The 255,189-nt window shown below is 35.8% G+C and overlaps 1 protein-coding gene across 6 annotated transcripts; it reads left to right on the top strand.

Annotated features, from left to right (window-relative positions):
* Positions 1 to 110,235: 110,235 nt before the first annotated feature.
* On the top strand, positions 110,236 to 253,687 carry SESTD1 (SEC14 and spectrin domain containing 1). Of its 6 annotated transcripts, none has more exons than XM_056794083.1 (20): positions 110,326 to 110,599; positions 131,577 to 131,654; positions 148,123 to 148,277; positions 162,339 to 162,418; positions 175,838 to 175,946; positions 179,450 to 179,540; positions 184,287 to 184,400; positions 200,392 to 200,505; positions 205,099 to 205,196; positions 206,555 to 206,610; positions 215,702 to 215,904; positions 223,428 to 223,550; positions 232,558 to 232,752; positions 233,294 to 233,408; positions 237,097 to 237,256; positions 238,376 to 238,457; positions 240,097 to 240,219; positions 241,758 to 241,949; positions 244,902 to 245,023; positions 252,414 to 253,687. In XM_056794083.1, exons 4-20 carry the CDS (start codon positions 162,364 to 162,366, stop codon positions 252,541 to 252,543), a joined length of 2,082 nt encoding a protein of 693 aa, XP_056650061.1. In that variant the 5' UTR covers positions 110,326 to 110,599; positions 131,577 to 131,654; positions 148,123 to 148,277; positions 162,339 to 162,363; the 3' UTR covers positions 252,544 to 253,687. The 6 variants fall into 6 exon arrangements, with proteins under 6 accessions (XP_007494513.2, XP_001377498.3, XP_007494514.2 ...); XM_056794082.1 differs by having other exon boundaries at positions 110,329 to 110,599; positions 215,702 to 215,913; XM_007494451.3 differs by lacking the exon at positions 131,577 to 131,654 and having other exon boundaries at positions 110,236 to 110,599; positions 215,702 to 215,913.
* The last annotated feature ends 1,502 nt before the right edge of the window (positions 253,688 to 255,189 follow it).

The following is a 255,189-nucleotide window of genomic DNA, read 5'->3' as shown; positions in this document are numbered from 1 at the left end:
TCTAATTTCGTTCAAATTATAAGGAAATCAGTAAAAGTGAAAAAAATCTTTGCAACAAGTTTATCTCATATTCAAGACGTAATCAGTCAGCCAATAAACATTTATTAAGCACCTATTATATGCCAGGCACATACTAAATGCTAGTAGAATGAACAAAGCTAAAAGATAGTTCCTGCTCTTAAAGAGGAATTAATTCAAATTTATTAGACTAACCTATTGTCTAAGTGGTCAAGATAAATGATCAATGGATAAGAACAGACAGTTTTAAAAGAAGGAAATTCAGGCTATCAAAAAGAATATGAAAAATTATTCAAAATCACTAAAAATTAGAAAAAATTAGATAAGCTAACATAATAAAAATGATAATCCTATCCAAATTGATCTACTTATTCAGTGCCATACCTATCAAACCACCAAAACACTTTGTTTTATAGAAGAGAAAAAATTATAACAAAGTTCATCTGGAAGAACAAGAGATCAAGAATATCAAGGGAAATAATGGGGAAAAAATGTGAAGGATGGGAAAATTAGAGAAAAGAACTTTAGGTTCCACTTCACACTCTTCAGACTGACAAAAATAACAAAAGAGACAATTTTCAAAGAAAGGAATCCAAACTATGAACAAGTACATAAAAAAATGTTCTAAATCACTAAAAATTATAAAGAAGCAAATTAAGACAACTTTAAATTTCCTCTCATGCCCATTAGACTAACAAAAATGACAAAAGAGGAAAATGAGAAATGTTTGAGGGATTATATGAAAGCAGGTACATTTATGCTTTTGGTGGAGTTCTGAACAGGTTTGGCCATTCTATGAAGACATTTAAGACTATGCCCTATAACTCAATGAAAAATGAATGCCCTTTGACCCAGCCAAAGATAAATACCCCAAAAAGATGAAAGACAGAGTAAAAGAATTCATGTATACACAAATATTTATAGCAGTTCTTTTCATGATATCTAAAAACTGATCACCACGAGTATGTCCTCCTATTGGAGAATGGCTAAGTAAATTTCAGTAAAGGAATAATGAAATATTATTGCAACAAAAGAGATAACAGAATGGACATTTTTAGAGAAAAATGGATAACCCTCTATAAAATGATATAGATTAAAGTGAGCAGAACTGAGAGAATCAACTCTACAGTGATAACATGACAGAGGAAAACAACTTTGAAATGCTTTAAAATTCTGATCAAATATTTCCAACACAGCTCAGCAGCAAGAATTAGAAAGAGAAATCCCATTCAAAATCACCTTAGACAAAATAAAATACTTAGGAATCTATCTCCTGAAACAAACACAAGAACTATATGAACACAACTACAAAACACTCTCCACACAACTAAAACAAGACTTGAGCAATTGGAAAAACATTAACTGCTCATGGGTAGGATAAGACAATATAATAAAAATGACCATCCTACCCAAACTTATCTATCTACTTAGTGCCATACCCGTTGAACTTCCAAAAAATTTTTTTACTGAATTAGAAAAAACCATAATGAAGTTCATTTGGAAGAATAAAGGATCAAGGATATCCAGGGAAATAATGAAAAAAAAATACAAAGGAAGATGGTCTTGCAGTCCCAGATCTCAAACTATATTATAAAGTAGTGGTCATCAAAAAAATCTGGTATTGACTAAGAGACAGAAAGGAGGATCAGTGGAATAGACTTGGGGTAAGTGACCTCAGCAAGACAGTCTATGACAAACCCCAAAAGCACAGCTTCTGGGACAAAAACCCACTATTTAATAAAAACTGCTGGGAAAACTGGAAGCCAGTATGGGAGAGATTAGGTTTGGATCAATACCTCACACCCTACACCAAGATAAACTCAGAATGGGTGAATGACTTGAACATAAAGAAGGAAAGTATAAGTAAATTAGGTGAACACAGAATAGTATACATGTCAGACCTTTGGGAAGGGAAAGACTTTAAAACCAAGCAAGACATAGAAAGAGTCACAAAATGTAAAATAAACAATTTTGGTTACATCAAATTAAAAAGGTTTTGTACAAACAAAACCAATGTAACCAAAATTAGAAGGGAAGCAACAAATTGGGAAACAATCTTCATAACAAAAACCTCTGACAAAGGTCTAATTACTCAAATTTATAAAGAGCTAAATCAATTGTACAAAAAATCAAGCCATTCTCCAATTGATAAATGGGCAAGGGACATGAATAGGAAGTTTTCAGCCAAAGAAATCAAAACTATTAATAAGACATGAAAAAGTGTTCTAAATCTCTTATAATCAGAGAAATGCAAATCAAAACAACTCTGAGGTACCACCTCATACCTAGCAGATTGGCTAACATGACAGCAAAGGAAAGTAATGAATGTTGGAGGGGATGTGGCAAAGTTGGGACATTAATTCATTGCTGGTGGAGTTGTGAATTGATCCAACCATTCTGGAGGGCAATTTGGAAATATGCCCAAAGGGCGATAAAAGACTGTGTGCCCTTTGATCCAGCCATAGCACTGCTGGATTTGTACCCCAAAGAGACAATAAGGAAAAAGACATGTACAAGAATATTCATAGCTGCGCTCTTTGTGGTGGCAAAAAGTTGGAAAATGAGGGGATGTCCTTCAATTGGGGAATGGCTGAACAAATTATGGTATATGTTGGTGATGGAGTATTATTGTGCTAAAAGGAATAATAAAGTGGAGGAATTACATGGGGACTGAAACAACCTTCAGGAATTGATACAGAGTGAGAGGAGCAGAACCAGGAAAACATTGTACACAGAGACTGATACACTGTGGTACAATCAAATGTAATGGACTTCTCCATTAGTGTCAATACAATGTCCCTGAACAATCTGCAGGGATCAAGGAGAAAAAAACATTACCCTCAAGCAGAGGACAAACTGTGGGAGTAAAAACACTGAAGAAAGGCAACACAGCTTGACTACAGGGGTGGAGGGGATATGATTGAGGAGAGACTCTAAATGAATACCTTAATGCAAATAGTAACAACATGTCAAAAGAGTTCAGACCAAGGACACATGTGATATCTAGAGGAATCACAAATCGCCATTGGGAGGGGTGGGGGAAGGAAAAGAAAATGACCTTTGTTTCTAATGAATAATGTTTGAAAATGAACAAATAAAATAATGTTTAAAAGGAAAAAATAAACTCTGATCAATTCAATGATAAACTAAAAGCCTATTGACATGCCACTCACCTTCTTCCAGAGAGATGATGAATTTAAAATGCCAAAAGGACCATATATTTTTTTATATGACTAAAGCGAGAATTTGTTTTGGGTGAAAGGAGAAATAGAATATAAATTTTTTAAAAAGATAATTAATGTTGTCATCAAATATATTTTGAGACACTTTGGATACCAAAACAAAAAGAAAAACAACCAAGCCTATGCAATGTTGTTGGTTGTCTCTCGAACCGAGGATGACGATTGTCTTTGTGCGTTTTTGTGCACAAAGACACCTGTGCATGAAGATTTAAGTGGAAAAGTCGATGCACAGAGACAGTCCTACTCTCTCGGCGTTGGAAGCCTGGGTCCAGTGGCACGAAAAGTCATTACATCTGGAGACTTCCTCAGCTGCATTGGATGGCCATGTTGTCCTTTGTGCTCCAACACACCCTAAGCACTCCACAGTGCCTTGCTGTGTCGCCATCTCAGCTGTTGAACCTTCTTGTTGGTTTCTTCCGCCTGTTCTGCCGAAAACAGTCTTCACATGCTGGGTGAGCAAAGCCCTGGTTCACCAGGGGTCGACGTCCACCCGATGGCTACCCTCACAAGGTTTAGCCGGCTTGTCAAAGCCGTTGCCCGGGGTGTGGCCACTGCCGCATGCTAGCAGCTACTAGGAGCCACAAGTGAGAGCTGAGTGTCAGGTGACAGTCAATGGCTGGAGAGCTGCCCTAAAAATGCACGACAAGTCTTCCATACCAGAGATATTACCCCTCCCTGAGCACCCCATACACCCATAATGTATATGCAATACATTAATAATATGAACATAGTTATTTTATGTCATAAATCTGTTGCTTTATTTTGTGTTAAATATTGGTTTGTGTTTTAATAAAGCATTCTTTGTTATTAAAAAAGAAAACAATTGAACCCTAAAAAAGGATAAGTATGAAGAATTCAGTTAAATTTGGGAAGATATGAATGATGTGAATCAAAATGAAGTTAATAGAGCAGAACAAGTTCCACAATGGCCATGATAATTAACATCAAACAACAACAAAAACTTTAGAAATCTGAACTGCTGATCAGAATTAAATATTCGGCATTTTGAAGGTCCTCAAACATTTTACCCCTTCCCACTTTGAGAATTATTTGAATTATCAGTAAATTACTCTTCTTATCTCAGCAGAGAGATAGTAGACCACAGGTACAAAATGAGGAATACATTTTCTAACTGGATCAATGTGTTTTTTGAGAGGTAGGAGATTCCTGAAAGTGGCACTGTTGTTAAAAAGTTTTTATAAACACTTTTTAGAAAATAAGACAAGCTGAAGTGATAATTATGATATTGCAATAAACTCAGTGCCATTTTTCTTGAGGATAAAAAGTGAAAAAATTTAAATTCTTAAAATTTGGTTCCCTAATTTGAGAAAGAAACCAAAGTTATGATTATCAATTAGTTGGCAAATAACTTTCTCAATGACTTCCACCAAAATATTGCTCTATTATCTCAGGAAACCAGGGAGGTAAGCCTGACTTCAGAAGGACTATGCCAATGATGACAACCTAACCAAGCTAGAAAGAGTTTATATATTAGCACAGTAATGGACCATCTGTCTAACATCTCAGGACTTAGCTAGCAAGGATGGAAAATATCATTACTAGAAGATTGGTCATCAGATATTTTGACCAACAAAACTCTAGGAAATTAGGACATTTACAACATGGTTAATCAGTACTGTATTATTCAATATCCTTTCACTTCTGTAGTGATTGGAGGAATGGAAGAAAAAAAGAAAAATGGTGCCAAGAATCATTTAATTATTAGTACCTCCAACAAACAACCAACACTGCCAGAAGACCTGAACTTATATTGATATTCTTTCCATAGAAGAAACCAGAAGATGATGTGCAGGTGAAAAATTTTCTGATTCCAAGGCCAACTCTCTATTCACTATGCCATGCTGCTTCTTAGAGTAAACAAAAAAATGGAAATTTTGTTTGGGATTAAGGAAAGTTCCTGATGGTATACTATGAATACATTCTTCAGGAAAATTAGATATTGTACATAAAATGCTGTGCAAACTTTGTAGGACTTCATAAATGTCAATTATTGCTACTGTTATTACCCAAGAAAAATGTTAAAGGTGCTAGATGTGGGAAGCATGATATAGCATAAAAAACAAAACAAAACTGACTAAACTTTAAGAAAACAGAAGTGACTAATTACCAAGGTAATACTCATTTCAGAATCTGTTGTCTCTGTACTTTAAAACCATTAATTAACTGGTTAGAGAAAAATTGAAAGTCAACACAAAATAAGAAGAAATGATGACTATGAGAAAGAGATGCGCCATTCAAATCCAACCCATTTAAGTTTTAAATACTAAAAACGAGAAATGCAAAAACCTAGACTTTGATTAACAATAATTACTTAAGAAATTACTTCAACGAACCTAAGACCACATCAGTGTGCACACTCTCTCTAAGGCTACACATGGTCACTCATAAATACCTTGTTGTCCTTTACAATTCCTTTCTGTGTCCTCTCACAATACTTCTGTTGAGGCTCAGTCCAATGCACTGAGTCCTTCTTTTAACAATCTGTAAGTACCAGGGCAGTATACAGTGAAGGCTGTCCATTTGGTAGCCTTCATTATCCTTAGATGGGACCCACTGTCTTTCCCTAGAATTAATTTCCTAAACCCAAATATTTCTAATGAAAGTAAATGCCTAATATTCAAGCTATATAGAAATTGGGATAGATACATAAGATTAAGAGTCAGTCTCCACTAGATAAGTAATCAAAGGATATAAGTGAGTAGTTTTAAAAGGAGAAATGCAAACTATAAAAACTATATGGAAAAAATGTTGCAAATCACAAAAAATAAGAGAACTAAAGATTAAAAACAACTATAAAAGACAAATTAAAGTGTTAAAGAAGTCATGGAGGCAAAAGCTAGGTGACTCAATGGATTGAGAGCCAGACTTAGAGACAGGAAGTCCAGGGTTCAAATCTTACCTCAGATACTTCCTGCTTATGGGACCCTAGGTAAGTCACTTAGCCCCCATTGCCTAGCACTTACCACTCTTATGCCTTGGAACCAATACTCAGTATTGATTCTAAGACAGAAGGTAAGAATTATTTATTTTTAAAAATAAAAATTTAAAAATAGAGATAACAGAAAGACAGCTACACTAATGTTCTACTTTGTTTTAAAAAAAAAAAACACCTCTTTGGAATTGCATGAATCATTATATTGTTGATGTATTGATTGCATGACTGGACATATAGACCAAAAAAAGTCATGGACAAAAATACTAATGTGATATGTGCAAAAACATTGGTAAGAGCACTTTTATAAATAGAAAAAAAAATGAAAATACAGTGGGGGTGCCTTTTTGATGCAGAATCAGGAATACATTATATACAATATCTACCACTATATAAATTAAAACAGTACTATGAATTTAACATTTATTGTAATGTTTCATCTTAGTCAAGGAGAATAAATGATAAAATATGTTTCTCTCCTCTTGGTAGAAAGGAACACATTTTTGGATGCACAATGCTGCATATGCTGTCAGTTATACCTGTTTTAGTTGGTTGGTTTTGATGAACTGCATTATAGATGATTCAAATATTGGGGATATAGATCAAGAAATAAATGTTGTGCCTGAAAAGGAATCATTAACACTTTTAAAAAATTAATATGAATAAAAAATATTTTCCAGCCTGTTATTATAAGTAATATGTTAAAGCTTACTGCTGTTTGCCATGCACACAATGCCCAAAGTCTCTCTGACACAAAACTATATATTTTTAGAATCAAAATTCTCATAATGACGCTATGTGGCTGCAAATCATGAATCATGAAATTGTCTTTCACTCCTCATTTCTTTGGTAAGCTTTTAAGATTTCATGTTCAGATAAGAGTAGGATTGGATGACTTTAAAGGTCCTCATCCACTTAAGAGTCAACGATTCTGTAATCAATGGACATGCCCTTTCTTTAGTATGCTATAGTGCTTGCTATGATTTTAGACTGAATTTATGGTTTGATTTTATAATTTACAATTATAAAATTATAATTATAATTTATAGTTTGATTTTGATTGCATCACCATAATGCAACATAATTGACCAAATAACTCTATAGAACTCCCACTGCACAACATAAGGAAATGCTTCCTTCTTGAATAGTATTATGAAAAACTAGCAGAGTTAACAGGAAAGAGAGAGGGGTAGGGAAACGATCATCTGAAGAATCCAAGAGATAACCCAGACCCCTGAAATGGTTGCTCCTATTCTGGGTTTGAAATATTTCTTACTCAACAGTATTCAGTTGCCTGGCTCCCCTTAGAGTCTTGAAAAAAGATCAGTAACAATTTTCTATCAACATCATTCTGTGGATATAGTTTGGAGCTAAGGATCCATGTAGAAATATAAATAGCTTAAAACCCTGACCATGTTCTTCCCTTACCCTTGGACACATTTACATCAATCATAGTCTTCCATGAATTTTCTAGAATTCATTCTCTTTTGTAAATGAAGCCTATTGGCCTCTTCTATCAAAGGTTAAAGTAAAAAAGAATTTTTTGACAGGGTTTGAATCTGGAATAGACTCAGGGTTTCACTCTTGCATGCATGTCTGGCAATTTATTTCTTATGAATATGACAAAGAATATTCGTGTTTCAAGTCAAGTCAGACCAAATAAACTGGGAAGTCCCTTCATGCTGAGATTTGTGATTCTAAAATTCTGTGAGGCTGAAAATATCAGTACCATTGTCAAGGGTAGAAGTAGAGCAAGTAGCAGATAACTCAATCAGTACCAGGGCTTATCTATGGATATATATGGATATATCTATATATTATCTGTATACTTAAAGCCATTAAGAACATAGAGGAGTAACACAAATTAAATCAATTTAGGGAAGTATGATGCTTGTTGATAAGTTATTAGGCTCTTTTTTAAAATTTTATTTGGGTTCATGGAATGAGAACTCAGGAACCTGAGAAAATTATTTTGAAAAATTCAGAACCAATTAAGTTTTACAGCAGGGGGAAGTCTAGTTTGGAAAAACATAAAAACTTGAGGGAATAATTCGGGGACTGGAGATAGACAAAGGTAAACCATCAAAAGAGACTAAAAAAAGGTGTTGTGGGAAAAAGTGAGTCAAGAAAAAGAAATGTTATGGAAAGCAAAGGAGGAGACAGTAGTTGAGGGAATAACCAAAAGTTTCAAAATTTAGACAGAGGCCAAACAAGATGCAAACTGAGAAGACAATGGATTTTGCAATTGAATGGTCTCTTAAGTAATTATGTAATAGATGAACCCTTGGATGGAAAATAAAAGGGAACAACATGTATATTAATGATATATGTGTATGTGTGGGCTATATATAGATATATAGTATTGGTATATACATGTACATTTTCATGTATTGTATACATTCATATGGGACATTTATATATAAAATATGCATATGTAATACACAATAGATTGTATATGTATGTAGTATAAAATAGTATATGTGGAGAATATTATAAAGATTAAAATTGATATCTAATACTCCAAGTATTATATTTAATAATACTTATTAAATATTTATCTTGAAGTATAAGGAAGTAAAGCTAGCAAAAAAACAAGAACGGCTCCTCCCTCCTACACATGGATCCAACCAGACTGAGAGAGAGCATGGCCAAAACCAAAACTAAAACTTCAATCAACACAATGACACATATACACAAAAGTGAAAAGGGGGTTGTGGGAAATGTAGTCAGTAGGATTCAAGATTGCAATAAATTAAAATCTCTCCTGTGATCCTTTGAGATACCTCCTGTGATCCTTTGGGAGACCAGTCTCCTCAATGGATCATGAAAATATAGCTAACTTATAACTTGAACTAGAGGTATATATAAATATTACAATTTTTAAAGAGAAATTATAATAATTTAGGGGTAAGAGGAAAATAAAAAAGAAAAGGAACAAAACCAATAATAGGTGTATTGACAAAACCCAATTAAGGGGTAAAGCAGGGAAGGGGCTAGGAGATAGGCTGGGGTGGGTGAAAGAGGGCCAGAACCTCCCCCCCTGCCAAGGCAAAGAGACTGGCAGAGGTTAAGAGGCAACCAGCTATGCTGCAGGGAAAGGGACTCCCTTTCGGTGTTGGGCTAAGGCTGAAGGAGGGAGTCTTTCACTCACCAGTAAACAAGGCAGTACAGCAGGCAGGGTCTGTAGAAAAGGCAGAAGCATGGGGTGTGCCCCCTATAGCAGAAGCCAAGCCAGGAGTAATTAGGCTGTGCAAAGTGCTGGAAACAGTGGGGGAGGAGTAAGCCTGCAGCCTGGCCGCTTAGCCAGGGTTGGGCCTCCAGCAGGAGCAGCTTTGGCTGCAAACCAGTAGCAGTTTTAAACAGTGGGGTTTGGGCAAGCAGTGGGGCTATTTAAGCCAATCGCTAACAACAGCTGAAAAGAACAGCTGAGGTAGTGGGGAAGGAATGAGCTTGGCTGCTGCCAGGGCAGAAATCCACCAGCTTTAAATAAAAAGCTCTGAGTTCTAGTCCCTTCTTAGAGTCGCCATTTTATATCTTTGGACTTCATCTCTAGTATTTCCCCAAATTCCCTTTGCCTGCGTACTCGTGTTTTGTGTGATTGTACTTAAGGGGCTGTAACTCCTCCCTCTTCTTCTCTCTCTTTGACCTGTGACCAGGCTGAGTTCAGGCAGTTCTTTTGTTTTAGTTATTATTAATAAAATGTTTAAAATATAATACTTAGTTATTGATTATTGATTTTTAAAACATACATTTTGGCTGATCACAATTTCTCAAATATTTTAAAGATAGAATAGATATATTTTTTCAAACCTGTGCTCCTGCTGGCCCACCTGCTTTTGAGCCATCATGGCCACTGTGCTCTGTCTGCTGCCACTGCTTTTGCTCCTGATTCAGCCTGAGCCACTCTCCACCCAGTCTCCAGCCCTCCTAAAGTCCATGACCAGACCTGCCTGTCATTCCAAGACACATGCTTTTTTTTTTTTCCACAGAGGGTGATATATAAAAATCTTTCTGCCCCAATCCCTTTCCACACTATGGGTGGGTTTTTCTAGTCTGCCATAGCCACTTTTCAGTGTGGAGAATAGAAAGCAGATTTTTTTAAAGCTGACCCTGGATTCCTAGTTTAGAAGGGTGTTACTAAAGGTTTTTCACTGGGAGTCCAAATCAGGGGATTTAAAGTCAGTTTTGAGAAATAAGCCTGTTTTTTCCTTCTCTCTCTTGACTCAAAACACCAAACCAAAATGCCATTCCTTCATATGCAAATACTCTATTGTTGTCCCTTAAAGTTTTACCCTTAGGAAAGAGAACATAGAATAATAGCTCTTAAAAACCCTTTAGTAAAAATCTCTAAAAAAAAAATCTCTTTATCTTCAGTCAGGGTCTCCTTTTGTTTAACTTTTATTTAAGGAGTAAACTTGTTACAAAGCATGGCTCACTCTATGAGTATTACCTATCTCAAGCAGCTCAAAGTTTTGGGTTGTCTTTTCTTACTACTGTTCCTAGGTAAAATGGCCTTTGCACTTAGCTTGAATAATCCTGAGTTTTAGAGGGGAGAGTCATCTTCCTACACATCTTTGGAATTTGGGCCTGCCCAACCTCAATTTGAGATCCCTCCATACGATGTTCAGTCCAGAATTCTCCCTCACTATGATGAACTTTAGAGTCTGACAAAGGAATTGCAAATGGATGATAAATACTGGGTGAGGGGAAGAAAACTTTAAAAGAGAACTGGAAGTTTATTGCTAACTATTTTAAGTTTATTCTCCTCCTATAATATAGAACAAGTCTATTGGATTGATGAAAAGGATTTTGACTGCACTTCCTGCCTGTACCTTGTCTTTTCCTTATATAATTGTATTTACTGATTGCTTAAAGGTTTAAAATTTTTACGTTTATCTGTATTAATCTAATCAATATCTTTCTGTTATACTGAATCATTTTTAGCTACAATGTTTTGCCTTTCTTGATCTTTAATGTGTACCTTTAATTTTGCTGAAGAATAAAATATCATCATATCAGCCAATGAACATCTTGACCAAACCCTTGTCACATAGATGATAATGAATGGGTTTCAACAAAACTGGTTAAATTGTATGCAACCTTTGGAGAATTTAATGAGTTAAGAATTTAAATGGTAATTAATTTCTTTTTGAACCCTTACCTTCTGTCTTGGAATCAATACTGTGTATTGATTCCAAGACAGAAGAGTGGTAAGGACTAGGCAATTGGGATTAAGTGACTTGTCCAGGGTCTTAAATGGTAATTCTAATGGGTCTTCAGAAATAATTTTAGTAACTAGTGGTTTCTGAATTTATATTATATATACATATATATGCATATATATACATAATAAAAATGTTTATATAAAGCAGGAAGTCAAAAAGAGTTTCTGTGCATGCATTCAACTCTTCAGTTTAATTTACTTCCACCAGAACAATCTAGATTTCTTGGTGATGCTCTAGACCCAAATACATTTTACTTTGTTTAAAAATATATTCGCCATGGTTGAAAGATTTGCTACATCTATAAAAATTGTGACAAATATCTATCAGTTCACAGGTTTTTAGAAATGTCACACAGCAACTCATATGAAATATGATAGTGGGTTTGTTTGCTATTATCATTAACTGGGCTATTGTGAATTTGGGGGACTTTGGTACTTTCTTTGAATGTGCATTGTCTACTGTATTACTGTTTTATCATTTGCTTTCACACAGTGGTTCATGGCCAAGTTAAAAAGGAAATGAATCTCTTTTTTGGAGGGGGTTGAGAAACCTTTGTATTCTACCTCTTCTTGCCTGACTCAGTGTGTCACTGATTGTAAGCTATGTATTTTTTCTTTTTAAAACTTTTTTATTATTGTTTTTCTTTACATGTGCAATATAGTATCTGTTTTTTCTCTCCTTTTTGTATTTGAAGCACATGTCAACAGTATTGAGAAGATTTTTCTTTAACTTTTTTTGATTTTACAGTAATATAAGTTTAAAACACATTTTTCTAATATTAATGCACATCCCAAAAGCTTTAGACTATAAAAATGATGCCATTGATTGTTTAAAAAAATATGGGACTTTGCTTAATGATTCTGTCTGATTCCAGAAGAAAGGAATATACAAAAAGAGCCACTGTACAGTGCTAAAGAAGCACAGAGCACCTGCATAGTGCCTATAGAGTACAAGATCAAAGAGACCAGATCCCAATAGTAGTGATATAATTTTGAGCCAAGACAAGAGGACTTGAACATGTTTGGGGTTCAAGGTTGCAGCTGTTTTGACATATATCAGAGATTGGACTTTCTCTGAGCCACATTCTATCAAGCACCTCCTTTTTGCTGCCATCCTGGCTCCCATTTGCTGCTGAAATCTAGTCCCTTTTTTGTTTTTCATAGTGTGGCAAACTTTCTGTAGTCCTGGCTACTGACTGGATAATTGCGTAAATGCTTAAATCATTTGAATTGGGCTCTGAGTCAAGGACGTGTTATAGATTTATTTTTCCTTTACTTAGATTTTCTAGACATAAGACTTTTACATTTTGTATTTCATCCCCAAGTTATTTTTCTCTTTTATTTGGATTTTTTTTTTATGTTTTTGGTTTTCTTTTGCAAATTGATTCATATACTTCATAACTCAGCCATGCATACCTGAGTGATCCCTGTGTTGGTTATAATTCACCTCATGGGGGCCAAAATATTGTTGTGAACTTTGATTTGAATTTGAGCAATTTTAGGATAAGAAACTTGCTACCTCCTGGAATCCAGAAGGTGCCATGAAGATGCCTACAGAAATCACATGCTGCTCCAGAAGATCCAGAGTGAACTTTGAGATATGAATTGAACTATGGGGGGTTGAAATATATTTATTTTGAGTGTATACTCTTATGCCAAAGGGGACTACCCCCAAATTGGCTTCTTGTCAACCTAGTCATCATTGGTTTTGTTCTCTTTTCCTTTTATGCACAAATTATTGAAATTTATAAGTTATTTATGTTTCCATGATCCTTTTGGGGAGACTGGTCTCCCATCCCCAGAAGTCCCTAGTATTTCCCAAAATTCCCTTTTCCTGCATTCTTGCATTTTGCATGATTGTATTTAAGTGGCTGTAACTCTTCCCCTCTTCCTCTCTCTCTTTGACCTGTGACTGGGCTGAGTTCAAGCAGTTCTTTTGCTTTAGTTATTATTAACAAAACTTTTATAATATAAAAGTTATTGATTATTAATTTTTAAAACCCACAGTATGTATTACATATACATTTGTTAAACTAAGTACTGTTAAATTAAACAAAGCCAAAAAAGAAGAAAAAAGAGAAAAAGAAAAACAGAACCTGCACTCAAGGTATACATTCTATTAGGAGATGTAATATGTAAACATGTGAATAACAAATAATTTAAGGAGGGAGAAAACATTAGTAACAAAGTATTTCCCCTTAAATGTCTGACTCCCTCTTTAATGAGGTGGCTAATATCTGTTCTACAGTTCTGAATGTGATTTATTGCCTCCTACTTTAAATAGTATCCTGATTCTGGAAGTTTTGCTAGGCTAGAGTCTTCCATACCCATACCAAAGCTTCCTTTTAGTCCAAAAGTAGTAGTACCAGGGCAGCTAGGTGGCTCAGTGGACAGAGAGCCAGGTCTGGAGAAAGGAGGACCTGGGTTCAAATGTGACCTCAGACACTTCCTAGTTCACTTAACCCTAATTGCATAGCCCTTACCCTTCTTCTGCCTTGAAACTCACACATAGTATTGATTCTAATACAGGAGGCAAAATGTTTTTCTTTAATTATGATCATTCCCAAGTAATCTTGACAATATTGTACAAAACAATTTTTGTGGCTCTCTTTCTCAGTTCATCTTCATTTTATGGTAATGTAAAGTTGTGGAATTTTAGAACTGAGTATCTGAGAAATGATTACCTTCAAACTCATCCTTATGATCTTCAGAATGCTTCTAACCATCCATAACCACCACAGTTTGTCATGACTGTCAGAATTGTTATCTTCGCTGTTGAATTATGTGCTGAGAAACTGTAATTACTCATCTTTGGACTAAATAGAAATTTTAAATGTTCTTTTATTACAGTTTTGTGCTTCCAAAAGAATCTTCTTTCTCTCTATGTCCAGAGAAACTTTTCTTTATTTCTTTTTAAAAAATTCTTAAATTAGACAGCAAATAAAATGAATATGTATCTATGTTTATATATGTATACACATATGTATACACATATATATAATAAGACAAGGGGACTGTTTCTGAAACTGCAAATCTCTATTGTATAGTTTGTTTTCTTTAGCTTTCAAAGCTATCCTTCTACTTGAGGATTCCTTCTAGCTGTTGTGTTCTCTTCTTCCTCCCCATCTTTATTTTGTTTTATTTTGAGAAATCTTTCCTTCACACTCCATTCCTTCCTATCCACTTTTCAACTTGAGAAAAAAGGAAAGAAAAAGGAAAAGGTCTCATAACAAATATGCATATTTAAGCAAAACAAATCTCATATTAGCAATGTCTAAAAATAAATGTCTCATTCTGAACCTTATATCTATCACTTTTTTCAGGATGTGATTTTTATGCTTCATCATAAGTGCTCTGGAATTAGTGTTATTTATTACATTGATTTGAGTTCTTAAGGCTTTAAATTTGTTTTTCTTTACATTGTTATTCCTACATAAATTGTTCTCTTGGTTCTGCTCACTTCATCCTGCTCATGTTTCTCTGTAATCATTCTTTTCATTCTTTCTTTTCAGCACAATAATATTCCAATACATTCAAACACCATAACTTGCCCAGCCATTACCCAATAGACATGCACCCTTGGTTTCCAATTATGTGCTATAACAAAAAAGGGCTGCTATTTCTATTTTTGTATATGAAATTCTTTATCCTTTGTTGAAGTACTTGTGCCATTATCATTGAATCAAAAGCTATGCACTATTCAGTAATTTTTTGGCAATAGTTGAAAATTGCTTTCCAAAATGGCTACCCAAGTCTACCAAAATTCGTTACTGTATCTCTTTCCTAAAGTCTCTCTCCAGTATTTATCATTTTCCTTTTTTGAAATGTCTGCGAATATGTTGAGGAGGTAGTAAAACCTCAAAGGTGCCATAGTTAACATTTCTCTTCTTATTAGTGATTGGACCATTTTTGCTAACATCATAGTTTTCTTCTTTTGAAAGATATATTTTCATATATTTTAGCCATTTATTAATTGATAAATGGCTTTTACTTTTATGAATTTGAATCAATACCTCATATACATATAGAAAATGAACTTTCTATAATCAAAATTATTCATTTTACATCTTATAATGTCCTCTATCTGAAAACGAACTCTTTATAGAGAAGCATTCTACAAGTATTTTCCCCCAGTTTATTTCTCTTCTAATTTTAGCTCCATTGATTTTGTTTGTGTAAAAACTTCTAAATTTTATGTAATCAAACCTTTCCATTTTTTTTGCTCCCCTTGATCTCTGATTCGCTTATGATTTATTCCTCTCGCTATAGATCCAAAAAATAATTTCTTCCTTGCTCTTTTAATTTGTGTATTATGTCACCTTTTATTTCTGAATCACATATTTATTTGGTGTTCATCTTTAGGTATATCATGTGAGGTGTTGGTCTAAACCTAATTCCTTTCAGATTACTTTCCAGTGTTCCTGAACTTTTGTCAAACACTGATTTCTTGCCCCACTAACTAGGATCTTTCATTTTACCAAACCTAAAATAGATTACTAAGTGCTTTTGCTTTTGTAAGTCATATACCTAAATTCTTCCACAGATCTACTTCTATGTTTTTTTTTTATCCAGTACCAAAGTTTAGATAAATACTGCTTTATAGTATGACCTGAGGTCGCATCCTACTAGTTCTTCTTTCCTACCATTCCCTGAGTCCTATTATTTCCCTTGGGATTTTTTGAAATTTCATTCCTACAGATGAATTTCATTATTACTTTTCTAGCTTCATAAAGCTCTTTAATCCCTGTTCAATCCTTTGGCAACTTGACAAATAAATTATCTAAATAAGTAAATTAATTTAAATTACATTGATATATTTATTATAATAGCTTTACCTAACAATGAACAATGAATATTTCTCCATTTCTCTGTCTTTACTTCTGTAAAGAATGTTTTATAGATGTATTCTTATATACTTTTTCTGTGTGTCTTGATAAACTCCTAAATATTTTCTACATTCTATAGTTATTTTTAATTGAATTTCTCTATCTATTCCTAATAGATATTCCTGCTATTAACAGAGATGCTAATGGTATATGCAGATTTATTTTAAATTCTATAACTTTGTTGAAGATATTAATTATCTCAATTATTTTAGTAAAGCTTTTAAGAGTTCTTCAAGTAAACAATTATATCACCTCCAAAAAAAAACCTAATCTTTGTTCTTTGTTTCTGCTTAATCTATTAATTTCTTTTTCTTGTTTTATTGCTCTTAGTAGCATTTCTCAAATATCAGAGATGATAAATGATTTCCTTGCTTAACTCCTGTCCTTAATGGACAGTGTCTAGTGTATTCCCATTATATGTTAATTGTAACTCTTGGTTTTATATAGGTACTATTTTATGACTATTTATTCCTATCTGTTCTGAAACTAGTTCTGAAATAAATATCAAATTTCACTTAAAAAACTATTTCAGTATCTATTTCTATAAGTGTATAATTATATTGTTCTAATTACTAATACATTTCATTATGTTTATATTTTCCTAATGTTAAGCAAGTTCTACATTCCTGGTATAAATCGCATCTGATTGAGGTATATATATATATTTTTGGATATATTGCAATAGCCTAATAGCCAATGTTTTATACAAAATATTGTCAATTTTCATTCTCCATAGTTTTTTTGTTTGTGTTTTGACTCCCTGACTTAAAATATTAATTTCATATTGTATAATAGAAATTATTTGGTAGAATCTCTTCTATACTATTTCTGCAAACAATTAATGTAATATTGAAGTCAATTGTTCTTTATTGTTTCTCCTTTTCCAAAACTCCCATTATTCCTATATCTCTTGAGAGAATGAGTTGAAGTTAAGGTGAACTTATATTTTCTTATGACTACAGATGTTTGAGAGAGAGGAAAGAAAGTATAATCATAGAATTGAAAGGGATATGTTAACTAAAGGATGAATCCCCTTTGAAGTGTGTCAAAGCCTTTATCAACCTTCTTGACATTTTTTATATTTGAAATTTCCCTCAGCATTTTCGCCAGTGACTAAAATATAAGAAACAAGTCCTCTGAGAGCAGGAACCAGATTTTCAAAGTTTCTATCACTGAACGTGTGCATGCCAAAGGTATCCAACAATACAGAAGTGAGGATGCTGGACCTAGATTTTTTTGTGATGGTAAATGTATTCTTTGTAATAAGAAAAGCAGGATTTTTCCTTTTTTCTCCACATGGAATTAAATTATATTAATGAATGCCAAACTAAGCATGGCATTTGTTTTCCTACTTCTGACTCTACACAAGTTGTCCCATATGCTTGGAAATTACTTCTTCCTCAACTTTGCCAATTAAACTCCTTACAAAGCTTAATTCAGGTTCTAATTCTTATACCAAAGATTCTTCTTTTTGTGTGTATGTCAAGAACTGCTTCAGTAGTCTGGTGAAACATAAACTCCTCAGGATAATGTTTTTAAATGCATTAAAAAAGATATGTAAAGTTATAAATGAAACCAATTTTATTAAAGTACAGTTGTCAAAATATTTTAATAACAAATTCATCTGACAGAGAGGCTAAGAATCTTTCCCCGACTCCCACCAAATAATCTTCTAAGGTCTCAACTATGAAAATAATTATGTTCCAGTGGAAAGTTTAATTAATGGTTTGTGGTTCCTGGATGAAACATAATTTTGACCACAAGCGTCTTAACTCATGCCTCTCAAGTAGATAACTACATTCTCTAGATGTTCATAAGGCCCTGAGATATATAAAATTCTCAGATGTGCTAAAGAGTATGCAGCTGGCTTGGACAAGATCAGGAATCCTGTCTGGTTATTTGATCAGTGTGGAGAGCTCATTCTATCAGTTTAGATGGAACAACTCATCTGTGCTTGAGAAGTTTGATAACTTGCACATGGTCATAAAGCTAGTGCATGTTAGAAACAAGATTGGAACTCTTTGTAACTCTGTGTCTCTAAAAATTTTTCTTAGGCTAGTTTATTAAAGTCAAACTTTTCAAGATTTCTTTTTTTCCCCTCCACTCTGCAGGATTCTTTCTCACTTAATCTATTTTCCTTGTGTTAATGAGTAAAATTAATTTAATTTGACTAGAAAATTTCCTTTTTAGGAAAAATTAAATCACCCTAACAGAAATTCCATTTGCCTATCCATTTGTCCCTTGTAATAAAGGTCTTTTCAGAAAGGCTTTATCACAAAATAGCCTCAAAAGACCTTTCCCTGAATCAGGGAAAGCTTAACATGGAGATTGTTATTGTTAAGTCATTTCAGTTGTATCCACCTCTTTGTGACACCATATGGGATTTTCTTAGAAAAGATACTAGAGTGGGCAGCTGGGTGACTCAGTGGATTGAGAGTCAGGCCCAGAGATTGGAGATCCTGGGTTCAAATCTGACCTCAGACACTTCTTAGCTGTGTGACCCTGGTCAAGTCACTTAACCCCCATTGCCTAGCCCTTACCACTCTTCTGCCTTAGAACCAATACACAGTATTGACTCCAAGACAGAAGGTATGGGTTTAAAAAAAAATACTAGAGTGGTTCACCATTTCCTTCTCCAGCTTTTTTGTAACTGAAGAAGAAAAAAAGATAAAATAGGCATTAGCAACAGGTGGAAAGAACACTTCAGTCAGCTTCTCAACCGACCCTCTTCAGTCGACCAAAGCGCCCTTGACCAGATCCCCCAAAACCGCACCATTGAACAACTTGACGTCCCTCCTTCAATAGAGGAAGTCCAAAAAGCCATTAAACAAATGAGTGCAGGCAAGGCACCTGGTAAAGACGGGATCCCAACTGAGGTGTACAAGGCCTTAAATGGAAAGGCGCTCCAGGCATTCCACATAGTGCTGACCAGCATATGGGAAGAGGAAGACATGCCCCCAGAACTCAGAGATGCCTCCATCGTAGCCCTATACAAGAACAAAGGCTCACGAGCAGCCTGTGACAACTACAGAGGCATCTCACTACTCTCCACTGCCGGAAAGATCCTCGTCCATGTAATACTCAACAGACTCCTGTCATCTGTTTCAGAGCAGAACCTGCCTGAATCACAATGTGGCTTCCGACCAGATCGCAGCACCATCGACATGGTCTTCACGGTGAGGCAAATGCAGGAAAAATGCCTTGAGCAGAACCTGAGTCTCTACATTGTCTTCATAGACCTGATGAAGGTGTTCGACACAGTGAACAGGGACGCATTGTGGGTGATCCTCAGCAAGCTCGATTGCCCAGCAAAATTCGTCAAACTGATCCAGCTCTTTCATGTCGACATGACAGGGGAAGTCCTATCTGGTGGAAAGACTTCTGATCGCTTCAACATCTCCAATGGCGTGAAACAAGACTGTGTCCTCGCTCTGGTACTATTCAACCTATTTTTCACCCAAGTATTATGACATGCTGTGATGGATCTAGACCTGGGTGTCTACATCAAATACCAACTGGATGGCTCACTATTCGACCTTCGCCACCTGAATGCAAAAACAAAAACAACAGAGAGACTCATCCTGGAAGCTCTCTTTGCAGATGAATGTGCTCTCATGGCCCACCAAGAAAATCATCTCCAAACCATTGTGGACAGGTTCTCCACCGCAACAAAACTGTTTGGCCTGACTATCAGCCTCAGCAAAACAGAGGTGCTGTTCCAACCTCCACCAGGGAGGCCAACGAACCAGCCGTGCATTACAATCGAGGGCACACAGCTTTCTAACGTCAACACTTTCAAGTACCTGGGCAGCACCATCGCCAACGATGGGTCCCTAGACCACGAGATCAATGCCAGGATCCAAAAGGCCAGCCAGGCACTCGGGCGGCTGCGCTGCAAAGTCCTCCAACACAGAGGTGTAAGCACTGCGACGAAGCTCAAAGTGTACAACGAAGTGGTCCTCAGCTCGCTCCTGTACGGCTGTGAGACATGGACACTGTACCGGAAGCACATGAAACAGCTGGAGCAATTCCACCAACGCTCCCTCCGGTCAATCATGAGGATCCGATGGCAGGACCGAATCACCAATCAGGAACTCCTCGACAGAGCCAACTCCACCAGCATCGAAGTCATGGTCCTCCAAACCCAGCGACGATGGTCTGGACACGTCATCCGCATGGACCCACTGCGAGTACGAAGACAGGTATTCTATGGTGAACTGTCAGCTGGACTCAGGAAACAAGGCCGGCCAAAGAAAAGATTCAAGGATCAGCTAAAGTCCAACTTGAAGTGGGCTGGCATTACACCAAAGCAACTAGAACTCGCTACCTCTGTCAGAAGCAGCTGGCAAACCCACATTCACCATGCTGCCACCACCTTTGAAGATGAGCGACATCAACGTCTTGCCGCTGCGCGTGAACGCCGACACCAGGCCACAACCGCACTTCCCATAACAACTGGAGTCCCATGCCCCATGTGCCACAAACTCTGCGCCTCAGCCTTTGGACTCCAAAGCCACATGAGGGTACACCGTAGATGAAACTGCACAAAGACAATAGTCATTCTCGGTCACCAAGAGACTACCACTACTCTCCAGTTTTTTTGTAGATGAAGAAAGTGAGACAAAAAGGATTAAATGACTTGCCCAGGGTCATACAGCCAGTAAGTGTCTGAGGACAAATTTGAACTCAGGTCTTTCTGACTTCAGGCCTGACTCTCTATCTTCTATGCCACCTATCTGCCCAATATGGAAATTGTAAGCATGTAAATTAATTGCTGAGATATTAATTAATTACCTCAAGAAACCAGCAATACAGTTTAGACTATGTGATTCTTGTAAATAGTGATTACTTCATTCATTGTATTTGTGTCTTCAGCCCCTAGAGACATAGTAGGCACTTAATAAATACTTGCTGATTGCTTTTATTTTGTTTTGGTAGGAATGAGTCTAAAGAACCCAGAAACAGATGTTTACATTCATCTTACTGTGTAGGGAATGCTTCAGGTGAGAGAAATGGAGGTTTAGAGATAGAGTAAGCCAGCATACAAGATTTTAAAATACCAGAGTTAAAAAAGAATGATAGAGGATCAATAAAGAATAAGGTCTCGTTCCTAGTATATTTGCATGTAGGATTAGAAAAAATTCATAAAAGCTCTGCAAATCTTTATATTTTGCTTTTGTCTATTATTCTGGTTGCTCCTTTATATTTCCAAACTTCAGCCTTTTTGTGCTGTGATTTTTTATAGTTGGTTCTGCAGGTCTGCAAATTTTGGATGTTTCTAAGGTGGCATTTTCCTGGAAGAGGTGTGGTCACTTCCCCTGGTCTGCCTTTTCATCTTTGCCAGAGAAGGGCCCCTGGCCCCTGTGGCCACAAGTGCTAGCACTTTCTTTGCCTTGGAACTTTGACCATGATCCCTCCCTTAGAATCAATCATAAACACTTCTCCCTTCCTAGGAACTCTGACCCCAAACTGGATATAGCCAATAGAGTTGACAATCAGAGCCAGCTGTACCAAGTGCCAGGAAAGGGTCACCCTATTATCTCTTTCTGACCAGTGGACCCACTCCTTTACAATCTCTGTGGGGGAGGGGGAGAGTGAGGAGTGGGAGAGGAGAGTCCACTCAGGCTTCCAAGTGGTGTCAGAAGCTTCTGTCAACCACCTCAGTTTTCTTAGGCAAGAAAAATGTCTCACTATCACCTTTTTGTTGACTCTGCCACTCCAAAATTTGATTTGAGGCACTATTTTAAAGTTGTTTGGTGAGAAATAGTGAGAGTTCAGTTGGGTTTCCTTTAATTCACCACCTTGGTTTCTTCCAGGGCCTATCTTGAAAGTGACTTTACTTCAATACTTCTGTTGAACTATGATTTCATCAGTGTGAGTAGTCCTCCCATAGATGCTCTCTTGACCCATTCATGCTTTCTTATCTCTATGGTTCTTGTCTGTGTCTTTCCGTAATCCTCAAAAGAGGAGCTACCCAAGGTGCTGGAGGCCTTCCTCTGATCTTTTCAGTACTTACAGCATCTAGTGCAACACTTGAGTGGTCTCTTGGACCCTTACTCTTGCTACATGGCTGATCCACCTCCTTTTCCAGATGCATATCCTTAATGATGTCTTTGACATCACCTCCCAAGAGAGTCATGTTTTCAACTTCTAACATTTGAGAACCTCATAGCAAAAAGTGAAGTTGTTCTAGAGGGGACTAACTTAGAAGAACATGGCTTCTGATTCTGAGATAGAATTATTTGTCACCCTTCCTCCAGCATTTATGAGGTGTGAAAATTTATATGCTCTACACTGTTGCTAAAGAGGCTCTAGAGAGAAGCAAATGAATACAGAAGAAATATATATATATATATATATATATATATATGAACTGGGAGGTATCCTACTGTTGCAAGATACTAAAATTCATGTCTTGCATCTGGAAACTAATTGCTTCCGACTGCCTAAGTCTATTTTAGGCAGGATGGGAGAGAAAGTTTATATCATGGATACTGAATCTGGCATTGGAGATGACAGATATGCAAAATGCTGTAAGGATGCTGATTGCAAATGCAGAGAAAAGATATGAAGAAGCATGAAAGCTTGCTCAACATGTGACATTTTTAAAATGATTTTTAGTTAACTTTTGGTACTGCACCCCAGAGCCTAAATATTTCCCCCCTAACAAGGCTCCATCAGGCAGTAAACATATTTATTACATGCCTACTATGTGGCAAGCACAAGTGCTAAGCTCAGGAGACCTAGAAAGGCAAGGCATTTCCTATTTTCAAGGAGCTCATAGTTTAATGGGGGAGACAATATGCAAACATCTATGTACATTACAAACAAGCTATTTATAGGATAATTTGGAGATAATCAATAGAGTGAAAGGGCTAGAATTAATGGGCATCAGGAGTGACTCCCAATAGAAAGTGGGATTTTAGCTGGGATTTAAAGAAATTTAGGGAAGAAAGGAGGCAGAGATGAAGAGGGGAAGCATGCCAAACAGGAAGATAGCCAGTAAAATGCACCTAGTCAGGTAATGGACTGACTTAGTTGAGAAATATCCAGGAAGCCAGGGTCTCTGGATCACCAAATATGGGGGGGAGCTGTGTAAGGTATAAGGAGTTTGAAAGAGTGGGTAGAGCAGGTTATGAAGGGCTTTGAATTCTCATCTGGGAGGGGACAGGAAGCCACTGGAATTTATTGCGTAGGGAGTGACATGATCAGACCTAAGCTTAAGGAAGATCACTTCCACAGCTGAGTGGTTCAATCCTTGGTTCATTGATATCCCTTTCTGTTTCTCATTATCAATACCTGATCCCTCTTGACCAGACTCCTGCAGTCCAGTTTAGCCTACAGGAGGGGTACTCTAATCCTTGTTCTTCCTCTGTTGTTTTTCTCCCTGAAAACGAGGCAGGGTTCTTCAGAGTCAAAGAGTCAGAAGGGCTGTCAGGGACATTGTAGTCCTATTGGCATCTAAACAAGAAGTTTTTCTGCAATATCTTGGGCCAGTGGATAGCTCAAGATGTACTCCAGAGACAGGAGTTGATTATCAGAGGCAAGGTAGAAAACAAACATGGACAGGCGGCTAAGTGTTACAGTGGATAGAATGCCTAGCCAGGAGTCAGGAGGAATCATCATTCTGAGTTCAAATTTGGCCTCAGACATGTACTAGCTATGTGACCCTGGGCAAATTACTTAACCCCATTTGCCTCAATTTCCTCAATGTAAAATGAGCAGAAGGAAATGGTAAACTACTCCATCGTCTTTGAAAACAAACAAACAAAAAACACCCAAATTGGGTCATGAAGAATCAGACATTACTGAAATAACAACAAAATTAGATAAAAGGTGAAAAGTTTGTTATTCATCCAGAAGTTTGAGCTATATGATGTTAAGTATTTACATATTTGGAAATTTCTGGAAGATTGATTAAGGGATTTTTTTAAAACTTTCATTTTTTAGGTTTTTTTTCAGATGACTTAAGATTGACATATGTTGACTAGTGTGATTCTCAAAACAATCCAATAAAGTAGATGCTTTCTGAGGGAAACTGAGGCTGGAGATTGATGTACACAAGTTCACACATCGAAGTAACTGTCTGTGGTAGGGTTTGAACATAGGTCTTCCTAACTCCAACTCCAGCACTGTCTATTGTACTATCTAGTGATGAATTGTCTGCGATCACACAGCCAGAATATGCCACACGTGGTACTTAAACTCAAATGTTCCTGAGTCCTGTCTGGCTCTCTGTCCTCAGTGCCCTGCTACTTCTCATTTTCTAGATATATAAGAAAGTAGCATAAATATAGAAGGCCAAGAGTTATTCCTTAGAAGATTACCCAATAAGTTAAAAGACATAAACAAAGAATTATCAAAAGTACAGACTTCTAACAACCGTCTGACAAATTGCTCCAAGTCACTAATAATAAGAGAATTGAACATGTAAAACCCAGTGGAATTGCTTGTCAACTACAGGGGAGGAGAGGGCGGAGGGGAGGGAGACAACATGAATCATATAACCTTGGAAAACTTATGTGTAGATTTATTACTGGAATAAAATAAAGAAAATAAGTGCTTCCAAAAATAATAAATAAATAAATTATAGGAAAGGAATAAGAAAATGGAATAAGAGAAATGACTAAGATTTTACTTCACACCTAGCAATACTGGCAAATAACAAACTTCTATGGGAAGTCAAGCAATCCAATACACCATAGGCAAAGTTTTGAATTGGTCCAATCATTCTGAAGAATAGTTTGTAATTATGCAAAAAAAGTGAAAAAATGTTAATTCCCTTTCAGAGATCACATAATTTAGCAAATATCAAGATCAGTGACAAAAGAAAGATTCCAAATAAGCAAAAAAAAATGTTTTTAGTAGCACTTTTTTGTGGTAGCAATAAGTTGGGAAAAAGTAGGTGCCTGTTGATTAGCAAGTGGCTAAACAATTTGAGTATGTGAATGTAATAGAATATTATCAGCTTTCAAGAAATAGCAAATATGAAGAATTCAGAGAAACATAAGGTTTGTACAAACTAATATATGGTGAATTAAGCAGAATGGTAAAAGTGATGTGCATAGTGACTACAACCATGTAAATTAAAAGAACATTATAATGAATGGAAAGTTTTGTAATTAAAATAACTAAACAGCCTTTGAGAGGAGAGAAAATATAGCTCTACCTTTCACAGGAGCAGTTATGGAGCTTTGATGTAGAAAAAAATTTTTCTATCAGACAAATTTGATATCTTAGCTGGTCTTGCTTAAGTGCTTTTTTTCTCTCCTTGGCTACATGGAAAAGTTCACTGGGAAGGAAGGAGTGGATTAAAAAATGGGTATTGGGGCAGCGAGGTGGCTCAGTGGATTGAGAGTCAGGCCCAGAGATGGAAGTTCCTAGATTCAAATCTGGCCTCAGATACTTCCTAGCTGTGTGACCCTGGTCAAGTCACTTAACCCCTATTGCCTAGCCCTTACCACTCTTCTGCCTTGGAGCCAATATACAGTATTGATTCCAAAATGGAAGGTAGGGATCTAAAAAAAATGAGTATGATACAAAACAATAGATATCAATAAACTTTATTTGAAAAATGAAATGTACTATGACAACACCCTGCTTAAAAGAATCCACTAATGAATTCTTTTGTTAAGCAAATAATTATTCCTTTATATTTTGTGTAATTCTAGACTTTTATATGTCAGATTTGATTAAAGCTAGGTCTGTGTGTATTATTAAATTCCATATTTATATAGCAATTTATACTTTTTACATGGCATATAATCATTTACTAATTATGTTTTCCATCTTTCCTTTGAGGATGATGAGAGAAAAGTATTATTAATCCAATTTTATGTCTCTGTATGATTAACAGTAAACTACATGAGCTCAATGAAAGCCAGTTATTATCTTCCAATCATAGTCAAATGAATGATATAATTTTAGGCTATATAATGGGTGAACTCAGAAAATGACTGAGGTTTGCCTATGAAATCAGGTTTCTGAGTTGTAATACTTTCAACAGAAATTTTTTTTCTTGGATAAACTTGATAATAGTTAAAGAAAATGACCAAAAAATAGTCATTCAACCAGATAAAGTTAAAAATTAGTCAAGAGGTATATAGATAATGTGTATATGCTTATACATGTATGTGTGTATACACCAATTTTGTGCATGTCCCATGTCATCAATACAATACCTGTATGATATACAATAAGAGGAAATATAGAAAATATTTATAATAATCTTATGAAAAATGAGTTTCCTTCTGGACTGTGGTGGTACACCAAATCAAAAGCAAGACTTCCAACTGATTGAAAGGAGCTAGATGAAAATGAATCTAATCATCATTATTATTTCTAATACTTTGATCTATTAGATGAAATTTCTTAGGTCCTCTACCTATCTATCCTTTGCTAAAATGTAAGAGTCAACAAAATGGAACAAGAATTATTTCTGCTACAATTTCATATTCTAGGGCTAGAGGTCATATATTGTAGTTAAACAGGAGCTCCCTCATTAGAAGTCAGAAGAGAAGAAAAACAACATTTTCCTACCTGATGTTATAGCCAAAACTCCCAATATTTATACAGCCATCTAATGTTTATTTCTTCATTGATCAGACCTGAAAACTTAAAATATCATTTTGCAAGCCTGTCTGAGTCAGACCTTCCCAGGAAGAAATCATTTTTGTATGATGATAGGTTATATAACAAAAACAATCATTCTGAGGTATTGTCCTAATTAGCCATTTCTTCTATTAGTCCATTGGGTAAGGTTTGCCCCATTGTAATGATGACATGGACCATGGATTTTTATACCTATTAAATCAAATATTTATCTATGTGCAAGTTTCATCTTTGAACACTTTGGGGAAATCAAGATTGTGCTGTCATTTAAACAAAACTATTCATTCAAGTGGGAGTATACAATTATATCTCCTCTTTGAATGTCACCACTTGAATGAATTAGTGGTAAAAAATAAGAACTGCTCCTTTTGTTCTAAATCTCTATCTCTAAGTCCAAGTTTGAAAAAATAATTTAGAACAATTCTCTTTGAGAAGATGTGAATATGAGTTTGTATTTTTAAAGTATTTTAGAAGATCATAAATTTTTTTTTCCATTTCCCCATTCTCTTTTTAAAAAATAAGGTAAAATGAAGCCAAAACAATGCATCAATTAATTGAATTCCTTTAAATAATTTAAATAAGTAGGGGAAAGGTTGAGCAGGGATAAACCCAAGTTGCTGAATTGACCATTTGACTATTTTAAACAATCAACTAGTGAAAATAAAGTTAAAAGTTTATGAGATGCAGGAATTAACATCACTCTACGGTAATTATGAAATTTTCAGAGCTGTTTTTTCTCTTACCTAAGAACTAGACCTACTAATTAAAGACTTCTTAATTTCCTATTAAGGATTGGAGAAGAGAGACTAAATCTTTGGTTTCATTGATTAATGAACAAAATAGGATGCTAAACTTCCTCTACCAATTCAATTACTTTTTCTATACCTTAAGTCTCAGAAAGTTACCAAGAACCCTAAGAAGGATAAGTGACTTGAACCAGGTCACACAACTAATCTGTGTCAGGGGTGATATTTGGACCTTGATCTTTCTAACTAGAAGGCAAGCTCTCTGTACTGTCTCCATTTTCCTATCAATATTTTATTTAAACTCCTTTGCTAATATCACTCTTATTTCTCCCTGATTTTCCTTCACTCCATAGAACCCTATGTTGTAATAAACAAATTTCATGAGGCAAAAATACAAATGAAAACAAAAAGTACTTTCCAATAATCCAAGAGTCAGAGAACGGGGTCCTGAAGTAATGATTGTTAGAACAGAGAAAAGAAGATGGAAAGGACCAGATCTGGAAACTCCTTGGATATGTGGGATGAGTATAGCACCAACATTTTGAACCTGGGTGATTTTAAGGATGTGACAGTCATAAGGAAGGACTGACAGAAACAAGGAAGTTTAGGAGAGAGGTGACTTTGAGGGGAAAGCTAACATAATTAAGATCTGGAATCAGTTATAAAACAATCATGCCAGCTCATTTGGTGTTGTTGTGACTCATTCTGTCCTTCCCAAGATGAAAGCAAGAAGCATCGCTCTTACAGCCCTGGAGTGTAGAGCCTATCTTTAGACAACTCAAGATGTGATCTAAAGACAGAAAATCAGCACTAGAGGCAAGGAGAAAATTTTACCCATAGTAGAAAAGAAACAAGGGCAGCTAGGTGGCACAGTGGATTGAGTACAGGGTCTGGAGTTAGGAAGACTCATCTTCCTGAGTTCAAATTTGTCCTCAGACATGTCCTAGCTGTGTGATTCTGGGCAAGTCACTTAACCCTGTTTGCCTCAGTTTCCTTATCTGTAAAATGAGCTAGAGGAAAAAAATAGGAAACTACTTTAGCATCTTTGTCAATAAAACCCCATAAAGGGTCACAAAAAGTCTGAAATGACTAACCAACAGGAAGGAAACAAGCATTTATTTACTATAAATATAAGAAACTATGCTAAACATTTTACACATATTATATTATTTGTCCTTTACAACAATCTTGAGATGTAGGTACTATTATTATCTTCATTTTAGAGTTGGGAAAGCTGAGGCAGACAGAGGTTAAGTGACTTGCCCAGGATCATAAAGCTAGGAAGTATCTGATACAAGATTTGAACTCAGGTCTTCCTAACTCCAGATCCATTCGTAATCCTTGCAACCACCTAATTGCCTCTAAGTATTTTCTTTTCAATTTTGAAAATATTTTACAGAAGCTCCTTTACTAATATTACTATTTCTTTTCCCTGACATTCCTTCACCCTATGACAGCCTCCCTTGTAACAAACAAATATTGTGAGGCAAAAATACAAATAAAAACCAAAAGCTATGTCCAGTTCCTGCTATGGATTCCCAGGTTGGGGTTGAGTTATGACATCCTTAAGAAGCTGATACATAGTGTGGAAATTGACAGTAGTTAGTGTGAGGGAGAAGGATAAGGGTATGACTGTAGGGGGTAAATCCTCAGGTTGGCTACCATATGGAGGATGGATAATGATCCATCTTTCTACCTTCAGTTGATTGAGCTTACAGCCCATGCCCAGGTGACTGGAGAACATCAGGATGCCTGTTTTGGTCAGTTGTATTCACACGCCTGCTTCCTAAATACCTAACATGGGCTCTCTGTCCAGGAGGGTTATACTCAGCCTCACTGTGATTGCTCTGAAATTCTTATAAGCTGGCAGCTGTCAAATGCCTCTAAATGCAGCCTGAACTGTTTCTGCTGCAGATTATTGATTGTACTTGAGTCAGGGCCTTTCAGTTATCATCTCAATGACTTTGGTTGTGGCCGTCTGGTGGTGACTTGAACATAGGAGGTCAAGCAACCAGGAACATCAACACACTGCTTTGTGTTTAGGAGTATGTATGTGTAGTTTCTGTCTGTTGGTAAAAGAAATCTCTATAAAGCTCTCAGAAAAATGGAAGCTTTGTCATTTTTCCAGCTACTGTACATCCAGTCTATAAGATTTTTACATAAAAACAAAAGTAAAAAACTGCTTTTTTAATAATAAAACATGAGAGAAATATTAGAGATGAACAATTTGTTATATTGATAATAGGATAGACGAGTGTTTTCAGAGTTGCAGATCTTATCTACAAAGAGACAAGTACGAGTGACTTGGTTCTAAGATTTATCCATAAATCTAGTAGCATTTCTTGTTCTTTATGTGTTATAGCAGCCCCCAATGAAATTTGGTTCAAATGTACTTAGGGAACTACATGCTTTAAGTAGTTACTTAAGCGATGGGTTATTTCACTATATCAGAGAATTTGTTGTATGTATATTCTTTCTGTTGTTGATTATAACCTGTCCACCCTTTTTCAGGTTGTAGAATTCTTGCCAATGTCTTTTCATAACTTTCCTACAGATGATCTATTCAAAATGCTGGAGGTATTCTCTGTTTCTTTTAATATCATGTGATTATTAGCAAAATAACTCATGTTATCTCTTATTCCATAATCATCATCATCATCAACACCCTCACCATCATAATAATTATGACAACAATAATAATAAAGCTCTCATTAATATAATATCTAAGGTTTATAAAACATTTTATAAACATTATCCCTTTAATACTTATAGCAACTATGTAAGGAAAATGCTATTATTATCCTCATTTTACAGATGAAAAAATTGAGACTAAGAGGCTAAGCTACTTACCCAAGGCCACACAATTATTAACTGAGGCAGGATTGGATGTAGGTATTCCTGAGTCCAGGCTCAGCACTCTGTCAATTGTGCCACCTACTGGACCATCTTTGTTTATAGCCACAAATATCTTCATTGATATCCTTTGTGCTATTTCTAATGCATACATTATGACTGGTAATATGCCACAATCTTCTTAAATTCAGCATCTGTCTTTCCATTGTATACTAAATCACCTATATTTTGATTTCTTCTTAAATGATGATGTTCCATAATTTGCAGCCCTATAGCATCATTAGGAGAATATGGATGTTTTCAAAAATAGCATGTTCTGACATAGAACTATTTAAGATCATCAAAAATGCCGCATAATTTCCCAAATGTAAGCCACTGGTTTTTCTCCTCCTGCTCATTTCTGAAACCAGCTACATTGCCATCTGTAGCACATGAAATAAATTAATGAAAAAATTTTTAAACATCTAACTACAATCCAAGCACTGGGGTAAATCCTAAGGATAAAACTAGAAAAGATAAAGCAGTCTCTTTTTTAAAATTGTATTGACATGTTTAAACAAAAAAAGAAAAGAAAAGAAATAAATCGGAAAAAGAAGGCAGTCCCTGTCCTCAAGGAGCATATATTCAAATGAGGGAAGATAACATATAGAAAGTTTTGGTGGGGGAACTATTTCTGTTAAACAATTAATTGGCATAACTTTGTAGTAATTGATATTAATAATATTATTATTACTATCATCATCATAATCATCAGAGATAGAAACAAAATTATGAGGATGGGAGTGTGAAAATGCCTGGGGAATACCAAGATGAATTTGAGTCAAGTTTAAAATGGAGAAGACCCATCAAGGAGAAGTCAAGGACTCAGAGTCACAGATGGAGATTGGATTGGAGGTAAAGACTGAAGCACAGAATCATAACATAAAGATTGTGCCTGGACTTCCAGGTAAGCATAGCAGCAGTCTAGACTCAGGACTCTTCCTCTCCTCAGCACCCACTGATATAGATTACCTCAAAAGTAAAAAAAAAAATCATAAGAACGAAGGGACTCTACAGTAGGGCGCAGCATTGAAGGTACTTGGGATTTGGCCATCTCCACACTATAAGGGGTTGAAAAAGCTCCTTCCCAAATGTGAGCTGATCTACCCTCCCCCACCCTACCTATGGAGCCAGAGTCAGAGCCAGCACATGCCAGAATCAGCGAGTGAACAAGGGGCACCTCTAGAGTGAGCAAGGGGCACCTCTAGGTCCTTAGGAGCTGACTAAGACCACCAAAGTCTTACCCCTGAGAACAGCTACACCTGAACCCTGGCTGGCTGGGGAGCACAGACTGTGAGTTCTCTCAGGAAGGTGGCACAGAGAAAGGCAGCAAACAGCAGAAGCTGCGGAGATTCAAGAGCTTGCCTCAGGCAAAATCCTCTCTCCTTAACTCCATATACAGAGAGCCTGTCCATCCCACTCAGATTTCTGACTAAAAAGGGAAGGAAAAACCTCCACAGGTTGATGGCAAATTGTGCCCAGGAGCTACAAAAACTCTCCAAGAAAAACAAAAAGAAGGCATTGACCCTGGAAAATTTCTACAGAGGAAAATACCAGGCTATAGAGGAAATAGAGGAGGAAATTCAAACAAAGCCAAAACCTTCTAAAAATATGGAAATTGTCCATAAGCTCTTGAAGAATTTAAATTGGAGCTTATCAAAAAGATAGAAGCCTTCTGGCAAGAAAAGTGGGAAATAGTTCAAAGAGAAAATAAAAGTTTAAAGGACAAGAACTCCCAATTAGAGAAACAGCTGGAGCCACATAAAAAGCAGGATAGATCAAACAGAAAAGGAAATTCAAAAGATTATAGCAGAAAATCAAAAGATTAAAGCAGAAAACCAAATGATTATAAAAGAAAACCATGCCTTAAGAACCAGAATTGGGCAATTGGAAACCAATGATCTTGCAAAACAGCAAGAATTAATAAAGCAAAGTCAAAAGACTGACAAAATATAAGAAAACATAAAATATCTCACAGAGAAGATGACAGATTGCGAAAACAGAGGAAGGAGAAACAATTTGAGAATCTTTGGTCTACCTGAAAAGCAAGAAATAAACAGAAATCTTGATGTCATACTACAAGAAATCATCCAAGAAAACTTCCCTGATGTTCTTGAACAAGGGAGAAAAATCAACTTTGAAAGGGTTCCTAGAACACCCTCTACACTAAATCCTCAAAAGACAACGCCCAGGAATGTAATTGCCAAATTCCAGAGCTTTCAAGCTAAGGAGAAAATTCTACAAGAAGCCAAAAAGAGACAATTCAGATACCAAGGAGCACCAATCAGGATCACACAAGACCTGGCAACTTCTACACTAAAGGACCACAAGGTCTGGAACATGATATTCAGAAAGGCAAGCAAAGTGGGTCTTCAACCAAGAATCACCTATCCATCAAAACGGACTATATACTTCCAGGGGAAAGTATGGGCATTCAACAAAATAGAAGATTTCCAAGTATTTTTAAAGAAAAAACCAGGACTCATTGGAAAGTTTGATATCCAAACACAAAGATCAAGATAAACATGAAAAGGTAAATAAGAAAGAGAGGGAAAGGGGGAAAATGTTTTCTTTTATAAAACTCTCTTCTTTAAGGACTACAATTAGATCAAATTACATATATTAATATATGGGTAAATATTATTTGTAACTCAAAAATTGTATTCATTATTATAGTAATTAGAAGAATCATTCACAGGAAGAGATTGGGACATTAAGGGCTGTAAGACGATATGCAAAAAGAAAAAGAAAAATGGAGGGGGGAATTGAAGATTACACCAAGAGATAAAATAAATAGGATAATCTTTATCACACAAAGATACACATGGGAAGGGGAGGGGAATAATACTCTTATAAGAAGGAGAGGAAGAGAGTGTTAATAGGTAATACTTAAACCTTACTCTCAGTGAAATCAGTTCTGAGAGGGAAGAGCATCTAGATACATTGGAGAATCGAATTCTATCTTACCCTACAGGAAAAGTGAGAAGGGAAAACTAAGGGGGGGGTGTAGGGGGAGTATAAAAAGGGAGGGAAAGAGAGGGAGGAGGGAACTTAACAGACCCTAAAAAATAAGAAGGGAACAAAAATGGAGGGGGCAGAAAGGGAAGCATATTAAGGGTAGTGATTAGGGGGACGGATTAAGAAGAAACCACTGGTTTAAAAGGATATAGCAAAAGAAGAACTGGACAATAGGATGCAAGGTCTTATATGTTTATTTAGAAGGAAATAAATAGTCCCTCTTGAACTAGCCTTACAAATCCCAGTCTAAATATGGATGGGACACATGTCACAATCTTCAACATGATATTTCTATATAATTTGATTGACTACTAAAAAGTTAGGGCTCAAATTCAGAGGGACTTATGAGAAAGAATGCTATCCACATTCAGAGGAAGAAGAAGAAAAACAACTGCTTGATCACATGGGTCAATGGGGATATGACTGGGGATACAAATGATCACCCTAATGCAAATATTAATAATATGAAAATAGGTCTTGATCAATGACACATGTAAAACCCAATGGATTTGCACATCAGCTATGGGAGTGGGTGGGGGGAAGGGAGGGAAAGAAAATGACTCTTGTAACCATGGAAAAATATTCTAAATTAACTAACTAAATAAAAATTTCCAAAAGTAAAAAAAATAATAATAAAATAAATAAATAAAAAGTTAGGTTTCAGTTAGAGTGTGAGTTTTCCCCTTGGACTTTAACTCATTCTTATTAGATTCTGGAAAGACAGTGAAGTTTTCTTCTGGCTTAAAAATTGCACTAAAGCTACTGAGTTCTTTTCTTCTGACAATTAAGGCAGGAATCCCATGCTAGGTAGGTGGGGAGAACAATTACCTTGACTTCTTCCCTTATTTTTTGTTCCTGCTCAAATTCATCTTTTAAAAAAAAATACTTACCTTCCATCTTAGAATCAACACTGTGTATTGGTTACAAGGCAGAAGAGCAATAAGGACTAGGCAATGGGGCTTAAGTGACTTGCCCAAGGCCATACAACTAGGAAATATCTGAAGCTTGATTTGAACCTCCCATCTGAATACCTGGCTCTCAATCCACTCATCCACCTCAATGCCCCCCTCAATTTCATTTTATGCCAAGTAGAAAAGGAACTTGGACATTTCTAACCCCAGATTAGATTGTCTTGGACAAAGAACTGAGATCTCTGTTGCAGCAGTCCACAGCTGTGTTTACTCAAGACAGATAATTAAGTCATAAAGTTAGGCCTGAGAAGAGCGCATTCTCTGCCCTGCGCATGGCCAGTAAGGCATGGCCAGTAAGGCAAAGTAGGTTTCTTTGTTCTCCCCAGGCTGAAGAAGGATCCGCCCTTATCTTATGACAACTTACCTTTCTACCAATGATAATCCCCTATGTCATTAATTACTATGCATTATGTATCTTTGCATATGATAATAAGTAAATACAGGAGCCCACAGGCCCAGCCCAGCTTTACCCACTCATCTCTCTTCCTTACTACTATCTCTCTCTCTCTCTCATGGAGCAGGCCTCTGGCCATGCTCCGTCTTTCTCCTCTACTGCTCTTATCCCTATCATTAAGCCGCAACAGTCCGTGCTAATAGCATGGGTTTAAGGACTGTGGCTTGTTTCTCCTGATCTCTAAGCTCATTTCTGATGCCCATGATGTTGTGTTGTGGTCTTCTCACTGTCTCATGTATCTATGAAGTGGAAGGCGGAGCTTAAGTCTATGGAGCTCGATTTATATATGATTCGATGTCTAGTTCTCTCTCTTGCCATTCCTCCCAGCTTTAAATCCTGGTTCCCCCAGAGATAAACCTCGATCTATCTTTCCTCTTGTGTGCGAGGGCTGCTGGCCAATCTCTTGCCTCATCTGTCCCCAGATATTGTCACTAGCTTTCTTAGTGTGGTAGCTTGTATCTTCTGGCTATGAAGTAAAAAATATTAACCTGTCTTAATCAAGGAAAGACATTATAGTCATGATTTCCTACCATACTAAGATAGCCAATGGGTGAGCCTGAAAATATGAAGCCCAAAAGTTGGTGACAGGAATCAATGCCTCACAGTGACCACAAAGATAGTACAATTATGAGCCCAGAGGTAGGCAAAGCAATCCAGAAGGGGGAGAAAGGAGAGCAACAGAGATACCACATCCAGAGGGATATAACATGTACACAAGTATTGAGCTATTCAAGTACAAGCCTAACACACAGCAATACCCAGCAGTATACAAATCAAGAAATTTTATTCAATTCAACAAACGTTTTTAAGTGTCCATTATATGCTAGATACTGTGATAGAAATACAAATAAGAGAAAGAAAGATTATCCCTGCCTTCAAGGAGCTGATAATCCATTGGGGGAAGAAAACACACAAAAGGAAATGGGAAAGGGCTGAAGTAGACACCAGAAGGTACCAAGCATGGTTCTGTGGAGTTCAAGCCAAGCAGAGAGGTAGATGAAAAGTAGAAAGTGAGATGGACAGTTCAAAAACTGCCCTTTATAAAGCAAAGCTTTGAAAGGAACTCTCCAGTCCTCTCCAATAAGAGAGGAGAGGAGGCTGAGGGAGTTGGGAAGGTAGTGAGTATCCAAGGCTTAGTGATGACATCACCAAAAGATATCAGTGACCTTTTGGTGTCAGATGCATCATAAGCCTCTCCATGCTTGTGCCCTTGCCTTACATATATGCCTACATGTGTTTCCTCTATGTATGTATTGTAAATTTCAAAACTATTCCACCCTATTTAGAACATTCTTTAGAAGATGGGATTTAGCTATTTCCTGATCAATAACAATAGGGATACTTGGAATAACAGAATCAGGTCTTGGAAACAACAATCTCCATCCTACTCAGGGTAACAAGATTAGGAAGGGCTGCAGCAAAACTCAAGATTTAATTATTTGAGAATATGACCTTCAAGAGACATATGCAAAAAGACCTCTGGGAGGTCCTAGGTCAAGCTAGAGCCACCATTGGCACATGTGAGATGCAGGAAGTGAGGTAGAGAACAGCCTCTGGAGTTCTCTGGACTTCCTGTGAGGAGGGCTAGAGGGAGTTGGAGGCTGGGTGGAACCCGCCGACTGTTTTTCTCCAGATTGGTCACGTGAGTGATAGGGATTGATCTCTTTCCCTGCCTTGGCTATCCAGGGCCTTTGGCTCAGCCTGAGCAGAGTGGGTATTTAAAACCTCTTTCCTTCTCTCCCTTTTCCTTCTCTCTCCCTTTTCCTTCTCTCTCTCTCTCTCTCTCTCTCTCTCTCTCTCTCTCTCTCTCTCTCTCTCTCTCTCTCTCTCTCTCTCTCTCTCTCTTTCTCCCTCCCTCCCTCCCTCTAATACTTTCTTCCTCCTGTTTGTAATTAAACACCATAAAAAAAGTTGGCAGCTGACTTGAGTGTTTCATTTAGGAATTACATAAGTGAATTCCTTGGCAACCTTAAATTAATGTGTATATGTATCTATCTATATCTATATCTATATCTATATATCTATATCTATATATATCTATATATATCAGTCCTTTAAAGTGATTTCAATATCACAGTATCATAGTCAAATGAATTTTTTATATTTGTTTCCATTCATGATCTTTTTGTGTCCCTTCTTCCATTTAGTGGCATGTGTGTTTGTGGGAAAGTGTATCCCCAAGGTTAATGGTTTGAGTTAATAGAGGAAAGGATATTTTTCATTACATTTATTATTATGCTATTTCTTTAAGTCTCTTTGAACTAACTGTGCCCTTTGACTGATTGTTAAAAAAGTAAATACATTGATGGGAGCTTAGGAGGTAGAGTTTTGAGGGAATGTAAGCTGTTCATCACAAAAACAAATCCCAAACTCTAAAATAGTTTTAGAAAGAAATATCTTGGACTAGTTGTAGGGAGAGAATCAGAAAGTATGACTCTCTTCTTCAGTCTTTGTAAGATTACATTATAAAGAATTCAGATAGGGACATAAGGACATTGACTGGATTGCCCTTATGTTGGTAGCAGGTAGTTTCCAAGAGAAGGATGGCTGAGATCAGCAAAACACAAACTTTGGATAGAACTCAAAACACAAGCTTTGGGTAGACCCAAAACAAGACCTGAGCAGACTCAAAAGCACTAGGCAGGATCTTAGCATTCCTTACAACCATCTGGCTTCCCTGGAGCATCTCTGAAGGCAGCCTGACCTCTAGAGTAAACTTTTGGGTTAAACAATTTCATAGCCACATAAAGCTAAGTTCAACAATATTAATGAATAAAGTTTTATGAACAATATAACAAAATATTTCCTTATAATACTTTTGTAGTACTTGAACTTGGAGTAGTTTTCCAGAATCCCCATATGTAGAAAAATATGAATTTAAGATATAGAAGCATGCAATAAGGCTATAGGATGCGATCTTTGTTCTGCAAAATGATGGTTAAATATAATTATCTGAAAGAGGAAGTCCTAGGTGAAAAGGATTTTTCAAATAACAAGTTAGCCTACATTCCCATGAGAATTGGCTTCTTCGTTTAATTATACATTTGTACAATACTTATTAATGCTATCCTATAATTTCCTATTGAGATCAATGAAACCTTCAGAATCTAAAAAATGTTTAGGAGTGGCAAAGGGGTGGTTAGATAGCATGTAGAAAAGTCTTTATTTCTTCTTGAATCTTGACTATGGCAGCCCATGTTTTTATATTTGTATTTTTTTATAGAATTCTAGCTTCTATATAATACCTCAATACAGAAATAAATAAAACTGTTTCAAAGAAAGTTGTTAAAAACTATGTATAAATGGACAAGTATCTGGTTTACTCATTCCTAATGGTAAAACACTAAAACATAAACACAATTTCCCAAACATGCAAAAATAAAGTTATTTAATTGAACTGAAGGAAAAGTTTATGCTGAGAAAGGTTTATGGGCACAAATGGGGAGCCATAATAAAATAGTGGAGATTTTGAGAAAATATAGGAGGATGGAAAAGAAAGGACTAGAAAAGAACATGAAAATTTATAGGAGAACTAACTGGAGTGGAAAAGTATAGGAGCTGCTCTAGTGAGAAATTATTAAAAATAAACAGGATAAAGAAACATGTCATACAATAGGAATTACCTTGTGATGGCAGTGCTTAGAGTGGAATGGAATGAACTCAGATGTCATACTAATTTTTTCCAGGACACCTGAAAACAAACCATGCTTCTTCTCTCTTTGTATGTCTTCTTCATTGTCTTATGTCTCTAACTAAAACAACACACAATCTGACTGTTTCCTTTGTGTGCTCTCAGTTTTTGCACTTTATTCATAAAGCCAAACCCCTGGAAAAAAATCTGGTTACCATATGTGTGCCCTTTTAAAAGGAGAAGGGAAAGGACTGGAGTATTAAAAGAGTCTCTATCAGAAGAATGAATGAGGAAGAGAGAGGAAATAGAAAGCTTAAAAAAGGTAATGGATAGTCAAATTTTATGGAGCCCTGTTTCAGACTAAAGGAACTAACGGCTTATTTCCCTTCTCCAAAAAAATAACCAAAAGATACATAAATTGTTAATATGCTAAACTCATCTTTTAATTTGTATTTTTACATATATATGACTTTACTACTTTTTAAATTTTCTAAATCATAAATAATAAGCGCCAATTAATGGCTAATAAGGGAAAATGACAAATGAATTGCAATAAAAGATACAAACATTATTTCAACTCACTACATTAGGAAGAAAAGGCTTATTATCTCAGTCTTGGGATCATAAATTATAGCCATAGGAATTCTCAGGTAGAGGACTTCAGTTAATGAGCTACAGGGCTGCTCCCCCTATTGTTGTGCAAAAAGAGTGGAGACATACAGGATGAATTACAAGGACACAGTAAATGCCTCCAAACCTTGGTCTGGATAGGAGAGTCCATTTTGAAGCATGCAGTTAGGATTAAGCTATTATAAGTCAAAAGGTATTATAGTTGATGAACATATTAAGTAGGACTATATGATAATTTTCCTTCTCTCCAATAATCTTTTTACTATACTCTAATATTTCATCCTTTAGAGAAATCTGTTTCTATTCCTGTACCTTTTCTACTTAGCAAAATAGGGATTATTATAGACTAAGCAAATAAAAAAAGCATAGGTTTTATAACAATTGAATCTTCAGCCTCCTAGTTGTACTGTGTTCTTGTCGAAACATTTGCTTGTAAAGATGTATCTCTGAAATGTCTGCTACATATGAACATTAATTTCACAGTAGGCAATGCTGTCAGTCAACTAGATTGTCCCATTTTTCTAGCCTGTTTTCTGATGTAGCAAATTCTAAATAAGTAGTCTCTTAAATTATTTCACATAATTTAAAAATAGCATGTCATTACCATCAAGCTCCAAGGAGAATGATTTAATTTCAAATCGTTTCCCCATACACTGACTGAAGAAATGACTCTGTGATCATTTTTGACCTTTCGTCAACATAATTGCCAAATAATTAACAATTGTAAAATGATTACCACCTGAAAGAGTTGAAAATGATTATTAAAGGACATCATCCATTTGATTGGAGCCATGACCTATATATTTTCTACTTATGACTGTCTATTAAAAACAACAACAACAGCATTCAGGGTGTTTTTCTGAAAGCCAACAAACACACTGGCAGCATTTCTTGTTTTTTCCCCCTCCTACAGAGGTCAAGGAAAATTCTTAATTGCCCTTTTCAGATGATATTCTTCTGCAGTGGGGGCTATAAATAATAGTTTAAAATGTGAGCCCTGGGCCATGGTCCAGGTAGAAGTTTGAGGTCTGTTTCATTCGAAATGAGAGATACGTGTGAACTAACCTTTTCACTGATGTGGAGGATTTAATATGTATCTGCACAGCGCACATCATCAATATATTGATTTGTTTTGTGTCCTTAGGATTGTCCTAGTTGGTTTAAAAAAATGACATAGAGAAAAGACAGAACTTACCCTCAAGGACTTTATAACCTTCTCTTAGCTGCAATCTGTTCCACTGAAAAAATTCAGTGGCCAACGGCATGCCTAGCCTTCTAATGTCCTATGGAACTGAGGGTTTATAGGCAGCCAGAAATGCCGTTAGGAGCTGGTGGTAAAAGGCACTGTGGAAGCTTACTTTTTCAATGACAGTGCCTTGAACATAATAGGCTTTTAATAAATGATTGCTGAATTGAATTGACTGCTATAGCCAAGGCCATCGTCCAAACTGCCTGGATGGCCAGGAAATGCAGGAGGAGTAGGAAGCCTGTCGTCCATTGCCAAATTTCAAACTCCATGAGGTCTCTCTGGCTGCCACACAGACCACTCCAGTTCTAGATTGCTTAGGAAAGTACTAAGTGTGTGTCAGCCCCATTCATTACAGATCTGAGGAGAGCCTGTACAACTGTGTTCAGTGAACCATTAGGGATAATCTAAAGGTTTTCTCAAAGGTCTGATTTTCAGATTCTTGAGTGTGTGTGTGTGTGTGTGTGTGTGTGTGTGTGTGTGTGTGTGTGTGTGTGTAACTGACTAGATGACAATTAGGTTAATTGTTCCTGTGCATGTTTTACATGATTGCTTACTGTCTCATTGAGGAGGGAAGGGAGAAAGGGAGAGAAAGAATTGGGGACTCAAAAATGTTTTAATTTTATTTTAATGCCTAATCACTTCTCTCTTTGTTGCCATGGCCTCATATTTGATCAACTTGCATCCAGGATCTCATCCTTTCAATTTATCCTCCACAGAGTTAATTAAGATTCCAAAAAGATTCTGATCTAGTTACTACCCTACTCAGAATACTTCAGGGGCTCCCTATTGCTTCTGGGAAAAAATATTTCCTCAGTAAATTAAAAATTGAAAGATCTGGGGTAGCTAGATGGTACAATTGATAAAGCATTGGGTCTGGAGTCAGAAAGACCTGAGTTTAGATCTGGCCTCAGATACTTAGTTATGTGACCCTGGACAAGCATATAACCTTTTTTGCCTCAGTTTCCTCATCTATAAAATGAGCTGGTAAAGGAAATGACAGACACTACAAATGTCTTTGCCAAGAAAATCCCAAATGGGGCACAAAGAGTCAGCTATAACTGAAATGACTGAACAAAACAATCACAACATGATCTGATTCCCACCAATTTTCCAGATTTAAATTACTATTCTACTGAGTTCCAAGGAAACTGGTCTACAAGCTGTTCCCTGAACTTGACATTCCATCTGTGACTCCTTGCATGCTATTAATCTGCATACTTGGCACTCAACATTTTAATTTTATTCAATTTAACAAGAAATTATTAAGTATTTACTAGGTATAAGGCAATCCATTATCACCTTCACTTCTTAGAATTGCCATCTTCAAGGCATTGGATATATTACATGGCCTGGAGTCCAGAGGTTCTGGGTTCAAATATGGCCTCAGATATTTCCTCACTGTATGACTCTGGACGAGTCACCTAACCCTCATTGCCTAGCCCTTGCTGATCTTCTGCCTTGGAACCAATAAACAATATTGATTCTGACAGAAAGCAAGGATTTAAAAAAACTCTCCAGCTACTATGCCCAAAGGCTTTAAAAGACTGTCTGCCCTTTGATCCAGCCATACCACTGCTGGGTTTATAATCCCAAAGAGATCATAAGGAAAAAGACTTGTACAAAAATATTTATAGCCATGCTCTTTGTGGTGGCAAAAAATTGGAAAATGAGGGGATATCCTTCGATTGGGGAATGATTGAACAAATTGTGGTATCTGTTGGTTATGGAATACTATTGTGCTAAAAGGAATAATAAAGTGGAGGAATTCCATGGAGACTGGAACAACCTCCAGGAATTGATGCAGAGTGAAAGGAGCAGAACCAGGAGAACATTGTACACAGAGACTGATACACTGTGGAACAATCGAATGTAATCGACTTCTCTACTAGAAGCAATGCAATGACCCAGGACAATTCTGAGGGACTTATGAGAAAGAACACTATCCACATCCAGAAAAAGAACTGTGGGAGCAGAAACATAGGAGAAAAACAACTGTTTGATCACATGGGTCGATGGGGATATGATTGGGGTTGCAGACTCTAAATGATCATCCTGGTACAAATCTTAATAATATGGAAATAGGTCTTGATTAATGACACATTTGAAACCCAGTGGAATTGCTCATTGGCTATGGGATGGTGGTGGGAGGAGGGGAAGGAAAGAACATGAATCATGTAACCATGGAAAAATATTCTAAATTAATTAATTAAATAAAAATTTTCCCAAAAAAAGTCTCCAGCTTCTTTCAAAGTTCACCTCAAAATGTTGTCTCCTTCAAAAGGCCTTTCTTGGGCCTTCCAGTTGTTATTCTTCTCTCCTTCTTGATATTATGTTCTATTCACTTATCTTTGTCTATGATCACATCCTCTTCCTCCCTGCCTTCTCCCACTAAGAGGTATGTTCCTAAAGGAGAGGGATTTTGTTTTTTTACTTCTTTGCATTCTTGATGCTTGGAACAAGGTCTTGCATATAACAAGTGACTAATAAATGTTTACTAAATTTCATTGAAATAGAATAGATGAGGGGTAGCTCTGTTGAGTCTGAACACAAAGGCAATTATAGATTCAGAGCTGTAAGGAATCTAAGTCACCATCCAGTTCAACGCCCCCATTTTAGAAATAAGGAAACTGAGGCCCAGAGACATGAAATGACTTCCCCAAGGTCACAGTGATAGTGAATGATATTAGTAAGACTGATGTCTTAAGAATATTAATTTTCTATTCTGTAGAGGATGGAATGGAGAGGGACAAACTAGAAGCAGAGAGAAATAAATTATGAGATTATTACTATAGTCCAGGTAAGAAGCAGAAGCAATATTCTCATATGAATATACTGCAGAAGACCTGACCCTAAAGGGATGAGGAGTCTAGGAAACAGATCACACAAATCTGGCCTAGAGGCATAATAAAGGCAGTAATAGGGAACTCAGTTATTTGGACATCTGCTAGAGCTTTCTCTTTGCCAAAAAAGAGTAACTAATAATTTTTTCACTTGATTTAATGATAATTTCTTACTTCAGAAGATCTAGGAGCCAAAATGGGGAAATTCTGTTTTATATCTGAACCACACAAACAAAATTATTTGCTAGGATAAAAAATGATCATGGGGTAGGGACCACCCCATAATAAAATTTGTGAAAGAGATAGGGTGAAAAGTTAGGCATTGCCTGAAATCAGGGTTGCAAATGTTTAACAATAATGTTTAACAACTTTTCAGAAGTTTTGGCTTTTAAAGATTGCTCTATATGGCAAAACTAAATAATATGGGAATAGATATCAAGTGATAACATTTGTATAACTCAGTGTAATTGTTTGTCGGCTCTTGGAGAAGAGAGGGAAAAGGGGAGGAAAAGAAAATGAATCATGTAAACATGGAAAAATATTTTTAAATGAATAAATTTAAATTAAAAAAATACATTGGGGACACATTAAAAAAACTCTCCAAAGCAAGACATACTTTTAAGTTTAATCTGCATTATCACTTTCTCCCTCACTTAAAATCTAGATTACCAACAAAACAAATCAATCCCTATTTTTAAGCTTTCGTCATTTTCTAAGGTGTTTTAAAGTTCACACTAAAAATTTCGTCTTAGTTGGCTCCGGTACACTGTTGCATGAAATGTGCCTGAGTGTTTGAGATCTGACACATTCTAACAAGGATCAGGTAGGATCCAATGGCCTAAAATTGTATAGAGAGAGTTTGGCCAAGAAGGATGTAAGTTTATCAAGAATAAAGTTCTGAGGACACACAGAAGCATTCATATAAGGAACAAAAGGAAGAGTTGTTTAAGTGTACTACTGTGAATTCACATAATAGTCATCTGCCAACGTATAGAAGAGAAGGTAGCTGTCTTGAGTGCCCTTTTTTCATTCACAATTTCCTTATTTTGACAGTTATGACCCATTTTACAGTTTAAACTGTTCCTAATGTACGAATTTCTACTTTTGGAGTGGGGCTAAATTATATATGAAACCATTGTCAGCACCAGCATTATCATCATCATCACTATTGCTAATATTATTTATTGTCCACTATCGCTACAAAAATGCAACCTCATTTTGTGAGTCTCCTTTCCTAACTAGTAGAAACACTTTTAGTATGTTTTTTTCTCTTTTTTTGCTTTGAAAATTTGACTTGCAAGTTTTCTTTAACATATAGCATGTGTAGTCTTGAAAATTTGAGTATAAGATTATTTTTCTCTTTCCTCCTAATTTCTGGAAAATATTTTGCCCCCTTTCCCAGTGATAAAGAAGACCTGTCAAGGACACTCTCAGTATATTTATTAGGATCCAAACTAAGCAGGCTGCAGATGCTAAAATGACTATGCCATCATCCATTGTCATTGGCCATATATCATCCTTAGGTTAATTATAGGAACCAGCCCATCATAAACTCCCCTGAGGCAATAGGTGCCTATATCTGAGGCTCCTGAGAGTCAGAGACCAGTCATAAGTATGGAAATGAGCCTTATGTGACCTTGCCAATTAGTACTCAGAAAAGGCTGAGTACCACAAGCTCAGGCACTTGCCATCTAAACAATTAACACTTATAAATCTTTAGGAAGTCTTAATAAGGACATGATGTCAGAATAGAGTTTTTTCATTATATGAGCAAAAAACAACAATCTAACCTCATATTACACCTCTGCCAAAAACTCATCCTGCAACCCTCACAAAAATATTAGCATTTATAACAGTTATAACATTTGTAACATTTATAACAAAAAAAATGGAGATTGTTTGTATAGGGTCCGAAGAAACTAATGAACCAAGAAAAGTGCCCTTCCTTTAGAAGTGTTCCAAGTAGCCGTGGCAGTAGTCTACTCACTTCTGACCTAAGATTCAGGCATCTGTAATTTAGCTTTGCAATAACATATCCCTCAATAAGTTTTACCAGTATTATACAAGTGGTGTGAAGAAAATATTGACCACATCACTGCTTATTTAGAGAGTAGTAGCTGCTAGATGGTGGAGAACAGGAGAGTCTGATCACTTCTCTAACTCTTAGAACTTAGCCACAAGAATTGAAGATAAATGGAACAGCCTGTCCTAAGGGTTGGGGATTATTGTTTTGTTTGACTGTAGAGTTTTCTACATTATTGTTCAAAGCATTATATTTCAAACTTTTTATATAAAAATCTCAGTTCTGATATGAGAACCCCAACTGTATTACAGTTGCCATAATCTGGCTCTCTCCCTCTTCTCACCCCCAAGTTTTGGACTGGGGAAAGCATGATGGATACAAGTATAATAACTGCTCCATGGTAAGTGGTTCTTAGCCTCTTACTGCAGGATTTTCAAGTGAGTGAGGAAATGGCATGCAGCTTGGGGCAGATGGAAGAAACCATCTTCTATCCACTGGTAGAAGAAAGTAATGCATTATAAATGAAGCTACAATGTTGTTCCAGAAAAACAAAAATCTTACTCATTTGAAACTGATTAAATAGGGTATAGATGAAATCATAGTTAGAACTGAAATTGGATCATAGTATCAGATCATGTTGGAGGCCAATTAACCTACCATCCATTGGTCTTTACACTACAAGTTTGTAGACTTCAAACCTAGGAGAAGCTGAGGAACCTTTCTAGACTTTTGCATCTCAGATCTCATGATAAAGTTTCATAATCAAAGAAATAGTTTTTCTGTGTACTGGGAACCTAATAGGTCCTAAGCACAAACCAGATGATGAATCTTTTCTTTTTGTATTAAGGAAGTCAGAGATAGGAAGGACAAAGAATCTAAACTGCAAAAATCTCTCTTAAAAAATCAGATTTTGGTCCCTTATGATGCTAGCTTATACATTCTTGAATTTATTGACTCTACTTAGGTCTTGCTACTAGATAGATCATGTTTCCAATCATGATCTTAATAATATCTTAGAAGAAGATCTGACCTGTTGATCAATTATGGTGGCAAAGAACAAAACCTAGAACTGAAATAATTTAGAAAGCGGTTTATTAAGTCATCTGGCAGAGGGGAAGAGCCAAAAGAGGGGCAGCCTGCTCCCCCTTAGCCTCTGTATATTTTTATGTTATCTATAGTTCAACTAAAAGAGCAAGGAATTGATAGCCAATCGGCTAGAAGAGACTGTTTTCCTTAATGGTTCTTTTTGAAGTCAGCATAACCTGGAGTTAAGTATGAAACAAATCCAGTCTCTAAGCAATAGGACTGTTCTCTCTGCCACACAGGGTTAGATTCAAACAATGCAATAAAGTTTTCTCAAATTTTCCCTACCTTTGGGGTTTAAAAGCCCCACATTCCAGTACTAGTAAAATCTAGGATTCTGAAGCAAATATCTATGATTTCAAGGGAAGCTCATTAAAATAACCTAATTAAGTGGAGGCATCCCCTTCACTATTCATCTTATCAAGAACTTGACAGAATTCCATTAAGGAGTGATTAGAACCAGACTGGTGGCAAACTTTTCCCAGGGTCTCAGAGTCAGAGGAATCAAACTATCTGTAAGTCCAAGAACTTAGATTTGTGCTGGGAAACAAATACACTATATAATACAGGAAGATTTCCCAGACACTGAAAAAACACATATAGCCATGAGTATCTCTCCTTCCAAAAAAGAGAGAGAGAAAAGAAAAGAAAGATTCACAGTCCCATGCTTCCTTTAATGTCATAAAAATTGAACAAACTCAGTTGAGCAGAATAAAAAGCTCACCTTTCTCCTAAGGAAACAAATCTAGTTAATCATACCATCATATATGTAAGTTTATGCATATATATATACACATATATGTATGTATATACATATATATCCTAATTCTTTGAGGAAACATTCTAATCTGGATTTCTCAAGGTTTACTCTGCCATTAACATTAAAAATTTGCATCTTTATCACATCATTTCCCTGTCCTATTTATCCTATACTACCTTTTGAGGATACAAATTATCCTTATATCATCAGAAGAATGAAGTACTTTAAGAATCTAATCTTAACCCCCAGACTGACCTTCAAAGACCCCAATTCTGACACTATAATTATCTATTCATTGCCATGATAGAGAAAAAAATAAGAACCAAAATAATTCAAAAAGAGCAAGTCATTGGACAGAGTTGGAGAGTCAAAAAAAAAGTTGCTCCCCTTATGCCACTATAAGTATCATTATATAGAATTTTTTAAAAGGAACAAAGAAACAGTAATTGATTGGCCAGCACAGACAGGTTTTCAAATAAGATATGTCATTAGTCTTTGGGTCCCTTTGAAAGTTCTTGGGGGGTTAATATAACCTGGAGTCTTGAGTTAATCATTTAAAAAAATCTGAGTGTTAAGCAACAGATCTTCTCTCTCAACCACATAGGTTAAGTTCAAACAACACAAAAATTTCTCAGAAATTGGGTTGCAGGGGAGGGGATCTGTTGTAAATTTTTTGTGTGTGGAAATAACTGTAGCCATCTACAAAGAAGAGACTGTAGAATGGAAATATGGCCAGCAATTTTTAGCAAGGTCTAAAAGTTCTTAAGATTACAGTCAACATGAAATGCCAGACTAAGAATTTTATAAATCTATTTGAGTTTTATTTATTTTGTGTTTACATTGAGATTGCATTTTAAAATAAGGGCTTTTGTTGTTTAATAGTTCTGATATCTTCTTTTGGTACTCCTGCCCTCTAGATAATTAATTAGTTTAATCATTAATTTTTAAATAGGCCATTTTCTCCTTTGCCACACCAGCAAAATTCATCATATATACTCTAATCCCATTACCATCATTACTTCTAGAAGATGTCATGGTTTCTAATTTTGGGGAGGAGAAAAATATCCCAAGTTCATGGGAAGTGATGTAGTATATTTAATTCTATTTATTAAATGCATATAATATGTAGATTAATTCTAAAACCCATTACATAATTCTGGCCTCAAAACCTGACTGTAAATGCATACTGTAATCAGTAAAATAATCCTTTTAAATTGACAAGATTGGAATTTCAAAAGCAGAAGAATATGCTTTATAAATTTCAAGGCTAGGCTGCTTTTATACAAATAAAGAAAGGAAAGTCTGGGTAAAAAGGAGGAAAAATTATATCTTTGTACGTGATAAGCCAAGGTAAATTCCCACTGAGAGATATTATACATTGATATTGTGGTCTTTCATACTCAAAAAGATTGAGATAATTGATAAATTTTATTTATTTAAAAAGTTGCCATTATCTGCTGATAATTGTGATTGATACTGTAATTATTACTTGGAATCTGCATTTCTGGAATTAATCAAATTGTTTGGTGGTTGGAAAATTTTGGCCTTATGGAGCAGCATTGTGAGGATATGAGAATGGTATATGAAAACTATTGTCAATATATGTAAGTTGAGATTCACATAGGACTATTGATATTTGAAATAGAATATGTTTTAATAAAGAAAGTGTTTTAGAATTCATGAAGAAAATGTGAAAGAAGAAGGGAGATCTTGAGAAAGCTCATTGCCTTATTTGAGGATTTCAAAGGGGAAGTTCTTGGATGAGGGAAACCCCCCCAAAAAATGTGAGCTCTTTCCCTAACTTTGCCTATTGAAGCCTATCTATCCATAGACACTACACTATAACCTGCTATTTCATTTCCAAAGGTTTCCAGTAACCTGAATTTTGCCTCAGTTACAAAGAGGTCAACAATTAACTAGAAATAGATGTAAATGGAAGGTTAGGTAGAGAGCCCAACCTCTGCCTAAGTGTTAGGAATTTTTCCTAACTGGGGGCTCAGAGTAATCATGACTTACCCTAGAACTTTTCACTTAAAATAGACTTCCTAAAACTGAAAAAAAGGGGGAACATAGTAGACCTTAGGGACCATTATATTACCCCCCTCTCCATGCTTAAAATGAACTAATTGTTATAACATGGGGTTACATGTGACATGGTCCTATAAAAAGTCAGTAATGCTAAAGCTCAAAATAAGCTAAAATACCCAAGAAAGGCTAAAACAAAACAGTTGATTTAAAAAAAAAGTTATTTAAAAAGAAATAGGAACCCAGTGTAGATATTTTGAATACAATAATGATAACTAACATCAGAGAGAAGAATGTTTCTTTTTCTTCTATTTCTCTGTCAATGAGAATTATCTTTATACTGGAAAGAAAAGAACAAAAATGGATAATCAGAAAATTATTAATGGTGAGATAAGCAAATAAATATCTGCTCCTGATAAGTTCCAGTTACTGACCCTTGTCAAAGTGGTCAAATTAAAAAAAAAAAGCAAAAGCAACCAAAAAAACTGGTAAACATAATTGTTGAGTTACAATCAGTGATGTCTAAAAGATCTCAGAGAATAAGAGACTCATCACAAAACTGAAGAAGGTTGAATGCTGTCCATATTTCTTAAAAGGGGCGTGATTCCTGGAAAAATTCAAGAATAGATTATTAGTGGATATTTAGAAAAGAAATAGGAATTATCCAGAACCATCATAGTTTCATCCAAAACAGGACATTCTAGACCAAGCTTACTTTCTCTCTTTTTAAAAAATTTTTTATTTAAACCCTTACCTTCCGTCTTGGAAACAATACTGGGTATTGGTTCCAAGGCAGAAGAGTGGTAAGAGCTAGGCAAAGGGGGTTAAGTGACTGGCCCAAGGTCATACAGCTGGGAAGTGTCTAAGGCCAAATTTGAACCCAGGACCTCCCATCTCTATGCCTGGCCCACAATCCACTGAGCTACTCAGCTGCCCAGTTGCCCCCTACTTTCTCTTTTGACAGGGTTATTATACTGATAGATCAAGGGAATGCTTTTGGTTTGGTTTACACAGATTTTGGAACATTGGATTTGAAGTCAAAAGACCTGGACTCCAATCCCAACTTGGCCACTTGCTACCTATGGAACCTTGGATAAGTCACTTAAACTCTTAGTGCTTCACTCTTTATCTATAAAAGAATATTGGACTCAAAGGTCCTTTGTAGCCCTGATTCTGTGATCCTATGATTCCATGCTATTATTGTGGAGGGAAATGGATAAATGTGAACTAGACAAAAATTTAGGTAGGCAGAACTGGTCAAGTATTTCATGCTGTAAAAAATTAATATTAAATTTAGAAATAGTTTCCCTTTGGCCTCCAAAACCTTTTGATTTTAAACCTCCAAGAGTTTCTTTCCTGGGCTTTGGAACAAGTGCTCCCTTGTGTTTAGATCTTTATTAGTAAAAAGGTGATCTAGGGGGAGGGCACTTGACTCACTTGAGAAATTAGGTAATAAAGTCATCAGGACCCAGGCTACCATTTTGGATAGAAGTGACATAGCCACACGGCCAGTCTGTCGGTGTCCTTAGAGCACAGACCTTCCTATGATGACATAATGAGGGAGGAGGTAATGTCTTTGAGTCCACTGCTTTCCAATTTCCTGGGGAGGCCCTCAGTGATGCCATCAGCTCTCTTGCCCAGTTACTCATGCTTTTTGCCCATCTCTCTCAGGCTCTGCTTTTTTACCCTGGCTGCATTCTTTGTGTCTGTTTGGACTATGGAGGGAGTCCACGGACTAGCTAGATTTTCTTGAGCAGCCTTTTAATAAATATTTTAATATTTAACAAATACAGCTTCCAGAGAATTTCATTTATTACAATGCCCTTGTAGAAGTAGAAAGAGCTCTATGGATCTGTGATTGACCCTATGGTGCATAAAATATTTATCATTGACTTAGCTAAGATATAAATGGCCTGTTTATCAAGTGTGTAGATGATATAAAGCTGAGAAAAATAGATAACATACATTGTGGATGACAGAGTCCAAATTCAAGATCTTAATAGGTCAGAATATTGGGTCACATGAGGATGATGACTGTTCTTTGCTTTATGTTAGGTGTCTTGTCACCTAACACATAACTCGCACATACAAAGCCTTCATGAATGTCGATTAGGTTAGTATGAATAAATATAAAGTATTACATTTAGGTAAAAAAAAAAACCTGTCACCATTGCAATATGAGGATAACAAGCTAATTAACCATCTAAAAAAAGATCCAGGAGTTGGAGCAAAATGTAAGCCCAATATGAATCAGCATGCTGATATGATAACCAAGAAAATTAATGTAATGCTAGTGTGAATGAAGGGAAGCAGAATGCTCAGCACTGGGTAGGGGGGCAGTAATAGTCTCAGTATTTTGCACTTGTCATTACATCTGGAGTCGGGTGCCATATTTCAGAAAGAATATTAATAAACTGGAGAAAGTCTAGAGAAAGGCTACTAGGATGATGAAGAGCCTCTATCTAGGTCATACCATTCAAGGAGTAGATGAAGAAACACAGTTTACCTTGAAGAAGAAAAAAATGTAAGGAAGCATGATAGGTTTCTCCAAGTTTTTTAAAGGACGAAGGGTTAGGCTTGTTTTACTTGGCCCCAAAGGACAGAATTAAGAGCAACCTGTGTAGGTTGCCAAGAGGAAGAGATATGGTCTACCTCAAGAAGGAACAGGTTTTCCTTTATTGGGAATCTGCATGCAAATGTTGGTTTGAAGTAGAGATAGAGATTTCTGTTCACTTGCAAATGAAACTCAGGTTTGTGATTCACTAGTCCTGGTGGAAACTCACCATAATTTATGCATCTTCTGTAGTACAAAGAACTAGTCTAGAAAAAAAATGGGTTATGGTTCTAGTTCTGTTTATGACCTTTAACAAATTTCAAATCCTCTATCAAATGGAAATGATGCCTCCTGTATACATCATAGGGTTTTTTTTTGTATTAAATAAGATAACAGATGTGAACTGATTTTGAAAAATAAAAAGACTATAAAAATAGAAGCCATCATTAGTTTTCCTCATTTGTAAAGTGAGGAAAAGATGTTTTCTTCTAAAGCAACTCTGCTGGGAAGCTAATTTATATACCAATACATATGTAAAATACTTTAAATTCTTTAGAAGGCAGATGTCATGTATGGTTCAGATAAATACCAGTGAATACATAAATCTCAGCTAAAGACAAGTGTCATATTTCTCTAGCAGGGAAGAAAAATTAGCAAATTCATTATTAGGATCCTATTTATATGTCTATTGTCAAGGCAAATTATTTATTTGTTTTATGTCTGTTTTGCCTGGGTTAACATCATTAGTATTCAGGAGTAAATGAGTTCTGCATTTGAATTTCATACATTTTGCATTTTAAACAGGGGCCCAAGCTCATCCAACTTTTTCATGTGATGACACTTGTAATTAGTGGATAAAACGTAATTTAAGCTAGCAAAGAACAACTTACATGTACATGTCACTTGAAGGTTGGCAAAGAGCTTTCCTCCTAACAACTCTGAGAGAGGCATGTGTCATTTTATAGTTGACAAAAGGTAACTTTCAATGATCACACAACTAGTGTCTTAGGCCAGGTTTGGAATTAGGGTTTCTGTGTCTCCAGAGCCTGCTATAGTTATTAAGCCATTTTGCTTTTGATTTCTGTCACTGGAAGGACAGGAGATTTTGTTGCTGTGCCTGCCCAAGGAATCTTAGGTGGAGATATTCATGTGGATGACCACAAAAGACCTGCTTCTTGGAAAGGACATCCTTCATTTTTCTACCAGTTTGGGAGGAGCAGCCTCCCAAGCTGGGATAGGCTTGCTCTTTTCTCCTGACAATCAAGATAGTGAAGTTCTTGTTCATCTGAAATATTTTAGCACAATATGCTAAACTGGGTTTGAAGAAAAGTACCCCCCCCCCAATTCCCTTTCAAGCCTTTGTGTCTCCAAGAATTGAGCTTGGGGTTTTAGTTTTTTTCATTTATCCTTTTCAGTCCTAGGCACTGGCAGAAGGGTCTCTGGACTTGAGAACACAAGCCAAAGAGACCTGAGAGGTAGGATTCCAGGTCAGATGTTACTGCCATCCCAACAAGGAAGTCCTAAGAAACAGGAATATGGGACACATACCCAGAGGACCTTTAGACTTCAAAGGTGGGAGGACTGAGAGATATGAATACTGAGTTAAACTGTAAACCTAATCCCTCCTACCTCTCCAACTTCTGCCCAAAAAGGCAATTATACTCCCAGATGTGTGGGAGTGTTTGTATCTTTGTCCTTACTATAACTTTGAAGTAAATATTTCTTTGTAAAAACTAATCTGACTGTTAAGCGGTAAAAAGAAAGAGCAAATCAATGATTTTAAATTTTATTTTAAAAATAAAATAATGGTTGAAGGGAAAAAATTGGAAAAGAAAAAACAAAAGCAATGTATCCAGTATTAGAAGGAAAGCCAGAAACAATGATGAAATTTTTACAGCAAGTTTCTCTGATAAAGAGAACTGAGTCAAGTTTATAAGAATATGAGTCATTCTCTGGCATGATGATTGGATATTCCTATCGAATCAACTAAAAAACTAATTGAAATAATTACCAACTTTAACAAAGTTGCAGGATATTAAAAAACCCATAGAAATCATAGTGTTTTTATATATTACAACAAAGCCCAACAGCAAGAAATAGGAGGAGAAATTCCTTTCAAAACTGTAGATTATATAAAATACCTAGGAGTCTACCTGCCAAGACAAATCCAGGAATTATTTCAACATAATTACAAAGCACTTCTTGCACAAATAAAGTCAGATCTAAAAAACTGGAAAAGCATCAATTACTCATGGGTAAGCCAAGCCAACATAATGAAAATAATAATTCTACCTAACTCAATCTACCTATTTAGTGTCATATCAATCAAAAATCAAAAAGATTATTTCACAAAACTAGAAAAATTTTCTGAAGAAACTGGGAAGACCTATATGAATTATATCACCTACATGAACTAATGTAGAAGAAACAAGCAGAGTGAGAAGAACAGAAACACAGAATACAGCAATAATGTACAATGAACAACTGTGAATGACTTAGCTACTCTCAGCAATACAATGAGCCAGAACAATGATTAAAAATGAGATCTACTTCCAGAGGAAGAACTGATCGAGTCTGATTGCAGATGAAAGCAAATCATTCTTCACTTTATTTTCTTCATGGTTTTTTTTTTTATGTGTCTTATTCTACAACATGAGGACTATGGAAATATGTTTTGTATGATAGTGCATGTATAACCAATAGAAATCCCTTAGTGTCTTAGGGTTGGGGGAAGAAGGAGAGAGAGAGAGAGAGAGAGAGAGAGAGAGAGAGAGAATGCAGAACTCAAAATGTTAGAAAATGAACATTAAAATTGTTTTTACATGTACATGGGAAAAAATAAAACATTACCATAATTGAGCAAATATATATATATATATATATATATATATATATATATCAGTCATTCTCCAATTGATAAATGGTCAAAATATCTGAACAATAGATTTTTAGAAGAAACCAAGGCTATCTATAGGTATCTGAGGTACTAATCAGGAGATTAGAATATCAAGTTTTCAGACAAAGAAATCAGAGCTATCTCTAGTCATATGAAAAAATGCTCTAAATCACTCTTGATTAGAGAAATGCAAATTAAAACAACTCTGAGATACCATTTCACACAAATAAAAAACCAAAATAATAGAAAAGGAAAAATGATAAATGTTGGAGGAGATGTGGGAAAACTGAGCCAGTAAGTAATGCACTGCTGATAGAGTTTTGAACTCATCCTAACATTCTGGAGAACACTTTGTAACTAAACCTAAAGAGCTATAAAATCGTGCACATAACTAGGTCTATATACCAAAGAGATTTTTTTTAAAAAAGGACACGGTCCCATATGTACAAAAAATATCTATAGCAGCTCTTTTTGTAATTCAACGAATTGGAAATTGACAGATGCCCATTTAACTAAGCGTGGCTGAGTAAGTTGTGGTATATGATTCTGACAGAATGCTGCTTTGCTATAAGAAATGATGAGCTGGATGCTTTCAGAAAAACCTGTAAAGACTTACATGAACTGATAAAAAATGAAGTGAGCAGAACCAGAACATTCCACACAGTAACAGCAATATTGTGCAATGATGTGAATGACTTAGTTATTTTCAGCAATATCAAGATCCAAAATAATTTCAAAGCATTTATAATGGAAAATACTATGAATCTCTAGAAAAAGAACTGATGGAGTCTGAATGCCAATTGAAATATTCTATTTTTTGCTTTATTTTTTTAGGGTTTTTTTGGGAAAGGTGAGGAAGTTGATCTGTGTTTTCTTTTACTACATAACTAATATGGAAATGTGTTTTTCATGACTACATATGTATAACCTTTATCAAATTGTTTGCAGTCTTAGCATGGGGGTGGGGAGGAAGAGTAGGGGAGAGAGAGAGAGAATTTGGAACTCAAAATTAAAAAAAAAACCTAATCTTACATAAAGTTAATTAGTTTTAAATGGAAGGATATAATCCATGAAGTCCTAGTATAAAAAAGTATAGATAGAACTCCATGCTATGGTACAGAAGTCAGCTCAGTAGGGATGAGATGCTCTCAGGAATGAAATTCCAAAGATAAAAAATATATAATTTTAATGAGGAAGGAGAAAAAATATTGTCTAAATACCCTCATATGGATGTACAGGGGATTAATTCCAATTTAATGTTTAAAATATATATCCTCAAGATGGATGAAGGATTGTTAATGGAGGATGAACACAAATAGGATATAGTTCTATATGAGCTCCGTGAGAGCTGAGGCTGATGAGAAAAGCAAAGAACAATAACAAAAAATTTTAAACTATTTTGAAAAAATGAGGAAGTTTAAAAAGGACTAAAATCACTGAAAAGTTAAATGGGACAGTGAGAGAGTACAGAGAAGTCACCAGACCCAGATGAACTTTAGACCAAAGTACTGAAACACCCTATTAGATATGCTTGCTCAGTCATTGCCCTTAATCTTTGAAAGAATGTGAAGAATGAGACCATGCCTTTGGACTAGTGAAGAATAAATGTCCCAATATTAAAATGAAGAAGAAGAAGATGGAGGGGAAGCAAAAGGAGGAGGAGAAAAAAGAGGAGTAATTAAATTGAACAAAGACAGTTCAAGAAAGGAAAGGCAAAAACTGTCAATGCGCTAGGTACCTTGTAAAATTATAGAATATATTATTAAAGCAGGAGTTCTTAACCTTGGACCCACCCAGTCTACTTACAAATTTCAGGGCATGCATGAAATTGGATGGGATGAAAAATGATTTTCATTGGTCTTTATTTTCCTTTGTAACACTATTCTTTTATTTTATGCATTTTAAAAAAGTATTTTGAAAATAATCCCTAGATTTCAATAGACTGCCAATAGGCACAAAAAAGTTAACAGCCTCTAATATTAAAGGAATAGTTAGTTAAGCTCTATCTAAAAAAGAAATCAATAGTCACAATGAACCAGTAGGGTTTCACCAAGAAAAAGTCCTGTCATAAAACTCATTTCCTTTTTTTCACACAGCTACTTGAACTGTTTAGGGGAACTCAGTAGAGAAGTGTATAGGATGCAGAAACTGGATTCAGAAAGAATAATCTTCTTGCATTCAAATTCAGCTTCAGACAATTACGATATTTATGACCCTGGGCAAGTCACTTAACCTAATTTGCCTCAGTTTCCTCATCTGTAATATGAGGTAGAAAAGGAAATGGCAAATTATTTCAATCTTTGCCAAGAAAACACCAAAAGAGGTCATCAAGAATCAGATACAATTGAAAACAAATGAACAATAACAACTAAGACTGATAGAGCAAGGATAATTCTGTACAAATTATCTATGTTTAATTTAATTTAATTTTGATGCATAATTTCATTTAAATATTTGATTTTGTATATTTTAAAATTAATATCCAAATATCATATTTATAAGATTTATTAATAATAACTAAAATTAAAAAAACTAGAGTAAACTCAGCCACGATCACAAGAGGAGAGAGGAAGCAGGTAGAGTTTCAGCCAACTATATGCAAAATGTAACCACACAACACGGTGGAAAGAGGAGAGGAATTCTGGGAAATACAAAAGGAATTCTGAGGCACGCACTTCAAAGGTAGAAAATTTCCACTTATACATGCTCTCCTGTGATCCTTTTGGGAGACCAGTTTCCCCAAAGGAATCATTTTAAACATAACCAACTTATAAATTGCAATAATTTGTGGATAAAAGGAAAAGAGAATAAAAGAAGTGATTGCTAGACACATTGACAAAAGGCCAATTTGGTGGCAGTCCCCTTTTGGCATAAGAGGGTACATTCAAAACAAATGCATTCAAACTCCAAACCCCCCCCCCCTCCCCAGTTCAAATTCACCACAACTCAAAGTTCTCCCTGGATCTTCTGGTGCAGCGTGTGGTCTCTGCAGGCATCTTTGTGGCATCTTCTCCAAAAGGTTTGCCATCTGGATTCTGGTAGATAGTCTCTTGTTCTAAATTAGGCTCAAATTCAAATCAAAGCTCACAACAATAACATAGTCCTCCCCACTGAGGATGATGGTCACAAATACAGGGATCACTTAGGGATGCATGGCTGAGTTATGAGGTATATGAATCAATTGGCATAAGAAATCAACACACACACACACATCCAAATAAAAGAGAAAAAAAATTTCTAAATAAAATAGAAAATATCAAAGTCTTTTGTGTAAAAATTCTAAGTAAAGGAAAAATAAACCTATAACAGGTCCTTGAATCAGGGCCCAATTAAAGTGATTTAAGCAATTATGGACTTACCCAATCAGTAGTTAGGACTACAGAAAATTTGCCACACTATGAAAGACAGAAAAGGGACTAGATTTTTTTTTGCAGAAAATAGAATTCCTTGGTCTGATTTTACCTTTTCATTTCAGGGATATTAGAGCCAGGATGGCAGCCAAAGTGAAGTACTTGGTAGAATGTGGCTCAGGGAAGACCTGCGTCAAACATATGTCAGAATAGCCTCAACCTCAAACCCCAAACAAGTTCAAACCCTCTTGTCTTGGCCCAAAATTTCATCAATACCACTGGCATTGATTAGTCTCTTTGACCTTGTGCTTGATAGGCACTATGTAGGTTAGCTCTGTGCTTCTTTGGCACTGTGTAGTGACTCTTTTTGTATTCCCTTCTTTTGGAATCAGACAGAATCATTAAGCAAAGTCTTATAATTTTTTAAACAATCAATGGCAGGTTTCTATAGTCTAAAGAATTTGGGTATGCATTGACAATAGAATTAATGTATATTTTTAAACTTATCCTAGTGCAAAATTAAAAAAAAAAACACCTTAATAATACTGGTAACATGTGCTTTGAGTTCAAAAAAGTAGAGAAAAAGCGCTCAAATACTATATTGCACATATCAGGAAGAAAAATAATAAAAAATGTTTTAAAAATAAAAAATATATAGCTTACAATTGGTGACACAAGTGTCAGCCAAGGAAAGGTAGAAGCAAAGGTTTCTCACCCAAAAACGAGATCCATTTCCTCTTTAACTTGGTCATGAATCACTGTGTGACTGCAAATGATTTTCAAAAAGTAACCACAACAATAGATAATGCATATCCAAAAAAAGGTACCAAAATTCACAATAGTTCAGTTAATGACAAGAGCAAACAAACCCACTATTATATAGGATTCACATGAGTAGCTGTATAGACACTTGCTGTATGGTATTTAAAAAACCTATGAACTGATGGATACTTGTCGCAAGTTCTACAGATGTAGCAATTCTTTCAATCTTGGCAAAGATATTTTTAACAAAGTCTTTTACTGCCATCTTTTCAAAATTTGGCCGAAGAGCCTAGAAAAAACACAAACTTTTGTACTGTTGATGAAAACCTTTTCTGGTCTAAAACATCACAAAGAATGTAAATCATTCTAGTGGAAATAGATTAAACTAAAATTTTAAAATATATGTTAAATCTACTTTGACTTCATGCTTTATATAAAACTTTTGTGGCAGGAAATTCTATTTTGTTCCCTACCTTTAATTCAACATTCCTTTATATATATATATATATATATATATATATATATATATATATATATATATATATATATATATATATATATATATATATATAACTATCATCCAGAAGCTACTAGCTATCTAAAAATAATTTTTGAAGACCCCTTAAAATTAATTGAGATATTTAGCTCATTAAATGCTCCAAAGGTTGTATACAATTGTAACCAGTTTTGATGGAGTTCATCCATCATCTATTAATTAGACAATTAACAAGGGCAAAAAGGGACAAAAAGCTATATAACCAATATGTGATCTTGATGGATCAGGTGACAAATCCAGCATACTGAAGAAGTTATGTTTTTGCCACTGAAGAGAGTTTGCGCAAGATGACTATTGTAAACCTTAAAATTTCTTAGACTTGTGAATGTTGGAAATTTCACCATTGGAATGTGAACCCCATTGGCAAGGGAGGTTCCTCCTCCCTTCTTAAGATTACTTTAGGACAGAAACCTTTTGCTGAACAATGGAAAGGGCTTTGACCTATGCTTAAGCATAGAACAGGAATTTCTTTGAGTCATGATTGATTTTAGAATTGATACAATAGAGATACTTGGAATGACAGAACCAGGTCTTGGAAAATACAATTTCCACCCCACTAAGTCCTAACAGGATTTAGGAAGGGCTGCAGCATAGATCAAAATTGAATTATTCCAATCTCTACCCTACTCAGGGTAACAGGATTTAGGAAGGGCTGTAGCAAAAGATCAAGATTTAATTATTTGAGAATATGACCTTCAACAGACATATGCAAAGCCACAGACCTCTGGGCAGTCCTGGGTTAAGGTAGAGCCACCATTGGCACAGGGAAGACATGGACAGTGATTGGTAGATGTGAGAACTGAGGGGAGGGAACTTGGATGGTTTCCTTAAAGATAGAGGGGTCTGAGGACTGGGGGGGGGGGGTTGGTTGGAGAGTTTTGGCTCTGAGTGGTTGGAGAGGTGCTCTGAGAAGCTGGCTCTGAAGGAAGCTGGAGGTGGAGGCCCCTGAGACTGTTTCTCCATTTTGGTCATGTGAGTAATAGGGACTGATCTCCTTTCTTTGCCCCAGCTATCTAAGAGCTTGGGCCTTTTGGCCCAGCCTAAACAGAAGGGGTATTTAAGCCCTATTCCCTTCTCTCCCCTTTCTCTCTCTCTCTCTCTTTCTCTCTCTCTCTCTCTCTCTCTCTCTCTCTCTCTCTCTCTCTCTCTCTCTCTCTCTCATACCTTTCTTCATCCTGTTTGTAATTAAACTCCACAAAGGTTGACTGCTGACTTGAGCTTTCATTTAGGAATTACATAGCTGAATTCCTTGGCGACCTTAAATTAATATATATCAGTCTTTTAAAGTGATTTCCATGTCACACTATGGGCTTTCACAATGATATGTTCTTCAGTACAGACATAGGGGAAAGATACAAATAAAGATCATGTAACAGAATATATCTAATAGGCAAAATACAGTAGCTTAAAATGATTCAATGTAACAGAAAGATATTGATTAGATTAATATATGAACTTAAAGAAAATTAAACCTTAAAGCAATCAGCAAAATACAATAAGCATTAACAGGGTACAGGCAGTGAATTCAAAAATCCTTTTCCCCAATTCCAATAGACTTCTTCACTATTATAGAGGGGAAACAAAACTTAAAATGTTAACATCAAAAACCTTCCAGATATCTTTAAAGTTCCTTCCACTCCCCAGTATTTATCATCCATTTTCATTTAGTTGGTCACACCTGTGGAGTTCCCCATAAATGCCCTGGGCACAGTGTGGACAAATCCCAGAATGGGTTTGTTGCAGAGGCTGGGAAGGCCAAAATAGCAAGGGGGGTGTAAGATGAACCTCCCATCTGAATCTTAAGATTAGTCAAGCTCTCAACTGCAAGGAATCCAATCAGCACAACTCCCCCTCCCCCCAGGATCAGAAGTAAGAAAACACAGTCTAAAGCTGTAAGCTGCATAAGGCTAGTAAGGCTCTCTGGAAACAGAAGTTGTTTGAGAAAGGGAAGGAAACTGAACCATGCTTACAATCTCTACTTCCTGTCAGTAGGTGGCACTACTCTAGTATGCACTGCCTAGGAATAAAAATCTCCACAAGGAATGTTTAAGAGAAACATTCCAACCCTTCTCCCACTGGGATAAAAACAATGGCCCCATAATACTGTGATCCTCATGAAGGATCATGGAAGACTTCTGGGGTTAGCCAAACTGGGGTTAGGGTGAATAACGTAGATTGGGCTGCACAACACTGTGTTCCCTTGCTGAAAAGCGGCTAGGGCCATCTTGAAAACTTGGGGAGGGGGGAAGGGATTTATACTTCACCCTCCTCAGATAAAAAACAAAGGTGTGGCTCTCAAACCCTTGGGCAATCAGGCCTAGACTGCATTAGCTCACAGACAACAGAATTGGCAAGGAACCCCAGGCAGTGTCTAGTCAAACCTGGGAGGCAGTGGCAGCAGTAGCTTGAGGCAGCAGGAGAAAATATGGCTTGCAAAATTTATCTAGGTCCTATTCTTTTCTCTAAGGCTTAAAAAATATATTTTTTTTTAGAATTCTATCCCTTCGTAGGGAGCCAAAATGTATATTTTAAAGTAAATATCCAAATGTGATATTTAATAAGATTTATTAATAATAACTAAAAAAAAGCTAGAATAAACTCAGCCAAGGTTACAAAAGAAGAGAGTGAGTGGGCAGAGTTTCAGTCAACTATATACAAAAAGTGACCATGCAATGTGGTAGAGAGAGGAAAGGAATTCTGGGAAAAACCAAAGGAATTCTGGGGAACGTAGTTCAATGGTAGAAAATTTCCACTTATACAATTTATAACATAAAGGAACTTTATAATTTTTCAGTTTAAGCTGAAAGTTATGATATATAGACAGGGATGCAGGCACATTGGGACTAAATCTGATCACTCCAAAGATGGAATAGGAATGCAGTTAGTACATGAATAAAATTTATATCTTTAAATACTTACATCAATAAACAGAAAAAGAACAGATCAATGAATTGAGTATTCAGCTAAAAAAAAAATTTAAACCCCAATACCTAATCAGAAATCCTTAAAATCAAAGGAAATATTAATAAAACTATTGAACTAATAAATAAGACAAGGACCTGTTTTATGAATAAATAGATAAGTAAATCATTGGTTAACCTGATCAAAAAAAAAAAAAGAAAGACTAAAACCAAATTACCAGTATTAAAAATGAAAAGGGCAAAATTAAAACCATGAAAAGAAAATTAAAATAATTAGGAGTTATTTTGCCCAATTATATATTTCTGATAAATCTGATCATCTAAAATAGATTAGTGTTTAAGAAATATAAATTGCCCTGTTTAAGAGAAGAGGAAATAGAATGCTCAAAAAAATCCATCTTGGAAAAAGAAATTGAGTGCACCATCAATGAATTCTCTAAAAAAAAAAAAAGTCCACAGGCCAGATAGGTTCACAAATTTATTCTACCTAACATTTAAAAACCAATTAATTCTGGTGCTATTTAAACTATTTGGAAAAATAGCCGAGAAAGGAACTCTACCAGATGCCTTTTATGACACAAATATGATATTAATACCTAAACCAGGAAGAACAAAAAGAAAAAGAAAACCATTGACCAGTATCCCTAATGAATATTGATGAAAAAACTTAAACAAAATCCTAGCAAGGAGATTACAGCAAAATATCACAAGGATTATACACCATATTTTGTACTAGAAATATATATAGAGAGAGAACTAAGTCAATTTTTTTAAAACTACAAAGCATTTCCCAATTGAAAAGAGGTCAAAGAATAGGTAAGAAATTAAATTTTGAGGAAGAAATTAAAACTATCTATTGTCATTTGAAAACATGCTCCAAATCACTATTAATTAGAAAAATGTATATTAAAAGAACTCTGAAATACCATCTTACACCTATCAGATTAGTTAATGTGACCAAAAAAGGAAAATGATAAATTTTGGAAGGAATGTGGGAAAATTGGGTAACCAATACACCATTGGTGGAACTGTGAACTGACACACATAATCTAGAAAAAGTTTAAATTTAAATTTAAGAAAAAGGAAATGCATAGGAGATTTGGGGACTGGAAATCAAAAGATGAACGTTAGGAAAGAGTCTTTAGCTATGATTCTGAATCAGACAGTTGACCCATAGAGTGCCATGAGTTTGAGATCATTTTATTATAGTCAAATATGTGAGACGTAATACACAGGTACTATACCTAAGTATAGTATTTGTTATATACATATATGTATGTTTATGTATATAAATGTGTTAATATTTATGTATATATTATGAATGAATATAAGCATACATTTACACACACACACACACACACACACACACACACACACATATATAAAGGTACCAGATCTGGAGTCAGTTAGCCCTGAGTTCAAATTAAGTCATAGACAATCATTAGTGATATGACTCTGGGAAAGTTATTTCACTTCTTTGCCTTGTTTTTCTTATCTTTAAAATGATAATAATAGCCTAAACCTCCCAGGGTTATTGTGATGATCAAATGAAATAATATTTGAAAAGTACTTATCCTAGTTCCTGGTATATAGTAGGTGCTAATTCAAGCAATTAATAAATAGGAAGTAAGTATCTACTATGTGCCAGGCACTAGGATAAGGGCTAAGGATACAAAAAAAGAGGCAAAAGATACTTCCCTTTGTCTTAAAAAAAAGATAAAAGGAGGGAAGTTCTGTACTCTGAGGGAAGGCTTGGATCTTTGGTATGAGAGGGGGAAAGAGAGGAGAATCCCCTTCTCAAAACAGGGTTCAGGAGAGACAGCAGAAATAACTGGTTAGCTCAGAGAGAGGAGAGGGGGTTTGAAGATTTTCCCCCTTCTGCTTCCCTCCTTAGCTAAAGCTGCTCTCCCCAATTCGCTCTTGTCCCTCTTGTCCCCTCTCCACTACTTGAAACCAAAGGGTCTCCCCTTGATCCACTCACTCACACTCAGCTTGGGAACAGATAACTTTTAATTTTAATTCAATCAGATAATACAAAAGGAATAATGGGCAGGGAAGAATGGGAAAAGGAAAGTGGGGAGAAGGGATCCCTGTCTCTAAACCCTTTCCCCTCCCTCCTAGAGTTTGGCCAGGGGGACTCACGCCTTGGCAGCCTGAGCCCCCTGAGAGAAAGTCAGGTTGACTCACCCCTGGACATCAGGAGTTGAGGTAAAGTCTGCTCAGGTTTCTCTTCAGAAAGTCCCTTCAATTGGGAAGTGCTGAGGGGAAAGATTTCCAGTCACCAGCAGGAATAAATGGGTAACCCTCAGGAGAAAGTCTTTATCCACCTCTCCCAACTGAGGGCCTCACCGCTCTCCCAGCCAGAGTCTTCTCTCCTCAAGATTCCCCTCCTGGGGCCCCTCCCCCATTGAAGTTATCAATTTCACATACTCTTCAGCCTGGCACATTTTCCTAGGGCTAGCCTCTATCACACTGTCATCAAGGAACTTATAATCTAATATAGGAAGTAATATAAAAACAAATATACAGAATAATCAGAAATAAGTGACAGAGAGAAGGAACTAGACTTAAGAAGGATTGATGGATAAGGCTTTCTATAAAAGATGAGATTTTAGGTGGAACATAGAGAAATTCAAGGAAGTCAGGAGTCCAAGAGGAGAAAGAGAGAGAGCATTTCAGGGCCAGAGGACAGTCATAGAAAAGACCTGAGGGGCAGCTGGGTAGCTCAGTGGATTGAGAGCCAGGCCTAGAGACGGGAGGTCCTAGGTTCAAATCTGGCCTCAGACACTTCCCAGCTGTGTGACCCTGGGCAAGTCACTTGACGCCCATTGCCTAGCCCTTACCACTCTTCTGCCTTGGAGCCAATACACAGTATTGACTCCAAGATGGAAGGTAAGAGTTAAAAAAAAAAAGAAAAGAAAAGAAAAGACCTGAAAGCTAGAAATGTAGTGTCTTGTTCATGGAACAATATCAAGGAGACCAGTATCACTGGATTTAAAGGCCTATATTTGGGAGGAAGGTGTAAGAAGACTGGAAGAGACCAGGATAAATCAGTAAAGGAGATAGAGAAGACTGACTGATTGGGTAGAAGAACCAGACTAGACTGATGTCCTGAAAACCTGAGAGAAGAGAATAGGGAGAGAGTGATCAGCAGAGTCAAAGGCTATTGAGAAATCAGGGAGAATAAAGATTGAGAAGAGAGCATTAGCCTTGGCAATTGAGATATCATTAGTAACTTTGGAGAGTGAAGTTTCATTGGAATGATAAGGTCAGAAACAAGATTTTAAAGGGTTATAAGAAAAGAGGAGAGAAAGTGAAGGTATCTATTATAGATGGTTCTTCAAATTTAGCTACAAAGGGCAAAAGGGACAGTGTGATAGAAGCTGTAGAAGAATCAAGTAAGGGTTTTTTTCTGTAATGGTGGGAAGCATGGTCATATTTGTAAGCTAGTAGACAGGAAAGATTGAAAATAAATGAAAGGGTGAGAATGAGAGAGGGAAATCTTTTGGAGAAGAGCAGATAGAACAAGATTGCTGGAACAAGTAGAGGGTTAGCCTTGGTAAAGTATAAAGCCGCCCTATTATGTGAGATGGGTGAAGTAGGAGATAGTGAGGAAAAAACATGTGAATGATTGGAACTGAGGAAGAGGAGAAAAGAGAGCTTACAGCAATGGTCTCAATTTTTTCTATAAAATATATAGCAAGCTTCTCAGTTGAGAAAGGAAGGGCAAAGGGGAGATGTGAGAGGTTTGAGAAAGGATGAAAAAGTTTGGAAGAGTCACTGTGGAGAATGGGATTTAGTGAATTGACAAGGAAAACACAATAGGATTGCTTAGCAGTGATGACCCAGTTGAGGTTGTATAGCATAAATTTCTAGTGAGCCCAGGCAGAATGATTTAATAATTTTCTCCTTGATTCATTAGTATGTAGGGAGGAGTAAAGGTGACAAATAGTGAGAATCATCCAAAGCAGGCTTGGCTAAATGTGATTGGCAATATGATAAGGCTAGGGATTCAAGTGAGGAGGACAATAGAGTTGAATTGGTTCACCAAGAGGAGATGACCTGGAAGAGAATTAACTGGTTAAGGGATTTGAGGTCATGATGCTAATGAAGAGATATAGTGCTAATGGGAGGGGTGAAAAACTAGTAGATTGTGGTCAGATAAAAGGAATTTCAGAATCTTTGATTATAGAAAGGGTACATTTATGGCAAAATCGAGGATATCTTGATCATTTTTGTATATGACTGAGATGAAGTAGAAACAAAATCATGGAAGTGAGTAGGTTGAGGAGCTATATACATGTACTATTATATATATATACCTATATATATAGCTATGTATATGTAAATACTGGCACATATTTATAATACACATATATGAAATTTTATATGTATATAAGCATATGTATACTCCTACATCCAGACATGATACTCATTTATTTAGATTTTAGCAAAACATTTGAAAGAATCTCTCATCATATTCTGTAGACAAGGTGGAGTTATGTAATTTAGACAGTAGTACATTTTGGAGTTTAGAAGTGATTTAATGGTCAAGTTGAGAGGAGCCATTTTTCTACCTCATCTTGGAAGATTCCTGATGAAATATATAGGGATTTGTACTTAGATCTCTCCCATATAGTAATGTATTTATCGTGACTCAATATTTTTGAAATCCCTGTCTTCCTTTAATGCACAGTTCAGCTATTGATTGATATTAGGACTTCTTCATTCCTCTTAAAGTGCTAATTATCTCTCCCCCTTGGAATTACTTGTTATTAATTTTCATATAGTTGGAGTATTTATTTATCTCTGTCTATGTTATATCCCACCAATAGAGTGTAAACTCCTTGAGGACAAAGACTATGTTGTTTTTGTGGGTTTTCTTCCAACTTGGAGCTCAAGCTTTGCATGTAATATGTTTTTATTTTTTACTGAAATGAATAAAGGCAAGATAGGAGGGATAGTTACTACAGTATATGACATAATCAAGATCCAAAAAGATCTCTACAGGCTAGAATTATACAAGGTATTCCAAAATTCTTGGTACAGTTAGGAACTACTAAAGTTTGCTACATTCAGTTTTACCCTGAACAAGGTATTAAAGCTTAAAACTTCACTAAGACTTTTGGGATTCTTTATAAGGTAGGATTTAATAGAAATTTGTGGACTCACACATTTATTTTTAAAAATCAATATCACACATATAAGGATAAGGGATAGTAAGGCAGCAAGCAGTTCATGTGAAAAAGTTCTAAGGGTTTTATTGAATAGAAAACTCAATATGAGTATTATTTGGAACCACCACCCCCCCAAAAAAAAAAGTAGGCTTAATGTTTAGGACTAAGGAAGTGATTGTATTCCTGTTTTGTTTCAGTAAAACTATATCTGGAGTATTGTGTTCAGTTTTGGATGCCATGTTTTAGGAAGGACATTGCAAAGTCCAGGTGATGGCAGCTAGCATAGTGAACTGCCTTGAGATCAAGTCACACAAAGACTAATGGAAAAAACATGAAAATCTTTAGCTTGGAGAAGAGAAGGCTTCGGGAAAAAAGGGAATCAAAGAGAAAATTAATGTTTGTCAAGAGAAAAAGTAGCCCTGTTCTTCGTGGCTCCAGAGCTTGGTTTAAAGCCTTATACAAGTTACTCCTCCCTCTATATGAAAACAACTTTCAAAAGATATATGGTTGAGCCCAATATTTGGTTTTATATCACACCTTTATCCTCAACTACATCCTCATAATCTGTGCTGGTTGTACCAAATTAGAGACTATAAACTAGAGAACTTGAACTCACAACAATAATTTTGGCCCTGAGTTATCACAAATCATAATTCCACATTTCCATCAATATTTTAAACTGAATATTGTTAGATACGCAGTCATTATCCCATGTATACCCTACAGAGATAAACCTTATTAAATAGATTTAATATATAAATTAAGTCATGTTAAAGATCAAGACATTTTTAGGGCAAACCTTGTACTAATTTTATTTTATTTTATTTTTTATTTTATTTGGTCAATTTCAAACATTATTCCTTGGTTACTAAAATCATATTCTATTCCTCCCTTCCATCCCCCTGTCCTTCCCGTAGCCGACGTGTAATTCCACTGGGTATTACATGTGTCCTTGATCAGAACCTATGTCAATGCTATTGATGTTTGCACTAGGATGTTCATTTAGGGTCTATATCCCCAATCATATCCCTCTCGACCCATGTAATCCAGCAGTTGTTTTTCTTCCCTGTTTTTACTCCCACAGTTTTTCCTCTGAATGGGGATAGTGGTTTTTCTCATAGATGCCTTCAGGTTGTTCATGATCACTGCATTGTCACTAATGGAGAAGTCCATTACATTTGATTGTACCACAGTGTATCAGTCTCTGTGTACAATGTTCTCCTGGTTCTGCTCCTTTGTTCTGTATCAATTCCTAGAGGTTGTTCCAATTCCCATGGAATTCATCCACTTTATTATTCCTTTGAGCACAATAGTATTCCATCACCAACATATACCACAATTTGTTCAGCCATTCCCCAATTGAAGGGCATCCCCTCATTTTCCAATTTTGGCCACCACAAAGACCACAGCTATGAATATTCTTGTACAAGTCGTTTTCCTTATTATCTCTTTAGATTACAAGCCCAGCAGTGCTATGGCTGAATCATAGCCAGGCAGGCAGGCTTTTAGTGCCCTTTGTGCATAGTTCCAAATTGCCCTCCAGAATGGTTGGATCAATTCACAACTCCACCAGCAATGAATTAATGTTCTGACTTTGCCACATCCCCTCCAGCATTCATTATTTTCCATAGCTGTCATGTTAGTCAATTTGCTAGGTGTGAGGTGATACCTCAGAGTTGTTTTGATTTGCATCTCTATGATTATAAGAGATTTAGAACACTTTTTCATGTGCTTATTAATATTTTCTATTTCTTTGGCTGAAAATTGCCTATTCATGTCCCTTGCCCATTTATCAAATGGAGAATGGCTTGATTTTTTGTACAATTGATTTAGCTCTTTATAAATTTGAGTAATTAGACCTTTGTCAGAGGTTTTTGTTATGAAGATTGTTTCCCAGTTTGTTGCTTTCCTTCTAATTTTGGTTACATTGGATTTGTTTGTACAAAAACTTTTTGAATTTGATGTAATCAAAATTATTTATTTTTCTGAGTAAGCATGGCTGCAGAATAGACGCAGCTTGCTTCCTCTCCTCAGACCCAACGATACTGATGACCACAAAAGACCCTCCCAAAATAAAAAAACAACCATCCTCACAAGAACAGAAAGACCCCACAACAAGGCAAAGCTCTGAAGGTAGGTCAGATTTCGGCACCTCCACAATATAAGGGAACAAAAAGCTGACCCATCCTCACCTCCCCCACAAAACAGCCAGAGCCAAAGTTAAAGTCAGCACTGGCCAGAATCAACAAGTGAGGGAGGGGCACCCCAGGACTGAACAATGGGCAGCCACAGGTCTGGGGACCTGAATAAGATAAGGTCCTTCTCCTGAGAGTACTAACACCTAAAACCCTAGCAGGCAGGCTAGGGGAGCACAGATCTCAGGCACCCAGAACTAGCGCGCTGTAATCACCGAGTGCACGAAGGGATCCCCTGATGTGAGCAAGGGACACCTACAGCTCTTGGGAATTAGCTAGGACCACCAAAGACTTTCAGCTGAGAACACTAACTCCCAATAAGCCGGAGGGCAATCATTGGGCCTTCCCAGGAAGACAGCACAGCTGCAGAGAACCTAGAATTAGCCTGAGACTAAAGCCTTGACCATTAGACCCTTATAATGAGGGCAAGTACTACTCATTCAGATTTCTGACTGGAAAGGGGAAGAAGGGGGAAAAAAACAAACAAAACACAGAGATGGCAAACTGTACCCAAGAACCCCAACACCAAGAAAAGCAAGAAGAAGGAGATGATTTTGGATATATTTTATGGAGGGAAAACACACACACACACACACACACACATACAAACAAACCAGAGGAAATAACAGAAGAGGAAGCACAAACAAATACTCCAAAACTTTCCAAAAGAAATGGAAAATGTCCACAAACTCTTGAAGAATTTAAATTGCAAGTTATCAAAAAGATGGAAGCCTTCTGGCAGGAAAAATTGGAAATAATGCAAAAGGAACACAGCAATCAGAAATACGAAAAAACACAACTACAGAAACAGCTTGAAACCTCAAATAGCAGGATAGAACAAACTGAAAAGAAAAAGCAGGCTTTAAAGGTCAGAATCAGGCAACTAGAAGACAATGATCTTGCAAAAGAGGAAGAATTAATAAAGCAAAGCCAAAAGACTAAGAAATTAGAAGATAACAAAAAATATCTCACTGACAAGGTGACAGACCTGGAAAATAGAGGAAGGAGAGACAATCTGAGAATAATTGACCTACCAGAAAAGCCAGAAATAAATAGGAATCTCAACATCATAATACAAGATATCATCAAAGAAACTGCCCAGAGATTCTAGAACAAGGGGGAAATACAGGCATTGAAAGAGTTCACAGAACATGCTCTAAACTAAATTCCCAAAAGGCAACTCCCAAGAATGTAATTGCCAAATTCCAAAGCTTTCAAGCAAAAGAAAAAATCTTACAAGAAGCCAGAAAAAGACAATTTAGGTATAAAGGAATGCCAATCAGGGTCACACAAGACCTTGCAATTTCCACTCTGAACGACTGTAAGGCATGGAACATGATTTTCAGAAAGTCAAGAGAACTGGGTCTTCAACCAAGAATCAGCTACCCATCAAAACTGACTATATACTTCCAGGGGAAAGTATGGGCATTCAACAAAATAGAAGATTTCCAAGTTTTTGTAAAGAAAAGACCAGATATCTGTGGAAAGTTTGATATCCAAACACATAGAGCAAGGAAAACTTGAAAAAGTAAATATGAAGGAAAGGGAAAAGGAGAAAAATGTTATCTTTTTCTTTTATTCAAACTCTCTTCTATCAGGAATACATTTATATCAAATTATATATATTAATATGTGGGGAAAATGTAATGTATAACTCTCAAAAATTGTATGCATCATTAGAGTAGTTAGAAGAATCATGCATAGGAAATGATTGGGGCATTAAGACATATGGATAAAAGGGGGGTGAAAGAAAGAAAAAGGGAGGGGGTGAATCATTGATGGTACTAAGATAACTTCAAGAAATAGAAAAAAACTAAATAGAATAATCTTTCTCACACAAAGATACACATTGGAAGGGGAGGGGAAGGAATTTCCTATAAGGAGGAGCTGAAGAAAGTGCTAATTGGTATTACTTAAAGCTTACTCTCAGTGAAATCAACTCTGAGAGCTTAGAACATCTAGATCCATCGGAATCTTGAACTTTATCTTATCCAACAGAGTAAGAGAGAAGGGGAAATTAAGGAGGGGTGGAGGGAGGGAGTATAAAAAGGGAGGGAAGGAGAGGGGGGAGGGGAAGAGAGCATTTAAAGGGAGGGGCTAGAAAAGGAAGTATATCAAGGGAGGGGACTAGGGGGACTAATCTAAAGTAAATCACTGGTTTAAAAGGTTATAGCTAAAGAAGAAAGGTCAGAATTAGGGGAGGATATCAAAATGCCAGGGAATCCACAAGTGACCATCATAACTTTGAACGTGAATGGGATGAACTCACCCATAAAACGTAGACAAATAGCAGAATGGATTAGAATCCAAAACCCTACCATATGTTGTCTTCAAGAAACACATATGAGGCAGGTTGATACTCACAAGGTTAGAATTAAAGGATGGAGTAAGACCTTCTAGGCCTGAACTGATAGAAAGAAGGCAGGAGTTGCAATCATGATATCTGACAAATCCAAAGCAAAAATATACCGGATCAAAAGGGATAGGGAAGATGAATATATTCTGTTAAAAGGGAGTATAGACAATGAGGAATTATCAATAATCAACATGTATGCACCAAATGGTATAGCACCCAAATTTCTAATGGAAAAACTAGAAGAATTGAAGGAGGAAGTAGACAGTAAAACCATATTAGTGGGAGACTTGAACCAACCACTATCAAATTTACATAAATCAAACCAAAAAATAAATAAGAAAGAGGTAAAAGATGTGAATGAAATCTTAGAAAAAATAGAGTTAATAGACATATGGAGAAAAATAAATAGGGACAAAAAGGAATACACCTTCTTTTCAGCACCACATGGCACATTCACAAAGATAGATCATATACTAGGTCACAAAAACATGGCATACAAATGCAGAAAAGCAGAAATAATAAATGCAACCTTTTCAGATCATAAGGCAATAAAAATAATGATCAGTAAGGGTACATGGAGAGCCAAATCAAAAATTAATTGGAAATTAAATAATATGATACTCCAAAATCAGTTAGTTAGAGAAGAAATCATAGAAACAATTAATAATTTCATTGGGGGAAATGACATCTTTTCAGACTTTATGGGATACAGCCAAAGCAGTGCTCAGAGGGAAATTCATATCCTTGAGTGCATATATTAACAAATTAGGGAGGGCAGAGATCAATGAATTGGAAATGCAAATCAAAAAACTTGAAAGCGAACAAATTAAAAACCCCCAGAAGAAAACCAAACTAGAGATCCTAAAAATTAAGGGAGAAATTAATAAAATCTAAAGTGATAGAACTATTAAACTAATAAACAAGACTAGAAGCTGGTACTTTGAAAAAACAGACATAATAGACAAAGTACTGGTCAATCTAATTAAAAAAAGGGAAGAAGAAAGGCAAATTAACAGCATCAAAGATGAAAAGGGGGACCTCACCTCCAATGAAGAGGAAATTAAAGCAATCATTAAAAACTACTTTGCCCAACTATATGGCAATAAATATACCAACCTAGGTGATATGGATGAATATTTACAAAAATATAAATTGCCTAGACTAACAGAAGAAGAAATAGAATTCTTAAATAATCCCATATCAGAAAAAGAAATCCAACAGGCCACCAAAGAACTCCCTAAGAAAAAATCCCCAGGGCCTGATGGATTCACAAGTGAATTCTATCAAACTTTCACAGAACAGCTAATCCCAATACTATACAAACTATTTGACATAATAAGCAAAGAGGGAGTTCTACCAAATTCCTTTTATGACACAAACTTTCCAAAGCCAGGCAGGTCAAAAATGGAGAAAGAAAACTATAGATCAATCTCCCTAATGAATATAGATGCAAAAATCTTAAATGGGATACTAGCAAAAAGACTCCAGCAAGTGATCAGGAGGACCATTCACAATGATCAAGTAGGATTTATACCAGGAATAAAGAGCTGGTTCAATATTAGGAAAACCATCCACATAATTGACCATATCAACAAATAGACAGACAAAAACCACATGATTATCTCAATAGATGCAGAAAAATCCTTTGATAAAATACAACACCCATTCCTATTTAAAACACTAGAAGGCATAGGAATAGAAGAGTCATTCCTAAAAATAATAAACAGTATATATCTAAAACTATCAACTAACATTATCTGCAATGGGGATAAACTAGATACATTCCCAATAAGATCAGGAGTGAAACAAGGATGCCTATTATCACTTCTATTATTTAACGTTGTATTAGAAACACTAGAAGTAGCAATTAGAAAAGAAAAAGAAATTGAAGGCATCAAAATAGGCAAGGAGGAGACCAAGCTATCACTCTTTGCAGATGATATGATGGTCTACTTAAAGAATCATAGAGAACCAACCAAAAAGCTAGTTGAAATAATCAACAACTTTAGCAAAGTTGCAGGTTACAAAACAAACCTGCATAAGTAATCAGCATTTCTATATATTTCCAACACAGCTCAGCGGTAAGAATTAGAAAGAGAAATCCCATTCAAAATCACCTTAGACAAAATAAAATACCTACGAATCTATCTCCCGAGACAAACACAAGAACTATATGAACACAACTACAAAACATTCTCCACGCAAATAAAACTAGACTTGAGCAATTGGAAAAATATTAACTGCTCATGGGTAGGACAAGCCATGCTTATTCATCTCTTTAGTGCTATACCCATTGAACTTCCAAAAATCTTTTTTACTGAATTAGAAAAAACCATAACAAAGTTCATTTGGAAGGACAAAGGGTCAAGGATATCCAGGGAAATAATAAAAAAAAAAATACAAAGGAAGGTGGCTTTGCAGTCCCAGATCTCAAACTCTATTATAAAGTAGTGGTCATCAAAACAATTTGGTACTAGCTAAGAGTCAGAAAGGAGGATCAGTGGAATAGACTTGGTGTAAGTGACCTCAGCAAGACAGTCTATGACAAACCCCAAAAGCACAGCTTCTGGGACAAAAACCCACTATTTGACAAAAACTGCTGGGAAAACTGAAAGACAGTGTGGGAGAGATTAGGTTTGGATCAACACCTCTCACCCTACATCAAGATAAACTCAGAATGGGTGAATGACTTGAACATAAAGAAGGAAACTTTAAGTAAATTAGGTGATCACAGAATAATATACATGTCAGACCTGTGGGAAGGGAAAGACTTTAAAACCAAACAAGACATAGAAAGAGTCACAAAATGTAAAATAAACAATTTTGATTACATCAAATTTAAAAGATTTTGTACAAACAAAACCAATGTAACCAAATTGAGAAGGGAAGTAACAAATTGGGAAACAATTTTCATAACTAAATCCTCTGACAAAGGTCTGATTACTCAAATTTATAAAGAGTTAAATCAATTGTACAAAAAATCAAGCCATTCTCCATTTGATAAATGGGCAAGGGACATGAATAGGCAATTTTCAGCCAAAGAAATAGAAAATATTAATAAGCACATGAAAAAGTGTTCTAAATCTCTTATAATCATAGAGATGCAAATCAAAACAACTCTGAGGTATCACCTCACACCTAGCAAATTGACTAACATGACAGCTATGGAAAATAATGAATGCTGGAGGGGATGTGGCAAAGTCAGGACATTAATTCATTGCTGGTGGAGTTGTGAATTGATCCAACCATTCTGAAGGGCAATTTGGAACTATGCACAAAGGGCACTAAAAGCCTGCCTGCCTGGCTATGATTCAGCCATAGCACTGCTGGGCTTGTACCCTAAAGAGATAATAAGGAAAACGACTTGTACAAGAATATTCATAGCTGTGGTCTTTGTGGTGGCCAAAAATTGGAAAATGAGGGGATGCCCTTCAATTGGGGAATGGCTGAACAAATTGTGGTATATATTGGTGATGGAATACTATTGTGCTCAAAGGAATAATAAAGTGGAGGAATTCCATGGGAATTGGAACAACCTCTAGGAATTGATGCAGAGTGAGAGGAGCAGAACCAGGAGAACATTGTACACAGAGACTGATACACTGTGGTACAATCAAATGTAATGGACTTCTCCATTAGTGTCAATACAAAGTCCCTGAACATTCTGCAGGGATCCAGGAGAAAAAAACACTATCCAGAAGCAAAGGACAAATGGTGGGAGTAAAAAGGAATGAGGAGAGACTCTAAATGAGCACCCTAATACAAATACCAACAACATGGAAATGTTGTTTGAAGCAAGGATACATGTGACACCCAGTGGAATCCTGCGTTGGCTAGGGGAGGGGTGGTGGGAGGGGGGAGGATTAGAAAAGGATCTTTGTTTCCAAGGAATATTGTTTGAAAATAACCAAATAAAATAATGATTAGATCGGAAAACATTTTATTTATTTTACATTTTGTGACTTTTTCTAAGTCTTGCTTGTTTTTAAAATCTTTCCTTTCCCAAAGGCCTGACATGTATACTATTCTGTGTTCACCTAATTTACTTATAGTTTCCTTCTTTATGTTCAAGTCATTCATCCATTCTGAGTTTATCTTGATGTAGGGTGTGAGGTGTTGATCCAAACCTAATCTCTCCCACACTGTCTTCCAATTTTCCCAGCAGTTTTTATCAAATAATGGATTTTTGTCCCAAAAGCCGGGATCTTTGAGTTTGTCATAGACTGTCTTGCTAAGGTCACTTCCCCCAAGTCTATTCCACTGATCCTCCTTTCTGTCTCTTAGCCAGGTCCACCTTGTTTTGATGACCACTGCTTTATAGAATAGTTTGAGATTTGATACTGCAAGACCACCTTCCTTCACATTTTCATTGTTTCCCAGTATATCCTTGATCTTTTGTTTTTCCAAATGAACTTTGTTATGGTTTTTTTCTAATTCAGTAAAAAAGTTTTTTGGTAGTTCATTTATTATGGCACTAAATAAGTAAATCAGTTTGGGCAGGATGGTCATTTTTATGTTTGCTCATCCTATCCATGAGCAGTTTCCTTGTACTAATTTTGGAAGGGACATTTATGCTATCAGTAAAATCACTAAGAAAACTCAGTAAATATCAATACCTATGAAAGAAAAAATCAAAGCAGTACAATAATGATCACCAATATTAAATAATGTCAATTTTCCTTATAATTTGGTAGTTTGTTCCCAAAGTTCAGTTAATCAGCTCCTTTCTTCTTAGACTGAATAATGAACCTTAAAGTACCAAATGATCTTAGCCTATATAGAATTAGTAGATAGTCTCAAATCTTAAGTACCCTTTTGTATTAGAAGTTTCTCCCATTGTATCTCCAGCCCTTAGCTGGAATCCTCCTTCACTTGTTTCTGTTGTAAACCAATCAATTATCCTTCCTGTCCTTTATTCCCTCAAAGGTATATAAGATCCCAAGTTATTTTGCTGATTGAAAAATCCTCTTTTGAGGGGAAATTTCCCTGGAGACAGTGTTCCCAGAGTTCCAGAGCTTGCACATGATTCTGTGTAGTGACCAATAGAGCATTATGTACCTTGTCCTGATTAAAGACTTGTTCTTTCTAACTACTTTGGTGGTTCTGTGTTTTTCAAAGTTGATACTACAAATACATTCCTCAAGATATTCTTGATTATTTTAACACAAACTCCACTGGAATACATTAACCGTACACAGACGACAGCACTGACTGAACTATGGTCCACAATTGCCGAAATACAACCCTAATTCATAAAAACTAAAAAAACAAACCACATTTTTAATACAGGATGCTATCCAGCTGCTCATCATCTCCTGACTGTATGGAATGAAAAGCTTTCAAAGTACAGAGATATGGTCAAGCAGTAAAAAATCAAGTCAGAATTGGATAAAGTGCCCATTGTCCTTTCTGCTGCTAGAGTTACACTAAAGGTGTTTTCAGTGAGTCTTCTGTGTATAAGCTTACATTCTAATTGGCATGGGACTCTGGGCTTACTTTGTACCCTCAAATAATAGAAGTGCTTCAAGTCAGACTATAAGCAGGGAAATTCCTTTGCTACCTTGTTGCATTCTTTTTTATTGTTGCATTCTTGTTAATGCTCAAAGACATCAAAGAGAAAGACTCTGGAGAAAATTATCCCCCTTGGATTCTCCCCTAGGTTTTGAGATAGACAGATAGACATATTCTGGTTACATCTAGTTACATATTCTGGATACCTTCGGTTATAATCTAGGACATATATGTGCCCCCTAAATTATGGTCAGCCAAACCCTATGTCTTCAGGACATAAGACACCACTCTGACCCCAGTCAGGTGCCCAAATCCCCACACCCTTTTTGCCCAAATTCATACCCTCCTTGAGTCTTGTAGCATCTGCTGTAAATAAGAGTATAAAAACCCCAGAATTAATCCTTTAGAGGAAGCAACATCCCATACATGCTGACCTCCCAGCCAAATTTAACATGAATTCCAAATTAATAAATTTCTCTTTTTATTTCCAAGTTAAGTTATGGAGGCTTACATTTTTGCCAAGAGTACCCATCCAGAACCCATGGGATTTCACCTCAAGCCCCCCACAACACTAATGCTTTGTTTTATTTTAAATAGAAAAAAGCAGTTATTTTATCCTCTTGAACATAGTCCATAGAACTCTCTGTTATGGAAGAATTGTCTCCTTTCTATGTTCATACGGTTGATAATTCCTGCCAAATACATATTTTCCACAAAGAGCAGCTAGATGGTACAGTGGATAGACCACTGGGTCTAGTAGGGAAGATTGATCTTCTGAGTTCAAATCCAGCGCCAGTCATTTATTAGCTGTGTGACCCTATGCAATATTTTAATCCTGTTTGCTTCAATTTTCTCATCTGCAAAATAAAATGGAGAAGGAAATTGCAAACTTCTTCAGTATCTTTTCCAGGAAAACCCCAAATGGAGTCATGAAGACTCAGACACAACTGATCAACAACAACTATGTTCACCACAAAGCAGAAATTTTGTAGGTAAAAACCAAGTTTTATTATTATGCTCAAACATAGATTCAGGCCACAGAGAAAACTTGAACAGTTATGAATATTCTGACAAGGCTTCTTATTGGAGAAATTGCATCAGTGTCACAGAGAAATAATTCTTTTATGTATTACATGTGTACAAATTGAAGTGAAGATAGATATATAGTACCATCCTTCCTTCAGTGTCATAAAAGTTATACAAACTTAGGTAAACAGAATCACAATCTCATATATCTCCTAAGGAAATAAACTTCATCAAACAATAGGTAAACTAAATCAGGTACAGATTAGACTACATTTAGAGGATTCACAATTAGGCTGATTGAGGAGGATTTGCATGTCTCCACACAGTACGGTTGAGATTCTTCTGGCTTCTTATCTAAAGAGTATTTAAGGCTCTTAAGTAAATGTTTATACCTCAATGGGAGAGGATTTTGTCAGGTAAGGTTGATATTAACCAAAACATGCAGGAGGAATAAAAGGAAAATTTTAAATTCCCACAACAAATGAATAGAAAGGACTATGACAGTATGGGGACTTGTCTTGGGACTATTTCTATCTGAACCCAATAAGAAAAGATGAGAAAGATATAGTAATAACAATAATTTATATATTATAAAACATGTTTATATTATAATATTTAATTTATAAATAATTTCTATATCACTTTAAGGCATACAGTATCCTTTTTTTCAAAAAACCCTTATTTTCTATAGTAGAATAAATACTGCATATTGGTTCCAAGGCAGAAAAGTGGTAAGGTTATGACTTTCCTAGTGTCTGAGGTCAGACTTGAACCCAAGACCTCCTATCTATGGAGCTGGTTTTCAATACACTGAACCACCTAGCTGTCCCTGCAATTTGCTTTTGAAGTCCTTTTTTTATTCTGAACTTAAACATTCCCAAAGACTATCTCCATAAACAAAGCAGAACACAGGACAGGATTCTACATAAAAACATGTGTCTCTATTTCTCATCCTTTGATTTTAAAATATCACAATAAAATATCTTTTCTATAAAATGGCAAAACAAAATACATAATTAAAAGTATATCATAAAGTCTCCACATGATTTTTAAAACTATCATGTTTACCCTTATTTCTTCCTGAACTTCTTCTTGTCTCTTCTGTGCACTTAAAAAAATGTTAGTGACTTTTTTTTTTGTATCACTATTGTTCACCTTTTCCCTTTCAATAACTGAGAGAAGAAGAAGGGGGTAATATTTTGACAAATAAGCAGAGTCAAGCAAAATGAATCTACAGAGTGTTTATGTCCAAAAATATGTATGTGTACCTTATTTCTATTTCTTTTCTCTTCAGGAAAAATGTAACATGCTTCATCATAGATCCTCTACAGACATGGTTGGCCATTGCATTGATCAAAGATCTTGTCTTTCACAGTTATTTTTCTTCACAGTTTCACCCTTTAATAAATTGTTCTCCTCATTCTGCTCACTTCACTCTGTTTCTTAAAATATATTTCATCATTTCTTCTTTTTTCTAACCCTTACCTTCCACCTTAGAATCAATATATTGTATTGGCTCCAAGGAAGAAGAGTGGTAAGGGCTACGCAATGGGGGTTAAGTGAATTGTCCAGGGTCACACAGCTGGGAAGTGTCTGAGGCCAGATTTGAACCCAGGACCTCCCATCTCTAGGCCTGGCTCTCAATCTACTGAGCTACCCAACTGCCCCCTCATTTCTTAAGGCACAATAATATTGCAATACAGTCCCAAAATCCAGTTGTTTAAAAGGCAGTCCATGGCATCATCCTTTAGATTCTAATTTTTTACTTTTCTAGTTTCTACTTCCTAATTCTCTTTACAGACCAGGAAGTTTGACTTTGTTTGTGGCTATTCTATCCCCAGTATTATTCTACCTTTTACCATTCCCTCATCCTTACCTTTACTTAATTCCCTGTGAATTTGATCAATTCCTACACCAAACTATTTGTGTTTCAAGTCTTCCTTGTCCTTTTCTGATAAGACAATAAGACTGTTCTCCCCTCATCTTCTACATACTCCAGTTATGAGAAATAATTAATTCTACCTCCTACTTTATCCTTTCTTTATTAGTATATTCTTCTTTTACCCTCCCTTCTCTTTCTTCTCTTAAAACTCTCAGAACAGAAGCAATCCAACCCTGGGGCCTCTGTTTTTCTTATTATGCTCCCTTTGAAGACATTAAGATGCTGAAGGAACACTTGTTTCTTCTTCCACCTTTCACATCTTAACACTACATCATTATACAACTCCTTCCAGACACTCAAATCCATTTATCTTTCTAGGTTTCTCTGGACTCCTCTGTTCATATTTCAAAGTTCCTACTTAACTCTGGACTTTCTGGTAGGAAAAAAGTCCTCTATTCCATTAAAAATACATTTCCCCCCAAAGAAATATATTCAACTTTTAAACATGCTATTCTTAGTTATAAGCCTATCCATCATCTCTTTTGGAATATTGTATTCCAAGATCTCTCAATACTTATAGAAGTTGCCTTATCTTGGGTTATCATGACTCTTAAAACCTTCTTTCTACAGGCCTACAGGATATTTTCTTGATATAGAAGCTCTCAATTTTAGCTATTGCATTTTGGGGACTTTTCCTTTAAGGTCCTTTGAGGAAATGATCAGTGGATTCTTTCTATCTTTACTTTGCCCTCTGCTCCTAATAGATTTGGGCAGTTTTCATTAATGATTTCTTGAAATAGAGTGTCCTGGTTTCTTTCTTTCTTTATCTAAATCATGGTTTCCAGGGAGTACAATGATTTTTAAAATTATCTCAGCTTGACCTGTTTTCCAGGTCAGTTGTTTTGGGTATCACATATCTTATATTTTCTTCTGGCTGTTTTTTTTTTTTTTTCAGTTACATGAGAGGAGCTCAAAGGCAGCTAGGTGGAACAGATGATAGAACTCTGAACCTGGAGTCAGAAAGACCAGTATTAAATTCAATCTATGACACTTACTAGCTGTGTGATCCTAGGAAGATCATTTAACCCTGTTTCCCTCAGTATCTTCTACTGTAAAATGAACAGGAGAAAGAAATAGCAAACCACTTCACTACCAAGAAAACCCTACATGAGGTCATGAAGAATCAGGCACAACTGAAAATGACTAAACAACAACATATTACCTTGTGACCTTGGATAAGTCTGTTAACCCTTGTATTAGAGGCTGGTCTAATGATTAGTTCACTCACTTAGTTCAGATTAGATCTTGGGATGAAATGAGGAAAGGAGTCTCTAAGTCATTGAACAGTTAACAAAAAGGAGGTTGACTTTGCCTTATAATAGCAAGGATATGCAACAGTATCTTCAGCAATGATAGACCCGATCTGCTTCTCTTCCTTTGTGAAAGGAACCCCCTCCCAGGATCACATACTGGGCTCCTACCTGTGTCCCAGTACTGCTAGTGTTATGTTACACCTAGTGTGGGTCACAGGGCAGTGACCTAGGCTCCTGAGCTGAAAAGGATCAGGTTATTGATCTGGGGTAAAAGAGAAGGAATAAAAGAGAGAGTTAAAAGGAAATGGGCTCTCTCTATGCTCTCTGGTGCAGCGAAAGGAAGGTGGCTGAGAGAGCCATGGGGAAAGCAACCACATGGCTACTGTAAAGATTAAAATTTAGGGGAGACTGAGGCAGGTAGAAATTAGTTTCTCTCTACAAGGACTATTATATTTTAGAGGTTTATTGAAGATTAAGGATTAAAGAAAATACAGGATAAGAAAGCACGCGTCTAGGCCCAGGGGCCTAGACAATAGACAACTTCACCTGCATTACAAAAAGAGACACGTCTCCTCCAAAATGGAAGTCCAAAAGAGCCCGAGCCTATTCATAACCAGGTTTAAATACACCATCTCGCTCTTGGCCCAGGTAAGAATTCAGTGAGATTAGAGGGTATTCTGGGTAAGTGGAGCAAGGATTTCTGGGGATTGAAGTCCTGGATTCGAGTCCATTTTTACACTAGTTTAAAATAGATTTTTCTCTATCTGTCTGCCTTCTCTTATTCAAGTAAATATTTATAAACTCTGTGGAAATTAAGGACTGGAGTTTAATTTAGCTTTAATATTCCTTAAGGAAAATGTATCTAGTAAAGAGGTCATTAGGTAGAACTTGCTCAGATTCAGGTATCCATCAAGTCCAACAGAACTAGAAACCACATGACTAGAACTTTTTAAACACTTAAGTGACAAGGAAGCCATGTCAAAGGGAGCATGAATCTATCAAGCTCTCTGGGTAGCAGTTTTCGTTAAGGGAAAGCTAATATCAGAGGGGAAAAGAGGAAGTATGAATCTAATACATGTTATAGGGAAATGCTTATGGATATTCTACTACATGTGCCTCAGTTTCCTTGTCTGTAAAATTAAGATAACATTTATCTCAAGGCTTATTGTGAAACTTAAAGAGATATTTTTTAAAAACTTTACCTTCTGTCTTAGAATTAATATTGATTGGGACTATCTCAAGCCATTGACCCAAGATAACTGCCCCCAAATTTACAGAAAAATCCCTTATTTGTAGGAGAATCCTGATACAATCAAGCATTCCTGAAGGGTTTATAACATTTCTTACAGTGGCTGGAAACAAAATGTGGAATAGCTTTATGTGGAATAGCTAATGACTTTACAATGTGTATAAATGGAGATTTTGAACCTTTGGACTTCATTCCTCACAAGTCTCTTAGTATTTCCCAAAAGTCCCTTTTCCCGAGTCCCCATATTTTGTGTGATTGTATTTAAGTGGCTGTAACTCCTCCCTCTTTCTCTTTTTGGATCTGTGACCAGGCTGAATTCAGGCAGTTCTTTTGCCCTAGTTATTTTTAATAAAAGTTTTAAAATATAATCGTTATTGAATATTAATTTTAAATTTCACAAATGGACATTCAAACTAATTAACATCTTACAGAAATTGGAGAATAGTTTTAAAGTGGGTACATTCAAGCATTTTAACATTTTAAAGAAATTATCAGGAAGTTGGAGACAGATACAAAGAGGGTAATAGTTTTCTACTGGATTATCTAGGATAATCTAGGGCTCAATTATTAAGTATTAATTTTTTATTAATTAATTATTAATTATCTATGAGGGGCTGATCAAGCCATTTGGCTTGACCTCCAGGATGAAGCTACACTAGAGGCAATACAATACAAAGATACAATAGGAGAGATTTCTAAGACAAAAGGGTGCTCAAGATTGGGACTTAAGATTTGATCATGTCAATCTGGGCTCTTTCCTTGTATGGAGCATAGAGCTAATAAATCATATTTCCTAGCCTTTTGTTCCCCCAAAAGATATATAAGACCCCCCAAGTTCTGTTACTCTTAGGGGAATCATCTTTAGCAATGCATGCTCTCAGAGAAACTGTTCCCAGAGTCCCAGAGCTTTGGCTCTGTGTGGTATTTAGCACTTCTCTCTGTGTGGCAGTCAAATATCAAGAACTTGTCTTTTATCCTGATTAAAGATTTGGTTTGTATGACTATTTTAGTGCTTCGGTGTTTTTCCAAGTTGACACACCTATAAAACAAGAGGATGGACTAGATTTGTGTGAAGATTAAATTTAACTCCCCTGATTATGAAAATTAAATTAACTAACTCTCCCCTGATTGTGAAAATTAAATTGACTGACCTGCCCATTTTTAGATTTAATCACCAAAGGTATAAACACCCCATTCACACTTGAGTGGGGGAGGTTTGTGACCCACATGTGCAATAGTGGGTGATGAATCAGAATTAAACTAACTGCCCCTGGGTAGTCTTAAAGCAAAGCTTCAACTGTGATTGGTAGATGTAAAAATTATGGAAAGGCACAGGAAGTAATGTAAAAGAAAAAAATCTTCCTGAGTGAGTTCTACTTGGAGTTCTTGGAGTGGAGGCTAAAAAAGAATCTGCTGACTGGACCTGAGACCCTGTTCCTGATGAGACTATCCTTAATAAGTCTCTTTCTTTGGACTGACACATGGTGAGTGAAAAGCTGACTCTTAACTGCTGGATTTTTCTGAAGAGACTAGCTTCAGGAAAGACCTATCCTCTTGAGAGAGGCTCCCTATATCCCCATCTACAAGGTTCTAGGCCAGTAAGTATGAACTTTTTTTTAAAGAATCTTTTTCTCTTGTGTCACCTCCCCTGAATTTCACATCTACCAATCACAGCAGACACTTTTCTCCAGGACTGCCCACTCTTTAGTTCTTACCTTCTTTGGTTAGATTATATCTTTTGGGTTACTTAACACCTTTTTTGGCAAATTCACCTTTTGTAGTTACTTAACACCTTTTTGTGGTTAAAATGGGTAGATGTACTTAAATACTGAGTTATCACCTTTTGTAGATTAAAATCTAAAAATAGATTGTGGATTACAATTCAATCTTCCCAATAAAGGAAGAGCTAAGTTTCTTCATTGTTACAATCAGATGATAGCTAAATCCAATCTTCTCAGTATTTATTGTAAAGCACCAGTCTCTCCCCGATGATCTAGCCCTCAACTCGTTTCCTTGTGTCCATTGTTGTAGAGACCTGCTCCATAAACAGCTCTGAACCAGGGTAAGAGAAATTGGCTGAGATTACAGGAGGATGAACCTCCCAGGCTTACAGATCAGACTCACAGATATCCTCTTGCTGGGTGGTGACAAAGTTTATTGGTTTGGGGTGCACAATTTATAGGGAATTTGACATGGACTAAAAGGTTAGGTAAGCCTTTTGTAGGAACAATGATTAGCAAGGATTTACAAGGTGGAAACAATGGATGTAGATTGCCTTAGTGGCTCTAAGCAGTGTTTTCTATAGGATAATAAATCATAGTGACATAGGCATTGTACCCCCAGAAATTCAAGCAAACTATTATCAGGGAATCTCCCTTACTCCCTTACATCCTCATGACTCTCAGCCTAAGACGATCCAATGACCCCTCTAGGGTCCTGAGATGATTGTCCTCTAAATTTGAGATGGACAGAGAGGCTTCAAGGCTATACCTCGATCCTATCAGGCTATATCTCAGACATCTGTTTGTTCCCTAAAACTAAGGAATGTTTATGTCCCCAGGCAGATGATCACCCCACCTTACCAAATGCCTGGGTGACTAACACTCTTTCATAAAATGTATAAAATCCCCAGAACTCATGTCGTCTGGGGAAACAGCTTTTCCATTCATGCTATCCTCCCAAGGAACTGCTCCCCATCTTGCTGTTCCACCTTGCTATCCTCCTGGCCATTCACAACATTACTTCCTAAATTAATAAATTTCTCTTTTTGTTTTTAAGCTAAGTTTTGGAGTCTTGCATTCTTGCAAAAGGTATCCTTCCCTAACCCTAAGGGTACACCTTCTTTACCCCCACAACAATATGTAACATGTCAATTCAACATGTCAACATATGAACCAGTTTTGTATAGAATACTGTATGTTCTTCTTACAGTACTCTTGCTTATTATTTTCTTGGCAAGACATCTAGTATTTTGGGGAGAGGGAAATGTTCACTTTTTTCATGCTAGGGAGCAGACTGCATGTCTTACTGTTATAGGCGGGAAAGGATACCTTTGGGTTCAGGGAAGATACCTTTTGCAAGAATGCAAGACTCCAAAACTTAGCTTAAAAACAAAAAGAGAAATTTATTATTTTAGAAAGTAATGTTGAGAATGGCCAAGAGGATAGCAAGGTGGGACAGCAAGATGGGGAGCAGTTCTTGGGAGGACAGCATGAATGGAAAGGCTGTTCCTCCATGGGGACAGCATGGATGGATAGGCTGTCCCCCAGAGGACATCAGTTCTGGGGTTTATATACTCTTTAGATGCTATATCCTGGTGGGGATGTGACCTAGAGTATTAGTCCCTCAGGCATTTGGTGGGGTGAGGTGGTCATCTGACTGGGTTCTGCCTAGAGTCATAAAGATTCATCTCTTTGTCCATCTTAAGTCTAGAGGACTATCAAAGAGGATAAACATCTCAGGACCCTAGGTGGGGTCATTGGGTGTTTCTGGATTAAGAGTCAGGAGGATGCAAAGGCAAGGAAGGTTTCCTGATATTAGCTCACCTGGGTTTCTGGGGTACAGTGCCCATGTCATCTCCCCCCTCTTTTAATATGTAAGGGAAAAGGGACGGTGGTCTCTGTCTTCTGTAACTTCTTCACAGCTGAGAATAGGCATAGAGTTGTCCCTGCCTAACATTAGGAGAGAGAGGTATTGACTGTAGGCCATGTCCAGAGCATCGGGCTGGGATGTTTGCCAAGGCTATGGTGGCATCTGGCATCTGGGTGGCTCCCATGAGTGCTTTTACCCTAGAAGCAACTAGAGAGATGAAAAGGTTACAAATACAAGGTCCACATATCCCACCACAGGAGAGTAGCCAAAACTGGAGTGGTTGCTAATCTCCTTAAAGCCTCAGGTCTCAGATATACCCCAGAGACACTGAGACCTTGGGCTAGAGGCCTGGGGTTCTCTCCACTTTGAGGGTGCTTTATACAGACCCAGTTAGAGGGACCCACTTTGGCTACTGCTTCCCCAAGCTGAATCAGAGAATTATATGTCTGGCTGACTGGGTATGCATGATTTAAAACATAGAAGACCCAAAATTTAAAGAAAGAAACAGTTATGGTCAGGTAGTTAAGAGCTAAAGTAAAAGGAGTTAAGATAGCAGGGAAGGAAAGGCTGTGGGCACAGGGTCTTAGGGACATGTCCTCAGTGAATGTCTGGGTCCTAGGTAGCTGGGAATCTGCCTGGAGATGTGAAGGATGTCCAGCAACTGCTTCCCCTGATGGGCAGACAGGTCACAAGAGGAGAGTCAGCCCCTAAGATAGAAGTGCAGAAACCAGGACTGGGGCAAAAACTAGAACAGATAGAAACAGAGAATAATACAATACAGTACAATAGCAATTGGCATTACACATTTGCATTTGGGTATCTTAGCCAACGGACTTCTTCAGAAATCATCTTCTGACAGGAATAGATCCCTTTAGGAAATCGGATTCCTGAGTTGTTTGCAGCGTCCTTTTGCAAAGAACACATTAACTATAACAACTACAAACACTTGAGTAACAATATTTTACAGATGAATTTCTTTTACCCCTGATTCTGGGGGAAATTCAGGAAAGCCTTGAGCTATATTTCTAAGCTCAAGATTCAAACTTCAATTAGGGCTGCAAATACAAGCCATCAATTAATAAACTTCCCCTACTTCTCAAAGTATGTTCCCTAACAGTTTGAGAATGTCCAATCATTAACCGAATAGGTTGTTGGGGGAAATGTAAACTTTAATTTTCCAATTTGTATTATGTGCTGATTATGGGAATGCCACAAAGGAAGAAGGCCCAGAAGGGAAAATATCTCCTCATGTCACAAAGGACACAGTGAGTGGCTTCGTGTACCAAGCAAGGCTGTCACTGCCATTATTGTTTCACTCAAGGATCAGCAGCCTAGATGGTCAGTTAAGTCCAGTTCAAAGTGAGCTTTGGGCTGTCTTCTCTAACTATCCTAGGACTTTCTCCTTTGAGCACTTACCATTGGATCCCAGATGCCTTCTTTTTCCTTAAAGGACAAGTCTCACCCATTACAGCTCAGAGAAATTCTGCTTATCAGCAGTTCAAAAACAAATTTCCATACCCTCAAACAAGCTTTTCTGACCATTTGCCCTCTCTAAGAATTCCTTAAAGCCTATGAACATTATAGCAATTGTTCTTACATATTTTGGCAATAATTAATTTATCACAATTTAATCATAAAACCTGAACAGGAATGTTGAATTCATTAGCTCTATAGTAATATACAAATCAAGGCTAGATCAAATCCAGACCTTAAGCCATCTGAAGGAACTAAGACAAGACTAATCAGGAATCTCTCTAAGGAATTTTCAGAGAAATTCCAGAATTATTTGCTATTTTCCAAAACTACATACATCAATTCTAGAAATTATCCCTAAGTTAAAGATCCAATTATGAGAGCAGGACATCTATCTGTTCTCTTTCACCTTCTCTCTCTCTCTTTTCCTTCAAAACCCTCTGCTTAAAAGGCAGAACACAACTTCCATTCTTTATTCACAAATCTGCATACTCAAACTTTATGGACTTTAGATCAAAGTCCCTCTTTCTTCTGAATTCAAACCCAACAAACTTTCTCTACTTTCTCTGACTTGCTTTTACCATCATAAGTCAAACAAACATTCTATTGATATCACTTCAACTGCTAATCAGTAACCAAAAGAATTCTGATTTTAAGGATCATTGAAATACTGTATCTTTTAGCATAGTACTCATCAGTTATAAATTTCAGTTCATAGTACAAATTGGTAAACTGAGGTAACCACTGTGAGATTTAAAATAGTGAAGCCCATAAACTGTAGTGAGTTAAAATGGTGGAAGATATAAATGGTGATAGATATAAGAGAGGGTGAGTAAATTTGACCGCAGAAAATATGTTTCACTACAGTGTCTTGGTTTTAAATCAAATATAAGGTGGTCACCAGGGAAATATTCCCAATTATTCAAATACCCAAGTCAACTGGGTTTTATAGAGATTTTTAATTAATAATATAATGAGGAATTAGAGAAAGAGAGAAAGAGTAGGAAAGGAATAAGTATGAAGGGCCTCCAGAGGGACAGAGTCCCCTTAGAGGAGCTCCAGGGAGACCTCCTTAGAGATTGTCCTCCAAGAGCTTCCCTTCTCCTGAGCCTCTCTCAAGAGATTCTTTCCAAGCGGTCCTCATCAGAGATCCTCCAAAAGGAATTCCTCCAAAAGGATATACCTCCTCAAGAGATTCTGCTTTTTCTTATATTGGGGTTTTTCTCCCATGTCACCTCCCCTAAGTCCCTACATCTACCAATCACCGTAGATGTTTCCTAAAGAACAACCCATCTAAATTCCTGCTAAGTCGACCAATCTCCTCAGTTAGTCTGAATGAGAGAAAACACAGCTGAGTCAACTAATCTCATCAAGAGAAAACTTACCTGACCCTTTTAGGTACCTAGCATCCCATTGTATCAATTCTAAAAACAGGCATGGCTCAAAGAACTCCTTGCCTTATTATAAGCATGAGTCCAAGTACTTTCATTGTTTAGCAAGGAGTTTTCTCTCCTAAAGCAGTCTTAAGTATGGGTAGAGTAGGGGTCCTCCATAGAAAGGAGTTTTCTCCCCTAAAGCAGTCTTAAGTACGGTCGGAGTAGAGGTCCTCCCATTTCTGATCCTGGCGAGTTCTCACATCAAAATGGGGAATGTTTCTCAGTAGGGAATTTGTTCCAATTAAGAATTCCCCGATGGGGAAATTTTTAACATTCACAAGTCTGAGAGATTTCAAGATTTACACCACTGAGTGTTGAACAGTCTATGGTAGAGTCAGGTTTGCAATGAGCTTTTGTTTACATTCAAACAATACTTAAAATACATGTTTCAGCAACAACTCATAACATTTAAAAAATTTCATAAATAATTTAGTATTTACAGGATATATTTTAAATTTAGAGATTTGAAACCTTTTAAGGACCATAAGCCTTAAAGCAAGCCTTTTGACAAGCAGGCTGATTATCTATTTTCAAGACCAAGAAGTTAAATGTAACAATAAAGTTAGTCCAACTTTAATACACTGGGATGAAAATCATTGAGATGAAAACTATTTGATAATTTTAAACAAAAACCCATTTTTTTGGTAGGTTTAAACACTTAAACCCATTTTACAAAACTAATCCGCGGCTTTTCTATACAAACTGAAATTTCACTTTCTGACAAAATTAAAATTGGATGTTATTTTTTTTAATCCATTTAAATGCATGAGCACAATTTTGAAATAAAATACCAATAAATACCTCTAATAGACAGATTTTAAGCATCACTTCCTTTTGGCTAGCAGACAGGAAAGGAGACTTATCAGATCTTCTTATTTCTCCCTGTTTACCTCAAAACAGAAGATAATTAATAGGTTGTTCTACAAGTTGAAAAAACCTTAGTTTTAAAAGTGTAAAACATTTAAAAATCCCAATAATAGGGATGTCTCACCAGTTTTCTCTCTGTTCAGAATCAACCTTCTTCCTCTCTGCCTTAAAATCCAAGAAAAGAGTAGAGTTTGGAGACTGGGAGCCTGGTGAGGGAGTAAATCTAAAAGGTAAGGAGCTTCTGTCCATAAAATGTGTCCAATTGCCACCTGGAGTTAGAATTTAGGGTAACAAAAAGCCAATTTCCTCATAATTTTTTTTTATGTTGCTCAGCTATTTAACATGAGAGAAAACAAACAAACAAAAAATCCAACTGAATTTTCTCTCAGGCTGCTTAGACTTGATCCCTTCCCAACAGGAGAGGCCTGCAAGCATGCTTCTCCCTTTGTCTTAATTGGGTTGGCTACTCCCTATCTGCCTTGACCTCAGGCTGAAAAAAAATTGCCATGGATAGGCCATGCCTCTTGCTTACCAAGGATGTAATGAAAAGCTTTCAAAGTACAGAGATATGGTATTGCCAGTCAACATTATAAAAAGAAATTGGTTGCTTTTTCTTGAAGCTGTTTAGTGCCATTTCCCCCCAATTTTTTAAGTATACACCCCAAAGGGGAATCTCAGGGTACTCTCTGTCTCTGTCCCATTTAGATGTGGGATGGCCAATTCCACACCGGAGGGTAAACAACTGTGCATCCACAGAGGTTGCCCGAACAAGAGCACTCAGTTCAAGACTGAGGCAAGCACTCAGTGTAAGACTGAGGGGAGACTCCCCACACACTAGAATGTTTTCTAGTATAAGAAGGGGAAGCCGACAGATAGACCCCAAACTCCAGTGGCCAGACTGATCTGGGACTGGTGGGAAAGAGAGCACAAAAGAGATCCCACAAAGATGTCACCCAAAAGATGGGGGTTACAGGAGTCAAAGAAAACGCTCCTTCCTACCTCAGAAGCTGTGTCCTCGTGGATGATCCAGAGTACAGGAGTAGCTTTCAGGAGAGCCAAAAACGTTGGGAGTCAAAATGTTATAGGCGGGAAAGGATACCTTTGGGTTCCGGAAGGATACCTTTTGCAAGAATGCAAGACTCCAAAACTTAGCTTAAAAACAAAAAGAGAAATTTATTAATTTAGAAAGTAATGTGGAGAATGGCCAGGAGGATAGCAAAGTGGGACAGCAAGATAGGGAGCAGTTCTTGGGAGGACAGCATGAATGGAAAGGCTGTTCCTCCATGGGGACAGCATGGATGGAAAAGCTGTCCCCCAGAGGACATCAGTTCTGGGGTTTATATACTCTTTAGATTTTATGCCCTGGTGGGGATGTGACTTAGAGTGGTAAGCCCTCAGGCATTTGGTGGGGTGAGGTGGTCATCTGACTGGGTTCTGCCTGAAGACATAAAGATCCATCTCTTTGTCCATCTTAAGTCTAGAGGACTATCAAAGAGGATAAACATCTCAGGACCCTAGGTGGGGTCATTGGGCTTTTCTAGGTTAAGAGTCAGGAGGATGGAGGGGAGGGAGGGAGTTTTCCTGATAATAGTTTTCCTGGGTTTCTGGGGAACAGTGCCCATGTCATTACCGCTTCTAAGTTAATGGCTACCCAGAGGCCTTGCAATATGGGGTGCACTGGACTTGTTTCCACAGCCTTGCTGAATGGAAAGCCCCTGACTTTCTAATTACCCAGAAATTTTAGGTCCTGGTGTCATAGGCATTGTATCCCCAGAAACTCAGGCAAACTATTATCAGGGAAATTCCTTTGCTCCCTTATACCCTCTGACTCCCAACCTAAAACATCGGACCCTGAGAGGATTATCTTCCTTTGATTGTCCCATTGGTTTGAGATGGGCAAAGAGACCCACCTCATCCATCTGTCTTCCAAATCATGAGAACCACCCCCATGCCTTCAGGGAAACCTTATCCCCAACCCCTTGCCCTAGAGTCAAGTCCTCGGGGCTGTAAAAGAATATAAAAACCCCAGAACTGAGGCAGTCTGTGAGCAACCTCCCAGGTTGCTGTCTTGCTTGCCAAAAATTCAACCTTCCTAATCAATCTCTCTTTACTTTTAAGTTAAGTTTCTGATTCTTGCATTCTTGCAAAAGGTATCCTTCCTGAACCCTAGGGGTACATATCTGCACCCCACAACATCAGGGTACATTGGGCATGGAAGCCCTTGATCTTCTTATGCTGCTTCCATACATTGTAAAGCTCATCAATCATATTTCCCTGCCCTTTATTCTCTAAAAAGTATATAAGACCCCCAAGTTCTATTGCTTTATTGGAAAATCATCTTTGGCAGTGTGTTTCCCAGAGACATGGTGGACCAGAGTACCAGAGCTTTGGCTCTGGGTGGTATTAAGCACTGACTGTGTGGTAGCCAAATATTGAGCACTCTCTTGCCCTGATTAAAGATCTAGTCTTTTTTACTACTTAAGTGTGTTAATTTGGAAATAACACAGAACTATTAAATAGTCAGAAAAACCAAGTCTTTAATCAGGATAGGGATAAGTCCAATTTGGCCCTTTACTCAGCCACAACCTTTTCAGGGTGCAAACCCTGGACTCTGGGGATGTTATCCCTAGGGAGTGCCACCAAGCTAGATGACAACTCCGAGGAACAAAAGAGTTTGGAGAACCTATATACCACTCTAGATGACCTGGGGGCTTGGAGTGACTGACTTTACAATGGTAAGAAAGGAAAATGAGGAGTTCTAGACAGGAATAACAGTGAGGGGCTGATGCCCTACAATGGACACAAAAGGGAAAGACTCAGCCCAGGGCTGGGCCTGTTTGGCAATGGCCCTTAGCCTAGGGTGAGAAACCATTGGGACAAAAGGGATGCTGCTCCCACCCAAACTGCCAGGATGTCCATAGTCTGGTGAAGTGGGACCTTCCCTCAGGGGGAACCCTCTCCTGTGACAAGGTCAAAACCTGGGGTTTATGCCCTTAAACTAAGTAAACTGAGGATTTCTATATTTCCATGTTGACAAGTGGTTCTGTGTTTTTCCAAGGTAACAATTAGAAAGGCATTAAATGCTCAAAGGAAAATTTTTTTCTCTCCTTAACCGCCCTCTCTTCTTTTTGTTTCCTTTCCCTTTCCCTCTCACTTTCTATTTATTGTCTCTGAAGTCTCAGGCTAAAGTGGAAGTAGGGTTACATTCATATTTGCAAAATATTTTTTTATTTTTACAGTTTTATGAAAAGCACTTACTCCAAAGAATGATGGAATGATTCAAATAACATTCTTCAAATTTTAAGGATGAAAAATTGACTTTGGGAGAATCAACATGGATTCTAGGAACCCCAAACTTGTGGCCTAGTGGAATCTGGTGAACTCCAGGTTTCAGGACTAGCTTATAGGTTTGAGACCCCCAAATTTGTACTTGTTCCCGGTTCCCACAGGAATCCACCTTGAAGGGAATCCCAAGCTAACAGTTTCAAACTGAGTGGCAGACCCTTAGGTGAATAACAATCCTAGTTGGGTGAGACTAAGCATATGCTAAGGACCCTCTTTGTTTTAGGTAGTCTCCCCTATTGTATCAGACCCTTTCCCAAGAAAATCCACACCTGGACTTTAACCATCCATTGAAAGTAGCCCTTTCTCTTACACTCTGGCCTCTAGCTATGATTCCTTTCCCAAGCTTGATTGTATCCTGTCAGTGTAGTTTGAACACTCCCATTTTCTTTGTTGCTATAGTGATGTCAATCATCTTTCCCTTCCCCTGAATCTCCCCAAATGGTATATAGGATCCCCAAATTCTTTTGTTCTTTGGAGTCATCTAGTGCGGTGGCACTCCAAGGGATAACATCCCGAGTCCTGGATTTGTACCCTGAAAAACTTGTGGCGCCAGACTCTGAGTAAAGAATTAAATACTGGACTTATCCCTATCCTGATTAAAGACTTGATTTTTCTGACTACTTAATAGTTCTGTGTTGTTTACAAGTTAACAGGAGGTTTCAGTGACTTGCCCATGACCACATAGTTTGTTATTATTCAAGATAGGTTTTGAAATCAGGTCTTCTGGCTCTAGATAGAGAATTGTATCTCTTATCAATCCTACTCCTCATCAAAGCAAATACTAATTTTTAAAGTAAACATTCTTATTGACTGCATGGTTGGAAGGGGAAAGCATGCTAATTTCATAAAGAAAATGTTAAACTCCTTTGCAAATTCTGTTTCTGTCCACCAGGCTCTTGCAGAATCTTTCCTCTTCCTACTGGACCAGACGTGAAGGATTGTGGGGGAGAACAGTGAAGAGGGGGATGGGAAGTACTTGCAGTAGCTGCTAATCGATAGTGGCTGATGTGCACTCTGTGGCTATCAGTTATGTATATTCAGTAATGGCTTAAAATGGACTTGCCTAGAGGAAGCACACTTATGTCTTAGCATAAAATCTTGATGTAGAGCTTTATTCAAGCTCTGAGAGGTAGAAGTGATTGAATGGTGAATTAGCTCCAGCTCAGAGGCTCTTTACCTCAATACCTGGAGGAAAATGAGCTCCTCTTTCTTTCATTCCCTTGGTCTCAGTTCTTTTTTAGTGTATGCTAAATGCAAGAAATAAAACTATGCAAAAATATGTCACACTCACTTGTATTCATGTTCTGAATACACTGATTTGTAAAGCCTGAATCAAGGATCTCCACGCCCAAAGAAGTGGCTGAAGCCCAGGATGACACAATCTAGAGCATTTTACTACAATTGTCAAGTTGCCAATTAAAAGAAGAAAGAAATTGCTTAAAGGCCCTTTGTTACATAATAATGTTTTATTCAGAAGGAAAGGAAAAAACCAGACTGTCACAAAAGGCAATTCTTCACTTTCCTTCTTAACCTCGTAACCAAATACATTTCTTACTCTTATTTTTTTCCCCTCAAACCACCCTCAAATACATGGCTACCAGGCTTCTCCATCAGCAGCCATTCAGCCATTAGTGTTATGGAAGAGTTTTATTTATCTCTCTAGAACAGCTGGAAGTATGGACTGAATCCAAAGCCTCCTCAGTAGGTGGAGACAGTTTTGGAGTGTAGTTTATCTTTATTTTGTTTAAAGATTTGGGTTTTGGGGGAGAACATTAAACAAGGGAACCACTCTTGATTATAGAAGAACTGAAGTAAAGAACAAACACTTCTGTCCCTAACCTAATTTTTTAGAATCCAGATTCATGATCACTGGATATTAATGTTTTTGGCCACATTACTCACTCCAGCAGAGGACTGGAAAACATTAGAAAAGCAAAAGTGGACCTTATGACTTGGATCAAGCTTGTTTTTTAACATTCTTCCCTGACTTACTAACATCCAAAACTTGCCCCCATATTCAGACATTACAGATGTTCTCAAAAAGAACTAAATGCAAAACAAAGAGCTCCCTGGTGCAACTAATTTTATTTGATGGAATCCTGTTTTTATTAGTCCATTCTACAGTTAGTATATTCAGTATTCCACTCTCTAAAGATCTAGCTGTTTAACAATGGGCAAGCCACTTAACCTCCATGGACCTCGGAGTCTTCATTTATAAAATGATTTACAAATTGAAAGAGTTGGATTAGATGGTGGCCTCTGTGGTTCCCTTCTAATTCTACATAAGTCCTGTGATACTCTAATCTTACCTTTATGAGCTTTATGGCTCTTCATGAACTACATGTTATATCTAAAGAACTACAAGGTCAGTTGTAAGGAGGATGTGCAGGTAAGACCCTATTTTCCTGCTCTTTATGGTGGTTATCCAGGCCTGGGTCATCTCTTCATTTTTCTAAAGGCTAAAATCTGGAATCTTTGATATGGCCAAGAAAACTGTCCATCAAGGAAACTCTAGAATTCATATCTTAGAAGTATCCTCAGTCCCTCTGGCCTCTTCCACTGATTTGATGGATCCTTTTAAAACTTCCATTTAAGGAGGGCACCCAGATAAGTCATCCCTTCATTTTTCACCGACTAAAATCTGTATTCCTCCATCATGCTTCCCTCCATATTTATCTCTGTTTTGCAGATGACAAACTTAAGACTCAGAAATATTAAGTGCTTTTAGTCATATAACTAAGAGTGTCAACAGTGTTATTCTAACCCAAATCTAGGACTATCAGACCATCATCATTTTAGACTTGGAAGAACTTTATAACAACCTCCAAATAAAATTTACACATATTTTGACATCATGACTTTGATGCAGAGTTAGGCATAGGCTGGGATGGCAAAAATATGATTGAAAACATAGTTCCTAAGTGAGGCATGAAAGAGGACAAAGTAGTGTCACATCTATATACAATGAATAAATTCATTGAGAAAAGAATTAGGAAACTGGACATGATGAAAACCAAGTAACTTCATGAAAGTAAAACCAATTATATTTTAACGGATAGGAAATTGCTTATTACTGATGTTAGAGTCATTCCTGAACCAATTGTCTGTGTATAGTCAGACGACCAACTTGTTAGAGCAAACATCAAAATTAGTATAAAACTATAAGAATAAAAATAAGGAAAAAAATAGTATGTGTTTAATACTATTTCAACTAGATCTCTTTAAGCAAATTGATTCCCCCCAAAAGGGGGAAATGAATGGAGAGAATATTAGCACTAATTTTAAACAAATTTACATAGAATTTTGACAGACATAAATAAATTGCTATAATAAAGAAACAAAGAGACTAAAACCTCAGTAAATGCTTCTACTTTTCAATAGCAGAGGTATGAAAACCAAGAGCAACATTAGTTTAGAATATAATTTTTTTTTTTGTAAAACCTTATAGAAGAATAAGGTGGAAGATTATAAATAGTATTACCTCCTAAAACAGCAAAAGCAGTATAAGAAAAACAAGTATGAAGAAAGCAGAGGAAAGCCAACTACACAAAGTCATCCTAAGGACATTTAAAGATTAAATAGGAAGGGGGGAAAAAAGCAGATAAAAGATAGATCTGCAAAGACTTGCAACTCACTGTTTTGCCATCAAGGACAACAGAGCTATCAAATCTGGATAGTAACAATAACAACAACAGCTCACATGTAGAACTTTAACATTTACAAGTGCTTTGTGTTTGTGATCTCATTTGAGCCTCATAAAGCTCCTATTAAATAAGTTCTACACATTTTTATTTCTAATTTACATTTGAGAGAATTATATCATAGGCAGGATTTAAATAAAAATCTTTCCTTATTTTAAGTACAGCACTTTGTTCATTATTCTATGCTGCCTAACACCACATCCTTGGATTGAAGAAAACAAAGGATAAAGCATCTCAATTAGACCAAGTATACCTATGTTGGAAGAGTTTTATAATTTTGGAAGCATTGAAAGATTAATTCTCAAGGTAGCTGAAGGAGAAAAGGATGTTAAATGCTTGGAAAAAATTGAAGGCTTATCATATACCTTGTCCCAAAGAAAACCAAGAGAATACCAATAACTAATGATCTTTTTATTTGTCTGTTTTCTCATCTATCTACATTTGTATGAGAATAATCTGCCTACATAGTAATATTTCAACACAGACAACATCTTCAACACTGCAAAGTTGACTGAAAACATTGAGAAACCGAGACTCCCCTGCATTTGTTGATAACAAAAAAAAATTTGCTTAAGAAAAATGTTTCCTTAGACTCCCATAAGATGATCGCTATGCATACATCAAAATTATGATTACCTGAACTATATAACAACTGAGATAACCTTGTTTAATGATTCTTTAATCATTACTATAATGAGATACATCAGATAAGAAAATTGTGATCTCCAGATATGTTTGCCTCTGTCAAAGAGGTATCAGGTACAACGCCCAAGTCAAAGAAGGGTCATTTATGGATGGCAATATCCATCCACCAGATGCTCTTCTTTGAGAATGATGTCATTCTGGTTGCACCAAGCATAAGGACACTGCAGAATCTCCTAAATAAAATGCATAATCACTTAAAGGATTATTAAATCCATATAGGACCAACTAAGTGGATAGAACGCAGACTGTCTAGACCATATTTTGTAGTTGGAGGGACAACCTGTAGGGTTCTTCCAACAGTATGTGTGTGTGTGTGGATATATACCTAGGACAGATAATACAAATGCACAGTGATCTGGGTCTAGAGTTGAACAGGAGGAGGACAGAAGACTATAATGCCTTTGGGAAATTGTAAAGTTCTCTTAATGACCTCAAGCTTCTCTTTGAAACAAAGGCTTGCTTATTAAAGAAAATTTTTAAACCTTTACCTTACCTTTAAAAACTCCTCAGTTCTAAGAGACAATTAGGGTTAAGTGGCTTGCCCAGAGTCTGATAGTTGGATGTGTCTAAAGCCACATTTGAAATCGGGTCCTGGCTCTCTATCCACTGCCCTACATGGCTGTCCCTAAGGTTTATCTCTTTTAAGACCATTGATTTTGTAGGGGTACTATAACTTGAAAAACCGTGAAACCCTCTAGTAGCACAAGAACATGGAGCTGAAGATTACCCAAACAGCAATGGATGGGTACATGGTGGGATGGGAACAGACTGTAATATGTTGCAAAGGATTACAAAGGGGAGTTGGTATACAGGATGTCATCAATAAAATGGATATTTGAATAAGAATATAGATTATCACATAGGGAGAGAGAGAGAGAAATGACCATTGGAACATGTAGCTCTATTAGTCTACTCAGTATGTTTTTTAAAAAAAAGGACTCAAATGAAGTCCCTAGGCATATCTCTTCTCAGCCAAGGACATGGTTTTATGGAAATATGGAAAAATACCCTTTGAGGACCAGCAGAATAGCAGCATTCCTGATCTGAACCAGATAAAAATGTAATTGGAGATATTTAACAAAATAAGTAAAAATACAGTAACACAAAGATAATATATTTTAAGACTAGGTCAGTTACAAACACCAGGGTATGCATGAGTCTGTGGCTCCTATTTCTATTGGAGTTTGTCTTCACTGGTTTAGAATTCTGTAGAAAATGTTTCGTTGGAGGCACTACCTAAGTAAGGGGATAATAACAATAGCTAACATTCATATGTGTTTTAAGGCTTGCAAAGCACTTAAAAAATATTATCTCACTGTATCCTTTCATCAACTGTGAGAGGTAGGTTCTATTACTTTTGCCATTTTACAAAGGAGGAAGCTGAAGTAGTGATTAAACTTCCTTTTGATACACAGCTAAATCAGTATCTGAAGTCATATTTGAATTTAGGACTTTCTGATTTCAGGACCCACACTGCCTAGCTGCCTAAAAGAGATAATATATCTACTTTAGTATTAAAATATAGAAAAAGGAATAATTTTATGGCGAGAATTATGAGAATCTGTGCAGATCATTTCATTTTATAAAAAGTATATTTTACATATTGTCTCCAAAGGACCACATACTCTTGTAGCAATTTGTCTAGGTTGTTTGCTTTTCATTGTACTGTGGTACCTTGAAACAGGAGCATCTTAAATCATGAGCACTTTGAGATACAGACAGTCTCCATCTGGATTTTTTGCTTTAAGTCATGAGTGGATATTTGAATAACAAACTTCCACCACCCTCCACTAGATAGCTTGTTGAACATTTGGTTTCACAAGTTACACAAGGTGGTCTTGTTTGGTTCAGTGTTTATCTGGCCATGAAAGCATCTGTATTGAATTGCTTTTGCTTTCTTCTTTATTTTTGTCTTTGTTATCAGTTTTGTTTTGTTTTGTTGTCAAATTTCTTAACTTTTAACCATGGGTCCTGACAACAGAGGAATTAAAGGAATGTCAGTAGCAGCAACATATGGAGGTTTTTCAGGAAATTAGTGGGGAGGAGCCCAAGGTGGATGAGGTAGTCAGTATAAGTGAGATTAAGGAAAGGAGGATTTGGAGAAAAAAATGAAATAGTTTATTGAAAAGACACATGCAGGGGGGCAGCGTGGAGCTCAGGGGATTGAGAGTCAGTCCTAGAGACAGGATGTCCTAGGTTCAAATCTGACTTCAGACACTTCTCAGTTGTGTGACCCTGGGCAAGTCACTTGATCCCCATTGCCTAGCCCTTACCACTCTTCTGCCTTGGAGCCAACACACAGTATTGACTCTAAGACAGAAGGTAAGGGTTTAAAAAAAAAAGAAAAGAAAAGACACAGCTAAAAAAAGTTGCAATGGGTTGTGTGTTGGAGCTGTATAACACTTATTTCACACATTATCATGTATAGAGAGTAAGTTATGTTAAGCAATAGTGCACAAAATGAAAACCTCTGCCAGCATCTTTGCATTTCCTTGAAGGTAAATAACATTTCATAAGCAAGTTTATTTTTTTACATTGTTTCTTATTATCTATAAATATATTTATTTGTTATTTATAAAGTACATTTTCATATTTAAAATCATGTAAAACAAAAAAAGTATGTGTTTTTTTGGGGGGGCTGGAACAGATTAGCTGCATTTCCATTCATTTAATTGGGGAAATTTGATTTGACACCCGAGTAAATTGAGTTACAAGCTTGGCCACTAAACTAATTAAACTAGTGTGTCAAGGTACCACTGTACTTTCTCTATTGGTATCAATGATCAATAGGAGTAGTAAAGAGAGGGGAAAGTAGGAAAGATACTTAGCTTTCTAATCTATTGGCCACCATGATAGGCCTATGGGAACTCCGACAAGACAAGGGTTCCTTCTGCTCTATATGCTCCAGTCATAAGACCCCAAAGAGCTCCTGGTCTCCACTTATAAGCTCTTTCCTCCACCCCCTAACTCTCATATATCACATCTCAGAAACTAATCATAGTTTCTTAATTTGCCTGGACCACCCAAGGGGCAGTGCCTATGGAATCAGTTTCCAATTTCTTTGGTTCCTTGGTTCTTTAACTTCCTTTCTCTGAGGGTTCATCTATACCTGAATTTACTCAGTGGTCTTTGACCTCCAGGTCACTGAGAAATGAAAATTTAAAAACTGACATAATGGAGAGAGAAATTTTCTTCTAACAGGGTTAAGTGACTTGCCCACAGTTACACAGTGTGTGAGTTCAAATTTGAACCCAGGAACTCTCATTTCTAAGCCTGACTCTCAATCCACTGAGTCACTAACTGCCCCATGTAGCATGCATTTTGAAGAAATAAAAACATTTAAATGATAGGTTCAATGATTTAAATACCATTGGACTGAAGTCAATAAACTTAAGTTTTAGTTTTGACTCTGCCACTAAGTAAATGTATGGCCTTGGGCAAATCACTTAACTATTATGGGTTTGGGTTTCTTCCTTTTAAAAATGAGATTGACTTCAAGATCATCTCTATCTCATTCTGACTCATTAGAGTTAGATTGTTAGAATCATGGAATCTCATTCATTCATTGAAATGGACTTTAAAGATTGTCTAGACCAGCCTTGCCTCATTAAAAATCTCCCTAACAATATACTTAACAATGCAATGATGGAATGCATATTACCAACTGAGAAAGCTCATTCTACTCTAGAAGAGTTCTTATGGTTAGTATGTCAAGATAAAATCTGTCCAGGGGCCCCAAAACACAACACCCAATCATCTTCTTCATTATAGCCCTTCTAAATTATTGAAGAAAATTCTTCCTTAAGTGTTGTCTGCTTAACATTCCTAGATCTTTATTTATTTTAAAAAATACTTATCTTCTTAGTATTGATTGGTAAGGGCCAGGTAACTGGGGTTAAGTGATTTGCTTAGGGTCACACAATAAGTGTTTGAGGCTACATATGAACCCAGGTCCTCTTAACTCCAGGCCTGCTACTCTATCCATTGTGCTATCTAGTTGTACCTATTCCTAGATCTTTAAACTGAACCTAGTATAAAATGGTCCTTGAGATCTGTCAGCATCCTAGTCTGGATATGTTACATTTTGTCTGGATGTTACATTTTGTCAACACTTCTATTTAAAAAGTGTCCAGAACTGAATGGAGCACTCCAGATGTTGTCTGATCAAAGAATACAATAGGAATCTCACCTTTTTTGTTTTGGACACTTTTTCCATTAATACAATCTAAGATCAAGTATACTTTTAAAAAATATCTTATCACACTGTTGACATAGTGAATTTATTGTCCCCTAAAAAACTCTAAAACTTTTTCATATAAACTGTTGTCTAATCATACCTCCCTGATTCTATTTGTACAATTGATTTTTAAAAAAATATTAGTAGTACTTTATAGACTTTATTTGTTTCAGAGAGCTTAGGAAATGTTTTTTTTCCCTTTTTCCTCTTTCTTTGACCTTCCAGCTTGCTACAAAACACCTTACAAAAATTTTGTTGAAAAAAATTGACACAATGAGTGTGGCTTAGAAAAAATGTTCTATCTTTTAAAGACCCTATGGGCATTGTCCTAGATTATGAGTCAATAGATGCTAAGAATTTCTTTAAAAATGAAGGTTATATAAATTCAAAACCCTGAAGAAGTAGATACTTTTTAAAAAATCTAGGTTTTTTTAAAAAAGGGAAATCAGGAGGAAAGGTTCAGCTTAATAATGTATATTTATGTAATACTATAATATTTCTAAAATGCTTCACATATATTACAGATATAAAATTCACAAAAATGAGGGTCCAAAGTAGTGATTTATTTTGTTTTTTTCTAAAAAACTTTTTATCCTGAATTTAATAACTAAATAAGATATCTACTTACTACTGTTTTTAGTACAGATTTAAATGAAAAAAAATGCTATAATTTTACTGTTCTAACATTGTTTTATGGTTACTAAAGGTTTTAGAACTTTGAGTTGAACAAAGACTTCACAAGTTTTAAAATGTATTTCCAAGTATGTGGAGAAAACAAAATAGTTTTTGTTGGTTTAACAAAAAGAGTGATTTAAAAATAGATGTATTCTCCTCTTAACATCTAAAAAAGTGGAGCACAATTATTGTACGTGAGAAAAAGCAATGTCTTTATAGATGGCAGTTTTGTAGTTTCCTTAACCAGGAAATGCACAAGCCTGCAAAGGGCAAGATGTACTATAAAGAGCTTGATCTCTAAAATGTTCACACCTCTGTTTTATGCATTGTATGTGCTACTAGAAAAGTAGGTGTAAATAGTATTTGTGCCTGTAAAAAATATAATTTCCCATTGACACATAAATTTAAAATTTTTATTATCCTCATGTTGATTATTCTAGAATTGAGGATAGTTCTCAATACTTGGCCTAAAATTCTCAGTCAAGTAGTTAAGGATCCATAAATAAATTCCTAAATGCATGATATAGAAACTGTCTATGCTTTTATGACACCTTTGAGTTTGTACTTGAATTGTGTGTATGTGTGTGTTTGGTCTTAATGAATGGGAATGAATTGGATGGCTTGGATAATATCTATGATGGACTGTTATAGGAAGAGCATCCCTATATGCTCACCTGAAAAAATTTCCTTTCTGACAAAGAAACAAAAAAGGAAGAAAGATTTCTCTCCTTGGAGGTCACTGAGGTAACATTTAGAAACATTATTCTTATAATTGATGTATTCAAGTTACTATGCAGTTTGAAGATATTAATTCTCTAAGGCTATTTGCTATCTGCCAATATGTAGGAGGATTGAGAGAGAGAGAGTAATCAGATCTAAAAGGGGAAAGGAGGGCTTTTCCTTAGTGAAAGCTAGGGTGGGGTCATCATATCAATGAGAGAGTATTTATAATTTTAATAATGTTACAGATTATATATACATATATATATATTATATAAATGATGTCCTAACCTAACCTTACTTCATTTTAAAGTAGGAAGGAGAAAGAGGCTTACTGGGAAATAGGCAACGAGCTAGCCCAGTGGCATGGATGATTAGTATAGCTTTTGCATGAGAGCATATAGGTCCTGATTTCAGGCTGAAGATGCCATTACTGTTGTTACCACTGCCTGGAATTAGAGGATCCCTATCCTACATATGTTTAAAGTCCTTTTTTGAGGAGACCAATAAGACTCACTTCCTGTAGATAAATAATAATAATAGGCTCTATTTATCAGCCCTGCTAGATAGATATAGAAAAGAGGAGAAAAAGGGGCAGCTGGGTGATTCAGTAGATTGAGAGCCTGGCCTAGAGACAGGAGGTTCTAGGTTCAAATATGACCTCACACTAGCTGTGTGACATTGGGCAAGTCACTTAACCCCATTGCCTAGCCCTTACTGCTCTTCTGCCTTGGAACCAATATACAGTATTGATTCTAAGACAGAAGGTAAGGGTTTTTTAAAAACAAGAAAAAAAAGAAAAGAGGGCAAAATATAAAAGGAAACTGGGAAAGACCAGCTTTTCCTCAAATGGAAAAATACTTTATCTTCTTCCTTTTTTATAAGCCAACATAAACTCCTCCCATAACAGTCCACTCCAAACCATGCAGTACTTTTAGAGCCTCTCAGAACAATGCATGCAAATGTACATCTTTGTTCACACATGTTTCTCTTGTTAGAGTAAAACTTTCTCCCCTTTTCCTTTTATTTATTTAGGGGAGGCTTCTTATTTCTATTTAATAGGGCCATCAGAGGAATCTCAGCTCTCCTTATTGGGATACCTCAAATAGAGATCTATAGAGTCTCAGCTCTATAGAGACACACATGTCCTGGCCCCTTCACTGAAGGACATGAGCTACCAATAGCTTCAGGCTGGTTCTTTGGGGTTCCTATTACTGGTGGCTGTGTCATAGATGAGTGGAGACTGAGTCAGAAAGAGCCGGCCACTCAGTGGACTGGAATATAAAGAGTGGATAGAAATGGTTTCCAGTCTCTTTTGAGGTAGGCGCTTTGTTGGGAATTCTATATTGGAACTTCTTCCTGTACTTCCAGAAAGGGTGAAGGAGATTTCTCTTTACATCCCCCCCCCCACAACCCCAAATAGCAATGGCAGCTGCAGGAATAGGGAAGTAAGAATACATGCTTGCCTGGATGAGTCTGATGCTAGATCCTAATACCCGGAGGAACAGGCGAGGACTGACTCAGACCAGTCTGGTAATTCACATTCCAAACTGCAATGAAACAAGACATTCATAGAGCATCTGACAGTAAACAAATGAAGGTTTACTTAGTCATGTAGGGGGAGGATTTATAAAGCAGGAAGAGACTATTCAGCAAGGATACAGCATTGATTCAGTTTGGTGCAGCTTCCTTGCTCCTGTGCAAGGTCATTGTCGTCCATATTCAGAAATCTGATTTTGTACTTAGAGCATCAGAAAGTTATATCAGTAGCCCAGGTGTGTTTAGTCTCCTGAGTCAATTAGATCTAAAGAAGGATTTTGGTATATTTTAAGAGGAAAAAAAATTATCTGACCTTTATGGGATAAGGCCTTAGAATATTGCTCCTCTCACATCCTTGCTACCTCTTTAGTTTTATGTTTTCCATTATTTCAACCAGTTTGTAACCTTGTGAGTTTGAGAAGTTAGGAGCATATAGAACAGCAAGTGATTTCTCTAATAATTTCTTAGCAGAAGAAACCCTTTTTGAATCCAGAGCCAGGGTTTCCTCCTTAAACCCTTCCCCCATTTCAACCTAACAGACAAACATACATATACCTGTCTAGACCAAGGTTTCTAATTTTCTAGAATGAGGATATTATATAATTGGAAATTTAAGTCATTGCTGACTTATCATTGAGTTTAGCTTTTGAATTTTTATTTTAATAGTATAGAGTTCTTAATATTTTTTCAGCTCATAGATTCCTTTGATAGACTGATTAACCCTATAGGTTCCTTCTTAGAGTTATAGTTTATTGCCTAAATTCATATTTGAAGAAAATACTAAATTTCAGTTAGAAGTCAGTGAAAATAGGATATAAAAATGTCCTCCCCATCCAAGTTCATGGATTTTTTGAAATCTGTCCATGGACTCCAGCTTAAGAATCCCTTGCCTAGAGAAGTTTTTGACTCAGAGTAACTTAGCTAAATAGTAGCAGACATGGTACTAGAATAGAATACAAGTCTTCTGCCTGCAGTTCAATGCCATAACACAGTCATCCTTTATTTAAGGAACTGAGTAATTTGTTTTGAACTTAGTGGGAAGAATGTCAGTGTGTTATGTAAAATACTCACTGTTATGCTACTGGTCTGTGGATAAAGATAAGTAAAGAATGTCAAGTAGTACAAAGAACTTTTTAATGATGAACAAAGAACTTTAGGTAGCGCAGAGGGGAACATTAAATCTGTGGTACAATGGAATGAACCCTATAATCCTATTTTTTTTTTAACCACAAGCCCAGATATACACAGGTGTCTCCTTTAGAATTAGAGCTACGAGCATCTTCCTTCTGTTTCTTTGGTTCCCCATTGGCAAAGGAGTTGCTTTTTTCCTTGGCCTTTTGTTCCTTTTCCCCAACACCATGCAAATAGCTCTCAACCATTAACAGGTTTTTCTTTTTTAAAAAGAGTTTATTATACTACAATAAAAGAAAAACATACTTAGGGCTTAAACAAAAAAAAGGGGAAAATTTATGAGGTTAATAGAATTCTGTCCATTGATACTTGTCCTAATCATAAGTTTGCTGGAAATAAGTTCTAAGTGCATCTTTATTCTGCCTTCTCTTTTACAACTTTCCTGACTTTCAGATTTTCCTGAGTAGTTTTCACAGCCTCACATCCACCTCTCTCTCCCTCCTCCACCTTCAGCTTTCCAGAATTTTACTCTTTTTCATAGAATGATCAAATGGAGATAATAACATAAGCTTCCTAGAGTTGTTCGGAAGATCAAATAAAATTGTGGAAAATACTGCATAAATGAATGGTATTATATCAAGCATCCTCTTGCATTACAGTTCAGAGATCTATAACTAGAAGTTACCTCAGAGCTCATGTAGTCCAAATCCTTCCTTTTCTTTTCTTTTTTTTTTAAATCCTTACCTTCTGTCTTAGAATGGACTCTATGTACTGATTCCAAGGCAAAAGAGCAGAAAGGGCTGGGCAGTTGAGGGTCACATAGTTAGGAAGTATCTGAGGTCACATTTAAACCTAAGACTTCCCATCTCCAAGCCTAGCTCTCTGTCCACTGAACCATCTAGCTGCCCCACAAACCCTTTCTTTTATAGATAAGGAAAATGAGACAAGTGAAGTGAAGAAACTTGCCCAAGGTCATACAGTAATAGTAAATGGGTTTGAAATCAGGTTCTTAAACTAGGGTTGCTCACTGAAGCAACTAGAATGAAGACTTTCTGAATTAAAGAAATTTAAAATAAAAAGGGATATTTACCAATTTACCATTATTTAATTTGGTGGTAAATGTACTTCCAAATGAATGCTTACATGGTAATCCAGAATCTGCAGTAGAGAAGTGAGAAAGGAGGAAACTGGCAAAATTCACATGTCCTAGAAAGATTTATTAAAAGATATTATTTACAGCCAACTGGAGACAGGAATGGGATGATACAGGATTTCAAATCTGCGTTGAGTTTGGAGTGATGAATGGTGTGTCATTTCCCTAGATTTAGATGATTTCCCAGCTTTCTCTTTTAGGACAGGAAAAGTCCCGTCTCTAACATGTTATATTTGTTTCTTCCTTTGAGGGGGTTCCAAGATTGGTGACTGGGAAAAGCCAGGCATTATCTGTTACCATTGGTTCAAAACCTACTCTTTGGGATTTTTGAGTGCAACAATAGAGAAAGGTGAATGAAAGTTTGAGATTGGAATGGTTTCAAATTTTTTCAAGGTAAGTTAACAATTGGGATATGAAAGATCTTGTGTATGATGTTAGTTTCTCTAGGGCTGTTGAAACTTAGATTGGCACTTAGTTATGTTATAAATGAGGACTGAATGAGAGCTTTTCTTGGTTTGTTTCAGTAGCAATACTAAAGGATGGTAAGATACAATGTATTCTTATAAGATAAAATTAAGTGATAAATTGTCTTTTGGTATATTATCTTGCCAATTTTTTTTACTGCCATTTATCAAATACTTCTAGTCAGAGATGTCAAACTCCTGGTGGCTGCAAATTTCAAAAGTGAGGCCAGACTCAGATTAAAATGTAATTGGGAAATTTTTTTAACAAAATAAATAAACATGGGTAATATTAATTTGTGACATCACTAGTATATAATTTTGTACTAGGCTAGTGTGGGAAATACAAAGATGAATAGGACACTTCTGCTTAGTTTTTTTTGAGGTCATAGTCAAATAGGATGAAAGTAATCATATAAATAACAATATTAAATGAAACATGATGAGAGTAAAGAGCTAAAGAGCCCTGACTGATTAGGTCAAGTAGGTTCCTGGAGGCAATAGTATCAGCTTGAAGCTAAGTAGAATATCAAACAGACAGAAAGGGATGTCATTACAGGCACTACCAGTCACTTGCAAAATTCACAAATTGCTGAAGGAATCCATACTGGGGGAGGGAGGAACAGTGACTTTGTAGGCCTCATAAACTTGGAGCCAGGGCCTTGTGAAAACCACTGTCTTCTTCACGCTCTGCATCCTCTCTCTGACTTGGACAACTCTCTTTAGCCCTGTTCGTTTTTTTGTTCTGAAAGAATTCTTCCTAGAGGCTTGGCTGAGCTCAAAATAAATGGTGACACCTGTGGGAATCAATCAGCATTTATTAAGCACCTGCTATGTGCACTGAGCTAAGCGCTAGGGATACAAAAAAAGGGGCAAAAAACCCAACTGCCAAACAACAACAACAACAACAACAACAACAACAAACAGTTTCTGATTTTAAGAAACTCAGTCTAATGGGGCAGCCTAGAGATGAATTGTCTTGTTCAAGGATCATTAGCAAGGAAGTCATTGCTACTGGATGGAATGGTAGAAGGGACTAAAGTATAAGACTAGAAAAGTGAGAGAGAGGTGGCTAGGTCATAAAGGACTCAACACTCAATAGAGGATTTTATCTTTGAACCTAGAGGTGATAGGGCATTTATTAGGGGTGAGGGGTGACATAGTAAAACTAGGCTTTTAGGAAAACTGATCTGGCATCTGGAGGATGGAGTGGAGTGGGGTGGGAGCTGAGACACGAAAAATCACCAACAGGCTATTGCAATAATCATCTGTTTATTCCAAGGAGGGGAGTCTTCACATGCCTGGAGGACTGTCTTACCCCAACGTGAAGGGGATAGGTAGGTATCAATTTTCTAAGTGGGCTTAGGTACCTCAGGTGAGGATCAGAGAGTTGAACTAGATATATTTGTAACCTGGGAGTGGATGAGGAAGGATGAGGCGTAGCAGAGGTAGCAGAGATACTCAGAAGGTATTCAACAATTCATATTCAAAACTTTTAATAATGCAGTGAGGACTGGACTAGGAGCTGGTGAAAGGCTGTCCAGACCCTGAAATTATGATAGATTTCCCGGTAGAGAACCCCATTACATATTGGTGGCCCAGGATTTGGCTATCCCTCCGGAAAAGAAAGCACTGAAATAAAGAAATCCTCATTTCTTTCCCTCTCTGGGCCTCAGTTTCCTCATCTCTGAAATGAAGGGGTTGAAGAGGCCTTTCTTTTCCTGCCCCAAACAATCGTATCAGTGCTATACATTTCTCTCACAAGCCACTTAGTATTAACCCACTGAAGTCCAGGCTTTCAAAGTGTCTACAACCTCAGTAGACGCTGATGTCCCATGAACTTGGCAGGAGGGACTTCATAAGTGACACCAGTCAAAGAGCTTAAGAAGAGAGAAAGGTTGCTTCAACCAGATTTAGAGACGGAGGGGAACTTGGAGGCCAGCTCCTCAACCCCATTTTTTTTTAAACAGATGAAGAACTTGAGGTGACTTGTCCAAGGTTCCCACACATAGTCCCTGGCTGGGGAAGGGGGGAGGCAATAGGAGTGGGGTTGGGAAAGGGACTAGAATTTGGGGTAGTTTGTAGGGTTTCAGATTAGAGATGGCCTCTGCATTAACACAGTCTCAAATCCTTGGGGCTCCCCAATTCTCTTGGCCCCTCCCCACGATCCCTGGGGCCACACACAGAAGAGAAGGAAGGGGGAGGGGCCGGGTGCTTAGTGTTCACAGCGGGTTTGATGGTCGGGTCCGGGTCGGAGGGCGGAGGTGGGGTGCAGCAGTGCCTGGGGGTAAGGGGTGTGTAAGGTTGAGCGCGTGCCCGCGTGCCGTGGTGGGGGGAGGGGAAACGAGGGAGCGCGGGCGGGGTGTGAAGTGGGTCACTGGGCCGCCGCCGCCGCCCCCAGCCTGACGCACGGAGGGGCTGGGACAGCGATTGCCAGGAGTGACTGGAGCCGCAGCCTCCGCCGCCGCTGCCGCCCGCCTGGGCCCGCCCGCCTCCCTCCCCTCTTTCCCCGCGTCCTTCAGTCTAGTGCTCCGTAGCTGCCCGCCACCGGAGCCGCCCAGGTGAGTGTGCCTCCCCCGTCCGGCCCCGGCCCCGGCCCCCGACCCCGGCCCCGGAGCGTGCAGGCCCCGCGGCCCGCTCCAGAGGGGAGGAGGACGCGTTGCCAGGACCGGAGCCCAGGATCCCCTCCACGGGGTAGGAGAAGATTGGCTCCCTCCTCGGCCCTGGCCCGGGTCTCAGACAAAGCGCCGGGCAGCCCCCTCCGCTGTGGACCCCCGTTTGTCTTAACGCGCTATGCTTCCAGACCGAGAGAACCGGAAAGGAGGTTTTGGGGGGGAAAGACAGTTTAAAAATTCCAATCTAAAGGGGGGAGGGACAGGGAGTAACAGGTCTGACACCCCCCCCCCCCTTTTTTTTTTTCTATGCCCGAGCCGGGGTGATTTCCCTCCCATCCCAGCCCTGGGGCTTTCCTTTTCCTTTGTGTTGCCATTTACCGGACCGGCGCTGGAGGGGTGGGGGTGTGCGCGGTTGTACGGGGCACTGGCTCTCCCACCCCCCCCCAAGCCCCCCGGAACTTGCTCCCCGGGCCTGCATGATGTGATGGTCCATTTGGTTTGGAAGAGCCACAAAAGGGAAGAAGATGGTGGTATCCTGCAAGAGGAGCAGGGTTTGGGTGTGTGGATTAAAAAAAAGATTTTAGAGCAAAAGTCAGAGAGAGGGATAGATAGATAGCTTAAAATATTTGGGGTATATGCAATATATTTTAGGTTTTCTATATTTATATAGAACATCTATATCTATATCCATCTGTCTATATCCATATATACAGATATATATGTATAGATCTTTATAGAGATACATTTGGATGTAGACAAATATAGATATCTATATCTGTTTTTATATTTAGATAAGATTGCATATGCTCAAAGTATTTAAAGGTATATTACTGTATATATGCGTGTATGTATATCCTTGTGTATATATCTTTATATGTCCATATGGAGATCCTTTCTTCCCCCTATATATAAAAATACATATGGTGAAATTGCATATACCCAAAATATTTTAGGTGATATATATATAAAAAGGGAGGGAGAGGGAACTATACATACATATATATGTATGTCTCTTCCCCCTTTCTACTTTTTTGGTTTTTCTTGTGGAAGAATACTGGCTCTGTTTAAGACTGGGCCCATGTAAGTCACAATGGTATTGGTGCTTTGGTGTCCTTCCCCCCTTCACAATTTCCTTGAGGTTCAGTGTATTCTCCAGTTACTGTGACTGTAGTTTGAATTTGACAGGTCACTTACTTTCTAAGCTTTTCTTTCTCATTACCAACCAGATTGTTAAGGCATATCTACTATGGTCTCACCTTAAATTTGGCGTCCTGGAATTTCATTTCTGTTAAGAAAATTAACTTTTTTTTCTTTTTGGATGGACAAACCTTTATTTTTTTTAAAGGAAAATTAACATACCAAGAAAAACTCTTAAACCTAGCTGCCTTTTACAAGAGTTCCATTTTAGAACAGAACAATACAAAATGAAAGGAAGATATACCCTTGTTACCTACTCCCCCTCATTCCCCCAGTAAAATACATTATTGTTCTAGAACCTGGAAACCTGAATGCTTTTAAGTGGATAAAAGCTGTTTTTTGCCCTGTGACTAAATACAAAAATCCCAAAGGAAGTGGCAAGCACATGGTTACACAGTTATTCAACTTTACGGTATTTTCTTTTTGTGCCCAGAATACCAGGAAATAATTTTTGCAGCACATGTTTATGCCATATAAATGTTTATTCAGACAATTTTTAGGCTAAAATTAACCTTAAAACAAGCACCTGTAAAAGCACAGACAGGAAAGTGAATTAATTGTTGCCACACATTTTGAACTTTGTCACTTACAGTCAAGATCTAGAAGTAATGGGAGACATTTTAGAGTAAGTGAAAGAGAAATTAGAAGAACTTAGAAGAGACTTATGGAGGACCTTCTAAATTAGTTTGTATTACTTATTACTGGAAGGGACAGTAGAGATCATATTTAATCTGATTTCACTTTATAAATTAAAAGACCCACAGGTCCAGAGAGGTTGGGTGATTAGCTTAAGGTCACACAGAGTACAGTAAACTTGCAGAATAAATTGGAATCCAAGTCTTATTTCAATGTTGGTATTCTCTCCAGTCACTACACTTGCCCAAAATTGCACTGGTATTAAGTACTAGATATAGGACTAAAAAGACAGCAACTCTACTCTGGAACCAGTGCTCTTTGTACTTAAACGTTTTGTGGATTTTAAATAATTATTCATACTGCATAAATATCTGATAACTAAATGACTGCTGTTCAAATGACAACTAAACTCACTATTCCCATTTCACAAATACTAAGGGACTCTTTGAAGTGAGCACTGTCTTTATAACTTTTGCACTGATCCTAAGGAAACTTAAATCTAACAGGGAGATTTTAAAGACATTTTAAGCCAAATGAACCCAATTTGAAAACACTTCTCTTGTACACTTCAATATTAGCTTAAAACTGAATGATTTTATTTTTATTAATGATAACTTTCATTTTAGTGGCAGGAGTCAGGAAGACCCCAGTACAAATTCTGACTTGGTCATTTAATAATTGTGTAATTCTGGCAAGACATTTAACTTCCCTGTTTAAGTTTCCTCAACTATAAATTGAGGAGATTCAACTAGAGGACGTCTGACGTGCTTATTCATCTTTCATCTTATGATCCCATATTACCTGCAACTATTTAAGTATCTCTTCGGTGTAGAAGTCTTCATAATATGCCAGAGAGATGTTTAGGGCATATTTTTATATATGAAGAAGAAATAGGCAAATAGAATTTAGATGAAGGGCAGAGATCAGAGCCTAATTTTTTTTTTTACCCTAAACTTTAAAGCCTCATTTTCTTCTAACTGGTATCATGAAATTTCAGATTTTTACATTCTAGGAAAATAACATGATTTTTCCTGTTAAAACACATATACAGATATATTTTAAATGCTACTGTTTTAGGAACTGTTAGGGTTTGTGGGTTTTTTTTTTTGGCTACCATTTCCCAAAACAAACATAGTTCATTTCATAATCATGCACAAATCTAGTTTCTACTCTTTTGAAAAGATCAAGTACAGATTCAATAATCCAATACCATCCATATCCAATAAGTAGTTAAGTGATGATTGTATGCAAGGTTCACATAATGGGAGTTACATGTTGAGGATACAGTTATGAAAATTAAAAAAAATACTTGCCCTCAAGGAGTATGTAGTATTCTCTCTTGAGAATAGAATTTTTTTTTGAGGGAATGGTATACAGATTTTGAAAAAAAGGTCAAGGTTTCAGCATTATCTGTAAAGTAAAATTCTCATTTTGAAAGACATTGATTAGAATTTTTTGAACATTTCAAATAGTTATGAAATATAAGCTGGTTACATTTATTAGCACATAAAGGAAACCAGGTTGCTCCAGAAGAATATTAGATGTTGGTAGGGAAAAGGAAAACAGGTACACACACACACACAACTTGTTTTTGATTTTTTTAGATTGTCGTGGGGATCCTCTTCAGAGGAATTTAAAATTACTGACTAAAAGCAGATTATATTCTGTTAGTCTAGAATGTAACAAATAGTGAGAGGGGCCAAGAAAGAAAATGTGCATTGGTGAACGTGAAAGGTCAGTTTAAGTTTTACAAGCCAGATTGAATTCAATTTGAGTAATGACTGTTGGATTTTTGCTCTATGTATATATAGTTTCTGCTGCTATGATACTTATTTACTTAATTGGTTTCCATTACTTGTTTTATGTTACTTTGATAAGACTTTTTTTTTGTATTCTGTTGCCTTTACACAAGCACAGTCATTTTGGGGTTCAAGAATATTCCGTTGTAATTTCTTTTGATTTGTGCCCAAAGAAATTTATTCCTTAATCTTTGTTGCTTGTTCTAATAATGTGGTAAAAAAGGAGAAGGAAGATAGTAACTATGAAATAAAATACAAGTTTGGTTTGGCAGAAGTTTGTTTACCATTGGTAGACAGCTGGAAGGTGCAGTTCTCCTGCAGTGAGCCATTTGCAGAGTCTACAGAATCCTGTAAAGTCCTGGGGAAAACAATCTTCATTACAATATATTGTTTTATGCAGGACCTGCAGTCATAAAAAAATGAACCTGCCTTTGCCAGTTGGTTAGTAAAGAGCTATTGATTATATTCTCCAAGGGTTTGCATACAATCTTTTCTTCCTCTGACAGGAATTGTAACAGCAGTTGTTTTGTAAAGCTTTATTTTGGCTATGGAAGGTCCAGTAATATAGATTCCATGCCTTTGGATGCCTTGTTCATAAGATAAAAATGAAACCCTAAAAAATGAAATTACTGTTGAGCCATAGACTAGAAGTTTTAGACCAGAGGTTCTTAATCTTTTGTCTGGGGAAACCCATGAACATCTCAGAATCCTGTTAAATTTTGAGGAGATGTGAAATTTTAGTTAGTGGTTAGTGAAAATAAAGATGTAAATTTCTCTCCATACAAGTTTATGGATCCTCTGAAATTTATCCATGAACAACTTGGGGTTCCATAGACCCCATGTTAAGAACCTATGAATATTTCCTGATGATTCAGTTTTATTTCAGTCTACATGTGATAGGATTCTTGTGAAAGATAAATTATAATGAGAGGTATGTCATATTCCATATTTTTTAATGCTTGAATTATTAGGTCTTCCTTAAGGATCTGAAGATGTGGTTGTGCCTTAAAAAGAATACTCAATGTCCATAGAAGCAACAACAATAGAAGCATGTCTTAATATAGTAGGACTAGCAAATTAATACAGTGTAGACCAAGTCCATATGCCATGTGCTACAGTGGAAATGAGTTTTCAAATGTGACACCAGAGCACAAGCCTCATTAGGTCCTGTTGAATTCAAAAAGCTTCTAGTGACTCTCATCCATTAACTAACCTTGCTAGGTTTTAAAAGGCTCACCACCAGAATGTTGGTCATTGGGTATTGCATTTTTTTTAGCTATAGCGGTTTTTAAAACAGTAACCTGTAAACTTAGTGAATACAGAAACTATATATTTTTTCCACTGTTTTTAGCATGTTGCCTCTGGCATAATAGACACTTAATAGTTATTTGTTGAAATGAACAGGTAACTCCATTTTGTATGGACAAGATATGGAGACTAGATATGATTAAGTGGCTTCAGAACTGGTTAAATGGCTAGACAGGAAGAATAATTATTAATAGATATTTCAGTGCCAGTTTGGAAGTAGATCTTTAATCTGCTCTCCTCCCCCCTTCTATCAGTGGTCTTGTGTTGTTTACTGTAAAAGTAAAGGTGACATGCTTATAGAATTTGTAGACTGCACAAAGTTGGGAAGGATAGCAAACATATTAGATGACAGATTCAGGATCTCAAAAGATCATGACCAGTTAAAACATTAGGCCAAATCTAATCAAATGAAATTTAATGAAAATAACCTGTAAAACCTTATGGTTGGGTTTTTTTTTAAAAAAAGAGCTTCACAAGTGTGAAATGATGTAAAAAGTGGCATTTATCAGCCAATTTCCTAATACTCAAGGCTTAACACTTCGGTGTTATTTATAATTATTTTTCACTCTTCTAGCTTTCTATTGCAAGTATTTACACAGCCTTGTTTAAATATTCCTGTGTAGTTCATGTTAAAGTTGTTCTGGTCGTTGCAGTTGTGCCTGATTCTTGATATCCCCATTTAAGGTTTTCTTGGCAAAGATATTGGAATAGTTTGCCATGCCCTTCTCCAGCTCAATTTACTTTATGGTTGAAACTGAAGAGAAGAGGCTTAAGTGACTTGCCTAGTGGCACACAGCTTTGTAAATGAGGCAGCTTCTGAGGCAAAATTTGAACTTAAGACTTCCTGACTTCAGACCTGGTACTCTGTCACCATTTGGATCTATCTCTAGTCATGATGGTGGGTTATAAGAATGTTAACAATCACTCTACTAGTCTACTTTTGTTTTAGTTTTTCTTCATTCACAGCTAACTGTGTGAATAATTGTTTTCAAGTTTTGCTTCAGTCATATTTCTCTGCTTATGAACTTGAAGGTATTCCCTTGGTCTATTACATTAATCCAGATAACTCAGCCTGACATTTATTTGATCTTATCTGCCTTTCCAAACTGATCTATCCTTGACTTCCTAATATGGTCCCTCTATTCTGGCTAAGCCCCTGTTTTCCTATTTGTGATTTGAAAATCTTTCATCTTTGCCTCTGCTCACATCTTTCAGTCCTTTCTATTTCCAATTTGTGTTCTTCATCTCTCTCAAGATTAGGGTTAAAAGATAAGATGTTGATGATTGAGATAACCAGACCACCTGAAGTGGGGAGAAGGTGGACTTTGAATAATAATTTTGATACTATTCAGTTGAAAATCATTGTGTTAGGCTCTTAATTACAGTAAGATGAAAACTGTACTTAGAAAACAGATAATAGGGTCATAGATTAGAATCAGAAATTTCTCAATAGGCCATCTCACCCATCCTGCTCATTTTACAGAGACCAATAGAAAATAAATGACTTCTTCAAGATGACATATATAGCCACTGACAGAGGTGGGATTTGGGCCCAGAGCCTTAGATTCAGAGCCCTGTCTCTTTTTCTTTTCTTCTGGACCATATGAGACCAGGGCAGTAGTAGAAACAGGGAAACCAGGCAAAGGTTTTTCCCTTTCAGAAGTGAAATGCCAAGTCTTCAGCTTTTGAAATGCAGGGAGTTGTTTGAAAAGTATTTGTTGAACATCTACCATATGCTAGATGATATGCCCTGAAAGAACTTACTTCCTACTGAGAGGAAGGGGAAGGGGAAGGGGATCAGGATCGGGATGTATATACATACATAATTACAAAATATGTACAAAGTAAAAAGCACTTTTGGGGTGTGTTCTGTGTGTATTTGAGTTGTGGAGAATACCAACAACTGGAAACATCAGGAAAGACATCATGTAGGAGATGTCATTTGAATTAAACTTTTCAGGGAAGTAGGGATTCCAAGAGGTAGAATTGAGGCAGGGAGAGCCATCGAGGGACAGTCTGTCCAAAGGAACAGTTAGGGGATATGAAATGCCAGTGTATGGAAAATAGCAAGTAGGCTAATTTGATTGGAACATTGAGTTTGAGAAACATCCTTGCTCCCTTGAACAAGTATGGGCCTATCTGAAGACCTTTTCTCTAGATATTCTTATCTCTGTAGATGACAGTTATATATTCAGCCTTAATCTCTTTCCTCACTTCCAGTTACAAACTGCCTGGTAGATATATCCATTTAGATGTTCAATAGGCACCCCAAACTCAATCTGTTTGAAACAGAACTGTATTTTCCAAAACCTATCCTTTCTCCAAATTCCTTATTTGTTGACATCATGACCACCCAAATTTCTATCCTTGCAATCTTTTTTGACTTTTCTCTCACCCTCAATCCACCATTATTTGTTAAGTTTTATTGCTTTTACTTCTACACAATTTCTCTAATCTCTTCTCTATTCATGTGGCTTCTATCTTAGTTTAGGCCTTCATCACCTCTCATTTAGATTGTTGCCATAGCCTCTCAGTTACTCTTGTCTTCTCTCTTATTGGTCCTTCATACAGCAGCCATATTGATATTCCTTAAATAGATCTGTTCATGTCATTTTCATACCAAAAAAAATCATCATTGATTCCCTGTTGTTTCTAGGGTAAAATACAAAATATTTAGTTTGCAAACTAACACCCACTACATTCTGGAAATCTTTTAGTGTAAACCATATTAAATGAACAACCAAATGGAGACTCAGAACTTGCATAGACTTTACTGCTGTAATTAATGAAAACCTGATACAAAATTAAACTTAAACATTTAATGAAGGGTCATTATGATATAGTAGAGATAGATACCATGTTACAAGATCTTAGTTCAAATACTAACCATCCTAGCTAATCTGTGTTACTTTAGGTAGGTTACTGATATTCTTTGGAGCTTGGATTCTTCATCTGTAAAATGAGTTGGTTGGATTAGATAATCAGATTCTACGTTTGTGATCCTTAGATCTACATGATCGTTATTGCTTTCCGTTGCAGTTAGGCAGTTCACATAAATGACTATAATTTGTATTACTTTTACACAGCAAATTCAATTTTTTTAATCTTTCCTTTTCTCAATTTGTTCCCTAGTGCCCATAATTAGCTGTACGGCTGATAGTTTTTTTCTGATTCCATTGTTGATAATAACTCACATTTCTTTGGTCTATCCTGTACATTTATCTCATTGATCACTATAACCATTATGTGAGATAAGGGCCATTATATTCATTTTTCAAATAAGGAAATAAGGGTACTAATGTTTAGAGAAGTTAAGGAACTTGCTGTTGCCAGGTAGCTACTAAGTGTCTGGAATTTCTCTTGACTTCAAATCCAGCATTTTACACTATACTGCATTCCCTCTCTAATCATGATAAGGATGACGTGCCTCCTTATTGAAATGACTTACAGACAGATTATTTAACCCCATCAGTCCAATGGGAGTGCTTCCTCCCTCTCCTGTCTGGGGTAAGGCACTGGGGTTTGTGAGGGGGAGGCTCAAACAACAGCCTGTTGAATCTGTGGAGAAGGTGATTCCTGCTGTGGGGTTGGAGAGGAGCTAGGTTTGAGGGGGACATAGCTCACAGCATGGCACAAAGCTTAAGGGGAGTGAGCCCTTAGGCCATTCTCCTCCCCCTCTCCACATGCATCATTCATCTCCTGTCCCTCTACCCAGCAGTGCAATGGGAGTGCTTCCTCCCTCCCCTGTCTGGGGTAAGGGGTGGGGGGGCAAGATGCAGCACTCAGTGGGGGGGGGTGTGGCACTTGGACTAGGGGGTGGCACCTGGCACTCTGTTCTAAAAGGTTCTCCAACACTGGCCTATGGTATCACTAAGAGTCATACCATTTAAATGACTAAACATTGGCCCTGCACTTCTGTTCTAGTGTTTTCCCCTTGTTGATTATTTGCAATTAATCTTGTATATAAATTGTATATAGTTGATTTTGTGTTGTCTTCTTCATTAGATTGTCAGTTTCTTGAGGGCAGGGCTTGCCTTTTGCTTTTTTGTGTAATGGTAGCATGGTGGTAGACCCTTAATAAATGTTTTTTGACTTACTAACTAGAAGTTCTCTTATTTGAGAGATGGAGCAGTGAGTTTTTATATTGTTATTTTGCTATGCTTGGGGAATCTATGTATGTAATTTGGGAAAAAGGAGTAGACTTTAGAACTTTCCCCTGAGGGGGAAGGAGGCCAAATGGAGCCAGCCTGTGTTTTGTTGACCTCAGGTGGATTAAGTGATTCCTTTGGTTCTTTTTGTGGCTTTTAGCTTTGTTTGACTAGTATTAGGGGTTATGGGGTAGGGAAAAGCTTACTTTGGGAGCTAGTCGGGACTTGACTTGGAGTAAAGGCATGGAGTGGAAAGTCTGGCCTCAAAAAGCCACCTTTGCTATAGGAATGCATTTGCTTGATTAGGGAGGAAAGAGCCCAGCCTAAAGGGATAGAGTATGTAGGCAAGGGACCAGAGAATGGAAATCTACTAAGGAGTGTGAGGAAGTCATGAATACCTAAAAAATAGGGAGATAGCTTCGGGTCTGTGTGGGATAGTTGTGAATTTAGAAATCCCTTTTAACCTTATAGCAACTTATTTTCCAGCTGTTGAGGTTCTCCTTTTGCCTATAAGGATAAAGGCTATTTCATTTTTTTCTTTCATTCCCCACCCCCCCCCCCCAAGTACTTAATGATTGCTTTTCAACTGTGTGGTACCTCCTCACTTTCATTTTACCCACCACTCTAATGCAACCTTTTTCTCCTTTGTTTCTAATACCCACCCAGCCCCTTTCTCTTCTTTCCCTTGAGCAAATTCTTGCCTTCTGTTCCCTGTCTCCAGCCCTGAGCCCCTTCCTTGAGGGCTCCATGCATCCTCAACTCTGGGTGGTGACCAAAGACCCAGGACTCTGCTTTCAGAGGGTTGAAACCAAGATCACTGTGCAGGTCCTTCCCTCCTAGCCCTATCCCATTCGATGAAGGTGATGGCTCAGAGGAGAGGGCATAGTGAGGTTAGATCTAGATCCCCGGCATTGGAAGACTTAATTTAGATTAAATTTAGATTAAACCAGAAATGGAAGGGGAGGGGTTAGATTAGAGTCTAGGAACTGGGGTTAGGGAGGTGTTTACCTCCCTAGAATGCTTCTATTTCTTTTGATCGAGTCCCTGAAATGATACTAAAGTAAATTTACATTTAATAACAATAGCTAGCATTTATATAGTGCTTTACACATATTAATTCATTGAATATTCTTAATAACCTTGGGAGTTCCTTGCTATTTTTCTCTATTTTACTGATGCAAAAAACTCAAGTGACTTGCCTACAGCCACTGTAGACAATGGTGAGAGTATAGTAATGATAATTGATTTATATGGTAATTTACCTATTTTTAATCTCATTTGAACCTCACTTCCAAGTCCAGCCCTATTGGACATAGTATACTTACGGGCTCCAGTAGAAGGCCTAGGGTACTTAAAAAAATTGTCATCATTTCCCCTAACCCACCTTACCTTGTAAAGAGCATTGTAGTTGACAGAAGTGCTGGACTCTGCATCAGGAAAGGCCTGTGTTTCAGTCCTTCCTCTGACACTTAGCTGGTGTGTAACACTGGGCAAAGTCATTTACATGTCTTTCAATTTCACTTTTGTAATCTGCAAAATTGGGATAGTATATTGATATCATCTATTTTAAGTGTGGTATAGAATGCTTTGCAAAAATTATTCTTTGCCAAATTAGGTACAGCTTATAATGCAGATATATGGGGAAATTGAAAATTCCCTAAAGGCAATAATATGTCTTACTCTATTATTCATATTTTTTTGAATCAGAAAGATTGTCATGTTCCCTGTCATTTTCCTCTTGTAATATAGATATTTAGTATTGGCATCAAGATGCAAACTTTGGTTTTCTTACTCCCAGGCCAATCCTCTTTCTATCACCCCACTCTGCTTCAGTTGTTAAAGGATGACAAGATCCTATAGGTGGTATAAAGCTAGCAGTCAGTGGACTGGGAAAGAGGGAAAATAGATCTGGCCATCAGCAGGCATCAAAAGCAAACTGGAATTGTAGCATTTTAGATTTTATCTAATCTTAACTGCTTCCTTCTGCAGATGAGGTACCTGAGATCCAGAGAGGTTGCATACTCTTATTTCCAGACTATTAGCCCAGTGCATTCTCTACATTTCACAATCTTGCCACAACTTTGGCTTTTTTTCTTCTATTTGGGGTCAGATAGATACTGTGCACAAAGGTAATTGCTGTCCTAAGGGGGGAGTGATGGTTGGTGCTTTAGTAGGAGTTATGTGAGAGAGATTGAACTATAATAGAAAGCATTTTTTTCTGTATTTAAGGTTCATACCCTTACTACTGAAAATACTGCAATTTACAGACTAAACCGTATTTCAAGACATGATTAAACAGAGTAGTTGATGCTCTCAGGTGGTTGAATTGAATAGATTATGCCACTTTGGGCAATAAATTTAGCTCTAAATTTTCTGGCAGTAAAAGCCAAGGTAGAAAAATAAATTGGGTTGTGTTGTTTCCATTGTCTCACAAAAGAAAAATAATCTGTGTTCAAAAGTATCTCTCCTATGTTACTCCAATTAAAAAAAATAAATTTTGGTTAACCAATTAACTTGTCTCCTAAAATCCAAATACTGTACAACTTGTGTGAATTTAAACCCATTAATATTTATTTCTCTGTGTATATAGCTTTAATCTGGTGATAATTCTTGTCCTATTACTTCAATGAAATAATTTGTTAAAGAGGTAGATTTTTTTTTGTGAAGAAGAGAGAAAAAAAGAGCTTGGGTTCCTTTGGCTAGGACTGGTATTTGTGAAGTGTGGTGTGGGATTTTGGACGGCTTGTTCTTCATAAACAATTTGGACAAATGAATAGGATGTACCTAGAAAAGTGGAGGATTTATTGAACTTTGTAGGTAGAAGTGTGCTAAAGACAAATTGCTTACTTTATAATTTTGCCTTGTCCTTGATGATATACTTTTCTCATTAATCTGAAAATAATTTAATCATCCACCAGTAGCATGTAGACTATAAAGTGTTAATGCCTCCTGTTGTTACAAAGCGGTGAGAGTTTTGTCTAAATGGTTGTAGGATAAAGGAAAAGGGAGAGAGAAGTCAGAGCATCCTGATTCAGCAAGATCCAGTGAACCTAGGATTTTATATGCCTGGTGGGGAAATAAAAGGTAGTGTTGCCATTTTCAGTAGTATAGAATTTTGCCTTTTTTTGCAGGAGAAAATTATAATAATGACAATGATGAGAGTATAGTAATAATAATTGATTTATATGGTAATTTACCTATTTTTAATCCCATTTGAACCTCAGCAATCTCTTATCCTCTCAGTGCCTCAGTTTTTGCATTCCCAACCTCATAGGAATATTGATTTATAAAGTGTTAAAATCCTATAAAATTTTAAGTTATGCTTCTTCTTGATTGACTTCTAGAAGGCATGAATACAGCAAAAGAGGAAGTATAATATTAATATTGGACTCAGGAGACTTGGGTTTGAGACTTGGCATTGAGTGTTAATATTTAACCTAATAATTGGAAGAAGAGAAAGTAGTGCAGGAGACAAAAGAATGCAGAGTGAAGAGAAAAACTAGATGAAGTGGTCAAGATGAATAAAAATAGAGATAACATTAATAAAACTGCCTTGGCCCTTTAAAACTAAAATAGCCAACAGAGGAAAAGTGTGCCATTTCTTTCCTAGAATCTCTTTAGATCACTTGTCTTTGATGGTTTGGTTTTAGGTTTTGTTTTCACAGTTACAAAGCCAAGGTAGGGATAATTGAAATTCCTCTTGCCTGTGGGATTCTATGATTGAAATATGATAGAATTATAGGATTTGACTGATATTTACCTTTTATAGTTAGCAGGTTTACTTTACCTTTTATAGGTAGCAGGTTACTTAACTTCTCTGACTTTCAGTGTTCTTATTGATAAGATGAAGGGGGTTAGACTAAATTGACAATTTTCAGTTACATTTAATGGATTGTGTAATCCTAAATCACCTTATTTCTTTTACATTTTGAAAGATTTTCTCTATGGTTGTGAAATTTGCAGTCTTAAAACAACCAGAACTTTTGTATCTAAATAACTTTCTGCACTATTGGAAGTATAAATGATAAAAATTACCTTATATGCTTTAAGGGAAAAAATAGGAATTTTTTATAATATTGTAGCATGAAAGAACTACATTTTAATGCTGAGTAAAATTAATTTCTTTGCAAAATTGTTTCTTTACAAAAATAACTTTGTAGCTTGAAAATTAGCAGTACAGTTGTAGTCAAATAAAATTAATCCCTAATTTCTAGTTATCTTATCAAGATTTTTCTATTTCTAATGATTTGTAACATTTCACAGGCATAAGAATTTGACCCATCTATCCATACAGTAAAATCCAAGGAGAAGATGATCATATATTACCCAGATTAAAGGTATCAAACTCACTTTGGCAAATCTCTAGAGTGAGAACCTGATTAAAATGTAACTAGGAAATGTTTAACAAAATAAACAAAAAAACACTACAGAATAATGTTGCCATGTGCTTTTCTATGTTAGTATGTAGACCTGTAGGGATCCATTTCTATTTATCAATCAATAATTAATCAATAAACAATCCTAATATCCTGTACAATGCTAAATGTTAGCATTTGACACTGACACCACTGGGTTAGATTATGGCATACAATTAAATGGACAATTTATAGTTATGTCAGGAGATAAAGCTAGGTCAGATAGTACAAATGAAGAATGGAATTATACACAAAATTAAAAAAAGAGGAGAGTAGATTAGATTACCTTCAGGAAATTAAAGAACTCCTTTAATGACTCCCAGACTTCTAGAAGAAAAGGTCTGTCTGTGGGTGTTATACCACTGTGAGTCATGCAACACTGCAGTCTCTAGAGAACAGAAATTTAATGTTCCAGAGAAGGCAATAGAGTGGAAAGCATAGTGGAGTGAGCTGGTTGCAACATGTAACAAACAGAGGACTTTGGAAGACCCTGTTCTGGGTGTGTAAATCTTGAAATCTCTCAGACTTGTGAATGTTAAAAATTCGGGGAATTCTTAATTGGAACAAATTCCCTACTGAGAAACATTCCCCATTTTGATGTGAGAACTTGCCAGGATCAGAAATGGGAGGGCCTCTACTCCACCTGTACTTAAGACTGCTTTAGGGGAGAAAACTCCTTGCTAAACAATGAAAGTACTTGGACCCATGCTTATGGTGGGGCAAGGAGTTCTTTGAGCCAGGCCTGTTTTTAGAATTGATACAATGAGATGCTAGGTACCTAAAAGGGTTGGGCAAGTTTTGTCTTAATGAGATTAGTTGACTCAGCTGTGTTTTCACTGGTTCAGACTTACTGAGGAGATTGGTTGACTTAGCAGGAATTCAGATGGGCAGTCCTTTGGAAAGTGTCTACAGTGATTGGTAGATGTAGGGACTTAGGGGAGGTGACATGGGAGAAAAATCCCTATATAAGAAAAAGCAGAATCTCTTGAGGGAGATCCTTTTGGAGAAAGCCTTTTGGAGGATCTCTGATGAGGACCGCTTGGGAAGAATCTCTTGAGAGAGGCCTTTTGGAACAGTCTCTGGCTGGAAGGCTCTCTGGTGAAGTCAGCTGAGATGGAGCTGGCCTGGTGTCACTAGAATCCTTGTTTAGGCAGACCTTGTGGTGAGTGTTAAAAGACTGACTGACTGATTCTCTCTCTTAAGACTCAGGTCTAGGCCATATTGGCTTGAGGCCCTTCATACTTATTCCTTTCCTACTCTTTCTCTCTTTCTCTAATTCCTCATTATATTATTAATTAAAAATCTCTATAAAACCCAGTTGACTTGGGTATTTGAATAATTGGGAATATTTCCCTGGCGACCACCTTATATTTGATTTTAAAAACCAAGACACTGTAGTGAATCATATTTCTGCGGTCAAATTTACTCACCCTCTCTTATATCTATCACAATTTATATCTTCCACCATTTTAACTCACTACAGTTTAAGACCTCAACCATTTTAAATCTCACAGGTGTTAAGGGAAGACTAGGGATTTCCGAATCAGGGCTGTCACCCAGCTGTCATTTGTGGCTCCAAGAAGCTGTAGCATACTCAGTGGCCATACCCCAGTAAACTATCTTGGCTGATGATGGACTCATTTTAGGTTGAGGATAACTGACAGGCCTCATACTGTCTGTGAATCAGGGGAGGTGTCTGCCCTGGGCATTTTCCCCACAGAAAGGGAGAATGAGAACAATTTGTTCCAATGGTCTTCAGTAGTGCCTAGCATGATGCTGGCATATAGTAGGTAGTTAATAAGTGCTTGTTAAATTTATTTGAGTAAAGGATATCATCAGGGGATGATATGAGCAAAAAAGAAGTTGAGCTAGCCTGGTGGAAGGAGTGAGGAAAATAATATATAGAGAATCTTGAGTATTCTTCTGGTATATTCTTAATATGTGGGAAACACTGGGTAGATAGACCCTCTGTGGCGAACAAACTTTTGGAACATGACAGAAGTCACAAACTCTTAGCAAGAATGGATGGGTTATAAGGCATTACTCAGTGGAACACCTAAACTTATGAATTCACAGGTCTACTTGATTATTTTAAGTGTGTATATGTATATGTTTATGTATATATGTATATATATTCCTTATTCTGTCCAATAGAGGGCTCAAAGTTGAAATGGAAAATTAGCCTAACATTAAAGCTTTGGCAGGACTGAGGGAATGATGAGTGGGTCCTTGTTGTGTTAGAGTAGAAAAAATCTTGCCTTTCTTGTCAAGCAAGATGAAGGGTTCTTTTTTGTGTTTATTGCTTAGTTTAGTAGAACAAAAGATATTTTCTTATATTCATTTGACATACTTTGGTATTATTTGATGATCTGGGGAAGAAAAACCTTTAAAAATCATTCAAAGAAAATTCAAATAACAAGTAGTAATCCAAAACATATATCCTAATACCATGTTAGTTTGTTTTCAGATAAAACATGGGTTTTTATCATAACTTCTAATTTTTTACAAATGTTCAAGCTGTCTTATGCATATTGTATTATATGGTAACCTGTGATTTGCAAATGAATCACAGTAAAATATCATACCATATCCTAGACATTTAAAAGTATTTTTTCTATTTTTGTTTAAGTACATTTCATTCATAGGATCATAGATTCTTAGAATTCCAAGAGATCTTAAATGTACAGCCAAATCAAGTCATTGTATACTTTGAGACTTTAATATGGTGCCTCCAGTTTGTTATTATCCATTGGAGCTTTGGAGACTTTAACACATTTGATTTGACTTATCACACAATAATACCTTTGTGCAATAGTGAATTGAATTTTCTGACAGTAAAAATATGTGCATTTATCAAAAGTAATATTAAACTGTCCCTTGTTGCAGTTTGCCTATCTTAATCTCTGACTCTGCTTCCTTGTTATTTTTGCCCCTAACCTAACTACAAAAGCTTTTTTGTTTTTTATAGATTTTTTTTTTGTAAGCCCAAGGCATTTCTATGTTTCGTTCTCCTGTTACTATTAATATAAGACTAGAATACACTTTTATGTTTGCCCTTAGTTATGTGCCCTTGCTTCCTTCTTTTCTAGATATTCTTTTAAAATCTGAGGTCATCTGAGAACTCCCTGGAAGCTATGTCTTTAAATGAATTTCCCTTATCTCTCAAAGAGCTTAGTTGTGATTTTGCTGTTAGAATTTTACTCTTTACTCAGTTTCTCATTTGGATACTTGGACTATATGGTCAAGGTTCTCTGAACTTTAAAAAATGTTCTCTTCTAGAGTTGTTGGGTACTTGTCACATTATATATCACATATATCTCATTCCCTTCCTTGGCGGTTGGAAAATCTAAGATGCCAAGGTCACTTTCATCCAAGGTTGTACTTTTCACTTTATCTACCATCCTTGTTGGTCAGAATCAAGAACAAAATAACAGTCACTTCTGTCTTCTAAGGGGTGTTTTATTGTGCTCCTAATCCTTCCAGGTCTGGGGCAAGGGTATAAGGATGACATTAGAAAATAAGTATTGTTTTATTAGTTTAGATATAATAAGTAAATTTATTATTTTTACAAGGGCTTGGGCCATAACCAAGCCAGGCCTGGAGCTATAATTGAGAACCCTCTAAAGCATGAACTACAGTGTTTGCAGGATAGCTGAGTATGGTCTGGAGGAATTAACGATAGTACCATCATTAGAAAATGTAGTGCTAGGTAACAAATAAGGAAGGGCCATATACAAAAGGAAAACTCAAAGTTTAGAAGTACAAATTTATGGTGCAGTGGCATTGGCATATACGAGACAAAAAAATAAAAAAAAATTTAGTCAGGAAAGGAAACAGGTATCCTAACATAGATTCTAGAAAATGATATGTTTCCAATTTGATTTGATCACTACTATGAGACTGTCTTTCTTGAGTATCTTCCCATGTATGACCACAAGGTTGTCACCTCAGGCTCCTCACATTTGTGGATTTTCCACAAAGGTGTATGCTACTTATAAAGTTGTACCTTGTTTTGGTTCACATTTTTCCTTTAGAATTCAAAAATGTGGATTTATTGTTGTTTACTTGTTCGATGGCCTTAATTGTGTCCAATTCTTTGTGATCCCAATAGGGGTTTTCTTGGCAAAGATACTGGTGTGGTTTTCCATTTCCTTCTCCAGCTCATTTTGTAGATGAGGAAACTGAGGGGAATAGGGTTAAATGATATGTCTAGGGTCACACAACTTAATTTGTGTCTAAGGTTCAGTTTTCATAAACTCAGATCTCCCTAACTCTAGTCCTAGTGCTCTATCCACTGTGCTACCTAGCTGCTTCCCAGATTTAGGTCTTAACCTTTAGAATGACAAACTTTTGAGTTTTAAAAGGGACCTTGGAGGCCATCTCTTCTAATCAGTACTTGAATAAGAATTCCCTCTACCACATTCTGGTCATGGGATGTAAACAAGGAATTTGCCAAGAACAAGGGAGACCTGCACAGATTGAAGAAAAGGTGTCTGGAGGGGCAATGGAACATTCAGCTGGTAGGGGAAGGGAGAATTCCATGGAAGATTCAAAAAAGGGGAAACTGTTGTCCAGAGAGAGATTTTGGTCAGACTCTTACCTAAGACTCTGGAAAGAGCTGGTTAGATTATTTCTTCTAATGCCCTTTTTGCCTGGCTGAGCTGAAGAAATTGTTTTGCCCTAAACTGAAGATCACCCTGGATCACAATTTCTCTGAGGGCAACTATATCCCTTGAAAGACAATTTTGATCCCACCATCAAAAAAGTAGCCATAGAGAATAGTTGGCAGGGTCTCTTGGTCCCTCTACACACTTACTCTCTTTCTCTCTCTCTCTCTCTCTCTCTCTCTCTCTCTCTCTCTCTCTCTCTCTCTCTCTCTCTCTCAATAAATTAGATAGATTACAGAAGAACTGTCTCTTAAGTTTGTGTAATAGAAGGGAGGATTTTAAAATCAAAGAAGAAGAAGGCTGGGAAGGGTTGACTCCATTAAAGTTGTCCAGCCTAGTGGAGAAGAGGGAAGATGCTACCCAGAAATTAGTCCCCAACAACAGCTGATTTTCTGGTCCTAGCATCTTTTAAGTCCCCTCTCCTTTTCTCTCTATTACAGGGATCATCCAGCTTTGCTTTAAAAGCTTTAGTGAAACTAAACTCTTTTATCAGTCTGCTGAAGCATCCCATTAGGTGATTCTGTTTGTTAGAAAGTTTTTTTCTTACATCACATCTAAATGTGCCTCTCTGAAACCTCGACCTTTTTGGTACTAGTTCTGACTTGTGAGCCCAAGCAGTACAAATGAACTCTTCTATATGGCTGCTCTTCAAATACTTATGACTACCTACTCTGGGTTAATTCGGAAAAGACTTTTATTTCATCCTTGTGAGAATGGATACTCACGAGCCAGAGTTGCAGCCAGCAAGCAAGTACAAAAGTAGGGGAGAATGCAGGCTCCTTTTATCTTAGTCCCTATCATAAATCAGACCTTCTCCTCCAAACCCTAAATTTACAGTGTTCACTTATCTTTGTGTTCCTCTCATGTCACGCTGATGTGGACATGGGGAAATGGGGTTTAGGCTAGAATGTGGCCTATTTCTACTGCGTTTCAGGGGACCTATGAGAGTTCACCAATCTTGTTATCTCTCATATCTCACATTTAAGATGCCTGTTTCCAGTGACCTCTTTCCATGTCCTCCCCCTCAGACTGTATATATATATTTCCCAAGATCTTTCAGTGATTTCCAACATGGGATGACTTTAGGCCTTTCTGCTTCCTACTCATTTTCTTTTGGACTTGCTACAGTTTATCATTGTCCATCCCTAAATGTTGTACCCAGATCCAGATGGCATTTGGAGTACCAGGTCCAGATGTACAGTGGAATTGAGACTTCTCACATGCTTTTCTTGTCTGACATATCACACTCAATTCATTTTGAGTTTATACACTATTAAATTCTCAAGTTGTTTTGATATGAAACAATTGTGTAGCTATGTTTCTTCCATCTTGTAAAGAGTGAGAATTTATCAAAATTTTAAAAAATTGTTCTAAAATTTATAACTCCAAGTAAATTTTAGAGGGAAGGAGATATTTGCCTTGACAGGCAATTTAATAAACATAAACAAATAACTGTATAGGACATAAGAGATAAAAGTATAGTTTCTGTTGGGAAATAAAATATGTACACCAATAAATAGAGTATTCAAGTACCTGGGAGATGCAGAAAATGTTAGGATAATTGAAAAACAGAACCATCTCTGGCTGAGGAGATCAAGAAGGTTGCTTTGGAAGATGTAGCATTTAAACTGGGCCTTAAAGGATAAATGGTGTTTCCTGTGGTAGAATGTGTGGGAGAACATTTCAGGTATAAGGAAAGGCAAATAGTACTGTGACTAAAGTGGAGGAGAGAGCCTGTAATATTTTTTGGGAACTGTGAATCTGGTGTTGAGTTTAGTGCTCATGATGAGGAATAAGGGATGTAAAGTTTTTTTTTTTACCTTCTTATCTTTAGAATTGATGCTAAGTATTAGTTCCAAGGCAGAAGAGCTCTAAGGGATTAACTTACATAGAGTAATGCAACTGAGTTTTCCCATACATCTAGGAAGTGTCTGCAAATTTGAACCCAAGACTTCCCATCTCCAGTCTTGTCTCTAGCCACTGAGTTACTTAGCTACCCCTAGGATATATAAGTTTTTTAAAAGTATCTGAAGGCTAAGATGTTCTGTAATGTTAATCTTTTTGAATCTTTAAGCTTTATATACTTTATTCTTCAAGCTTCTAATGTTTTATTGCTTATTGCAACCCTTTCACACTTTAGTAAATGGTTTAATGGTTTTGCTATGGGCAAAAAACAATCATAACCTGATGGACAGTCCCCTGGTGAGGCATCTCACCAAATTTAATAAGGCCAGATTTAGAAAAATAGACATACAATCTATTTCTGAATCCATTCTTGATGCCTTTCTAGTTTGATTTGACTATGTAGGTCTTGAGGTTGGCTCAAATCTTATTTGAGGTAGCAGAGTAGGACCATTTGCTGCTGTTGTTGTTTTTAGTTAGCATTTATATTTTCCACTAAAATTTGAATCCCTGTATTTCAATGTGGTGTTGAAAGTCATCTGGAATCCTTAAAGACTTTGCTAGCAGTGTGTAAGCTCTGGAAAGTTCTACCAAGCTGCCAAGGTTCAGGCTCATTAGTGACTGTGTAGCTGAGCTGAGCTTGGGATAGGTGAATCTTCATGTTGGCCCCAGGGGAATGAATTTTTCATCAGATGCATCAGTTTATTTATAAATTGTATTTTGCCTCAGCAGATGGAGAATCTACAGGTCAAAATGTGCACACCCTTAAAGTATAAGACAAGAGATTTACACAGTGTTTTAAGGTTTATACAACATTTGACATTTATTTTCTCTTTTCATTTCCTCCTTAGAGTAACTCTGTGAGGTAGAAAGCACAGATATTATTTTTATTTCAATTTTACAACTGAGGAGAAACAGACTCAGAGATGGTAAGTGATTTTCCTAAGGTCATACAGAGATTTAAATTCAAGTCTTCCAACTCAGGTCGAGCCATATTATCCTCCTTCATCAGTTACTCCTTCCCTTTCTTCCTCTCTTCTTTTCTTCCTTTCTTCCCTTCCCCTCACCCTCATTGTGGTAAGAGGTAGGCAATTGGGGTTAAATGATTTGCCCAGGGTCACACAACTAGGATATATTTGAGGTCAGATTGAATCCAGTACCTTCCTTTCCCAGACCTAGCACTGTTTCCATCAAACCATCTAGTTACTTTTTTCTTACATACTATTCAGTGTGTGTTTGTGAAGATCCAGCTAATAGAAACTTATACATTTATATTATTCTCTTCTGACTCTTTAGGAAATAGCTTAGCCTAGGTAAAGTTAAAAAGAAAGTTACCATGTTAACTCTCAGTTTATCTTTCTCTTCTGAAACTCAATTTACCAGTAAAGTTGAGGAGAGGATTTGGGTACTTTGAAACATAAACTATAGTATATCCTCACTCCCAGACTGCAATTTAGCTTTAAGAATAGAGAGGAAACTTTGACAGTTTGATTGTAGTAGTTGACCCATTTATTCCTGAAGGGTTGGGCTTTTTTGGTTTTTCTTTTTCTTATCAGAATTATCTGTGGAAATAAAATCTGATGTCTCCCTTTCCACTCAGCTCACTCTACCTCCCAACTCCCATAACAAAATACCTGGGAGAAAAACCTCAACAAATCTAGAGTTTTGTATGGAAGAGAGGTTTAAAATATTGAAATCATTGCTTATTCTAAGGATAATCTTGAGGTACTGAAGCTTGAAGCCCACTTTTTCAGTCTCTTAAAAAAAATGATAAAGCAACTTAACCTTCACAGTTAGTCAAAAAAAGTTTTAGGGACTTTTAGGATTTTAACTTTGTTCCTGTTTATATGCTACTGAATGGAACTAGAAAAAAAACATGTCTGTATACTAACTGGATCCACTACAGATTTATGTTGCCTAATTTCAATTTTACCCTCACTGCCCGGAAAGGCAATCCTTTTATATTTCCTTAATCAATTCATTATCCTCAAGCCTCTCAAAGCTTCCTCTTCTCCCACCCCCTTAGTTCCTTGAGTTGCTCTTTATTGAAAAAACTGAGACTTTTGAGTTGAGCTTCTCTCCACCTCCCTATCTCCAATCATTGAGATGTGTTTCTTTACTATCTGCTATGCTGCTGTCTCACAAAAAGAAGTGGGCCATTTTGACAAGGCAAACCCCTCTCTGTGCAACCAATGATCCCATTGCATCCTGTCTTTTGCTGCAGATTTCCCTCTCTATCATCCCTACTGTCACTAATCTTCTGTCTTGTCCTTTTCACTGGCTGCTTCCTTGCTATCTATAAACATATTCATGGATCCCAACAAAAACAGAAACAAAAACCTCTTACATGACTCTCCCATCCTTGGTAGCAATTGTCCTTTATCTCTCCTCTGTTTCATGGTAAAGTATATTGAAAAAGTCACCCTTTCACTTCTATTAATATTATTAAAGCATATGGCATAGTGCCTACTACATAGAAGGTGCTATATATGTATATATATACACACATACATATACATATATTTATTACTTTTCCTTCTTCAACCTGGATATTCTGTAGTTATCTCATATCTTTCTCCTGAAACCATTCACACTTTAAAACTCCATTGTTAAGGATGATATCATTCCCTTAGTCGCCTAGTTAGTTGTTTCAGTCCTATCTGACTCCTTGGGACCTCATTTGGGGTTTTCTTGGCAAAGATAGTGGAGTGGTTTGCCATTTCCTTCTCCAGCTCATTTTACAGATAAAGAAACTGAGGTAACTAGTAAGTTGCCTCAGGGTCACACAGCTAGTGTCTGATGCTGGATTTGAACTTAGAGCACCTATCCACTGCTTTTTACCTAGCTGTCCTTTAGTCACCTACATTGAGTATCATTCTGGATTCCTTATTCTCTCTTTCCACATTTCCAGTCTCTTGATGAACCCTTTTGCTTTTGCCTTGACAGCATCTCTAGCATAATGTCCAATAACTCCCACAGTTGCTAGCTGGCTACCAGCCCTTATCGCCTCATTCTGGAATGTTGCCTTTTCGTTGTTTTCCCTGCTTCAAAGGTGTCAAAGTGATCTTTTAAAAAAAAAGCTCAGGTCTTACCATTTCTTTGCTTTTCTATGTAAATTCTTGTGTGTTCCTCTTGTCTCTAGGATCAATTATAAAATGTTCTGACTTTTAAAACCATTTGGAAGTTGCTACCTTCTGCCTCATATTATTCTGTACTCCCTTCCATGTAGTCTGTGATCCAGTGACACTATTCTTCTTGCTGTTCCTCACAAATTGATCAATCAATAAACAAACATTAAGTACCTGTTATGGGCCAGGCACTGTTCTAATCACTGAGGATACAAAAAAGGCAAAAGACAGCCCTTGTTGTCAAGGTTCTTGTAATCTAATGGAAAGATAACGTGCAAACATATACAAATTAAAATATATAAAGGATAAAGAGGAGAGTTAAGGAGTGCTTCCTCTAGAAGGTGAGACTTTTAAAAGATGTCAAGGATGTCAGTAGTCTTTGAGTGGAGAAGGGAGATTATTCCAGGCTGGGGAGACAATGAGAGAGAATTGTAGGGGGAGTCATGGTCAGGGAGGCCTTTTTGTGGAATAACCAGCAGACCAGTGGCACTGGATAAAAGAGAACATATGACCTTCCATCTCCCAACTCCATCCCTTTTCACTAGCTGGCTCCCAGATCTAGAATTCTCTTCTTCTTCCTTACATCTTCCTTTTAGTTTCCCTGACTTCTTTATAGACTCAGCATGAATTCTGTCTTCTATAAGAAATCTTTCTGGATGTCCTCTTTTTTCATTTGCTTTCCCTTTGAGAATACCTCTTATTTGTACTTTATATCTTATTTGCATGTCATCTCCACAATTAGACTGGGAACTCCTTGAGGAGAGGAACCATAGTTTTATTTTGGGCTGGGGTTAGGAGAATTGCCTTCTTTTATCTCAGTCCTTAGCACAATACTTAGCACCTAATACGCTTTTTTTTTTAAACATTATTTTATTTGGTCATTTCCAAACATTATTCATTGGAGACAAAGATCATTTTCTTTTCCTCCTCCCCGCCCCCATAGCCAACTGGGTATCACATGTGTCCTTGATTCAAACCCATTTCCATATTGTTGGTATTTGCATTAGAGTATTCATTTAGAGTCTCTCCTTAGTCATATCCCCTCAACCCCTGTAGTCAAGCAGTTGCTTTTCATCGGTGTTTTTATTTTTTTACTCCCACAGTTTATCCTCTGCTTGTGGATAGTGTTTTTTAGATCCCTGCAGATTGTTCAGGGACATTGCATTGCCACTAATGGAGAAGTCCATTACGTTCGATTGTACCTCAGTGTATCAGTCTCTGTGTACAATGTTTTCCTGGTTCTACTCCTCTCTGCATCACTTCCTGGAGGTTGTTCTAGTCTCCATGGAATTCCTCCACTTTATTATTCCTTTGAGCACAATAGTATTCCATCACCAACATATACCACAATTTATTCAGCCATTCCCCAATTGAAGGACATCCCCTCATTTTCCAATTTTTGGCTCCAATTTTTGGCCACCACAAAGAGTGCAGCTATGAATATTCTTGTACAAGTCTTTTTCCTTATGATCTCTTTGGGGTACAAACCCAGCAGTGCTATGGCTGGATCAAAGAGCAGACAGTCGTTTAGTGCCCTTTGGGCATAGCTCCAAATTGCCCTCCAGAATGGTTGGATCAATTCACAACTCCACCTGCAATGAATTAGTGTCCCTACTTTGCCGAATCCCCTCCAGCATTCATTACTTTCCATAGCTGTCATGTTAGCCAGTCTGCTAGGTATGAGGTGATACCTCAGAGTTGTTTTGATTTGCATCTCTCTGATTATAAGAGATTTTGAGCACTTTTTCATGTACTTATTAATAGTTTTGCTTTCTTTGGATGAAAACTGCCTGCTCATGTCCCTTGCCCATTTATCAATTGGAGAATGGCTTGATTTTTTTGTACAATTGATTTTAGCTCTTTGTAAATTTGAGTAATTAGACCTTTGTCAGAGGTTTTTGTTATGAAGATTGTTTCCCAATTTGTTGCTTCCCTTCTGATTTTAGTTACATTGGTTTTGTTTGTACAAAAACTTTTTAATTTGATGTAGTCAAAATTATTTATTTTACATTTTGTGACTCTTTCTAAGTCTTGCTTGGTTTTAAAATCTTTCCCTTCCCAAAGGTCTGACATGTATACTATTCTGTGTTCACCTAATTTACTTATAGTTTCCTTCTTTATGTTCAAGTCATTCACCCATTCTGAATTTATCTTGGTGTAGGGTGTGAAGTGTTGATCCAAACCTAATCTCTCCCACACTGTCTTCCAATTTTCCCAGCAGTTTTTATCAAATAATGGATTTTTGTCCCAAAAGCTGGGGTCTTTGGGTTTGTCATAGACTGTCTTGCTGAGGTCACTTACACCAAGTCTATTCCACTGATCCTCCTTTCTGTCTCTTAGCCAGTACCAAATTGTTTTGATAACCACTGCTTTATAGTATAGTTTGAGATCTGAGACTCCAAGTCCTCCTTCCTTTGCATTTTTTTTCATGATTTCCCTGGATATCCTTGATCTTTTGTTCTTCCAAATGAACTTAGTTATGTTTTTTTCTAATTCAGCAAAGAAGTTTTTTCGGTAGTTCAATGGGTATGGCACTAAATAAGTAAATTAATTTGGGTAGGATTGTCATTTTTATTATGTTAGCTCGTCCCACCCATGAGCAATCAATGTTTTTCCAATTGTTTAGATCTAGTTTTAACTACGTGGAAAGTGTTTTGTAGTTGTGTTCATATAGTTCCTGTGTTTGTCTCGGCAGATAGATTCCTAAGTATTTTATATTGTCTAAGGTGATTTTAAATGGTATTTCTCCTTCTAATTCTAATAAGCTTTTGATAAAGGCTTCTTGCCTGCCTTGAAAAATGGATAAATGACTCAAGCGCCAAAATAAAATATTTGTAAAAAAAAAACTTATATACCTTTTGTCTTTGAACCCAGGTCCTCCCTGTTCCAGACCTGACACTATCCACCATGCTACCTATTTCCTCCACTAAAATAAAATCCTATTCTTTCTTTCCTTTCTAAAATCTTCATTGTTCCATTTGGAAAGAAAACTGTATTTTGAAAATAAGCTTTGAGATTGGAATACTATTAGTTTGCATTTACATATATAGTCTTTTACACATAGCATCTCATTTTACTCTTATAGCAACCATCTGAGGACAGGCAGGGCAAGCATTATTTTCCTGTTTTACTGATGGTAAACTCAGACTGGTGCCAAAATAAGTTGGAAATTGTGTTAGTGGCTAATTTTCATATATCTTCTATAATGACTAAATTTTATTCCTTTGAACTATCATCATCAGTTATTTTTCAGCTCCTGTTATGTGCAGAGAATTGTACTTAATAATGGAATATGGAATCTTGAACAAAATATCTTTATATAATGGGTGATTAAAGCTATATGTTTTATAGTTTATTTGACATGATTGGTTTTTTATTAGAGGTAATGATTGTAACTTATAGTCAAAAATAATGATAACTTGAGTGGTAAGATAGTGTGAAAAACAAATGAACAGAAGTGATTTCTTTCAATTACCTTTCAAGTAATGTCTTAGAAAACTCAGTTGAGATGATCTGAACTTTGGCCCTTTAAAGTTTGTATCTAGAGAAGGTTCATGTTTACTCATCATGTGCTAGCATGTTCTATAAATGATTTACTGATTTTATTGCATAATAGAATGTAAAAAGAATGACATGACCTTTTAAAAAATCTTTACCTTCTGTCTTAGCATCAATTCTGAAGCAGAAGAGCATCAAGGGCAAGGCAGTCAAGTTAAGTGACTTGTCCAATGTTATACAACTAGGTTCTAAGGCCATATTTGAACCCAGGTCTTTTCTATACTCTATCCACTATGTTAATTAGCTACCTCTGATCTGAGTTTCTGAAAAGTTTTCTGTTTATTTATATTACTTTTAAGTTTATTAAATTTAAGATTTTTAAACATTGATTTTAATTCTCTATACTACCTGAAGAAAGTGTTTTATAAATCTTAAAGTACTAAACAAATAATTATTGTTATTATTACTACTGTATTATCTCTTTTTTTTAAACCATGAGATCATTTGGGAATACAGTCCTGATCTGACATAAATATTTTTTCATCTCCTGTGATGCTATTTTGTCTATCTGTAGGAAATCAGATTTCTCAGCTAGTCTTAGTCACGAAATCAACCACTAGTGTGTAGGTATCAGACCTTGGCTGTATAGTACTCTCGAATGTCATGTGGCGGCAGTGAGATAGATATTTGACACCTAAGACTAGAAGTATTTCCAACATCTGAGACTTGGTAGTTCTTCTAGTTTCTAATAATAGAGGTGATTAGGGTAATAATGGAAGAAGGACAAGGAAGAAGGAGGTAAAATGGACAGAAAAAGGTCAGACAATAGAGAGAAGAGAGAAAAAAGAGGAGCAAGGACAAAAATCCAATTAGCTTTTGTGACTGTTTAACTCCTTTCCCTGAGGAAGGAAGAAGAAATTAACTGTGCTCTAATTTTACATTTGTTTTTAGGGGCATAAGAAAGACTTTCCATTTGCTGAGTTATTTTCATATAAAGAAGTCTTTTTATATTACTGATTATTTCTTGCTGAGTTGATAATTTTTTGCACTTCTGAAATATTATTGAAAATTTAGTATTGGTAATTTTGATAATAAATAAAGCAGGTAACATTTCACTTTTACCAGTTTCTCTAGGAAATTTTTCCAAATAGTAGTTGTATGGTTTTAGCAAATGGTTGTAACAGATATGTTTTATGTAATTAAGAGAAAAAATTAAATTTTAATTAAATGCTTAAACTAATGACAAAATCATGCATTTCTGTTATTTGTAAACATGATAGTTATAAGCAAAGAGCTTATGTATTAAATATTTCTTGGTATATATAAGTACTTTGTGGATATTTAAAGTATTTTTATTTTTAAATAGGAATGTTCATCTTCATTATATAGATAGGCATTTTATCCTATGGGTATATAACCGTCATTCGAGAATTAAAGCACCTAAAATTTAAGATATTTTACAAACATATTACAGATTTAGGAATTTGACATTTGACAGATTTGACGTTTTGAGAATAATATGCCAGTATTTGACCCTCATTTCTCCTGGAAGTTAGGTGAAGCAATGGATAGAGCTTTGGATCTAGATCTGGGTTCAAATAAAGCTTTAGAGATGTAACTGTGAAACCTGGGCAAGTCACTTAACCTCTGTCCACTTCAGTGTCTTCAGCTGTAAAAATTGAGGATAATTTTAGCACCTCTTTCCCAGGGTTGTTATAAGGATCAAATGAGATAATATTCATAAAGTGCTTAGGACAGTGATTGGTGCATAGTAGGAGCTTACTAAATGCTTATTGACTGACTCACCAATTTATATTTCAATTCATTCATCAATTCATTGCTTCATTTGCCACTATTTTTCCATTCATTCAAAAATAATAGGTGTCTGTCATGTGAATTTATGAAACACCAAACCAGTTCCGAGGACAAAGTAACTAATTTTATTAGAGATTAACACTAACATTTTGTTGTTGTTGTTGTTGTTGTATTTAAATTTGAAACCCTTACCTTCTGTCTAGAATCAATACTGTGTATTAGTTGTAAGGCAGAAGACTGGTAAGAGCTAGGCAATGGGGGTTAAGTGACTTGACCAGGGTCACACAACTACAAAGTGTCTGAGGTCAGATTTGAACCCAGGACCTCCTGTCCTTGGACCTGGCTCTCAATCCACTGAGCCATCCAGTTGCCCCCCCCCCCAACATTGGTTTTGATAGGTAAAATTGCTCTGAGAATGTTGAAGGACAAAAGCCAACTTAGGAGGCTACAGATAGTACTTGATAGGATAGTGTAAATCTTGAAATCTCTCAGACTTGTGAATGTTAAAAATTTCCCCATCGGGGAATTCTTAATTGGAACAAATTCCCTACTGAGAAACATTCCTCATTTTGATGTGAGAACTTGCCAGGATCAGAAATGGGAGGACCTCTACTCCACCCATACTTAAGACTGCTTTAGGGGAGAAAACTCCTTGCTAAACAATGAAAGTACTTGGACCCATGCTTATAATAAGGCAAGGAGTTCTTTGAGCCAAGCCTGTTTTTAGAATTGATACAATGGGATGCTAGGTACCTAAAAGAAAGTTTTCTCTTGATGAGATTAGTTGACTCAGCTGTGTTTTCACTGGTTCAGACTTACTGAGGAGATTGGTCTACTTAGCAGGAATTCAGATGGGCAGTCCTTTGGAAAGTGTCTACAGTGATTGGTAGATGTAGGGACTTAGGGGAGGTGACATGGAAGAAAAACCCCTATATAAGAAAAAGCAGAATCTCTTGAGGATAGATCCTTTTGGAGAATTCCTTTTGGAGGATCTCTGATGAGGACCACTTGGGAAGAATCTCTTGAGAGAGGCTCTGGAGAAGGGAAGCTCTTGGAGGACAATCTTTAAGGAGGTCTCGCTGGAGCTCCTCTAAGGGGACTCTGTCCCTCTGGAGGCTCTGGAGAGAGGCCTTTTGGAACAGTCTCTGGCTGGAAGGCTCTCTGGTGAAGTCAGCTGAGATGGAGCTGGCCTGGTGTCACTAGAATCCTTGTTTAGGCAGACCTTGTGGTGAGTGTTAAAAGACTGACTGACTGATTCTCTCTCTTAAGACTCAGGTCTAGACCATATTGGCTTGAGGCCCTTCATACTTATTCCTTTCCTACTCTTTCTCTCTTTCTCTAATTCCTCATTATATTATTAATTAAAAATCTCTATAAAACCCAGTTGACTTGGGTATTTGAATAATTGGGAATATTTCCCTGGCGACCTGATTTAAAACCAAGACACTGTAGTGAAACATATTTTCTGTGGTCAAATTTACTCACCCTCCCTTATATCTATCACCATTTATATCTTCCACCATTTTAACTCACTACAGTTTAAGACCTCAACCATTTTAAATCTCACAATAGTACTCATAGAATAGCCTCTCTCATATTTCTCAATGCCTTGGGTGTTTAGAAATAAAAATAGTCTGTGCTGAGAATATAATAAATAATAGATAATACAGATATGAACCCATGACATGTATAAGAATCTCAGAGGTATAATATAATGTGGGCTGGTCACTGAAAGGAGGGCCAATTACTATCCTTTAGTCCTATATCTATTCTACCTTGAATAATAAAGTGTTATATATTTGTTATTGATTTAATTGGTTGGTGAGCTTTTTTTTCACTCCTAGCAAAATTCTAACACACATGACTGAAGTGATGCCTAATGAATATTTAAAAAGCATTGAGCCCAAAGAATAGTCAATCAAGTGATTTGTTGACATGTTGGAAGGGATCTCTTGGAGTGCTCCAGAAATTTGTGCTTGGCCCTGTACTTTGTATCATTTTTATCAATGACTTGGGAAAAGTGTAAATGGTATACGTTGTAAATTGCAAATGATATAACATTGGGAAGGTTATATGGCGTGTATATATATGTATATATATCGTATATAGGTATATAATAGTGGATAAAAGAAAGAAAATGAAAACATAAACTTAGATTTAGGTTAAAAAATTTATCTTCACCAAGTACAAGATGGAGGAGGCATGGACGAGTTCATCTGAAAAAAATCCAAGGAGATCAGTATAAGTAAATAATGTGATATGGCAGTCAAAGAATCTAATGTGATTGCACAGAGAGACACATAACCAAGACTAAGGAGTTCATAGTACTCTGCCTTGGTCAGACTACATTTGGAATATTGTATTCTGTTGTGGGTGTTAGATTTTAGGGAGGCTTTTTTTAATAAGCCTTAAGAGTACAGAGTCGATAACAAGCATGATGAAAAGCCGTGGTGCCAGATGAGGATCTGTTAAAGGAATGTGCAATATTTAGGTTAGAGAAGAAAAGACATGGTTAGAGGGAAAAGGTTTGATGCAAAAGATGGCTAGCCAGTGTGGATAGGTTATTGAGTATGCTGTAATGGGAATTTTTTTCTTTTTAAAACTTTTATGTGTTAAGCTACATGGCCATAGATAATCCTTTTAATACTTAAAATTCTGTGACACAGAATCTATAGCATATTTCTTCTCACTTTTCCAGTGCTTTTTTTTTTAACTTACTGATTTTTGGCAGAGCATGGGATGTTATTTTTTCTTCAGGTTTCTTCCTTTCTCTCTATGAGAAAAGCCTCACCTTTGATATAGCTCCAGTGCTTCACAGTATCTGCTTCTTTCCTTTCTCTTCCAAAGCATGTTTGTTTGTCCTTTTCATACTCACTTTTTTTTTTAACAATGACTGATTCCTAAGAAGGTTGATAGGTGACAAGACATAGAGTATTGAAAGACCAAATTCTGCTTCAGATAGCTACTAGCTCTATGATGCCCTGGCCAAATCACTTAACCTCTGTCAGCCTGACTTTATAAATACACTTGACAAACAGTGTATTTACTTAACTCTTTTTTTGAACCCGGATCAACTACTGATTACTCTTCCGGTATTCTATTTTTTTTAACCCTTACTTTTTGCCTTAGAGCCAATAGTAAGTGTCACAAGTCACAAGGCAAAAGAGCAGCTAAAGCAAGACAATCAGGGTTAAATGACATGCCCAGGGCCACACAAAGTGTGTTGGAGGTCAGATCTGAAACTAGGACCTCCTATCTTAAGGCCTGACTCTCTACACTCTGGGCAACCTAGCTTCCTAACCCCCTGGGTTCTTATCATATTCTTTTTTTATGCTTTTTTAATATCATCATTTTCTTTATACTTCCCCCTCTCTCCCATGCCAGTTATTCTCTATATTTAGAGCTGCCAGTTCACAAACCCAACTCCTCATTCCCAATTGCCTACCTCCTCACTCCTATTCCCCTTACCATATCTACCTCCCCAAAGACTTCATTTCTGCCTGTTCCATATACTATGCCCTCTGGAATGCTTGGTCCCTAATTAACATACCTCTTTTCATCCTAAAATTCTTCCTTTCTCCTTTCATCTTCTGGTACTCACTGAAATCTGGTTCCTTCCTGACAGTACTTCATCCTTGGTTACCCTTTCCAGTACAGATTAAGCTTCTAATTATCCTCCCTGATTCATTGCTTGTTTAGGAGGAGTCAGAATACCTCTAGTACCTCATTGTCACTTCTCATCTCTCTTCCACCATCACTTACTAGTATTATCTCCTTTGAAGTTTGTGCTGTACAAATTTATTACTCAATCATAACATTGTCCTTTCTTCCTCTGTGAATGTAGTGTCTGACTCAAAAGTTTTTCTCTCCAGTCTAACACCTACCTTCCTACTAGATGTCAACAAAAATATCCCTCAGATACCCATTCTTGGAAGTTCTCCGTAGACTCATATTTTTCCATGATCTGCTTCTCCACTCTTATCTCAACTGCATCACAGAGCTGTTCATACCACTGATTTTTGTTATCAGCCATAGTGGTCATTTTTTCATCTGATAATATTATCATTCCATCTTTCTTAGAACAATGACTCTTCTTTGTCCTCACTGTGATGATCATTCTCTCCACCCCTCAGGTCTTTTCTAATCATCTCCCTGGGACTGGCTAACAACCTCTTACCTTCCATATCTTGATCCTTTGGTAAACCAGTTCTACTAGATCCTGTGAAGATCTTGTCTTGTCAAACCCCAATCTGACTTACTATTAATTCTATTCAAATGCTGGTAACCAAACTCATTGTAGCAAGGCTTTGTATCTCCCAAGGGAGTTCACTATCTAGACCTAATGGTGATTTGAAGCTCTTCATCCTTCCTGGAGCTTTCTGTCACCCCACTTCTCTCCTCTCTTCTGAGGACTTTAATTTGTAATTCACTGAAAAAAAAGGAAACTATTCACCATGAGCTTTCTTTTCTATCTTCTTCATCTTACATTTCTTACATAACTTCCTCTCTCTACTTTCTTCCCTTTTTCCTGCCTCTACTGAAGAAACTATTCATCATGAGCTTTGTTTTCTATCTTCTTCATTGTACATTTCTCACATAGCTTCCTCTCTCTACTGTCTTCCCTTTTTCCTGCCTCTACTGAAGAGGTGCCAAGGAAAATTTCTCTAAATGAGCCTTTGTTCCTTTCCCTCTCTATCTTCTAAGATTGCCCCCCAAATCATACTCACTCTCTAGTTTGAATTACTGGATTAGCTTTTTCTCTGTTACCTACACTTTTCTTATTCTTATTCTCCCTATTCTTAAGAAAAGGAAACCCTCTATTGATCTGACTATCCCTACTAGCTATTTGCCTATATTTTTTCTCTACTCAGTTGCCAAATTGATTTTCCTAAAGTGCTGGTCTCTAGGTCATTCCCTACTCAGTAAACTCCTGTGATCCCTTTTATCACAAGGATCAAATATAAAGTTCTCAATTTGATATTTAAAGCCCATCACAACCTGGCCCCTTTCTACTTATTCAGCCTTATATTTATTCTTCTTCATGTATTTTGTGGTGCAGCTCTATTGGCCTATTTCCTTAGTGTAGCATATTCCACTTCCTGACCCTATCTTTTCATTGGCGCCCCCCCAGTGTCTAGCATGCTCCTACCTCATTTCTCTCCCTTAGCTTTCTTGGTTTTCCTTATGACCCAAATCAAATGTTACTTTGTATAGGAAGCCCTTTCTGGTTGACCCTCCTGCCTCCCTTTGCTCTGAGGTTATTTTCCATAAACTGTGGAATATCTATCTATCTATCTACATACACATGCCACATGCCACATCAGTAACACAAATTTACATGATTATGTTCATATTGTCTTCTCTCCCTTACTGCCATTTGATGTGAGCACCTTGAGAGTGGATACAGTGGATTTGCCTTTCTTGTAAAGTCCCCACCATTAAGCAAAATACCTGACACTTTAAGCAAACAAATGCATAGGCAATGTAAGGATCCAGTGAGATCCAGTAATATACTTTGTAAATTTTAAAATGCTATATTGATACTGACTTTTATTCTTTCTTCTTAGAATTATTGTTACTTCCCAGTTCCCTTTTTGGGTCATTTCTTACATTCGCATGAGTTTCCCCCTATTCTGTAATAAGCCTGAGCATAGAGAGGTTCCCTAAGGCCTTTCACCAACTTCTTAATTAGAGAAGATAACTTGTATTTAATATATACATGGGCACACATGTAGAACAATCCTTCAGGCCACTGACAAAATTCCTGTATTTTTCCATGTCCTGCTTCTCATGGGTTTAAGCTTCTCAAATAGTTCTTTGTGAATTCTCCAGAAACTCATATTAACTCCTATAGCCATTTTTTGTTTTTTACTTTACTACTGCTTAGTTTGGGTGGGCTTTAACATTTTTTTAAACCCTTACTTTCTGTTTTAGTATTACCGCTAAGACAGACACAAGAGTGGTAAGGGCTAGGCAGTTGGGATTGAGTAACTTCCCCAGGGCAAACAACTAGTAAAGTGTATGAGGCTAGCTTTGAACCCAGATTCTCCTAATTCCAGGCCTGGCTCTCTTTCCTGTTGAGCCACCTGGCTGCCCCAAGGGTAGGTTTATAAAAAATTGACTACAATTTAAGTCAAGCTGTTTACACTTTCAGTAATTGTCATTGTATATACATCCTACCAATACAAAGGCTAATGACTAGAATATTTGAAAGCTACTCTTTGTCTATAGTTGCTTCTGCCCAGGTTTATCTATTTATCTATTCCTTGTTTTTATTTTTTCTGTTTCCCACCTGTTGTGTGGGTCTGGTTCAATTATAAACTGAATTTTTTTCCTTGTCTCTAGCTTGTAGAAAATCCAATTCTGGCCTTTAATGGCATCCTCAATACTATTCCTACTAATGATAAGTGACATTTATTTAGAGTTCTAACAGAGTGCTTAAATGTGTTATCCAGTTCTAGATCTATGATCTTATCTATTTTGAGTTTAATACTATATTATTATTCCTTTTTAAAATGAGGAAAGTGAAAGTCAGAGAAGTTAAACCACTTGACCTTTGTCATAAAACTAGTAAATATCAGAAATGCTATCAGTCAACAAGGTTTTATGTAGCACTTTCCATGTTCCAGGCTCTGCACTTGGTGCTGTGGATACAAAGACAAAAATTGGAGCCCTTATCCTTGATGGAACTTATAGTATGATGTGTGAGACAACATTAACAAATACATAGAAAAATATACAAAGAAAATATGCATCACAAAAACGTGGTGGGATAAAACCCACTCCTGGGACACGGCTTGTTGTTTTTGACTTATTCAGAAGATCTAGAATAGGTAAAAGGAAAGACAGTAGTAGCACTGCACATTAAGCTGGTAGACCTTTGTAAATCTTATAAACTGCAAAGTGGAATATAAATGTTCAGTATAATGGGAACATATCCAGGAATGAGGGGGATATTTAAGTGAAGGTCAACGATTGGAGAAACAAGTATTTTGTTAATGGAAAGTACTATATATAGATCAACTCAGCATCAAGATGAAATTTGAAATTATGAATTCAGAAAATGGCATTAGATAGTAAGTTTCTTGATGAGAGTTCAGTCTGAGGGAGGCAGTGGAGCCCTCTTTTTGCTTAAAGCAGAGCAGCTGATAACTTTTTCTCTTGTCTTTGTGCCAGTTTTATCCTTTAAAAAGTAGAGGACCCAACAAGGGGAAAGTTGTGGTAAATAACAGAGATGGAATCCTATTGTATTATAAGAAATGAAGAGCAGGGTGATTTCAGAAAAATCTGGGATGATTTATATAAACTCAGCTAGGTGACAGTTTTGAGTGTTGGGCCCAGAATCAGGAAGACTCATCTTCCTGGGTTTAAATCCAGTCTCTTACAGTACACCTACTGGCTATGTGATTCTGGGCCAGTCACTTATTCTTTGCCTCAGTTTCCTCATTTGTAAAATGAGCTGAAGAAGGAAATGTAAACCACTCCAGTATCTTTGCCAAGAAAACCTCAAATTGGGGTCATAAAGAGACAAATACAGCTGAAAAACAACTGAACAAAAAGTAAAGTGATCAGAGCCAGAACATTGTACACAGTAACAGCAAAACTGAACAATAATCAACTGTGAATGATTTAGCTATTCTGTTCAATATAAAGATCCAAGAGGTTGCTAAAGGACTTAGATGGAAAATTCTATCCATCTCCAGATAAAGAACTGATGATATCTGAATGCACAATCTTTTTACTTTGTTTTTCTTACTTTTTTTTTTTTACAACATGGCTAATATAGAATGTTTTACATGATTTCATATGTATAATTGGCACCATTTTCCTTGGATTCTCAGTGGATGGGGGTGAGGTAGAAGGGAGGGAGAGAGATAATTTCAAACAAAAAAGAAAGAATTTTAAAAAATGATGTAACACTTGAGATAAAGTCATTCATAGGAACTTGGCGATGAAGTGTGACCTCTCTTCTACATTATGATAGAGGAGAAGAAATCTGGTCATATTCTGACATGTACTAGATTATAAGAAAGGAGATTTCAGATTCGGAAATCGAGGGGGGATATCCAGCAATAAGGGAATGGATGAACAAATTGTGGTAGATGATTGTGATAGAATACTACTACCCCACAGAAAATGATGATCAAGGTTAGTTTAAAAAAGCAAACAACTTGGAAATCTATGAAATTATAAAGCATGAAGTGAGTAGAACCAAGAGAACATTTTGTATAGCTACAGAATTAATATGTGAAGAATAACTTGTGAATGAATGTTCACTTCCAGAGAAAGAATTGATAAATAGAAACATGAAAGATATAATTTATATATACATTGCTTTTTTGTCAGATGATGACTTCTATGGTTTGAGGAGGGGTAGAAGGAACTGAAATACTTGGTAATAAATTCTATTTACAAAATAAAGAAGTTAAAAAAAAAAAGAAAGCTATTTCAAAGAGTTCAGAGAAAAGATAGGTAGGATCCCTTGGGTTAAAGTACCCATTTTGGGGGAAGTGAAGTGGGAGGCAACTGTGTGAATGGGATCAGTCCAGGAGGTCTGAAAGATTCTTAAGAATAAATTAAAAAATGACTTCAATGAAAAGATGATGTAATAAAGAAAATTTGTCAGAAAAAAGATAATGTGGATGCATTAGGAACTTTCAGGCTTAGATTTTATATGCACACACACACATAATACAGAAATTGGAAGAAAGCCCAGGTAATGTGATGAATATAAAGTATGGCTCCATCCTATAAAAGTGTCAGGAATTCTAAACTTGAAACTAAGGAGAGAAAGTAGGAGCAACAAAAGGTGTTGATGGTTTGTTATTTTTTTATTTGACTTTTTTTTTTAACATTAGAAAAAGGATCAAAGAATGAGCTCACCTTTGGGGGAATGGTGAGTTATAGCCATTGAATAGCTGCTCAATTCTGAATTTGCTTCTGTTTTTTCTTTTAGGGAGAATAGCCTTTGCACTGGAAATGTCCGAACAAAAATTCCTAGCAGGGACTTGAAATCCAGGATAAGGAAGGGACAACAGCCTCAGGGAATGGACCTATGATTTCATTGATATAAAGAATTCCTGGATGAGGAAGCTCACTTTACTAAAACAGGTTGGCACCTTTTCTGTAATTTATAGCATTCCTAGAGAACTGAGAAATTAAAGAGACTTGCCCAGGGTCACAGTCAATGGGGGAGGGGGGGGAGTGAGTAATGGGGTGTTGAACCAAAGTCCTCCTGGCTCTGCGGCCACTCCCTAGTCACTATTCCTTGTGCTAATAGTAAGAATAATGTAAAAGTATATTTAGTTGCCCTTGATAAATTCAAGTTACCCAGTTCAGTTCTAATGTATCTTTGGGTCCTAAAAGAAATGGCAGGTGCAATTGCTAAGTCACTGTCAGTGATATTTGAAAATTCATGGGAAATGGAAGCGATATAAGATTGAAGGACAAAATGCCTGTATTTTCAAAAAGGATAGAGAACAAAGTCTGAAAGATAGATATGCCAGTGAGATTGACTTTGGTTCATTCGGAAAATTTTTAGAATTAATCATTATAGAGATGGTTGGCAGACATTTATAAAGGGAATCAGTAATTACGAGGAGTTAGATTGGCTTTATCAAATGAATTATGCCAGACTAATCTCATTTCCTTTTTTGATAGGAATACTAAACTAGTAGATTAGGGGAATGCTATGACTAGAGCTATAGCAAATATAGTAAAGCTTTTGATAAAGTTTCTCCTTATTCTTATAGAGGTACATGGATTAGATAGTAATAAAATCTGATAAAGTCAGAATTAGTTGTTTGGGAAGATGCAAAAAGTAGTTGTTAATGGTTGATTATTAATTTGTTAAATGATCTTTGCAATAGAGTATCCAGGAGTTCTGTGCTTAGACTTATACTGTTTAGCATTTTTATCAGTGACTTGAATAAAGACATGGCACCCTCATCAAATTTGCAGCTGACATGAAACTGGGAAGGATAGCTAACACACTAGATGACACAGTTAGGGTCCAAAAGATTAAAACATTGTTTGAATCTTAATTAGCTACACTTAAATAAGATGGAGGAGGTGTGGTAAAAAGATCTGGACTTTTTGTTTTGTTTTGTTTATGTTTTTTTGTAGATTGCAGGCTCCAATAATCCAATGCACCATTAGAACTGCATTAAAAGAGGCATAGCTCCCAGGAATCAGGAACTGCTAGTTTTGTTGTATTACGTCCTTATCAGAACTTATCTGTTAGAGAAGAGTATTTAGTATCTTTTCACTGTAGTTTAAGAAGGTAATTGATAAACTGGAGATGTCCAAGGAAAGTAACCATCTTAATGAGGGAGGGATAGCCTTAATTCCATGTCATATGAGAAATCAGGTAAGGAAACTGGGCATATTTTGCTTGGAGAAGAGAAGACATGGTAGCCATCTTCAAGTAGAAGGATTCATATGTAGAAGAGGGATTAGAATTGTTCTTTTTGATCCCAGAGACCAGAACCAGAATCAATTGGTATAAATTGCAGAGAGACAAAATTAAAGTTTTGTCTTTAAAAATCCAACAAAATTCACAAAACACTTCTGACAAAATAGAACTGCCTGAGTAGAATCGGATGCTTTTAGAGGTGTTGGTTCCCTCTTCTTGGAGGTGTTCAAGCAGAGGCTAGGTTAGCATGTGGAGAGTCTGTGATAATGTGAATTCCTTTTGGGCATGGGTTGGACTAGGTTACCACTAAGGTTCCTTCTAACTCTAAAATTCTGTGATTCTGTGTTTTACTTAGATCCTTAGCATATGATTATTAGGAGAATAATCCAAGCATGAACTCTTCTTTTTTTTACAAATGAGAAAACTGAGGATCAGAGAAGCGACTTGCCTACAGCTGAGTAAATGGCAAACTTGGATTTCTTGTCCAGTCTTACAGCTAGGTTAATAGAGTAGCATAGCCAGAACTTAATCCAAAGACTTGACTCCAAGTGCATTGCTCTTTCCATTACACTTGAGATCCATTCATAATTTCTTACCCTTTGATTTTACAGCACATCAGTATTTTAATGTATAGACAATATTTACTTTTCCTCTCCTCAAAACAACCAGTATTTTGTTTAAAAGTCATACCAACCTCAAAAGAATACACATTTCTTTGAGCCAAATCTTAAATGTTTTTAGTTATGATGGTGAGAAAACTTTTGAGGTACCTTAAATATAAAATTTGTTGATTTTTTTTTATACTTTCAAAAGCTGATCCTTTTAGTTATATTAGTTACAATAGAATCACAGCATCAAAATAGAGAAAACAGTTTCTTGGAGTTTTGTGTGTTTGATTATTTTTCTGTATATACTATGTCTTGATTAAAACCAAGTAGTTTTTGTACCAGTGTTGCTATCCTGAAATTCATTGTACTTCTTTGGATAGCCAGGTGATTTAAAGAGATGTTTTGTTTAAAAACATAGAATTCTAGAATTAAAAAGAATCTCAAAGGCTAGTCAAACTTTCTATCCTTAACATATACAAAAATTTGTGTTGTCTTTCTTCATTAGCTAACAGAACAACTTTTTCTCTTTATGTGTCAATTCAGTGCAGTTTTTCCTTGGAGAATAGAATGGATGGAAAGTGAGAGAGGCAGATTTAGATGAAAGCATTCCTTTGTTTTTAAAGTAAGTGCTTATGTTTGTAGTAAATTGCCAAAATATTTGGAATATTATGAATTGGAAGAGCAATCTCTTGGATTTAAGGAGGTAAAACAGCACTTTGCTTATTTGTGTTATTCTCTAGGGGCTTTGGACCAAATATCTCTGAATTGGCCTTGCAAAAGAATTGAAGGAGAAGAAAAAGTCCAAACACAAAAAAAGATGCTTTCTTGTTTATATAGAAACAGATTATTTTAAAGATGAAGTTAACTCAGTAGTAATGCTTTCTCCTATATAGGCAAAACCTTTTAACATTCCTAGTTTTCTAAAAGTGAAATAAATTGCCTTGAAGAGGTGATTTCACCTTTATTGAACTTTTTCAGTTGAGTACTTCTTAGTTATAACATAGTAAACAATTTCTGTATAGATTCTGTAGGATCAGAAATTTTTAAAGCTATCTCCAACTTTTAAGGTTCAGGGATTTGGTGATTCTGTAATAGAATATTTTGAATTTTATTGTGTAATCCTACATTAAATAAGACACAAATTAGTTATCATTTGTCATTTTTATTATCATTTATCACCCAATAATTCAGGCCCTTATAACTTCAAATTCAAATAATGCTCCATTTGTTTGTCCTACTTCAAGTTTCTCTTCTCTCTAATGCATCCTCCAAAAAATTGTTGTGATTTTCCTAAAGTATAAATCTGATCATGTAATTCACTGTAATTCACCTATTCAGTAAAGTCCAATGCTCTCTTTCATCTAAAATTAAATATATGCTCCTTTAGTAGAGCTTTTCATACTCTGGCCCTTTTCTACTTTTCTAGACTTTTTTACCCCACTATTCCCCTTCTATTAATGCTACAGTACAGCTGTTGCTTACACACATTTCATCTCCTATTTCTTTGTCTTTGCCCTGTGAGGCAAATGTTCTAAATATTGTTGTCCCCATTTTATAGACCAGAGAGCCCTAAAAGACTAAGGACATAGCACAGTGTAGTTAAAAGAACTTACTACCAGTGGAAGGACTGAGTTGGAATCTTGGTTGCATGATCTTGGTAAATAACTAATAACTCTGGTTCTCAAGTTCCTCATTTGTAAAATAAATGGAGGAATTAGAACAAAAGGATCTACTAAGTTACTTCTGTTCCAATATATAACAGTAGATCCAATAATCTATAGACATCATGATACAGTGGGCAAGACCCTGGATTATACTCAGGAAGATGTGGGTTAGAACTCTACCTTATCCTCCTATCAGCCTTTTGTTGGTCACTCTTTCAGCTAGTGCCTAGCTATCTAAGGCTATTATTTAGTCTACTTTGTACATGCCTTGTTTTTGTTTACCTCTGTATCCATAAAACGAACTTCTTGAGGGTAGAGACTGTTTGTTTTTTGTCATTGTATGTTTAGTAGGGATCTGGACCTTTATAGGAACTTAATAAATCCTTCTAGATTGCTTTTTTTTTTTAAAGATTCTGAAAAAACTTGGGCCCAAAGCAGTTAATTCAATGTTATATAGCAGTTTAGTGTTGAACCTGGAACTAGAACTCAATGTTTCTTAACAGTTAGATCTGTATGCTTTCCTTTCTATGATATTGATAATAGGTAGTTTTAGAAGGTTCAAAAAACAGTTCTAAAAGATTAATAATATTTGTGCCCAGGATAGCTACAACTATTTGTGAAAAGAAAATCTGTGATATCAAATAAGAATGTTTAACTTCTTATGAACTGATGGAAATTCGAAGGCTTGCTTAACTAGCCTTTGTTGAACTAAAAATATGTTATTGTTATAATAAATTCCCCTCTATTGCTGTTTCTGCTCATTATTCCTACCCAGTTCTAAAGCCTGGAGTAGAAGCAACATCCTTGATTAGATTTATGTTGCTGCTTTTCGATTTAGTGGGAAGAGCAGTAACTGAATGCTGAATACAATAGCATACATAACTCATTCTGTAGACTCACACAGAGAACGCTAAAGCTGAAGGAGAGTATGGAAAGATGGTTCATTTCTTTGTAACTTATATTTTTGCTATTTTGTGGGAAAAATATTGTCATGGAAGTGACAGCCTGGATACTCTCTTGATGTAAATTTTCAAAAAATCTAGAACAAAGGAAGATAACAGAAATGTTTAAAGGATTGGGTAAGGATTTTGAGAAAAAGTGAAAAAAAAATGTGGACTTAAATTTATTGCCAGGAACCTTATAGTAATAGTGTTCTTTATAGAGAAAATTAAGAGTCTTGGACCTTATTTATCCAAGAAATTAATTCATTGGAGGGAATTGAGGATTAGGAAAGTAAAGCAAATTCCTAACAATAGTATAGCTCACAGGTGGATAAGGTAGAATTCTAACCCACATTTTCCTGAGTATAATCCAGGGTCTTGCCCACTGTATCATGATGTCTATAGATTATTGGATCTACTGTTATATATTGGAACAGAAGTAACTTAGTAGATCCTTTTGTTCTAATTCCTCCATTTATTTTACAAATGAGAAACTTGAGAACCAGAGTTATTAGTTATTTACCAAGATCATGCAACCAAGATTCCAACTCAGTCCTTCCATTGGTAGTGAGTTCTTTTAACTACACTGTGCTATGTCCTTAGTCTTTTAGGGCTCTCTCGTCTATAAAATGGGGACAACAATATTTAAAACATTTGCCTCACAGGGTTATTTATTAAGAGGATCATAGAAAGTGATGTATGTAAAGTACTTTGCAGATTGTAAACAGCTAGGGATAGGGATCTTTGATTTCTTTGGCAAAGGGAACATCCTGGAGAGAAAATTGTGTCATAGATGCAGATCTGCACCTTCTTTGCAATTTATTATAGTCTTAGATCATAAGCTCTTTGAGGGTACAATTTCTTGTCATTTTTTTCCTTTTTCTTTTTTTTCTTGTCATTTTGTAATCTGTATACCTAGCATAATACATTGTATCTTTTTTTTAAATATATAAAAACAAGATTTAAGAATAATTGTTTAAGAAAAATTCTGAGGTATTGCAGAATGTTGAATGTTAGTGACTGACACATGGTGAAATTCAGGTAGTTTCCAGTCAGGGTTTTCTAGAAGAGTTTCTGAAGGGTGAAAGTGTAGATCTTCAAAAGAGCAAAGGAAATGAAGAAGCATGGAATGTGTGAGTAGGTTGCAACCTACTTAGCAACCAAAAGTTGATATAAAGCAGGTCATCAGTGAGACCAAGTGGAGGATAGGATACTGGTCACATAATAAAAGTGCTATGCTACATCCTGGGATTTGTTAGGATAGGATTTTGGATAAGGGAAACGCAAGAGGAAAAAAACATATAAAAATCTATTGTTTTGGAAGGGAAAGGAATAAGGGTTTAGGGATTTACTTATGCTTATTCTTATTTAAAACACTAACTAACTATGCTAACTAGGTTACTAAACTAAAAGAAATTAACAAAATACCCAAATATTACAGCAGGGGTCCAAAACCAGTTAGAGCCAGGATCTAGATGTCCAAGCAAGTCTTGATGTCCAAGTGAGACTGAATGCTGCCAACAGCTAGATACAGGAACCCTTCCTCATTTCAACACAGGGAAAATCCGCTTCAGATCTCTCTTCAGACCTTCCTCTTGACTTCCTCAGGAGACCAGAAGAAAAGTCCATTGGGACAAGATGGAGTCTTCCCAGAACCTCCCACTCAGGCTCCCATATGACCTTTGGTCACATGCTACTGTCAATCATACCTAGGCTTGCACTTTTCAGTTTTTGCATAGTTTTACAAATTGCAAACCTTTTCATCCTTTATCACAGAATACAAAGAGAGAAAGGGCAGTATCTTTGTTCTCATAGTGTTTTACAAATGAAGAAATCATGTCCTGTAATCCTACACTTTCCCAATACTGTGGTTTATTTTTTTTTCCAATTTTAAAATCACCTTTTCTGACTTTTCAATTTGAAATGAACTCTCCTTCCTTTGGGCACTTAAAGACTGAGAGTACAATTCAAATGACAAATGAACTATGTACTTGTAATTTAGTAAGTTTTCTATAGCATACTGAATTATTCTTTAAATATTTTGTTACTTAACTTACAATGTGTTTATATTATTTATGTTACTAATAGTCAATGTCTTTGAAAAAATATTCTTTTGTTTACACATTTGAGGGAGTCCTTTATTATTTTTCTTTTAGTAGTTATGGAGATACTGTTAGAAGAGAACTTTTATGTGATATTTTGCTGTATTGACTCAAATGTTTTCATATAGTCAACAGTAATCATTTTGGAATCTTGAATTTTCTACACATTTCATTCAATTTTGTGACATCATTGGAGAAAGCCCATGTGTTCCCTTCCTTAAGAATGTTCCCAGGGTTATTGGATTAGTCTTATTAAATTTTTATAGAGATAAGAAAGTAGGGATATAGATTAGTAAGCATAGACATTTTCTCCCCTGTTATGGTAATGTTTGTCATTCCACCCTCCCTCCAGCACATGTTTGGTATAGTTCCCCTTTTCACATATCTTGAGGAATAGGACTCAACAATCTCAAAATTGTCACTTCCAGCAGGACTTGAATGTAGTTATAGTTAGCTTGGTGCAGTTTCCTCTTCCCGTTCTTTTCCCTTTCTTTTTCTCCTACCTTCCTTTTAGCCTTCCTTCTTTCCTTTTCTACTTCCTCATTCAGCATTTAGGGGATTTGGTGATGTTAAAGCCCATATGTTATGGTTGTACTGTCATTAATGGGGGGGAAAAAAACATGGTAGCAACTTTTACAAATATTTTCCTTTTTTTTTCCTGTTTAATTTTCGACTTTATACATACCCAAAATAATTTTATTTAGTTGGCTCTTTCCCCTAGTTTTTTGCCAACTTGTTTTTCCTTTCACTGTTTCTCATTTTATGAAGTAACAATCTTCAACTGTCCTTCACAAAATTTCACAAATGAATTTATGTTCTAAATCAGTCTTGTCCTTGGTTTATGTAGCTTTTCTGTTTGGCAAGAAGATGAAATGTTTGCTGACTGAGATGGTTTCTAGACTCTTGATATCTTCCTCTTGGCCATTGATTTAGATTGGTTTTATATTCCTTACCTAATGGTGATAGCTCATGTCAGTATGCTTTTAACATTTCTCATTTTAAAGCCTCAACAGTTTGTTTTAATAGATCAGGTTGGAGTTGTTTTAATTGTATATCACAATTGTGTGATACATTTTTAAAATTTTTATATTTTGGAATTTATTTTTACCTTTGCTCTTATAAGTCCAGAGTGTGTTGATATATTAGTGACTTATTCTGAAATGACTCACGGTATTAATCAGTCATTTCCTATTTTAAAATAAGTTTTATTTTTCTGATAATGGTATTCGGTATTGTTCATATCCAGTCATTTATTCATTTTTAATGTTTTTATTTTCCCAGTTATGTGTAATAACATGTATTTTCTGAAATTATAAGTTCTAAATTATCTCCCTTTCTTCTCTTCCCCCTTTATGAGATAATAAGCAATTTGATTTGTGTTATACCTGTATGATCATATAAAACATGTTTTCATATTGATCATATTATGAGAGAATACTTATGTAAAACTAAAACCCCAAAGTAAAAACACAGACAAATGAAATAAAGTAAAAATAGTATGCTTCTATATGCATTCAGATTCCATCAGTTCTTTCTCTGTAGGTGGATAACATTTTTTGTTATAAGTCCCCAGCTTTCTTCTTAAAGCAGTCATGACCTACAAGTATAACTTATATATAAATCTATGAGGTTTTGGTTTCTCACTCTTATTAATAGTGAACTGCATTTTCCATCACTTTTTTTTGCCATCTTCTCTTTTACCTGCCTTTGCATTGAAGTCACCAAGTGATAGAATATTTATTTATTTAGCTGTCTGTCTGGAAGCACTAGCCCAAATCTAGTAAGATGATATTTAATAGGGGCATATATAAGGCTAACAATTGAGTTTCTAGATGAGTGTCTCAGAGCTCAGATGTAGGGCTATGGTTAGAAGATAGTTTATAAAATATTTAGAAAGTTTTGGAAGATTAAAAGTTCAGTATGGGTCAGCATTATCATGGAATAGCCAAAAAAAAGTTAATGTGCTCATGATTAATATAGACCTTTAGGATAAGGAAGTGATAGTCCTATTGGACTGCACTAATCAGACCACATTTAGAGTATTGACTTTTCTCAGTGAGGCACTTTGAGGACATTGATAGGGAGAAAATATTCAGAAGAGAGTGACAAAGATGGGGAAGTGCCTTGAGTCCATGTCATAGGAGAATTGGTTGAAAGAATTAGGAAGGTTTAGCCCAGATAGTCGAAGAATCTAGGGATACATGCTAGTAGATATCTTTAAGTATTTGAAGTCTATGTCATGGCACTCTTCTTTTTTCTTTCATTACTCTAACTTGATCCTCTTCTTCTTGTGGTTCCCATGATCATTTTTTGCAGATAACTTCCAGAATTCTGTATCTGGTCCTAGTTTCCCTAACTCCAATCTGGATGTTTCTAACTGAGTGTTCCTTTGGCATCTCAAATTTTCTATCTAAAACAGATTCCTTCCTCCTACCTTATTCACCTCTCTTATAGTCTTTCCTATTACTGTCAAGGGTAGTATCACCTTTCTAGTCATCTAGGCTTACAAACTTGATGTCTTCCTCATTTCCTCAATTTGACTCATCCCCCTTATCTGATAGTTGCATATTTTGCCTTTTTTAAGTCTAGTTTCTCTCATATATTCCTTTCACATAGCCAGCAGCCCCATTTCCTCTTGTGTATTGGCTCCAAAGCAGAAGAGTGGTAAGGGCTAGGCAATGGGGGTCAAGTGACTTGCCCAGGGTCACACAGCTGGGAAGTGTCTGAGGCCAGATTTGAACCTAGGACCTCCCGTCTCTAGGCCTGGCTCTCAATCCACTTCTTCCTCAGGTTTCTTGCCTCTTCATCTGTCCTCTCCACAGCCACCAAAGTGATATTCCTCAAGTGAAGATCTGACCATGTCACTCTGACTCTCAGCAATAAACCCCTCTATCAGACTTTCAGGCTTTTTAATAAGTTGGCACTTTCTTAAATTTCCATTCTTTTTATCCAATATTCCCTAATCATCTGGATGAACTTGTTTCTCAGATAAGACTTTCTCTAAGATTTTTTGATCTTCATACCTTCGTACTGGTTGTCTGTTATTCCTTGAATGCTTTTTCTTTACCTGTTGGAGTCATAATTACTGTTCTTTCTTTCTTTCATTGTATTCCCAGAATTTTGCACATTGTCTAGCACAAAGGCTTATTGATTTCATTTGATTTGTTGGCTTGGATCTCTGTTTTCTTCAAAACACAGTTCAGGTTCCATTTTCTATATAATTACCTCAGCTACTAATACCCTTTCTCCCAAATGCAGTGTAAGATACTTGAAGTCAAGGGTTGTTTCATTTATGTCCTTGTGTCTTTAATGGCTGGCACAAACTTATGATTGATTCATTTAGTAAATGACTGGCAGATATAAAATTTGATATCACTACTATGGAATAATGATTGATGTGACATGACTTCTGCCCATCCACAGACTTTGTGAGAATAATTTATGCCTGCAAGAAGCAATGTAATAGATTGTAAACAATGCTGGATTTGTGATCAGAGGCCCTGTAGTCAAATCATGGTTCTGTCATATATTACCTACGTTTCCTATGATTATTCACTTTGGGTTTTTCGGACCTCGGGTTCCTTTCCTTTAAAATAAGAGAATTGAGTTAGAGAGCCTTTAAAACCTTTAAAGACTAAGAGCTCTAGATACAAGATTATAATATTCTTACTGAAAATGTAAGACAACAAATGGGATTTGAAAGTTGCGGCAGAGATAACTTTATTCTCCGGTACTCTTGATTATTATTCCCAAGTATGTTTATGTATTGTATGTGTTACTGCCATGTAGAGATTTCTTATAGATGGTGAAGTTCTGCTATTTATGGATAACATTGTACTGATTACAGTTTGGCAGAAGCCATCCACAGGCATTCAGAAATGTTCAGGTTATCAATCTGCATTGGAAAATCAAAACAGGAAGAAATATTTAATATCCAGACTATACCTATCCGGATAGACAGACGTTTGGATTGGCACATATATCTTGGACAAACCCTACAGATGGACAGTGACCTTGAAACAGTAGTAAGAAGGAGGAAAGGAGCAAGTGGATTAAGTTTAGAAAAGAGCAGTACTTTTAGTTACCCTATGTTTTCCCTTGAAACAAAATAAAACTTAACTATGTATGTGAATAATTCGATTTCAATTTAAAATTTGTAATCTTTAGCATGATCCAATATTTAGTGTTGTTTTATGTCTGCAAGTTATCCCTAAGGAATACAATTTATGAATTAGACAAAGGGCAATGGAGAGATGCATGTTGTTATTATTCAGTTCATTTGTGTCTGACTCTGCATGATCCCATGGACTTGTGGGGTTTTCTTGGCAAAGATCTTGAAGTGGTTTTCCTTTTCCTTTTACATTATGTCCATATTTTACAGATGAGGTATTGAAGCAAATAGGGGTTAAATGACTTGGCCAGAGTCACACCAATGATAAATATCTGAGGTTGGGTTTGAATAAGGTTAGATCTTCCTGATTCCAAGCCTGGTATATATAGTATTGACATCACCACCTAGCTGCCTGTAGAGATGCATAGTTGGCATAGAGGGCAGTCAACTAAAGTAATGACCTAGCTCAAGAAGAACATAAAAGATCTGAAAGAAATATGTGATGGAAAAGAAAAGTGGGTGGGTGTAAGAAATAACAAGACAGTTTTTACTCTGTACCCAATTATATTGCGAACCAGAAGAAAATCCCCTAGCACACTAGGTTGAACTTTGAAGAATTCTTGAATGTCATGAACAAAAATGAGTTGCATTGAATGAATAGGATGGGATGTATTATAGTCTACACTATTGCAGGACCCATTGTAAGAGGGCATAGTTTATTTGTAGACAAAGGAGAAAAAGGCAATTGTTATAGTGAAAATCACCTTCACACAATGAAGAGGGAGAAATTGAAGATGCTGGAGATTGGGAGGACTGAAGTTAGGCTGCAAGAGATTGGTATGAGCTGTTACAATTAAATTAATATATCTACCCAGTTAATAATTTTATAAAGTTTATTAATAGTAAAGTTAGATCAGGACTGTTAATCTCTTTCTTTAAATCATCTGACCACATATTCCCTAATCTGCCAGTCCCTTCCTCTACCCTGTTACCTGTCTGCTTTCTCCCTGAGCTCATCATCAAAAGACTCAAAAAGGACCTGCCCCTCTCTTTTATTGATGTTCGCAGACACTGTGCTGGCATTTTAAGAATGTTGACGTACAGGTCAACAACCCAGGGAGGGGGACTGAATGAACTTACCTGACACAGGGGGCATGGGCAACTTTTAAAGATGTGAAAGAAGGTAGAAAAAATTTGTATGCAGAGACTAATATTCAGAAATGATGAAGTTAGATGTAAGAGCTAGTGTATGATGATTTAGTTAAATGGGATCTTAGTTCATCTTCCAGTAGTAAAGAACACTGTTGGAACTAAAGATTTAAGGAGAGTAGAAATTATAAAATTGCTTTGGAAAAAAAGTGTGTTTTCTAATTCTGACTTTTCTGTAATTTAAGGTGTTTTTATACTTCAGTGTATATAACTTGTATATATATATATATATATATATATATATATATATATATATATATATATATATTCATTAACTCTAAAGTCCTGAAATGGGGTAGAATCAGCACATAAAATTGTTTATTGCTATAATGCTATATTGGGTACAGCAAAGTTGAGCTACAAGTATAACCAGGGAAGGCAGTTTTGTGATTTAAAGGAAATCAGAAAGGTTTCTTTTCCTCTCATCAAAATTTAAACAAATAGAATAACTTTAGATTTTACTTGTTGATTCAAGTTGGAAGCAATTTCTCCCTTCTTTGATCTCATAGAAATATATGTGTGTATATATACATAGGTTATAAATACACACATAGACATACATTAACATATTAATATAACATGTCTTCATATTGCATAATTTGCCCCATGTTTTAAAAAAAATCTTTTTTTTAAACCCTTACCTTCCATCTAAGAATCAGTACTATATATTGGTTCTAAGGCAGAAGTGTGGTAAGAGCTAGGTAATAGGGGTTAAATGACTTGCCCAGAGTCACACAGCTAGGAAGTGTCTGAGGTCGATAACAAATCTTCTATAGAGCATCCACCCAGTATGCTGGAGTCCTTTTGGTTTACTTTATCTGTTTATTCGTTCATTCATTTATTAATTTCTGATGCTTTTAATAGCTTGTAGGACCAAGTTACAGTTTGTTCATCTCTTAATTCATTGTTGGTATGTGGCTAGCCCTGTTTTCTGATCATACGTGTCCTTGATGCTGTCTTTTATGCATACTCCTTCTGAGCATTTGGACAACATGCATTTTGCCCAGAATCTGCCATATAATGAGAGACAGCCTGATGACTTAGTCCATCAACTTGTGTTTTTCAGATGGGCATCCCAGATGTAGTAAGCTGGGCCCAGAATCCAATAGGAGCAAGAGATCCAGCTGGCTTTCATTTACCAAAATTATACAGTCCACTTTTAATACTAACATTCCTTTTTAAAAAACTCTTTTTATGAACACATTAGATTTGGTAACCAACAAAAATAAACAGGACATAATGGAAAATGACCTTATATAAACCCATAAGCTCCAAGTTTTTTACAATTTTTGAGCCCTAATATTTTCCCAGTGATACTATTATGAGCTCTAAATCATGGAACATCAAAATCTCAGAAGAATCAAAATTGCAGATGATCCAAAGGGCAATAGAAAGAATGTGTAAGTAGGCTGTAGAAAACTGGCAGTTAGGTGTTTATTATGTTTTAAATATTGTTGGCATATCCCTCACCATTATATTTAAACTATTTTAGGACAAGGAATATGTCTTATTTATCTTCTATTTCTTCTTCTATATAGTTAATTTCACCAGTATCCTTAAGTACCTTAAATAAGTGTTTATTAAATAATTCTCTAGAGTTGTCACACACATACAAATATAGGCATTCCTGAGAGGAAATATATTTAGTCCTGCATATTTGAATGAGTAAGTTTATTTGACTCTTTCCTTGATTACTGAAAATATAGGGCTACTTATATTTTAGGCCTTTTAAGGAGATGAGAGAAAGATGATAATGAAAGGTGGGCAGGATGGGGAGCAGTTGAAAGTTATAGTGGGACAGAAAAGAAAGTGCTTCACAATTTTCCCAAAGGATCACTCCCAGTTTCTAGCAAATTTGACAGGGCAGCAATTTTCCTCTTTAAATAGAATAAAACTAGTAGGAAGCACATTTTTGTACACCTACAACTTTAAAAGGGGGGAAAGTAGTATTTTTTCAAAAATTTAAATGATATTCCAAATTTAGAATTTAACTAAAACACCCATCTTAAGGGAAAACAATATTATTAAAAGAAAATAGGCTGTCTTATTAGATGTAAACCCATAAATATTTTGATGACTAAATAATCTCCATGTTTCTAATATTCATTTTCTCTTGTTTTCAGAAGTGAAGAAATTAATTGAAGTAAAATGGAAGCCACAGTAATATTACCCATTCTGAAGAAAAAACTAGCCTTCCTTTCTGGTATGTTTTTTTTTTCTCCTTTCAATCAGGTGTTTTATAGCTGTTTTCTGCTTTTGACTCAGAGGTTGCTGTTTGGACTCTACTTCTCTGACTAGTTTGATGTAAATGTAGTTTGGTTTTGCATAAGAACGTTTTTCAGAGGTATCTATAAGATAGTTTTTAATCTGAATGAATATCAGTGGAAGCCAAACCTGTCATTTCTGGTAGTTGGCAGGCCAGTTTTTTTTTTTTTATGCTAGTTAATAATTTGATTAAAATGACCCCCCACAAGGGCAGGTGTCTTGATGTTTTACTTCTTTTAGAAAAAATAGTAATCAATGCAGGGCAAGAATAATTGCTAAAGTTGGCATTTAAGTAATTGCTTTTTTGATATAATAGTCTTAATAATTTTTGTCCTCTAATTTTCAGTAGAGGAAATTTGAACCCACAGGAGTTATAAAGCATTAATTACAGTATTTTAATTTAAAGTGTTAGGATATGAGTCTGATTAGTTGACTCATTAGTTGAATGCTATTCCTTACAAGAAAGTCTACCTAAACTCTTAAGAAAGGGTATATACTATTATTTGGGAAATAAAAATGGCATATTAATATAGCTTGATAACAGTGTCACAGGAGCTTAGTGTTTCCTGCTGTGAATCCTTTGAAAGTTGTGCAGTTCATACATTTGCTGTTTTTTTTTTTTTAATTCACTCTGGGAAACCCATTAAAGTTATCTCTGTATTATCGGGCATTGAAGAAATTGGCAGACTTTGCTTAAAGGAAATGAATACTACTTTGACATTCATGTTAGTAATGAATTTCTTTCACATACTCCCATATATGACTATATTTTAGATTCTGTGGATAAAATAGCATAAAGGAAATAGCCCTGCCTTCATGGAGTTTACATTCTGCATACTCTAGAGAATGATAACATGTTCCCATTTAAGCATATATAACTTTTATGAAGTTATATCAATAACTTCAGATATCATTGAAAAACCTCATGTATGAGGCAGCATTTGAATTAAGTTGTGAAGAAAACTGAAGATTTAAAACATGAAAGTGACAAGGGGATGCATTCCAGGCATGGAGTATAGCATGGGCAAAAATGTGAATGCAAGTTGAAATATCATAAGAAGAATATCCAGACGCCCTAGTTTTGATAGAGCAAAGAGTAATGTGTAAGGCAAGAAAGGTAGGTCAGAGCTAGGTTGGAAAAGTCTTTAAATGTTAACCAGCAGAGTTCATCTTTTACTTTTAGAGGTTATAAGGAGCTATTAGAATTTATTGACCAAGAGAATGACATAGCTAGTTTTGAGTTTTGGGTATATGATATAACCTTGGCAGCTGTGGGAAGAATATATTACAGAGGGATAGAAAATAAAAAGAAGAATAAGGGAGGTGATTGCAAGTTTTTTGTGGAGGTGATGAGTTCATGAATCAAGATGGCAGCCAATGAATTGCATAAGAAATATTACAGAGACAGATGTGACAAGAGTTGGCAAGTAATTAGCTTTGTAATATGAAGGAGAATGTGAAGTTCAGGATAATTATGAACTTGCAAACATGAATAAAAGGATGATAATACAATAGAAATTAAAAGGAAGGATGGATTTTGGAGAAAAGATAGTGAATGTTTTTTTACACCTATTAAATTTTTAATAGGAAATCCGCTGTGAAATGTGAAAAACATAGTTGATAATTTGAACGTGGGTGCAAGATATGAGGGCTGGGCATAGATATAGGAATCACATTCAAATAGTGATAATTGAAGCCAAGAGAACTGAAAGAATGAAAGAGAATGTATTCATAGAAAAAAGTAACTCAGATCTCCTAGGCGAATAATGTCTCTTAATGGACAGTATGAGCATTTACTAAATTAACAATGCTTCTCTACATCCTTTTTTCTTTTTTAGGGGACTGATCCCCATGCTTCTTCCTTTTTCTCTGATTCTTCTCATCTTTATTTGAGTTAAATTATACATTAGTCTTATGGGTATTAAAAATGATTAAATTGATAAATATATTTAGGAGCTGTTCTTTATTTTTAAGAAAAACCTTAATAAAATAGAAAAATAATTAATTACTCTGGTTTTAAATGAGAAATAGCAAATTGTTCCTATTCTGTTTTTATAAAATTCTTTGTAACTGGAGGAAATAGAAGAAATGATCAGAAACTGTTTTGACCTATTATTTACTGAAAAAATTGATAACTTCAAATAGTTGAAAATTTAGAAGATGTAAAATACCTAGATTAACGAAAGAAAAAATCCTTCCTTCCTTCCTCCCTCTTTCCCTCCCTCTCTCCCTCCCTCCTTCCCTCCCTTACCTTCTGTATTAGAAACAATACTAAATATCTGCTATAAGGCAGAATAGCAGATAAGAGCTAGACAATTGAGATTAAGTGACTTGCCCAGGGTCACAAAGCTAGGAAGTGTCTGAGGTCAAATTTGAACCCAGGACTTTCCATATGCAAACCTGGTTGTCTATTCAGGGTGACCTAGCTGCCCCAGAAAATAGGCTTTTAAAATAACCCAGTCTTAGAAAAAAGAAATTGAAAAGACATAGGTGCACTCCTGAAGGAAAAAAACAAAACAAACAACAACACTTCATGGTCAGATGGATTTATAAGTGAATTCTAGCAAACATTCAAAGAACAATTAATTCCACTCTTCTTGAAGGCACTCTTCCTCTAATTGAAATAAGATCTTGACACCTAAACCAGGGAGAGATAAATCAGAGAAAGAAACTACACGTCAGTATACCCAGGGAACCTCCATACAAAAATTTTAAGTATTAATAGGTAGATTGCAAAGGCATATTAGAAATATTATATTATTTGATTGAATTTTTACCAGTAATGCACAGATAGTTAAACAAAAGAAAGTATACAAATATAACAAGTCATATTAATAATACAAATTATAAAATTCACACAATTGTATCAATAGATGCTAGAAAAGTTTTTTACAAAATCCAACATCTGTTCCTATTATAAATACTAAAACACAAAGGACTAGATGAATCTTTCCTTAATATGGCAAATGACATTTATCTAAATCTAAAGGCAAACATTACATATAAGAGAAAAGGTAAAATGTCTTTCTAATAAGATTAGGAGAAAATCAAAAATCAAGGCAGTTTAGTGGCTCAGTGGATTGAGAGCCAAGCCTTGAGACAAGAGGTCCTGTGTTCAGATCTAATCTCTTACACTTTCTGGTGGTGTGACCTTGGGCAAATCATTCCCATTGCCTAACCCTTTTCTCTCTTCTACCTTGGAACCAACACAAGGTATTGATTCTAAGATGAAAAGGAAGGGTTTTATATATATATATATATATATAAATAAAACAAAAAACAAACTATATGTATATCTATATATCTATATCTATATGTATATATAGTTTGTTTTTTGTTTTAAAGAGTGCCTGTTGTTATTTAATGTAGTGCTAGAATTGCTAGTTAGTAAGAATTGCAAAAATAAGTTTGCAAGCTATAAAATGAAATATTTAGATTGAAAAACTGTTCCAATATAGTTTCAAAACTTTTCAAAACTGTTTAACTTGCCAATCAGGTTCAAACTGTTAGGATACTTTGGATAGAGGTAATCAAAAGTATCCTCAATGATGAAGTGAAGCTCAAATGTGAACTTCCCTTCAGGGGCAGGCACAAGGATACTAAAGAGACTCTTATTATAAACATAAAATGTTTATTGCACTATATAACCATAAATAAAGGATTTTCAATTCTAAGGGATTCTAACTCCACCCACATAAAATCCCAGGTTCCGCTAGGAACTGCTTACACTAATCCTCCCTGATCTGACTAACCCAAATTTATACTATCTAACTACCACTAATATCCTTATAAATCTTAACTTTGCCTTCAAATTATAAAATAGCAAAGGCTAGCTGGTTGAGCCTCAACAAGAATCAAGTTAGGAGTCTGAGTCTGTTAAGAATTAACAGACTCAGAGTCCAAACCAAAGACCAGGTTTTTCTTTGGTCTTCTCAGATATAAACCAATCTATAAAAACTGCAATAGATGTTCAATAGCCTTTCCCAATTTGGGAAAGGAAAATACTAAGCTCCTTCAGAAAGAGAGAGAGGCAAAGATATTACCTCCTCCAGCCTTGAGAGAGAGTCTCTGAGAGTGTCTCTCTGCCAACTGCCAGAGAGAGTAATTGACATAGAAAAATGGTTATAACTGTCAGCAGTTGAAATTAACATGCTCTCTCAGCTCAGCTTCAAACTCCAGTTCTTTTCTCAAGCAGCAACTTTACTTCTTATCTCTAAACTAATAAAACATTACTTATTTTCTAATACCATTCTTATAGAATAGTTACAGAAATTTGGGGACAAAAGCATAGGCAAATGGAAAACAAAATGATCACTTTTCCCCAGTGATGTGATGGTTACTTAGTAAACCCTATAGAATCAATCAAAAAATTACATGAAACAACAACTTTACCAGTATTGTAGGATAGAAAATAAATCCACATAGATCATTAGTATTCTTGTATGTTAACAAACTCACGAACTGGAAAGAAAAATTTCTTTCTAAATTACTACAGGAGGTATAGAATATTGGGACTATATCTACCATGATACCTTCCAGAAGTATATGATTCCTAATCTAAAACATTCTGTTCACAAAGTTGAACATAAACAATTAGAGAAATATTAATTACTTGCATGTTTGTTGACAATATGATAAAAATTGTATTCTTAAATAAACTTATTCAGTGCTATACCACTCAAACTGCCAATAGATTATTAATCAGAGATAGAAAGAAATATTAATTAAAATTCTTGAAATAACAAAAGGTTAAGAATCTTCAGGGTAATAGCAGAAGAAAAAAAGTGGCAAGGAAGAAAATCTATCAATACCAGATCTCAAAATATACTACAAAGCAATAATTATCAAAATACCTCAGTACTGATTTAAAAATTGATATGCTAATCAATAGAGCAGATTAAGTACACAATATACAGAAGCAATCAAAACTTGCCGGTTCTCTCCCAGCTATGCTGGGCTACTTTCCTCCCACTGCTACTTTGTTTTTTTTGGGTTTCTGCTCTTACCCAACTGAGGCTGGAATGGAACCTATTGTGCTCTTTTCCCTATTGCTTGTGCTATATATTCTCTGAAGTTCTACTGAGGCTTATTCACCACTCTCTTCTAGCATCCCAGTGAGATGAATCCTCTTTGCTGTCTCTCTACTTTGTTCTGGGATGAAGCACTTCTCCCCTTCTGTTGGGTCTATTGCTCCTATATTTCTTTAAAAACTTTTTATTACTACATATTGCATTTTAAATCACACTGATGACCCAATAAAACCAACCCATTGGATTCTCCTTAATTTAAAGAAAATGAATTATTCTAATTAACTCATGAACTAACTAATTAGCTTACTCAGCCTTTCCCCAGTTGATGAGTATCTCATCACTTTCCAAATATTCCCCCCCCAAAAAAAGAGCTGCTTTGAATATTTTTGTACATATAGTTCCTTCCCCTTTTTATTTTCTAATCTCTTTTGGATACAAATTTTAATAATGGTATTGTTGGGTCAAAGGGTCTATACTATTTTATAGCCCTTTGAGCACAACAAATTGCACTCCTCGGTGACTAAATCAGTTCACAACTCCCCTAACAATGCATTTGTGTCCCAGCTTTCCCATAAACCTTCCAAGTTTTGTCATTTTCCTTTTCTGTCATAATAGCCAATCTGATAGGTATGGGGTGGCACATCAGAGTTGTTTTAATTTCCATTTCTTTAATTAATGGTGATTTAGAGCATTTTTTGCATGACTATAAAGAGCTTTAATTACTTTGTCTGAGAACTAGCTATTCATATCCTTTGCCCATTTTCAATTGGAGAATAATTTATATTCTTAACAGATTCAACTAATTTCTTTAGGGATTTGAGAAACAAGGCCTTTATGAGAAACTCGTAAAAACATTTTGCACTATTGTAATTGTTGTTTATTTGTTATTATGTATTATATATTGTTAGGTATTAAATATATATTGTTATATATTATTATATATATATAGTTATATATTAAATAAATATTTGTACTCTTTTCTATCAGCCCCACCCCCTTCTCTTGTTCCTTTCTCCTCCTCCTTTCCTGTAGGCTAAGATAGCTTTTTATACCCAATTGATTATGTATGTTTTTCCCTCATTGAGCTATTTCGGATGAGAGTAAGGTTCACACGCTCTCCTCTCCACCTCTGCCATCTTCCCCTCCACTGAGAACACTTTTTTCATGCCTCTTTTATGTGGAATAATTTACCCTATTCTATTTTTCCTTTCACCTGCCTCCCATTGCATTCCTCTTTCTCATGCTTTAAATTAATTTTGTTTTTTTTTTATTCCATCCCATCATATTCAACTCACACAGCTCTGTCTGTATACTCCTTCTGGCTATATAAAAAACAACCATCTTGCCGCCCCCCATTCTCCTACCCCCTCCCCTTTTGGGATGTTCATAGTTTAACCTTATTGAATGTCTTTTGATTCCTCTTTCCTTTTTACCTTTTTATGATTCTTTTGAGTCTTGCATTTGAAAGTCAAATTTTCCATCTGGCTCTGGTCTTGTCATCAGGAATGTTTGAAAGTCCTCTATTTCATTGAATACTCATTTTTTCCCTTGAAAGATTATGCTTAGTTTTGCTGGTTGAGTGATTCTTGGTTCAAATCCTAGCTCCTTTGCCCTCTGGAATACCACATTCCTGGCCCTAAGTTCATTTAATGTGGAAGCTACTAGGTCTCGTGTTATTCTAACTGTGATAACACAATATTTGAATTGTTTCTTTTTGGTGACTTTTGTAATATTCTGATCTTGACCTGGAGTTTGGGAATTTAGCTATAATATTCCTGGGAGTAATTCTTTTGGGATCTTCTCCAGGAGGTGATCTGTGGATTCTTTTAATCTCCATTTATCCTCTGATTCTCAAATATCAGGACAGTTTTCCTTGAAGATTTCTTGAAAGATGATATCTAAGCTCCTTTTTAAAAATAATGGTTTTAAGAAAGTCTAACAATTCTTAAATGATCTCTCCTGGATTTATTTGCCAGATCAGTTGTTTTTCCCATGGGAATATTTCACATTTTCTCCTTTTTCATTCTCTTGACTTTGATTGTTTCTTGATGTCTCATGGAATTATTCTACTTGCCCAATTCTAATTTTTATGGTATGATTTTTCTTGAGTGAATTTTTGTATCTTCTTTTCTATTTGACCAATTGTACTCTGTAAAGAATTCTTTTCCTCAGTCAATTTTTGTACCTGTTTTTTCAAAGGGCCAATTCTATCTTTAAAGAAATTTTTTCCTTCATTGAATTTTTGTATATCATTTTCTATTTGGCAAATTCAGCTTTTAGAGAAGTTCTTCATTAGATTTATTATGGCTCTTTTACAAATTGGCCTATTCTGTGTTTTTTAAGATAACTTTTTTTTACTATTTTTTCCTCCTTTACCAAGCTTTATCATAATTTTTCCGCATCACTCTTTTGTTTTCTCAATTTTTCTTGAATTTCTCTTATTTGATTTTTAAAATGCTTTTTGAGCTTCTCCATTCTTTTTGGACTTTGAGCAATTATTATTTTTTGTAGCCTTTGGATGGAGCACTATTGATTTTGTTGTCTTCTTCTGAGTTTGAATCTGCTCTGTCACCAAAGTAAGTTTCTGTGTTAAATGTTTTTATTGTTTTCTCACTTTTCTGCCTTTTTATTTTCTTTTAGTTTAAAAAAAACTGTTAAAGTTGGACTCTGTAATGGGTAAAGAGAGCACTGTTCTAAGCTTAAGGTTTTTTGTGCAGCTGCCTTCAGAGCTGGCACTGTGAAGATGTATCTTCTTTCAGTTCTTCCATGGTAGTATGATGTAAAGAGAGATCTGTTTAATATTCTTCAGGTCTGTTCTCTGATCTGTGAGTAATCCTAAGCAATTTTTACCCCTTTGGAACTGTGATTGGGGTCCCTTGCTCCCTTTTGGCTATAAGTGCTGGTGTATGCTGGTTCTCTTCTCTCACTTTTCAGCTGCACCCCAGGACCGAGATGTGGGTCTGCATAAGGGCAATTCAATAAGCATCTTGCACCCAGACCCAGCAAGAGACCTTTTTAATCTCTTTCTGAGTAGTTGTCTGACACCCCCTTACCTTTGGTAACTGAGAATTCTGAAAGCTTTGACTGCTGCTTCAGTTGTGCCCAAGGTCTGTTGCCTGAATAGGATCTCCTCTGACCAGTTATACTCTGCTGTTTCCCCTGGTGCTCTAGTTCCTTTGTGCAGGCCTTCAAATTTGTTTTTGCCTGAAAAATTACTTTACCCCATCTTTTGGTAAGTTATGCATCTTCAGAATTTTTGAGTCATCATGTTATTTTTGCATAAGTTTCTTACAAGTCTAACCATGCTTTTCTGAAACCACATTGCTTATTTCTTTTATTTTTTCTTAATTTATCTGTTTGTTGATAATATTAAAATTCCAAGTTACCTTCCTCCCTTCCTTCCCCACACTAGCGAAGGCATCTTTGATGGAAAAAAATAGTACTGTGTCTTTCATGTTTCTTTTTATCAATTTTTTTTCCTCTGGAGATGGACATTCACAAGATATAATTGAAGAATTTTCACAAGATATTCTGTACCTAAATATAATGTTCTTTTTGGTTCTACTTGTTTTGCTCTTTGTAATAATTTCATGTAGGTCAATATTGTTTTTTAATCTGCTCAAATTTGGGACTGTGATCAAAGTACTCTTAAACTGTGGTCCATCAATAACATTATTAGGATTGCATCCTAAAGAATTTTTTTAAAAAAGGGAACACAACCTATTTGTACAAAACTAATAACTATTGTAGCTCTTTTTGTGTTAGCAAAGAATTGGAAATTGAGAGATTGTTTATCAATGGGGAAATGACTGAGCAAGTTGTGGTATATGATTGTGATGGAATACTATTGTATTATAAGTAAACACAAGCTAGATGATTTTGGAAAAACCTGGAAAGACTTACATGAATTAATGTAAAGTGAAGTGAGCAGAACCAGAAGAACATTGTACACAGTGATAGTATTTTATGATCTAGTTATTCTTAGCAATACAATAATCCAAGACAATCATTGAGACTCATGATGGAAAATGACAAGTAGTGCCCTGTGAAGGAATTATGGAGTTTGAATTCAATCAAAAACATAGTATTTTTTGCCTTTTTTTTACATATTTGTTTGTTTTTTAAATCCCTACCTTCTCTCTTAGAATTTATACTAGGGATTGGTTCTAAGGCAGAAGAGTGGTAAGGGCTTGGCAATGGGGATTAAGTGATTTGTCCAGGGTCACACAGCTAGGAAGTGTCTGATTCCAGGTTTGAACCCAAGACCTCTTGGCTCTGGGTCTGGCTCAACCCACTAAGTCACCCACCTTCCCCCTTTTTACATGGTTATTTAAAAGTTGTTTTTTTTTTTAAATATCTCTTCCACAAAATGACTTCTTATGGGAAAATGTTTTACATGATTGCACATGTAAAATCGATATTAGATTACTTACTGTCTTGAGTGGAGGGAGAGAATGTGGAACTCAAAACTTTAAAAGAAACATGTTAAAAAGTGTTTTTGCATATAATTGGGGGAAAATTAAATATTAAAAAAAGAAATTACCTATCCCATCATTTTTTATGGTGCAGCAGTATTCCATCACAATTACGTTATCCAATTAATAGGTGTCCCCTCGATTTCCAGTTCTTTGCCATCAAAAGAGAGCTGGTATAAATATTTTAGGACATAATTTTTTCCCTTTTTTTCCTGAATACTTTGGGAAATAGACGCCACAGTGGTATTGCTGGACCTAAGGGTACACACAGTTTTATAACCCTATAGGCATAATTCCAGATCTCACTCTGAAATGGTTGGATCAGTTCACAGTTTCTACAACAGTGTATTAATGCCCCCATTTTTTTTCACATCCCCTCTAATATTTGTGATTTTGCCTTTTTATCATTTTAACCAGTCTATTAGGTTTGAAATATCTTGGAATTATTTTGATGTATACATCTCTAATTAGCAATGCTTTAGAGCAGTTTTTCATATGGTTCTAATTTCTTTATCCAAAAACTATAGATTCATATCTTTTGACTGCTTATAATTTCATAAAGTACAATAATAATCTTATCATAATCATATACCATGACTTGTTCAGCCATTCCCCAACTGATGGGCATCTCTTTGATTTCTAATTCTTTGACACCACAAAAAAAGCTGCTATAAATATTTTTGTATAAATGTGATTTTTCCTTTTGTTTGATTTCTTTGAGACACAGACCTCTTAGTGGTTTGGTGGGTCAAAGTATATGCACAGTTTTATAGCCCTTTGAGTGTAGTTCGAAATTGTTCTCTGGGATGGTTGCACTACTTAACAACTCCACCAAGAGTGGATGTGCACCTACTTTCCTACATCCCTTTCAGTATTTTCCATTGGAACTTGATCTTTAGGAATGCTCTTGCCATCTATTACTAATCACTGGGCAGATAAATATTGAATTCTTTCTAAATGGAAATTAAACTACTCTCTTAAGAAAATATCCATTACTAATCCATTACTCTTTCTATTCTACTGTACTGCCTCTTTTAGAAGAATAGGTTTATCCTGTTTAAGGACATGCCTTTCAAAGTATATTCCTTTGAAAAAGGTGATATATATGAATGAATTGGCAGAATGGTTTTGGTAATCCATTAGTATGGTTGATCTCATTAGTATGGTTTTAAACTACAAAAGAAGGGAGAATAGTGATGAGAGTCTTAATGAATCTAAAGCATATATTAAAGAACATAACAGGTATGAAATAAACTTAGGAGTAACAGTTGTGGTATTAAGTCATACTTGGGAAAAATAAAGGAATAGAAATAATACTTAAGGGCTTTATATTTAATTCATTTAATATTTAATGCTAATATCCAAATTAAGATGTTCAAAGGGATCTTTCATCTCATTGATTTACAAGTTGTCTCCATGATCCAGTTTTGCTTCCCATATAGACCCATCTTTGTGATTCAAGTCCATGCCCCAAAATAAATTTGCATTTTGGGTTCCACTTGGCTTTCCTTCCTCTTTCTTGATGTTGTGTATGCCACTGGTACATTCCAGCTATATTCCCTCATTTTTTCCATGTGATCAGCCCATCTTCTTTTCTAATCATACAAGTTCTCTATGTACTCTCTGTTCTTATTTGGAGTTCTTGGTTATATGTTGCAAACTATTCACATTCACTATGGACCTGAACATTGTCCTCTGAAATACTCATTTTTAATTCTTTGGAGGCAGATGCATTCCATATATCATTGCCTCATCAATACTTGTATAATATTAGTCTTAAAAATTATTAAAACATTAGTCTTAAAAACTTTTCAACTTTTCCTTTCAAGGGAAGCTTGGGGTAAGTTAGGGATTTTTCAAGTTTTTCCAAAGAAGCTCCAGCTCCAGACTTCTGTCCTTTTGTTTAAATCTGGTTTCTATTTGTACTGTTCATCCTAGGTGAATATATTGATATAAAAGCTCTATAGGGTGTGTATCCAAAAGCATATTGGAATTTAGCCATAGATATTCTTCATGTACTTATCTTTCTTCTGTGAATGGATAGGCCAGAGAGGGCCCTTTTTTGAAAGCCATGAATAACATAATCCACATTGGAATAGCAAAGAAATTTTGCTTCAAATATTCATAATTTGTGTTAAAATTCTTTTAGAAATGAAATACTGCATTAGTTTTGAGAGTACCAGGTAAATAATTATTAAATGCTTCTTCCAATTTCCTATTGTCTAATAGTCTTCATTTCAAATATCTGTTATGTATAATTTGTAATTTCTATTACTGTATAAAGCATGATTTTATTTCAAGTAATAGGTTTGTAGTGATTAGGTGTTCTCAAAAATAGATATAATTGGTAGATTAATGGTACACTGGTTTGCAGATAGACAGCTTTTGGCTTTACCAATTTAGCACAAACCAATCTGAAGTAAAACAACAGAATTTAGAAGAGAAAGAATCCACTAGATCTTTTTGTTTACATGGTAAGTTATTTTTATTGTGAAAGGGGGGGGACACTTGCTTATTCGCATATCACTTAAAATTAATTACCTTTCTAAGGTAAGAACACTCCTTGATTGAATCAGTCAATTAGAACTAGTTGTGAACAAAGCCTGTAAACCTTCTTGAATCAGTAAAAGGCATATGAGTGAGAATGTTGGTTACACATTGAGGAATTTGATTAAAATGAAGAGGTACCTTAGAATTGGAAAGAGATTTGAAGGTAGCAGAAGGGAAAGAGTGGACCAGTAACAGAAGAAAAAAGAAAGTAGGGCTGATCTTTGGGAGGCAAGGGAGAGATGGAGGAGGAAGATTAGTTCTACAGGCCTAGGATAAATTTTTAAAAATTCATAGCCTAGTGTTTGAAGTCCTGTGCAGTTGCTCTCCCACTTTCATTTCCACACTTTCTTATTACTCTCCCCAAACTGTCTATTACAGTCAAATTGGCCTGTTCCTTGTCTTTGGGCTACACTACATCTCCTGTCTAATTAACTCTGCAAGAATGGTTTCTCGTTTCTTGAATACTTTCCTTTTTTTAGCCATTACCTTCTTAGAATCCTTAGCTTTCTCAAAGTAGTTACTCTATTTTGTATGTGAATATTTTTTAATACCCACAGTTTTTACCATCCTTGCCTCCTTACAATTAATTTGTATTGCTTTGTTTAATTTTTGTTTATACTAAATGTGCTTATGTATGTGTTACATCTCTCTAGTAGACTATAAGTTCTTAGAATGCTTTATAAGATACATGATAAATGTTTATTGAATTGAAGAAATAGTTATTAAATACCTACAGTATGCAAGACTGCTAGAAACTGGTTTGAAAGACAAAATAGAAAAACAACTCCTAACTTTTTACATTTCTTTGAAACAGTTTTTCTTTCTTTCCTAACTGGTCATATAATGAATTTCATCTCTTTTCATTTGGCTATTTTCATTTATTAGTGATACTTTTTAAAGATCTTGTCATTCTTCATTTTTGCCCTGTAGAAAGTTGTTCAACTCTTTTAAGCTATTCCAAGTTGTCATAGAAAGTAGTAAGTGTAGATATAGGGCCAGCTATGGAATCAAGAAAATGTGGGCTCAAGTCTTGCCTCTAACATATTATTTCAGTACAGACAAATCAGTTTATCTTGTAATGCCCCAATTACTTCCCTCTAAATGTAAGTAATAAATTAGTTGCTAATCTGCATGAGTAATGTAGTTCCTATATTGAGAGTTCTTTACATCCATACCCTTTCCTCTCCAAAAGGAGGAAAAAAATTTATCTTTATGAGAGCATAGCTGTGTTGAAAATGAATTATTCCTATAATGCTATAGTGTCAATTAAGCTAAGATCATGTAATTTTTTTTCTTTATCAGGAGGAAAGGACAGAAGAAGTGGCCTCATTCTGACCATTCCATTATGCCTTGAACAGACAAATATGGATGAATTGAGTGTTACTTTAGACTATCTTCTCAGCATTCCAAGGTGACTTGAAAGGTGTCATTTTTTCAACTTTAGTAAATTCACTTATTTACTGATAAAATAAGTTTATTTTTTATTTCTTAAAGACTATGGATTTGTTCTAAGGCAGAAGAATGGTAAAGGCTAGGCAATGTAGGTGAAGTACCTTGCCCAGGGTCACACAGCTAGGAAGTATCTGAAGTTAGATTTGTACCCAGTACCTCCTTTCTCCAGTCCCAATGCTCTGTCTACTGAGTTTTCTATCTGATTCCAGTATGTTTATTTTTAAAGTGTAAACTCAAGATCTTACCTGTTCTCTTAGCAACATAAAATATGTCTTTGTGATTTAAAAGTTTTTTAAAAAGTAAAATAAAGCCAATATTTCCAACAGATGAATTAGAAACATTGTTAATTATAAAAGCATTATATGCTATTCAAGGGGATTTAACACATAGTTTCTTAAAATCATATGGGTTCTATAAGTAACATTTCTTACTAAATTTCTATTGAGTTATACTTTACATATATAAGAAATTGGATGCAAAAGAAATTTATTGCTTCCTTTAATATTGTAGGGTGTTACTGGTGTTGTGAGAAAATTATTATGCCTAATTTTTTAAACATTGTTTTATAAATTCAGAATATGTTATTGTCCACAAGAAAAGGGTATAACTCTTAAACAATTATCTATTAAGAAACAGGAAAAATTAGAAAGTGAAATTCCTGAGAGCTGAAAATGTTCTTTTATGTAATTTATGGAAATCCTCCTACATCAATTATCTAATCAAATACTAATACTGGTTATGTACTAGACACTGTGCTATATGCCAGGGATATATCAGAAATGCAACAATCTTTACCCTCAAAGACCTTATGTCCTATCTAAACACACATATATCTTAAATACATACATACATAGAATGCACAAATGTATACCCACACATACATGCATGCATGCATACATACATACACACACATACACACATACACACACATACATACACCAGATAAATTCAAGGTTATTTTTTGTGTGAGTAGCATTGTCAGCTTGGAAGATCAGAAAGTCATCTTTTAAAAGATGCAACTTGAACTGAACTTTGGAGGAAATTAGAGCTTCGGAGTTCTTAAAGTATTGAGACCATGCATTCCAGGTATGGAAGAAGAGGTAGAAGACTGAGAGAGTGTACAAAGGGTCCAATGAAGTAAAAAATATAAGCAGTGGCAAGACTGCCAATTTTATTGAATCATAGAATTTGTGAAAAGGAGTAATGGATACATAGGTCAGAAAGATAGCTGGGGCCAATTTATAAAGGGCTTTAAATGCCAAACCGAGGAGTTCTTATTTAATTCTAGAAGTAATTGGAAACCACTGAATCTTATTGGGTAGGGGAGTAGAGTGGTTAGATCTGTGTTTTAGGAAAATTGTTTTGGCAGGTGAGTGGAGGATGGATTAGAGAGGAAGGAAAATCAAGGAGATAACTACAGTAGTTCTTCACAGAGGCAATGTTATTGTTTCAGTGAAGAAGAGGTAAAGCATGAGAGGAGGAGGGATATTGCAAAGGTAGAATTGATAAGACTTGAAAAATGATTGGATATATGGGTTGAGAGAAAGTGAAGAGTGTGGATGACCCTGAGGTTATGATTCTAGTTGATCAAAAGAATTGTTGAGGTAGGAAAGTTAAGAAGAAAGGTGAGTTTTAAACAAGGATAATTAGTTTGGTTTTTGACATGTTGATTCTGAAAGGCTTATAGGACATCTGTGTGTGAAATGCCAGTTAGGCAGTTGATGATATAGTATTGGGAGTTTAGGAGAGAGACTAGGGCTGGATATTGACCTAGAAGTGATCTTCATAGAGATAATAATTATGAGCTGATGAGTACCAAAAGAGAGTGTAAAGAGAAATGAAGACAGTCTTAGGGCACACCTGCAGTTAGGGGGGAGGAATATGACAAATTATAGTTCAACACAGGAGATTGAGTAGGAATGGTTATACAAGTAGGAGTAGAAAAAGGAAATAACAGTGTCATAAATATCCAGAGGAGAGAGAATATCAAGGAGGAAGAGGTATTCCGAAATATCAATTGATACAGAGAGATTTTTAAAAATTAGAATGAGAAAAGAATAATAGATTTGGATTTGGCATATAAGAAAGCACTGATGACTTTGCAGAGTACAATTTCAGCTGAGTGGTGAGGTCATAAACCAGATACCAAAGGGTCCACCAAAGGTTAGTAGATATAGAATTGAGGAGTATTTACTATATTTTTTCTAATCTTCAGTTTGGTTCAGTTTAATTCAGTAAGCTATATAACACCTCAAATTAAATTTTGGAGCATCAGAGCCACAAAAGGTTGGGGTGAGACATATTTTCAATCTAAGACAATTTAGGAGGTTGGCAGGAGAGATTGTGACATTGAATGAGTGCTGGCCCAGAGAGCATGCAGCTATAGGAGCTCCCTGCTCAGAGATGGTAAGGGAGTCAGACAATTGAACAGAAAGAGATTATAGGGGACTCTTTATTGGCACTGGTGCAGCTGACATTAATTGGCAACTTTATTACCCATATGCACTTCCAGGGTAGAGAAGAGTGCCATGCTCATGAGGGAGCATGGCACCTGGAAACAGTTCCAGGGCTAAGAGGAACACTTGAGCTTACAGCTGCAGAGGGGGTGGGTATCTTCCTCAGTAATGAACAGAATGCAGACCAGGAAAACAGAGACCACAATTCTCCACAGATCACACTACCTTGGAATCCCTGCAAACTTGTAGACTCCTAGAACTAGCTCTGAAAACAGTAGCACCAAAAAGCCTGAAATTTGGAACAGTGCCTCTTCCCCACCAGCGGAGATGATCCTATCTTTACTATAAAGTTTGAAGTCAAGAAATAGGCTGAAAAAATGAGCAAACAAACAAACAACAACAACAAAGAATCTAACCATAAATGGCTACTATAGTGGCAAAGATAATCAAAGTACAGTCTCAAAAGAATATGATGATGATAATGGTGTGATAACACCTACAACCAAAGCCTCAAAGAAAAATATAAATTGGACCCAAGCCCCAAAAGAATTCTTGGTAGAATTAAAGAAAGAGGTACCACTTCACCCCCATCAAAAATGACAAATATTGGAGGGGATCAGGGGAAATTGATATATTAATAAACTGTAAAGTTGTGAACTGGTTCAACCATTCTGGAGAACAATTTGGAACTATGCTGAAAGAATTATAGAACTCTGTATAACCTTTGATTCAGCAGTATCATCACTAGGTCTATACTCCCAAAAGGATCAAAGAAAGTGGAAAAGGACCTATATATTTAAAAATATGTATGTATGTCAATCTTTTTTGGTAGTGGTAAAGAATTGAAAATTAAGGTGATCTGTTGCAACTCATATCAAGTTAGATTGTTTTTCACTATGTTTGAAAAGCTTTAAAATTGCATTTTATGTAACTTATTTTTAAAATGTATTTCTTTTTAAAAACTGATTCTTGTTTTTACACATATATTTCATTTGTTTTATTTCAGTGAGAAGTGTAAGGCTAGAGGATTTACTGTGATAGTAGATGGCAGAAAGTCACAGTGGAATGTGGTGAAAACGGTTGTCTTAATGTTACAGGTAAATTGAATTTTCTACTGTATGAGTAAATTATTTATCTTGCAGTGCTACTTATTTGTACTGAAATGTAAAGACTGAATTATTTCATTGGAAAAGGAGCAAGCTAGTTAGAATTCCCTATATTTATGAAGTCTAATTTCTGTCAACATTCTATGAACTTTAAAGAAAGCATTGAGTTCTCCATAATAGTCATATGATTATTTGTGACTTATTGAGTTTTTTATAATCTAATTACTATTGCAAAAGAGGTTTAAACTTTTTTTAAATAAGAAGCTAGAATTTAAAGTTCTTTCTTTCTTCCTTTCTTCCTTTCTTCCTTCCTTTCTTCCTTCCTTTCTTTCTTCCTTTCTTTCTTCCTTTCTTTCTTCCTTTCTTTCTTTCTTTCTTTCTCTCTCTCTTTCTTTCTTTCTTTCTTTCTTTCTTTCTTTCTTTCTTTCTTTCTTTCTTTCTTTCCTTCTTTCCTTCTTTCCTTCTTTCCTTCTTTCCTTCTTTCCTTCTTTCCTTCTTTCCTTCTTTCCTTCTTTCCTTCTTTCCTTCTTTCCTTCTGTCTTGGAATCAATTCCCAGGCAGGAGAGGTAAGGGTTAGGCAATGAGAGTCAAGTGACTTTCCCAGGGTCACACAACTGGGAAGTATCTGAGGCCAGATTTGAACCTTTGGACCTCTCATCTCTAGGCCTGGATCTCAATCCACTGAGCTACCCAGCTACCCCTGACATTTTCTTCTTTCTAAGAGTAGATGTTTAAATAAAGTTCTGAGTGAGGAGAACTTTAATTTTTTAATTTTAATTTTAGCTTATTTGGGACCAGGAGAAAAATTATTTTACTTCTGTGCCTCCTTCACTTATGATTATGACAGACAATACCATTTACTAAGTATTATATTTTATTAGGTCCCTTCTTAAGGAGCTTATAAATGACATGGGAACACAGCATAAGTAAGTAAGTAAGCCCAGGGGTGAGAAGAATGGCTGTCATGCTGATATAGCTTGACAAGGAATTTGCTTAGAAGAGGTTCCTGGAGAAAGAGAAAAATCTTTAAGGAGTTTTGAAACTGGAAGACCCTGGGGAAGTATAAAAGAAGAAGCAAGGACAAGAACCTCTCTAAATGGATGAAAGCACCATTGGGAAGAGGGGCTTTGGAGAGCAGCAAAGAATAAAACTAGTCAGGCACAGGGGTAGGAACAATTAATGGGAAGCTTTGAAACTCTTGCTCAAAAATTTCAATAGAATTTCAGAATTATTTTTATTAGTGAGCTGGACAAAGGTATAAAAAGAATGCTTATTAAATTTATAAGTAAGATGAAACTTGGAAGAATAGTTAACCTTTTGAATGACAATCAAGCATCTGCATGGTTCTATAGAGGAGTAGAATTTAGTTATTTCTTATAGAAAATGAGTCTTTTACTATTAATATAATGAAACTAGAGTTAACTTGACTCCGACCTTGAGCATGTCACAACCTTCCTAGGGCTCAATTTCCTTATCTTTAAAATGAGAGAATTGGACTGGTGATTTGAAAGCCTTGAATACCTGTAAAACAACAAGAAATGAACTTAAAGCAGGTAGATTAGCAATAATTTTTTACCATTAATATTATCTTAGTGCAACCTGATCCATAGACACAATCTGCATGGGTGATTTAATGGCTGTTATAAAGATCCTATCCCTTAATATCATTGCTCCCTGCCTGCCACACTTCTCCCTCTCCTGCCATAAACTGGCCAGAATTACTCCTTTATGTTAAACAATATAAGTCAAGTCCTTGTCTCTAGAAGATTATTCTTAGTGTTCTAATGCATAGAATTTCATTTGGAAAAATAGAAGGATTAGTATCCTTGTAATTGAAAATATTTTTACTTGACCATTAACTTTACATCAAATTTATTATAACTGTTAGAAAAACAATGAACTATGTCCTTGCATATTTCCCTTTATTGTGCTTTAACTATACCATTAATAAAGGGGTTGCTTTTTCAGTTCTAATCACTGATGATTAAAAAGCATAAATATATTTAATGAATGATCTAGCTCTTACTCTTTGGTCCATAAGAGTTAGCATTCTCATGTAAAACCCAGTGGAATTGCACTGAAGGGGCTACTGAAGGGGGGTGGGAGGAGTGGAGAGAAAGAACATAAATCATGTAACTATGGAAAAATTCTTTTAATTAAATAAAATTAAAAAAAGAAAAATACACTATCAGAATAAAAAAAGTTAACATTCTCAGCATTATACAAAGGTCAATTGTTCACTGCTTATGGATAAAGCTAGTGGTTTTGAAGTCAATTATCCACAAAATTTCTTATACTTCCAAACAAGGAGAGTGGGTAAGGGTAGTGTGATGATAGTATTGTTAGGTGGATTCAGAACTACTTAAATGACTGGATCCAAAGGACAGTTTCAGCTTGGAGGAAGTGTCTAATAGAGTACCCTTTGGCTATGTTCTCAGTATTGTGCAACTAAACATTTTTATTAGTGAGCTGGACAAAGATATAAAAGACATGCTTATTAAACTTATAAGTAAGATGAAGCTAGGAAGAATAGTTAACCTTTTGAATGACAAGATCTAAAAAGATCAGAGTCAAAATGATGGGCTGAATATAGTAAGATGAAATGTAATAGAAATATATGAATTTTTTAACTTGGATAAAATAAACTTTGTCAGTATGAGATGTCTCTGGATAAATATGAAAAAGATTGAGGGCTTTAGTGTATCATCTGTTCACTGTGCATTAACACGATTGTGATATGGCAGCGCACAAAAAATCAATTTGATTTTGGACTGCAAAAAGAGAGGAGGCATGGTTTCAGAATGTAGGATGGTTATTGCCACACTTTACCGGCCTGACTCAGAATATATAAGATTTTAGGAATCATAAAATCACTTATCTTAGAGTTCAAAGGGAACAAAAATCCTCCATAGCATACCACCTGATCATCTAGACTTCCAGTTGAAAATCTAAAGATAGTGAACCTACTACCTCATTAAGCAAGTTAATCTTATTGATCACTGTTTGCAAGGCACTATCCTAAAGTCCTTAGACTAGAGACAAACTAAAAAAAAACAGTTCTCATCCTCAAGGAACTTGGACTCTCTTGAAAGAGAAGGTGACACAGAAAAGTCAGCTGAAAAAGGAAATAACCAAACAAAGAGCATCTAGTAGGTCAGCAAGTAAGGAGTAGAACCAGGAGATGCGTGAAGGACTAAGACTGGTTTGACTTCTCTGGCTTCCTTCAAATTCCAATTAAAATCTTACTTTCTTCAGGAAATCTGTCCTGATGTCCCTTAAGTCTAGTGCTTTTCCTTTGTTAGTTATTTCTAATCTATCCTTTTTCATTGGTTTTGTACATAGATTTTGCAGTTAGATTTTGAACTCCTTAAGAACAGGCATTATCTTTTCTGGTTTTTGTGGGAGGAGGTAGGGTGGGGCAGAGAAGGGTTTCCCTACCACATAGCAACTTTTAATGTCTTTCCTAAAATGTAACATTCCAAATTGAACATAATACTTCATATATTTTCTGACCAAGGAAAAGTACAGCGAAACTATCACTTCTCTTATTCTAAAAACTGATCCTAAAACTGATTCAGAAAACTCATAGATGAGAACTTTTGGTTGCAGTGGTTTTAGCCTTGACTCATTTCAGTTCACTAAAATGCCTAAATTGTTTTTAAGTGAACTCTTAAGTGAAAAATTTAGATAATTTTTCACAAGTAAGGAATTTTACATTCATTTCCTACTAAATGTAGTCTTAGATTCAAAGTTTTATTCTAACCTGATTTTATACACACATACACCATATATATGTATAATATATACATATGTGTGTATATATTTTTTGGATCTTGTCACTCAGAAATGTTAGTTGATTAAATGTCATTCAAAATGTTAATAGAAGGATGTTGTAAACTGGAGTTAATCTAAGAGACAGATTGATCAAGGATGGTAAGGGAATTGGGAATCTGATCTTGAGATAAAGCTAAAAAGATTTAGGGGCTATCTGATCATTTTCTTCAAATGTTTAAAGATCTAGCTTATGGAAAAGTGAGCTCTTGTTTAGTTTGGTACCAGAGCACAGAAATAATAGCAATGGGAAGTAGTGGCATATTATCCTGAAACATTTTTATTCTAATTATTCTTCTAAATATATTTCATAAAATTTAGTACATCTTTTATTCTGAACAAGTAAATCTTACTTAGGAAATTACTGTACAAAATAGAAATGTTTCTATAATTGAAGTTATGTATTCCAGAGAAAATCTACTGTGTGGTTGATTAAGAAAGATGTTGCTAAAATTTTAGCACATTAAGAACTTTAAACTGCACTGATACTTTTGGGAACCCTATATTGTTCTAAACCATGTAAATAAAATCCACATTACAAAACAAAAAATTCTTCAACTCTTAGGTATTTGAGTTTTACCTCAGTATTTCTTCATTAACTTAGTTGAATGAATTCCCAAGATAATTGACTGAACATTGCTAAATCATTTGGGTTTGTGAAATCTTAATCACTTTGCCTTTTTAATTTTGTCTTGATTATGTTTTGTAATTTGGAATGACCAATATTGTATTAAGTTTGCATCTTTTCAAAAAATGATATTAATTGCATAGCTTATTGTTATATGACTGACCAGTGGCACTAGTAACAGTAATAATATAGATAGCATTCTTCTCTGTCAGTCTTCTGTTGCTTTTATATTAGTGTAAATGTGTAATTTAGAATTCCATTTTTAATATATTTTGCAGAATGTTGTTCCAGCTGAGGTATCACTTGTTTGTGTAGTAAAACCAGATGAATTTTGGGATAAGAAAGTTACACATTTTTGTTTTTGGAAAGAGAAAGATAGACTTGGCTTTGAGGTAAGTTTATATTTTCCTATAATAATGACTTTTATGAATTCATGTCCTTGGTATTTTAAGTCATTTTAATGATTTGTTTTTTTTTTTGACTAAAGTATTTTCTTTTCATGCATTCATCTAATTAAGAAAACCTTGAAATGACACTAAATTATGTTAAAGAAATAGCCTGGTACTGTGGGAAAGAGGAGGAGGGCACCAATGATCAGAAAATCTAGGTTTCCATTGCAGGAGAGGATGTTCATCAGCTTTTTTATTTGGGGAAGTTCATTTAATTTCTGAAGTTCGGTTTCCCTGTATAAATTGGAAATACTTGAACCACCTAGACCATAGTGAATAATAAATAAAACAAGTTATTTTAGCACTTTATAAACCTTGAAGCATTATTTAAATGTTAGCTATTGTTATTCTAAACATCTTAGACTCCACACTTCACTACTTATACTTGTTTAATTGTGATATGTGTTGATCATTTCATTTTATTGACCTTGCTTATAACATGTGAAAAAAGCTGTGGCATATGATGTATAAACATAAGTATGTATTGCAGTTATACCACCTAACTTGACTTGTGAAAATTATGATCTTTCTATATCTCAGCAAAGCCAAGAGTTGAATACAAACGTATTCATCTTTTCAGGATTATAGCACCTTTTAGAAGTTACACCTTTCTTAGACTAATTGTTAGTTCTAATGTTTCATCAAGGTAGTTGAAAGTAGCCAATCAGTGTTTTAAAACAATATGAGAGCACTGAAGAGTTAAAAAGAAAAGTAATGATTTAATCAAAGCCTAGAAGTTTGTGGACCAGCTAATTAGCACTCAACATGTTCAATGGCTATTAGATTGACCCACTTCATCTATTTTGGAAAAATGATATAAGAATACTGGACCTTAGGAAGGCAAATTTTCAAAGAATCTGATAGGTTAAAATTCAGCTGAATTTTTTACCTTTGTTTAGTCATTTTTGAAAGTATCACCAATGATGTTGGTATATTTTGGTATGGAAGCAAAAATTCCCTGAATTTTCATTAAGTATTTATTAAGCTTTTACAGTGACAGGCACTGTCCAAAGTACTGGAGAGGCAAAGACAAAAATGAAATCATACTTAAAGATCTTGCACTCTAAAGTTGGAGATATATTATTTAAAATAAGAAAGCCATCCAATCTGGCTTTTCTCTGGTCAAGGTCATTCTTAATCAACCTAATGTCATTAGAAGTTTACAAACATCAACATTGCCTTATCAAAATGATCCCTCATCCCAACTAACAAGAACACGTAAGTTTATTTTTATTTAACTTTATGAACCACAAGTGTTTCATTACATTACAGTTCTGAATCTGAATTAATGGACTTGCATGAGGTAGGCCTGACCCAGGTAATTTATTGTAGTTGGCAAGATTTGATCACAGTGTCCTTGTGGTTTTAAGTGGAGGCAAGAGTGACACAGAGAAGATAGAGATCCTGAGGTTATTTAAATAGCTAGATAAAGGATTGTACTTATAGTGGCATTTGGCCTCTCATTAGATTAGGAAAGTGTCACCAACCCTCTCTGCCCTTACTGTTTCTTTAGCCCAATATGTGCTTAATTAAGGAGGTTAATAGGGAGAGTTAAGGTATAGTTAGAAGGAGTATTCTCTGGCTCTTACTGATAGTTTTATTTTATTTTTAATTTTATTATTTATCTAAAACATTTGAGAGTTTAAGGTTTGTTTTTATTTTTTTAATCCTTTACCTTCTGGCTTAGAATAAATACTTTGTATTGGTTCCACAACAGAAGAGTGGCAAGGGATAGGTAAAAGGAGTTAAATGACTTCCTGCCCCCATGATAGTTTTAGAAAAACTTGATCATCAGCACAAGCAAAATGGAGAAAATAAATTATGTTATATTAAACAATTAAAGAATGCACTCTTGGTTTTCAATAATTATGTCTTGAAGGTAGAGAGACAGCTTATAGAAAAGTAGAGGAATAGCAAAAGTAAAGATGACAATGCTGACAGGGTAGGGAGTTAGGTAGAGAGTGATGTGGACTAGAGGGAAGTAGACAACAATAGGTTGAAAATAGGAACTGTGGCTTTGATCTAGAATATTTCCTGGTGAATTTGTTAATTCCCATTTGGGTTACAATTATGTTTGGAGAAAAGGGGAATGAAGATCAAATCTGGGATCCTGTCTGGATGATAAGATGCCCTGGGTTTTCCCTATTATTCTCCAGAAGAAGACTTCCTCCTTGGGGAAGTGGACTTTTAACACCAAGGGACTTGAGAAACAGCAGGAAAAGTTTAATATTGGCCTAATGAATTACTAGAACAAAAGGTGATAAGGTTTTACTCTAATGGGACCAGTGCAGAGTTTTTCTTATCTTTAGTGTTCCATAAGTTTGGGGAGCTCAGAGAGCTGGTATTGCAAAATCATTTAAATTAGAGCCCCAAATTGGGGACTAGACTTTTTTTACATGGTTAAAATGCTGAATTCTACTAATCTCACATATCATAAATGTGAATTCTCTGTACAACTTGTTCCTCAGTAAAGAGATAGAAATATAGAGCATGAAATGCCTAAAAGATACATGTATAGTAGATTTGATTTAATCTTTTCTCTCAGACTTGCACCCCCAAAGTGTGTACAAAATTTTTAGGAGCAGTTATTTTCTACCCTTTGGGCAAAGACCCATCAAGCTGTGCCTGCATTGAATTAGAGGCAATTCACTTTTGCTTGTTTTTTTTTTTCACACTTTGGTCCACACACACAGAGAAACATAACTTTTGTAAAGCTGTGTTCAGTTACTCTTAACACTTGCTGTTTTTTTAAATATTGTGCATCTTTAAACAAAAAACCTTAAAAAAAAAAGAAATGCACTTCCCTTGCCAAGAGCATTGATCAAATTAGTTTTCAATTAATTACCAAGAGTTATTTTACAAATCACTCCAGGAGTTTCAGGGTTTTTTCTAGAATTGTTAAAGTATACTCAATCACATTATTATTGCTTAAATATTGATAATATCAACAAAATAATTATAACATGTTAGTGAGAACAGAACCCTTACCTTTTATCTTAAAATCAATACTATAGTTTGGTTACATGAAAGAAGAGTGTGGTAAGGGCTAGGCAGTGGGGATTAAATGACTTCCCCAGAGTCACACAGCTAGGAAGTATCTAAGGCCAGATTTGAATCCAGAACACCATGCCATGTCTAGATCTGACTCCCAGTCCACTGAGCCACCCAGCTGCCCCCCAGAAAGAAAGGTTTTTATGCTGTTAATGTCATTGATTTTATCATTTCACTCATTCACATTTTTATGTTATGTACCTAATACATATAAATATATGTGTATCTGTATATATAATTTGCATTTGCACATATTGGAGATAGGGCAGCTAGGTGGTGTAATGACTAAGCATTCTGAGCCCAAAGACAGGAACTCATCTTCCTGAGTTAAAATCTGGTTTTAGACACTAAATCGGTTTGAGACCCTGGATAAGTCACTCAACCCTGTTTGTGTCAGTTCCTCATCAGTAAAATGAGGTGCAAAAGGAAATGGCAAATCACTACATTATTTCTGCCAAGAAAACCCCAAATGGATTAGTCGGTCACAACTGAAAAACAACTAAACAACAACATATTGGGGATAGAAGTATATGCTTAAAGTGTTTTAACTGATGGGGTGAATAATAAAAAATGCAGGATATACTAATCTGGAGTGCTATACAGTTCTATAGATATTTAATGCTACCAATTATTCTGTTGATATATATGTCTTGAACATTTGCTTATATAAATAATAACTTGGCTCACAAAAAAAGAGGGCTGGATTATCTTTAGGAAATTGTACAGTGATTTTAGTGACCTCCTTTTTTGAAATAAAGATCTATCTTTTTAATATGTAAACTCTTCTGATAATTCTGTATTGCCTGTAATCATTTAAAACCACTACTCAAAAAAAACAAAAATCAAAAGTCCACAACAGGTACTCCCTTCTTACCTCTGCCTCTTAGAAACTTTCATTTCCATTAATGCTCTACTCATGAGCTATTTCCTACATGAACACTTTTCTTATTTCTCCCTTCCCATTCCCCTAACCCTTCCTTGGTTAATATTCTCTCTGTGATCAAATTTTCTTATATTATGCTTCCATGGTATTTCCCCACAATACAAGTTAAGCTTCTTGGTAACCTAGGACTGGTGTTTTGTTGCTTTTCTATCCTCAGCACACTGGCCTATCAAGGTGCCTTATATATAGAAGACCCTTAATAAATACTAAACTGAATCAAAGTGGTCAATAGCAGGTTGCTTCAGAATGATAGGAAAAATGACTAAATGCAGAGAGTGATGTAGAAATATGCCAGAACTTTTTTCCAAAGACCAGGTAGAGAACTAAGTGGAATTAACCTCGATTTGAAATTTAAGAATGTGGCTCTGAAAAGAGTAATCACTGTATGGCCATTTTAAGGCTAATGTGGTGATCATCCAGAATGGTGTCACAATAACAATAAGAGAATTCCCAGATTGGGCCCAGGTTAAGAGTGGAAGCACTGATCATCCCTGGAAGGAAATGGAGATGGACCTGGAGCAGTGAGACTCTCATAATGAAATAAAGAATCCTAGTTTTTTTTCTTTTATTTCCTATCTCCTTTTTTTTTTTAAAAAACATTTTCTTGCAATTTGGAATCAATGCTGTGTATTAGTTCCAAGGCAGAAGAGCAGTAAGTGTTAGACAATGAGGGTTAAGTGACTTGCCCAGGGTTACATAGCTAGGAAGTATCCGAGGTCAAATTAGAACCCCAAACTTCTTTCTTCAAACCTGGCTCTCAGTCTATTCAGCTTCCTAGATGCCCCCTTCCTTCTTATTCAGTTCCCATCTTACTGCAGTGAGTGATTATTTCAAAATAACTTACTATTTTGGAATTCATTAATATTTTTCCATCTTCTTAGAAGACAAAATTGTAACATGCCAGAACACAAGTATCTAATGTACTCAAAATGTACCTGAAGTATCTATTTTACTACTAATAGTATAAGTTCTCATTATTTATAAATAGTAGTTGGGAGTTCCATCCTAGATTTTTTAGGAATGTCTTCAACCTTGGTGATGATAAAGGGACTCCCCATTCCTTTTTTCCTCCAATTGTTGAGAAACCCTCTGACTATGCTACTGAAGATATTAGTAATTTGTCATTGTAACCTTAGCACCTAGGAAAATGACCCAGTACAGTGTTTTTTTCCTTTTGAAGTCATTGTGGCCTGACACTGGTCCTGGGAGGCAGTAACTATTTAAGGACGTGAGAAAGGTGCTCCGGTGGAGGTAGTTAAAGAATTTAGATAGAGGCTAGGAGGGTTAGGAAAGATCATGAGGGATCAGAATGGGGATAGAATGTCTTTACAATGAGGAAAGTGTTTTAAACTATAATTACATTGTGGTTAAAATTTTTTGTCTTCAGTTTAATAGGACAATGTTGTTTTCTCCTTTAAACATCTTAAGCAATTCTAGTTCCAGCTAATATGTTTTCTTATAAGTTTCTATTAATGATAAGCTTCATTAAGTAAAGTGAACCATTGCTAGTCCATAGCAAACTATGTTATGCATGTAATTTAAAATTTTGTGTCATTTCTATGAAGCTTGCTCTATAATTTAAGTTAGAATAGTATATAATTCTCTGTACTTATGATAGCAGTGTTATTAGTTGGTAACTATCTTTTCTGTGACTCAGTGTCACTAAATTAAACTTAAAGTACTGGACAAAAAAGAAGACTAAAAATGAATGAATAACACTCATATTTGATGTAATGTAAATAAATCTAGCATAGTTCTTTTGATTAAGTCATTTATAATCTGTTATATTTCTTTTGAACGTTGAGATTACTTGATAATGCTTTCCCCCTTTAGTTTAAATGTGGCTGAAAAAGCACCACAGCAAATAAAAAGAAAACCATAAACCCTCAGCCAGTTATGCTTCTTTGAATCTCAAAATATTCAGAATCTACGTGAATATTGTCTCAGTTTTAATAAAGGAAGTTTCTGGTTCTTTTTTCCCCCACATTCTTGACCTATAAGTGAACCATGGGAGCCACCAACATTTATTTCCTCTAAACTCAAGTCTGGTGTGTACACAATATCAGACATTCACTGCAGTCTTAGAACCTAGCAAATTCTTTTAGATCTTTCAAGTATTATAGAGGCATTTCAATCTCTGGAAAGTTCATCATATGTTATCCTGGCTTGATATTGGAGGTACGGTCCTTATCATAGTTCAGAGTTATTGAGGGTGCCATGAACACTTAGTTCCTTCAGAGCCCTATAGGTTTGTTAGTAGAGCCAAAATGATTCAAATAGTGTGTAATTAGTGGGACCAAAATGACCTGAGATTGCAGCAATGGATCAAATGTATCATCAAGTGTTAGTGGAGCTAAAAAAAATAAAAGTAACCATAATAGGTATTGCATTTGCATTCTTAGCTACATTCTTTAACTATTGGTGATTGAAAAAATAGTCCCATAATTTCAAAGTTTAGGGTATATAATTAAATCTTTAAGGGACTTTTCATTGGATCATTTAAAGTATAGGTATAGTTTTCTAATGTATCTTTCCTTTAAAACCATTATAATCAAGCCACAATTCTTAAAAGAGTCAGAGCATAACTCTTTATTGAAGTATAGACTTAGCTCTGGAAGGAAACTTAGAGGTAAGCTGGTTCAAACCTTTCACTTTATAAATAAGGGAACTGAAGCCCAGAGAGGGGACATTATTTGCCAAAAGCCAGTAAATGTCAAGAGTTAGAATCTGAACCTAAGTATTCTGATTATGGATCCGGCATTTTTTCAACCTTTTTTTCATGTAGTGAAGGAAAGCTTTGGCATAGCACACCCCAAAGGACAGATTAAAATAATTCTCACATTTAGCCAACTAAACATTTTTAAAAACTATATATGTGATTAATTAGGTTAGAGATTGAACCTATAAGTATAAATACATTGGTATAGGGAATCTCCCAAATGAGGAAATTCCCCCTACTAATGCAGGGCTATAACATCTCTGTAAATTTCATTATCTTAAAGATTTGCCTAGAGTACTCTGTGAGATTAAGTCAACTAGCCCAGGAGCACACAACCATTATTTATAAAGGTATCCCTGTCTTTGAGGCAAGGGTGTATATGAACTTGTGAACCATATGATTATATATAATTCTATGTTAACATATAAATATGCTTACACATGTTTATAATACATGCATATATAATTATTCCAAGTATTTGTGTACCACATTAGAAAATATAATTCTGCAATAGACCTACAATACTGTGAACAGTACTTCACCTTTATTAGCTATTTTAAAAAATTTATATTACTTGTGATGTTGATGGTATAGTTTTGTCCCTTGGGTTATTATTTAACATTTATATGTATGTTAAGTCCATTTCTTCTGCTCGGGATTCAGAGAGGAGATGGTAAATAGGCTGCAATGAGTGCTTTAGGTTTTTTTCTCTCACAAGTGGGAAAATTGTGTCCCCCATTAGATTAATAGCTTCTTAAGGGCAGAGAATTATCTTTTACTTCATTTTGTATCCCTGGTGCTTAGCACAATATCATAGTTGATAAATGCTTATTGACTGACATCTCCTGGGACCCCTAAAAATGAAGTAAATGTGTTTGGATTTTACCATTTCTGTTGCTCTGTCTATTTTCTGGTGTGATTGCAGTCATTAAGAAGGAACTCACATAAATAAAGAATTGGAAGATAGAGGAAAAGCAAGAAGTATGAAAAGCATCTGTTAATAGTAACTAGTTACAATTCTTTGCCATATTTTAAAGAAAAAAAAAGAATAGTAGTCAAAAAGCATTTATTAAGCACTTATTTTCTAAGTCAACCTCTATACTAGACTTTGGGATACAAGTTCAAAGAATGACATTATCCACATATATGTCCCTTCATTGATTTTTCTATTGCTTCCACATTAGTTAGGGCAAGGAAGAATGTAAAAGTATTAAAAGTGATGCTACAACACAAGAGGGTGCTCTAGCACAAAAGTAGGTCATTTAAAAAAAATAAACTAGAATTGTGTCAAGTATGACATAGATGAAACGGACAAATATTTCAAGTTTCATGTTATATTTATAGATTTCCTTTAAAGAAAGAAAGTGTTCTGGGAGTGTTATTTATTTATTGGGAGTCCTTGGCACTCAATTTAGCAAGCAGATTGATTCTATATAAAGGAGGTGCTTTTCTTGCACTCTTTTTAAACCTTATCAGCACAGAGGTGACTAGAGATTTCTGAGGAATATAAAAATGCTTTTCCAGAATCTAAATTAAGAATATATGATTATCCATGACAGATTGATTATGTCAGGCATGACTATACTTATACTTTTTTTTTTTAAATAAAAACCCTTACCTTCTGTCTTGGAGTCAATACTGTGTATTGGCTCCAAGGCAGAAGAGTGGTAAGGGCTAGGCAATGGGGGTCAAGTGACTTGCCCAGGGTCACACAGCTGGGAAGTGTCTGAGTCCAGATTTGAACCTAGGACCTCCCATCTCTAGGCCTGGCTCTCAATCCACTGAGCTACCCAGCTGCCCCCTATACTTATACTTTTAAATTTAAAAATATCCAGATATTTATTAAGCACTTACCATGGCTGCTAAAGTACTAAACCTACTAATATAAATACAACACAGTCCTTTTCATCAAGGAACAAACAGTATGATTCTTTTAAGAACAATTATATAGATAATTGTATCATAGGAAAGGATGCAATAAGTACCAAGGAAAAGTTCAGATTAAGAACTATAGGAAATTTGAAGAGACAGATAAGTTTCACTTGATAAGAGATGAAGTTGAAAGAGAAAGGAAGGGTTTCATGGAATAAATAGGTAGCATATGATTTGAACCTTGTATAGAAAGGAAGAGACTTAAGAAATATCAAGGATGAATGTGGGTGTGTGCACAGGAAAGAGAAAGAAAGGGAGAAGTTAATATAGCAGGATAAGAACAAGAAATTGAGAAGAACCCAGTTTGACTAGAACATTAACTTCATAGAGGGTTAGTATTCTGTGATGAAATTGAGTAAGGTAGCTTCCATCTGTGCAATTCAGTTTCTTGAGTACTATATTCAGAAGCTTATATTTTATTTAGTACAGAATGAGATTCCAGTAGAAGGTTTAATCTTTTAGGTAGAATACTAGAACAAGACTATAGAGAATGTATTCGAGATAGGATAGTTGAAGGCAATGAGGCCAAATAAAGATACTGTTAGAAGTATAGAAACAACAAGGCTACATTATTACTGATTGGATGTGTTGTGATTGGTAGGAGGGAAAAATCAAAAGTGACTGAGGTTATAAACCAGAGACACTAAGTAGTGATGCTATTGGAAGCAGAGATGTAGTTAGAGGAAAGTAGGGGGTAATTAGGGTTTAATGAATCTAAGGAGCCCAGGCTTAGATTAAGTTTCAGGTATCAACATGACAACTTCATGGACATATGTAAAAGACAAATATGCAGCTAGAGCTCTGGGGATTTGGGAATGGAGGCATGATTTGGAAATAATGTTTATTTGACATTTGAACCCATGTGAATAGATCAAACTGCCAAGGAAGCTTGTAGAATGAGAAAAGGAGTAATCCTAGAAATTTTTGAGAATTCCCCTGTTTATTGGGTTAAATAAAGGTGAAGAACTACTTAAAGGGACAGGAAAAGGAGAGGAAAAAGCATGAAAGTATTATGTCATGGAAGCCAAGGGAGGAAAGAAAATAAGTAATGATAATGTCAACATGGAAATCTAGAAGTCCCCAGTTTATTTAGTTGGGAGGTAGAAACCCCAGGTTTTGACTTTGTCACTGGAGAGTTTTCCCCCTGAGGAAGGTCCTACTTCACCAGACAATCATGTGATAAGTTGGGAAAGGCTTCTGGAGGCTAGAAGAGTCACTCCACTTCTGATGGGGTTTATCTCCCACCTGAAGAGGATTGTCTATTGTCTTTGGTGAAGTAGGACCTTCCTCAGGGGGAAAACTTTCCAGTGACAAAGTCAAAACCTGGGGTTTCTACCTCCCAACTAAATAAACTGGGGACTTCTAGATTTCCACATTGACAATAATAACAAGGTTTTTTTAGTACGCTTTATATAAATTATTTCAGATGGTCCTCCCAACCACACTCTGAGGTAGGTGTTATTAAGATTCAAACTCAGGTCTTTCTGATTCCAAGTTTGGCACTTTATCTTTCATACCACTTAACTAAACATTAGAAGGTACAATAGTAGCATGTGATAAAGGTTTATAATAATACTTTAAACTATATCCTAGAGTAAAGGTCTCTGGGATATGGTTTTAAAACCTTGCTAATGGAAAACCATTTTTATACTTAGATTTTAGTCCTGAATTAATTCAATTTTAGCCCATTTTGGGCAAATTGAGATATATTAGGGACACCTGTAGTCAACAGGTAAATTAATTGTCATTTGAAATTGTCATGCATATTTCATATGTGACTGTTAAAAGTTACAGTCAATTGAATCAAATTTTAACATATGGTGTTATTTTATTTTTATTTTTAAAAGATTTTATTTTTCCAATTACATGTAATAACAATTTTCCACATGAGTTTTCTGATGTTATAAAATCCAGATTGTCTCCCTTCCTACCTTTCCTCTCCCTTTCTAGAGATGGTAAGCAATTTGATCTGGATTATACATGTATTATCACGCAAAACATTTTCATTTTGTTAACTATTGTAAGAAAATAATCATATAAAATTAAACCCCCAAATAAAAACCCAAATAAATTAAAGAATGCTTTTATCTGCATTCCATCTCCAACAGTTCTATCTCAGGTGGATAGCATGCTTTGTAAATACCCCAGAATTGTCCTGGATTACTGTATTGCTGAGAATAGACAAATCTTTCAGTTAATCATACGATATTGTTATTACTGTATACAATGTTCTCCTGGTTCTGCTTATTTCACTCTGCATCAGTTCATGTGGGCCTTTCTAGATCTTTCTGTAATCATCCTGTTCATTTCTTAGAGCACAAAAAGGCACTCATGACCATCAAATACCAAAATTTGCTTAGCTGTTCCACCAATTTATGGATATCCCCATAATTTCCAGTTCTTTGCCACCTCACAAAGGGCTGCTGTAAATATGTTTTTTGCAAATAGACCCTTCCTCCCCTATTTTTTAATCTCTTAGGGATACACTGGATCAAAGGATATACACAGTTTTATAGCCCTTTGGAAATAGTTCCAAATTGATCTCCAGAATGTTTGGATGAGTTCACAACTCCACCAACAATGCATTAGTTTCCCAATTTTGCCACATCCCCTTCAACTTTTATCATTTTTCTTTTTTCTCATATTGGCTAATGTGATAGGTGTGAGGGGGTGGTACCTTAAGAGTTTTTCTTAATTTACCTTTCTCTAATCAAGAGTGATTTAGAACATTTTTTATATGATTATTGGTTCTTCATCTGAAAACTGCTCCTTCATATCCTTTGACCATTTGCTAACTGGAGAATGGCTTGTATTCTTATAAATTTGTCTTAGTTTTCTATATATTTGAGAAGTGAGACTTTCATTAGAGAAATTTGTTATGAAATTTTCCCCCCAGTTTGTTTTTTTCCTTTCTGATCTTAGTCATAATGGTTTTATTTACACAAAACATTTGACAGTTTAATATAGTGAAAATTATTAATTTTAAATCTTAAAATGTTCTCTATCTCATTTGGTCATAAATTCTTCCCTTCTCCATAGATCTGACAGGTAAACTATTTGGTGTTCTCCTAATTTATTTAAGGCATCACCCTTTATGTCTAAATCACATACCCATTTTGCCTTTATCTTAGTATAGGTTATGAGATATTGGTCTACACTTAGTTTCTACCAAATTATTCTCCAGTTTTCCTAGCAGTTTTTGTCAAATAGTGGGTTCTTATTCCAAAATCTGTGACCTTTGGGCTTATCAAACACTAGATTGTTAATCATTTATCCCTAATCTATTCTATTGATCCACCATTTTATTTCTTAGCCGGTACCAGATTGTTTTGATGGTTACTGCTTCATAGTACAGTTTGAGATCTGATATTGCTAGGCCACCTTCATTTTTTCTCCCTTCATTAATTCCCTTGATAGTTTTGATCTTTTGTTCTTTCAGATGAATTATGGAATGAGATTAAAATAATTTTTGGTAGTTTGTTTAGTATAGCACTGAATAAGTAAATTAATTTATGTAGAATTGTCATTTTTATTATATTAGCATGGCTTACCCCTGAGCAGTGTAAAAGTTAAATTTAGTCTCTAGTAATAAAAATATTATTTTTATGAGGTTTATGAAAGATTATTAGAAATCAAAGATACAAATGAATAAGACATGTGCCTAGGGCTGATTAGCCCATTCACAGCCTAATTACTACATGTTGTAATATTTCAAGTTGAGGAAGAGAGAGCTCTTCAGAGGTAGAGAGCCCTTTAAATAATTGTGATCTTGTCCAGGTGGAGACTCAGGTGAGATTATAGGGAATTCTGGGAAATACCAAGGACGTCTGGGGATTGAAGTCTGGGGTTCAAATCTCCATTTTTACATTTTCCCCTTTGATTGTTATTGGGAAACCAGTTTCCCCAAAAGGATCATGAAAACATAATCAACTTAAAGATTACAAGAGTTTGAGGATAAGAGGAAAAGAGAATAAAACCTATGATTGCTAGGCGCATTGACAGAAAACTAGTTAGGGGGCAGTCCCCTTTGGCATAAGAGTATACATACAAATTAAATGTTCAATCAACCACACCCAAAGTTCATTCTTGATCTTCTCATGCAGCTTGTGGCCTGGAGGCATCTTCATGGTGTCTTCTCCAAAAAGTTCAGTTTCTGGATTCGGAGAGGAAGCATGTTTCTTAACCTAAAATTCTTCTCAAAAGGAATTTAAACTTTGCAATTTAAAATAATATTTTTACATTCCCCCCTTGAAGAGGGTGATTGAAAAACACAGGGATCATTTAGGGATGCATGGCTAAGTTATGAAGTATATGAATCAATTGGTAAGAGAAATTAAAAAGACATCAGAAAAATCCAAAGAAAAAAAGATAATTTCTGGATGAAATATAGACTATCAAAGTCTTATGTGTAAAAATTCCAAGTAAAAGAAAAATAAATCTATAACAGGTCCTTGAATCAGGGCCCAATTAAAATGATATAAGCAAGTAAGCATTTACCCAGTCAGTAGCCAGGACTACAGAAAGTTGCTACACTAGAAAAGACAGAAAAGGGACTAGATTATAGGAGCCAGGAGCCAAGTTTGAGATACTCGGCTGTAAGTATTTTCAGGGTGTGGATACAAGGAAGGCCTACTTCTTAATATATGTTAAGTGTCGCAACCTTGAGTCTTCACACTAGGTTCAAGTCCTTTGTATTGGCTTAGAATTTTCATCAATACTTCCTGGATTGGTTTCTTCTTCTTTTATTTTTTTTTTGACCTGTGTACTCTCTTGGCACAATTCAGGTTTAGCTTTGTGCTTCTTTGGCCCTGTGAAATGGCTCTTTTGTATATCTTGTCCTGGAATCAGACAGAATCATTAAGCAAAGTCCCATAATTTTTTAAAACAATCAATGGCATCATTTTTATAGTCTCAAGCTTTTGGGGTATGCATTGATATTATAGCAAATATATTTTAAACTTATATTACTGCTAAATCAAAAAAGTTAAAGAAAATCTTAATAACTGGTGACATGTGCTTCAAATATAAAAGGGAGAGAAAAAATAAAAAAACTGAAATAATATCTTGCGCATGCAAGAAAAATATAATAATAAAAAATTCAAAAATATAGCTTATAATCATTGACACACTGTGTCAGTTAAGGAAATATAGAATACAAGGTTTCTCACCAAAAATGAGATCCATTTCCTCTTGTCCATGATCCACTGTAAGTACGAGCAAATGAATTTCACAAGGTAACAGTTTTTTTATAAAGGGTAGTAGTACAAATATGTAGGTGTCAATATCCCCAAAATTCTCAATAGCCCAATTAATTACAATAGCAAACAAAGCCACTATCATTTTTTACATGCGTTTGCTGTATGACATTTTTAAAAGCCTATGAACTGATTGATATTTGTCACAATTTTTACAAACATAACAAATCTTTCAACCTTGGCAAATATATTTTTAAACAAAGTAAAACGTATTTGGGTCTAGAAAATCATTAAGAAATCTAGATATCATTAAAAAAATGTGGCAGAGGAGTCTAGGAAAAACCCAAACCTCTGTACTGTTGATGTTGGGTAATGTGAGCTGAAGTGATATAAATGAGAGATGCTCCTCTTTTGGGAGTGCTGCAGGGGTGCTATATGCCCTGGGATTAACTTCCCAGCTCCTTGGTATGAGACTGTGATGTCTCATCCATTCACATTTTTATAAATGTGGGTGATGGGGATTATAATTGTATTTCACTTCAGCTACTAAAATGGACTTTACCTCCTGTTAGGGGCAGGCAAAATGACCAGAGATTATTTTAAAAAATTCTAAAAGACACGTCTAAAGACCCCTTAAAATCAATTTAAGATATTTAGCTCATTAAATTTTCCAAAGGTTGTAATACAATTGTAAACAGTTCTGATGAAGTCCATCTATCCTCTTTGTGACAGACTGTAAAAGTTAAATTTAGTCTCTAGTAATAAAAGTATCATGAGATTTATTAAAGATTATTAGAAATAAAAGATATAAATTGGTAAGCCATTTGCCTAGGGCTGATTAGCCCATTCATAGCCTAATTACTACATGTTGCAATGTTTCAAGTTGAGGAAGAGAGAGCTCTTCAGAGGCAGAAAGCCCTTTAAATAATCAATTGTGATCTTGTCCAGGTGGAGACTCAGGTGAGATTATAGGGAATTTTGGGAAGTACCAAGGACGTCTGGGGATTGAAGTCTGGGGTTTAAATCTCGATTTATACAGCAATTAATGTTCTTCTAATTGTTTGGATCTGACTTTATTTGTATCAAAAGTTTTTTGTAATTGTGTTTATATAATATGGTGCTATTTTTAATTTTTTTTAATGGTGTAATTGAAGAAGCAGAATAGCTTTTAGGTTTGCTTATAAAGTACTTTTGTATTTTGTATTTAACATTTTGCAAAAGGATAGATTAGAAAAGTTCTAACTTTAATGTGGATAATTTTTAGTTTTATATGTATTGTGTATTTCCCTATTGTATATCTTATTTGGAATTTATTTTAAAAATAAACCGCCATAATTTATATTTGTATTTAAAAAGAGGCTCTGTTACATATGTATATATTAAATAGAAGGTATTTCATTAGTAGGTGAGCATATGCATAAATAGTATGTAGTGAGAGGGGTGACAATGTAGAAGGGATCTATAAAGAACATTAACACAATGAAATTCATTTTTTGTTTTCCAAATGGGTTTTACATATATATATTTCTGGAATTCTTACAGAATTCTTACACATTACATTTTTTTAATGTGTGAAATTCTTTATTAGGTAGAAATTAGGATACTATTCAGAAGGGGGTAGTAGGTGTTGGGTTTGAAATGTGACCTCAAACACTTCCTAGGGTTCTATGGGTGACCATGGGCAAGTCATTCAACCTCCTTTGCCTGCTTCCTGCCTTTCTGTCTTGGAATTGTTCCTAAGAAAGAAGGAAAGATTTTTTTTCAAATTAATACTATTAGAGAGTAGTTCATTTTTATGAGCACCTAATTGTGAGTTCTAGTAAAAAGGAATAGAATCTGATTCTTTTTCAGCATGGCTATTTACTTACAATGAAGAAACATGGTCTTGTGAATGAATGGTGTGATAGGTACATTTCTGGAAATTATTTGAATTTTATACATGCTATAGCTTCTTCAAATATATTGACATCATATAATTATGCCATTAGAGCCCAAATTGTATTTTAGTCATAACCATTTTGCCAATTTAATTAAATTTTTATATGTATTGGGATGAAGGCTTACAAAATAGCAATTACTTATTTATCTTTGCAGGTTATTTTAGTGTCAGCTAATAAATTAACCCGCTATATAGAGCCATGCCAGTTAACAGAAGATTTTGGTGGAAGTCTTACCTATGATCACATGGATTGGCTTAATAAGAGACTGGTATGTATATTAGAATGAGGGTAAAATGCTGTTATATATAGATATTGTATAATTTGTGATACTTTTAAAGATGAATTTCATTACAAGAAAACACAAAAGTGTTTCTTTTCTCACTAAAATGCTTGTAGGGAGGAGTGTGCGAGAAGACTTATGCAAGTACACTAAGTAAAATCATAGACTGATAGTTTGGCAACAGTCCTTGAGAGGTGATATAGCCTGTCTTTAAGAAAGACACTATAGATACTATTGAATAAATGAAAATCTTAACAATTTTAAACAACTCTAGAAAATATTACCAATGTATTTTACATATTTATCCGTATTTCTATTAGTATTCATTAGTAACAAAACCTTTACCTAGGAACTTTTTGTTCTAACATTTTAATTAAAATTCCCAGAGAAGGCAATTCCAGATTTTTCTTTAGAAATATATTCTGGCAAATCCATTTTTAAAAAATGAAATGTTATTATTTGAGATGTCTTAAACAATGTAAATTTTTACCATGAATAAAAATAACTGTCACTTGATAAATGTTACCATTGTATGTTATATTTGCTAACAATATCTCCTTCCACCATTAGGTGCCTTTGATTATATCTTGAATTTTATTTGGAAGGGAGGCATCTTGGCTCTATTCTTTATTGACTTGGTGATAATAGACAAGTTATTTAACTTTGCTAGAATTCTTTAGTGCTTCATAAAAAGTAAATGAGTTGGACTAGATAACCTCTAAGGTCCTTCCCAGTTTCAAATCTGTGATACTATATACCAACATTTTAAAACAAAACTAATTTCTGTGTTTGGACTTTTAATCCTTTATGACTTAGAAACATGTTATTGTAAAACTTTGTAGTTATTAGTAGACAGATATTTGGTTTTGAATTCATGTTTAGGGATCACTGAAATAAAACAAATATGACTTTTTACAAAATATTTTATAAAATTATTTTATAAGCTCTTTATAATATCTTTTAAGTATCTTTTCAGTTATCTATTTTAATTTTTTGATAATTGGATTTTTAATGTAAAAATGGGTAATAATTGTCAGTAATCTAATTTTTATAACTTGTTAGAAAAAAATGCACTATATAAAATTTTGATTAGGCTTATAGGATCTATTTTAGTTTCCCACCTTAGATAAAAGAAAATCCCTAGAGGTATATTCCATTATTCTTTTTGCATTACGATTTGCTCACATATTGATCAGAGGGGCAGTATTAGTTTAATGAAGTTTATCACATTCCCAGTAATAATTTGAACACATAATTGGAATGGCAGCTCACCTTTTGGTCAAGGCAGGTTTTCATGTGGAGTCCTCCATTCCTGTCAACAGAAGGCCATTATACATCTTGCCTTTTTAATTTTTTCCTTCCAAGGTGAGCAACAGGTTCCACTGTCCCTGACAGTATCTGGTAAATCTTCCTGTTTTATGGAGTTATGGAACATTTGCTTCTTCTTTAGAGCATTTGGATTCTGCATAGATTGCCTTGTTGTTCCACTGAATTATTATTTTTTCTTCCCTTTTTTTTAATGTCACATTCTCAAATTAAACTATTCTTAACACTGGTTTCAATTTTCTACCTTTTCAGAATCTTTGCTTTTTACCTCATGGGCTGCTTATTCCATTTTATCTAGGAACTTTTTATTCTCTCCAATAAATTTACTTAAGGAATGAGATTAGTTAGGTCCTTTTGCATTTTAAATCTCAACTCTGTTACTTAACCCATATGACCTTGAGGCAAATCCTTCAACTTTCCAGGCCTTGCATTCATCCATAAAATAAAGAGATTGAATAGGATTGTCTCTCTGACCTCTTCCAGGTTTAAAAACCAGAATCCTGGGAGCCTTTCTGAGCTATCTCCCTGTTAGTGCTACCAAATTCTGATTCCCATAAAGGCATCCAAGGATTCTGACTTTAAACTGTTGCATCTTTTCCTTTCTTATGTTCCACTAATGACTGCTAATTTTTCAGACATTTTTATTTAACACCAGTTTGTTCAGTTAGGTATAAACAGCCTCTTTAAACCAGCAATTGACATAATTACCAGAGACACAAAGTAGAATCAAAAAGTATTAGTGTAAGAAGAGACTATATCAGGCATTTACAGATGAAGAAACTGGGTGCCAAAAAGGTAATAAAAATTTCCCCAGGATCATACAGTTAGTAAGTAGGGGAGGTTGAACGTGAAAACTAGATTTTAAAATTCAAGATTCATTGTCCTTTTTACTGAATAATACTCTATTACAACAATATTCCCAAATCTTTAATTCTTCCGACTGGTTTTATGATTTCTGTTAACCAGAATTGCCTGACTTCTGATTATAACCTGGGTAAATAAGAAACAATGTTTCACACGTTCTCAATGTGGAAAACTAAAAATTTTATTGATAATTTCAAAACTATCTCTTATCTATTTGATTTCCTCCCAAATGCCTGCCCATCCTCTTGGGTATTTCTTTCCATGTAACTCCATAAGTTTTCCATAGTCAATACATCCCATATGCTGGGAGTCTTCCTTGATTACTTCTAAAGCAGTAAAGCACACAAAATGCCTCAGTTACCCCTTCCTATCAATATAATTGTTTAAGCTCCTTTCTCTCTCATACATATCTTCGGTGAAATAATTTATTCTGCTTCTTCATAATTCATTGTTTATAATTTATTATATCTACCATGTTCCACTTCCATTGCCCTTGAAATGACCTTCAAGTTGTGTGATCTTCACACAATTTCAGGTCTTATGGGAGGGTAGTATTTCATAATTCATAGTCATGAAATGATTCCAAAGGAATGTTGACGTTTAAAATGTGGTCCTTTGTTTCTGAGAGAAATTTATTTTATTAAAATGACTTTGCAGTTTCCCAAAGGGAAACAAGCCAAACTTCTTCCTTCTCTTGACTTTTGGGTCCAACTCATGGTCTCTTTGCAGTGTGTCTGTCCAAGATAAAAATACTGATGGATGAGTTTAATAAAGTGTTAATTCAGCTACATTTCATAATAGCCTGAACAAAAAGCTTTGTAGATTTTTTTTTTTAATGGTGGACACCTTAAGCACACATGCCTATTTTATTCCATACTTGATATTAATAATAGGGGGTTATATAGCATTCTCTCTAAGAGAATCTTGTATAATTTTGTCTTATGCATGAGAGATGACATATTGCAGGATAGTTTTTGAAATCATTTTTGCTTTACTGAAGTACATTTTTTAATAGTCAACCAAACACTTTATTTTCTACATATTTTGATCAATTGTAGGGTAATAATGGTATGATCTTTTGTGGCATAAATATCACTTGCACAAGTCTATCTCTTCTAATACCTTCCCTGAGTATGTCTTCAGTGTCCTTTTAGATTATTCTCAAAAAACATTTTTTTACAACATTATTGATTACATTATTCCTTGATTGTATTCACTTCATTCTTGTGACCATACTACCTAGGATTCTCATTTTCGGTGATTTCTTTTTTAGAGTATAATAATTCCCTTATATTTACATGCCAAATTTTGTTTAACCATTTCCCAGTTGTCTAAAGGACAATCCTAAGACATTCCCATAAATTCTCATTTTCTCTCTCCTCCTTTTATAACTCTCCACCACCCCTAATAAGGAGGAAGTTTGTTTTGCTTGTCATTATGTTCTCAGTATTAGCCTTTCTCTTAAGCTTCTCTCCCCATTCCTGCTCTTCTTTGTTAAATTTGTTGTATTTCTGTTCCACACTGAGTAGAATATAACCCTCTTTTGTCTGTTTCTGATATGCGTGATGTTTATCTGATGCCCACAAGTCAAAATGAATGAGAGCTGGGTTGGAGTTAGGAAGACCTAAATCCAAATCCTTTCTCAAAGATTTAAAAGCTGTGATTCTTAGGCAGGTCACTTAAACTCAACCTTTCTTGGTTTCCTCAACTGTAAGATAGGGATGAAGATAATACCTAATTCCTGGGTTGTTATGAGGATCAAATGAGATAATATTTATAAAGTGCTTAATAAAAGTGCCTCACACTTTTCCCCTCCCTTTTCTTCATGTTTATATATTCTTCTTTCCATGAATCCTAATCTTAAGAAATAGCAAATTCCACATTTTTCATCCTCCTAATCTAGTGTATTCTTTTTTTTACCCTACCTTTTCCCCTTCTTCCTTAAAACCCTTATAACAGTGATATGCCTCCAAGATACCGTTTTTTTCTTATTTAACTTGTAGTCTTAGAAAATATTAATGTTTTGGAGGGACACTTACTTAGAGTTAGTACCATACCATCAGAAAGTCCCTTCCATTTATTCAAATAAACATACCCTTTTAGATTTTTCTGGGCTCTTGTGTACTTACTTCTATTGTTTCTATTTAGTTCTGGTCTTTTCGTCAGCAATACTTAAAAGTTCTCTTTTCTACTAAAGGTCCACCCCATCCCTCACCCCCCGCCCCCCAGAGAGTTATTTAAAACTTTTTGTGTTAACTTTTACTTGGTTGTAAGCCAAAAGATATATATTTTTTGTCATTTGGAATATTTATTGGAAAATCTTTTTAAATTAGAAGCTGCCAGGTCTTGTGATCCTAAAAAGGTGCTTTAACAAAAGTTGTCACATTTTAGGTCTTTGAGAAGTTTACCAAAGACTCTACCTCTTTACTAGATGAGCTTGCTTTGATCAATAATGGAAGTGATAAGGGAAACCAGCAGGAGAAAGACAGGTATGTAGATGAATTTTATTTTATATACAACATTGCTTAGCTAAGTTTTCTCTTAAATGAAATATCTCTTGAGTTACAAAATAATTTAGTGAGCATAGACAAATTTACAGTCTAAATTCACATTCTGATTTTGTATTAATTTCATGTTCAGTTGATAATAATTAGCTTTACTACAGGGTGGTTTTTAGTTTTTTTTTTTAACTAAAGTTTTTATTATTCCTAAAAGCCCTTTTTCGATAAATAATTATGCATTATTTTTATTTATAATAATGAGTAAATGTTCAATTTTAAGAATTTTATTTGGAAGGTTCTTTTAAAACATTGCAATTAAATTGAATTTTTTTTCTAGCCTTTTTGAGTGCTAGGAAAGAATAAGCAAAGAAGCAAAGATTTTAATAAAATTATTATAACCTAACTAAAACATTTTAGCACTTAAAAGCTTTTGCTTATGGAACTTTCCCCTTGCAAAATGGACAGTATATTCTATTCATGAGTTCATTTTGAAAATTTTACTATTTTATAAATGTGACTGTAATTATTGTTCAGTTGTAATATCAAAGTGTCACTTCTCAGATTTATCATTTTAACAAGTTTCCAGCTTTGCAAGTTCCCATTTTTCTTACTCTGTGGGACAAATCCTTTTCTCAGAATAAAGGTTAAACACTTAAGGCGGCAATTGGCTCCTTTAATTTGCTTGGATATAAATTGATAACTAGACCAGCAATTTATCATATGGCAATATGTAAGAATGAAGGCACTTATTAGCCCTACTTATCTTTTAGATGTAATTTTGTAAATAATAGTGAAACCTATTAGACAACTGCCATTTTCATGGATTCAAATGCACTATATTTCTAGTTATGCATCTGTTACAAATAGAAAATCTTGATATTACTAATTTCAAATAATAGTGTTTGCTTGTCTCCTGTTTCTTTGATTCGATTTTAGCATCATTTTATCAACAAAGTAAAGTTCTTTCCTTTGAAATAAATGGATTTTATTTATATATTTATATTTATATAAATAAATAAATAAATTTCACTGGATAAATACTATAGTAAATTTTTTTAGAATTCACTTGAAAGTATTAGTATAACACACTAAACTTCTTTTAGAATAAATCAACACAATGTACTAGCAATGATAACAAATTTATCATGTTATTTCTATGGCTATCAATGTTTAATCACGTCTAATGGTCTTTCTTATTTAGAAATTAGCAGAATTCTAGTATATCCAGCCATGATATGTACATATATTTGTATCAAGAGTTTTCATCTGTTCTAAACATTTTCTTTGGTTGTTCAGATAACATATTTAGCTGTTAATTTTATTTTCAAAATTTTGGTAATCATTAGATCTATGGATTTAAACTTTCTTCCATCGGTTGATCCTGAGACAGTTCTACAAACAGGTAAGTTTAGAAGCTTATCACTTTTTGAGTAAAAATGAAAAGACCAGAACTTTTGAGGAGACCATTGTTTAGGGAAGAAGAAGCATAATTAATAAGTATGAGAGGATCAAGAGAGCCATCACCAGAAAGCTAAGTCTGAAGGCATTTAGTAAGGTGTGGTCAGTGTATCAAAATCTCAGGAAAAAGTAAGCAAAATGAGTCCTGGGAAAAGGTTATTGAATATAGAATTTAAGAAATCATTAGTAACCAAGGAGAGAACAATTACTTTTAAGTTATAGGGTCAGAAACAGTATTACAAGGCTGATAACATCAATTTCAAGGATAGGTTGTTTCTGTTTTTAAAGTCAGTCCCCACCAGATACCTCATCTCCACGTTTGAAGGAATGTCAGCCTCTGTTCTCCATTACTCTTATCCCCGGACACAATTCTCCTCTACAACTTATCTAAGTTTATTTCTTTCAATAATTTCAAATGTTTTGAGTGACAAAATCTTTTGCAGCTTTTTGGAGATGAAAATAATTTGAACTGTTGTCACTTTATTAGTTTGTCAGAACACACTTAACTCCTGTGGATCATTACAATGCTATATATAGATTAAAGATACAACAAAACCAAAACAAATTTTATTTTAACCTTTAAAATTTTGTATCAGGGTAAAATCCCTTTTTTTTCATTTATTTAAATACATATGCCACTTAGAGTTCATAGAATTTAGAACTGTTAAGAACTTGAGATATTATCTAGTTCATATCTAATCATTTTATAAATGGGGAAATTGAAGCCTAGAAGGTTAGCAACTTCCCCAAGGTTAAACAATTATTAAGGAACAGAACAGACCTTCAAATTTCATTTGACCCCACAAAATTGTATTATTCTCTTCATGGAAATTCCTCAAATTGTCTTTCTTGCCGTAATCCATCAGTACTTTAAAGTACTTATAAATATTTATAAAATGCTATTTATTGATATTAGAAAAATAATAAATTTAATCTTCGAAGTATTACTTGTTGAATGAACATGCTCTGATGTGACTATTTCATTAACTTTTTTTTTTTGACTGAGGTAGAACAAACTAGAATATATAAAATCAGATATTTCTTTAATTATAACCCAGTATATTTATCTTATATCAATGTTCTCAGTAGATAATCTATATAATTATTTTAAGTGAAAATGGCCTTTTAAAAATAGGTATTCTTAAACTATTTTATTTTATTTATTTATTATTGTTAGTTTTTAAATAAACCCTCACCTTCTGTCTTGGAACCAATAAAATGTATTGGTTCCAAGGCAGAAGAGTGGTAAGGACTAGGCAATGGGGGGTCAAGTGACTTGCCCAGGGTCACACAGCTAGGAAGTGTCTGAGGACAGATTTGAACCTAGGACCTCCTGTCTCTATACCTGGCTGTCAATCCACTGAGCCATCCAGCTGCCCCCTCTTAAAACATTTTAGAAGGCTAAAGAAATGAATCCTAAGCATTTCTTTTTTTTTTCAGTGTAACTGTCTACAGATTTTATTTTTCAATGTTTCTGTATTCAGATATCACAATTTCCAAAGAAATGAATGTAGTCACTGAAATGATATAAGAAACTGTAAAATTATTGGTAAAACATTATCCAGATTGCAATTTCACTTTATATAAGTAGTTTCCATATGACCCTTTAAAAGAACCATAGTTGGGGGCATTTGAGTAGCTCAGTGGATTGAGAGTCAGGCCTAGAGACGGGAGGTCCTGGGTTCAAATCTGGCCTCAGACACTTCCCACCTGTGTGACCCTGGGCAAGTCACTTAACCCCATTGCCTAGCCATTACCACTCTTCTGCCTTGGAGCCAATACACAGTATCAATTCCAAGATGGAAGGTCAGGGTTTAAAAAAAAAAAAAAGAACCATAGTCTAAGTTTAAGCAATTAAAAGCATTTTCCTTTTGGTGGACTACAGCTATGTTGTTATCATTATTATTATTTTTTAAACCCTTACCTTCCATCTTGGAGTCAATACTGTGTATTGGCTCCAAGGCAGAAGAGCAGTAATGGCTAGGCAATGGGTGTCAAGTGACTTGCCCAGGGTCACACAGCTGGGAAGTGTCTGAGGCCAGATTTGAACCTAGGACCTCCCATCTCTAGGCCTGGCTCTCCATCCACTGAGCTACCCAGCTGCCACCAGCTATGTTATTATTATGGGTAATTATTATCTTAGAACTGAAATTAGAAGTGTGACCAAAATATAAGCATATTTACAATGAGCTTTCTTGGTTTGTAACAATTGAGCTTCCTTAAAGTCATGCTTCATCATAATTCTATTTCTGTGTGTTGAAATTCCCTGAGTATCTGAGTCATGAAATTGTTTTAGGGTTTTTTAAATTAGGAAAATAACATATCATTATACTTGTCGACATCTGCGTGTATACAGACAGATATGTATCTGAAGGATTCCTAGGCATAATGTGCTGGAAGTTGTTACCATGGAAATGCGGTTGTTAAAGACATACATTTTAGTTTAAATATTTAAAAAAATGCATTTCCCAGGAAATTTATAGAAATTTATGAATTTTTGCATCATGGAAAATTGAAATCTGCAAGTAACCAGGAATCCCATTTTATAGCTTTCCTTCCAACTAATACTGGTGTTTTTATCACTACCACCACCATGAATAATCTCATAAGTTAATAATTATAAACTATTATAAATTAATTATATCCCAAATACAACTGAAATGGTGATCATTCAATTAATCTGTTATCTAAATTTATTGGAGAGATTTTGATTTAATTAAGCTTATATTATTTAGTATTTTATTATTATTATTATTTTTAAGCATCTGGTAGATCAGTAGATAAGAGCACCATGCCTGGACCTTGGAAGAGCCTGAGTTCAACTCCAGCCTCAGACACATTGTCATAACAGAGATTTCTGGCTTTCCTGGTGCTTTTCACTGATTTAATTGATAACTAACTTGGATTAAGTAACAGATGACATTCCAATCAAACTTGCAAATGTCATCAACGTGAGTGGAATAGCTAACACATTGGACAGTGGAGTTAGATTCCAAACAAGACATCAGCATATGGGATGAATATAATGACGTTAATTTTAAATGGGATAAATTTAAAGTCCTTTTTAGATACAAAAGGTCAACTCCTTACGTATTATGTAGAAAAAGTATTGCTAGATAGTAGTTCCTTCAAAAAAGATCCAGTGATTTTAATGGGCTTTGCATTCAGTGTGCGTTAACAGTGTTACACAGAAATCAAAGGAGCTACCAGGATATTAAGCAGCTTTAATAAAGAGGCATAGTGTCCAGAGCAAGGGAAGTCCTACCGTTATATTCTTTCTTTTTAAACTCTTTATCTTCTCTCTTAGAATCAATACTAAGTAATGGTTCCAAATCAGAACAGTGGCATGGACTAGGCGATTGGGGTTAAGTAATTTGCCCAAGATCATGCAGCTAGGCAGTTTCTGAGGTTAGGTTTGAACCCAGGAACTCTATTCTTTCCTGGTTGAAACACATCTGTAGTATTGTGTTCTGGACATCAGATTTTATTACATTCAGGAAATTATCTTCATGTATAATAAGTTGATGAGGATAAGGAATACTGAAGACTGTGATATACGAGTTTGGCTTGAAGAAGGAACAAGAGATGTGTATCCTGTGGCATCATATTTAAGCTTCATTTCAGGAAAAACTTCCTAAAATTCAAGGCTGACTAAACGTATAAAGGACTGCCTCAAAAGGTAGTGGATTCTCCTTCACTGCTGATCTTCAAGCAGAAGCTGGATGACCACTTGAATTAATGGGAATTCTTTCTTGCATATGGATTGAACAACCATCTTGTTGGTGGTGTCTGGTGGTTGATAGTCTGTTCTGAGAAAAAAATTAAAAAGGCCTCCTCAGAAACATCATCATTTTATTTAAATATTTGAATTATTGTCAAGTGGAAGGAGAGATCAGACTTTGTTCTGCATGGTCTCTGAGCAGGACTGGGAGCCTTGAATAGTGATTACAAAGACTTGGATTTGGGGTTCACGGAAAATTTCCAAGTAGAGCAATCCAAAAGTGTAGAGTCGTCTCCCCACGACATGTAAGAGTCTGGTCTTCAGATGGCTACTTTGGAGGAGCTTAAGCAGAAATTCCTTTTCAGTTATAGATTAGACTAGACTCCCATCCTTCTAGCCCTGAGATCTGCTATGATTCTTAGCTTTCTTTTCTTCCCCTATATTCATAGCTTTACCACTGATTTCTTTGTGGCTGAGCCTCAGGTCTGTGTCCTTACACAATCTCCTGTATACCATGGCCACTTAATAAATATGTTCTGCATTGATTGCTGAGTGATTGGTGGAGTATGTGACGTTTACATTTGTCCTTGAAAGATGGTCAGTTTTTGGCTTGGAAAATGAGATGTGAATTAAATACAAGGTATAGCGAAAGCCAAACGCAAAGTTATTTAATAAAGCATATGCGGCATTAAGTAAGTAGCCCGGTTTAAGTAACATGAATAGAGACATGGAGATAGACAAGGAAATAGTGGATAATTCAGTTAGCTAAGAGTGTAAAGAATATGGAAGGAAATAGTGATAAATATGACTCGTACTATATTTTGGTGGCCCATTAATATCAGGTTACAAGGTCTTTTTTGTCTTGTTTTTATTTTAAAGTTTCTGTGCATAGTACTCTAATTTCTCTAACAACTCACTTTCTACCTCTTTTACTGACATCATCCACATCATGCTCTCTAACTGTCTCCATCCTAGAGTCCTTTCTCAGACTTTTTTCCTTTAGCTTCTTTCTTGGGATATCCTATAGTTTAAATTATCTTCTCTATTCTCATATGACAAATCTTTCTCCCAGATTTAATCTTCTATGACCAGTTCTTTGTTTGCCACTTAAAAAAAACAAACAAACACATCCCTACCTTCCATCTTAGAATCACTACTGTGTATTGGTCCCAAGACAGAAGAGTGATAAAGACAAGACAATGGGGGTTATGTGACTTGCCCAGGGTCACACAGCTAGGAAGTATTTGAGTCTAGATTTGAACCCAGTACCTCCCAACTCCAGCTGGCTTTCTATCCCCTGAACCACCTATCCACACTGAACACCCCCTTGTTAGTGTTTTTATTTTTTTTTTAAACCCTTATCTTCCATCTTAAAATCAATACTGTGTATTGGTTCCAAGGCAGAAGAGTGGTAAGGGTAGGCAATGGGGATCAAGAGACTTGCCCAGGGCCACACAGCTGGGAAGTGTCTGAGGTCAGATTTGAATCCAGGACCTCCTGTCTCTGGGCTTGGCTCTCAATCCACTGAGCAACCTTGTTGCCCTCTTGTTGCCATTTTATTTATTTTTTCTCATTCGACATATTTATCTATTTAAAATTTTTTTATTTAATTCAATGAATTAGGATATTTTCCAGTGGTTATAAGACTCATGTTCTTTCCCTCCAACCACCTTCCATATCTGACATACAGTTCTACTGGGTTTAACATGAGTCATTAATCAAGACCCATTTCCATATTATTAACCTTTGCACTAGGGTGATCCTTTAGAGTCTACATCCCCAATCATATCCCCATCAACCCATGTGATCAAGCAGATATTTTTCTTCTGTGTTTCTTTTCTCACAGTTCTTCTTCTGGAGGTGGATAGTGATCTTTCTCACAAGTTCCTCTGGATTGTCCTGGGTCATTGCATTGTTGCTAGTAGAGAAGTCCCATTACATTCACTTTTACCATAGTGTATCAGTCTCTGTGTACATTGTTCTCTTGGTTCTGTTTTGTTGCCATTTTAAATTGGATGCCTTTCAAAGATTTGGAAAGTCAATTGGGAAATGGCTGTGTAAGTTCACATATGATTGAAATGGAATACTATTGTGCTGTAAGAAATGACAAATAAGAGCTCAGAAAACTCTGGAAAGACATGAACTAAAGCAGAGTGAAATAAGCAGGACCAGAACTTTGTACAAATAACAACTGTTTTCAGCAATATAATAATCCAAAACTCTCCCAAAAGACTCATGATAAAAAATGCCATTTACTTCCAAAGAAAAAGAACTGAGTCTTAATCCGGACCAGAGCATCTTTTTTCACTTAATTTTTTTCTGTGTGAGTTTCCTTCTCCAAAGATTAGTATAGAAAGATGTTTTGTATGTTTGCACATGTAAAATCTATATGAGATTGCTTACCATCTCAAGGAGTATTTGGAGGTTGGAGGTGAGGGAATGAAATTGAGACTCAATAGTCTTTCAAATATGTTGGAAACTGTTTTTACATGTAATTGGGGAAAAATAAAATAAAATTTATACTGAGAAAATAAAGTGGATACCCCAATTCAATATATCCAAATATATAAAGTGGATACCCCAGATTCAATATATCCAAATGGAACTCATTATCTTTTACTAAATAATGTTCACAAACAGAATTCATTTATCAGATGAGATACTAGAAAGAATTCTGGAAAATCTGAATTTGAATCTTGTTTCAGATACTGAATTTGTTAAGTTACTGAACCTATCTCAGTTTCAGGTTCTTCCTCTGTAAAATGAGAATAAATCTAGCTACCTCTTTCGGTTGTTGTGAGATTTAAATAAGATTATACATACACAATTTCACATAAAAATACCTTGTGTTTATATTACATGTGTATGTATACACAGATTTGTGTTTTTATAGTTTTCTGTATAAACCTTAAATTTTAAAAATTATTTTTCTATCAAACTTTTCCTATTTTCTGTCAAGTACCATTCTTCCAGTCTCATAGGTTCAGAACTTTGTTGTTATCTTTAAATTCTTACTTTTAGCCACCACATATACAGATATTTCATCAGTTCCAAAGTTTTACCTTTACTACCCCTCAAATACCTCTCAAAATTGACCCTTTCTCTTTATCTGTACAGCCATCACCTTCATTCAGGTCTTCATTACCTCTTGCCTTGAAGATTTCAGTGACCTCCTAAATGATTTTCTTTCATCTCTTCCTTTTAATCTGTCGTTCATGCATTGCCATAATGATCTGCCTTTCCTTTTTTCAATGGCTAAGATTAAATACATATTCTTCTTTTAAGCCTTTGAAACCAGTCATAATCTCATCCCAAACTATCTTACCAGCCTCATTATTCATTATTTTTCCTGTACTCACTGATCTAGCCAAACTGTCTTCCTAGTTACCCATTCAAAGCACTCTTAGTTTTCCATGCCTTTGCATTAGCAAAGCCATTCCTGAAAAGTTCCCTCCTCACTTCCACCTTATTAAATCCCTTACTTTCTTCTTGGCAAAGTGAAAGTAACATGTCCGTTATATAGTTTTGTGTCCCCCCCCCCAATTTTTCTGTATTCTCTTTCTGTCTATCTCTTTCTCTCTGTCTGCCTCCCCCCCTTTCTTTCTGTCTGTCTTTCACACACACAGAACACACACACACACACACACACACACACACACACAACTTTTCCCCTAAATTGAATGCAATATGGTCCTTAAGAGTAGAGTGGTTTCAGTTTGTCTTTGAATTCTGAAAAACTTAACACAGTGACTGACACAGAATAGTTGCTTTGATCATTTTGCTGCTGTAATTAGACCTGCCTATCAGGATTTCAGTTTGGTTCAATTCAAGAAATATTCTTTAAAGGAGGCATATTCATTAAAGATGGCATCCAGGTGGCTCCATGGATAAAGATCCAGGTCTAGAGATGGGAAATACTGTGTTCAAATAATGGCTTCAGACATTTCCTAGCTGTGTGATCCCAGGTAACTAAACTTAACCCCCATTGCTTAGCTCTTACCACTCTTCTGCACTGGAACTAATACTTAGTATTGATTCTAAAACAGAAGGTAGGGGTTTAACAAAATATTCATTTGGGCCCCAGTAAGAGCACCTGTTGGAATCTAGGAATGCAAAGACAAACACTAAACACTTTCTACCATCAAGAAATTTACATTTGGGGGAGAGTTTGCACATGGTAATTGTGGGAGATAAAAAGGACCAATAATGTATGAGATTAGGGAAAGGTTAATAGAAGAAATCAGGTCTGGGTGGAGGCTTAAAGAAAGATAAGGATTCTGTAAGGTGGAGTTGAACAGGGGTTGTGCATTCCAAGCGTAGGAAGAAGTTTATGTCAATTTATCGAAGAAGGTATAATATTGAATATGGAAAATATCAGTCCAGTTTGCTTAGAACATATGAAGGGAAAAAATGTAAAATAAAGCTAGAAAAACAGAATGAAACATGCCAGATGAATATAGTGTTTTGGTCAGGGGAGTGACTCAATTAGTTTGGTGGTCTGGAGTTTATTTTGTCTGATATTTTGAGAGAAGAGTCCTAAAGGAGAGAGACCTATTCAGGGACTATAATAATAATCCAGCTCAGAAATCATGAAGACTTCCTAGGTCGGTAACTGTAAGACTATACATGAGAAATACTGTGGAGGTACACTCTATGATTTTTCAACTAACCAGGGAATTATGAAGTTGAGGGGAAGATCTGTAACTTACTGAAAGAGTGGTTGTGGGGTGCGCATGTGCCGCTCCATTCCCCCCACCCCATAACCCCCCATTAGGGTAGATTTAGGAAGAAGATATGATTAGCTCTCTTTTGGATACAGTAAGTTAGAGCTTCTAAAAAATAACAAGGTGATAGTTCTCAGTAAGCATTAGGAGGTAGGAGTACCAGATTGAGAAAAGAAATTAGGTCTAATAGTTTTATAAGTTTGGATGGTATCTGTTTGAAAATTTTTATTGAACCTATTTAATTTGATGAGATCACTGAGAACAATATAGAAAAAGAAAAGGAACCATGATTGAACCTTGGTTTAACTTAAATTAGTGTGACAGAAGGGTGTGTTGGATAGATTGATAACCAAGTGTCATTGCATTATAAGAGATTAATGTGAAATGTAGATTGGTGCCTTGTAATCATAAATAAGTAAATGGCAGGTTTTCCCATGCTTTTTTGTTTGTGTATACATACAAGATTAAGGATCTGTTCACAGGCTACTGTAGCATTTTTGTTTCTAAAAGATTATTAAAATGAACAAAACAAAAGGTATTCTTTTATTTTCCTCTTTAGGGATTTTAATAATTGTCTTTTGTTCTCAAAGGCCACGAATTGTTGTCTGAATTACAACAGCGCCGGTTTAACGGCTCTGATGGAGGGGTTTCATGGTCACCCATGGATGATGAATTACTTGCCCAGCCACAAGTCATGAAATTGCTAGATTCATTACGAGAACAATACACCCGTTACCAGGAAGTTTGTAGACAGCGTAGTAAGCGCACACAACTAGAGGAAATTCAGCAGAAGGTAATGCAGGTAGGTGCCAAGATCATCTTGGTATATATATATTTAACTAATCATTGTTTAATTTTTAATGATTCTTTGAATTTTTTTATTCACTGTTTAACATATTAGATTTCATGATATCTTGTTTATATTAGATTAAATGAAGTTCCTAACTCAATCACCCCAGTTATATTTATTATTATTTTCTGTACATCAAATGTTCTTATGTTCATTATACATTATACATTATACATTATACATTATTTCTGTTGTGTGTAGTAATTAAAATTAAGGGTTTGACTAAAATATATGAAAATTATAATATAGTAATCACCAATTCAAAGTATTATTACTCAAAATTGAAATAACATTTAATAGCTTTTATTTACAAAAGAGATGGAAAGAGTGAAAGTAGAGAAATACAAAAAGGTAGAGAAGACATTAGCCTATATGACTAAATATTGCACCTGTGCTCAACTTAGCCAGGACTTGTTGACCTTCAACCAGAATTAAACTCTCTCCAAAAGACAGGAAGGGAAAGCCAGCTATCCACTCACCCAAATTCCCTCCACCAGGCAGGTCAAGATGACTAGAACTTAAGGTGATTATTGAGGCCCACTTTCTTCCTTGAGCCAATCTTCTTGAAGCTGGCTTCCTTCTTGGAGTCAACATCCTTTGCCCCAGAAATTCAAGGCCTTTTTTAGTGATTTCTTGTCTCTGCCCTTCTTCACAGGGGCCAATCACAGCTTCCAAATTGTCTAGCACTGTCCAGAGGGCAGTGTTTGTGGGAACCAATTCACACCTTCTGGAAGGGTGAATACTTATCAAAAGGGTTTACAGATGCCTGGCTGATTGAGTTTCTGAGGGTGTGAATTCTCTAAGTGGTTTGTGAGCTCCACCTACTTCAACCTTTTATTGACTCAATCAAAAGGTAGACAAAGGAGAGTTAATACTTTCTTCACAATATAGTGAGGCACTAAGTAGGGGTACTTAAATTATTGTTAACCAAGTGTTAACTTAAAATAGACAAAGGGAATAAAAGATTCTCTTTTACAAAAGCCCCTGTGATTTTTTGGGAGATTAGTCTCCCCAGTGAATCATTTTACCTAATCAGAAACTATAATAATTAGGGATAAGAGGGAAATGAAAAAGAAAGAGGGAGCAAACCAATGTTTGCTAGAAGTGGGGTTCAGAACCCTTAATTCCCTCTGAATAGATTAGTTTGAATAGAAACTTCATTTCTCCTGCTATGGCTTCTCCCTTCTTCCCTTCCCCCCTCCCCCCATCTCTTCCAAGCTATTGCCTGTTACTGCTGGTCCTGCCTCCCTTTCTGGGTAGTCCTTGTGGAGCCATTGCTTCTGCTTCTCCTGCTGCTATTGCTCTGGCTGTTGCTATTGCTGCTGCTGAATGGAGCCTCTCTCCTGGCGACTTGGAAAGTGCAAATCCCTTTTTCCCTTACATTGCTAATAGCTGAGTGCTTGTTAGCTGCTTGCCTTGGAAGCCCAGATGTGTTTCTCTTAGGCAATAACTATTCTCCGAAAGGGCTTTTACCTAAGGAGAGCTTCTACCCTCTTAACTCCCTATATCCACGTGGCAGGGGAAGCAAGTTGCTTCCTGGAGTTTTGCCCCTAGGGTGAAGGATAGGAAGGTTACTCTTCCAAACAGGAAGTAGAATTGCAAGCATGACTCATTCTTTGAAAGAAAAGTACATTGCCTATCTCAAACAGCTCCCAGCTTTAGAATGTCTTTTCTTCCTACTGTTCCTGGGTGCATTGGTCCTGGAGAGTTTGGATGTGGATTTTTAAGCCTTTTCAGACTCCATTATTTTATGGAAGTCCCTGTATCAGAATTTGAAAAAAATATATCTTTTTAATTCAGTGCCTGTATACTGTCACATATATTGTATTTTTCTGATTGCTTGTTTTAAGATTTTATTTTGTTAAGTTCTGCTACCTCCCCATATGACTGAATTGGAGAAGATAAAGTACCATTGAGTTGTTTGTAACAAGAGGAAAGGGTCCATTTAGTTGCTGAAATGAAATGTTATATGTAATATTTATTTTAGGAAGAGATGGGGAATGGGGGGATTGGAAAAACTGGAGGATAAAGGGAGGTTTGTAGCAGGGTATGGAGAAGTTGAAGGGAGAGAGGGAATATTGCTCAGTGAAGCAAAGGAGAGAGAGCGCTGCACCCTGCCGGGAGGAAGCAGCAGGGGTTCAATAAGGACTGTTTGTCCTGAAATGACTGAACTAATATTCAGCTCCCTCTATGACCAGAAAAGATAGTCCACTTATCTGACTGCGAATTCAAATAATATAAAGTTTAATAATCAGTTGGGATTGGAGTTTTGTCCTCAGCTACAGAGCTGAGGCCAGGCCTCATAGGCTGGTGGGGCTTTCTCCCACTTCCGTCTACTCTATATCAGTCCTCACTTTGTCTAATTCAGAATTTTAGCAGTAGACAGAAAGCAAACAAGAACAGTTTGTCCTTCAGAAGTGATTGGGCCTGAATCTTCGGGCTGAACCAAGAAGAGGCATACCACACCAGACTGGGCTGAACAAGCCCCTCCCTCCTCTAACACCAGGAAGGAAGTAAAGCTGGGTAGGAAGGAAGTGCTAGCCATAAGACTCAACTGCCACTCCCAGTAGGAAGGAAGTGCTAGTCACAAGACCCAACTACCACTCCCATTTTCCCCTTCCCCCACCAATTGTCAGTTTTGTTTCCTTTCCACATACAGCACTGATCCCCACCTCTGCATTTATAAAAATATAATGGATGAGACATATAAAGACATGTCTTTTACCACTGTTACAGTCTCATACCAGAGAAATTGGGAAGATTTTCCTTGGGGTCGTGGTATCCCTGGATGGCTCCCAAGAGGGAGAATTTCCCATGAAGCCCAAGTAGTTTCTAGATGATTTTTAACTCTTCAGTTTAATCTACCTCCACCAGAATGATCTAGATTCTTCAAAGCCTTTTAGACCCAAAAAGTTTTCTTGAATTAGCTGCTCTACTATTGGTTTTTATAAAGCTGTTTTTTCTTAGTGAAAATTAATATATCCTGAGTTGATCAGTGTGTTTATCAATACCCTTCTCAGGGGGAATTGTATAATTTCATTTTATGAAAGTTAAGAAACTTGCTGCCTCCCAGAATCCAGGAAGTGAACTGCTTGGAGAAGGTGCCATGGAGATACCTGCAGAAACCTCACACTGCCCTGAAAGATCCAGAATTAATTTTGGATTGTAGTGAAATTGAACTGGGGGGGGGGTCCTTAACACATTTATTTTGTATGTAAACTCTTATGCCAAAGGGAACTGCCCCCTAATTGGCTTTTTGGCAGTGAGGCTAGTAGTCATTGGTTTTGTTCTCTTTCCCTTTTATCCTCAAATTATTGTAATTTATAAATTGGTTATGCTTACAAGATCCATTGGGGAGACTAGTCTTCCAAAGGATCTCAGGGGAGATTATGTAATTAGAATCCGTTACCCTAAAAACTAAGATCCCCAGCAAAACTATCATTCCCAGCACCCTACTCACTTCCTATTGGTTATGTTGTGTCTATGTCTGACATAGACAGGATATAAATTGGGTGGAGTTGCATCTCTGGGTCTCTTTCCTTCTTGTGGCAGTTTGGTGGTGCTCGGAGGATTTTTGAGCAGGTAGAAAAAAATCTTAGTCTTTTGGTTCTATTTTTGTCAGATAAGAAATTTTATAAAATAATACTTGAAGTAGTGGATATTAATTTAAATCCTACAAGTAGTGTTATTGAGAGCCCCAAGAATATGCTGAATAGTCAGAAAGATAATAGTAAGGTTCTGTGATTTAATTGGTGAAGTAGATCATTCCAAGAATAAACTGGCAACTGTTTTCTAACTTAGAGTTTTATAGTGAAGGAACCAAGAGCTTAAGAGCCAACTTAGGGATGAGATTTTCAGAGGCAGAACTTGAACTAATCCTTCTCCACTCTATCCATTATCTTACCTCTCTTAATGGGAAGTTAAAAAAAATGATCATGCAAATTTTTGTGAACTAGAAGAACCAGTAGTAGATTGTTAGGCCTTTTTTTTGAAGGTTATATAGGAGAATACAGAAGCATATGATATAAATAGGATCTGAAATATTTCTTTTTGGTAAATTAATATTCAAATTGGAATGAAGTTTTATAACATCCTTTGGTGAACTGCCATTATTAATGCATTTAAATAGACTTGTTTACTGGGGCATCAAACTCAATTTACATCATTTTTATTAGAAATAGTAATATGTTTGTTCTGTCTGCATTGCTAGTGCTGCATAGTAAATGAATTGAATCATATCATATAATAAAACTATAGTTATTTAATTGTTTTCTATGCTGAAATTTTGATTTTTTTTATATAAAGCATTCAGTTCTTTAATATTCTATGCAGTTGGTGGTTTCTACTGTAATTTTAATTATTTCTATTGACCTGGATATAAGATGCCATCATTTCATTTGCATCTGGGGAATTCTAAAATTGAAGTTTAAATGGTTCATATCATGTTTTTGTTTTTAGAAAAAGAAAACAGCCTATTATAAATACATATTTAACAGATTGTTAATGAGCTTAAATTTTCCAGTTGCTTTAGTTGCGCTTTTACTTTTGGAATTTAAATCATGTGAGTGATTTGAATCAGCGAGGCAGTTAATTGTAAGAATTATTTAAAACATTTGAAAGATGTATTATTTCAGTACTCTTAATCCTGAATGAATAACATAAGGAATAGATGCAGAACTCTTGATCCACAAAGATAATAAAGCTGAAGAAATGCCTGCATGTATCTCTTTAATATTTTCTCTGTTTAGTTTTGTTTTTCCACCTCTTCCTCCCCCGATTAAAGGAAGGATTGTATACTGTTTTTTCAAGAACAGTAATTAGGAAGGATAGAGAGCCTTGTGCTACATCCCTCCAACGTTACCTACAACAGGATAGTAACAAAAGCAGAATAGTAACAGAACATAAGCTAAGGAAAAAATGTTAATTAAAGAGCATTCTCTTACATGCAGGAAAGATAGCCTTAAATGTTAAGAGTAACAAGGAATTAATATGAAAATGACCTGTTTTTCCTCTCAATATCAGCTTGGTAAATTTTCTTTATTCATGTAGATCTGGTAAACCCTGGTCTTCCTGATTTTAAAATTAGAACTATATCTCCTCTCCTATAGTGTTTCTTTGTAATAGAGAACAACATTCTAAGTAATAGTAAGATATATATGTGTGTGTGTATATATAAATATATATATGTACATATATATATTTATATATAATGTATATAAATGATCTTATTTCACTATAATTTCACAACATTACTTTTGATTTTTTTTGTGTGGCTCTTTCTCTTTGCATTGTTGTAGTTGTGTATGCTGTTTCTTTGCTCTGTTTCAGACTTCATCAGTACATGTAAATCTGTTCAGTCTTTGTATTCATCACATTTGCCATTTCTTGAGCACAATAATATTCCATTGCATTTATGTAATACAGTTTGTTTAGCCATTCCCCAATTGATATCATCTTTGTTTTGTAAATGGTAAAATTATGGTTGGACCGTATATATAAGAGTGTGGTTGCTGAAATAAATTACTCAAGTCAGAATGACTTTTATGGTAGCTTATTTACAAATAGAAAGACTAAAAGTAAGGAAAATGAGAGAGAGATAATTACTCTGGTCTGGACCAAACCAGGCAGGACTTCAGAGACCTCAGCAAAAGGGGGACCCAGAGGTAAATTAAACAAAAACTCTAGCCCTGAGGCCTTTCCTAAGAAGAGGGGACTCTCCAGAGGCTAGTCCTTCCAGAAAAACTAGGAAGGGGGGGGGTCAGCCTTTTCACTCACCCAAGTGGCAGTCCAAAGGGAAGCAGTCTGAGATCTCAAGCCCGAGCTCCTCCAAGGCCAAGTTCAAAGGGGAAAAAGCCCTGGTCATTGGAAGTTACCACCATTTTTAAAGGTATTACTTTGCGTCACTTTCTGTGCCTTCCTTCCACTTTTTATTTAGATGAATGGCAGCTTTAACTTTGCTTCTGTCTGCCCAGGGGACAGTCCGCTGTTTTTGATTTGTCGCTTGCTAGCATGCATTGGTCATAGGACCTCTCTCTCCCCCCAGAGGAGAGTTAATCCCATCATCATGGTTGGTAATTCTTTGCTGTCACAAAATGTATTGATATATATATATATGTATGTATGTATATATATATATACATATATATGTATATATGTATACATGTATGTATAAATGGAAACTTAGTTCTTACTTATGGATTTCTTGGGATATTAGGCTAGAAATGGAATCTCTGGGTTAAAAGGCTATGAACATTTTTTTAAATTTGTATTATTCCAAATTGCTTTCCAAAATGGTTATAATTTCTGACCACAAAAGTACACTGAATGCTTATCTTCTCAAAACACTGACTAGTCTCATGTTTTGTCATCTTTACCAGTTTGCTAAATTAGAAGTAAAACTTCAGTATGATTTTGATTTTCATTTCTTTTATTAATAATTTGAAACATTTTTGATGTGGTTGTTCTTATTGGTGATTTTTCTTTTGAAAACTTTGTTCCTATTCTTTGACAACTTTTCTCTTGAGGAATGGCTTTTGCCATCTCTTTGAGCTTATGTTAACTAGTTCCCAATAAGGGAGCTCCTCTTCTATTTGTAGCACTAAACACAATTTGTACTTATTAGTAACAAAGCAGAGAGTATAGGTATATGTACACTTTAGTTAATGAGCAAGTATATTTTAATATAAAAGTTAGAAAATGTATATGTCTCTACTACTTGCATTTTTAATATGAATAATCACTAGATTTTCATTATATTATGAGGACACTTCTTTTCATCTGGTAGTAGCTACCCAAAGTAAAATTACTGTGGTTATAAGGAATTAATTCATGTCCATGAAACTAATTAATTTTGTAGCCATTTAGCATAATTCTATGACAATAATGTCCTTGTAATGTTTATTTTTTACAACCATAGCTATCTATGTAATTAATATTAGTATATGACTATAGTTTTTCTCCTAAATGAAAATGCTATTTTTTATTCCATTTGCATATTCATGATAATTTATTCAGTTATTCGGGTTAATTTATTAATAGACTGACTCTAACACTTCTGTAGTTAGCTCTACAAATAATGCATGACTAGGAAACTTATTTCATCTCTAGGCACAGTTTCTTCTGGAAAATTTGTAGATTGGACTAGATGATCTAAGGACTATTATAGGTAAAAATTCCTACAGTTCTGTATTCTCCTTTTTCAAGACAAATGTATCTTTTATATTCTACATGTGAAGTGACAAAGATTCTAAATTCCTTTTATCCTAATGGGATATTAAACTGAGAGCCTGTAATTTGCCAAAGGTGCCCCTCCCTAAGTAAAATATGAAAAGCCCTATCACTTTATATTTTTGATAGTTCTAAATTTCATACATGTTTTACTGACTGTGAAATGAGACTTGAAAAAATCATCAGAGAAATATTTTTTAAAGGTTTGGGTCTTTTTAAAATGTATATTTTATTTGTAGGTTGTAAACTGGCTTGAAGGACCTGGATCAGAACAGCTAAGGACACAGTGGGGAATAGGTGATTCAATCAGAGCTTCACAAGCCTTGCAGCAGAAACATGAAGAGATCGAAAGTCAACACAGTGTGAGATTTTTTTTTTCCCATCACGTAACAGTATAAATGTTATTACACATAAGTAGTTGCATACTACTTTTTTTACTGACAGATACCCACAGCTTGTAGGTCATCAATGATTTATGGGTTATCATAAAATGAAATATAGATATTCTCTTGATAATCTAGTCAATAGATAGCTTTTTCCATATTGTTTCCATTATATTTCTAATTACGACAACAATTGTGGTCTATTTTACTCTTTTTAAGAGTTTCAATGATAATTTTTTTCTCTTTTCAAAGGATATAAAATGAAACTCGAATGAGTGGTAGTCCTAAAAAAATCAGTAGCCCAATATTCAGCTAGATATTGGACTCCATAAAGCCTCTGATGGGAGCCTTCCATGGACTCTTGGGGAACAGAGCAGTACTGTACATGATCTCTTTGCTCCTCTATGTGCTTTTGGGAGAGAAGTATGAAACAACATCAAAGCAGTGGTCACGCAAAGGTTGTTAGAGTGAGCAGAACATAGAAGGGGGTGAAAGATTTTCTTCTTCTGTGTGGGACTGAGGAATTCACATTTGAAATTGAAAAGGGAAAAATCAAATAGTATCTATAAATGTTTAATATAGTATAGCGAGATTCTCCAAGTTTATGGAGACTCGATTGAATTCAGCAAACAAGGACCACCATACATCACTGATAATTTTATCCTCCAAGTATAATCTATGAAGAACACATTGTAGATACTTAATGTTAAATAGACTATGGAACATTAACGACCTTTTTATGCAGAAGTAAACTAGAGACAAATATTGATTATCCAGAGGCTGTTTTATCTAGTGCATAGATAAATTAGATGCTTGATTTCTATTCTTTTTGTTACTTTTTAAGCTATATTCTTTCTCATTGACACTTTTATGTAAAAATGACCAAGGGAAACTGATAGAAGTAAAATTCATATGTTTTTTAATCACCTTAGAAATTCTTATAAAAGATTTGATTCATCACACTTTGGATAAACTGGTTTAAATGGGATGTGTGGATTGGATGATTTATAATTTTCATTTATATTATCCATTTCCTTGTGCAGTTGAAGCGTGGGAGCTTCTAATGTTACTTGGAGCAAGGTGGTACAATGGTTAGAACCTGAGGCTTGGCATTGGGAAGACTCATCTTCATGAGTTCAGATTTGGTCTCAGACATTTACTGACTGATCCTGAACCAAGTCACTTAACAATGTTTACCTCAGTTTCCTCATCTGTAAAATGAGCTGGAGAAGGAAATGGCATACTGCTCCAGCATCTCTGCCAAGAAGATCTCACTTGGGATCACAAATATTCAGACAAAAACTGAAATGACTGAATGATGAGTAATGTTACTTATAATCGTCTAAGAAAGGGTATAGGGTTAGGGCTAGAACCAGGGTAGGACATGGTGTAACAAACTGATGAGTGTGTGGGCAGGACTATGCACCTTCACAGGGCTTCTCAAATAATGAATCGGTCAATCAAATCTTTAATTTTAATGCTTACTGTGTGCCAAGCACTGTACTGAGCACTGAGGGTGCAGATATAAAGGTGAGACATTCTTTATCCTCAAGGTTCTAATGGAGAAGGAGTGGTTTGGATAGTGAATAATAAGTTGGTATACTCAGGTTTGTTTGATTCCTTAGTACTCCTCAGGGAAGTAAGGCCCACAGCCTCACTCACTGGGACCAGTGCATGTTAGGGCCTCCAAGACTGGTTTTGAACAGGAAAAAGGAGTTTATTATAATTAACACAGGAATAGGAAGGAGGGATTAAGGAACAGGGGTTCCTTCGCTCTAAGAAAATCTCACTAGCCTCCCCCTTCTAAATTTCCCTCAGGGGAACTGCTTTGTTTGCTTTATGCTCCCTAAGCCTGGCCTATCTCTGGCTAAGATTCCCCAAACCTTGCTATCTATGCCTGAATCTAATTCATCTTCCCGGGTTGATTTATAAGATGAAACCGTTCTTGAAATACAATCAGGATGGAACTCTTTTTATTTTATTTTATTTTTTTATTTTTCATTTTTTTATAAACCCTTACCTTACGTCTTGGAATCAATGCTGTATTGGTTCCAAGGCAGAAGGGTGATAAGGGCTAGGCAGTGGGGGTCAAGTGACTTGCCCAGGGTCACACAGCTGGGAAGGGTCTGAGGCCAGATTTTGAACCATCTCTAGACCTGGCTCTCCATCCACAGGAGAGAACTCTTGATGGCTGAGTCCAACCCAACTGAGTCAGGCTGTCTTTGAATCCGATCAGATCAGGCCACCCAGATCTTAGGATATATCTTCTTAGTGCTTAGGTGCTTCTCAGCAGAGGAACACCGCTTCAGATTCACCGAAGCCGTCATCACCGCAGGAACCAACAGAGATCGGATATCTTCTTCTCTCCACTCAGCTCCGGGGACAGGAAGCGGAGCCTGCACTCAGCTCTGGGGACAGGAAGCGGAGCCTGCACTCAGCTCCGGGGACAGGAAGCAGAGAGCCCCCAGGAGCCGTTGGTGACTCCTCACAGCCTTCCCCTGAGTCCCAGAGCCCGTCGTCACTTGGTTCCTAGCCTGCGGCCAAGGGCTCCTTCCGCCAAACCCTCTTCCTCATTTCAACCCATTTGTCTCTCTTTCCTTCCCACCGTAGTCATTGGGAGAGTGCCGTGAGCAGAGCCGCGACTGCTGGCCATACCCTTTCCATACGGAATGGCAGCGCCCATTTGAGTTCTCTGTCCGGAGCAAAACGTGAAGACGGCGCGGGGAAGCTCTAAGCCGTGCCGGGACAGAGAGCGAGATGTGCAGCATGATGTGAAGCTTGCCGGACAGGCAGGGCCTAATCCTTGGCAATCCCATGATGTAGACTAGAGCATTAGAATAGAGCGAAGCCCTCCAAGACCATACAAACTGCCATTAGAAAGCACCGTACTAATTAGGCGTTAAAGGAACACACTTCAGCCTGAAGGGGCATCGCAGTGACTGCCCTTTGCAGACCCCAAATCTTGAGCTCAGGAAAGTGGCCGGAAGGCATTTGGGGCTCAAGAGAAATGGCCCAGCCTTTCTCATTCCAGCTTTTTATATCCAGAGAGGCCCTGCCACAACTCTTAAAATCTGCGCCTAGCCTGCCTCGGAATAAAACCCTGGCTCAGGCTGAGGGACAAGGGGGAAGGGAGGGGAGATGGGAGGAGAGAGAAAGGGGGGAGGGGCTCATTCTTCAGGGCACCAACACACCCCAGATCTCAGCCTCGTGCTGCTCCGTGATGTCCTTCCAGCAGCCTCGTTGCTGGCCATGCCAAATCATGTGCACTCCTAAGGAGGGATATAGTGGGCTAGAGGAACTCTCATGCAGTCACTACTTAGTGAAATTCAGCCCTAGGCTGGAGATGCGATCAGTGTGAATGTGGAGGGACCCATCTGGAAGGACGCTGTTCCAGACAGCGGGTAGGGACGCTGGAGACAAGACTCAGTGTAGGTTGCCAGTTGGGACTGGGCAGTGGGAAAGAGAGGACAGAGGCTAAGACTGGTGGGGGAGCGCGGTCTGCCCCGGCCTTGGCCCAGGGAGCTGGTCCCCTTTGAGCCACTGGTACTGCCATAGCTCAGGTGCCAAAGGCCCCAGCAGCAGGAGGGGCTGGCTGGAAAATGTCCTCTTTCCCATAATTTCCTAGAATGCAGGAGGGACTCAGAATGGGGAAGACCAGAAAGGAGACCGTGCCGCGGTCCTTACTTGAAATCTTACCCCCCCCCCCCCAGCTTCTTCAAACTTTACTGTCTTTGGAGTGTAGGAAAAGGGTTGGAAGGGGGTGCAGATTCTTTGGGGGAAAGGAGGTGCACTCCCTTCCTGAGACCTCAGCCCCCTTCTCTTATCCCCAGGCCCCCAAAAGCTTGGATAAAAGACTACAAGTCAAGAGACCGGCGTGCTAGTCCTTGATTGGATACTCTTTGGGCCTTCCTCTTCTTTAAAATGGGGAGCTTGGGCCACTTGTGGCCAGCCATCCTTGGCATTCAGTCATTTAATGAACATTGTCTCTATTCACATCCCTGGGCTAGATGGTCAAGAAACAGATTGAGACCAAAATTAACATCATAGAGCAGGCTCTGAAAAAAGCATATGTGGATTGCACCAACATGAAGGTGTAGGGCTCAGGCTGCTGCCGTGGGAGAGCTCTGGCACTGGAATCAGAGCATCTGAGTTCAAATCCTGCCCCTCTTGTTTTCTCCCTGTGTGATCCTGGACAAATCGCTAATCCTTTCCACCTCGATCCCACTTCTGAGACAATAGTAGGTGTTACATGATTCGTTTACAGATTAATCAAAAAGCATGGTACATGATTAAGATTTAGAGGGCATCACTTACACTTGGGATGATTAGATAAGGTGTATAGAGATTCTTAAAGATGAGTAGAATTTTAGCACTCAGATCACTGTTACTCCTAACATGATAGCTGTTCCTCCGTGCTTCAAATCTCTCCCCTCCCTCTTCTATTCTAAACTCAGCTGCCAAAGTGATTTTTCTAAAGCACAGGACTTCCCATGTCACTCTCATGCTCAATAAATTGCAATAACCCCTTTTATCTCTGGGAGATTTTTACAGTTTGACTCCATCCTACCTTTGTACCTTTATTAAACAATACATTATACACACTGGTTCAAGGAAAGTAATTTTTTTGCTATTTCTCACACATGACAAACCATTTGCTGGCTGTCTATGTCTTTACCTAGTCTTTTCCTCCTTTCTGTTACATTTATTAGTGCCTTCCAACCCAAATTATTAGTTTTTATTTATTTTCTAAGTTCTTAATTATAAGTACACATGAAGGTACGGTATCCTTGAGACAATATAAGCTCCTGTAGAGCAGGTATTGTTTGGTTCCTGTCTCTTAATATGTACCTCAGTACCTGAAACAGATAGCACTTACTAAATGTGTGTTGATTATTTGATTGACAGTAGTTTTATTTCATAAGTCAAATTGAATATTATATAATTCTTCTGTCTATTGGGCCTTATTTGACCTTAATCATATTTGGCTTTGAGATAATCATGTAACTGAAAAAAAAATATTGATTAAACAGTTAAATTGCATAATTGCTCCAAATCCCAATGACTGATTGTTTTAACTTTTCACATTTTTTATGGAATAGTTTTAAAATAAATTAATTATTGCTTACTCATCTAATAAATGTGGAATATGGAGACTTTGAACTGAGAAATGTTAAATTCTCAACTGTAATTTTCTGAAGATTTTTTTGTTTACTCTTTGTCCTTTTGTTTTTATTTTGTCAACTTATAATATTTTTATTGTGCGTCACATTGTATTATTGAAATCTCTATAATAATGTCTATTCCAAGGGACAACATTATGGTGGTCGACTCTTATATTGGGTATTGGTATCCTTTTGTTATATCAGCAATAAACCTTTTTCAGAGGCATTCTAGTTGGATATGCCTTATTTTACAATATAGAGAATAGTGTTATCATAGGGTATTCACCTCTTCCATAACTTTAATGCAGAAGTTGGAGGAGGTAAGTAAATACGAAGGGAAGTAATTGTTATAAATTTCTTTTTGGAACTAGTTTCAACATTTGAGATCAAGAGCTAGTATTTAAAGTCTAAAGTTTTTGGGCTCTCTTTTCTACAATATACATAGGCAGTATTGAATTATATAGCTCACTAACCATATGAGGAATATTTAGTCATCCAGTTTCTGAGTAAAAGTGAGAAAGGTTAATGAGCTTAGAAAACTATGGCAATGAATGCCTGAATAACAGAATTAATTGCCTTAATGACAGAAAGAAAAAGTAAAATCAGTCTCAGCAATTAATCAACAAAAAGGCTTGGAATTTTCATTGTACAAAAAAAAAAACCAAAAAAACCTTAAGAGGATTTAGAGTGTAGCAATCCTATTTTCTATAACAATAAGGAAAACAGTGACCTAGGTCCTACTATCTTTCTGTGTTTATAGGCAGCTTTTTAGGGTAGAGCTCTTACAAGGTATGTGTACGTAGCATTAGGCAAACAGAAGCAGAAGTCAAGCAAATTTTTAAGTTAGCTTTGTCTCTTAAAGAATAAGGAATTCAGAGAAGGGTTAGGGTTGAGTCTGAACACTGGTCAATCTTTATTGACTAGATGCTATGGGTTTTCCCAGAAGGTAGTTAGAATTATTCCCTTTCCTTAAATTACATTCTCTCCCCACTATCTTGTACTTTCTGATTTAACATGAGCAATTGTATTCCAGCAGTCATTTTCAGACACTCTAGTCTCTACTAAGAATAAAGTCCATCTTCATTGAACATATTGATAGTATTGTGTTCACTTTATGTATCTTTCTAGTTAAAATTAGGACTTCAAAAAGACTCTTAAAATCAAGGGAAAAGGTATTAATGACTGTGGTTACAAAATAGTTGCTCTTTAAGGAAAACATAGCGCCATCCAAAAATAGCAAATAGTTGCCTTTGTATAGGCATAGCAAGAAAAGCTTAGTCAAATCACAGAGAACATGATTTGATGGTATGACTTTTAAAAGGGTAAATTTGTGTGATAGTGAGAACTATCAACTGGAGTATAAATATAGAAATCATAAGGTAATCCTTCAATAACCATATGAACAAATCTTTGTAGTTGTTTTTTTTTTAACCCTTACCTTCTGTCATGAAATCAATACTGTGTATTGGTTCCAAGGTAGAAGAGTGGCAAGGTATAGGCAATGGGGGTCTAGTGACTTGCCCAGGGTCACACAGCTGGGAAGTATCCGAGGTCAGATTTGAACCTAGGACCTCCCATCTCTAGGCCTGGTTGTCAATCCACTGAGTCACCCAGTTGCCCCCTCTTAAACTATTTTAGAAGACTAAAGAAAGTCTGAGTCCTAAGTATTTCTTGTTTTTCATTTTTTTCATTGTAACTATCTATAGATTTTATTTTTCAATGGACCTTCCGTCTCTAGGCCTGGCTCTCAATCCACTGAGATATACAGCTGCCCCCTGTAGTTGTTTTTTACTATGTTTTTCATTTTTATTTTCTATGTTAAACTAGCACAATAATCTTCTAATACTACCTAACTCAGTGTTGAAACTACATAATAAATTTTAAATGGTTTGATTGTCTTCCCTGTAACCAATATTGTGGGCTCTTGTTTTATTTTTATGGTTGTTAGTGATCTATTTGAAATAATAGCTTCTTTTTTAGCTGGCTTGTTCTTAGCTTTAAATGCTTCTTATGATTATTAAATCAAAAAAAATTAAACTCTAGTCTTTATTTCTTCCAAAAGTTTATTTATTTCTTCTAAAGGCATGAAGTATATGAAGGTATTACTTTTTTCCTTTGAATCAGACAGCTACCTACATTAATAAAATTTATTCAATACTTTTTAAGCACGTACCATTTATAGAACACTGTGGGCACTGAAAGAAATACAAAGATAAATAAGGCTTTGATCCTTGACTTCATAGAGTTTGCATTTTACTCACTACTGAAGTAATTGCTATGCCACCAGTTGGTTTAGAAAGAAATACAGTCAGGAGCAGCTGGGTAGCTCAGTGGATATAACCCAAGGTTATATAGTCAGAACCAGGACTCAAAATCAGGTCTTCTTACTCCAAGGCCAGTTTTTTTTAATTATTTATTTATTTATTTAGAGTATTTTGCCATGGTTACATGATTCATGTTATCTATCTCCCTTCTTCCCTCCCTCTTCCTGGAGCTGACAGGTAATTCCACATTGTTCAAAATCTATTTCCATATTATTCATATTTGTAATAGAGTAATCTTTTAACACCAAACCCCCAATCATATCCCCATTGAACCACCTGATTGATCATATGTTTTTCTTCTGTGTTTCTGTTCCCACAGCTCTTTCTCTGGATGTGGAGAGCATTTTTTCTCATAAGTTCCTCAGTGTAGTTCTGGGTCATGACATTGCTGCTAGTAGGAAAATCTATATTTGATTGTGCCATAATGTATCAGTCTCTTGTGTACTATGTCTCCTGGTTTTGCTCTGCATCAGTTCTTGGAGTTCTCTTCAGTTCATCATTCCTTTCAGCACAGTAGTATTCCATCATCATCAGATGCCACAATTTGTTCAAAGGCCAGCTTTAAAAAAAAAAAAAGAAAATTAGCTAATTATAAGGAATATCCCCATTTGTGGCATTTACAAGCCATGAGAAATAGTGAAGATACTCAGAAGCTTTCTCAGTTTTGACAGGTTTTTAGTTCCACAGAAGAATATTAAACAATAAGATATACCATTTTGATTTTGTTTCAAATGTTATTTTGATTATTCTAGGAAATCAGCCTATTTTTCTCTAGTTTCTTAGTTACTGATGCCTCAAAACCAGTATAAATTTCTTGAAGGTTAGATGTTAACAGTCAGAACTTCCTATTTGGAAATGAAACACTAAAAAAAAAAACCCAGGCTCCCTCATCTTTTATTTTCCACTCTACTTAGAAATGGTCATGAGGCTTCTCTAGAGGACTAGAAAAATCCAACTAAATTATTAATTGAGTTGTACTTTACATTAGATCCCTTAGCCTCTTCCAGCTTAAGAAAAGTTCTTGCTTTATTTCATTGCCTTCTTGGCAAGTTTTTGCACTTTCCTGGGCTTCATTGGGTGGGGTTGGAGTCAGTGACTTTTCAGATTCTTTTCCATCTCTTGTAGTCTGTGATTCTAGAACATTGCATTCATTAAATGGATTTATTTCCTTTTAATAAATATTTCTGATTCATCCAGCTACTGTGCAATACTAGGACAATATATACTACAGGTTACAAATTCTGCTAGAATATTAATAAAACAGAATTACATCATTTAGGCGTGTAGAAAGGCAGTAGACTACCTTTAAAGCATCTTTCACAGACCAGCTCTAGATGGGAACCTATTCAGCCTAATTTAAAATGTTTTAAGTAGTCAACTGTTATTCTCTATTTTGGACTCCCCCCCTTAAAATTTTCTCATGATTTTGAAATTTATCATAAGAAATTATAGTTCCTCAGTAGTTAATGCGTAATTTCAATTTTGACTTCTTGATTGCAGGAATGGTTTGCCGTATATGTGGAGCTGAATCAGCAGATTGCAGCACTTCTGAATGCTGGCGATGAAGAGGATCTTGTTGAACTGAAATCGCTTCAACAACAGCTCAGTGATGTTTGTTACCGCCAGGCTAGTCAGCTGGAATTCAGGCAAAATCTGTTACAAGCAGCTCTTGAATTTCATGGTGTTGCTCAAGATGTAAGTCTTTTCATGGACATTTATCCTCAATATACCCCATGAAGTCATATATGTAATTTAAGCTGGTTTCCATTCCCGCTATTTCTCCCCCCCCCTTTTAATTCTAGGACACTCCATAATATTCAGATAATGCCAGTGGATCAAAATCTCATTTGGGTGGGGGAAAAGGAATCCCTTTCAGAGGTGTCCTGCATGCAAGATTAAAAAAAAATTTTTTTTCCAAAAAGCTTAGGACTAAACATAAAAGAAATATTTTGTTATGGCTATTTTGTTATGCTTATATCCTAGCATAATATAAAGTTTGTGTCTCAGTAACTTTACCTACTGCTGACCTGGAAATACCAATATGTCTTTCTAATGCATGCATCTATGTATTCTGTGTTTGGGGTAATGTACTCTAATTGCTCTTACTTGTCTTTTAATTGCTTAGTCACTGCAAGTGCAGTTATCGTAACAGCTTTAGATATATACCTCATTATTCATTAAACATATGAGATGCTGATTACATCAGGGTTATCTCTTTGCTGTCCCTCTGCTTTAGTTGTCTCAGCAGTTGGATGGCTTATTAGGGATGTTGTGCGTAGATGTAGCACCAGCTGATGGAGCATCGATTCAGCAAACTTTAAAACTGCTTGAAGAGAAGCTGAAAAGTGTTGGTAAGCAGATTTAAAAACGCTGAAGCATAAGTTTCCTTTTTTTATATATATATTGCCATGCTTAGACAGTAAATCAACTTATACTGACTGAATTGCTTCATGGGAACACATTAGGAAAGATAGGGCAAAATAAGTTTGTTCCCTGGAGGGAATTGTGGTTTGTGCTGACAATTGATTTTTCCTTGGTGCTCAGTCATTTTTGCTTTTACTGACTGTCACTTCCTTGCCTGCCCTTCTGTATCTACAGGTGTTTTCTCTAGTATGTACTATAAACTAGCATTTTGTATATGTATAAACTCTATTTGCATATGAACTGTTTTGTGGTAAATCTGTATAAACTGTAATGTGTCTTATAACATGAATTTTCGTGTCACTGTATTCTAACCTTGTTAGAGTTCATTTGGTTCTATGCCTTTATTTCTTTCCCCAGACTGTGAAAGAGTACACAGGTAACATTCAATTTTGTAAAAAAGGAATTTCTTTCAATTCCATTAAGTTATTTCTGTTGCTCTTCATCTGGGCTTGCTTAAATTGCATCCCATGGGAAATGTCAACTTTGATCCCAGCTATCTGTATGCTCCAAAGGTCCAGGGTTTATGGACATAATGGACATTAGAGAGGAAAAACAAAGAATGGGGGAAGGTTATAATAATGAAAAGTAATTGATGGCTCATCAAACTAAGTTCATTCATTTCATGCAAAAAACACAAGGTACTAAGTTTTAAAAATTATTTCTGTGCATACAAATCAGATTATATACTTTATATCTTATCATGTGTTGAGCCTAACACATATTTTGGACATAATAGGCTAAATGATAAGTTAAAAATTTTTTAGAATAACCACTGAGCCATTGCCATATTTGAAAATAATTCTACAGGTCTTATTTGGAAAATCATAAATAATTCATAAAAGTTGCATCGCTGATATTTTTCTGTAAAATTATAAGGTGTATATGAGCTTCATAAGCCTCAGGTGAAAGTTAGTCTTAAGGATATTGCCAAATTGAATAAAAGCATTTGATTTTTAATAGAAAATGGTCATGGAAATAGGAATGTGTTTGCTTAGAGTTCCAAAAAGTTCACTATAAATAATGTATTTAATTTTTTTAAAAATAAGACTTTCTTAGGAATTTGGAAACTAAAACAAAAATCTAGATATGTTATACCTTCACCTCTTGTTATCTTTACATTATACTAAAGTTCTACTCAAATACTATCTCCTTCCTAAGGTGTTTCCTGATTCCCTCAGCTGCAAGTAATCCCCCAATATACTTGTGCTTTCTTTGCATATATGCTGTATGTGTGCTTATGTGTACATCACTCTGCAAGTGTTTATTGAATACTTAGTATGTTCCTATTACTGTGTGAAGCATTGAGGATGCAAATATGAAAAGGAAACAAATCAGACTGCTCACATTTTTTTTGGTTGTGGAAAATGGCAGGTGCACATATCAATATATACGAAATAAATCTGAGATAACTAGGGGAGCAGTAGAGGAACCAATGAGATCAGCAAAGGCTTCATAACAGGTGACATTTGAACTGACCTTTGAAGGAATTAAAGAGTACAAAAAATGGGTTTAAAGATGACATGACAAGTGTAAGAAATAGCAAGAACACAGATTCCCTGGATGAAAGAAAGTGTGAAGCACAGCAACATATAATAATACTAGGTTGGAGCCAGATTATAAAGATTTTTAAATGACAGAATAGTATTTGTATTTTATCCTAGAGGGAATTAGATAGATAGCCATTGGACTCTCTTGAACTGAAGAGTGATATGGTCATACCTCTGCTTTAGCAAAAGTATTTTGGCAGCCTAATGGAAGTTGGATTGAAGGAGAGTGACTTGAGACATGGAAAACGATTACAATGCTATTGCAGTAGTCTTATCATGGATGTGAATGGAGCCTGGACCAAAGATGGTGGCTGGGTCAATAAAGAGGCGAGGATGGATGGGAGAGATATTGTGGAACCACAGACTATAATACTTGGTAACTAAATATGGAGAGTGAATGGATCCTGAAGAGTTGAGAGTTATGCTGAAGTTGAACCTGGATGACATAGAATGATGGTGCTTGGTACCCTTTATAGAAATAAGGTGGTGGTTAGAGAGAGAGTTGGGTGTTTGGAAAGGAAAGATAATGAATTCCAGATTAGGATGGTCCTGACATTTACATTTGGGATATCCACTTTGAAGTATCCTAATAAGCACAAGGTGATACAGGGCTTGAGTTAGAAGGAAGACTAGGTTTGAATACAAAGATCTTGAAATCATCAACTAGAGATGATCCTTGAAGCCATGCAATGACTTTACCAAGAGAGTTTGGGAAAGGAAAGGGCCCAGCACAGAGTTTTCATATCCATTCCTAGTTAGTTGGCAGAATACAAGTTAGGGTGTAGCAGAGGAGACTGATATGGATGCAAATAGCAGAGCAAACCATGAGATAAACATTGCCAAAGTCCAGAACAGAGAGGATAGTTAGTAATGTCAAATAATGCCAGGAGATTTTTTTTTTAAATAAGGTTGAAGTCGAGAGGAAAGAAAGCTGGATTTGAGGAAAAGCAATTTGATTTCTCCCAACAGAATGTAAACACTTATTGAAGGCAGGATTGCTTCATTTTTGTCTTTGTATTCTCAGTGCTTTTTACAGTGCATGTTATGTTGGAGTCATTTAATAAATACTTACTGATTGAAGAAATGAAATTTTAATTTATCCAAAGTATGCACTGATTTGCATGTTTAGGCAAAAATAAAAACAGTAAGATTTTTATTTTAATTTAAGTCAGCAAGCATCTACTATGTGTAAGATTCTTCTGGGTGCAAAAATTACAAAGAATGGGGGCAGCTAGGTAACTAAGTGGATTGAGAGCCAGACCCAGAGATGGGAGGTCCTGGGTTCAAATTTGGCCCCAGACACTTCCTATCTGTATGACCCTGGGCAAGTCACTTAACCCCCATTGCCTAGCCCTTACCATTCTTCTGCCTTGAAGGTAAGGGTTTTATTTTTAAAATTACACAGAAAAAAATTTGAATGCCTCATGCTAAAGAAGCTCATATTGTAAATGTTCATTTACTTAATAGAAACTGTTATTTCTTTTTATACTTAATTTAAAAATATAGTTGCATCTTTTCATGTTAATAGGTTTAATCTAATAAATCTATAAAAGAACCCTTCAGCATGTTCTATATGACGGGGAAATTCATTATCATGTCTATTATACTATTGCTACTAAATGCCATTAGACAAAAAAGTAATTTCCCCTTTATTTGTGATATCAGAACTTCTTTTATTTTTTAACATTGCCAGTTTTACAAAGAATGGTCTTAAAAGTTTTTAATATTTCCAGTTGTAATAACTATCTGGTCATTACATGCTAACCCAGAAAGAACTTCAAATAAGTATTTTTGCCCTTACTTTTACATTAGATTGTTATACACTAGAATTTTATTTTATATTGATCACTATAAAGAAAAATTTGGTATGAAAAATTCATCTATTTTGGACTATATCCAAATGATAGGGAAGCTTAAAATACTTTTGAAGCAGTTCCCCAACATGGACTCCAAGGACAACATTATGTAATTAGCATTCTGTGATTTTAATGAATTCATTTATTTGATAAAAAAATGTCAACTTATTTCTTGAAGCACATCTTAATATAGTGATTTTGTTTTGTTTTAGATGTGGGATTGCAAGGTTTGCGTGAAAAAGGTCAAGGTCTTTTGGATCAAATCTCTAATCAAGCATCCTGGGCCTATGGAAAAGATGTAACCATTGAAAATAAAGAAAATGTGGACCATATACAAGGAGTGATGGAAGATATGCAGCTTAGGAAACAAAGGCAAATGTTTATGTTTTTCATAAAAAGGACCCACCCATGCATATGTGCATTCCTATACATAAAACTAGGTGTTGTAATTGAACTAGACATAGGGTGTAATTAGTTATATAGCAAAAGTGCTATTATTGGAATGATGGCCCAATGGGGTTTTCTAACTACACTGGGATTTTCTTAGAATATAATTTATTATGAAATTATATTGGTTAGTATGTTGTTTTATAGTATATATTTGTATATTTAAATTTTTTTGAATGTAGTATTTGACAGTTTTCTTCATATGAATATTCTTAAGTATTTCTTGACATTATTGGTTTAAAAGATTTGGTAATGTGAAAAGTAGCATTGGATTAGGGTGCAAAACATCATTTTAACTTTATATAAAAAGGAAAATTATATGTATCTGTGTGAGTGTGTATATATACATATATGTGGGTGGGGGAGAGAGGGGAATAAGAGGGAGACAGAGAAAGCGATAGAGAGACAGAGAAATGGAGAGAGGGAGAGACAGAGAGACAGAGACAGAGAAATGGAGAGAGGGAGAGACAGAGAGACAGAGACAGAGAAATGGAGAGGGAGAGAGAGAGAGAGAGAGAGAGAGAGAGAGAGAGAGGAATGTTCTTTTGAAATACTTTAAAATCCAAAATGGCATTCTGATTTACATTACAAGATAAATGTTTCAATAAGCTTTTCAAGTTTGACCTCTTTAGAGTTCTATTCTAATATCTTCTCATGGTTTATAAGATCACTTTGAGTTTTTAAAAATTATTCCAGGAGAGTACAAACTCTGGTAGATCATAGGAAATTCCTTATACTAATGGGCTTTGTGGAGATTTCTGTTTAAGTACACATTGCATTTAATTCACCTCTTTTTTGCCTTAATGTTTTGGGCTGAATTCTTGTGATATTTGTAATGTTTTGTGCCTGTTTAAGCATTGGTTCCCAAATTTTTATCTATTAATCTTATACTTAATCTCCTTCAAATTAAGGTTATATAGTAGTAATTTCATGACATCATAGGAAGTAGGTTACTAAGTATGAATATGAATGGCATGTGCCAAATGATTTAATTATAATATTTGTTGAAATAAATCAGAAATGTACTTTTTAAACTTTCTTTAGGTGTGAAGACATGGTAGATGTTCGAAGATTGAAGATGCTTCAGATGGTTCAGTTATTTAAATGTGAAGAAGATGCTGCCCAGGTAAAGACCAGCTATCTTATTATAATATTACACATTATTATGTAATACATAATAATATATGCCTACTCAATAATCAGACCCTTAAATGAATCTTTGATCTCAATCAATTTAGGCATTTCCTCTGTCAGTGCAGTTTATTAAAGACTGCCTATACTCAGACACTCATCCATGTCTCCCCATATGCACATATATGCATATATTTTATCTTTAAAAATAATGGACATATAGAAATATATTTCATGACCCTGTATAGATAGGAAAAAAATAAATATAGTAAAGATCCACTTAACCATTCTAAGAAATAATAATGTTCTTTACTCCCAATTGAATACTATTTAATTTTATAGTCAAGTGTTGTCATGAGGTTAAACTTTCTGAACATAATGAAAATAATAATTTTATTATTAAGAACCCATTGTCAGGGGGGAAGCTGGGTGGCTCAGTGGATTGAAAGCCAGGCCCAGAGATGAGAAGTCCTGGGTTGAAATCTGGCCTCAGCTACTTCCTAGCTGTGTGACCCTGGTCAAATCACTTAATCCCCATTGCCTAGCCCTTATCACTCTTCTGCCTTGGAACCAATACAGAGTATTGATTCCAAGATGGAAGATAAGCTATGAAAAGAAAGAAAGAAAGAACTAATTGTCTTCTTATATTGCTATCACTGTTGACATATATTAAAGTTATTTCTCATTATAATGTTTCTTTATTTGTCAAGAAATATTTATTTTCATATGCTAAATAAGCAAGTAGAGATCATTGTCTGTAGGGTTAGGTGGAGTAGTAGACTTGAAATCAGAAAGACCTGAGTTCAAATATTCATGGAGACATTTCGTGACTGTTAGACCCTTGGCAAGTCTTGACTATTTTTTTTTTCTAATGTGTAAAATGACAATAAAATAGAACCATGCTGCCAGGGTTTTGGAGAGGATAAAATATGACAGTTCTTATAAAATATTTGGCAAATTTTAAAGCACTATGTAATCTCAAACTAAAACTTTTTCTCCATAAAGTAAACCAGAGTTATATTTTTTAACTTAAAGGAGAAACTTGTTAACTTACATCCAATAGAAGAGTATGAATATAACAATTCTGAACTTAGAAACACCTAAGTTTGTATAAATATCCTTTCTCAGTCAAGTATGTTATATTTTTATATTTTAAAGCACATTTCCTTTAGTTATCAGTATTCCTTTTTTTGGTTGTTTTAACCTTTATCTTGTTTTAGAATTGATATAAGTATCAGTTCTGAGGCAGAAGAGTAAGCCAGGCTAAATGACTTGCTCAGGGTCATACAGCTAGGAAATACCAGAGGTCAGATTTGAACTCAGAACCTTCCTGACTCCAGGCTGGGCTCTCTATCCACTGATCCAACTGGCTGCCCCTCTCAGTATTCTTTTCATCATTATCAATGGGAGATTGGAATAGGCATTTGGTTCTTTCAGATTAGTCAGTGATTTAAGATGAAGAACTTTGCTTACTAAAAATATTGATTTCCCCCTCCACTCCCCAAAATCTCATTTCTGGTGTCCATTTTGAGTGATTATAGAGGTTGCATCATGGTAATCTTCAGCTTGTATGAGATGATGAGTTAATATACCAAGCAGTAAATGTAATGTCCTTGTTTTTTGCTTTCATTTAGGCAGTAGAATGGCTAAGTGAACTTCTGGATGCTCTGCTTAAAACGCACATCAGATTGGGGGATGATGCTCAGGAAACCAAAGTGTTATTGGAAAAGCATAGAAAATTTGTTGATGTTGCACAGGTGCACAACTGATTCTCTTCCTTTTCTACAAGCTCAGTGTTTGAATAGCTTTCTGCATGATTATAATAATAACTTAACCCTTCCAGGTCAAAGAAGGTTAGTTGTATTATTACAGAATCATTGCTGAAATATTTCTGAAAATGTCAACTGGCACATCAGAACTGTCCCATGAATCCCTGGACACAGGTTTTGTACAAAGTTAATATGATTCACAGGGTAAAATTAGTAAACTAGAAAACTCGCAGTAAAGTTCTCTGAAACTCAGCAGCATGAGCACAATAGATGTTGAAATTGATAGTGCATTTCCAGCATATTTCCAAAATTCTCTTAAAAGTGATTATTATATTTATTTTTAAATGAATTTTTTTGGTCCAGACCTGTGGTTTTATCAATATAAGAAACTTCCAAGATGGAAACCTCATCCACTGACGCAGACTGGCAACTCATCTGTAATTTTGTGGTTTGTTTTGCTTTGTAATTGACCAGACTATGATTTCATTAGTATTTGAAATTTGTCTACCAGTGCACATTGGCACCTGCTGTATACTTTACAATCAGAATTACCCACAATTCTCACTTTACATAGCAGACTCTTCCCCAGACCTTCATGGAATGCAATTTTTATAGGATGTGAATTTTCCCCTGGATGTGGGGAAGGGAGAGAGGGATGTTGGAAGGAAACCTTGTTTCCCTGGAGGGAAGAGGCCAGCCCATAGTTCAGGGTGGGGCTGGGGACAGAGAAGGGAAAGCATTAGGAGAACATGTGGGGACAGACACAGGCTACTGAGTGTGGAAGGATTGAAGCCAGACATGGGGGAGAGGGGGTATTGTGGAGAAAACATCTCTTGAAAATCTCCAGCCAGTCAGGGATGAATATGGTTGCCTATTCTTCTGCATTAACTTGGAGAGTTTTTTGGCTTTTTTTTAAGGGGTTTTTGTTTGTTTGTTTTTTCTGAGGTTGGGGACTGGGAGGCTATGAAACACTAGGTTGAGGGGCAGGAGTAGAGAGTTAGCCAGTACTGTACATTAAAGTTAACAGAAGTGATTTTTTTTTTTTGGAATGTTGCTCTCTTTTAGAATTCTTTTTTATAAAGTTGAATTTGCATAAAATTAATTTATGTAAAGGGAGAACTGCCTTTAGTTATAATTCAGTAAAAACTTGAGCTAATTTTATTACAGGTGTGGTTTTTGTGCACATAGAGCAACATTTCTTTTGATTGGTTTATGTGCAGTAATGACTAATATTTATACCAAAGAATAATTTTCATAGCAAACACACTGAGTTTGGACTTTTTAATTGAATAGACTGCAAAAGATAACACAGAATTAGGTTGATGGGTATGCTTTTAATATTTAGAATTCCAAGCAAGAAATAAAGTATATTTCTAAAAATATGTTGTCTCTTAATTATGTATTCATGTGATAATAAATTCTGCTAGATGAGTTTAGTTGTGTTTTGTGCCATAATGATGTCTAAATTAAGGCATCTTTACAGTGTTCCTGTTTTATAACTTGATTTTTCCTTTTTTTCTTTCTAGAGCACTTATGACTATGGGAGGCAACTACTACAGGCTACAGTAGTCTTATGCCAGTCTTTGCGATGCACTTCTCGGTCTTCTGGTGATACACTTCCTAGACTGAACAGAGTTTGGAAGCAATTCACAATAGCATCTGAAGAGAGAGTACATAGGTTGGAGATGGCTATTGCCTTTCATTCAAATGCAGAAAAGGTTAGATATTCTTTTTAAGCTATGCTCTTGTTAAAGAGTTCTATTTGTTTTCATTTATAATATAATACATATATATGTAATAATAAATAATGTAATAAATACAAATATATATTTATATATAAAGCATACTTTTATGATAAATAAGTATATGTCAAATAGATTAATTCTAATGTTTATTCATCAGGGAATATATCGTATTATTTAAAACCTATAAATAAAACAAGCATTATTATTTGTATACAACTTTAATAGTGACCTGGGTCAGGGATGTGGGATGGGACACAGAGAAAGCAAAATGTATTTCCCCATTGAAGAATGGTTTCAATGAAATATATAGTTTGTTAGTTTGTTTGTTTTGGTCTTCCCTTGGAAACAAAATCTCAGAGTTAAGGGGCAGGTAGGTAGCTCAGAAGGTAGAGAGTCATGCCTATACCCAGGAGGTCCTGGATTTGCATGTAGGTATGTGTGTGTACAAATATGTGTACATATGCATATAATTAAATTATATTTCTATTTATATAAATAATATATATTATTAAATATGTCATATTTAATCATATATATATGTAACTGCTTTAAAAGAGGACATTGTGGAAAGTCTAGTCTAATTAGATCACTTTGGGTTTGTGGGAATTTTTTTATAGGTATAGGTTTTATAGGTATGGGAATTTTTTATAGGTATTGGTTGATGGGACTTAAAATCTTTGAAGAATACTTCCATATTACTATTATAAATTATAACAGAAAAAGAATGTGTGAAACTGGGAATTTATCACGTAAGATTCACTTTTTTAAAGTGCCTAATAAATACTCCATACTCACTTTCACAATTGTTCTGTCTGTTTCTTTTTGTACTTCCTTCTGTGTTCTGTACTTTTCTGCCTTTTGGGTTGGGGAACAACACTGTTCCTAAATTACTTACTCCCCAGTAAGAAGGAAGAATACCAGACTTGGAACCAATAAATATAGTCAGAAGAAGCAATAAAAGAACATTCCCAAGAACTTTCTGCAGAACTTTGGTATTGGTTGTGAGACATGGGAGACAGTGACACAGGACTGCCATGCATGGTGTGTCCACATCAAAGAAGGCACTGTGCTCCATGAACAAAACATAATTGCAATGCTCAAAGGAAACACGAAATGTGCAAATTTAGAGACATTTTCACTCCAAACATTTAAATAGACTATTTGTCCCTGACTTGTGGTAGAGCCTTCCCAAGCTCATATTGGTCTCATCAGTCAATTGGACACATTGTATATTGACCCTGACATTGTAATGTAATTTTGGTCACCTTTAAATACGAAGGGCAAAAATAAAACAGCCAGTCTAGTTTTCAACCCTTCTGTAACCAGTGCTGGCCATAAGGCCATTTCTTGGCACCCTAATGCAAGCTGAGGTAATCTATGCTAACCCCAAGCACATTACAAATAGCATTTTTGGTATCGTCCTTATGTGGCAGCTTTTAAGGTCCTATATTGACAAGTCTCAACTTATTTTCCAGTGTTCTCTAGCATGACATCTTTATTCCATCTTTTTTTATCCATTGCTGCCTATTTGTCTTCACTAATTTTACGAGATTTAGGTTTTCAAGAAACACTGCTGGGTATTGTGAATACAAAGTTTAAAAAAAATCTGTTCTCATGCTATTTGCTATCCCTAAATTTGAATTTCCCTATTTTTTCCTGCTAATTCTTCAGTATCTCGCTTAAGATTCATTTTTTTCTACAAAGCATTCCTTAACAAAACTTCACTGTGACCTTTCAGTTTTGATTTTCCTTGGGAGTTAGAAATATAATCTGTTTATAATATATACTTGCTTACTCATTGATTTAGCATCATTCTAATTATTTAATATATATAAATATGTCTTGTCTTAGATTGTAAGCACTATGAAGTATGATTCTTTCCTTTGTACTCTATAAAATGTAAAAAAATACTATGCATATATCATGTAGAAAACAAATGCCTATTGAATAAATATAGAATTGTCATAAGTAACTAGAATTTAATAATTTTCCTTAGAAATTACTTGAATATAGAGATAATAGAAACTTGAATATAGATAGAGATAATAGAAATTACTTTGAATATAGATAAAAGCTTTACTGCTTTAAAATTTTGCTAGTCTGATATTCCCATGATCTATTATATTAGTCATCCTAAATTTAAACACAGCTATATGTTTGACTTTCTAGTAATGTCAAAATAAATAGCAAAAAATAATCAAATAAGACATAGTGATAAAACACATGTGGCAGAAAAGTACAAAAAAAGCTTTCTTTGGCCCTAGGCACAGGTGGATTTTTTGTTTTAACTTTTAAGAAGCTGAACTCTTGATTAGTTTTTATGATCACACTAGCTATTAATTCATGTTAGTAATATATTTTACTATTTAATAACTTGTACTTTTGGGGGGCTCACCTATAATGCCATCTGTGATGGCTCTTCAGATCAACAACTCATCTATAATTTTTACTTATATATAATTATATAATTTTTACATATAATTTTTACAAAGAGTTCTTTGTACACTGAGATGTTACCTTACAAATCGATGGTCATGTGTCAGAGATAGGAGTTGATCTGAGGTTTTCTTGCTATCAAGACTCTCTATTGAATCCATGGGACCTGATATTGACTCACATTCACACTTATCACAAATGCAAATATTTTTCCCCACAATTGTCCAGGGTACTATGCTAAGTATGTCGGGGAAAAATAACTGGTGGTCTTTTCCAATTTCATTTTGTAAGTGAGAGTTAAACATTTAATTTTGCTGTTTGGATTGCATAAGTCAACTTTACTTGTAGTAGAATGATCTTGTAAAATATGTACAAAATATATGAGAAAGGAAAGACATTCAGTCTATTAGAATTGCATAAAAAGCATTCAAGTTACTAAAATTTTGTAAGGTTGGTTCTCTTTTTATTCATGTTATCTCTTTATCACAGATTTTGCAAGAATGTCCAGAAGAGCCTGAAGCTATTAATGATGAAGAGCAATTTGATGAAATTGAAGCAGTTGGGAAATCACTTTTGGATAGATTAACTGTGCCTGTAGTTTATCCTGATGGGTATGGTGCACATTCCTAAAAATCTGTTATTTTTGTTGTCTTGTTGTCTAATCATCAAAGGAGGAGAATGTACTCTTTAAAGGAGCCATGTACATTAGCTTTGAGACACAGATTTGAGTCCTACTAGAGGTTAGTCTAGAATGAAGAGAAATCATTCTATGAACAAATAAGAAAGGGTATTAATGAGAAATCTAACCATCAGCAATATTAGCACGTCAGTTTAGGTAACTGATGCAAGCTTTTATCTTAATTTATTTTGTTTTTATTTTTAAAAAACCTTTACCATCTGTCTTAGAAGCAATACTGTGTATTGGTTCCAAGGCAGAAGAGTTGTAAGGGCTAGGCAATGCGGGTCAAGTGACTTGCCCAGGGTCACACAGCTGGGAAGTGTCTGAGTCCAGATTTGAACCTAGGACCGCCCATCTCTGGGTCTGGCTCTCAATCCACTGAGCCACCTGGATGCCCCCCTGATGCATGCTTTTATTAAATGGATCATCTTTTGATACTCATTAAAAGTAGAACTGATGAAAAATAAATGGCCAAGTTCAGTTTAGAAAGGGAAAAAAAAAGATTTAGACATTCCCTATAAAGTAATAATTAATTAAATTAAATTTTATTTCAAGTATAGTCAAATCAAAATTATAATAGCAAACTTACCTTTCTTCTCCATGAATAAAAAGAAGTTGTCCTTTTGCTTTTATATTGCTTTAAAGGATTTTTATTATCTTTTAAAATGCTCAGGATTACTTTACTTAAATATAGGTTTAAATTTAAATTACTTAAGACTATAAATGAAAACAATTCCATTTGTGATAACAGTTTTTGACCTATGTTGGCAGGTTGTATATAACAAATAACTAGAAAATAAGGAAGTCTAAAAGCAAGAGCTAGAAGAGACCCTAGAAGTCATCTAGTCCAAATCTTTTACTTACAAATGAATGAACCAGGGTAGAGAAATGATTTGTCTTAAGACTATACCTGTAACAAGTAATGAAATAGGACCTGAAATTCCAAATCAAGTGTTTTTTATACTACTTCATGACTTCTCTATCATTCTTTCCTGTCATATATGTCTTTAATACCATTTTTATACTGCATTTCTGCATGCAGTTTTTCAATAATTATAATTGGTCTCCTTTGGGCACTCACCACACATCACTTTTTTGTCTTTTGATCACCCACACTTTTAATTCCTTGACACTGAGAGTTCTGTGGTGTATAGCCATAATAGCATCATCCAAAAATTGTTATAAAGACCATTTTGGTTCAAGAACAATCATGGAATCATGAAAATTAGTTCACAGTTTTGCAGATGCAGCCCATTCCATTTTCCCCTGTTCAGTGCTAGGCCTACTTCACTATCTCTCTTTATATAAACTCTGAAAGGAGTTTACTCCCTAAATTTTCAAGTGACCTTTCCAAGTAATATTGAAATGCTCCAAAGACTAGGCTACAGAAAAAAAAAATTTAGAGCTGTACAAGTGAAGTACCAGATTAATTTCAATGGGATCACATTTAAGGTAACTCAATAAGAGAAAAAATTTTCAACTCATATTTATCTCCAAACCACCAGCAGTCTAGAATCAAAGTGCAATAGAAAAGGCTTTGGATATAGAGTTGGAAGACCCAAATTAAAGCTCTGGATTCACTGCTTATTCATGGTATAGCCTTAGGTAGCTCATATTATTTCTTTTGGTCTTGATTTTCTCACCTGTAAAACAAGGGCATTGGATTAGCTGGCTTATAAGGCCCCTTCCAACTCTAACCTTAGGATCTTATCAAAGAGCCTAAAAGTCTCTTACTTTGATGATCCAAAAAAGTCAATAAAATGCTCATCATTATCAGGAAGGTTTGGTGGTATACCATTTTTCTATCCTTGCATAAGACATTTTTATCACACCAAGAATTCTATTTCAACTTCTGTCCATACCCCTAAACAATAATAGGAGCTAGAAAAGAGCAATCCCCAAATTATTATGAAGTAGGAGACTAGTAACCCAGTCCCATTCTCCAGAAAATTAGTTCTTTTTAAATATATATTGTCATGGAGGGACTATTATTTAAGTCTATAAATAATCACCAAGAATATCTAGGGTGAACGCCAACCTTCATTCAATCAATTAGTATTTAGTGCCTACAAAATGCCACAAACTGAACTGATCTGAGTACCTGGGATGAAAGTACAATGAATGAAACAACCCTTACTCTAAAGGAGCTCAAGGATAGAAATGTTTTCAAAATCAAGGAGCTTGATGAATGCTTAGACTATTCTGAAAATCAGAAGGAAGTTTTATTATGAAAGCCCAGAGAGGAGAGAATCCAAAAGGGAGAAGGTGGTCAGCAGTTATGATACAACAGATAGTTCCAGAAGAGTAGGGACTTAAAAATAAATCAACCCAACAGATTTAACACGTAATTAAGAATGTGATGGAGTAAGAAAGAGCAAGCCTGAAAAAAACATAGGTAAAATGAAGTAAGCAGAGCCTTGGAAATACTACATACTAGAGATTCTTATTCTTTTTTTGTTACCCTATTGTCAGTCTGGCAAAACTTTTGAATTGTTTCTCAGAATAATATTTTTAAACTAATAAAATGAGAGGCTTGGATTACAAAGGAAACCAGTTATATTGAAATAAAATTATAAAAAAATTTTAAGAGCTCAGCCAGGTGTCACAGTGGACAGAATGCTAAGCCTGGAGTCAGAAAGACCTGATTTCAATGAAATCTGGCCTCGCACACACCAAGTGTGTGACTCTGGGCAAGTCACTTAATCCAGCTTTCTCATCTATAAAACGAGCTAGAGAAGGGCATGTCAAACCACTTCAGTATATTTGCCCCCCAGAAAACTCAGATGGGGTCACAAAGAGTCAGACACAACTGAAAGGTCTGAACCATATTTTTTAAAAAGGTTACAGACCCCAAAATAAGAACCCTGATACACACAATGATTACAGCATTGTAAATGGAAACAACCAGCATGACGAAACAATCAAAATAATGTTGCAAAATTATGAAGAAACTTTGACGCAAAGTAAAGATGTGAGGATGCCTCCCCCCATTCCATATTATAGAGAATTAAGGAATGGAACTAGATGCAGCAAGTATATCTCAGTCAGTTTGAGAAAGAGAAGAGAGGTGTTGGGCAGTGCCTTCAGGGGATCAGATAGATGGTCAACTAGAGATTCTTTTAAGAATGGGTAGTTGACAGCATGGAAATAGGTTCTGATCAAGGACACATGTAAAACAGTGGAATTGCGGTCAGCTAGGGGAAGGGGAAGGGAAGGGGAAAGAATATGATTCTTGTAACAAAGGAATAATGTTCTAAATTGACTAACATTTTAAAAAAAAAGGAATGGATAGTTGAAGATTAAACATAGTGGGGGCAAGGTGGGGGGAGTAGTAGGGAGAGTGAGAATGGCAGATTGTCATCCACTGCAGCAAAAGTTGAGAGAGTGTGCGGACCAAAGTCACGGAGTTTTGAGGTGACGAAAAGTGGAAAAGAAGAGGCTCATATCAGTTAGCCTCAGTGTTCTCAGTACAGTAAGAGATGAGATTCTTAGCTAGTAGAGAGGAAAGAGGGCCAGGTGCAAGAGACTTAGGAAGAGAAAGTTTGTAAAAAAAACTTTTGTGGGGAATGAGATAGTAAACCAATCAAGAATAAAAAAGGATTGCTTTGCTCTAAAGTAAGTGCCCAGTTCAAGTTGGATAACACAGAATAATGTACCCATGCAACATGGTCGAATGCCTTCTTAGTTCCATTTGGAGCACGAGTAGGAATAGTCCAGGTTTGAGGTTTGGCAAGGCATGAGCATCAATAAGACAAGGGAGCAAGGGATTCCAGAGCAGAAAGCAGTATAGCGTGGAACTGGCTAACTCCGGCATCAGTCATGGAGAGAGACAGTGATGAAGTAGTTTCAAGCATAGTGACTTGAAGCAAGCGACAAGGTGGAAATGTTGATGAGGGTGAAGACTGGATTTTAGGGGAGGTAAGTTCTGGAAGGAGAAGAGAGGCTTAGAGGGAGAGATGGAATGATAATAGGTTACAGAAGCTTTGACTAGGAACGATGAAACCTTGTGGATAATGCTGAGATCTAGTGTATGACCAGAAGGCTTTGTTTCAAATAAAAAAGCTGTTTTGTTTGTTACTTGTATGACCTTGAGCCAGTCCCTTCACTTCTGGAATGCTGCCTCTTCATCTGTAAAATGTGGTTAGACTAGATGATTTTTTAGGTCTTTTTAGCTCTACCTCTAGGACTACTCCTGGGCTCAAAAATAAGTATAATACAAGATAATGTGGGGACATAGAAGCACTAACTATGGGGAAGAGTAGATCCTAGCCATGAAGAAAGCGAGGGATTTTTTAATAGCCTGTTTTTACATAGTGCTCTCACAGTTGTCCAAGTACTTTATACTATCTCTTTTGATATCACAACTCACTCTCTCTCTCTCTCTCTCTCTCTCTCTCTCTCTCTCTCTCTTCCCACTCTCTCTTCCCACTTCTTTCCCCCCTCCTTTTCCCCCCTCTCTCTATACATTTACATATATATATAAATAATTATACCATGACATCATCATTTTAACTTTTATTTAGAAATATCTCTTTCACATGTGAAAAAAAAATGGCTAATTGTCCTGCTAGGCAGAGAATCGCAGGTGGTCCTGGCCTCAACATTTATTAATGTTTTTGTGTTTTTTAAACACCATAGTCATCTCCCATAGAATTCTCCCTTGAAAAACAGCTAAGCAAACTTGGTTGGCAGAGAGATGACAGCTGTGCGATATAACAACAAGGGGGGGGGTACCCAAGCTTTTTCTGTGTTAATAGAGATTGGCTCTTACTCAGAGTCCTGCTCTGCCACCTTGTCATGATGTGAAGGTGACCTTGGATTCCCAGAGGCTGTGCCAGTCGATCACAAGCTCCAGCCAGAGCTCTCATGTAGGAGAACCTTTGAGAATATAGTTGTGGCAATAGACTGAATCTGTTTTCCAAGAACTTTTAAATACCCAGTAGCTCATCACCAGAAGGCTGACCACTTGGGAATGAACTCTTTGGTCATGGAAATCTATCATTGGAGACAAGTCATTTAGCCTCAGTTTCTTCATCTGTAAAATGAGAATATTGAATTAGATGGTTTCTCAGGGTCCTTGCTGTTTTATTGCTATAATCCTATGATCTCCATCCATACGACCCTCTAAATGAAGTAATTATATTCTTTTAGATTTGTTGACTTCATTTCAAAGATAGAAATAGGTGAGGATGGTAGAGTCGTATATTGAAAAGCGTGGATCAAGAAAAAGGAATGAGAGAGACTAAGGCCTCAGAGACTTCACAGAAAGCCTTGTGTTATGAATACACTTATTATTTGAATTTTTTTCTTTTTCAAGGAAAGAGTCAATAGACATTGGACACAGGAATGAATGAATGTAAAAGCATTTATTAAGCACTTACTAAGTGCCATGCACTGTGCTAAGCTCTAAGGATATAAATATAAAGCAAGCAACACTATCCGTGCCTTCCAAGAGTTTACATTTTAATAAGGAAAAATAACATATATAAAATTGAAGGAGAAGATGGTTGAGAAGTGGCCTGGTCACCTAGTAACAGGCAAGAAAGTTGATGGCTTATTTATCACAATTCAGGGTTTCAGGAGCAAGAGTCTCAGGTCCAAAAGGAAGAGGAAAACTAGATTATAGGCAGTATGACTTGGAGATGGTATGATAGGTAGAGAAGACAACTTTGAATCTGTTGTTTGTATTCAATCAGACTATTGACTTGTCAAGAGAAAGAACAAATTGGTAAAAAGTTGTGGAAGAATGATCATAAGTTACAGCATGTGATGCAAACAGTTCAATCCTGAATTGTCTTAAGAAGTAATTAATAATGTAAAATGAGTTATTAACTATAGATACTACAATGTTGCATAGAAGTTTAATCACTGTCAATTGGTTACCATAATAAGCAGGCAAAAAGAGATCGAAAAGTGCCTTAGTTTGCTGGTACTTGCTTGCCAATTAGAGAGAAAAGATAGTGACTAAAGGTAACAACTGTTTAGAATGTAAACTTGTTTGGAAAACCTTACAGAGTCAGATAATGGATAATTAGGGCATCAGTTCATAAGACAGAAAAAGCATTGAAGGATGAAAATTAGTTTAAAGAAAGCTTGGCAAGAATTTCATTTAGCTGACAATGGAAGAACAAACAAAAGAAAAATAGAAAATATCCGTGAAGATTATTAATACATTTTTTTACTATCAAGGACAATGGAGCTGCCCACACTTGGACTCCAGCACCATGCTCTGGAATTCTCTCTCCACATCCTACAGAGTCATTCCTTAAAGCAAAGAACTTAAAACGAACTTGGGCCCTCCCTTGTATGTGTCACACTGTTTCTCATTATTTAAGTGATAAATGAAAACAACCTACTGGCATTTCCCCCACAAATAATACTGACTAGACTATAGAATAATTGAATGTTTCCTGCTCCCCACAAGATGATAAATTCCCTACAGAAGGTATTTTTAAAAGAAAATCTTGGATTGCTACATTTTTTCACCAATTTCAAGATATCTTTTCCCTCTAAAATTACTGTATTCACAGAAATATATGTATTTCATAGTTCCATGGTAGTACTGTGTCCTTCTGTGAGGTGCTTTCTGAATGTTTTTTGATAGGGATGAAGATGATAAGATACCAAAGCAAAAGTGCAGTCATCTTATCTAACCCCCTTGTTCTAGAGGTAAAGAAACTGAGGTCTGAAGGCATAGTGGCTTGCCTGTGGTTACCTAGTAAGATAAAAGCAGACCTGAAATTGGAAAATTTTTATGCAATAGTCTTTCCATCTTGCAATAGCTAATTGAAAAAATTTTACAGGTTTTTATTGGATCAGCTCATGGACAGGAGAAAGTGATTAGTCTCAGAAAGACAGTGTTCCTTCATGTGAGATAAATTTGAATTCCTCTTCCTATGTCCCTGTCATAACCCTAACACTGAATAAATGAATGAGTAAATAATTTATTAAACACTTACTATATGCAAAGCTCTGTGCTAAAGGCTGGGTATATAAAAAGCAGCATTGTCCTTATTCTCAGAGAATTCCTATTCTATTGGAGAGGAGGTGTCTTTTATTTGTTAGGACATAGAGTATGTTATGTACATTTAAATGAGAATAAAATGATCAGGGCTCTAATATTTGAGTGTACTCTTTAAGAGACCCTTATGGGAAAAGTAGGCTATTTTTAGATAGAAATCCCATTTTAAATCTACCTCCATTGTCTTGTTAGGGATTTTTTTTTGTTTGTTTATTGAACTATCACATATATAAATGTTTTTATTGTTAATTTACATATATATTAATCAGAGTGAAATTGTTTACACTTTTTTGCTTTTTAGAACAGAACAGTATTTTGGAAGTCCGAGTGACATGGCTTCAACAGCTGAACACATCAGAGAAAGAATGAAACTTGTTAATCTGAAAAGACAGCAGCTGAGACACCCAGAAGCTACCATCACAGAAAGCTAATAGATGTCACCTGATAACAAGGCTTCAGTTTTGTAATCCAGCATGTTATCTGCATACTTCAGCATTTGACATAGTTCATTAAATGCATTTCACAGTCAATATAAGCCTCATTTTTTGCCAGTAGACATTGCTCTCTACCTGTTAACACTTTACATCTACCAAGGCATAATTATTTAACATGCTATGAAACCATAGACTTCCAAGTATCTTATTAGAAGGAACTATAAACGTTGCACTGAAAACTTGCTTTAAAGCTTCACCTGACCTATCAGTTGCTAGAGGAGCAGCTGATCTAAGCTTTGAATGGTGCTAATAAAAGTTTAAAAGTTCCACATAAAATATTGTCGTTCTCTTCCCCCAGGTGAGGTAGTAAATTTAGACTGTAGGTAAATCATTATTTGTAGGCAGTGGTGTCCTCATAATTTCACTTTATAATTCTTCGAAATTGATTATTTTTATTGTGCCAATATACAGCGAACCAATAAGATCTTTGATATATCAGTCCTAAGAAGACATTTTTCCTATTTGTATTGATAATGTATTAAAAGCTGTTTGTGCTTAATAAAAGGCATCTTTTAAAAATCTTATTTAATTTGGTTCCTATATTCTATTTCCAATTGTGAGTGCCTTATTTGAAGGGGCATTCTTAAAGTTGATAGATTTTTTTTTAATTTTACCTGTTTATAGTGTTGTTATTTGCATGTATTTTAGCCAAGAAAAACTTGTATGTAAGCATGTACATAATAAAGAAGCATGTTTTATGATGAAAATAATTGTGAAGAAATCTCCAATTTTACACCTTTAAGAAATTGTTATGAATGGAATCCTCATAATTTTATTATAAAATGCCATTAGTCTCCTTCCAAATAGTTAATTTTTAAAGTAATCTTTCTATTTTTTCTTTTCCAAATGAAAACAGTTCAAATCATTGACTCTTATTTACTCCTATTAAAAATATGTATTCTTTAAAAAAGTAGAGCCCATATCAGCATTTATCCTTTGCTTACAGTGAAATTGCTCATAAATTGTGATTTCTCATGATAGTTGAGGCAGGAAAATTTCTGAAAATAGTATAGTAATTGAAGCATTCATTTCACATTTCCTTACTGTAAAACTTATTTTCCAATAAAGTTTATAATAATGATTTATTGCTTTCAAGATCCTATTTAATTCCAAATGGAACAAGGGTTTTCTATTTAATTTTTGCTTAATTTGGAACAGAATTAAAATAAACTTTAGAACAAGTATAAATTTGAAATTCAAATGAAGTGAATAATTTAACCTTCTTTTCACCAATTTCCACTTAATTCAATAATTATTAAGCATCTATGATATAGAAGGTACGCTGTTAGGTACTAGACACATAAAGGGAAAACTGAAGCAGTATCTGCCCTCCAGGAGCTTACATTTTATTAGGTGCATATGGCATACACAAAGAACTATAGCAATTCGTCTATGAATGTGTGAAACAGAGGATTTCAGTTAGGGAGGAGGATCATACTGACAATCACATTGAGAAGCAATGATCACTGAAGTCTGACTGAACGTGAGAAGGGGTCATGGTGCAATACAGGTGGAAAGATAAGGTGAAGTAGTACAAAGGGATTTGAATTTTTACCTTGTAGAAAGGGAGTCATTGAGGAAAGCCTGTTTAAGGTAATTGTGTCTGCGGCTAGTCAGATTCCGGTTAGTTGTTTGACTGCCGGTGTGCTGCTTAGCTCTTCCTCCTCAGTCAAATGAGCTGCCTCCGCTATTTCCCATTGCCTCGCCTTCTCTGTGATCTGCCCTCGTTGGGGTTCGTCGTAGCGATTATTGTGGCTGTTCGTTTTTCCACATGCTCGTATCCCCGTGCCAGGCACAGTGCCTGACATATGGTGAGCCCTTACTGAATGCAAGGCACAACTGAGCTGTCAATTTATGCATTCAGTTTCTGGTAGAGCCCCTGTGACCCAGGACTTCCCAGAGGGCTGCTGCTGAAGCCACGTGACAACACATGTGATATTTCTGATGACTTTAGCCAATTAGACGGTCAAGGCCTATAACCTTGTACTCCAGGCACTATCTTAGGAGCCTTAAAATTGCTCCACCATCCATTAAGACCAGAACCCTTCAAGGCTTTCCATTCTCTAATCCTTCAGTGTGTCCTGGGCTTACTATATTGATTTATCTTCCCTAGAGAAGTAGGCCAGCAACCCTGCAAATGAAAGACGTATAAATTCAACTTTTTTTTTTAAACCTTAGACAATCCTGAGAAAAACGAGGTCCTGGTGTGTAAATAATATGCAGTTTAATCTGAAACATTTGTTACATCTTAACTGTATGAAGAACATTTTCCATCTGCATCTTTCAGCAAAAACTGCATTTAAAGCTAGGTTTTCCATAAACTTGGGAATCATTGCTTTCTAGGCCTTTATCACAGATCAGTCTGAGAAGAAAAATTCATTAGAAAAAGGAAGATTTTTTTTTTAATCCTTACCTTCCATCTTGGAATCAATACTGGGTATTGGTTCTAAGGCAGAAGAGTGGCAAGGGCCAGGCAATGAGGATTAAGTGACTTGACCAGGGTCACATAGCTAGGCAGTGTCTGAGGTCAGATTTGAACCCAGGACCTCCTGTCTCTAGGTCTGGTTCTCAATCCACTAAGCT

Source organism: Monodelphis domestica, chromosome 4 (assembly GCF_027887165.1).
Source record: "Monodelphis domestica isolate mMonDom1 chromosome 4, mMonDom1.pri, whole genome shotgun sequence".
In the NCBI taxonomy this organism is placed as follows: Eukaryota; Metazoa; Chordata; class Mammalia; order Didelphimorphia; family Didelphidae; genus Monodelphis; species Monodelphis domestica.
Note: the sequence above shows the minus strand (reverse complement) of the source record. Positions and strands in the feature narration are given on the sequence as shown.

Bases quoted from the DNA above. Each gene is read 5' to 3' on its own strand.
- SESTD1 (XM_001377461.5), top strand. From the start codon at position 162,364: ATGGAAGCCACAGTAATATTACCCATTCTGAAGAAAAAACTAGCCTTC. The intron at 184,401-200,391 runs GTAAGTTTATAT...TTATCTTTGCAG, and splicing joins AAGATAGACTTGGCTTTGAG to GTTATTTTAGTGTCAGCTAA. The intron at 232,753-233,293 runs GTAAGTCTTTTC...CCTCTGCTTTAG, and splicing joins TTCATGGTGTTGCTCAAGAT to TTGTCTCAGCAGTTGGATGG.